Source organism: Panthera onca, chromosome F2, assembly GCF_046562875.1.
Source record: "Panthera onca isolate mPanOnc1 chromosome F2, mPanOnc1 haplotype 2, whole genome shotgun sequence".
NCBI lineage: Eukaryota > Metazoa > Chordata > Mammalia > Carnivora > Felidae > Panthera > Panthera onca.
Genome location: NC_138356.1, coordinates 73,518,608 through 73,762,400, shown reverse-complemented (window position 1 = coordinate 73,762,400; position 243,793 = coordinate 73,518,608). Strand labels below are relative to the sequence as shown.

The 243,793-nt window shown below is 44.7% G+C and overlaps 2 protein-coding genes and 2 long non-coding RNA genes across 8 annotated transcripts; 3 read left to right on the top strand and 1 right to left on the bottom strand.

Annotated features, from left to right (window-relative positions):
- Window positions 1-4,679: 4,679 nt before the first annotated feature.
- On the top strand, window positions 4,680-34,484 carry OC90 (otoconin 90). Its single transcript, XM_060611347.3, has 14 exons — window positions 4,680-4,752; window positions 10,862-10,927; window positions 12,229-12,285; window positions 14,320-14,494; window positions 17,013-17,125; window positions 19,011-19,139; window positions 19,304-19,345; window positions 20,838-20,888; window positions 22,854-22,901; window positions 24,763-24,816; window positions 28,669-28,785; window positions 29,811-29,982; window positions 32,440-32,546; window positions 33,980-34,484. Exons 1-14 carry the CDS (start codon window positions 4,680-4,682, stop codon window positions 34,312-34,314), a joined length of 1,539 nt encoding a protein of 512 aa, XP_060467330.3. The 3' UTR covers window positions 34,315-34,484.
- A 3,903-nt stretch (window positions 34,485-38,387) lies between these two features.
- EFR3A (EFR3 homolog A) lies at window positions 38,388-143,709 on the bottom strand. Of its 4 annotated transcripts, none has more exons than XM_078441979.2 (23): window positions 143,502-143,707; window positions 105,335-105,411; window positions 100,562-100,689; window positions 98,937-99,087; window positions 96,185-96,306; window positions 91,563-91,712; window positions 90,858-90,995; window positions 87,992-88,070; window positions 83,508-83,643; window positions 81,655-81,822; window positions 76,668-76,782; window positions 75,669-75,720; window positions 72,910-73,082; window positions 72,391-72,466; window positions 67,441-67,602; window positions 66,426-66,557; window positions 64,998-65,065; window positions 63,900-64,027; window positions 55,538-55,629; window positions 50,684-50,732; window positions 46,515-46,618; window positions 45,712-45,761; window positions 38,388-40,793 (listed from the first exon to the last, which is right to left on the bottom strand). In XM_078441979.2, the coding sequence occupies exons 1-23, from the start codon at window positions 143,509-143,511 to the stop codon at window positions 40,688-40,690; spliced, it is 2,466 nt and encodes an 821-aa protein (XP_078298105.2). In that variant the 5' UTR covers window positions 143,512-143,707; the 3' UTR covers window positions 38,388-40,687. The 4 variants fall into 4 exon arrangements, with proteins under 4 accessions (XP_078298105.2, XP_060467327.3, XP_060467329.3 ...); XM_060611344.3 differs by lacking the exon at window positions 143,502-143,707 and adding an exon at window positions 139,637-139,907; XM_060611346.3 differs by lacking the exon at window positions 143,502-143,707 and having other exon boundaries at window positions 105,265-105,379.
- Window positions 143,710-143,762: 53 nt separating this feature from the next.
- LOC132664537 (uncharacterized) lies at window positions 143,763-228,620 on the top strand. Of its 2 annotated transcripts, none has more exons than XR_013553631.2 (6): window positions 143,763-143,912; window positions 147,780-147,875; window positions 169,964-170,079; window positions 185,955-186,062; window positions 223,151-224,557; window positions 225,245-228,620. It is a non-coding gene; the product is annotated as an uncharacterized LOC132664537 (long non-coding RNA). The 2 variants fall into 2 exon arrangements; XR_013553630.2 differs by lacking the exon at window positions 185,955-186,062 and adding an exon at window positions 177,360-177,449 and having other exon boundaries at window positions 223,008-224,557.
- A 5-nt stretch (window positions 228,621-228,625) lies between these two features.
- On the top strand, window positions 228,626-232,351 carry LOC145713475 (uncharacterized). The gene is made up of 2 exons (XR_014136608.1): window positions 228,626-228,878; window positions 229,829-232,351. It is a non-coding gene; the product is annotated as an uncharacterized LOC145713475 (long non-coding RNA).
- The last annotated feature ends 11,442 nt before the right edge of the window (window positions 232,352-243,793 follow it).

Below are 243,793 nucleotides of genomic sequence, written 5' to 3'. Positions count from 1 at the left end.
CCTCCCCCTCAGAGGCCTCCCACCTGCCAACCTGCTGGAAAAGCGGTCCCCTCCCCGTGAGGAGTGGGGGGAGGAGGGATCACGTGACTAAGGGTCTTCCCTTGGGGTATAAAGGACTCGGTCTCCATCTCGTTCAAAGTCAAGCATCCGTTCATCCAGCTGCTTCTAAGTGGGACCTTCGAGGTATGCATCCCCTTTCCCCCGAGGGGTAGGGAGTCGAAGAGGGCGGGAGGGCGGGAAGGTGGAGGGAGGGAGAGAGAAGGATGACAGGTTGGAGGGGGGGAGAAATGGATGGCAGAAGAGAGGGAGGGTGGGGGGTGCTCTCAAGGGGTGCCTGAGACCTGGATGCTACGCCAGGACGTCGCTGGGAATCGGTCACCCTGAGCCCTTGTGCGTGCGAAAAGATGCAACGTCAGAGGCACGGCACCTGCTGCGTGTCCCTGGGGACACTGCATCCCATCAGCGAGGGGCGTGCAAACCCGTGTGCGCCCATGTCTCTCCCCAGGGCACCTGGTGTGGAAAGGGGCCAGACTTACTGAGCACTTGGCCTACACCAGGCACGGTGCCCCGTCTAACCCTCAAGATACCCGGATGAAGAACCCCCTTATGGGCATTTTAGTGCCCAGGGAAACGAGTTCCAAGCAGCGTCAGTGCCTGGCTCAGGACGCTCAGTATATAAAAGGCCGAGCCCACCCCAGGCCTGGCCAGCTAGACAGGTCTTGCTCTTAGACACTTCCCACAGTGCCTTGGAGTCAGTCATCGGGAGCCAGGGCCCGAGGCAAGGCCAGGGGAGCCTCCATTTCCCCAAGGACAGTGAGTGTTTACCGTCGGCCCCGGAGGCCTCCTTGGGTAAATGAGGAAAAGGCAGCTCTTCCTGAAGGTGGACACAGCCCCACACCCGAGGCACCTGGCTCGACCCACAGAAGGCTGCTGACTTCCGCAGTGGCCCTGTGCTCGCCCACCTGCAGACCCCGAGGTGCACGCCCCGCATTCGGGTCTCGCTCCCCATGGCTCAGGGCTGAGCGCGTGCTGTCCCCTCCGGCTGGCACCCAGGTTCCCTTTGCTTGGCTCTCGGCTCGGGATTGCCAACTACAGTGTCACACCGCACCCCAGCCGGTGGCTGGCCACTCCGAGGGGCCTCCCAAGCAGGTGCTCCCAAAAGTCACGACAGTCTTCCCGCGAAAGATCGCGAGGCCGCTTGTTTGTTGGGGGTTCCACCATCAGGATGGCACTGTCGGGCGGGTACCATACGTGGAGCAGAGACCTCGGACTGGCTGGCCTCAGACCGAATATCGTGTCTGGTGGTGGCACCCCCTGCAGTGGTGCCTCCTGGCAAAGGGGACTGTGGCCTCACCGGACGTCTCTGAGCCTCAGGTCCCTGCACGGCAAGTGAGGCGTGGGGCGCCTGGCTGGCTCCGTCGGTTGAGGTTCTGAGGTTGGCTCAAGTCATGATCTAGTGCTTCGTGAGTTCGAGCCCCATCGGCACGGAACCCATCTGCTATCGGATGCTCTGCATCCTCTGTCCCTCCCTCTCTCTCTCTCTGCCCCTCCCCTACTCACGCTCTCTCTCTCAAAAAGAAGTAAAACATTTAAAAGAAAAAAAAGAAAGGAAGTGAGGCGTGTGCTAGTCAAATCTCTATATGCCAGTCTAAGGCGCACGCGTGGTGGGGCCCATGACACAAAGAATGACCCAGTAATGGAAGGTAGTGTTTAAAGGAATAAGGTCCACAGGGCGCCTGGCTGGCTCAGTCCGAGCATGTGACTCTGGATCTCAGGGTCATGAGTTCAAGTTCCCCCATTAGGCGTGGAGCCTTCTTAAAACAATAGATAAATAAATAAAGGGATTAAGGTCCTAAAGTTTATAACTTACTTTGCTTCTAATTGCGGCAAAATACACACAACCTAAAATTTACCATTGTAACTATTTTTAAGTGTGGAGTTCAGTAGCATTACATACATTCACGCTGCTGTGCGACCCTCACCACCATCCCTCTCCAGAACTTCCTCATCTTCCCCAACTGAAACTCTGTGCCCGTTAAACAACTACTCCCTTCCCCCCCCCCGCCGCCCCGCCTCCCGACTTTAAAAAAGACACATTAGAGCTGAGTCAAGATTTTGTCTGTAATAAGGTCACTTTGGCTCCTTCCCCTTCTAATAGATACATGCTTGAAAATCCAGTAGAGGTCTCTGTAATTCCAATGAGCATCACCCTCAGCCTGTCTCCTCTGAGCGGCAGGACAACCCAGGGGAATCGCCTCCCGGAAGTGAGTGTCCTAGGAGAAAAAGGACAGCAGGCGCGACACGAAACTGACCACCTGCTTCATTTCACCAGACGGGGGGCGGGGCTTCCACTCAAACAGGGCAGAGGGGCCTTTATCGTAACAGCTGCTGTTTACTGAGTCTTTCCTGTGTGCCAGACACAGTGGCTGTAATTACTAATGTTTTCCAGCCACTTCTCTCCGTCAGGCACTGTTGTCACTGCCCTGCGTGGATCAGCTCATTCAGCCCTCACAATAGCCTCATAAGTGACACTGTTATTATCATGAGCACTTCCCAGCTCATGGGAAGTGGGACATTGTGACCATAAGTTGCCGGGCTCGGGGGCTCAATGATCTCATCTGTAAAGAGAGTTTGAATGAGATGAATCCAGAGCCTTCTCCAAGCTCCGACTGTCGCAGGATTCTCGCACAGAGGGTCGTGACACCGAGGCTTTTTTTTCCCCCAGGAAACGGTTCAGTTGGGTCTGTACCCGAAGAACTGAGCCCAGAACGCCACCTGGAGTCATTTTTTTAATGTGTTTTCTACTTCTTTGTCCCCCATATATGGTAACACGCAAACACGCAGTCTGATTAAATGGTCTCATGTTACAAGGTCATGAAGGATGTTGTCACACATAGCCAGGTTGCCTTGAGGCTTTTTTTCCCTTTCTTGAGGGAGGGGACCCCACCGCAAGACCTCCTAGCATGCCCTCCTTGTGGTGGCAATGATACCAAATGTACCAGGTGATGACATCAGCCTCAGTCTTGTGGGTATGACTTCAGTGGGTATAACCTTCTAGAATGCCTTCAGCTGTTCACCCACAGAGTTTCCAGGGTGGCCACTTTCCATCTGGAGACATCCCAGGCCTCGCCCTGAAGTTTCAGTCTGGTTTCTTGGCCTTGACAAGGAGCCATTCAGACCCAAATCTCCGCAGAAGGATCAGAGAGCTGGTCTAACCTGTAACGTTAACCTGCTGTAGGAATTTATGTGGCTACAAAAGGTTAAAGCAGAGCATTCTGTCCATCAGATAATAACCAGAGTCTTAGAAGATGCTTGAGCTCAGTGGGAATCTCCAAGAACTCACATTCTGCCCTCCGCAGTCGTTCAACATTTATTCTATAGCTTCTAGAGGCTATGCTAGGCCCTGGGGAAGGTAACGATCTCAGGAACTACAAATGTTTTCTCCTTTGGGACACCTTCCACAGTACAAATCCCTGCCCACAAGGTAGAGTGACCCACTGTGGCCCTGGGTCCATTTGCCGGGCCACCAGGACATGGGACAGCTTTGTCTCTGGGAGGACAAACCGTAGAAAGTGCTCTTTCCTCCAGGTTGATGCAGCCCGGCAAAGGGCAAACTTGGGAGTTGAACACTGGATGCATTTCAGCCCCTATGTGCCCCTCAGTGCAACACCCTTGCCCAGTGCACAACATGTGCAACCCCATCCAGCAGCCATGTGGGTGCCCCTGGGGTAGCACGATCACACTGTGCTATCATTCATACTCTGTTCTACGCACAAGTCAACCATCCATCTGACATTCTTGAAGAGTTATATTCCCAGGGAGCTAAAATTATTCTAAAATCCCTCTGGTCTTTAATGTTTCTCCTTCCCCGTTAAATACATGGCTGGCCTGTTTGCACTAAGTGGCTACTGAAGGTAAATGTTTGATGACTTGCTCAGATCACGGGGTGCTATGATTGAAATGCAGTCAGTTCTTGGACTCTGCCCCCTTACCACCACCCCCATGGCAGTCCCTGAGGCATGGTCTCTTGAACGCTAGGACAGCAACCAGGCGTTCAAATCGCTCAGAAGCCAGGGGGAAGGAAGAAATAGTCCCTCAGGAAAGCACTGTTTGTTGGCAGGCAGCGCCACCTTGTGGTTGCCAAATTTATTGCTATGTCAAGCGTTGGTAAGGTTCAAAGTCAGACTACTGAAGGTACATCCTCAGAATGCCCCGGTAGCCCAATATATGGGTTATTTACAGCTCCGTCTACAAAAGTCAAACTATAGCCCTTGTTCAGCTGCCTCCCTTCCCTATTATTCTGTGAACAACTCACAGATAAGGAGCGGTTTTCGCTCACTTTGCATTCTGGGATCCTTGCGATGTGCCTGTCGCAGCACAATAAGGGACCATGGGGAAAATGAATAAATGACACCAGATCTGTGGCCTCAAGGAGCCCGGGTTCAGATTCCATTTTACAGATGGATGAACTGAATCTCAGGGAGAGAAGGTGATCTGCTGAATGTCATTAGTTGATGCTGGTTAGTGGCGAAGCTGGGACAGAAACCCTCCTAGGGCTTTCTCCTGCTACCTCAATGCGCTATGGGACAAAGAGCTCGTGGGCGTTCTTACTTCCTGGGATTTCCGAAAGCGTACTCATCATCTTCCAACTACTTCTCTCCCAGGAGGCTGTTCCCTGGATGCCTCAGCCCCTCCTTTGCCCTCACGCTATGATCGTGCTTCTCCTGAGTATGCTGATGGCCCCTCACGGCGGTGAGTAACGGTATTTTCCACCGAATTTCTGGCTTGTTATGTAATTAACATGAACACTGGGGAGTGTTGTCAAATGTCATCTTATTTGCTTGTTACTACTTTTATCCTCTTGCCTGGGAGGGATGGAAGTCAAACAGTAATGACGGGCCACAGATTTAATTCAGCTGATATTTGAGGACTTTGCCCGGGGCACGAGGTGCAGGATGGGCGATGAGGAGGAGATCCAGGGAGAGCAGAAGGCAGGGTGGCCACTCAACCATTCCTCCCCCACCCCGGATGGTACATCTCATCTTGCCTTTGCTCAACGGCCGCTGGCCCGTGTTTCGCTCGTTTCTTCGGAGTGTGTCAGTCCTCTCCACATGTGACAGGAAACACCCCTGTGTAGGTGTGTCTGCTGCAAAGGCACCTCCACCCCGCACCGGGGTCCCGCACCACCAGAGCCTGAAGACATCCGAGCAAGCTCCCTGGCAGCCCGGGCACTCATTTCCAGTTCACGTGCAGTCGTGATGATTCCGAGACTTCTGGCTCCCTCCTTTCTTGTTTGCACATTGGTGCAGCTCTCGAAGCCCCCCACCTCCTTCTTTCCTTCCTACGACTGCTCTGGCTCCCGAGTGACTGACGTCACCCGTTTACCCAGCCATTTCTTCCTTCCCTCCTCATGTTCGGGTAAACTGGGGACCAACACGCTGAGCCTCCCTCTGCAAGGTTCCCTTCCAAACACAGTAGTGAGGGTGTCAACATTATTGAGAATTGGTCTCGACCGTGACCCGAGTTAGAGGATGCGCAGAGATCTGCGTGTTCCCCGGAAATCGGTGAGCACCCGTTACCGGGTAGGCACTTCACGGAGGACCCCGAAGCTCTCCTGCAGCTCTGGGTGCTCCCGAGGTCTGCCCCAGACCTTCCCTGCACGACAAAGGAGCACTCCCATTTCCAGAAGTTGACGGGCTGCTATTGATTATTTAGCTCCTTCGCGGATGATTTTTTTTTCCTCATTAAAGCCATCTTGTCGTGATTTGGGTCCCCAGGGCCAGCGGCTCCACCTTTACCCAGACCCTGACTGTCTTGTTCAAATTCCAACTATGGCCTTGGTGTCCGTCATTTTTTATGATAAAACTATGAACTATTCTATAGCTTTTCAATCTCTTCCCTATCCTTTAAAATGAGATCACATCAGGGCACCTGGGTGGCTCCGTCAGTTAAGCGGCCGACTTCGGCTCAGGTCATGATCTCTTGGTCTGTGAGTTCGAGCCCCGCATCGGGCTCTGTGCTGACAGCTCGGAGCCTGGAGCCTGCTTCCGATTCTGTGTCTCCCTCTCTCTCTCTCTGCCTCTCTCCTGTCCATACTCTGTCTTTCTCTCCCTCTCTCAAAAATAAATAAACATTAAAAAAAATAATAAAGCCATAGCTGGGGCACCTGGGAGGCTCAGTCGGTTAGGTCACAATCTCCCTGTTCATGAGTTCGAGCCCCACATCAGGCTCTTTGCTGTCAGCATGGAGCCCACTTTGGTGCCTCTGTCTCCCTCTCTCTGCCACTTCTCCGTGCACACCTTTGCACACACACACTCTCTCTGTCTCTCTCTCAAAAATAAATAAACGTTAAAAAATTTTTAAAAATCAGAGCCATAGAAAGTTGCACACACACTCTCCCTCTCTCAAAAATAAATAAATGTTAAAAATTTTTTTAAAAAAATTAGAGCCATAGAAAGTTGAAGTGCAAACATATACGTGCACGTGTGGATTTAAATGTCCCATACCTGCAGCCCCGACTTTGCAGGGGTGAGTGTGTGACCACCACGGATTCTACGCTCCCCAGCCAACAAATTCACCAGGTTTTGGTCCAGGCGCTGCGGTGGGTGGGAAGGTCTGTTTTTTGTTGTTTTGTTTTGTTTTTTAATTTTTTTAAGTTTGTTTATTTTGAGAGAGGGAGAGAGGGAGAGAGCACGAGCAGGGGAGGGGCAAAGAGGGAGGGAGGGAGAGAATCCCAAGCGGGCTCTGCCCTGACAGCATAGAGCCTGACTTGGGGCTCGAACTCACGAACCATGGGATCACGACCTGAGCCAAAACCAAGAGTCGGGCGCTTAATCGACTGAGCCACCCAGGCGCCCCTGTCTGTGCTTGAGGCCTCCACCCGCACGCCTAGTCTCAAAGAGGCAGCAGTGGTGCCTTGGTCTGGGTCGTCTGGGAAACGGATGCCCGGACTGCAGACGTCCTTGGAGGAAACACCTGGGGGATGGCAGGACTGCAACCAGGACAGGAGAAGTGGGTGCGTCCTTGACCACAGCTGGGTCTGAGGAAAGTCTGGCAAGGCCGCTAGGGAGGAGTCCATAAGCAACGTCCCGTGTGCCCCAGGAAGCTGGGCCACTGGGGTACACCTGCTGGGTCACGGCCGGGAACAGCCATGGGGGACGTGAACTCTGTGCAGACACCCCTCGGGCTTTCGAGCACCGCAGGCACAGAGCCGGAACTCTGCCGGGCGCCTTCTCGAAGCCGCACCCCCAGGGCCGTCTGACTCAGACGTCGAGGCAAGGCTTTGGGGCGTGCGGACGGGGTGGAGTGTCTCTGTGCACTTCCACGGCTCTCTCCGGGGTGTTTCTTCACCCCTGTGGCAGGGGTGGGAGCGGCCCCCTCAGCACACCCGGGGCCAGGTTGCCCTCTCTCTTCTCTTCGCTGAGAGCTGGCTCGTGACTCCAAAGTGTTGGCCGGTGGGATGGTGGTCAGGCCTGTTAGGAGAGGGAGATACCCTTGAACCTTCCCTACCAGGGAGCTCGACCCAGGCCCCCATCACACAGCAGAAGTGGTGCCCATTCCCCACCGTCCTCTGTGCGTCCACCTGCCAGAACCTGCGGGAGAGGCGGCTGGACATGGGGGGGGTTGTGCATTCCCGGCTGATCTTCTGGGCAGAACACTTCATAGTAGGAGACACCGCTCATAACCGCCGACAGACCTCGCCCTTCCACTCTCTAGAGATGGCTAATTTTGCTTAAAGGTTACAAGGCGATTCCACTGGGCCGTCACTCACTGGCTGATAAGTTGGCCATTTGATGGCATAGTTCAACCACGGGCTGCTCATTCGTTCACTGCAGAGATATCTGCTGAACCGCGCTTACGTTTGTCAGCGTTCTTACCCTCAGGAAGCCCCTGGTTTAGTGGACGCAACGGTCACCGACACAGGTCATTGCAACCCGGGGTCACAAGGGCAGCGAGAGAAGGGCGTCCCGGCGTTACGGGAGCCAGGGAAGGTGTCCCTAACCCAGCCCGGTTTGGGGGTCGGGTAGGCCCTCTGGAACTCTGGGCAGGACGTGAAAATGTAAGGGCCAGTGACACAAAGGGGAGCAGGCGTCCGAGGCTCGGGGCACCGCACAAGCAAAGCCAGGACAGCAAGAATTCGTTTGGGGTCTGGAAAACGATAAGCATCCTGGAAGCATCAGCTTCAAAGTCGGAGACGTTTTGGCAGAGTGAGGAAGGGGCAGATCCAGGGAAGCCATACGTGTCCGGGTGGAAGCAGCTAGACCTTCCCTCCATGGGTCTCGGCTTCGGTGTCTGTGGCACGGCCACAGCGAAGGGGGCCCCAAGGCCCCGGGCGCAGCGCCGGACTGGAGGGGATGCCTGCAAAACAGATTCCGGAACAGAACGGATGCCAGCTGCCTTCCCTTCGAACAGCGCGCTCACCAAGCCAGAATCCATTTTATTCTGCCGAGTGTTGTCCCCCTCGTCCCCTCGGACCCCCCACCCCCCATCTCCCCCACTGCCATCCCTCTGGAGTGGGCGAGTGAACGAATCCGGTCCTCTGGGATCCACAATTGAAGAGCCACGGCGACTTCTGCAGCTGCTAATGAAATGTGTGGGTGTCGACACCCTGAGAGGACTGGGAGTGGGGGCGGGGGGCACGCATGCTTGGGAGCACTTCTCCGCGAGCGGAGCACCTCTACCCGCCAGAACACCGTGAGCCAGCGAGCGAGGACCCAGCGGCACTTTACTGTTGCCGCAGAAGTGGGCCGCAGATGTTCTTAGCCGTCGGCTGGCACACCGGTGAAATCGTGTCCGAGGCAATTAGACCAAACGTGGAATGTGCCAGAGCAATCACGTGGGCTCCTCGGTAGGACCCACCTGGAGCTGAAGGAAGTGCTGGGTCTCCCCGGGTCGGAACGTCTGTCCGCGGGTCAAGTCCTCGTACAGCCCATGGCTCTCGGGCTGGAGGGAATGCCCCTCGGTGGGAACAGGAATCCGGAGGGCTGGAGAGGACACGCCTGGCCACAGCCACAGAGCACGTCCCGCTGGGAGTTGGGATGAGCTCATCGTGCTGAAGTTCGTCGTGCGAGGAGCCAGGGAGCCAGGCTGCGTCCCCTCCAACCCATCCCTGGAGGGCCTGGCCGCAGAGGGACCCAGCGCGAGCCCACGGGGTTGGTAGTGGGGGGGGGCTGCTCCCCCGCAGACAGGCACCTGCTAACGATGTCCCTGGGATAAGTCCACGGGGGCGATGATGAGGTCGATGATGAAGGTGAGGGCCAAGCAAGGCAAACCACTTGTTAGTGTGGAGGGGAAAGGGGGCAGCGAGGGGAAGGAGTTGCTCATAACAGCACTAATGGTAATAATTAATAATGACGAATGGCTGCCGTGACATTTGAGCGTCCACGGTGCACCGGCCAGTAAGCCACGTTTTCCAGGCTTCACAGCGCCTCTCTGATCCACGGGGTCAGATCTTGCAGATCCAAGTTCATCTGCTATCACGGCCTTTGCTCCCACCCTTCCGGAATCTCGTAGACCCCCTGCTTCATAATGAGGATTCCAGGCCCCTGGGGAGACAGCCAAGGCTGGGAAAAGGCCAAGTCCAGCTGGCTCCCTGCTGAGTAGCTCATGCAATTCAACATTTGCATCCCTTCACCGTGACTCCCCTGTGGATAAATGCAGGGTCGGGAGCTGAGTCTCGGGGCGCACAGACCCCTGGCAGTCATTGGTCATTTTGGTTGCCGACAGAGAGGGAAAGCCCTGTCCTTGATTAGAGGCTTCCTGGGGTGGGGTCCTTTCGCCTCCTCTCTTTTTATCTTATTTTTCCTTCCCTTCCCCAATGTTCACCTGTTTTGTTTCTTAAATTCCACATATAAGTGAAATCCTATGATATTTAACTTTCTCTGATTGACTTATTTTGCTTAGCATAATACACGCTGGTTCCATCCACATTGTTGCAAATGGCAAGATTTTGTTCTGTTTCATCACCAAGTAGTATTCCATTATATATATATATTACTATATCTTCTTTTTTTTTAAATGTTTATTTACTTTTGAGAAAGAGAGACAGAGTGCAGATGGAGGAGGGGCAGAGAGAGAAGGAGACACGGAATCTGAAGCAGGTTCCAGGCTCTGGACTCTCAGCACAGAGCCCGACACGGGGCGCTCACCCACGGACCGCGAGATCATGACCCGAGCCGAAGTCGGACGCTACATCTTCTTTATCTGTCCATCAGTTGATAGACAATTGGGCTCTTTCCATACTTTGGCTATCGTTGATAGCGCTATAAACATTGGGGTGCATGTGCCCCTTTGAATCAGCATTTTTGTATCTTCTGGGTAAATACCTACTACTGCAATTGCTGGGCCATAGGGTGGTTCTATTTTTAATTTTTGAGGAACCTCCGTAGGGTTTTCCAGAGGGGCTGCACCAACTTGCATTGCCACCAACGATGCAAAAGGGATCCTCTTTCTCCGCATCCTCGCCAACACCTGTTGTTGCCCGAGTTGTTCGTTTTAGCCACCCTGACAGGCGTGAGGAGTACCTCCTCGTGGTTTTGATTTGTATTTCCCTGATGATGAGCGATGTGGAGCATCTTTCCATGGGTCTGCTAGCCATCTGGATGTCTTCTTTGGAAAAGTGTCTACTCACGTCTTTTGCCCATCAGAAGGCCATTCTTAAGGCCAACCAATGTGAGACAGTAGGGCCACCTTATTTTCAGCAACAGCTACCCCAGAGACCCGGCATAGAGTAGGTCCTAGAAAAATATACGTCGAACTGAATTTACCTGCATCCCCTCATCCCCTTGCCTGCTGGCTGCCCCTCCCAGCAAGTGGGTTATGACACTGCTCCTGCTAACACTGCTGTCCTCCTCGATTATAGGGGGCCATCCTCTGGACACCCCACACCTTCCACGGGAGCTGCCTCCAGGACTCGCAAAAACTATCAGTAAGGATTTTTTGAACTTTTCTTGGGAGACCTAGCTGGGAAGGAAGTTGTCTGGGATACTGGCAGAGAAAATGACCCTTTCTAAATACACCACTTACTGCTGTGGCTCTTGTAGGCACAGTGATTCAAATGGGGCTCAAAAGCCTCTCCCTCAACTGTCTCCCCTCATGTCTGACCCACCATGGCTCTCTCTTTGGAGACAGAGCGCTAAAGCTCCCATCAAAAGATAAAGGTCAGCTGAAAGGGGGACAGGAGATGGAAGTAAATGGGTTGATCATGGGGGTAATATGGTCACGGTATTTTAGCTTCAGGTTGAGCTCTGAGACTCCTAGAAGGCAAGGTAAAGAGAGAAAGAAAGACAATGCATTCCAGGGCTCAACCTATAAGAAAGGAAGATCCGTAACTGGTTTTTTGGGAGGGGGAAGTCTTCCTGGTGAGACAGGGTAAAGATTTCTCAGGTGGGCTCTTAAACCGGGTACCGCTGAAGGACACAATGCATAGCGAACCAGCCGGCCACACTCGCCCCCACCTCAGGGTTCACTTCCAGCCTTTCAGAGAGGCGAGCTGAGTCAACCAAATTATTTGTGCATGAGCCCATGCGAGCAAAGCGATCGGTGCCACCCAGACCCAAATGACAATCTGGCCCCTCTCCAAATGCCATAACCCCCCGGCCAAGGGCGATGCCCAGTCCGGGGAGAACTTGTCACAGATGCATAGACTCACAGCGCATGCTTGGCACTCGATGGGAACAAGGCCAGGAAACCCCGTGTGGCAGCAGGCCATGACAGCCCTTTCTCTCCAGCGAGAGCATCCCGGGCGATCTGCGCATCAGGATCCCAGGAGCCCCCCCAGGTAGCAGCTCAGATGCAAGGGAATGGGGCTCACGGAGAGCGCCCACAGGACCTGCCCCGGCCTAGAAGCTTTATTCTCTAGTAGAATTAGTATCTCCAGTAACGATTTCATAGGTACCATTTCCAGGATGCCCAGAAGAGACATGCTCGGTGGCAAGGGTCATCACACCGAGGGGGTCCCCACACGATGACTCCCCAGTAGGTATTTATAGTTCACCCGGGGTCCCCGCCCGTCCAGATACACCTCGTCCTCCAGGGGCCGTGTTGCTTTACTAACACACTTCCATTGCATCTCCATGGTAACCCGCATTACTAGAAAGGTAGTCCGAGGTCAAATCCATCCTTAGAGAAAGAGAAAGGGTTTTACTTACTCTTCACAGGGGCGGGGCAGGGCGAGGAGGCAGGGCAGGGGAAGGGCCCACCGACTTGTTTCCTCTGCTTTCCACTTAGATCTCACAGCCTTCCAAGGGGCGTTTAGAAACGCGGAAAGTGTGGCCGACATCTTTGGTAAGTGAAATGCCAAACTGCTTCTGTCTGCCGGGTGTCAGGGCATGGGGTGCGTGAGTGTGGGAAATCTAAGGAAGTTACCAGGGCCTTGGTCGCTGCTCTCTGGGCTCCCTTGCACCCGCTGCCCCAGCCAAGCTCTGAGCCGTGTGATCCGGGTTCTGACAAGAGTAGTGGTGTCTCACATTGCATTGCGTGTCACTGGGTTGCGAGGTGCCTGCATCGTCCTGACTTTGTTAGTCCTGGTCAGTCCACAACCCGGGTGGCGGGGCGGGGGGGGGGGGGAGCAGAGAGAATGGCTCCCCTGTTGCCCAGGCTAGGAATCGAGCCTAAGAGAGGTATGTGACGTGCCCAGGTCACAAGGGGGACGCTCCCCTCTGAGTCCAGAGATTAGTGGTTGGCTCTTCTCTCCCCAGCTAATAAATACACGTAAAGCCTAAGAATTTCAAAGAGGGTCAAGGGCTCCATTTATCAATTACGTATCTACCCCGTGACTATCGATTGCTGGGACCGTGATGGTTCCCACCATTGCTTTCTGAAAGTACCCCCCCAAATAAGGCTATCCTGTGATTGACAGGGAGCAAGGAGCTCTGAACTGCTGTGGGATTAGACAACACGGGCAGAGGACTGCACTGGAGGTGTGCATGTGACTCGGTGCAGGTGCCCGCTAGGTTTTTGAGTGAAAATGCCTATTTATATAAACACACACACACACACACACACACACACACACACACACACACGTGAACTTTAGAGTAGCTTTTTCCCTCCGTATAGAATCATTTCTTCGTTTTCCGACGAGGCCATGTGAAAACAAACCATGGGAATGGAAGTTTGAATGGGGTACGAAAAACTCGAAGAGCCTGGGAGGGAACAGTCCTCACAGACCCCTCGTGGACCTCCCCAAGCTCCCACGGGTGACCCTGTGCATTAGAATCATGGCTGTGGGGTCACACCCCCTTTGGTGCTTAACCGTCTTGCAGCCAGAAAGGCAGAGAATGGGGAGGGGGGGTGTGCCGCTCGAGGTCAAAAACCTGGAAATTGCTCTCTTGCCAGTTTTGCTCGCAGGAATGTTCATGTTTAGGGCAAATCGTTGGTTGCTGGTTGGTACCTCGGGCATATCTCTGACCTTCAGTTTTTTTACCTATGAAACAGAAGTGACAGAGTGGCACTGCCTTGTCGGATTAACGGGAAGGTTATGGGATCATGGGCCAAGCGAATGCTTTCTAAGGCGTGACTCACTATCTCTCTTAACTATTGTCCTATTTAAAGCACATAGCAGTTTCTGGCACATAATAGGGGCCCCCAAATTATTAGTGTCTGTATCCGTTCTCTAGGGCCACAACTGTATCACATTTGGGGTCCACTCGTCAGACTCATAGTGACTTAAATAACAAAGGCATTTAATCATCTCACAGAAGCCGTCTGAAAGCCCCAGATGTCGGAGGTATCAGCAGGTGTCAGAGGCCCATTCTTCCTCCACCGCTCCAACTAAGCACGCTGGCTTTTCGATATTAGGCTTGGGGCCTCATGGTGACAAGGTGGTTGCCACAGCCCCAGCCAACATATCCTTACCCATATTCAAGGAAGGAGAAAGGTGTAGATCCAAAGGATGTCTTCCATGCCTTTGTCCCTTATTATGAAAGAAACAATTCCCAAAAGTCTCTAACCGACTTCCCCTTGTTTCGGCCAGATCTGGGTCATGTGCTCAGCCCTAGGCCGCTCACTGTAATGGAAGCCGGGATTATTAGCATGACGAACCCAGAATGAGCATGACACATCCCCCAGGGATTGGCGGAAGGGGCTCACCTTCGCTGAGCGCCTTTCAGCTTTGTGGGTAAGGAGGAAAGTACGTGACTATTGGAGGTGACCGGCAGGGACCACGGCTCACAAGCCTGCCTCCCTCCCATTGTCCAGAACGACCCTGAGTACACAGTAGGTGCTTAGTAGGTTGCCGCGGTGCAGGAAGTCCCGGGCACAGGGGCTCCTTCCCGGACCCCGGTCCCCAGCGCCCGGCCTGCTGTCCCCTCCCCGCAGACTGCCTGGGCTCCCACTTCACCTGGCTGCAGGCCGTCCTCACCAACTTCCCCGCGCTCCTCCAGTTCGTGAATGGCATGAAGTGTGTGGCCGGTCTCTGCCCCCGGGATTTGGAGGACTACGGCTGTGCCTGCAGGTTTGAGATGGAGGGACTGCCCGTGGACGCGTCTGACAGGTGAGCTCTGGGAGGCCTGGCTGATACTTGGGAAAGCTGTCAGGAGCTTAGTTCTCCCCTGCGAAGCGACTGGTTTCCTCATCTTTTCATGGCAACGTATCACGTCCTGGGAAGTTGTCAGGATCCTGGCTCTGTCTCACATGCAAAGCGTCAGAGTAGTGACTCTCCGAGTGGGGTCCCCCTGTATGAGAACCACCGGGATGCAGATTCCAGGGGCCCATCCCAGACCAACCGACTCAAGACTACCTTTACCTACAACCTGAAGTCTGAATTTTAAACAAGCTCCCCAGGAAAATTATTCTTTGTTCAGAACAGTCCTGGCCAGCAGGGGTCAAGTAACTACGAAGGTTTCCGTTTAATTTTCGCACAAACGTGCGCCAATCCCATAGGGACACTCTGCTTAATGTAACAGAATCCTAGCGGCGCCTGGGTGGCTCAGTCCGTTCAGCATCTGACTCTCGCTTTCGGCTCAGGGCTTCTTGATCTCACAGTGGGTGAGATCGAGCCCTCCGTCAGGCTTCCCACTTACAGCAGGGAGCCTGCCTGGGATTCTCTCAGTGTCTCTGCCCTTCTCCCGCTCTCGCTCTCTCTCTTAAAATATATAAATAAACATTTGACATATACACACAGACAGAATCCTATCCCTGCTTCAAAGACGTAGGTGGCTAGTGGGGGTTATAGAGGAGACACAAGGGGCCCCATGACAGTGCGTGCCCTCCCTGCACACAAGGGAGGGGAAATTACAACAAATCCTCTATTTTTACACATCAGGTTAGGAAGAAAAGTTAAAATGTTAGATGCATCAGGTGTTGGCAGGGATTTGGCAAAAGGTTTGCTGGCAGCGGGAGGGCACCTCTACCCCGGGATCCATGTCCCCACCCACTCGTGTGCACCTGTGCCCAAAGCCAGCGTGACAGAGTGTGTGCTCTCATAGAAGTAGGAAGGACTCCCCTTAGTAGCAGATGGGACAGCCCGTTGTCTGCCCCGGAGTCTCTCCATTAGGACACCCTCTTTGAATGCAACCTCCATGCTCCCCAAACCTGCCCTTCCCTGCCCTGCACCCGCCACGTGGGACAGCGCGTGCGCACGGTCTGTCTCACGCTCCACTCAACAAACTCTAAGCGGGAGGGTGGGGGGGGGGGGGGGTGGGAGCTGCACCATGTCATGTCTGTGCGCCCCCTCTGCGGACCACAGCACCGGGCACATAGCAGGAGCTCAGCAAATTAACTCCAATTGCTTTTCGGAGATTAAAAGTAAGTAATTACATAAAAAGTGAAATATCCTTGTTGGAGCAGGAAAAACAGCTTCGGAATCAAGCAAGAGATCTCTCTCATTTCCACGTCTCCAACAGAGGATGTCAGTGGCCTCTGCACCAGAAGGGCACTTTCCCAACTTTGGGACCAGGAGCAAACGGACTCCCAGAACCGGCTCGCTGACATTCCGACAGAAAGAGGCTGATCCGTGCGGCATGGTGCTCGGGCCACTTCTGGGAACGTATTTTCCTTTCAGGTTCTCCCTTACCACTTCTACTTATTAGAATTATTAGAATGCCTAGAACACCTAGCCAGAAGTCAAAGAAATGAAGCAGCAATCCACCACAGTCTCAATGATGGAAGAAGTGATGGCCCCCGAACCGGTGGAATGACGGGCCACACCCAATTTCAGTTACTTTACACAGTTCAGTTGACGGGGGTGGGGATCTCCAAACTCCTGGAGGACTGGATGTTTCTACTTTGAACCTTCATAGCAGATTCCAAGAATAATTGCTATCATTTATTGAGTGCCTACCTCACGGTAAGATCTATATAGATGTTTTCTTCTTTTTTCAACTTTTAATATTTTTTCAGGTTATTTACTTATTTTGAGAGAGAGAGGCAGACAGAGAGAGAGACAGGGTGCAGGAGGTGCAGACAGAGGAGAGAGAGAGAGAGAGAGAGAGAGAGAGAGAGAGAATCCCAAGCAGGACCTGCCCTGTCAGTGCAGAGCACAATGTAGGGCTTGAACTCACGAACCATGAGCTCACGAGCTGAGCCAAAAACAAATGTCGGTTGCTTAACCAGCTGAGCCACCAAGGCGCCCCTGATAGATGTTTCCCTGAATCCCCCAAATTTTTGAGTTAGGCAGTTGGAGAAATTTCATAGCTGGCCCAAAGCTATGAGCTGCCTGTGTACTTTTTCTTCTTTACATTGGTCTCCACTGACCTCCTGTGTGCATTGCAAGAGCCTCCTGACCCCCGTTTTAGTGTCAGCCTCACTCTGAGATTGACTTCGACCTTGGCAAGTTACTGAGCCTTGTACGTCTCAGTCCCCATGTATATAAATGATCATAATGATAATAGCACCTGCTGCACGGGTAACATAGCCCGGATGTATGTGCACGCATGCGTATGCACGTGTGTGTGCAAAGAGCTCTATCGGAAACATCACCGCCAGGAATCCTCCAGAGACACCACAGTGGCAGACTCCCCTCTCTTAACCTTCCCCCACGCTCTCACCTTGACCTCCCCCGCCTGCCGCAGCTGCTGCTTCCAGCATCGCAGGTGCTACGAGGAAGCCGCCGAGATGGACTGTCTCCAGGATCCTGCCAAGCTCAGCACAGATGTCAACTGCGTCAGCAAGACGATCACGTGTGGTGAGCATCTCCCGGTGTCTCGGGGAGCCGGGCTGAGAAACGACAGCTCGGGAGTCCCAGGCCCAGGGCTCCCAGGGTCCCCCCTGATCATCACTGCCACGGACAACATCATCGCCTCTGCTCCGAGCCCCTCGAGGGCTGGATCTATGGCATCCGTACCTCGCATGGAGTCGAGGCACCATAAATGCTTCTTGACATGAAAGAATAGCCCATCGGCAGGTTGTGTGATTTATGATTTTATACTGTGGCCACCCTGGGAGCTTGGGAAAGCAGATGGCTTGCAGCTCCCACACTGTGTGATGTTGGAACAGTCACTCAACAAGTCAGAACCTCTGCCCGGGGAGGAGAAAACCCTGTGCAGAGATCTGTTTTGAGAATTAAGTTAAACAATGCTTCAAGGTAAAACAGGGGTACCTTTGTTAAACGTAAACAGTGCTCCCGTGTGAAACAGATACCACGGTGACTGGCCTATGTTAAGAAGTCAGCAGTGGAAGCGTAAGAGAGGCAGTGATGGACGGATGAGGTTTGTGGTTGCTGCTGAGTCGGTTCAAATCTCAGCTCGCCACCCTGCTCACCATGTCACTCCAGGGATTGTATTTCACGTCCCTAGATGACCCCGGCAGAAGAATTGGAAGAGGCAGAGGCGTGGGGGGGAGCACGGCACCTTGGGGGCGCGGTACATTGGAGCCGTTCTTTACGGGCACCTATCATGTGCCAAAGGCTTTATACCCAGGAGATGCGATTGTCCTAACAATCGTATGAGATGCACTCATTATTCCCTGTTTTCAAATAAGGGCAGGAAAGCTCAGAGAAATTAAACAACTTGCCCAAAGTCACATAAGCGGCTAAGTAGCAGCGTCAGGGTTTGAACCCGGGTTCCACTGACCCCAAAGTCCAGCTAGCGAGGACTGCCTGAAGTGTGGCGCGTCGGGAAAGGAGTGAGGAGGGGCACGAGCCTAAATCCCTGCACAGTGAGCACGGAAAACACCGTCCGTCCATCCATCCATCCATCCATCCATTCGTTCGTTCGGCAGGTGCATACTGAGCACCTACCTACACCGGGTGCAGGACAGCCGTCTAGGTCCTGGGGGTATCCTGACCTTCTCAAATCTCCTCATGGCTGCCAGGCACTGTAAAAATACCAGAACCAAGTGCTAGAGCGTGTTAGCGACAGGAGCCGTGGAGGGAGATAAAGCAGGGGAAGGCACAGGGAGGGCTGGGGGGGGGGGGGGGGGAAGGCCCCCTGAGAAGATGCCCGCGGAGCCAAGACTGAGGCACAGCGGGAAGCAAGCTGGCGGCCGTCCCGGAGGTGGGCGCCGCCATGCCAGCGGCTTGTGGGTGTGCCTCGATGCACGCGGTGCCCCCCGTGCTTGGGAGACAGGCCAGACAGTCAGAAAGGGGGTGAGGAAGCAGGAAGGAGATGAGCTCCGAGCACAGCTTTTACATCCATTGGGAAGTTGCTGGAAGGTTCTAAACCCCCGGAAAGACATGGTTTGCCCTGAGTCTCGAAAGGCTTGTCCTCCATGAGCGTGGACAGGGCAGTAGGTTTGGGGTCGGGGGCGGGGGGAGGTCACTGACAGAGCCCAGGCACGAGCAGATGGGGGCTTGGCCCAGGGAGGGGTGTGGAGGTGGGGATATGTGGTCACACTGTAAACAGGTCGAAAGTAGAGGCCCGACGGTCGGGGGTGAGCGTGAGAGGAGGGGGCACAGAACCCAGGTTGGGCCTGCGCAGCCGAAGCTCACGGAGCCAACAGGGTGAGAGCAGGACGCCCACAGGGGGAGCGGGACCCTGGCAGGCAGATCGGGGTCAGGGTGGAAGGTCGCATTAGCTCTTGGGATTCCCAGTGACATCCTCCCACCTGCTCTGCCCTTGCTCCGTGCACAGAGTCCGGGGACCCTTGCGAGCACCTGCTGTGCACCTGCGACAAGGTTGCCATAGAGTGCTTGGCTCAGTCCAGCATCAACTCTTCCCTGAACCTTCTGGACACTTCCTTCTGTCTGGCTCAGCCTCCAGGTGGGAAGAACCGGGCCCCGCGTCGGTGGTGGGGCCTGACAAGCTGGGGCGGGAGCCGGCACGGGAGCCTTAGTTGCCGCGTGTCTTCAGATGCGAGTCCGGCCCCTTCCGACAGTCCCCTAATCCGCTGCCCTGAACAGGCTTCCCAATGTGTTTCTTTGCAGAGACGCCCAGCACGGGAGAGCGGACCACGCTTCCGCCCAGAGGTAAGGCCTCCTAGGGAGGCTGCTCCTCGGCCCACAGGGGCCAGGCTACAGCTGGAACTAGGAGATACCCCCCCACCCCCCCGCCGGGCCTGCCTGAGTGACCCGTGGCACTGGAGATGTCCCTCCCCTACCTCCCCCTGCCCAGGAGACAGCATGACTGCTGAGAAACCCAGTTCAAACATCCAACAGCAAACGGCCCTCATGCAAACATCGTTCTTTGCCATGTGGACAGGGGTGCGTTTAATCCAGTTAAGGTGTAGACCCCGGGTGCTTTCTCTCTTGCTCTAGAGTCAGGGCCCTGGTGTACAATGAGGGCAGGACAGGGTCCAGTGCTCTGTCGGGGAAAAGGCTCCTCGTGGCTGGGTGAGCTCCTGGCCGCGGAGGCCTCCAAAGAGCAGACAGGCTTCCTCCCTCCTCTGCCTTCCAGAACTTACCGCAGAAAGGGCAGTCTGGGCCCAGACAGGGGCTCCTTGCAGGGGAGGCTATTTTTTGTCCCTCCTCTTAAGACAGGCCGCCTACTGAAGCCAGCAAGTATTCATTCCTACTCTAAAACATGCGTCTTACGGGAAAAGCGAGGGTTCAGCTCATGCCGGGCGTTCCTCGTTCACCAAAGATCGCACGGCCTCTCCGTCCCGAAGCCACGGGTGCCCGGGGATGGGAATCTCGAGGTGCGCTTTGGCAGAGCGCCCCTCCTTTCCTGGGGCTGGGGTCTCCCTCCCAGCCCCGCGGCGTTTGTCAAAGAAGCTGAGGTCAGCGCGCCCGCGCATGTGAGCGTGCACGTGCACAGGAGTGTGCTGGTATAGGCGTGAGCACATTCGTGGCTATGGGTGTGTGTGTGCGTGTCCTATTTCGATGTATCTTCTGGGTCTCGTTCTCTTTCTTCCATGCCGTCTGCCTCCCTTTTTTTTTTTTTTTTAATTTTTTTTTTTTGTAACGTTTATTTATTTTTGAGACAGAGAGAGACAGAGCATGAACGGGGGAGGGTCCGAGAGAGGGAGACACAGAATCCGAAACAGGCTCCAGACTCTGAGCCGTCAGCACAGAGCCCGACGCGGGGCTCGAACCTCACGGACTGTGAGATCATGACCTCAGCCGAAGTCGGCCGCTTAACCGACCGAGCCACCCAGGCGCCCCCATCTGCCTCCCTTTTGAACGGAGGTCTTTCTAAGTCGGGATATCACAGTTCACAAACCTTCGAGGTCTGTAGGCCTTTCACTGCCACAGCCTGGGTCTGCTAGGGTCATCTTCCCCGGCCAGAACCCAGCAGGGGCTGCAGTCCCTCCTGTGCTGGGGCCCCGTAAGCATCCCATGTCCCGGGAGGTGTAGGGGAGACAGGGAAACCCTGAGACAGGACGAAAGCCCTTGTCTGGCAACAGCTCTCGCGGCCCCCTCCCGTCTCGGGCCAGCAGTCCCAGCCTGTCCTCTGAGGCCCGAGGCACTTGGTCTGGGCACAGTGTTCCATCAGTCGTTGCTTCGGGGCTTTCTGTTTCAGTGGTTCCTGTGGACCCCGCAGACACCAGTGCGATGGCCGTTTCGGGAGAAGGTGAGCACGAGGGGGCCGGCATGTAGCCCAAATACCCACGCTGTGGTTGTGCCATCTGCCTGCCTGCTGGGACTACTTCCCCTAAAATGCCCCCTGCCCGGGATTGCGTTGAGACTGCTCAAGAACATTCCAGAGCCACTCAGTTCCTCCCGACCCCCGCATCTCTTCTCTCTTCGCTCGGCTCTCTCCCACACCCCTCTTCCCACCTCGGTAGAATTGTCAGATGCAGGATAGTCACCCTCGGTCCCCTGACGCTGAATTTCAGATGCGCCACAAATACTGTTTTAGTAGAAGTATGTCGCAGAATTTGCACGGGATATACTCATACCGAAGAGTGATCTGTCGCTCGCGTGAAATCTGAATTTAACTGGGCATCCTGTATTTTTTATTTGCCACACTTGGCAATTCTATGCCTCAGGGGGATCGCCCTGCACCGCCACCTTCCCAGAAGTTTGAGCCTTTCTCTCCTCCGCGGCTGCTGCCGTGAGAGAAGACGCACGAGCTCACTGTGCAGCTGATCGCCGGCTGCCCTCCACGTCCAAGGGCGTCTCATCCCCAACAGCTCTCGGGCAGCCCGTGCCTTGGACTCCAGGTCTAGGAGAAGAGGCAATGGCACCCGAACCCAGCCAAAGCTTCACCATGTGCCCCGCCCGCATGGCAACCATTCCCCGCATGACCCACAGTGGCCACTTCCATCAGGAACCGAGGCTATGCCTCGGGCTTCGCTGCCCACGAGACAATCTCCAAATCACCCTCAGTTGGCACATTTTCCACTTTCTGCAGCCTCAGCCATCATCACCCTGGGCACGGTGCAGAGAAAACACGCTTCGTAAGGAACCTAGAGTCTAACTGGCGAAAGGGAGTCCGTGCCCTCACACGTCGGTCCCCCAGCACTTATGCACACACACCCATGACCTAGCAGTGCCCACAAATGCCCTCCAGGAAAGGAGGGAGCCTGAATGCAGGAAGAAGCTTCAGTCACAAGGGGAAAAGACAAAGGGCCCGTGACTGTTCTCACCATCGTGTCATGCGACAACCATGCTTTGGAGTCCAGCAGCTTTGGGATGGACTCCTGGCTCTCCCATTTTTCAGCTGTAGGACTCTGAAAGCATGGTTCGCCCTCTCTAATCTTCCATTTCACTTCAGAGAGCAGCGACTGGCCTTTTTTTTTTTTTTTTTTTCTGTCAAGGGCCAGATAGTAAATATTTTAGGCTTTGTGGGCCATATGGTCTCTGTCACAGTGACCCAACTCGGTCATTTGGACTGGAACCATAACATCGGTACCTGGATGGGTGTGAACGTGTTCCGCTAAAACGTTATTTGCAAAAACAGGCCGAGGGCTGAGCCAGGGTTTACCAGCCCCTGGAAAGGGATGGTTACACCTGTCCTCCGGGGTGACAGGGGATTAAATGAGAGAGAGCGCGGGAGGATTCTGGGCCAGCGTCTTCTTCGGAAGTCTGGTGCGGCTGTGAAAAAAGCAATGCGGGACACTGGACAATTTGCTTCAAATATTAAATCTCATTTAACGCTCACACAACCCGATGAAATCATCAACCCCACACAGAGATGGTAAAGTGAGCTGGAGAGAGAAATTGTCCGAGACATGGAGCTGGGTGGCGGACTGGGGTTCGAGGCCTGTATGGTGTTGTCCTTACCGCTAGACTGCACCCCCCCTTCGGGTGCCTTCCCCCGTGGACCTGCTCCAGCAAGGGGACATAGTGTCTCGTTCTCCCAAAGGGGCCATTGGCTGGTCTCTTTGCCTACAAACAGGCCTGGTGCTAATGTGGCCCCTCGTCCACTTAATGGAGACCAGCGTGTCCATATTCCTCATCAGACCGCCATGGGCTTCCTCTTCTCAGCCCCCCAGTCCCTCGGCCCCCAAAGCTGTTTTGTTTGCAGGCGACCCCTGCCTGGCTTACGTGCTGAGCTGGGCGGGTAATTGAAGTGAGTGGTTTCTTTCCACAGTGGCTCCTGAGACCAGAGCCGACCCGCTGACCACGCCCTCCAGGACAAGTAAGCAGAGAAGACTCCGCAGGAGGACAGCACGGGATCCGGTGGCGACATGCCATCTAAATATACATGCTCAGTTCTGATGACCGCTCTTTGACGGGCCCCAGAAGACACATTAGTATACCCACTTTTCAGATGATGTAGGAAACGGGGGCTCCGGGAGGTTAAAAGTTACAGGTGGTTCAGCACCAGACTCGCTGGACTGGTCTCTAACCCAGTCTCAGGTTGTAAGACTGGTCCCGTCTCGTGTCGTTCCGTCTTGTTCTGTCTTGTTCCGTGTCGTGGTGACTCACGGAGAACAGCCTCGTCCCTAAAACCATCTAGGCCAATGTGTCCTCGGAAGAAGTAATCCAATCATTTACTTTGCTTGTGGTGATGAATAACCATGGACTCTTTACTAATAAGCATATATCTCTCATAATAACCATTGACTAATTACTAAGAATGAATAAACAGATTCCTTGGTTAACAGGCAGTGACATCACAGAGGACTTCAATGTGTCGGCCCGTTCCTAAGCCCCTACGCCCATCCTCTGGGTTCATCCCCCTGGTCCTAGGAGGCCCCATTTGACAGGTAAAGGAGGCGCTCTGAGGGGCAGTCGTTTGCCTGGGGTAGGACAGCGTAGTAGTCCGTTCGTTCTGAACCTGCAAATTTTACTTTGAAGGGAACCATCTTTCCGGCTTAGAACCTCGGAGGTTCTGTGTCCACTTTTCTGTGTCCACAGCAGTAGACTCGTGAGCCCGATCTCGACGTATCACCATGGCAATCTTGACCTTTGACACACTGAATTTAAGGCAGTTTCCTTCCTTCCCCCATGGTGCTGGGAGTTACCACCACTGGCTCTCTGTAGTACGGCCAGAAGTGCAACAGCCCCCTAGCTCAGTGGTTAGGACAGCCACCTCTGGCCAAGTGGCCCGGGGAACTGCATTCTGTGACTTCCTGGCTCCATGACCTACAGTAAGTGACCTGTCTTCTCTGTGTGCCCCCGTTCTCATCTCTGAGTGAGGGTGAGCACAGTACTAATTTGTGGGGTTGTTGTTTAGGACGAGCAAAGCACTGAATACTGTGTCTGGGTTGTAGTAGGTCTTAGTCTGTTCCTGCTGCTACAACAAAATGTCAGTAGCCTGTGAACAACGCAATTTATGTCTCATGGTTCTAGAGGCTGGAAGTCCAAGCTCAAGACACCAGCATGGTCAAGTTCAGGGACGCCTGCTTCCTAGACAGCCACCTTCTTGCTGTGTTCCCACATGGTGGAAGGAGCCAGGGAACTCTGTGGGGTCTCTTTCGTAAGGGCACGAATCCCATTCATGAAGGCTCCATCCTCCTGACCTAATCGCCTCTCAAAGTCCCCAAGCTCATCCCGCTGGGAATCAGGTTTCAACACATGAGTTTGGGGGAAGCACAAACACCCAGTCTATAGCGTAGTAGGAGCCTAATCGCAGTTAAACGACAACAATCTCATTTCGCAGGGAACCGGGGCTCAGCCGTCTCCCGGAAGCCACATAGCAGGCAACTAGAGCCCTTCTGCTGTCTTGTTCTTCTTCGTTCAAAAATACGTGGTTAAAAAAAGGTTTTTGTTAGTTGAAACTCTGGAGAAGTCTGCTTTCCTCAAGTAGCTCAAAGATGCACCTGCTTCGAGACCTGCAGGTCGCGGCTGCTTTTGCCAGCAAGCCCGTGTCTGGGGAGGGCAGTCTCTTTGGCTTAGCAGCGACCCAGCCATCACCACCAGCTCCTGGGAGGTAACCAGGGGCAGAGCAACGAGCACATTGCCTCCTGTGCCCCTGGGATGGCAACCGCTTCTGGAAGCCAGGGTGGGACAGACAGGAGTCAACACTGATCCTATCTCTCTTTTTTTGTGGGCAGGCGCGGGCCAAGGCCAGCAAGGCGCAGAAGCCGCTCGGACCATACCCGCTCCGGGTAAGCACACCGGGTCCTCCCGCCTGCATATAACCGTCATCCCTATACGTTTATGAGATCTGGTGTCTTCTAAAACATGGAAGAACCATGGAAACCAATTCCCTTTTACACCCTCTCCCAAGAGCAGACAAAGGAAGTTAAAAGGTAGGTCCATTTCGAAAGAAAGGGAAGAAAAGGTAGAAAGGGAAGCCTACTTGATAAAGAGATGCTTTTAGAAAAATATAGAAAACTGTGTATTGTTTTCTGTTTAAATCACCTGTAATTTCACATTATACAGACAGCCACTTTCAACAGCTGGAGGCATTTCCCTCTACTGTCTCCCCAGCGGCAGGGCAGCTCTATGACCTTAATTAACATGAATTAACATGAACCAAGATCGCTTGGTGCCACGGCTTTGCAAGTCTGAGCTGTTATCACTTAAAACATGAGGTGATGGGGCGCCTGGGTGGCTCAGTCGGTTAAGCATCCGACTTTGGCTCAGGTCATGATCTCACGGAGGTTCGTGGGTTCGAGCCTCGCGTCGGGCTCTGTGCTGACAGCTCAGAGCCTGGAGCCTGCTTCGGATTCTGTGTCTCCCTCTCTCTCTGCCCCTCTCCTGCTCATGCTCTGTCTCTCTCTGTCTCAAAAATAAATAAACATTAAAAAAAATCTTTTTAATGAGGTGATACTCCCCTGATATTAAATATGTTCCTATAACATGATTTTGAGTGGCTGTACCACAGTTTCTGGTACGGAAGACCATAAGTGTATTTAGCCAATTATCTCTAACATCTGTTATTGTGAATAATAGATTTAGGCTTTAAACCCACTACTTTGGATTCATTTGTCACCACAAATGCCGAGAAGCTGAATTACTGAGGGCGTGATCCTTGTAGGGCTCACCCCATGTTGCCAAATTGCCCTGGAGAAAAACTGGCCCTCACCTGTGGATCCCATGACTAATACCATGTACTATTATTTAAAAGCAAGCAAACAAAAACCTCTATTGTTTTAATAGAAAAAAAGACCCACGGTAGCTCATTTTTCCTCCTTCTCCCCTCCGAGGAAAATTGAAAGGAGTGGTTTTTGTACCCAAGAGTGGCTGGCCTCTCACTCCGGGAGCTTTGGACCAGGCCTGGACAGAATTCTCAAATCTTTTTTTTTTTTTTTGTTTTAAGTTTATTTATTTTGAAAGAGAGAGAGTGCAAGAGGGGAAGGGGCAGAGACAATCCCAAGCAGAGCCCTACGTGGGGCTTGAACCCATGAATTATGAGATCATGACCTGAGCCAGGATCGAGTCAGACACTTGACCAACTGAGCCACCCAGGTGCCTCCAGAATTCCCAAATCTTAACCGAATTTATGGAGGTGGGTCCCCAGTGTCAGAGCTGAGGGCATTGAGACTTGGACCGACTTTGCCCTCAGGTGCACAGTGACCTTCTCAGCCTGGGAGTTGGGGAGCGAGAGGCATTTGGGGTGGCCGTTCAGGCAGGGTGAGGGATGCCACAGGCCCTCCTCTAAGGGGATGAGGTGGGGGTCTCATGTTTGATTAGCACCAATGATCCAGAAAGTTCTTCCTCAGAGGGGGAGGGCTTCTAGCAGGACGCTCAGACTCAGCAGAGAGACAAACGGGCTTCTGGGGCTCCATCTGCCGATAGAGTTTTCCGCCTGGAGAGCCTCCAACCCCAGACCAGATGTGTCATCACCCTCCCCGAGCGATTCTAACGGCTGCTGTAGACCGTTGCCTCCTTGCTAGGCATTCGGCTAGACGGATTATTCACACACAAAACAGGTATCATTGGGGCGCCTGGGTGGCCCTGGGTCCGACTCTCAGTTTCAGCTCAGGTTATGCTCCCGCAGTTTGTGAGATCGAGCCCCGCATCAGGCTCTACATTGACAGCTTAGAGCCTGCTTGGGATTCTCTCTCTCTCTCTCTCTCTCTCTCTGCCCTTCCCTTACTCGCATGCACTCTCTCTCTCTTTCAAAATAAATAAACATTTAACACAGGTATTATTAACATAGTTTTAGAAATGGGGAAATTAAGATTGAGAGAGGCTAGGGACGCCTGGGTGGCTCAGTCAGGTTAGCATCCAACTTCGGCTCAGGTCATGATCTCATGGTTTGTGGGATCGAGCCCTGTGTTGAGCTCTGCACTGAGTGGGATTCTCTCTCTCTCTCTCTCTCTGTCTCTCTCCCTCTGCCCCTCCCCACCCCCCACCAAATGGATAAATAAACTTAAAAAAGTGGCAAGACAAATTTTATTCAGGTTTCCGCAGCGGGGAGGGGAGACTCCAGGGTCCCTGAGCTTGGCTGGGATCTGGGTGGAGGTGAGAGGGCCTTTGAGAGGGCGAATGGGAGGGCGGACAGCTATTGGGAGCTCCAGCAGAATCAGGGAAGCAAAAAAATTCCAAAATGGGGGGAGGGGGCTGTTTTCTGAAAACGTAGGCAAAGGCAAGTGTTGGGTCAGCGAGCGTCTCAAGCTGTTAAGTTCTCTTGGCTGCCCTGTGCTTTCTCAGGCAGGAAGTCAAGGGGAAGTGGGAGGCTGGGTCATCCTGGGGACACCAGGCTGGGGTTGGTGAGCGTCTCCTTAGTGTGGGGGCAGGGCATGGATGGAAGAGTTTGTGCCGTGAATTTGAAGTTCTCATAGGTCAAGGTCGAGGCCTGGCCGAGAAGAAGGCCCAGAGGAGGTCGGCTAGAGGCTGGTCAAGGAGAGAATCTGTCAGCTCCCAGCAGTTTGGAACACGACGGAAAGAAACCCGCTCGTGGGTTTCTGTTTATGGGATTGGAGAGGGGGGCACGATGTTAGACAGAGGTTACAACAGGGCTGCTAAGGCTGTGTGCCCAACCCCCAGGGAACGGAGTGCTGAGCAAGGACACAGAAGCCCAGGGATATGAAGCAAACCAGCATGGAGGGTCTGGGGAAAGACTGCAAGTCAGGGGGCCCTTGAGATGCCCCAGCCTCACCCAGCGCTCTGGGTCCACAGATGGTGGGGGCGGAGCCCACGAGGCTCCCTCTGTCTGGACCAGACTGGGTTGGAGACATCCCCACCTCTGGCCAAAAGAATAGAGGGGGCAGACACAGAGCAAAGGGGGATCTGGACGGTGCCAGGGAGCCTGGGGGTGGGGGGATGGGCAGGGCCAGACCCCTGGCCGCCTCACGGCCACGGCAAGGACCTGGCACCTAACTCTGAGTGTGGCGAGAAGCTGCTCCCGTATTCCGAGGAGTCCGAGGCGGGGTCCTGCTCGCCAACACTGCTGAGGACCAGGAGCTGGCTTCAGGATCCACTGTGCTTGTTACCCCTTCATTTGTTGTTGTTTTTTAATTTTTTTTAAACGTTTATTTTTGGGAGACAGAGAGTCAGCAGGGGAGGGGCAGAGAGGGAGGGAGACACAGAATCCGAAGCAGGCTCCAGGCTCGGGGCTGTCAGCACAGAGCCCGACGCGGGGCTCGAACTCACGGACCGTGAGATCGTGACCTGAGCTAAAGACAGACGCTTACCCGACTGAGCCCCCCGGGCGCCCCACTCCTTCACTTGTGAACACCATGCCAGGCCCCCCCAGCTTGGCAGGTGCATGGCGGTTAACACAACACACACAGGCCTGGCAGGCTGTGACAGTCCTCGTTGTGGGAGGTCATCCACGTGGCATGGGCTCCCGTCCGCTTCGAGGTTATCGCGGGGCATTCGGAAATTCCCACGCAACATCCGCGGATCCCCAAGACTCAGCCCTGTCTGCAGACCCAGATCGAGGACACTACCCGAACACTTTGTTCTCCTGAAACGCCTGTCTGCATTTGGCCTTGATCGTGTGTCCACCTGCAAATGTCTTCTTGGGGCACCTTTTGAACATGAGCCGTCACGCTGTGCGTTTGCAGGATCCGCAGAGACGGCTGCCTCGGCACCCGGTGTAACCATCGTCCCCGCTGGCTTGAAGTCTCTGGGCTTTGCTGCGCCATCCATCAAAAGTGGCCCAGGGGAGACAACTGGAAAAGGTAGGCAGGATCAGAGAAGCACGTGGCCTCTCTCGGCCTTGAGATCCTCCGCATGGGTCGGGAGCAAAGCCCTTCGGGCCACGGTATCACGCTGTGACCTCCTGTCGGTGCTACCTCAAGGGGCCGCTCCTTGCCAGGTGAGCTCGGGAGACACAGACGGGCCCTGACCTGCCTGTGGCCACTCAGCTGCTGAGCCGGGGAAAGGGGCCCGCTGGTCTCGTGCTCCCACCCCTCACGCTGGCCCCCGGGGGAAGAACGTGGGTGGCACTACCCACACCGCGGTTGTTGTAAAGAAAGAAACACCAGGGTGTTCCTAACCGTCCCTTTCTCTCCCCTCCTCCCAGCAGGGCAGTGGAGAGAGCTGCATTTGAGAGGGAGGCCAGGCCGGGAGCCCTTCGCAAGGCCCCTGGTTCCTCGGTTCCCGCCCCCCCCCCCCGCCCCCGACCATGTGGTCGCGGGGTTTGCACGGTGGACCGTAGCCTAAGTTGGCCAAAGCTACAGGCAGGGGAGGCAGGGAATGGGGTGGGGAGGAGGGTGCAGGAGGAGGGCAGAGGCGGAGGCAGAGAAAGAAATTCCAGGCCTCTGAAGGGAGAGCCCTGGCGGAAGGCGGGGGTTCCTGGTGGGGTCAGGAAGCCTGGGAGGCCGGCCAGGACGCCCCCAGGATGCTGGGCCCCTGCCAGGGCCTCAGGTGGACACAGTCCCTCCACTCCGTAATCAGATGTGGCCGAAAAGCACCTGGAGTCCTGACCAGCCCCCTTACCCCTCAGGGGGATTTGACCAGGAGCCTGGGCGAGGGCCGCAGAAGCCTGGAGGGAAAGGCTTGTTCTCTGAAACACAACTCGTGCCACACAGCAGACAGGGCGGTGGGGGGGGCATGGGGGGGGGGTGTACTGGCGGTGGCGGTTTTCCCAGGAAACGGGGGAGGCGAGGACACAGAGTTTCCCCGGACCCTCAGTACCCACGTGAATCACCGTGAATGCCGTCCCAGTGTTCCCTGCTCTCCTGACAGTCCTGCGTCTCGCCAGCCTGTGACAGGGTCACCTTCCTGCACCTGGGAAGCAGGAACATCACGCGGGCGATGCCTCAGCTGGGAGAGATGCTCTTTTGTCTGACGTCCCGATGCCCGGAGGAATTTGAAGCTTACGGCTGCTACTGTGGGCAAGAAGGACAAGGCGAGCCGAGGGATGCCCTGGACAGGTAGGGACGAGCGAGGGTGGCGGGACAGCGGTCACTGAGAGGGCCCGCTGGCCGCGGCTTCACAGAGAAGCACTAGCCCACTCAGGACGGCTTGCTGCCATCATGGGCCCAGTTTCCTGATGAGCAGTTGAGGCTCAGCCTTGACTGAGGCCGTCCAGCTACGAAGGGGCAGACCTCCACGGGTCCGGACCTTTCCGGGTGGGGAGTCTAGAGCTCTTTTAGCTCTGCCCCAGGTACTGCCCTGCTGCCCTAAGAGAGTCCATCTGCCTATTTTGCAACGACCCCAAATCTGCCTATTGTGCAACGACCAACACGTCACATTGGCAGCCCCCCTCCCCCCCCGGCTGAGGGTGCCCTGCAGGTGGCCACAGTGAAATTCAGCTTCTCAATAACTTTGAAGTCTAACCGCTACGTTTTATAGCTGCCACTCCTGGAAGAATTTTCAGCGACCTCGTGCATTGATGAGTATGTCCATTCCCTCGCGTATGCACCCAGCCTGCATTTCTTGAGCTTTTGCTCGGTGCCAGGCACCGTGCTAGGTGTGGGAGACACACAAATAGTTACACCCGAACCAAGCAGATCGAAACACGCGGCCAGTGCCGTTACAGCAAATGGTGCTGCACCGGGCACGAGACGGGCAATGCAACAAAAAGACCAGCAACGCGATAAATGCCACGGAGGAGACGGAGGAAACGGGGCAGGAGCCGACCTAGACAGGAGTTGCAGGAATATTCTGAGGGCAGAGTTGATACGGTGTTAACGACTGCACATGAGGACCGCCCAGGCCCACGGCCGGCCAGTGGAGAGCTCGGCGCTCAAGAGGCGTGGGGCCCCTTGGGATGGGGGGCCACCGAAGGGAAATCGACAGCCACAGACCATCCTGGAAGCAGGGATGGCAGGCGCATGGGGCATGTCACCTGTAGGTGCGATGGTGTCTGGGAGCCCGTGTCACTCACCTCCACGGGCCCTTCTGCCCTCACCCCGTCATCGAGCTCCGCTGCAGGGAATCTCGTGGGGAGGAAGCGAGGGGCTCGGCTGCAGAGGCCACCTTCCGAACTTCCTTCCCACCGGGTGACACGGAAGACGTGTTTATTCCAGCAGAGTGTATAACAATCATAGATTGTCTACACTCGGAAGTTCAACAGCTCGCCCTCCGCTCTCCAAGACAGAGAACAATGTAAATACTACTGTCCCTGAGGCCACAGCACTCAGGCAGATGGGGCAAGGGGTAGAAACCTAGGGTCCCATGGAAGGATAGGGGGATGCTTTTGGAGGCCTCCTGACCACCGGCCATATTGCACAAAAACATGAGGTACGACCAGGCATATTGGCCAAGGAAGTCAATATGGCTTCCTTGACATTCACAGGGAAGGAATCAACACTGCCAGCCATAGTCTTGACCGAGGAAGAGGTTCTCAAATTGATACCATTTTCCGCAAGGGGGTCTTTTCAAAACCACGTATGCTTTACATTCTGGGCAACTGGGGTGACTTTTAAGGGCATTTTGATCATACGTGATTTCTGATTCATTCACTCACTACCTTCAGATTTTAACAATTATTTTAGCTACCCACCACCCCCGACCCCGGGCAGGTGCACGCACCAGACAGTGGGGCTCAGCTGTAACAACAGCTGAGTGGGGCTGCCTACGTGGACCTCCAGCCACCAGCTAATGTGACGGGCACACTGGGGTTGCTGGCAACAGGCACAGCTGATACCTTGGCTGAGCACAAGCGTTACCAAAGGCTGTGACTGGGCCCTGCTCTGGCTGTGGTCTCCAACAGCACGTGAGCACCATTTAAGGATGGGACGAGTTGCAAAGGGAGGATTTCGGGGGAGTGGCATCTCCTATGGGCTGGAGGTGTCACAAGATGCTTTCGGATGCCCGTGTGGCTAGAGGGCACTGGAAACTGTGAGGCTTTATCAGGCTAAAAAGCAAGACACTGTTTCATTCATTCCCATACGGTTACCGAGGTCTTGCTCCGTGTGGGACACTTTTCTAGATGCTGTTTTTCATTTATGCTCTGCTCTCTTTCAAGGCTGGGGGCCAAGGGGGTGCCCTATGGGTGTGGGATTAATTATTCTATTATGTAAAAGGTTGGAGGCAGTGGGGTCACTAATCCATGTGGTTCCTTTGTGTAAACGAAAGAGAGCACCCCTTCCTCAAGACTATTTCATCTGTGGGCAAATTATTGTAATAAAAAGGAAAATCTTTGCAGTCAACAGAGTTGTGATAAAAATACAAAAAAAGAACATTTTTAAGAGTAAGATGCATACAGCGTGACTGACACGGTCTTAGATGTGGCATCTTTGTGCAGTGCACAACTTAAACAGCCACACATGGTGGTCCTATGTGCGTTGGAAAGGCGGCCTTGGCTTCTCTCACTGCTGTAGGGATTGTGGGAGAAGCAGGCCTTGAAGGAGCGCCTTGGGCAGCTGGGTTGTCTTTGGTCTTAGGTGCTGTTTTTCCCACCACTGCTGCCTGGAGCAGGTGAGAAGGCTGGGCTGCCTGCTCGAGAGGCTTCCTCGGTCACCGGTGGAGTGCGTGGACGGTACAGCCAAGTGTAAGTGCCGCGGGCCCGTGCAGCGAGCCGTTCCCTTCGTTCATGTCAGCGTCACGTACGGCTCATGCCTACTGATGCTCCCCCCATCACGTTTTCGTCTAGAATGTGATTTAACACTCTTAACCGTGAGGCATAGTTAGGGCCCTATACTGACGAGGGCCCTGAAGTTCAAGAGGCTAAGTCACCAGCTGCCCGCAGAGCTGGCGAGGAGGGGACCGGGGATAACATCAACAGCCCGTGCACACGCAGTGCCTACCACGTACTGGCCTGAGCTCGCAGGGTGTGTTAACGGTTAATACGCCCAACTATCCTCTGAAGGGGCGCCGAGTCTCCCCTTTATGAGGCGGTGGCCAAGGCCAGGGTCACACAGGCAGAAACAAGTCAGTGGCAGGAGTGAGGCCCGGAAAACCATGTTGCCGAGGACCGAGGACAGAGTCCTCGTGCTCGAGTGCTCAAGGGTCTCGTGGCATTTTTCTTCTCTTCCTAAGAAGCAGAAATCTTTCCCCAAGTGAGACCCCCGGGGAACCCCATAAAAAGGGAGAGCCCTGGCCGATGGGAGAGATGTGCCTACGGCCCCCTCCCCCCTCCCCCGGGAGCCTCGGCGGGGACGTCTGAGAACTGGCGTCCCTGTGAGCGAGCGTCACTCTCACGCGCCTCGAGCCCGCTTTTAGAACTGGCTTCATTTCCTCATCACACACATGATATCCACCCCCAACCCCACGCCATGCAACATTCGAGAAATCGGGTGGGGTTGCCAGACCTAGCAAATAAAAATCCATGAACTTGCATTTCAGATAAACAAATAATTGTTTAGTGTAAGCATGCCCCGAATGGACATAACTTATATGAACACATTTGTCTGAAATGCACATTTAACTGGGCATCCCGTATTTTGTCTGGCAACGTTAAAACAGATTGGACAACAACTACTTCCATTTGACGAAGGCAGAAAGTCTGGCCCAGAGAAGTAACGGTTCCTTCCAACAAATATTTCCCGAGTGCTAACTCGGCAAATGGGTGTCAGGGATCGACTTACTTAGGTGCTTGAGCACATGGGCTCTGCCAGCAAGGTCCTCTGTCCAGCAAGAGGGGAAGGTGGAAACAGATGATTAATGCACAAGGTCATTAAAACACAACGTGCTGGAAGGTAGAACCATAGTTAGGATTTGATGAGTGTCCACAGGAAAGACCACCCCCCCCCCCTTTACTGAGGGGCGTCAGGGAAGCTTTCTAGAGGAGCAGATGCCAAGGGGAGTCTTGACAAACGGGTAGGAGTTAACCAGGAGGAGAAAGCGAGAACATTCCCAGCAGGGAGATCACGTATGCTGGATGCCAGGAGGTAACAAGATGGCGGGTGGGGGGACAGGGCCGAGGGCCAGACAGGCCGGCCACGTCCTTCCCTCACGTCTGCTACTCTGTTCTTGCCCTCAAAGGTGTGGGGCAGAGCCTGTGCGCGAAGCTGTTTTGTGCCTGTGACCGGACGGCGGCCGAGTGCATGGCCTCTGCCTTCTTTAACCGAAGCCTCAAGTCCTCGGGCAAACAAGAGTGCCAGGGCCACAGGCCGTCCTGTGAGGACAGCTCGCACGGAGGGCCTGCGGCCTCCTCCCTCAGCTCCAGCTCTGAGGAGAACAGCGAGGAGGCCACGCCCCACGTGGAGGGCCTGAGAAGAAGCAGAAGGTCTCTGGGGAAGCCGCCGGGTGGTGTGGGGACCAGGCACCAACATGGCCCCAGACAGATCCCCAGAGGAAGTGACGAGCACACCCTGTAGTTTCCTCCCGTTAGGGCATCCTCCTCTCTGTCCTCAGCACAGGCTCAAGGGGAAGAGGGCCGGGGCGACCCTGGCACGGCAGTGTCAGCCCGCATGGGAATGCGCATTTAGAGGGGGCGGACGAGGGCTCTGTACTTCCTTCAGCCCACCTTGGCATCTCAATAAATACTCCCATCAGTGTTGGTTTTGGTTTGGTTTTCATGACATGTTGTAGATACCGGTGCATGGGTAGATGTCAAAGGTAAGAAGACAGAGCCACGGAGCAGACAATTATTATTATCTCCACTCTATGATAACTGAAGATGACTTTTTCTTCTATTAAAAACAAAGGAGCGTATTTAATCGATCTTATGACCTACGGGACACCAATGACCCGCCGGGGATGTCTACGAAGAACTGAGATAACACACCTTCCGGTAGGAGCCCTGAAAACATACTTGCCGTTCTAGTTGTTACGAGTGGCCATGTGTCATGGGCTGTGGCCACCACCAGGAAGGATCACTGCTCACGCTTGTCTCAGGTCCTGGACTTTTTGTCTGTTTGTTTTTAAAGGGTTTATCCCAGTGGCTGGAAGTTTTGGGGGTTTAACTGCCCATGCTGACAGAGGCAAATCAGTATCACGGTAGCTGTAAAATTTCTGAAACGCTAGCCATCCTTCCATCCACCCGCTCACCTGACCGGGTACCTGGCAGAAGGCAGTGTATTACCAGAATCCCCCCCAATATTTGGTAGGAACACAAACTCCTTGCTTCACATCACATCCTAGGTTCCCAATCCCCCACCAACCACGTGTCTGGTAGGGAGAGAAGAGTCCCTGTCTGCTCCTCAGGACCCGCTGGAGTTCAGTGCTGCTGACCTTCTCACGGCAGACAAATATTCTGAAGTTGGGAGGCCAGGGTAAGAAATTGAAAGGTTGTGGCGTGAAGCCAACAGCGGACATCCTTCCCTGCCTTCCAAGGCAATCATGTGAGGACACCTTTTGATGAATCCAACACACCGGCACCTTTTCAACCAGGTGACTTTAGCTAGCAGCCAAAGTTTGGGTTCTCCCAAACTAAACTTTGGGTTCTCAAAGCGAACCCTCTGACAAGAACTTGAGAGCAAGTTCCGTTGGAAAGTGAGGGAAAGCCTGACTGGAGACCAAAGAAACAGGACAGGAAAGATAATGAAAGGTGCCTTAGCAAACCAGGTACAGCTGGAAGTAGAATACATGCACGGAGAGAGGAGCGAGATCAGGACGTCAGCTTCTAGCAGATCAGCCAATACTCCTGGGGAGGGGGAGACTGCCCTCTGGCCTGCGGCACGTGGGAGCGAAGTGGGCTCCGGGGCCCAGAGAAAGCCTTCAGGCAAAGACGTGCAGGTGCTAGCGGCTGGCATCGGCCAGCACGCATTCGATGGCAGAGGCAGGCCGGTCGCTGATGGCAGTTTCTCCAACTACTACGTTGCTGGCTTGTTCCTCCTTCCTTTAGCCCAAAGCGATTTACCAACTGTCTGCTCCCACTGGCAGTCGTGGTGCCAGCCTACCACTTGTATGGCGACCATCTGCCTTCACATCTTCACCGGAGGCGGCTGGTCGTTGCTCAGGGAAAAGAAAAACTGACGTGACCCACCTCACTCTCGTAGTTCACAACCTTTAAACCTCATGCGGGTGCTCAACCTCTTCTTAAAAAGTTGATGTTCCTGCTCTCCAGGACAACTGTCTGGTTTTAGCTCCTCTCTTCAGAACTCCCCACACCTTCCCCTCGCGCTCAGCTCATGACTCTGGAGGACCGTGAAGGGCCTGAGATCTCACCCTCCTTGCAGCTTAGTTGATGTGCACTGCAAGGGTGCTGGCAGAGGACACGAGACACCTGGGTCAGAGACAAAGGACTTCATTACCTACAGTAAAGGCAGTAGCCCCAGCAGCATTTATGCTGCTCCCTCGAGCCCTGATGCAGACCATAAACACACACACACACACACACACACACACACACACACACACCCCACACGGCTTCATTACATGGGAGAACCCTGAGTTTAGGTAACCTAAAACTATCCTGGTTGTAAGCCCACCTGACCTTTATCCCAGAACACATTCTCTTTGTACATGAGAGTGAGCAGGCCTGCCCTTGGCTTCAAAGGGAGACACCATCCCTACCTTCCCATGGTCTGTTTGCTATACTACATTCTGGGGGAGGTGGTCCAGGCTAAATAAAGGCTGTTGGTGTCTGCATGCTCACAGGACAAGCACGGACACAAGAGGCAGAGAGAATCGTCCAGCAACAATGGTCTCAGCTGACACTCCACTTGGAAAAAGTGAAGGTTTCTAATGGGAACGCCCTCACTTTCCTGCTGCCAAAGCTACAAAATTACCTGCAGTCTTTCTCTTCCGTCTCCTTACAATGAAGTGTTCCTTAATCTGGATCAAAGGTCAATCCCTCCCATAAGGCCCTGTGTACAACACTCTACAGCCTTCTCCAGGGTGTGATCCCTGTACATGCTTCCTTTTAAAATCAATTTATCCCTTTTCTTCTATGACAATCTAATCAACATGCAAACGTGCCCTAAAATCTCCCATCTTTAAAAGACCCTCCCTTGACTGATTTAAAGGAAGTATAAAATTATAAATCTGATGCTCCCAGCTTAAATACCAAACTAGACAGTACTCTGTTGAACACCTTTTACCTGACTCTACATCAATCATCCAACCCTACCTCTTAACCCACACACCGCGGTGACAACCGGTTCCACACAGGCTTCCACCTGCCTCATTCAGAGAGGTGGGGGTCCGACATCTGCCTTCCGAACTTCCATTCTCCTCGCGATCTGACACAGTACTCCTCTGAGAAGGAAGCATGGGGCACCGTGGGAAACCACTCGGCGCTCAGGTACACATTCCAGAAATGGGGGCGGGGCAGGGGGTAGTTACTGCCCACAGGCCACCCTGGAAAATGAAAGGCACGCTTCCCCGGCTTTCATCACCTGGGTGGGCAGTGCTGAGATGGACCTCCGGTCACCTACAGTGACACACAATTCATAAATGAATCCCCTTAACGAGCTCTTCTCCTTGCATGGCACTGTTCCGGGCCCTGGCCGGGTTTGCTGGGACCGCGGCCCAGAACAATCCCCGCGTGTAAGCCTGTGTCTTAGCCCGGGTTCTCCTACAGCAGCCTACGACCGTGCCCTCCTCAGAGCCTGCCTGTGACTCAAAGCGCAAGTACAAGGCAAAGACAGCGGAACAGAAGGCAGGGCTTGATGCTCTGTCTTGGCTCTGCTTTTTCATTTATTTGAACTTGGTGCTTGAGATCAGTATTCATCAGAACGGCTGACAGGATCCAACAAGTTAGGGCTAGAAAGAAAAGCAAGTGACACAGCACATAACACAGGCTGCTCCTTCTATGCAGCAGCTTCCCGGAAGTAGCATCAGCGAACCAGGGGGCGGAGGGGCCTGGAGCCGCTCTTTTTTTCAGAGAGAATTTACACGACAAGGAGAGATGCAAACCAGAAGCCTGGTGCAGAGAGGGCAGCGAAGCTTTCCCGGCTCACACCGAGAGCTCCACCTTCGCCGCATCTCGTCACGACTGGCAGTTGCCGTTCTGGTTCTTCGACGTATGTGAGGATGCGGCCCCCTGGCAACCTGATTCCTCCTAAGAGCTCTTCATTTTTAACGAAAGCAAAATATTAAACAAACTTGACTTGGTAAATGCAGTCACTATTATACATATGTACTTATACGGAAGTAATCTGATTTTGTTTTATTGCTTCCATAGGAATTGCAAAGGGAATTTTTACATTACAAGAAGCTCACTTTGTTACATTTGCTACATATACTGGCATGAATAAGACAAATCGGTTCCATTTTTGGACAGAAAGAAGAGAGATGCTAATTGCTGGTGAAGTGTAGTATTATTCTAAAAGATAACGAGTACAGAAGCATTATGGGGTGTACCGTGTGTGTGCGCACGCGTGCGTGTATATTCAGGTCAACTCCAATGACAATCAAACTCTAAGCAGTCAGAGGCAACACAAATCTAAGGAACATTTATATGTTAGCTATTCAATGTCAAGGAAAAAAAAATGAGGCAAGTGTATACAGCAAAAACAGAATGATTAACAGTTTATTAAGAGTTTTAAATATCTACAAAAATATAGCCATACAAGTGAACTTCAACAAACCGTAAACTTTCAGTCTCCAAACTGGCTTGGACGTGACCCCCTACCCGCAGGATCTCCCACGGTCTCCTAGAAGGGACAAATAAAGCAAAGATCCACTTCTTGGGAACCATTATTTATCTAGGATATATAGAAGTCTACCGTGATTTAAAAACAACAGGAAAAAAAACCCCCGCAAAACCCACATCAACAGTTTACAAACAGACCAAGAGAAAGGGGTGAGAAACATTAATTCAAATGGTTTTCCTTTACATGCAATACATGCATTTTTAAATCACAGAGAAACATGAAATTTTGTAGAGCAAAGTTTGTTTTGCACTGAGTGCAAATGAATATATAACTCCTTTACTTATACCACTAAATTATATATATTTTCATACAAAAGCACACAGTGTTCATCTATAAAATGACATCCAAGTGGATGATGGTTGTTTCTGTGTGTCCCCCTGCTCAGATGTTTTTAAATGCACAAAGATTAACACCCTTCTTTAAAAATAGAGAAGAAAAAAAGGGGAATAGAAAACATAAAACTTGGCCTATTATGTGGTGACACATTTTACCTGATCAAGAGGCAAAGTCCCAGTGACAGCTGAAGTAAGGTCATCCAACCCCCGTGCCGACTGCACTGCTATCCTGCAGATAAACATTCACGACACCGTCCGGGGAGGCCCGAGTATCATTTTATGGGTCTAGACAGCTAGGAACTTTTGCAAGAGGCTTCGAGACCCCGTACGTCAGTTTATTAAAAAACTGGAGGCATGCTTGTTCTTCTGCCACTTCCGTACATTTTTCTGTTCCTTGCAAAGGTGCCCAACAACCATATACGCAAACCTCTAACATGCCATTCTCAACTGTAGTTTTTCAAACAAAAAAGGTAAGAACTGAATTGTTTTTTGAGCTACAATGTTTGATATGTATATTGTTCTTTGTAAAAAGAAACTGAATCTGAAAAGGCAATATAATTATAAACAGGTTATTCTATAAAAATGACCTAAGAGAATTTTATATGAGTTGCAAAGAAAGTTGCTCATTTTCTCTGTGTGATGGAATTCACTAAAATGCACATAATTTTAAGGAAACACTGTGGGGCTGGGAGCACATGTTACACGTGTAGTCTCGGTGGCCTCAATCAACAGAAGCTTCCGCTGACAATCCTTAGCACGCTTGATCACTAAAGCCATAGGCACTCTTTTGAAGTGTAATATAACAAATCCTAAACAGATGCATACAAGTTACAGTTCAAATCTTACAAATTAAAAGCCCATTTGGAGAATCTTTTGACTACGAAGATTTAAAACAATGCACAATATAAAAATGTAAATAATGCGCTTTGGAAGAAATCAAAATGTACACACTCTTCACAGGTGAACTAGTAGCTGTTTTAAATGTCTTTTTTTTCTTACACTAAATACAGATCTCATTTAATTAATGGAGCCACAGCAAAATACTACTATAGTTTCAAAGTATATTCTGTAAACTAATACATCTTATGATGTAAAAAAATATTGCACGGTTTGGTGTGCCAAGAGTAAGCTCTAAGCTTCTCTCAAGTAGAATGGTCAACTCTCGGCACACAACACAGTATTACGAAAACTAGACGCTTTTTAAGTATGGCGATTTTAGGGTTGGTCATATTCTAGGAATATTATTCAAGAGATGTCTTCTTACCATAAACACGTTGAGGTATGCCTAGCACATGTTACTACAGGTCACAACATCTAAAACATGGGGACAACAAGCCACAGAACAGTTTTGCAGCCCCAAGATCAGCAATATATTTGTATGTATTTGCTTTTGCAGATAACCAGACACAAAAGCAATTCTATTTCTAAGCAGTTGTGTAGATGTTTAAGAAATACAGTAGACACCTGATGCATCTTCAACCCTCTGAAAGCACAATCTTTTAAAATTACCTGTTTGTGAAAAGTTTAAAATACACTGTTGAACTATGGAATGATGGGAGGCCAATACATGTCCAACTCTGGAAGCCAACAGGAAGCTCAAAAGAAACTATGGTGACAGAAGCCGACCCTCAAAAGGACTCTCAACCATATACAGCTCCACCGTTTCTAATGCGGTATGTGCCAAGATTTGGCTGAAGAGAAGTCTCACCGTTATTCCCAGGAAGCATGTTAACACACATTAAGTAAACCCTGAAAACTCAGCAGGGCCTTCATTTATAGGCTTTAGATCCTATGCTGAGGTCTTCATGAGCCACTCAGTACACACACAGATCTGGAAACTTCATCTCATAGACTGGGACAGACTGGTACTGGGCATGCCCAGAAGTAATGGTCAGTGTTCCCGACGGACTAGGAGGAGGGCTGTAAACAGAAGAACAAGCCACTGTCAGCAGGTGCATTTAAAGGCTGTTCGTTTCACCGAGCATCCCAACAACTACCCGCGAACAGCAGAGTAAGACTCCTCCTGTCACACTGCCGGCCAGCTACAAGGCTAGCTGGGAAAAGAGGTGGGGATACCAAGCTGGTTTTAAGTCTAAGCCAGACGTTGCCTCTTGAATATATGCAGATGTGATTTTTAATAACAGCATGACACATGCCCATTCTGGTTCAAACTTGCTCTGTTTCCCCAGCAGAAAAATCTTTCTTATGTACACATGTTGTCCTCTTTTGCTGACAGCACGGTATCTCATCATGTGGATATGCTGCAACTGATCGAATCCGGTGGATAAATGCAAGTTCATTTCCACTTTCCATTACTATAAATAATGTTCACAGGTCTTATACATACACAATTTTATCCTGTCTCCAGGTTTACAAGGAGAATTTCTTCATCAAAGCGTACTCACAATTCTGACTTTGATACATATTGCCAGAATACCAGCAATTCGTACTTCCACCCGGAGTGTACCTGTTCTCTTTTGCTTCTGTTGTTCTTGGTTTTAAATCTTTGCCAATCTGGATTTTTAATTTTTGGGTTACTACCAGTGCTAAGTATCTTCGTAGATTTTCTGTTTCCTTTAAAATAAACTGTCTCTGTGCGTGCACAGCCTGTTGTACTCAGATGTTTTTGTCTCTTTAACATGGGAAACTAATTTTTTGCGTGTGTGGGAAACAAATACTTTTCCACAGTTTATTTTTTGAGTCTCAACCTTATGTTTTGGGTTTTGTTTTGCTAAATGCTTAAAAATCTTACCAAAGAAATCAATATGATTTTATGACTTCCAGGTTTTGTGTATGCTAAGGAAAACTTTCCCTACACTAAGATCATAAAAAAAAATTAGAGAAAGACAAATATCATATGACTTCACTCATATGAGGACTTTAGGAGACAAAACAGATAACGGAAGGGAAGCAAAACTAATGTAAAAGCAGAGAGGGGACAAAACATAAGAGACTGCTAAAGCTAAAGAACAGGGTTACTGGAGGGGTTTTGGGAGGGGGGATGGGCTAAACGGGGAAGGGGCACTAAGGAATCTACTCCTGAAATCAGTGTTGCACTAGATGCTAACTAACTTGGATGTAAATTCAAAAAATAAATTAAAAAAAAAAAAAGTTAAAAAAATTTCCTGTATAAATTCTAGTATTTCTATGTGTATTTCTAAACAATGGGTTAAAATTTTCTGTTTTGGTAAAACTCGTGAAGAATGCCCCCATGCTCCCTCCTTTGCTGGTCAACAGTCTTTAGCAGTTGCCCACACAGGATTTATTAAGCATTTTGTTCTTTTCCCTGAAAATCTAAACTCTTGTCTTTGCCACAGATATTTGTATTTCCAAACCCTTCTCTGGAATTCCCCCTACCTGCACACAAGTCCAATCCTCTGTCAGTACCAAAGATCTAGATCATGTCTTCCTACCCAGCAAGCTCCCTGTCTGTTTTCTTCCACAGCATGCTCCCCACTGCTTTATACTGGAGTCTTTCCACACTGTCTTTGGCATCATTTGTTCAACAATAAAAAAATGACGGTGGGAACATTTCTGACTGAAACTACAGGTTCATCTGAAGAGAACAATGTCTTTAAGATACTAACTTTCTATTCAAAACAAGGTATGAGTTTCCATGTGTAAAGTGCTCTTATGTGTTTTTCAGAGATTTATAATTATGTCATATAAGTCATATACAGTTCTGTTGAGTTTGTTAGTGATTTAGAGTCATGAACATACAGAAATAAATTTTAATTACCATCCATATGGTAATGAATTTAGTTAACGTACGCACAAATATTATCTAACTGTAAACAGTTCTCAAGTTATTCAGTTGATTCTATTTTCCTGTATATTATTCTATTTCTGGGAACTAACAATTACTTTGTAATCACCATTCCAGAGTTTGTGACATCCCTTTATTTTTTACTGAGAGTTAATTTTCAGAGTGAAATGCAGGTTTTAAGTGTACTGTTTAACAAGAATTGACAAATGTATACCCTGGTGTAAGCACACCCCAGTAAAGATACTGAACACTTTTGTCATTCAACAAAAAGGTCCCCCGTGTCCCTAACCAGTCAGTTTCTCCCTACTCCCACGTGCCCACATCCAACAACTATGTTCTGATCTCTGCTACTGAAGATTAGTGTTGCTGGTTCCTGAATTTCATACAGCCTGTAAAAATGGTCCACACAAGCTATACTCTTTTGTCTGGTTTCTTTTGCTCATTTTTGTTTGTTTAAAACCAAAGAAAACGCGTTCCTTTTTACTGCTGAATAGTACCGCACTCTATTAAAGATAGCCCTATTTGTCTCTTGTCTATCCGCTCTCCTGTTGAGGAACATTTGGTAATTATGAAAAAAGCTGCTAACACATTCACGTACATGTCTTTCTGTGGAAATGAGTTTTCATTTCTCCAGGTAAGTACTGAGAAATGGGATTACAGGGTCAAGAGCAGGTATATGTGTAACTCCGTGAGTAACCACTAAAGTCTTACCCAGTGAATGCACATTTTCTCTCCCGTGAGCAACGTAGGAGTGTTCTTCTATAATGTCCAATATACTGTTAGCTCATCCTATGAAATTTTGTCTTTCACATACTGTGTCACTCCGTTCTTGCATTACAATCTGGTTCTTTTTCAGTTTCCTTTTCTCTGCTCAAACATGTATATCTTTTCCTTTAAATTCTTTGGCGTGTGTGTGCGTGTGGCACATGTGCATGTGTGTGTATTTTTAGGTTCTTGTCTACTAATTCCAATAACTGGATCACCTGCGGGGCTGTTTATTCTTATTGTATTTTCACACTTCTTTGCATTTCTTGTAATTTCCTTTCATTGCACTAAGGTCAAAGGGAACGAAAGAACGATGGAGTTTGAAGTGTAAGACTGTCCTGTTTCTTTTCTTGAGAATACAAATCCTTTCCCCTGTCCGGTGATTAGAGTAGGCAAATGAACAAGGAGAAATATATCAAACAAGACCAAAAACTCTGGGGGGTGCCTGGCTGGCTCAGTCGGCGAAGTGTGCAACTCTTGATCTCGGGGTTGTGGGTCTGAGCCCCACAGTGGGTGCAGAGATTACTTTAAAAAAATAAAATCTTTAAAGAAAAATAAAACCAAAAACTCTATTGTGTAAGTTATCCAGAAGTACGCCTTCCTAATTAGGTAATCTTGGATGAATTACCTAACTTCTATGTGTCTGTTTCTATACTTGTCAAGTAAAATTAATCACTAACCTTTTAAAGGTCTGTTATAAATATTAAATGAAATAATGTACTTAGCACAGTGCCTAGAACAGCATAAGCGTTCAATAAATTTAACTATTAGTAAGGGTTCAATAAATGCTATTAGATTTGCAATGCCAATAAAAGAGAATTAGCCATAATCATTATTCTAAAATATTAAAGCCACATAGCTAGGACAGTGTGATTAAATGTAATATGGTGGGTCCTAGCAACATTCCTTTTAAGAACATGAGTTATGGATATGAATTCTGATTTTTCCACTCAGTAGCTGGAAGACCTTCAGCAAGTTACTGGATTTCTCTAAAGCCTCAGTGTTTTTACCCAGAAAATGAAAAAATAGCCATTTACCTAAGCTTTTCAGGGCTGTCGTGACAATTAGCAAAAGGAACAGATACAAAACATGTAGTGCAAGATCAATTACAGTCTAGACAGTTACTGTTATAATTAACAGGCAGCAGGTAAGTAAGTGCCCACATACATCGATTTTCTCTGAATCTAAGGTATGTCACATACTGCATATTACTGTCTGAGTCTCTGCTCTGAAATTCTGTGAATGAGGAATTCGTCGCTTAGTGAGGGTGGCAGGAATGGTGGGGGGAATGCCTAGAATGAGATGTGATACTGATGACAACATACTTTGCATACAATGGCAGAAAAAAGGCTGAACTAAAAGAACACGTGGACCACACAGCCCGTACCTGCCTCTCCTGTTTACAGAACACTGGAGTTGAAGCAAAGCAGGCTTAGCTAATCAAGTTAAAATATAAATTATACCGCTGATGTACAAAAAAAATTCCGAAAGCACAGCTCTGAACTCTGGCTCCAACACGGTGCCACGTCAGACAAAGGTCCCCTTCCACACTGAGGTCAGCAGAAGAATGTGCGTAAGTGCTTTTGTCTGCTTAGACCGAACCTGCCACTGCCCCTCTGAACCTGCCACTGCTTCTCCGTCTTGGGCTTCGTGACTTAATAACCAACACAAGCAAGTAGCCGAGTGACCAAATGTGTTAGGTACCAAATGTTTAGGACATAAAATAACTTACAACAGGACTAAAAGGGATACGACTTAGGACCACCCAAGGAAACTTTAGCAATTGTAGTGAGCCATCCACACAGGTACAATCGGTCTTGCCCTGGAAAGAACTGCGAGGTTGAACCGTATGAAACTGCAGTTTTTTTGCAGATCAAAATGGTTAAATATGAGAAATTATCTGGTTAAGTTTATCATTAGAACGTGAGTCTCCCAAATTACCCAGATCTTTTGGGACCACGGGGAAGGAAGGAAGTAAGTAAGGGGGGAAGGAAGGAAGTAAGGGGGGAAGGAAGGAAGGAAGGAAGGAAGGAAGGAAGGAAGGAAGGAAGAAAGGAAGGAAGAAAGAAGGAGGGAAGGAGGGACCTAAAAAGGGAAGCTAGGAGAGGTAGAAGGCACTGGAAGCAATGCTCCCAAGGTCTGTCCAGGGAGCAGAATGGCTACCAAGATGGAGGCACCTCTATGATCTCATGTTTGCCCTGAGTGAAAGGCACAATTACTTAAACATAATCAGCCACAACTCTACAAGGGTTTAACAGTTTCTATTTTGTTGTTACTTTATTGCTCTTGTAGTAATAAAATCCTTACCGTATGGTGAGTTCCAGTATTTGAGCAAGTCTGTCATGAAGCAAATTTGCCTATAAGGGAGAAAAAAAAAAAAAAAATGTTAAGAAAGGATTATTTTATTTCCCCAATACCCACCTGTAATAACACAAATGCAATTTAAAGGACAAAACATATGGGGCGCCTGGATGGCTCACGTGGTTAAGCATCTGACTCCTGATCTCAGCTCAGGTCATCATCTCATGATCTCATGATTCATGGGATCGAGCCCCGCATCGGGCTCTGCGCGGTCAGTGCAGAGCCTGCTTGGGATTCTCTCTCTCCCTCTCTCTCTGCTCCTCCCCCACGTGCACACACTCCCTCTCAAAATAAACAAACAAACATTAAAAAAAAAAAAAAAAAAGACAAAGCATAAGTACAACCATGAGGCTCAGGGCACAGAAGGCTTTCATGTTTTGGTTTTATCTCACATGCTGGAACTGAATGTAAAGTTTCTTTCATCCGTTTCCTAGTCTCATTGGTAAAAACAAACCAACAGACGCACAAGACAAAATACCCACAGCAAAATCCCGGAGAGCCACTGCACAACAAGTACCACGGCCATAGGAACCGCCCACGTGTGGTTTGCGATCTGCCATTTCCATCAGTTTGTGTTACATGAAGACAACACTTAGGCTTTGTGGCCAGGCTGCCAGCCCTCAGTCCCTATCTGACACATTACCCCGTGCCCCGCTGATCTGCGTAAAGTTCAGAACCTACCAACTAATTACCAAAATGTCACAAAAATCAAACCCCACCCCCACCCCCTTTACCAACTGTTCACTTACTTTGGATTCACACTGTGCTGCTATTTCTTCAAAAGGTGCTTTCTGGAATTTCTCTATCACAAGACGCCTCTTTTCCTTTTCCTGTTCTTCCATTCCACTGGTATCTATAGAAACGTTTACAAAGACCCATTAAAGGGAATACAGACTTTTATTGAAACTTGTCAATAACCAGAAAAGCAAATAATCTATAAATCAAAAATAAAGGTAATTTACAGGACTAATTTTAAAAGAAAAAAAGCAAAAGACCCAACCTCCATGAAATGTCTAGAAGGCTAGAAAGCGCATATATATAATTGTTTTTTCTTAATCTAAGGGTTAAAGCCACATAGTAAAAGACCCTTTGTCAAAGACTCCCTTTGTCTCTCTTACCAAAATAGGAGGGTGACAACTCCCTCCATGTGAAACAACTTCAAGGTCCTTCCTGAAAGATGATCCCCTCATGAATATTCATGCCCTCATACATATGAGATACGAAATTAAAAGTCTGCCATACTTGATACTGAATGGCACAACTGAAATACAGAGTCGTTTGGAACCACACTGTTGTAGCCTTTTCCATTTATTTACAATTTGGAAAGACATTTTATCTTAACATGCTGGGTGGTCCGACCAAAGTTTGTGAGACAGTCAAGCAAATAAATGCCTGCCTTGATACTACTGATTAGTGTGTATATTTGCTGAAGAATATGAAAATAGGGACACTTTATGGCTTCTTATTAATGGTCTGTTTAACGCCCCATCAATTCTTCAGGTTGTTGTTTGGCTCCCCTGGTGGAGAATTTCATAGAACGAAATGCATTGTCTTCAACATTCTTTAAACCAGCCTGCTTTTCAGGTAGATAACTGCGGATAATAATTAGCTAGTTTTAAAAAGTGGAAACAGCATAAAGAGCAGGTCAAAAGGAAACAGGCATTACATACTTTCCTTTGAGATTGTGGTAGATTAACCAAGGTGAAGAATGTATATACTTCTGAATGACTATCAGCAGAGAACTATGACCACCTCTCTGCTGTTCGCTAGACTGGGGCAAGCAATTCAAATGTGCCAGAGGCCAGGCAGGAGACATACATGTTTAAATCAGGTCAGGTAAAAGCAGCAGAAAATAAGGGGGACTTGGGCAAGATGAGGCATATACAACCTGGTCTTAAATATTCAATTTCTGCGAATATTTCCACCTAAACTTGGCCTGGAGACAGCAAGTTTGTTTTCCATGCTCATTAGGCAATTCTCAAGCTTTCTGGCTTCAAGAGTCCTTTTTACATCCTTGAAAGTTACAAGGAAATCAAGTAGTATTCTAAAAATGTATTCTATCCATTGATATTTTCCATGTTATAAAACTGAGAAACTTTAAAAATATTTAATTCATTTAAAAATAGGGGCGCCTGGGTGGCGCAGTCGGTTAAGCGTCCGACTTCAGCTCAGGTCACGATCTCGCGGTCCGTGAGTTCGAGCCCCGCGTCAGGCTCTGGGCTGATGGCTCGGAGCCTGGAGCCTGTTTCCGATTCTGTGTCTCCCTCTCTCTCTGCCCCTCCCCCGTTCATGCTCTGTCTCTCTCTGTCCCAAAAATAAATTAAAAAAAACGTTGAAAAAAAAATTTTTTTTAAATAAACCATTTAAAAATAATGAAACCATTATATGTTAACATAAACAAGATTTGCTTAATGAAAAAAATGACCATCCTTTTCAAAATGAAAAACGGAGTGAAGAAAGTGGCATTGTTTTATATTTTTGCAAATCTCTTTAATGTCTTGGCTTAACAGAAGGCAGCTGGATTCTATCTGCAAATGCAGCCAATCCACTGCAATGTGTTATTTTCGTTGAAGTATGTAAAGAAAATCCAGCCTCACACAGATATGTATTGGGAAAGAGTATTTTAACAGCCTTTCACAGAACTGTAAGAATTTCTTCTTGCACACTCCAACAGTCCTCGAGAAGTGGTAGTTTTCTTAAAAGTGAGTTGCGATATGGGGTTTCTAGGTGGCTCAGTTGGTTAAGTGTCTGACTTGATTTTGGCTCAGGTTGTGATCTCCCAGTTCATGGGTTTGAGCCCTGCATCAGGCTCTACGCTGACAGCACACAGCCTGCTTGGGATTCTCTCTCTTGCCCTCTCTCTCTGCCCCTCCCTGTTTGCCCTTCTCTCTCTCTCTCTCTCTCAAAATACATGAGTATGAAAAAAAAAGTGCAATATGAAATGTGAAATCTTACTAATACATTTCTTGTAACTGGTCATGGTAAAATCTATTCATCTATTTTGCACTCCGAATAATCCTCATTTATGCACGACTTTGTAACATCATGCAACGCTCATTTGGAATAATGACCCAGTGATTTATGCAGGTTCTCTAAATACAGACGTGTTTCATTATACAATTTTTAAAATCATATTTGTTAGTTATTACAGCTGATCTCATTGGAAATGTCTTTAAATAACGGGGACCTGTCAAACTCTCCAGCGTAGACAAAAGTTTCAAAATTTTAATTTTGTTCAAAGCGCTGATTTTATCATTAGAAGCAAATACAGTGAGGATGGTTTTGTGTTTTCTCCTGACGTCACAGCTTCATTTATTTTCCAGAAAATGTCTGCCAAATACCACAGGTTTTCCATCAGTCTTTTTTTAAGTAAAAATGGTGTTCCTTATAAAAATCGACTAGCGTAAGCTTGCGTATCAAGGCAATCCAAGTGCTCTATGTGTACTTCCCAAAGATACGTACCCATGCGCTGAGATTTAATAAAATAATTTATAATTAAGAGCATTCCTAAATAAAATCTCGTTTTAAAATAACCGTGTGTGCTGAAGAATACGACCACTGCCGGTCCAGCGTAATGCCACTGCCTGTATTCATGTTGACCGATGCAGTATGAGGCTAACGGTGCCTTAATGTTAGGATGAAAATACTTTTTCACTTGAACGGTCCCCTGAAAGAGCCACCACTGGCTATCCAGGAGCCACAGTCATACTATGAGAACCACTGCCCTAGACTGTACATTTCCAATGGGGGTTCAAAGTCGCTTACGGAGTTCAATTTTATTTTGGCAAATCTGCCATGGTCTTACAGTCACAAAAAAATCCTCTCACGGATTAAGCCAGGAAAGGTCAGATTTCATGTCATGTATGATGGGTGCTAGAGCACTCCACGTTTCCTGGACACCGATTTTCTTAAACTAACATCTCTGAGAGCCAATTCCCACTCTATACTGCTTTGCCAATTAGAAATGAATTGTGAACAAGGCACCATTCGCCTAGTGGTAATTTATATTAATACCTAATTTAGGGGCGCCTGGGTGGCTCAGTCTGTTAAGCGTCTGACTTCGGCTCAGGTCGTGATCTCACAGTTCGTGGGTTTCAAGCCCCACATCAGGCTCTGTGCCGATACCTCGGAGCCTAGAGCCTGCTTCAGATTCTCTGTCTCCCTCTCTCTGTCCATCCCTCCCAAGCTTGTGCTCTTTCTCTCAAAAGTCAGTAAAACATTAAAAAAAACAAAACTTAATTGAAGGAACCACTTCAAACTTTTAAAAAAGAGGCAAAATACCAGATATAATTTATTTCCATAAAGGCCAAAGAGGAAAAAAACCCACAGTACTATGTTATGTGAAGTAAAAAGATTAATCAGTGAGATGTGGGTATGAAAGCTGGCGTCAGCATTTACTAGCCATGTGACCTCAGGAGAGTTTAATTTCTCCGCCCCAATGTTCTCGCCTAGAACACCGCACGAGTTAACATGGTGCTATCGTGCCTGCTGACGACCTCAGGTCACTTCTTTCTCTCACCCTGTTGGAAACACGCTTGTCATTACATGACAGGCCTGTTACAAGTTACTGTTTAATTTTCTCAGGTCTTTTCAGAATTTTCATCCCTCTCTCTCCTACAAAAGGAAACATGCTGTTTTCGTGAAGTTCGTGAAGCCCGCAAGTTGGTCACCAGGCAAGGGTGGCATCGAAAGAGTGATGTGCTTTCAGAATTCTAAGAAAGTCACTCTTTGCAAAGGAAAAGAATAACCTGCGACAAGACAGGACAAGTGTTAAAGTCTAAAAAACGTGGCTGAATAAATCCATTACACAACCACACAGAAACGCCATGCCGTGTGTGTTCACACTGGCACCTAACCCAGTAAGGGGACAGCGGTAAGCCAGCCGGCAAAGCATCAGGACAGTGAACGAAAATCTCACCAATTGCTTTCTTCAGCGCTTCAAAGGTGATTTCTTCAGTGTTACTAACCTAGGGAAAAGTGATTTGACGTAAAACAAAGAGTTACGAAAGGTCAATACAAGTAATACCTTCACCCAGTTACAAGTATCTAAGAACAGATTTCAACAGATTTTTTCCTTCTTTGTGTTCGCCGGGTTTGTGATTACATCCACTCTGTCCCTGGTGGTGACAAGGGTCTACTGCAGTGACTACTGTGAGGCTGGCAGCATCAGCCCCCTCCCGGCAGCCGAAGCACCCCTGAGTCACAGAACTCAATCCCCAATCGCCGCGTGGGCAAGGCCCGAGTCCCGCTGGCTGAGCCAGGCTTCGTAGGCAAACAGTGCTTGGAGGTATTCAAGGCGGAGACCATGTGTACATACGGTCCAGCTATGTAACACATGAAAACCAAGGCCTCTCCATTGTCTAGATTATCGGTGCCACGTACAGTTTACTATTCAAAAATAAACTGAAAACTTGAACACGGTTTAAGAAAAAGCAAGAATCGCTACTCGGGCAAGTGTTCAAGGAGTATAGCTAATCAACATCTTAAAATAATTACATTCTGGATGTTCCCCGCCTTATGATAAGAAGGCAGTCATAGTTTTTATGGCACGAGTGCATTTTCGGGAGTAACACACCCAGCTACTACGGTACCTCCGAATGAAAGTGAAGAAATGATACCTGCGTACTTGCCTGGGCCTCTGGTCGTCCCTAATTTTAGCTCACGAGCGTCTTTCGCTAAGGCTAAGGCGGCAAGACTAACGAAAGCAAGACTTCGTGCCGGGCACCTGAGCTTCTCTGTAACTCAAAGGCTTTAGCGGGAAATCAAGCAGCAAGGGCTCCACTACCTCCGTTTTCCCACTGAGGGCTCATATTTCTAGGTGAAGTCAGATTAAACTTGGGAATCTTCAGTTGCTTTGTTCTAGATATTTGGAGCAGAGACACAGGATTAGGCTCTGGCTCGTTCATTACTGGTACTTAGAAGCAATCTAATATCTCAATGAAAAAAAAAACAACACTGTTATTCTTACAACTGGTCAGGAGTTTTAGGCTTTTGAGGAACTGCTACAGTACAGGGGAAAGAACACCGAAGAAGCTACAAGGCCAGCATTCTTGTGACACATAATTGGTCACGATTACCTGTCTGGTCCCAGGTACGTGAAAAGCTGAAGTACTTTATTCCAAAAACCCTTCTTCTCTGTGGGTTCTTGTCTTCCCGAATTCACGTGATCATGATGTCCCTCTCCTTTCTTTTTTTTAACCTCCTTTCTCCGACTCCTTTTAAGTCACCTCTTGGCCCTGCCCATTCTGCTCTAGAACAGGCGACTGCCCTCCTGCCTCCGTATCTCCAGCCTGGCTACCCCAGGCCCTCCTTACCCAAGGTGGAGACTATTAAAAGGATGTACTAATTGGCCTCTCTACTTCCAGTCTCTTCTTTCCAGTTCAGCCTGGTCACGCTTCTGAGATTCCTCTCATGAAAGCATAGCTCCGATAACGACACTGCCCACATTCCAGGGTCTCCCTACTTCCTGCCAGATTACATACAAAGCCCTCAGGTGGGTGTCAAAGCCTTCTGTAATTTGGCTTCCATCTTGTTTCCCAGCTTCCCTTCTGTGAATCTGAATCCTATTTAAAAAGGAAAAAGGACCAACCGCTTTATACCAGTGTTTAATGATTCGTATTTTTCACACAGTTAGTTCTAGCCTAGAAGGGAATGTTATTTTGCCTTCTCGTACTTGAACGGTCATTCCTAATATGCAAAATCAGATTCCATAATGGTAAACGAGCCTGAGACTCCAATGCGCTCAAGTAGCTGCTGAAGACGAGCCACCCCTTCACCGGCGCCCAGCCAAACTCCAGTGTGTTTGCCTTCGCACACACGGCTTGCACTGGGGCTCTGCAGAAACGGTGCAAAGGCACCAGCCTCGGGGAGTTTCAACACCCCTTTTACTCTTGGTAACCTGAACCTTATTCACGATCTGTAACTCTACCCTAGACTGCACAACGCCCTCGGGGCTGCGTGAAATCTGCTGTTTGTCTGGTCTTCTTCCAATCGGTCCAGGTGCTCTGTTACTTTCACGGACACCTTAGTAATTTTATGGCACCTAGGAGAGCAGCCTCTGACTGATATTACACCAGACTCGTTTTGTTAGCACACATGCAAGCTTCTTTACTTGCATTTGGGAAAAGGCAGGGTATGAATATGTAAAATAAGGGTCTGTTGTTGGTCCTGGACTAAACAAGAATTCTTTGCAGCCAGCCAGCGACTTAATTTTGTATGAAGAAAACTTCGATATGCACTCAAAATGCAATGTTACACATACAGCCTCCCATCCATTCCCCCAAATAATCAAGCACCGACTATTATCTTTTAGAGAGAAGAACCAAGTGGTGATTTCAGGTTCTACTCATATCCATTATGCATATCAGTCATGCCCATAATGCTCAGAGATCAAAGAATCACGTCAATGCTGCTTTATGCTATTAGTCAAGCTGATAATTTTATCTCAGGAGGCAGAGGCATTTCTATTCCATGTTAGCCATTTATCTTCTTGAATATTTTTAGATATCTCTCCATCTATAGATCTCCATCCATATATCTATATAGATATATAGATTTCTATATAAATATATAGGTAAAGATATATAGATATCTCTAATCTATCTATCTATCTATCTATCTATCTATCTATCTAGGGCAATTTTTAGATAAAGTTCACTATCTATCTATCTAGGGCAATTTTTAGATAAAGTTCACTAAGTGATTTATGGTGGGCAAAGGTTTGAATTGCAAACATTACTAGTGACAAACCTCAAGTAGCCCAGGTATTTCAATAGACTACTGCTAACAATCTGGGTCCTTATTTAGGGAAACAGAAGTTTGCTAGGATCTCAGCTATATAATCTGACTTTCTGAAAAAAGCTACAAGCTCTAAAAGCAGACATGGGATATATCTGAGGATGAACCGAGATTATGTACATAAAATTTCAAATAATTATGATCAAATACAAGAATGTTTTTTAATGAGCGATTTTCTTATTTGATTGTTAGCAAATATATTTAACCATAGGTTGATATTTTGTTACACCATCAACTGTTAGGTGAACACGTAACTGATGCGAATTTCTCCTGTCCATACTATGAAATTAATTAGTTCTGGCCTAGAAGGGAATGTTATTTTGTCTTCTGGTATTTGAACAGTCATTCCTAATAATGCAAAATCATATTCCATAATGGTAAACGAGTTTGAAACTCCAAAGTGCTCAGGTAAATCTTCTAATAACCTGTACTTAACTTTTGAGCTCAGTGTGTAGCATATTTGACTTAGGACTTAGAGCAAAGAGAAAACAGGATCTTTAACAAGTTAACACATGTATTAATGGACTTTTAATTGCAAAATTTATGTGTAAGAATCTTACTATAGTTAACTCTTTGTACAAATGCTTCTTCAGTTCATTTTATCAAAACAGATGGACTCTTTAGAATAATCTGAAGTGCTATATATATACGTTTTTAAATAAAAATGGTTAACAAAAGGAGGATGGAATACTAGTGAATAAAATGTATTGCACACTCTTGATAAAATATATAAACTAAGGCTTTGGATTGATTTCTTCCCTCAAAAGGTAACAGCAGGAAATTCATGATCATTAAAACACAGAGCTAGCACAATACCTTCCTGACTAGTAAAAAGTACATAAATTAAAATGGCTTTGAAGAGGTGAATTTAGAAAAGATGATTTTTCTTGAGCCTTAAACTGGCAAGAAATTACACGTGCCACATTTCAAAATGAATACTAACTGCCTCTTCAATTGCTATTGACATTCTGCTTATAATTTCTTAATGAAGCTGATTAATTCTACTTACTGTGGGGCACTGAACAGCATAAAAAGATGTAAGCCAGTCAGCTGTGGCCTGGCCACTAATAAGTTTTAATTCCCGAAGGTGAGCTGACAAGGATTGGGAGGGGGAGTGGGGAAGAAGGAGGTGAAAGCATGAATTCAGGCAAATTCCTTCCCCCTTTCTGAGACGGATGATCTCTTCTTTATACTGTATCATGAGAAATAATGAAATACCTAGGAAGGCAAGCAAGCCCCAAGGAGGAGGCTGGCTTGACATGCTGATATTCCGGCATTTCTATTGGACTATCAAAAAATTCTCTGGCGATTTGTGTGGAGTAAGTCGTAGCCAATACTAGCTGCTTTTTCTTCCTAAAGCACGGGAGGGTACACTTTTGTGCTCCATTGAAACAGGAGGAGAGCATCAAATCTGACATTTCAAATAAGCCACAGTCCTTACATCTGGCATTGACACAGCGTAGCCTAATGAAACTCATTACAGTTACTCTCAAATGATAAAAAAACTTTCCCTTATAGATGAGGCTTTGAAACCTTTCAGGTATATTTGCCTTCGCATGAGATTGTACAATTTCGTTTATTCTCAAAATCTGTGTTTCATAAATCTTTAAAAATAAACAGGATCTGGAGAGCTTCCTAATTTATAATAACAGGCCTTATGTGGTATTTTTTACTGATAAAAAAACTTAGTTCTGTTTCACGGATCCTTTTAGCACACTAAATTACAATGTAAGATCTAATGACAACATAATACATACTGTTAAGTTTATGCATCTTTACCGATAGCTGAGTTTCATAAAATAAATAAAAAATAAGCTCAAGGCTAAATCAGATTAGTGTACTAATAGTTTTGTTGAGTTGGGGGGAAATTTAGAGTCCTGTTTGCTCCTGTTCAAAAGTCTGGAGGGGCACAAAACTCTTTTACACTGACGTCTCTCTCAAGAAAGCACTCTGCCGGACACCTTCAGCAACTTACCACATCATCAGAAGGGATGCTGTTGGGCAAAATATCCACCTGAATGGATACGGTGTCCACAATACTTTTTCTTCTAGAAAGTCGATCTTCATCTAAAATAAAAATTGTATATTCCCCATTATTTGCTAGTGAGAAATAGTATGTCCTTTATAAATTCTACTTCAGATTTCAAAAAAATTTTAGAAAGTTAAAGACAGTCTGTTTCACTCTTTCTAAATAAAAGCACTGTGTTCTCAGACTCCTAAATTTCAACAAGCAGATTAAAAAAATAAAATTGGTGGGGTGAACTGAAATAAGGTTAATAGTTTTATTTTTCAATAAGGGGCCTTCAGAACAGCAACAGTACCATTATCTGATAATGTAATCAAAACTAAAAGTCAACACTGAAGGGAGGGATTACAGAATCTAAACGGGGTATGTTCATTTTTACTGAAAACTCCCAATACTGCCCCTGTAGCTCTCATGTTTCCTCAAAAGCGCGAAAGCTGTGCACTAACTGGTTCCAGGGGGCAACTCGGGAGCCCACGTCTGCGAGGATGCCACGGACCACACTTGTGGACCAAAAGGGCCTGCTGCCCCGGGTAGGAGCTCCTTGCCACCCTTCCCGGCCACTCCACTCCACTGGCTCCTGACCTGTTGCTTAAGGCAACCACCTGGTCCGAAAACCCTCCCTTGGCTTCAACGCTCCAGCGCAGCCCCCTGCCCCTCCCTTCCGCACACTGGCTCACTTGCTTGGTCTCCACCAACTGCTCTAATCTTCCTTCCGCCGCCTCCTCTTCTTAGACCGAGTTACAATCCTGCCCTCAACTGCTCTTCTCGGGAGGCCTTTTTTCATAAAAATCCTGTGTCTTCCTAACCAGTCAGTTCACCGGCTACTCCTTGGCCCCCTGCCTGCCTAATTACTTCATGGAAATTTCCATTTTTTTTATTGTAATCTCCTTCCACACATGCTTTCCTACTTCAATTTTCTCTTTCCGCATTCAGCACATCTATTAAGTGATTAGGCACCACGTTCGCCGTGAGGGGCAGACCGCCGAATGAAGTCCACTCCAGACTAAAGGCGAAGACCGAAAGCAAACAATTACACAAATGATGAGGTGTGATGGACAAGCACAGGGTGCTAGGAGAACATCCGACAGTCATGGCTTCATCAGAAAAACGGAAGCCGCTTTGAGGATCCCGATACACAGAACCAGAGGTTTATTCGACCATGGCTGGAATTGGACAAGTACCTTCTCTCTTCTGAGCTCCAGCTCGCTGTTTCCAGTTTTCTATGCATCAGTTCTAGTCCACATGTTCTAAACCCAATTTCAACATCTCTAATAAACTGTCTTTATCTCACACTGGCCTGTGTATTTTCAAGCCGTCATTAATATCCTTCATCTTTTTCGCCTCAATTCGTAGATGGCTTCCTAGATGACCTAACTGCTCTCCCTTCTATATGAACAGCTATGAGTGCTGTTTCCAGAGTAAATCACTTTCCGTCTCAATTATAATTTTAAAACAAATACGGCTCACTGACTAACGTAAAGCTTCCCAAACTTTTGAAATTGGGCTTAAAACATGTCAGCGATAGGCGGAAGAGGCTGCCTCCACCGCAGGCTCTGGTGGCCCCAGGACCCACTCAGCTACTGGAAGTGCCGAGGAGGTCAAGATCCACACACCGGGAATGTTGCCAACAACAGCTGGGAAGCTCGGGTCTAGAGCCCATGTCCAGCAGCACAGTCACTTCATATGCTGGCAATACCCCATCTTTCCAACCCTATTTTGTACAGACTGTGGTTTTCTTCTACTGAAAGGGTCAAGAATGAAGAACTAAATGAAGGCCGGCAGGGAGGAAGAAACTCTTGGTTTCTCTCTTAGCGACTACTCTTCTACTCCAAGGGAGCTTTCCACGGTAGTAATGAACAGTTAATCCCATGTGGTAGTTCACCCTCTTTGTAGGCAGATAGGAGGACTGTAATTCCAGCTTCCCTGTGGTTTGGAGGGACCACGAAACTAGTTCTGGCCGATACAGTACAAGCAGTGCTCCAGAGAGCAGCTGCCCCATTCGGCTCGGATTCCGAATGGGATCATGAAGTCGCACACAGTCAGTCTGAGCAACACATCTTTACTTTAAACCACCAAGACCCTACAAGTTTGTTACCACAACATAACTTAGCCAGGGTTCAGCGCCGGCGCCGACACTCTGGGCCAGATAATTCTCGGGCTGGGGTTTCTGTGTATTGCACGATGTCAGCTTCTCCCACTAGAAGCCAGGAGGGCTACCCCACCCCTCCTTGCCCCAGTGGTGAGAACTAAAAATGTCCCCGGGACTCACAAATATTCACTGGCATGGGCAACATCACCCTCAGTTGAGAATCACTGACCCAGTCCATCCTGACCGGTCGCAGCCCTTTCTGCAATGTTCCCTGTATGTCACCATCACATCATAAGCTCCTTAAAACACTAACCACATCACTCCGCCAAGCTACCCACCTCTTGAGGAATTAAAAAGCCGTTCTGGGCTTACCAGCAGTAACTTCAACTGCCCCCTAATTTATCTAGCGTTCAAGTTAAATGTGCTATTCTCCCATCTCCGAGCATACTTTGGCCTATCTACCTTCCATACTTTCCTACAAACAGAAACCCCTACTGGAAATACTTTATTACCTGCCCTTCTTTATATCCTCACCACTATACAAATTCTCGTCTTTCAAGGCCTACTTGAATATCACTTCCTTAAAATATTAAATATTACTCCAATTATTTCTACTTACCCCTCTTTCCTCTACCTATAAAATTTACTATCCATTACGACTGCTCTTTCCCCATCACCCTTCAGTCATTATTGCCCTTCTAACATTTCCCGGGCCTTGTACTAAGACATGTAAACAGACACCTTCTCTCATCAACCACAGCAGGGCTCAGTGACAGACTCTGTGCTTTGCATCTGCCACGCAGATATAAATTAGCAAACACGACGGCATCAGTGGCACTGTCACGGCTGACTTGCTTTTGCCCTCGAAGCTGGCCAACTGTCAAGGTCTCCTCAGAACTCACAACGAGGAACAACCTGCTTCTCACAAAGAACCCCATAAAAGGATTTCTAGGTTAAAATATACAGGCTGATACATGGTATGGAAGAGTCAGCTTTAAGCCCAAGATAAAAATAAAAGGGAGAGAGAGGCATGGGCGCAGGAAAGGAATCACTGAGTGGCAAAATCAATGAGAACATAGTCCAGAGGGAGTGGATTTAAGAAGATTAAACATTTTTAAAGGGAAGAAAAAAAAAAAGTAACGGGAAACTCTAATGCTGTATATTCACAACTTTTTTCTTTGGACCTACACAGTCACCTGCTTACAGGTGCCAACTGTAATCAGATCTCATATACAAAGTTCCCAGGATGGAAGCTGACAGGGATGATACCTTCGTTCGTCCCCATGGGCCACCTGCATCTGCTCCTGACCCTTTCCCAGCCTCCTGAAATGCCACCTCACCGCAGCCTCTCGGACGGACTGTTCTGCTGACTCCAGAGAACCGCCTTGTCACCACCTCAGTGTCTTGATATATACACCCTTTGGAGAGGCCCAGGCTTCCCCTCAAGGGGGGCTGGGGCGCTCCCAGACAGCGTACCCTCTCCACTCTCCCATCCCGCCTGCTACTCTGCACCCTGGATCTGCTACTCACGGTGGTAATCATCATCTCTTCTTTTTGTTTTTAACTAGAACTTGGATGTTAGAAGCAATTCTCAGAGCTATGCCCAATTTCCTTCAGTGATGTTTTGCCGCCACTTGGTTTATCTGTGTATAACGTACGTAACTGCACTGAAATGGCTAAGAAACAGAGGAGACAGTGTGAATGCAAGAATGGCACAGAACTACATGAAACTGTTCTCAATGTAATTTCCCATGGCTCTATAAAAAAGTAAGACACAGGACCTGACTTCGCTGTATGTATTAAGTCACAAATGTAATTAGAGCTGCTATACCACTCAGATTCCATTACAAATCTACCTGTGGCAAAATGAAATTTCACACGTAATTTACACAAAATTCAAAGTGTCACAGTTTAATGCTAATACGACTCATACAGATACAACTTTCCGGGCCCTAAAGAAAAAACACAAAATTCCATCTAGAGCTGATGCATATTTACAGAATAAAAACAACTAAAAAGTTACTGTCACCATGGAATAAAAAGTCAGTGTGATATAGAAGACAATCCCTTTTTAAAAAAAAGATTTTAAACCAGAACCTCTACTATTTCTCCAAAGGAGAATATACTTTTATAAGCATATACTGATTGATATATAACAGGTTTTGATAACGCAAATAAAGGTATTCTTGTGTTATAAATGCTTTTGATCAATAGGACAAATTAACAAAATTCAAAATCCCGACTAAAAAAATGAAGAAATTGAAAAACGACTAATACTATTCTTATGTTTATGTGGCATTTTGTTGTTTTTAAAAGTGCTTTCACGTATCTAACCAATTTAAGCCAAAAGGCTCAGCTACAGTTCCTGCTTCACAGATGAGAGACGAGTGGACAAGCCCAAGGCCGTGTGGCGAAGGCAGAGCCAAGCCCGCGTCCTCTTTTTCTCTTCACTCCTTCACCCCGAGAGGGCCTCCACCCTGGGCCTCCTGCAAGCGTCCCCTATTCTGCTAATTTCAAAATTCTCATTACAACCTCCGAACTCCCACACAAACCCCAGCCCTGACTCCGACTACAGGGCCCCCGACTGGGATGGCGTCGAAGATACTCGACAAGAGGCCAATCCCCTAAACTAGCCACTCTTTCCTATTCGTTTGTTAATAAAAACTCCTTCCTCCTATCATCCGAGACCCAAAACTACACATAGACAGTTACATCTGAAATGCATGGTTTCTTCTTTCTTTGCTTAAACTCAGTCATATCACCCAACCCTCCAAAACAAAATCAGATGACAAAAATAAATGAAGCAGCAAATTCGCTCCACTCTTGCCCTCAGGGGGGGGTGCCACCTACCCAAGCGTCCAAGGCAGAAACCCCGACAAAATCTTTGGCTTTCTCTTTGCCCCTCCATATTAATCGACTGCTTCCAAATTCTTTCTTGTACGTTTTTCTAGAATCCACCCACTTGGCTGTACTCTGTCATCTCTCCTGGAGATTAATACAGAGCATTCTAAAGACGGTGCTCCGTCTCCACTGTGCTAAGCTACAACAGAGGAATACTTCTACAGTGCCTACCCCTGTTGACAATCACTCAGTGACTCCCCACTGCTCACAGAAGAGTGCAAACTAGTCGACCTGGTTCTACAATTTCCAACTCTATGCCGCCAATTCAGTCCAAGTAGACTTATTTCATACTAATTCCCTGAAAAAGCCATGTTCTTGCCTCCCTCCACTCTTTGATACGTGCTGTCACTTCTGCGGGAAACACGTGTCTAACACTCACTTCAGGCTCAGCCTAGGAATTTCTCCCTGTGGAAGACATCGCTGGCCCATCGAACCTGGACCAAATGCTCTCCTCACTGCTGCCTGGGACCCCTGAACTTCTCTGATCGGAGCCGTTAAGGTCTGTTGTGACTGCCCAGTGATTTATCCTGTTGGGAGACAAACTGTATCATGAATTAGCTTCTTTCCTACGCACGTGGCACAAAACTGGTAAAACACCATCTTGGGAAAACTGAGAAAAGAATCACTCAAATCCTCTTCCGTGTTCTGTGGTCCAAGACGAAGAACCCCGATGAGGAAGACTATCAGTTTTGTGTAAGTAGAGGCTTCTACCTATCTCGTTCATTCCTGCTTCTGTTTGCACAGAAGCTAGAACTGTAAATACTCATAGGTACTTAATTAGACAAGTTTACTACAGCCACTGGCACCTCTGATTGATCTAGCTGAGGGGTTATTACTGTACCCCTCATGGAGGAGCATTTCACACATGCCTAGACATGCACTATTCACTCAAATTCTGGGTTGAGATAGAAGAAAAATGCTGTAACTACCTAACGTTCATTGACCGCTTACTAGATGTCAGTCACCAATGGTTCGACAAACTTTAGGCAGGCCATTCTTCTTTCTTTCAAACCAGCTGCCATTCCATTTCAATCATGTGTCTGCCTTCTCTACTAGATTTTAATCCTTATAATATCACTCTATCTTCAAAAATCCCCATGTTTGATATATAGTAGGCAATCAGTCAGGGTTTGTGGAATGCATGAAAAAATCCATCTGGATCAACAGGGATGACTGAACAATCTTGATGTACGTGGAAAAGAGTTAGCAAAATCAAGAGATTAAGCACCTAACTGAATAGGCAAGGCAGTGCATTCTAGTGGTGTTACCTCATCAAATTATTTCATTTCAACCTCATTATTCTCATTTGTAAACAAAGATAATGCTACCCTCTTCATCATTTTTAAGATTAAATGAGAAAATGAATACAAGCACTTATCTTAGTGACTGGCATGGAGTTAATGCGCACTAAACAGCTGCTAATATTTCAATGATGACAGGTATACACGCATGGTACACAAGAAACTAAACACGTTTTGCGTTCTATTGAAGGTATTATTCTTGAATCCCCTACTTTTAAAAATAAATATCAGATGGTTACACAACACAAAGAAATTTTAATAACCAACTGATTATACCAAAAAGTATCCCTGCATCTTCGGACTCTTTCTGCACTAAGGCAGGACGTATGTGCCACAGACTGTTTCTAAACTATCAAAGTCTTGGGACACCTGGGTGGCTCAGTCGGTTGTGTCTGACTTTGGCTCAGGTCATGACCTTGTGGTTCGTGAGTTCGAGCTCCGCATCGGGCTCTGTGCTGACAGCTCAGAGCCTGGAGCCTGCTCCGGATCCTGTGTCTCCCTCTCTGCCTCTCCCTCTCTGCCTCTCCCCTGCTCACACTCTGTCTCCCTCTCTCTTAAAAACTATCAAAATCTTTATAAATTAAAAAATCTTATTCATACTGAGGGATTTCTATGCAGTTACATAATTAAGTATACACTGAAATATATTCAGAATTTTTCCAGTGAATGGTAGCAAGGCATTAAGAAAGAGAATATGTCTCTTGGAGGGTTAGGGGGGAGAGCAAACCATCTGTTAAAAAACCAAAAAGCACCATAATTTTCATTAAAAATTGTTACTCATTACAGAGTTAAAGGAACATGGTAAAAGGAAATAGCAGGGGGTGAAAATACACTATGGCTACTGGGAAGGTGAAGGGAAACTTAATAACTGAACTTATAACCATATAAAATGTACAGGCCACTGGCTCCATTTCTACAAGGGAAATTTTACGAAGCTATTTTCCTAGAGGACGGGGAGGGAAGGGCAAAAGCCAGACTGACACTTGGATTTACCTTTGCGCTTGTGCCTGGGTTTGTGAGGTTTTTTGCCTGAAGGAAAGAGAGCTAAATCCAAGTTATAAGAATGAAATATTTTAAAAATCTTTTTAAAAAAAAATCTTTTGAATTACAAAACGGTACTGATGTTTTATTCTTAGCACTTTTATATCCGCAAGGACTACAGAATGAGGTATAGAATCTTTTACAGTACAGAACGTAAAAGAAAATGCAAAAGCATTCATTAACATCTCAGGGGATCATGAAATATCCTTGTAATAAATGTATCTATTTTGGATCCACATTATAAAAAAGACAGCTGGTTACCAAGATTGTACTACTTTTAGTGACTAATCCAGAGAGCTACCTAACACAAACCAAACAGTTCTCATATACAAGAGAGGCATCTCCAAAGCAAGAACTAGTTGTGCTAGAAAACTGAATGTTCATCCAATTATCAAATGAAAATGGAGGCATAGGACAGAAATGCTTGGATTTCGTTTTTAAGGTAAAAATTAAATGCAAGATACCATGCAGTTTTGCCTTCAAAACAAGAATTATTTCAGGCAATGAGAGGAACAGAAAGAAATATACGGCACACACAGGAAAACCTATTAAAGCGTCTGAAGGTTTCTTCCACAGCAAACAGTCTGCACTCTTTCCAATAACCACAGTTGGCTAATTCATTCAGCTCAACAGGCACAGATCGCAAATTAAACAAGTTACATAAATTTCCATAAGCCAAACACAATATGGGCTAATGAGGAAAGATTTCCATTTGCTTCTTCGTCTGAAGTACGACACTGATGTATTAAGTATAGTCACAATCACACGAGGCCTCAAACCGCTCATGATAAAATCACAGGGCTTTAAGAGATTGGCTAAAGGTTTTCAAGCGCAAAATTCTAAAGCGAAAATAAAACCTCTTAAGCATTTGAGAAACCTCTTAAGCGTCTGTAACGTGAGCACCTTGCTAACTGAGTTCATGGAAACGTTACTGAAACGTCATCACCGGAGTCGGGTTCGAATTGCCCTCCCCTTTTACCTGTTACTTGCGGCACATACGGTACCGACAACCTCTCGACACTGTAACCGCTTCCGCCTAGTGACTCTGCGATCTTGTTGGTCAAAAAGCATAAACTTTTGTCATGCTTCTCTAAAGATTTCGGAAGCCTGTCAGGGTGATCAAAACAAAAGTCGTGCAGAATTATTTAAATTACTGACCACAAATAAGTTAACACGCAAGCACTCCAGATCAATGCCTAAAGACAACGATAAACACAACTTAAACTGTAATTAGTAACAGAAAAATCGGTGTCGTTTTGGTGACTAATTGGACCATAAGAACACACGGCCTGTGGTCCCATATGTTAAGCATTCGGCTGGGATTCCTTCTCCAGTAACATCCCAATGGGGCAAGTCAGCCTTAATTATTCTGTGGGTCTTCACACATCAGATGATGAAAAGGAATCAATTCATCTTTAACTTCCATGCTAATTAAAACTGAGAGAAGAAAATCAGAAGTGCAGCTCACTGATGATGAGTGAAGCACGCATTACGATGCTAAATGCTAGGAAGCACTTGCCCAAGAGGAGCATCCAGGTTCACTTTCTGTTCAAACTGCCAGATACTATCTTATGCTAACGCTTTCAGCATCGCACTGCTTTGGCAGCCTCAAGTTTGAATAAAGTATTGTTCGCATATATCTTTCATTTGAAGAGCAAGGGAGAATGCAGGGCATAACACTGATTCTCCTTAAAACATTCTCTCTCCCACCATGCGACGAGTACTGTTATCTTTTACTGAAAGTCTCGAACAGGGTATTGTATTCACTTAAAGGCTGGCTTATTTATCTATGAGAACATGTTATATTTTAGAGATATATCTCCATATTAAAAAAAAAAGGCAAGGTAAGGTTTTTCACCAAGGATAGACTCCATGTGTGCATGAGTCTACATTTATAATGTACAAGAACTTTGTTATAGCAAAGGAAGAAGTCAGATGCGTTAAATGACAGAAATCCAAAACGACTGTTAGAAACCACCAGAAACCATCCTAGCAGGAGTGTAATCCTTGACAATCGCCATTGGTTGGTTTCTAAGTCAGTAGTACCCCTTCCTTAAAATGTAAAGAATCAACATACATGCACTTCTCTCTGAAAATATGCTCTGGTAGAAAATAAGGAGCTTCCATAGTTCGAATTTCAATCACCTGAAAAATATCCAAAAACAAACCAAAACAAAATGAAAACCTTGCCCCTCACAACCTGGCTCTGAAAATTCGGGAAACTAAAAACAGAGAAATTAAACATTTATTAAAAATACTGGCACTTTATTTTGGAATTTAAGCTACATTTTAGAGCCCAAATGCTCATTTTATTTTCACATTTATTATTTCAAATTATTTCACATTTATTATTTCAAAACTTCAGCTGGTCTCAAAACCATGAGAATAAAATAATACACATAGTAAAAAACAACAAGAACATATTACATTTGATTAAGCCTACCACAACAGGATAAGAACACCTATTTTCTCAAATGCCACTGCCCTGGACCAAGCGCTGGGCCCTCAGCACCCTCACTCTCCTGTGCCATCTTCTGGGGCCCGTGCATGAGGTCTCAATGAGCTTCTGGGATCTGTCCCCTCCACCCCACTGGGGGCAACTTGGAGGGGGCAATCTGCTTTTGTAACATTTGTATCTCTCATGACAGGCATCAAATATTAGCTCAAACAATTGCTTAACAAATCAATGTTTTCTTTCTTAGAATGCACTGAACACCTACAATTTAGCGTGGACTGGGAGATGTGCTTCCAATATTATAAAAATAAGGCTCTCCTTGACCGATATCTTTAAAGAATAAAAATTAGAGTGGACTCTCTCTGCCAGGTAAGTGAAACATGTATTAAATTGTGCAAGTAGCTATTAAATGAGGTACTGCTGAAAAAAGCTGAATATAGTTGAACGTTTTCTCCAATAATTCAACCTGTGGAGGCACACCTGGGTGGCTTAGCTGGTTAAGCGACCGACTTCTCACGGTTCGTGAGTTCGAGCCCCACACTGGGCTCTCTGCTGACAGTGTAGAGCCTGCTTAGGATCCGCTGTCTCTGTCCCTTCCCTGTGCATGTGCACATGCTCTCTTTCCCAAAAATAGACATTAAAAAAAACATTCAACCTCTGAGATCTGGCTCAAACAGACTGGCTTAAAACAATAACTAAAATAGTATAAACCAGTATAATAAAAAATGATTTCGATGCTAAGATTCATAACGGTTTAAAGGGAAAACAATTATGTAAGAATTCACATGACTTATTCTAGAAGAAAACCACGTATTCTACTTGACCACCACACAAAAAAGTTCTAATAAAACGACAGGCACCAAAGAAAATATAAACACTAGTTGTAGTTTGAGTTTCAATTAGTCACTACTAAAAAAGTGATGCATATTTTTACAGCATTATCTTTATAATTTGACACACGATCATCAAAATCGAAAATCATCATCTCTGGAAGAAAATCAGTCATTTTTATATAGAAATCAAGTTGAAGAACTTTCCTAAATACGTTACCTTGCTGACGTGCTGGCAAAACGCTGGGACAGCTATCATCTGACTTACAAAGTTGAGATAGGCCGCAACCAGAGCCATGATTCCACAGCGATGGAACATGGACAAATTATCCTCATTGATAATCGCACTGTCCTTTAATAAAAAAACAAACACGGCTGACAGATCAAGGTCTTACGCTCCACCAGCATTTTCTCTATGACTATGCTGCAAAACGGCAGGTCGTCTGGAGTGCTGATAAAAATGTCACCTTATAAGAAGTTATTTTTTAAAGAATTCTAAAAGGAAAATAAATGTCCATATACAGAGGCGTTAAATCTCTCAAATAGCTCTGTCTTAGGAGAGTCTTTTGGGGTCGGGGGCAGGAAATACACAAAAAGACACACGTGTATATATATGCACACATACACATACAAGTATCTTATATTAAAATACACATCTGATATGTATTCCCATTACATGCCGTCCTTTCAATACATAACGCTTACACTCCGATTAAACAGCTACACTCGTAACGGCTATGGACTGACCCTCTCCCCCGCCAGACCGAGAGCATGAGCAGAGGGACCGTGCTGTTCTTTCATCACCGTATTCCCATGGCTTTGAACAAATTTAGCACACAACTGATGCTCATTCGGTATTTGTTAAAAGAATGAATGTGATCATAACCTTGAGTATTTCAGATTTAAAAGCAGACGCCTCCCTTTTAAACTTCATGTCCTTGCGGCACCTGGGTGGCTCAGTCGGCTAAGTGTCCGGCTCTTGATTTTAGTTCAGGCCCTGACCTCACGGTTCATGAGTTCGAGCCCTGAGTTGCGCTCTGCGCTGTTAGCACAAAGCCTACCTGGGATTCTCTCTCTGCCCCTTCTCCTCTCCCTCCAGCTCTCAGAATAAATACACAAACTTAAAAAAATAAACATGAAATTAATGACGTTGGATAAAGGCAACACCACTATAAAGATGGTATCTGGTTCATAAAGCAAACTGTTTTCTTCAGTGAAAGATGACGAAAGCATACCTGTAAAGCAATGGCTAATCGAATGAGATCAATAACCACTTCCTCATTGGCCAATTCAATAGTGATGAGAGCAAGAGAAGTATAAAGTAGCTCATAGTTTTTCTGAACATTGTCTTCCTCTTTACAGCCCAAATATATGTGCCGATATAGTTGTTGCCCGTTCTGAAAAGGGAAATGACAGAGGAAGAAGGTGACTTTGCTTAAAGTGTAGTACAGACAGATGTCCCATGCCCAGAACCGCGTACACAGTAGCCCTTATTACATAACTAAACATGGAAGAGAAACTGAAGCTGATAACCAGATGATCATATTGTATCACGACTATCAATACCAACAAACGAACTACAAGCTAACATCAGAGTTGAAGAATGAATCATAAATAAAAACAGCAAGTAGGAAACAGTTCTAGTGTAAACAATGAAAATGCTTTTAGTGATCATTTGAAAAGACAAAAGCAACTTATGGATTGATTCGGGAAAAAGGTGAAACGGCTGACAGAATCATGGGAGAGACTTCTGCAACGCAGCCTTGGCAAGGATAAAAGAAAACAAAACATCTGGCTCCGGGGAAATGCGCTCGGGCTCCTGGCCTTCACAGGCAGTCTCCTGTGAGGCGGCTTAGGGGCTGTCAGGGAGGAGCGCCCGCAGGTTCTGCTGTACCCTGGCATGGAGGGACCGTGGAGGGACGACGGAGGGACCAAAGGCCAGCCCAGAGCCCTATACGAGGGAGAGGTTATCCCACTCCAGGGACTGCAAAAGGGTCCCCCCAAACCAAACTAATCTAAGTAAGTTGATACAGGATACGGAAGCTTTCCCTATCCAAAGCATTCCTGGGTACGGGGCCAACTGCTAAGTGAGAGTAACAAAAACAGGAGCGTGTTTCCCATTTAAAGTCACCGTGTGGTAACGAACTCAACTCGCTGCACTGATTCTCCACACGAACTGCAGCTACAACCCCCGGGAGACTGGAATGACCACTGTGTTTCTACCCTCCCCGCTGCCCATCCCAACATGGTTTATGGTTACGAAGCCCAAGCCTCGGTATTTTTAAAGCACAGGGCTCCCCGGGTGATTCTGACGTGCAGCCGGGATTAAGAACACTAGGGGCTTAGTCCTTCAGACGTGGAGGGACTTGACCTGAACACTCCGGACTTGTTTCTCAGCAGATTCATCTGGTTGTTCACGTCGGGGAAAGAGCCGATGGGCAAGACCAGCACAGTCTCCTGAGTCCAGAGTCTGTCTCTCTCAAATGGTTCTATACTTGGGCGTGTGACAATGGTGTATGCACTGGGCCCTCCCCGACCCTTTCCGGAATCCTGTGGCTCCGGAACACGATCAACGTCAAAGCTCGCACACGTGGGAGTTTAGATACCGGGCTCCTTAAGTGATTCAAGGTGGTTTTCGACCTACTGCATACGCATCATGTTAGATAACTTGAAAGTCGAAGAGCACGTACTAGGATAACAGAGTGCAGATCAGCGCGAGGACTTCACGAAGCGGTTTGGCATGGTCTAGCAAGTCTGAAGAACCCATGACCCCTTACTTGGCAAGGCCTCTCCTACGGGCCTCAGAGAAACGGGCTGCCCACAGCACACCACGCGTACAGTAACGCTCACGGCAGCCCGGTCCACGACAGCCCCAAACTAAGGACCATTCAAACGTCCCCGACAGGAGAACGCGTAACTTAGTGCGTTCGTGGTCCGCAACACTACGCGGCTACGCATGTGAACAAAATTTACCAAAGCGGAGCTAAACGAAAGGAGACCTAAGAGTACACGTGACACGGTCTGGTTCCTTTCCTACAAAATACAAAAACTGACAAAACCCTACTACGGTATTGTTCAGGGAGCTACAGATGAACACGTAGGTGGCAAACCGTGAAGGCGGGGGGGAAAGGCAACGAGTCTGTTTTCATGAAAGAACAGGGATTTCCCGCCGAGGAAGACACGGGGCTGTGGCGGGCCGGGCGCGACGGCGCCTCCGCCGTTGGGCCAACCGGACGGTGCCCGCACCTGCTACATTGCAAAACAACTCGTACTTTCTTCCTCCGCGGGATTCCCTGAGCTGCCGACACCGTTCCCGAGAGCTCCCCCGTGTGGCGACATTCGGTCAGGAGTAGAGCTTTGGGCACCAGATACCGAGCGGCGACGGCTCGTCCTTGTGCCCGGAAGCGTCAGGAAATGAGAGGCGAAGGAGCGCCTCCCAACGTCAACTGTGAAGCTTCCTGCCTGGGACGCGGTTCTCCAAACACAGACCCAAAGCCTAAGATGTCCCTAAGGCGCGGGGATGGAGCAGTCTTGGGCTGGGTAGTGCTATCCAGAGGGCGATCCATCATCCCCTGACTAGACAGCCCCAACTTTATTCCCTTTAGGCCTCTGCTGATATCGCCACAAGGTGCCAGTTAAAGCTGCATAAGAAACCAAGCAACATTTTGACTCACAGAATAAACTGGAAGGTAAATGAAAAAGGCTGTCCAGTTATAAAAATAAAATTGAATTTGACAAAAATGAACAGATCACACCGCGATACACCAGAAAGAAAAGGTTCATACTAACAGTACCAAATGCTTTGCCAGTTATTTAACATTATAAAATGGAAGGATAACTAATCCAGAGAACTTTAAAAATTCAAAACTTTTAATAATTTAGACATGGAATAATAGTCTAATCTCTCAGCCCAACTGGACCCTTCCAAACTGGTTGGCTCGCAAAATTAAGCAACGAAAAGGAGTATTTCTGTTACTGTCATACCAGATAAAATAAAATGAATCCAGTCCTCAAATTCAGGATTGCTTAATGTCATTACATAAAGTCAAAACCTAAAAGTTAACTATCAATGAGTTTTCAAAATTCATTCTATTTATCATGATTAAAATTTCTTCAGTGAGGAGAAACAACTTCTTTCGTTAACTGGATAATATAAAGAAATACTGAAAAAGTAAAAGCTGGAAAGAGTTAATGCCTTTGCCCTATTTATTAACCACTTTTTTCATATATAACATAGCCAAATAATCATTTTACTCACATTAATTCAGTGACGGTATTTCATTAATCATTTTTTAAATTATTTTAGAAAGAGCATACACATCTGTGAGTGGGGGAAACGGGCAGAGGGAGAAAACGAGAGAGAGAGAGAGAGAGAGAGAGAGCGCGCACGCGCGCGTGCAAGTGGGGGAAACAGGGAGAGAAAGAATCTGAAGCAGGCTCCATGCTGAGCAGGAGGGCTTGACACAGGGATTGACACAGGTCAATCCCATGACCCTGGGATCGTGACCTGAGGGATAAAGAGTCGGACGCTCAACCGACTGAGCCACCCAGGCACCCCTATAAATCATTTTTCAAATGAAGGGTTATTTTTCAAGTTTTTAAATGTTTATTTATTTTTGAGAGAGAGACAGAGCGAGCGAGCCCTCAATGAAGTTTTAAACTGTAGGGGCATTAACTTGAAACACAGCAATCAACAGTAATAGCAAAACAAAAGATGGTGACAGGGACAAAGCATGGCCTAGTAATGAGCCAAAAAAAGAACGGGTGTTACAGACGTCTGCATCTATCTTCCTATGGGGCTGTCTGCTGTTCCCTGCACCTCTAAAGACCAAAGCACTTATCCACCATGACTGGGATTATCTTGAAGCCAGCTGGCATGTTTGTGTCATGGAGACTGTTGTATCTCTCAATGTGGAGCTCAGAATCTAGCAAATACTCAAGCTTTGGATGAAGAATACACAGAAAAATTATTCACTATGCTAAATAACTTTTAAGTGCCATGATTTTCTAAATTCAGCTACCAGCCAAGAAACCTACAAAATTTAAGTGATCGGGGGGCGCCTGGATGGCTCAGTTGGTTAAGTGTCCAACTTTGGCCTCAGGTCACGATCTCAAGCTTTGTGAGTTCAAGTCCCGCATCAGGCTCCGTGCTGGCAGTGCAGAGCCTCCTTCGGATTCTCTCTCTCTCTCTCTCTCTCTCTCTCTCTCTCTCTCTCTCGTTCTTGCTCTCTGCCCCTCCCCCACTTGCACGTGCGCTTGCTCTCTAAATAAATAAATAAATAAATTTAAGTAATCGTAATGAAAATCTAGTTATGATTTAGAAGGGCAGAAATCAGGGGCGCCTGGGTGGCGCAGTCGGTTAAGCGTCCGACTTCAGCCAGGTCACGATCTCGCGGTCTGTGAGTTCGAGCCCCGCGTCAGGCTCTGGGCTGATGGCTCGGAGCCTGGAGCCTGTTTCAGATTCTGTGTCTCCCTCTCTCTCTGCCCCTCCCCCGTTCATGCTCTGTCTCTCTCTGTCCCAAAAATAAAAAAAAAAAACAAAAAAAAAAAAAACGTTGAAGAAGGGCAGAAATCCTGCCTACCTCATCTTCATATCCCAAATAATGCACAGAGTAATGCCTAATACGGTAAACACTCATTATATTTATTTCTTCAATAGTGATAAGTATTTTCAAAAACAAGCCATTAAAAGTGGAATCAGTGTGTGTGTTTGGGGTGGAGAGGAGTGTGGGACAGAAATTACGGAGAGACATTTTACTCAAAGGAAGAATTTAGAACTACCGTAGCATCCAACAATGCTTAAACACAGGCTAGAAGAGATACCGTCAAGATAGGTGTGGTAAGGTGGGAGGGCTAAAGATGGCTCAGCCGGTTAGGCATCCAGCTTCGGCTCAGGCTCAGGCTCAGGTCACGATCTCGCAGTTTGTGGGTTTGAGCCCCGCACTGGGCTCTGTGCTGGCAGCTCAGAGCCTGGAACCTGCTTCAGATTCTGTGTCTCCTTCTCTCTCTGCCCCTCCCCCCATCTCAAAAATGAACTTAAAAAAAAAAAAAAAGATGGCAGCTTGAGACTTCCAACTCCAAACCTGAACGGCTTCCTTTTAAGGTCACAGATCAATGTATAACTACCTAACAAGTCAAACAGCTATAACTTTTATCATGCATTATTTTTATGAAAATAATCTTACCTTTTTCATGAAACTTGTGTCTTGTCTACAAATTTTTTCTCTTTTTATCTTTAGGTCAGCTACATCTGGTATTATTCTAGAGACAACAGATCATTTTTCATGAATAGCATATTTAGTTATAAAATCGTACCTTCTAGGGCATATCATAGTTATACTTAGGAATTCGAACTTTTCAACACATTTCAATGAGCATTTGAAATAAGCCTATATGTAATGATACTACTGAATTACCAACCTCAATTAAGGGGAATTTCATAAAATCATCTTGACTCCTGTCATTCCTAAGTTTAAAGCAAAGCCAAAATAAAAGTCACATAACTAGCGATTACTAATAGACGAGATCTCTGCAAATGCATTAAAAGACCTTTAAACATTTGCTCTCTTAATTAATAATTAAATTGCCTCAATACCAATTAAACTTCGAATAAATCTTAAAAATCTTAGATTAAAAAAACACAATACTAAATACATTAAATTTAAAAACATTATCATTAAGCCTATTTCAAAATGGCCCAATACCTGATCCCTCGAAGTTTTGCCCTGTTGTCATGGCGATCCATGAGGTTATGCATTACTTCCAAGACTAACTGTCTCAGTTCATAGTCTTCCATGAGGGATGGTGATAACAAAGGATCCAGAAAAGACCCAGGCAGTGCAGTAACAATTGTCTTTGCTTTATATCCAGAGGTCACCTGATTACAGGGAGGAAAAACAAAGCAACAAAAAACCTTTGTCATGAATCCTTCTTTGATAAAATGCTCAAACTGTTTTATAAGAACCATAAACTTAGGGAAACAGCAATTATGAACATAAGCCTGAATGAAAAACAAAGAGGAAACTTCTAAGGTAGTGAGGATTTTACTGAATTTACAAAAATACCATAATGAAGAGAATAAAATTAATACAAGCACGTGCTTACCACGTGCCAGGCACGAATCTAAAGATGCACTGTATGAGTATTAACCTCATCTTCTCCTCATCCCTATGAGGCAGGCATCAGTGTGTACCCCCATTTGGTGAAGAAAAGAGGCTCAGAGAGGGTTAAGAATCTATGGGACAGGTAGTCAGTACTAAATGGACACAAGGTATTAGGTAGCAAATAGTACAGGTAAGACCTCAAAATTTTGAATTTAAATTGGCAAATTTTTCTCCTAAAGTAAACAGTTTAGGTTAACAGGAATACATTTTTATTTTGGAAAGCTGTACTTTATTCATTACTTGCTCTGACATTTCCGGATGTTATCTCCATGTTCCAAATTTAAAGCTTTTAAAGAGAAAATACTTAAATGCTATTAAACATTTTAACCATACCACATAGGCATTCATTCGGGTGACTAAGTGGTACAATTAGGGTTAGAGACAAGATGATTTATTCAGGGTACTTGTTTTTAATGAAAAGGCTTAAAAACAAAAGAAATTCCAGGTGGGGAATCTCGACATTCAGGATTACAAATATGAACATCTGACATTTACATTTGGGCACTTAACTACAATTTGAGGTGATTTTATTTATTTTTAAATGTTTGTTTATTTATTGAGAGAGACAGAGAGACAGTGAGAGGGAGAGAGGGAGGGAGGGAGGGAGAGAGGGAGGGAGGGAGAGAGTGATGGAGGGAAGGAGGGAGGGAAAGAGGGAGGGAGAGAAAGAGGGAGGGAGAGAAAGAGGGAGGGAGAGAAAGAGGGAGGGAGAGAGGGGAACATGGGAAAGAGAAGGAAAGAGAGAATCCCAAGCAGGTTCCACACTCAGCTCAGAGGCCAACACTGGGCTCGATCTCACCAACCGTGAGATTATGACTTGAGCCGAAATCAGGAGTCAGAGGCTTAACTGACTGAGCCACCCAGGTGTCCCTCGGACGGAGGTGATTTTATAAGTAAGCAAGGAAATTGGTAGGACAACTGCTACCCACCTAGAAAAGTTAAAAATATATCCAAGTCTCACATCACAGACATAAATCAACTTCAAAGATGCAGCTATGGAAAACTAAATTTTAGGGGCACCTGGGTGGCTCAGGTGGTTAAGTGTCTGATTCTGATTTCGGTTTAGCTCATCATCTCATAGTTTGTGCGACTGAGCCCCACATTGGGCTTTGCTCTGACAGCATGGATCCTGCCTGAGATTCTCTCTCTTTCTCTGCCCCTCCTCTGTTTGCTCTTAAGCATGCACTTTCCCTCTCTCTCTCTCTCTCTCTCTCTCTCTCTCTCTCAAAATAAATTTTTAAAAAAAGAGCCAAATTTGAGAAACTTTTATAAGAAAATATAAACAAAATGCATTAGTATCATAAGAGGGGGTAAGGGTTCTTTTTTTTTAAATTTTTTTTAATGTTTTTATTTATTTTTGAGACACAGAGAGACAGAGCATGAGCAGGGGAGGGGCAGAGAGAGAGGGAGACACAGAATCCAAAGCAGGCTCCAGGCTCTGAGCTGTCAGCACAGAGCCCAATGCAGGGCTCAAACCCAAGGACTGTGAGATCATGACCTGAGCTGAAGTCGAACGCCCAACTGACTGAGCCACCCAGGCGCCCCGAGGAGGTAAGGGTTCTTAAACAGCATACAAATAAGAAGGCACAAAACATATGAAAGGACTGATAAATGCTGGCATATTTTGAAAACTTCTGTAAGGCAAGCACAATAACCAGAATTAAAAATGAAACACAAAAGATATTCCTAATCTCTAGGTATGAAATATTTCTTTTAAAAAATGGGATCATGTGTATAATGAAGATTTCCTAAAACAGATTTTAAAGATCTTTAAAGATAAAGATTTGGAAAGGACACACATTCCAAATAATCAGCTCCTAGTTTGTTCTAGATAGTCAAATCAAAGATGAAAATAATTACTATAAAATATTCAGAGGACTTCACATATTAGGTATGCTTTTCCTTTTTAGCTATTTATAGCTGAATTGCTATCCAAACAAGAAGTCATTATTTGGTCAGTGTACGAAAGAAATGGCCTGATTTGTAACAAGAACATGGTTTCACATTCGAGTTCTAGTCTTCAGCTCCAAGCCTCTGGGCCCAAGCATCTTCGTGTATGAAACACAATACTTTCTACCCTTTATATGTTTTGTCATTGTGGAGGTCAAAATAAGATGACAGAAGTGAGGAATAAACAGTAAAAGAATAAAATAAAATATTTAAGAATATAAGCCATAGGGAAAAGACTAACCATAAATAGATAGTATCTTACAGTACAAGAAAATGTTGATAACGTCAAGCTGTTCTTTTAACCTCTTCAATAATGGAAGTGTATTCTTCACTTATCTTAAATGCCTTACCATAAGTAAAGATCTCAGCAACATTATCTGAATCCGCCTGGTTCCCAAATCCCTAAGATATACAAAATACTGGTATTATCTTATTAATAGTTATCGACATTAACATTATTTCCTTTATTGGTTAATTTTAAAACTCTATTTTGGTTACAGACTGTTTTCATACAAGCTAAAGTCATGGCTCACTTTATATTCAAGTCAATTTCATATAAATTAAAGAGTTCTATGTAAAACACAAACACAAAAATTCAAACAGAAATTAAAAAGCTATTAGCTAGCTCTCAAAGAAAACAGACCAATAATGTAATGATATTCAACCATATGAGCCCACAATGAAACAACCCCAGTTAAAAGATGCTACAAATTAGAGAATGTATTTATCTTGAATATAACTGACATAGTAACCATTTAACATGTATCCATAAGCAGGAATGGACAGATGATTCAAAAAAAGAGCTAACAACTGGAAAAGGTTATCTAATTAATGTCAAAGAAATATAAATCAAATTGAGACTATCGTTTCTTTATTAAATTAAAAACACACAAATATTTACAAACTAAAGCTGTAGCATGTTGTAAAATCAAATCAAACTATAAAATGAGGAAGCCAAAACATATGATCTTTAAAATCACTAAAATTCTAGGAATAAGTCAACATTCTGGCAAAAGCGACATTCATCTTTAAAATTATGACAGGAAATCTGAAGTGTTACCCTACATCACGTAGGTACATAGATAATGTCCAAGCTAAATAAACCTTCAACCTAGTCAATATAAGACATAGAAAACTTGAGAATGTATGATATTTTGAAAACGGATTCTAAAATCACACAATGTTGATGCAACTGGTTAGCAATCTAGTGCCATAAAAACAATGTTTTCCACAGGATTTTTATTACTAATGATTAAAAAAAAACCATTTTATAACATCACAATGAAATTAAACCCAAGATTAAATTAAAATTTATAGATTGAGAACATAGGAAAACTACATAGTCATACCCTAGTTGACTGATATCCAAAGTGTGAGTGGATGTTCCAAAAACGGGTACTTTTCCCATAATGAACATCATGATTTCTGACCTCTGATAATCTGGTAGGTTACTTCCAAAAAATCCTATGAAAATATTAGGATCAAGTTAGGATAAATCTTACACATTGAAAAGGTTATTTTTCCATAATACAAAATCATAACACATTTTTAATCAAAGCTTTCAATATGTGGTAAAACAATGTCTTTCGGTTACATATAACACTAAAAATATTATTTTTTTTTTAATTTTTTAATTTTATTTTTGAGAGAGAGAGAGAGAGAGAGAGACAGAGACAGAGTGCGAGAGGGGGAGGGGCGAGGGTGGGTGGGACACGGAACCTGAAGCAGGCTCCAGGCTCTGAGCTATAGGCACAGAGCCTGACACGGGGCTCGAAGTCAGGGAACATGTGATCATGACCTGAGCTGAAGTCGGAGGTTTAACCAACTGAGCCACCCAGGTGCCCCTAACTCCAAAGGTATTCTAATTTCTTTTGTCCAAAATCACTTAATCATGTATAGAAGATGTGCAGTACAGACTAATACTTAGATAAAACAGTAAACGTCTGACAGTCTTTTGCATATAGTTTACAGTGGCAAACCATCATCGATTTGAGTTGGACCTTTAGAAAAAGGACGGAAAAAAAAAACCCTTTGGTAGTATTTCTGATGAAATTCTTGTTTGCATATTGTGAACCTAACTTCTTTTTCTGGTAAGGAAGTCAGTAATTAGGCCAATTTTGGTAATTTTGGTGAAGAAGTAAAAAATTTGGTCACTACTTTGGCTTCCTAAAATTGCTGAGATGTTGTAGAATGTCATTACAAAGAACCAGATTTACATTTTAACCCAGTGGGTTAATTCAATACGTGTAACTCAACTAATGCAAAAAAATAGTAATAACTTATTTACTTGTCATTTTTCTCATGCACTCTTAGGTCTTGTGGATATTTTAAATTTATCTGCTGTGGCTTTTAATGGTTTACTTCCTAGTTTAAAAGACTTAAGACATTTAGTTATCACTTACTCAAACTTCAAACTTTGTTGTTTCTTTGAAAGACCAGAACAGGAATCAAATCATGCTAGTTTTGTTCAGTTCTTAAAATGCAACATAATCATTATAAAAACCTTCTCATTTTTAATATTTCTTGAAGAATAGTTTCTCAATTTAACTCTTCAGTTTCTATAACTGGAATTTACAAACTATGCAAACTCAAACTGTTCTATTTATCATCTGATTGGATCTGGGGATAAAGTCCTTCCCCATTATCATACACTTCAGCAATCAAAAATCTCATGATCTTAACACGGCTCAATCTATATAAAGTATATCATTCTAATACTTCAAGAGCACATATTTAAGAGGTATTTGGATCCTCACACAACCTGATGAGTCTAGGTACTGTTATGAACCTTCATTGCCTCTCGTGGAAATGAGGAAATGAGAGGTTAAGCCCTCAAACAAAAAAAAATTACACACCTAACATTAAGGCCTGGGTGAGGGCTATTCATTTCCAAAGCCCATGTTATTATTACACTCTCCTCCCTCCCTGTAAGGTCCTTTAACTTTCCAAGAACCCAATTAGATATGTTCCTAATCACCGTATAAAAACAGACACTGATTTTCTGTTCCAAGCAAGCCAGTCATTACCACAAGGGCAGGAAGTCTCCAACATACTCAACTGGGAGGACAGTCCCGAAAGGAACTCATTCTCTGTAGCCACTGTTTGTATCTGAACCGAGCAGAAGTGCTAAGGGGCCCCCAGGAGGAACACGGCAGGGAGCTGCACTCTTGATTACCATAAAAAAGGAGCTGACAACAGCCTCGCATTTTCAAGTGCCAAAGGCACAGCAGCCCTGCTCCCTAGTCCAACAGCATGATCCACGTGACCTGATAAGTACCGGAGTACTGAGAACTTCTCAAAGAAAATATTGAGGAAATCAGAAGTGTGACTGAATACAAATCTTACTCACCGTGCCACACTGCATTTCTTTTCTCTCATGTTTTAATTTTCATGTTATTCTGAATGTGTCATATCACAGAAATATTGCTTGTGTCTGTTGTATATTTACTTTGTAACAAAATACTTGAAAAACAATAAATTAAATATTCTAGAGTGAAACAGTAACACTGAATTAATCAGAAGTCACAATTTAATTAATTCTGTGAAAACAAGAATTGATTTGATATACTATCTTAAAATATCACAAAAAATCCGGGGCGCCTGGGTGACTCAGTCGGGTAACTGTCCCACTCTGGCTCAGGTCACGATCTCTTGGTTCCAGAGTACAAGCCCCACGTCGCGCTCTGTGCTGACAGCCCGGAGCCTGGAGCCTGCTTCAGATTCTGTGTCTCCCTCTGTCCCTCTGGCCTTCCCCTGCTCGCACTCTGCAACCCCCTCTCTCTCAAAAACAAATAAATGTTAAAAAAAAATAGATCCTAAAAATCCATAAACAAGCCAAATAAATTTAAGAGTCATCATAAAAGCTAGGTTTACCATACACTGATCAAATTGCTTTAAGCAACATCTAGAATGTCTCTGCTGTATTGAGATGCCATGGTAATTAATACTGGCCTCCATTCTATTTGGTCTTTTCACTCCCCAAAATCTTAAGCACCTACTATGTGTCAGCGTGTTGAATAAGACACACATGGGCCCTTGCCCTCATGAAGACGATTCCCGCGCACATGATAAAATCACAGCTAGGTGGAACAGGTACTACACCAAACAGATAAACCATATTCATCCACAAGGGGAGAGTCACACGCATCACAAAGCCCTAGTACAGGGCCTGGTGTATATACACACTCAACAGTTAAGTGCAGAATGCAGACCCATAATGCACATATACACGTCCATAAAACTTTAGAAATAAAATAAAAAAAATAAACTTTGTATTAAACATTCCAAAGGACTATTATAAATATAAGTAGCTTACTCTAAGGAAAATTACCAACAAGGCACAACCGGGGCTCCAGAATAAATTTATATATGACTCTATTTTTAGCAGAAATCATTAGTAACCATCAGAAATTAGGTGCTAAGCCCCAGAAACAAAACTCAATTTTGAAATTATTCTAGCAATCACACAGTTACATTAAAACATGATCTGGAAATTCTAAAGATATTAGGAGGAGGTTAAAGTAGAATAGGAATTTGCTTACTTTACTTTGTATTTAAATACAGTCAGATCATTTTATTTCCCCCCAAAAATTCTCATGGCTGTTTAAAAGATTTATTTATTTATTTATTTATTTATTTATTTATTTATTTATGAGAGCACAAGTGGGGGAGGGGCAGAGAAAGGGGGACAGAGGATCTCAAGCAGGCTCTGTGCTGACAGCAGTGAGCCCGAAGTGGGGCTTGAACTCACGAACTGTGAGATCACGAGGAGCCGAAGTCGGACGCTCAACCAACTGAGCCACCCAGGTGTAGGATGTTTTTGGGTTTTTTTTTTGAAGTAAGTTCTTTATCCTTTTACCCTTTGTACATTAACTATGTTTAACAACAACAACAACAACAACAACAACAGACATATGAAATTAAAGCCCAGGGTGTCAGTGAGTACCAGATCTTGGTTTCTAATACCACTCCTCACTAAAAGAAACCACAGCTCTTTGAGAAATGATGGATTCCATGGCTGGGGCAAGAAATATGAAATGAGTCGTTAACAGCTTAAACCAGTAAGGCGGTGCTCAAAAGAAATGGGATGTTACGAAGACCTGGAAAGGGGAGTTCCCGTTGGCCAAATCTGGGACAACTTCAGCACCAAGATGTAATAATACAGAATGAATTATGCAGCATGAAAACACAAGTCCGTAAGCTCATACCAACAAAGATATAAATACCTGCACTCCTACCTACATACACAGGGGAGAAAAAAGGCCCGCTCACACAGAACACAGAGTGCCACCTGACAGACCATCCACTTGCAACATTACGGTAAAGACTGGTTCAGTAGGAATGACGAACGGTTACTAAATTCAGGGGGAGCTCTGGGTGAAAAGCAGAACATCTGCATGGTCTAAAAGTATATGCTCAGAGACCGTTTATTATTTGCAAGGATAAAAACTGAAACCGTACAGCAGAGAGACAGAACACTTTGAGTGATCAAAACGAACATCACCAATGACTAGCAAAAGCACACTGTGCACCTCTGTGTGTAACATTCTGAGAAGAACTTTCTCTCTTATGGAGCATCCAACCAGGAATGCACAGACAAACTTAACCATGGGCAAACACTGGACAAACCCGAATGGGAAATTTTTTTTTTTTCTTTTTACAAAGGGGGTGGTGTACAGTTAAAAACTCACATTTCATAAATGAATAGTTCCAGGCTAAAGGAACTAAAGAAATATTACAAATAAATGCAATTTATGATCCTAGGCTGAATCTTAGACCTAAGGAAAAACATGCTCTGAAGGACATTAGGTCAAATGACAAAACTGAAATACAGCAGTTTGATTATAGTACTGTGCCAATGTTAAATTTATTGACGTTAATAACTGTACTCTGGTTATGTAAGAAAAATATCTTATTTTTTGGAAAAATACTCTGTGGTAAAAGGCCATAGTGTATATGCACTTAATATCTAATGGGTTAGGGAAAAAAAAACAAGGATGTACGTACCTACCTCTCTCTACATGTCTATATTTGTATATGGACATATACGTATATATGCACATGTACACGCATGTGTGCACACACGGAGAAATGCAGGGAGGGAGAGTAAATGGTAAAATAAATAGCATAAAATATTAACAGATGAATCTGAGCAAAGGGTATACAGTGTTCTCTGTCCTATTCTTATGTTTGCTTATTTTCTGAATATAATGTTTTTTAAAAGTCTAAGGTCCCATTCATCCACCTTTGACTAATGTACCGTAAGAGACCACTCTCAGCAAGAGCTTTCTTAATCACGATTTTACACAATAGTTTTGAGAAGTGAAACATACTCACCTATTGTTTGGATGATAGCATTCTGCACAATCTTCTCATCATTGTCTTTGGTACTGGTGTTTAAGTTGGCACTGCCTACAGATCCCCCCTGTAAATCATTTGCTTCAAATTCAACACTGAGACGCAGGTGCTTCAGTAGGGTGTTAAAGACTTCCAGCACCGTGGGTCCTGGAAATGAACACTACTGTGAGCTTTTCCAGTATTATGTACTCGAAACCAATTCTCCTATTTCTCAAATTTTTGGGTATTTCCAGAGTAGTGAAAAGGTAAATGAGAAACACCTAAATAAGAAAGTTTCCCAGTTATTCCAGCAAACATTTACTGGGCATCTCTGAGCAACTCACCGCTTGAACCTCTGGTACAAACCACACAAAATGTGTATGTGCATATAAATATTACCAAAAAGTTTCCATCCATATAATCGTGTGTACTAGACAAATAATGTGTATTAGGACAATATTTACCTTAACTGTTGTGTCAGAATCCACGGAATTACGGTACTATAGCCCACTGTAATGTTGGAAATTTATTTTGCAACTTTTGAGGCTGAAGAAGGAATTTGCCTCCATTATTAGAAACTTGCCAACTCATCAGATTCAAGTCAATGAAATTTGCTCTCTGCTTTCAGTTCTATAAATACTCTGCACATATGTGTCACTGCATCCATCACACTATAGTTTAATCAGTGTTTTTATGTGCACCTTCAACTCTTAATTACAATGTTCTTTATCTAGGACATGGAGCCACGTTCAAATACCTCTTTAAATGTACAGAGCTTAGCACATGGTACCTCGTACATAATAGACAGTAATGTGTTAAGTCAACATATTATGTTTCATTTAATGTTTCAAATTAAGTAACTTTCCAGTTAAACGACTGCTTCCATCTTTTTGAGATAAATTACAAGATGAGCAATAAAAAGTCCATATCCAAAAGGCCCACTCCCTAGCTGACACTGAACGAGCATTAGAGTTTTTGAGTAGCAAATGTATTTCTACTTTGACTTTGAAGCAACGAAACCATAACCAGATTCTCCTTCTAACTTCAGTAATTCTACTATGGACTCTTCCATTCTTCAAATGACATGACCTGTCCCTTCTCCTTATTACCCCTGTAGTCAGTCGGTTATTGAATCCTGTTTACATTCCCGCTCCTGTGCTGCCCTCCAAGGTCAAGTTCTTTCCCTAGTGCCTACAATGATGACAACCACCTGTTATTTCCAAAGTGCCCTACGTTTTGCAGCCAGATGATCTATCCTATTACATATCTTTGATGATTACAGTAATTCTCTTAAGAGTATCAATCAACGGTATAATTATGTCCACGACCTGGCCACAACGTTAAAGCAACTTCTCTGACTTCCTCCATGCTACCACACATTCTAGCCAAACGGGCTACATAAGATTTTGCTCTTACCAACCTGTTTTCCATTCCTGGTTTGCATTCTGGTTTTCTTACTGTATGTGAACAAATTCTGCCTTGAATTATAGCCTTAGAGAGAGTTGTCTAACTCCAAGTAAACCATAAGTGTCTTAAACCTAGATCCTCCCAAACGTGTAACATATAATTGGTTTTCAAAAATCTTTATTAGAAAAAAGGAAGAAGGGAAGGAGAAGCTGATATGGAGGAAAATGCTCGCATGTACACTAAAGAAGTCTGAGAATCATGCGACCCCAAAATTTCAAGAGAAATTACAGCACATTTAAAAACATTAAAAAAAACACATTAAGGTATTTTTAAAGAGTCTTCCATACACTGCTATACCTACTAAAAAAACCTCTGGAACAGATTAATGCATTAATTTTTTTATTTGAGCTTTTTGTTTTTTTTGGGTTTTTTTGGTGGACACTCACCTATGGAACCTTTGGCAGCAATGGCAACAGCCTCTAATAGAACCTGAATGATACCTGCTCGGACCCGTGGAGAATCTTTTTTACGAGCATCAAGGTGTCCTAGAATTTCCTGAATTACGTGGTGAGAATACTGAGCCTAAAAGAAGCAAAATAGTATAGAAAAACGTATGAGCAGTTATACGCACACTGGCGGAATTCTCAAAGAGTGAAAAACCATGTGACACTTAAATCTCCAATTACAGGAGGCTGGGACTTGTGTTACGAAACAATATGGAGCCATTAAAAACCATGCTTTTTAAGAACAAACAGGGATACCGGAAAATATTTATAATACCCTGGATGAAAAAAACAAGTTGCAAAATACTATGCTTAATCAAATTTAATGTTTCTTTAAAAATACATAGAGAACTAGAATTATAGACACCTAAATATCAACAGTAGCCAGGATTCATGAGAGGTTTTTATTCTCTTCATACTTCTCTGTAATTTCAAAGGCATTTATATACTCTTATAATCTGACAATAGGACAAATACAGTATTTAAAAATAAACAAGATTATGACATTTATAGCACTTTTCTCTTACCCAAACTCGATAAATATTATTTCTCCTTATGGATATCTAATGCTAAACAGTCAAAACTTCCATCTCATCAAAAGCCAGTATCAAAAGGAAAATGTTATCAATGTACACGATTAACTTTAAATCCAGGAGATATCAGAAGCTTTGCGATTTATAATTTACAAAGGAAATTTTATCACAGATAAATCTGATCAATCACAATGAATGCTACTGGGACTTAAATCTAAAATAGAATATATAGAAAGTGTTTAACTACATACTCTTCGATTTCTTTTTTTTTTTGTTTAACAGAGTAGCAAAGCTGTGTTTTTTAAATTAATAACTATACCCAGGAGTCATGAGTGGGTCTACCGCCAAGTTGTAAAAAAACAAAAACAAACAAATAAAAAGGACTATGGCCCTGAATCTCCTGGTCTGTGTTTGCCTTCTGATAGGCGTCACCACTCTCTGAATTTTCAGACTGCTCACCTTTTCCTCCTTTGGAATGGGTGGTTTTATACTAATAAGCAGTATTATGTTAGCCCCACATTATGGCTACTCTGCTCAAAAGCAAAAAACAAAACAAACAAAACAAAACAAAAAAACTTCTTCATCTCTATCAATAAAACCGAATTCGTCTCCGAGTATTTCTGGCATTTCTGTCACAACACATCTACTTGTACAACAACCCAAGGTAAACATTTTCACCTTTACTTTTTGCTATGTTAAAACAGGAACGCCAAAACTTACGCAAAACACAAAAGTGAACTTCTCACACGGGAAGCTGGGTGCTTCTGATGCGTGAAGCTCACTCAAGTAAGAGTTTGTCTTATAAACAGGACGGCAACTTGATCTGTCCAAACCCGGACACTTCAGAGAGTGAGTGAGTATTAATCACCACATACAGCGGGGCTATTCTAAGCAAAGCCAAGCAAAGCACCTGTTCGCAACCGCTTGCGAACACCACCTTGGAAAAGGAGCACAAACAGCAATGCGGTGGACCACACTTCGCGTCCGAAGTTTCTGACGCTGGTTTACTGGGCTATCGCGTACCTGCCGCACAACTCACCTCACGGGGAATTTTAAAACAATATTAACGTATGAGTAGCTTTAAGAAGCAACAGGATAGAGTGGCTAAGTGTGTCAGATTTGCCCAAATTCAAATTCAGGCTCCATCACTTTATACCTTAATAGCTTATAACTTAAGAGAGGACCACTTTGGGGCACCTACGTCCGGGGGCTGGGGTGGCCTAGTGAGCGTCCGACTCCTGATCTCGGCTCCGGTCATGATCTCACGTTCGTGAGATTCGGCCCCGTGACGGGCCGCGGGTTATGCATGGACGGCGCGGAGCCTGCTTGGGATTCTCTGTCTCTGCCCTCCCCCACTGGTGCGCCCACACTTGCTCGCTCCTTCTCTCAAACTTTAAGAAAAAGAGAGGACTACTTCACCTCTCCGTACCTCAGTTTTCCTCACCTACAATATTTAGAAAATAAAAACAGTTATTTCATAGGATTGTTGTGGCACTTAAATGAGTTTGTTTGTGTAAAGAACCTAAAATTGTGTCTATCACAGGAAACGTGCTCAATCTAGCCACTACCACCATTTAATTGGTGACTCGTGGGATCACATATTATTACAACATTAAGCATAACAATAATGACAACAGAAAACACTTGATTCAGAAGCAGGTGCCAGGCACTGTTCTAAACACCGGATGTGTGTTATCACATTTTATCCACACCAGGAAGCAGCCAAACGCAATCACTCGGTGCACTTTACGGCGCGAGTGAAGCAGGTCACACAGAAACGCTAAGGAGGCCGAGCTGTGGATCTTGGTCCAACTTCAGGGCCTGGTTCTTAATCACCACATCTTATTACCTTTAACAAGCCAATTTAGAACAGAAGATGAGCTTTAAATATTCTCCCTTTACTACAAATGTCCTATTATATGTGAAACTATTTGAAACTACGTCTATTGTAACCCCTTAAGAATATGAACTCTGGTCAGACTAGTTTAATATTTTACGGAAAGAGTTTGAAATGTCACCTAAGAATGATTCCTATAAACAATTCTAAGGTAAACAGCAATGAAAACAATTTTACCAGAAGTTTTAATTATATCAGGATAGTTTTATTAAACAAATTCCCATTCTACTAGGTACGACCATTTAATTTTTGATTAACGGACTTCATAAAACATATGCTATACTTACGGCTATTTCCAAAAATATGCTGCGGGTCAGCAGTTTCTTAACATTTAATCAGCAAGTGTTCATTGAATTCCCTAAGTTTTTTTCACTTTATTAATTTACTTCTTGCAAAAAACAATTTAATAACAAAATGTGAACGAGGAGGGCAAATGAAGAAATACAAGACTACAAAAGACAGGAGAATAGTCTTAATTATGTCCACAGATTGTCAGATCAACTTCTAACCTACTAAGTAATTAAATTTAAAAAAATCTCAAAAGTTCTGATAAGGGGCGCCTGGGTGGCTCAGTTGGGTAAGCGTCCAACTCTTGATTTCAGCTCAGGTCATGATTTCACAGTTTGTGAGTTCAAGCCCCACATCGGGCTCTGCGCTGACCGTGCACAGCCTGCTTAGAATCCTCACTCTCCCTCTCTCTCTGCCCCTCCCCTGCTCTCTCTCAAAATAAATAAACTTTAAAAAAAAAATAAATAAAAAAAATAATAAAATGTTACAAGAAAGTTCTCACAAGATGGAAAAAACACTATGTGGGGCAACGGATCTTGAATAAACTACAGTGGTAATCATTTTACAATATATACGTATACCCAATCGTTATGTTGTATACCTTAAACTTACACAATGTTATATATCAATTACAACCCAATAAAAGCAGAAAATAAATTTTTAAAATTATCCTACCACACCCCAACCAGCTTTATTGTAACTACCACTTACCGAAAACTCACATTTGGAATGCTAACTTTAACTTCATGGTTGGTTGATTTAGACCAAAACTTGTGGAACAGAATGGCCACAGTTTCAATCCTGACCTCACTTTCTACCTGCGTGCCCGTGGGTGAGGTATCTGACCTCTCGAAAGATTAGTTTTCTGATCTGCGAAGGCGGGATAGTAACAATACCTACTGCTGTACAAAATGAGGATCAAACGACAGCACATAGGTTACTGGCAGAGTCACAGGACACAGTACAGCCAGCACTTCATAAATGGTACTTCTATTTTAAAATATAAATGAATTATTCGGTGCCTGAATATAAGTTTTGTTTGTTTCAGAAACGAGAAACCTAGAACTCAGAGGGACTGAATAATTTGCCCAAGTTCACACGACCAGTAAAGAGCACATCTAGGATGCAAATATTCGTATGACCTACAGTAAAAGCTATGCTGCTTCTTACTACCGTATCTCCTTTGAATTAAGGGTGACTTTTTAAAACAGAAAAAAATGCGGATTGTGTAAAAAATAAAAAAAAAGACTTAAAATCCCCACTTGAATTAACAGCTACCTGGGTCTGTTCAGGTTTTGGGGAAATCTAAGGTGTAGTCCTCCGCAGTCGAGTCGAGTGTCTCATCGTCAGGTTCTATAAAGGCTGGAGGAGTTGATACATGCACTATCCTAACAGTATAAACTCAATAAATGTTAGTGATTATTACCAGCTATATGCTGCTGTGATGAATTTCAATTCCATTACCAGTTTATCAGTGAAACATAAATACACAATATATTTAAATATACGCACCATAAACATCATCACAAGATATGTTACTTTTTATTAAATATCTTTTCATCTTGACAAATAAGAAAATAAGTGGTAAATTAAAATGAGACAAAAAACGAAACTAAGAACATGTTGTATACCTACCTCTAATGGTATGCTTATCAATACAAAAACAAAATTACTTACATAAATATGATAAATACTTAACCAATTCTTACCTGAATGGAATACATTATAATTTTAAAGCAGTGAACTGCAAATTCATTGGGATCCCATAGTTTGTGATGGTCTAAATGCCTGTAATTAAAGAAAGTCAGTTTAAGAGTTTTTTTGATTCTGCTTTCTTCCTCTAGAAGCTGACAATATGCAAAGCTTATCATAAGAATACTATCTAAAAGAAAGTTCATGTCTCCATTTTCAGAAATATGATACATTTTCCCCAACTGCCAGATCCTTTCATAAAACAACAACAATAAAAGGCTGGAATATAGGACTCTGAAATACCTAGATGAGCTGGCAAGAAAGGAAAGTCCCTCAGTTCAAACCCCGCAGAAGGCAAGAATCTGGAGAGGTTAGGTTACAGTGAAGTCAGCAGCTGTCCTAGGTGTATCCTAGATCTCTGGTGGCTGACAGCCAGTGACGTAAAGGGTTATATACACAGGAGACCGGAGAGCAAGCTTAGGGCCCACTCAGGAAAGGCAAGCCATTAGACCAGAAATCCCTGCATCATTTTAGGACCCCTAAATGATGACAGCCTCAGGGAACTTTCTGCTGTAGAAAACTATCGAGAAACTAGCACGCATTGGCCTTGGCTCTGAGGGGAACCATAGAATTCTCTCCAAAGAATTCAACCATACACCCAGTACTCAGGCTTTCACTGTGGTTTACCAGAATTCACAATATCCATGTGGATCAAAAAACTGAGGGATGTAGTTCAAAGTGATGCCTGCAGAACACCTGTGCCTGCGCCTTCAGCAGAAGCAAAATAAAGCCTCTCATGGAGGAAACACCACAAATCCAGGCTTCAAAGAAGTCCCACAAATAAAAGTTACATTGAATGTGAGCTCAAACTTAGGATTTCAAGAGCCACTTTGAAGGAGAGGCAGAGTCTCATCTTTGAGGACTGGAGGTATCACTGGAATTAATGGATTCGAAATTTAAAATAAGTTCACTTTTAGGATGAAAGAGTGAAAAAAAAAAAAAGGTGACAAAAATTTGACAACTGAATAAAACTCTACCAAAGATGACAGGCAGATTTGAAAAAAAAAAAACCAAATACAACATTCACTTATAAAAGATACAGGGCCAAACTAGAAACTAAATACCAGTTTAAACAGCAAATTAGGCAGGAAGAGAGAATTCGTGAGTAAATCTGGAAAAGTACCTTAGAACACAGCACAGAGAAGCAAAGGAATGAATGATGCGTTAGAGAGCTCAGGAGCCAGGAAGTAAAAAGGGAGAAGACCTAAAACAACTACGGCTCAGGTCATGATCTCGAGGTTTCTGGGTTTGGGCCTCACATAGGGCTCTGTGCTGACAGCTCGGAGCCTGGAGCCTGCTTCGGATTCTGTGTCTCCCTCCCTCTCTCTGCCCCTCTCCCACTCGCGTGCACTCTCTCTCTCTCTCTCTCTCTCTTTCTCAAAAATAAACATTTAAAAAAAATTAAAAAAAAAAAAAAAGATTCTCTGCCTCTCCCCTGTGCACACACGTGTGCATGAGAGCACTCTCTCAAAATAAACTTAAAAAAAAAGTTTGCTGAAGACGAGGACAGTTTTATTTATGTATCTATTCCCCCAAATACATGGTATCTTAGGCATTTACTATTTAATTAGCTAATTAATAGCTAATATATAATTAACATTTAATTAAAAACTTAATTAGCTAACATTTGATCAGGATTTAAGTCCACTAAGTTCTACATACTAAAAATAAACCCCACTTCAGGTTACCCAAGTCAAGTACAGTTAATTTAGTAGCTTCTTCTACAATCACTCTCTAGATTTTTAAGGCCTTATAGATTACCTCTCACTTAATAAGAGTATTAACATAAAAACCAGAATTCCGTTATTAAATCAGCATGTCTGGATACTGAACAATAAATCTGCCTTTAGTTACAGCTGACATCATTTTGATTATTTCCTCAGTAGCATTTCCATATGTCCACAGAGTCATTAAACACAAAATCTCAATTTTTCTTTTTCAGGCAGTGGAAGAATCAGAGATCCCTTTGGAAATCTAATGATTCTATGATTTTTAGTACAATTTCGTGGTTTATAGACTCTTATTAACTAAAGCTCAACTTTAACCTAAATATTTGCCTTTAATAAAGAATTCCATGTGTTCCAGTAGTCTGTATAATGTCTAATACCATAGTCTAATCGGTAGTCAAATAATGTCTCTGAAGACATTATTAGTTGGGAAGGGAAAAGGATGAGGCAAACGATGAACAAAAGACTAGCAAACACGGCCAGAAATTACACAGCCTATTATACAGTCGATCTATCATCTGATGACCGTACGAAGGCTTGACAACAAGGCCTAAGCGATAATGTTTCTGTGGAGAAACTCAAAGTTCACACGTGTATTTTCCCTGGGGGGAGAGTCTAAGTGCCCATGAGATATTTAATAGTCCTGCTCTGACCAGTCACCAGGTGTAAGATGAAATTTAGAGAAGAGCACGTGCACTAAGGCAATCCAGCCCCGGGAAAAAGCAAGCCACGAAACAGAACCAGGGACTAGGAAAAATGACCACAGAAGTTACTAAAAAGAGGTACATCACATTTGGACACTGCTGAATATTTTACTCTGCACATGCATCTCAAGGCCTGGGAGAAAAATTCACAACGAATGATGCATATGACATCACGCACTGACTGGATTTCATTTTTCAGGGGAAAGGCTGGTACAGTGCTGGAACGGCACTCAAAAATACGGCGGCCGACTCACGCCTATACCCCTCCCACAGTGCTACACTTTCCACCAGTAACGCACTCATGCCAGCAAAATGTGTCCTCTGTAAGTGAATTAGCACAGAACTGACACGGCACGTGATCACAAATAACCAGGACAATATCAACTCCTTACGCAAAAACTGGTCTAACAGCGTTATTCATATTCCCAAAAGTCGCTCGACCCAGCAGCTCCCTGAAGCAGTTTTCAGCCAGCACGGCAGGGTTCTCTTCTTTGTCAGCAGCAGAAGGAGAAGGAGGAGGGCCTATGCGACTGGAGGAGAAAAGGAGAAATGAAGAAAACCGTATGCAAGAATTCCGACACTAGTTGTAACAGCTAACAGACTTGAGTCCTCGGCAACGTGCAAATGTCTTCTCTGTATCCCCAAATATCTTAGAAGAATAAAGGAAATAAACCCAGCCTAACCTTTTGTTTAAAATGGTGAATAGCGGTTATTGTTACCATTATTATTTTGGTTAGATCTAACCCCCTTAGAGCATCCTGGGGGTCTACAGAATAACAGATGTTCGGCTAGAACTTCTACTTCTCACACTTGCAGCTGTTAGTACGACTGGATGCTCAATAATAAGCAGCAAGTGTAAATTTATTCTAAAAGAAAGAAAACCTTAAGTGTATGAGTAATAATCTGTGGTCCACTAAGCCTAATGTGATCACTAAAGATGAGTAATTTTTCAAAAGAGCACATATTTAAACTCCCTCACATTTATGAGACCACTCTTTATGTAACACTAAAGACACAACTTTCTTATCGGGCAAGCAAGCACACATGCACATGTACAAAAGTAACACACCCTCAACCTGAAAATCTTTATTAAATACCTGTCAACCTCTTCTATCTTCTGCATGTTAAATAACAGGGACGGAACAATTTTGTCCATGTGCTGGGGTTCCCAAATGGTAGCCCGAAGTTCATCATTAACTGTTTTGCGAACCACTCCCTGAATACCCCTGATTCCAGCAATTCGGATTCTACAAAACAGAAAAAAAAAATGAGTCATGAAAAAAATGATTTCTTTTTAACATTTTAAAGTTTATTTATTTGAGAGAGAGGGGGAGAGAGAGGGGGAGAGAGAGAGAGAGAGAGACAGAGAGCAAACGTGCATGGGGAAGGGGCAGAGAGGGAGAAAGAGAATCCCAAGCAGGCTCCTTGCAGGAGCTCCTTGCAGGCACCTCCCAAAAAAGTTATTTAAATAAGTCTGCTCTGGCTGTCTAGTTAAAAGAATCAAAACCAAGTAAATATTATCTCAAGTCAACAAAATGAAAATAATACAATCAATCTAAAAAATTAAAATCTCAAAAATCTAAGACAGAGGTATGGCAGTTCCAAAAAAGATTTACTTTATTTTTTTGTTTTTTTTAATTTACTAATGTAATGTCTAGCCCCAACGCAGGGCTCGAACTCACAACCCCAAGATCAAAAGTCTCGTGCCCTACCAACTGAGCCAGCCAGGCACCCCAAGATTTACTTTGAATAACATCTTTTTAAAATCTGCACTTAAGTTTAAAGGGACTATAAGATATACTAATATCAAGTCTATGTATTATTTTTCAATAAAAAAGAATGCAATCAAAAAGCATTAGGCCTTCCTAAGGGACAACAATAATCCAAACTAATGTGAACTAGATTCTTTTCCTTTTTTGCCTAGAAATCTCAGAAGCTGAGTGAAAACAGGATTTCTCTCTTCCCGAACACCCTTCAGCGCTTCCTCAGACCCGTTCAGGGTTTCTCCCAAAGGGCCTCTCCCTTCCTGCAGTCCAGGGAGATAGAGAACTAAGCTGGTTCCCATAAAGGTATTGTGACACATGAGAGCTATCATGACACGAGTACAAACAGCTCAGCCATTTTAAACACATCCCGTCCATGGGTGACTGAAGATCTACCCACCCAGTGCGAGATGGCTGCCTTCCCTTCCCCCTCCCCACCCACAACCTTCAACTTCCTCAAGCTCTTCCTCACTCTTAATTATTTATTTTTTTAATCCTTTGGGGGCACCTGGATGGCTCAGTAGACTGAGTTTGGCTCAGGTCATGATCTCACCATTTGTGAAGCTGGAGCCCCACATCGGGCTCTGCGCTGACAAAGTGAAGCCTGCTGGGATCCTCTCTCCCTCTCTCTCCACCCCCTCTCCCGCTTGCACTCTCTCCGTCTCAAATAAACGTTAAAAAAAAAAAAAAAAAAAAAAAAGCCTTTAGATTTAAGAATGAGAAGAAAAATGACTAGAAAATAGGATACAAAAGCTGAGGAGGAAAAATCTCACAAACAGTGCTAACCTGGTCACCCAACTGCTCAAAAACAACTTCCTTTGGGCCCAGTCTGACTGTTATTTACTTCCTTTTTTGCTACTACTGGAAATACTCATCAACAGAGATTTATTCAGCTCAGTCAGCAGTCTTCCAAAAGCTGTAGGTTTTAAAGAATGAAAGATACCGGGAAGGGGGTGACCACGCTTTATAAAGCCATGGGGATAGATATAACACAGGCATTCAGGAATGGCAGATGGAGAACAGGATACTGAACAGATAAGAGAGTGAACAGGAGACATAAAGACAGATTTTGCCAGGGTGCCTGGGTGGCTCAGTCAGTTGAGCGTCCGACTTTGGCTCAGGTCATGATCTCAAGGTCTGTGAGTTCAAGCCCCGCATCGGGCTCTGTGCTGACAGCTTGGAGCCTGGAGCCTGCTTCGGATTTTGGGTACTCCCCTCTCTCTGCACCTCTCCTGCTCACTCTCCGCCCCCAAAATAAATAAAACATTTTTTTTATTAAAAAAAAAAAAAGATTTTGCCTATTTCAAAGCTGTACCTACACATGCCACTCTCTAAAACAAAGTCCCGAGAGACTCTTACAGAGCTACAAGTGGGCAAGCCCAGCATTACTACCACAGTGTCTGCTTTGTGTGCCTGCTGCTACCCCCCCCACCCCCCCGCTGATGAGAAGACCGAGCAAAGGTGGGACAGAGCACAGCAACAAACAGGACGCCAGGAGGAGGGGGGGTCGGTGCCTCGTGACACAGCAAGACCCAGCAGATGGCGATGCCCTTATTCAAAGGAGGCGTCTACAGCTACACAGCTGGCCTCCCATTCGGATCTAGATCTGGCCTAACCAGCCATGACCTTAAAGGAATTTTATAGGTTCCCTATCAGTAAAATAGAACTTGCCTGGGGCACAGGAATGTTATAAGGATCTAAATGAGTTCATTCACATACCGTGTTTAGCCGATAAAATGTTAAGTAAATTGGCACACGGTAGTTACCCGGTAAGTGTTAGCTGCCCCTACTACTGTTCATCATTTTGATGACGATGATGATGATTGCACCCTTAACTGAAGGTTGCTCAGGAAATTAGAGCTTACGATTATGATGTACAACTTTACAGGTGGGAACCATTTCTACAAGGCAAATATCTTAAGAAAATCCTGAGTGTTCAGCCCCATACTCTAGCCCCCCTGAATTCTATTTGATACAGTTTTGCTAAAAATAAAGGAAATTATAAGTAACTACACGAGAAACTGAATAGGAATACTAATATGCCTAAAAAAAACCTAAAAAAGTAAAAAGGACTTTTACTTGCGGCAAAAAAAAAAAAAATAAATAAATCAAACCCTGTTTCAGGATTCAAACGGAATGTCACTGTGGAATTTCAAATATCATATAATTCTGGAAAGACCCAGAATTAGAAAAATGTACCCCAAGGCTTTTCACTTGTATTTACAAAACTTCAAATTTCTTTTTGTAAATATTAAAGAAAAATGTTATGTGAAAATATGTTCACAAGACAAAATCTTTCACTAGGGGGCAGTAAATACTTAAAAATAAGACACCATAAATAATAAATTTTTGAACTTCTTAAATGTACCCTTTCATAAATATTATGGATATCACAAACACATTTCACCTAGTTTATATGTAAAATTCACTTCAACCAAAATTTGGGAAATGTCTGTGTAGAGGTTACTAATATTTATAATACCAAACCAAAAAAATTCTGCATTATGCAAATTTACTTTATTTTAAAAGAAAACAAAATGGGCAAAATCTTGAAAAAAAGTGTCCTTTTCTTTAGCCAATCTATAACTTTTTGTCCCATTAACAAGTTAATGTCAGTCTCTGAGAACAGGGACAAATTTTATAAAACACTTTTTAAATGTCCTTCAGGTAGAAAAAAACAAAGATTTTAATCATGGTTGGAAGAAAGAGGAAATTAACAAGACGATTACAGTTATCTCTACCTTTCTAAGGCTTTACACTCCTAATAAAGGTATAGCAGCAACTTTAAATGGCCAATACTAAACTGAGGAAGAATTACACATACAGTGTGTCAGACAGCATGTTTGTATCTGATAAGAGCTATTAAATCACCTCAGCTTTCTTTCTCCAAGTTAAAATAACTTCTCACATTTGTTTTGGTTTGTGTAAACAATATAGCATGCACACTAAAAGCTAGTTCCTTATATTTTCACACACTCACTTATTTTAAAAGTAAAAATTACAAACGAGCTGAATCTTGACTATAAACTGCCTATAATAACTGTCTGAATTCGGGTTAGTCTGTATCAGTGTAGTATGGTAAAGCTCAAACTACTTTATGTATTTACCAAGGTCATTTTGATTGTAATTATTAACTTTAAAGCTTCTCATTTCCACATAAATATCAATCTATAGACTGTGTTTGTAGAGAAGTATTTGATTCCAGCTTACTAGGAAGTATCTAGAAGAAATGTTTAAAAACACCCAAATCGGTTGTTATGATAACTTCAGACTGACAACATTCAGTAACAGACATTCATTCATTCAGTTCACTTATGTATTCCTTCAAACAGTACTTATCGAGAGCCCCTTGTGTGCTCAGCACTATGCAAAGTGCTAGTGATAGAACAGCCCTCAAAGCAAGGACTCCGTCCTCCTGGAATTCATACTCTATGGAGGAACAGAAACCGAGATGAAAAGAAGAGAAAAGAGGAACCGGGAATGGGATGGGAGGGTTGATATTTAGTAAGTAAAAGGTAAGCAGGGGAGGACTCTCCTGAGGAGGTGACATGTGGGCAGGAAGCTGAGCAAAGTAGGGTGGACAGCCCCATGGGTAGCCGGGGTATCATTCGAGGCAGAGACCACTTAGTCCAAAGGCCCTGAAGGGGAACTGCGCCCGACGTGTTCAAGAACAGCAAAGACACCACTGGTTGGATTAGGGCAAAAGGAACAAGAGATGATGATGGGATGGCAGGGGAGGGGGGAAAGGGCATTCCAGGTGACAGGGAAGACTGCGAAGTTTACTCTAAGTTGAGAAACCACTCTTTCCACCCAATCCTTCAAACAGCCACAGAAAGTCATATTTTAGGAAAAAAGCATGTATAGTATTTTCCCACTTCCTTTGGTAATCATTATGAAATATACACACACAGTACTCATCAATAAACCGCTCCCTATGTCCCAGAGTAAATACATACTCTGTTCGTATTTCTGGATCACTATGACAGGAATGACACATGGCACTGAAGCGAGATACAAAAAAGTCGTAACGTCGGTGATAGGACGGTGTGTCTTCTTCGATATTTGCAAATTTGACAAACTAAAAAACAAAACAATAATATAAACATGTTATCACCTTTTTGAAAGTATGGAACACATTTACTTTCATCCAATATTTGTTACGTTAACAAGAACTATCCAAGTAAGTAGCAAATGAAATATATAAAATCTCACAAGTGCCACATACATACAAAAGGAATTTTTTTTTAACTTTATTATTTATTTTGAAAGAGAGAGAGTGCAGGAAGGCCAGGAGGAGAGGAAGAGAGACAGAATACCAAATAGGCTCTGTATGGACAGCACAGAGCCAGACCCAGGGCTCAATCTCACCAACTGCAACATCATGACCTGAGATCATAACCTGAGCCGAAACAGAGAGTCGAACGCCTAACCACCTGAGCCACCAAGGCGCCTCTATTCTGGCTCAGGTCATGATCTCGCAGTTTGTGAGTTTGAGCCCCGCGTCGGGCTCTGTGCTGACAGCTCAGAGCCTGGAGCCTGCTTCGGATTCGGTGTCTCTCTCTCTGCCCCTCCCCTGCTTGTGCTCTGTCTCTCTCTCCAGAATAAATAAACATTAGAAACAGAAAATTAAAAATTAAATTAAATTAAAAATTAAAAGTTCCTTTTGGAGGCGCTGCGGTGGCTCAGCCAGTTAAGTGTCCAATTCTTGGTTTCGGCTCAGGTCATGATCTTGCAATTCGTGGGTTCGAGTCTCACGTCAGGCTCTACACTCACAGCACAGAGCCTGCTTGGGAATCTTTCTCTGCCTCTCTCTGTCCCTCCCCTGCTCGTGTTCTCTCTCAAAAATAAACTTAAAAAAAAAAAAAAAAAAAAAAAGGAAATTTTTAATAAACTTTAGAAAATCAGGAATATAGCATTATAAGTATTAAATTTAACTTTTTAATCCAGTTTGAGTGAGCCCAGTCTCTGACAGAAGGAAAGGTCTTCCTCTAAAGCTCTTCTACATTTCCTAGATACAGACAGTGCTTCAATGATAACCTCAGTTGGGCCTAACCAAACCTGCAGAAAATTTTACTCCTTAATCATGGACACCAAGTCTTCCTTGACAGTTGTGACATAACACCTGCATGAGTAATACTTATACCAATTAGATGAGTCAAGGAAAGGGAACATAAACTGAAAGAAATGTACACTCAACAAAGAAGAAAAGTACTGAGATGGTAAAATTTATTCTACCTCCTTTCTAGATATGAAAAAAAAAAAAATCTATGTATTTGGGAAGTTTTAAATATCCTACATGTTCACAGACCTGGCCCTAAGGTTCCTTATTGTGTACTTTGTTTTCTCATTAACTTTCCAGTCACTCAGTGATGTGTTACTTCTGGGTACTAGACCGCCTAAAGCAACACTGTGACTTTACTGACAAATTTAAATATATATGAACACCTGCCAGGATACAGACTGATGGCTCGAAAGGCTGTCACCAAAAGAATTATTCAACCAGATTTACCAACACTTTCCTGAAAACTAAACTGAAATAAGAATAGAACAGATGTGAGAAAATGAAATGATACCAAGGCATTTCTAAATTAATTCTGCCGGAGCTAAGTCACCAGTCTTAAATGCTAATTTTATGATTCATATTATCTAGAAAAGGGCCACAAATACTACTCCTCGTTGCGATTAAACAGACATTCATTACCTACTCTGTGCCAGGGACTGTGCTAGGTGGTTCACACAAGTTCCCGTTTAATCATTCAAACAGCCCCATAAGAAGGTATCCTTCTCCCCATCTTACAGACAGCAACACTGAAATTCAAGAGGTGAAATCATTTGTCCACACTGACATTAAGTGGTGACGCAGGCATTGGTGGGTAGGGGTCGGACTCCAATTTTCAAGATTCTCACACTACACACTGGCTGCGTGATGTTCCAGAAAAGATTAAACTGAGTATTTATATTTTTCATAAAAATAAACCTTAAATTATATCAGGAAATGTTAAAAAAAATCTAAGTGGGAAAAAAACCACACAAAGTCTATCTATAACATGTTCCCCACTTTCTAATACATATTTTAAAAAAAGAAAAAGACTGAAGGATTACTTCCGGAAACTGGAATTACAAACGTCTTGTTTACTCTTTCATATTTTCTTAACTTTCCACATTTGCTACGATAAGCGTATCACTTTAAATAAATCAGAAATGTTTTAAATGACCATTCAAAAGTTGAATGTTCTGGAAAATTTTTAGAAGGAGAAACTTTATTCTCTTTCCATTTATTGCAAGTCACAAGTTAAGAGTACAGACCAAGCGGTCATTGACATAAGCAGCTCCTGCTGCCTTTGAGTATAAGGAACTTTTACGACTTTATGGCCAAAAGATTTCCCAATGCTCTTTATGATCAGGTGGTAGTGCAGGTTTCACAAGGAGCAACAAAAAAGATAGAGACGGTGCTATTTCTTTTCTTTTTTCTTTTTTTTAAGATTTTATTTTTTAAAAGTCTCCATACCCTCCCTGGGGCTCCAACACACACGTCGAGATGAAGAGTCACATGCTCCGCCCACTGAGCCAGTGTCCTAATCCTCCACATCTGTGCTGTCTGTCCCACCGCCCTGACCAGAGCAGGTGTCTTTCCCAGGCAAAAACATTCTAAGAGACCAATTCTCAATATGCTTATTAATCTGAAAGATAGAGAATAGTTTTACTCACAGAATTTGTTCCAAGCACTTGAAGCTTTGGTTCCCCGGATTCTAGCAGCTTTGCTACCATATGCAGAAAGCTTTCTACAAATGGCTTGATGCTTTGAGAATGGCAAGCCATCAGAAGTTGGTCCAAGGCTTCCATAGCAATTAAAACATACCTAAATAGAAGAGAAAAATAATGTCAGAGCATTTCTAGCTCTCCAAATTCTCCTAGGTGCTCTTTACTGGAATAATTAAATGTAAATGCGCAGGACAGAGAAAGGCAAATTTAGTAGTTTCTAAGTGAAAACTTACTTCTCACAAGTACTAACGATCTTAGATTATACAATAACCCTCATGCTGAAGTATACAAAATGGTACCATTTTCCCTCCTCTCCAAACTCTTCCAGAGCTTCAACATTAGCTTTGTGTACATTTTTCTTTGTAAACATGGACATCTACCATTTTCCAGACTTCTAACCATATTATCTCTGTATCTAACCCAAAATAGTTACTATAAGCAATGTGCCTAAAATTTCCAATATAATCTACTTGTATTTGTAAATGTAAGTGTACAAAAACATTACCAGCAACAACAGAATATCATCAGTAAACAGCTCATAAATTCGACCCTATAATTCATCAGATTTTAAAGCTCATACCAAAAATGAAAATTGACTTTAGATACCTTTGCTTCAATAATTATAGAACTTTTTGTATCAAGACTCACTATAGTGTTCCAAGCAGTTAATAATTTGGAAGCAGAGAAAACCAGTATCACTTGAAGGACGGAGTTCTCTAGAAAACTAGGATCATGAAATGAATATGGAAAACTATTTATAATCCAAACTATCCAAGTTAGTACTGTTCATCCACAGAGACTAGATTAAGAAGGCAGACCTTTATTTATAGGTAGGGATACAGTCAGCACAGTTTCAAATCAGCATGCTTACATACTCTGGACCTTTAATATCTAAGCCTCATGTAGTTCTCATTCATTATCTCTTTTATTATTCCACTGATAGATAAAAATCGGTTGGTTAACAGAATCTTTCTGTTTGTTTCAAATTTAGAGACTGATTTTTAAATTATAATATCGCATCAATACACTAAGAGAGTCAATTTCTACTATCTCCATTAGAGAAATATTAAAATATCAAAAATTAATGGATGTTTAAGCTAAAGGCCACTCCATTAACTTGCATGAGTCTATTCTTAAAACATGACCATCAGGGGGCGCCTGGGTGGCTCAGTCGGTTAAGCGGCAGACTTCGGCTCAGGTTATGATCTCATGGTCTGTGAGTTCGAGCCCCGCATGGGGCTCTGTGCTGACAGCTTGCAGCCTGGAGCCTGCTTCTGATTCTGTGTCTCCCTCTCTCTCTCTCCCCCCCACTCACACTGTCTCTCTCAAAAATAAATAGACGTAAAAAAAAATAAAAAAAAAAAAAAACAACAAAAAAACCCATGACCATCAGGAAAGTAATGAAAGCTGCAAACATCTATATGGGATGACATATTTCCCTGTAAAATATTACAAAGTTTTATCCTCCACAGAGCATCTCTGTGTGACTAGATGACAAAACAATTCATAGCATGATTTAGCCTAGGAAGCATTTTCAGAGATACAGTATTAGCAGCGATTAGTTTTCTTACCCAGAACGATGTCTGACAACATCCCTGCTCAACCTTTCTGCTAAGTAAGAACCAATTCGATCCAACTTCTCTGGAGCAGATACTGCATAAAATGTCAATTTCTCCATGTCTGCTTTAACGAGGCCATCCTAAAAGTTAAGAAGAAGAACGAGGTAAGTAGGCTGTCTACATCTTCATAGATACTTTTTTTATTTCTAAGCATTGCTTGCTTCACATGCCCCCTTCTGGATTTGTGATTAAATCCATCCTTTAGGCTGAACCTTTCTGGCGATAATCTCCTTTTATGGCATTCTGGATACAGAATTCTCAGAAAGTTAAACAAATGTCCCATTTAAGTAGAACATTTAAATATACCTTCGTAAGTGATGAATTACTGTAACACCTTCCTAAATAGAGACTGCTCAACTAACTGCAATATGCAGGGAATGAGATGTATTTTAAAATGTGGAAAGATTTCAAACAAATTTGTTTCGATTTTAAAATTTTACAGTTACGTTAAGTCGATTTTACTCCTTTACAAAGATGACAGTGAACATGTTGTTAAAATGATTCAAAGTTGCTGATATCATTACAAAGCCTTAATTAATAAATGAGAATGTATTAAGGACTGCGTGTTTCTCTGCTCATCCAACATACTAAAAAAAACAAGAGTCCCCTGGTGTGGGATCAGCAAACTTTCGTTTGTCTCTGCCCTCTACAGGGAGACCCAGGCCACAGGTCTGACGGTTCTCCCCACCCTTAGACAACAAATCAATTCTCAGCCTAAACTTTTTAGTCATATATAGCCCAAGAAACTAAGCGTTCCTTAGGATTGTCAGAGGAGGTGGAAAGGAAGACAGAAAAATTATGCTAGGGGCGCCTGGCTGGCTCAGTCAGAAGAGCACGCGACTCTGGATCCCAGAGTCATGAGTTCATGCCCCACATGGGGTGTAGAGGTCACTTAAAAAAAAAAGAATTATGTTAAATGGTGAATCTACAACTAAAAATTTTATAAGTCTGCACTTTCTACTGGCCCCTCCATATTCTCTGGCTTTTTGCCTTACTACTGCTCCATCACCAATGGAGTCAATCCCTCCTATTTTTACCTACTTGGTTGTCCTCAAACTTGCTCCTACGGCCACCTCTCTTCCCTCTCTGACATCAAATGAGCTCCTCTCCTCCTTCTCAGAAGATGGAAGCCATTGGAGTAGAATTTACTGGCAACCCTCCACCCCCGTTTTCTCAGTGCCCTCCAGACCAGTGGTTCTCAACCAGGGAGACTGCACCCCGTGGGGCAATGTCTGGAGACATTTTGGGTTGTCACAGCTGGGCAGGGGGTGTACCAGCATTTCGGGTAGAGGCCAGGGATGCTAACAAACATCCCACAATGCACAGGATAGCCCAACAGCAAAGAACTAACTAGATCAGAAGGTCAACAGAACCTGAATTAAGAAACCCTACCCCATGCAAAACAAAAGACCCCTATTTTCAAAGGACTCATCTTAGAGAAACGTTTGCTTATGCTCTTTCTGTCTGCCTCATACGGCCCAGGATTTGACTCCATCAGTTAGCCTCTTTCCTGGGTTTTTGTTGTTGTGGTGGTTTAAAAAAAATTTTTTAATGGTTATTTGAGAGAGAGAGAGAGAGAGAGATCGATCACTAGTGGGGGAGGGGCAGAAAGAAAGGGAGACCGAGAACCCCAAACAGGCTCCGTGCTATCAGCACAAGGCCGATGGGCTTGAACTCACCAACCATGAGATCATGACCTGAGCCGAAGTCAGATGCTCAACAGACTAAGCCACCGAGGTGGTCCCTCCTGGTTTTTTGACCTCTCCTTCTGTATTGGTTCCTCCACATCATCAGCTAAATATGACTGCCTCTCATCCATTTTTTTTTTAATCCCTCACTGATTTTATTGAGGAATAATTTATACACAATACTCTACACCCAAGGGGCGCGTGGGTAGCTCAGTCAGTTAAGTGGCCGACTCCTGGTTTTGGCTCAGGTCATGATCTCACTTTCGTGGGATCAAGCCCCCCATCAAGCTCTGCTTGGGATTCTCTCTTCCTCTCTCTGTCCCTCCCTGGCGCACTCTCTCTCTCTCTCTCTCGCTCTTTCATTCTCTCTCTCAAAATAAACATTAACATTTTTTAAAATAAGATAAAAAATAACCTACACCCAAGTATATAATTTGAACTATGAGAGTCGTAGATCTATGAAACCACCAGTAAAAAAAAAAAGACACAAAACATTTCTATCATTTGCAGAAGATTCGTCATGTCCTCCTCTGCAGTCCTCCTCCCTCTCCAGGCTACCACTGCTCCGCCTTTTAGCATTATAGAAAGCAGTCTGACTGGCCTGTGGACTCCTGTCACTCAACTCACCTCTGCCTAAGGATGCCTCTCTGACTCACCGGGATGACTCACTCCTACTCATCCTGCAGGTCTCAAAGTCCTCCCAAAAGCCTTCGGGGTGCCCTCCCACCCCCCTCCCAAGCCTGGCTGAGAGGCCCCTCCTGCACGTTCCTTCGGCTCGGCACACTCATCGCTGTGTTCCGTCACGCTGTTTTTCACTCGTGAAGCAGATACTAATCAAGCACTAACCATGTGCCAGGCACTGTCATGGGCACGAGGGAAGAAAGGGTGAGCCAAGAATTCTATTAACTCATTTAATATCCACGAGATCCTTATAAAATCGGTACTATTTGTAATTTCCATTTCAGGATGAGAAACTGAGGTACTTGCCCAAGATCACATGGCTAATAATGATAAGAAACAGTTTGGTTATTTGTCCCCCTCACTAGATTGCTCTTTGAAGGCAGGGACTGTAACCTGTAGACCCCTGCACTCTGGGCACCTACTGCTTGATCTGTTTTAGACACACAAGATCTTTTTTTGTTGTTGCATAAATTAATAATAACAAATAAGGTCAACTGGGTTATGATTGCCACATGTATGCAAGGTTCATGTAAATTTTTTTAAGTCTCCATTTAAACAAATCTTATTTAATACTTGGCAATCAATCAATCAGTCAATAGCTGGCAAAAATACTCTTTATATAACCATTCTCTACCTGTCATCACTAATCTAATCCATCTATCAGCACTCCCGTGATCAAAAGTCCCTCACTGCCTATGAGGAGTTAAAGCAGACAAAGTAGAAGCCTGGTCTGTCATTCACATTCCTCTATAATCTGGACTCCACCTTATCTTTAGTAACCATATGTCCCAGACTCCTCAAGGAAATGACTTGAATATTCAGTCTATTAAATGACATGTCTGGAATTTCAGATCAGAAATCACGGTCAGCACGATTACCACCCATTACCCTCTGCAATGAGGCTATTTAAACCTTCACTTCAAGGGTCTTCACCTCAAATGTACCCCTTGCTTTCTCCTGCACTCCTCTGTCTTTTCTCTTCAGGCCCCTCACTTGCAACAAAGAGACTAATCTCACTTCTCCAGATGGCATACATCCTTCAAAGCTCAGCAAATCTCATTTCCTCTGAGAATGCTTCCCAGAGACTGCCAACCCACAGCAAAACCTCTCTGCTTGAAAGGCAAAAACTTTAACACCTGTTTTACTTAACATTTTGCTTACTAATTTATGCATTAGGATTTAATATTTAGTATGCTTTTGCTTTATGTCAGTCAATGGATGGAAAGCTATGTAAGGCAGGTACCGTATCATATCTTAGGGCTTTTACCTGCCACAAATTATCCAGGATATCTGGCAGTCAATAGTATGTAACTGATTAACCTCTTCTAAATGGCTGAATGTTTAAATCGATTTCATTAAAATGAGATATCTCATATACCATGAAATATATAAATTAATGTTAAGATCACCACAGGTTTCTGTAATTAGCTACATTTTAATTTTTTTTAAGATTTTTTTTTTTAAATTTTTAAGTGATCTCTGTATGTAACATGGGACTCGACCTAGAACCCCAAGATCAAGAGTCACACGCTCTCCCAACTGAGCCAGCCAGGCACTCTGACTACATTTTAAAGCAAATTTGGGAAATCAAACCCATGTAACATTTTTCTGTTCATATCCATTTAACCCTGGACTAAAGGAAACTTAGAAAATTCAGGACGGTGTCAAACAAAATCATTCAAATATAGTTGCTTTGAAAACTGCAATCTTCCATAATAAAGTTTAACGGTTATAAAAAATTTTAAAGCATTTAAGTAAAAAAAGAGAACAAACTCTGCCTGGAACATGCTTCCTTTACTTCTCAGTTCTCTTCTGAATACTGAATGGCCAACCCATTTATTCTTTGGATCTTAGTGCAGATTTTATTTCCTGAAGTCCTCTGTTCTCCAAGCCCACGTAGGTATCATTCCGACCTGCTCCAGGAGCATGGCGTGCTTCATCATAACATTCTTTCACACAGCACCGTAATTGCCAATTTCCTTGTCTGTGAGCTTGGCGAGAGCAGAAAACCTGGTCTGTGTTCACAGCTGTATTCTTAGCATTTCGTACAAATAATCCGGCACCAGCTCATCAATTTTTGTTAAGTGTTACTTAAATATAGGAACTATCTAGACAAGAGAACGCCATCTGTCCATCATGCCAAATTTAGACTGATCTACGAAAAGGATCAGTGAAAATTAGACAAGCAAGCATGGGTCATTTTGAAGTAGAAAAAGAGAAATATAAAAATAGCAGTGTACATGATGAGATTTAGGAGTAAAAGTAGAGAAATGAAATTAGGGAAACCTTAGGGAGGTCAGCAGGGGGGAAGGATGGGTCAGCAAAGAGAAGGATCAGTAGATGTAGATCAAATTACTTTTGGATCCTCAGGGAATATGTTGTCCACCAGGCGTTTGTAGCGAGGACGCAAAGCAGAACAGCAGCAACACACTCCTGTTCGAAACAGTAAAAACACAAAGTACCGAGATTATTCATATTGTAAACGGACCTAGAAATTCAGGCTTCTGAATATCAATGAGTTATTTAAAATAAAACCTTCAAACTGGCACTAATAAAAAAAAAAAAAGGCACGTGAATTCAATTACTGATTAAGAAATAAAAAGTTAAATCTCCTCTCCCCTCCCCAAAGTCACCACATCAAAATGAATATATTAATGAATCATTCCAAAGTTCCATTTCAAATCATTTGGGGGCAAGTGTGTGCTTGTACACACACATACACAAAACTTACCAAATTCACCCTTTAAGCAAACGTATAATCCATACCCCCATTACCCCTTTCTAATCTCATCTCCCACTACTCTCTGCATTGCACACCCCACTCTCCCACTGCCTGGCCCAATCCACCCACAGCACCTGTCACAGGGGTGTTGAAAGATGGTCTGCTCCTAGGGGCTGGCAAAAACAATCCGTATGTGTTATCTACACAAGGCATCATATGAGGAACTACATTAGTGAGGGAAAAAAACCTCAAAGGGAAGTCCAGGAATTCCAAAAATGCTCCAAGCCTGCTCTATTATAGTTTCAGGTGTTGGTATCTTGGAAAGAGCAATGGATCGGGATCCAGAATATCTGGGTACATTCCAAGTCTTACACTTAAGTGCCTACATGGCCTTGGGTAACGCACATTAGCTATCTGGAAAGAACCATGTAAGTGAGAGGGATCAGTTTTCTTGTCCTGAAAGCTAGTAACAGGAATGTTGGTCTGGAGGCACTATAAAATTGTTCCCATGATTTATGAAACTAGGGTATGTGTGTCTCTGTTTATGTGTACATTTGTATGTATTTACAAACCAAAATATAGTATGAAAGACTGCTTGAGCTAGAAGTTAAAAGAACTAGATCTAAGCAGACTTTTACTACTATCTCATAGAGTAAGATTATGCAAGAGACAACTTCTCCAGATCTCACTTTGCTCATGAAGTATGTACCATTCATGCATGCAGTCATATACTAAATGTCAACGGAGTACCCAGCACTGGCCAAAACAAGTAAGACTGAGTACTGATTTGCAGCACAGCAGAGTCAATAAAGCACTGATGAAAACAAGACTGACTTAAGCTCTGCACAGCATCTTTAGTGATCACAGAGTACTGTGCATACATTATGTAACGCTTCCAGCAAATTAGTGAGGCATTATTACCATTACTTTACAGGAGTGGGATGTACAGCAGAACTGACCAAGTAACTTACTCAACAGCAGTGGCTAAGTGAGCATCCCACGTCTAACTCCGTAACCCCATGTTCTTCCCGCAACACCACAGATACCCGTGGTCAAATCAGTCAACACCCAAATATTTCATTTGTACCTACTATCTGCCTAAGACCATACCAGATGCCACACATACAAGAAAGTATAAAAGAGAAAAGATCCCTGCTCTTGAGTTTATAAACTTACTTAAAAAATAGTTTATTAATTTCACCAATATATACTTGGCACTAGGTGCCGATAATGTAAAAATGCTATTGTTCAGAATGTTTTCTACTTCAACAGAAGAAAAAAAATTCTGAAGAGTCCGAATTTTTCAATTAACTAACACCAAAACACCTGAACTCTTTTTAGAATCCTAAAGCAAAAAACACTGGTCCTATTATTAGAGGAAAAGAAGTGGGGAGGGGAGGGAGGTGAGAGCCAAGTAAGCAAAAGTTCTACTTCTGTCCGCGACAATATAAAAATATTTCAGATAAATATTAACACACTGAAGAATTGAAATCAAATACGTATCGAGTGCTTATTATACAGAGCACCGAGCTAGGGAATGCAATGATGAAAAACGCCCGTGACCCGGTAAGAAGATCAAGATGAGCGCTCTGCTAACACGCGAGGCCAAAAATAGCACACTCCAGCTGCTATGGTGGCAAAGAGACTGGCAGCGGACTGAAAAGCAAGTCTTACTGCTTCAAGGTCCCCATCAAAATGGTACGTTGCTACTTTCGATAAGATTCTCAATACCATTAGGTTTCACTTAGGCTGACACTTTTGGGTAGTACACACTGCTTTTACAGAGGCTTTCGAAAAAATGTGAACTTGGAATACACACAAACTCCAGTTCGTCCTTTCAGGAAGCTCAGGTCCACTGCAAGAAACAGGAGTAAAAAGGAAAATACCCAACGGGCCATGTGGTGTCACAGGGAGTGGGCTTTGCAGTCAGACAGGCCCAAGGTGACCGCAGGGTCTCTTCCTGTCTAGCTGGGTGGCCATGTTACTTTTTCTTACTATGCCTATGTTTCTTCATCAGTTTAATGGTGTAATAAATGCCTTCTTCATACTTACTGGTAAAATTAAAAAATGAAAGATTTAATATATACCAAGCATTCAATAAAAGGTAGATATCATTAGTAATGCAATAAGAGAAGTACTACGATGGGTAAGCAGAAGGTGCCTGAGGGCCCTAGAGATAATCTTAAAGACAGTATGAAAACCTTTGCTTGTAAACCAATCGTTCAAAAATCACACCAAACGGGCGCCCGGGTGGCTCAGTGCATTAAGCGTCCAACTCTAGATTTTGGCTCAGGTCATGATCTCCCAGTTCGTGAGATCAAGCCCTGCTTGGGATTCTCTGCCTCTCTCGCTCTGTCTCTCAAAATAAATAAACTTTAAAAAAATCCTGGGGCGTCTGAGTGGCTCAGTTGGTTAAGCATCTGACTTTGGCTCAACTCACGATCTCTCAGTTTGTGAGTTCAAGCCCTGTGTCGGGCTTTGTGCTGACAGCTTGGAGCCTGGAGCCTGCTTCAGGTTCTCTGTCTCCCTCTCGCTCTGTCCCTCCCCTGCTCACTCTCTCTCTCTCAAAATTAAAATAAACATTAAAAAAAATGGGGTGGGGCGCCTGGGTGGCTCAGTCAGTTAAGCGTCGGACTTTGGCTCGGGTCATAGTCTCATAGTTCATGGGTTCAAGCCCTGCATCGGGCTCTGTGCTGACAACGTGGAGCCTGTTCAGATTCTGTCTGTCTGTCTGTCTCTCTGCCCCTCCTCCACTAGTCTGTCTCTGTCTTTCAAAAATAAATTGTTAAAAAAAATTTTTTTTAATTAAAAAAAATCTCAACAAATTCTGCATATGGTTCACAATAAGCTTTCATAACAGTATCAGTACCAGTTCGGCGGGGGGGGGGAGAAAATGTCATTTTCTGAACATGACGTGTGCAGCATTATACAAAGTATTTTACAACATTCCTCACTTACTCCTACACCCACTTGCTGAAGTGGTTGCCATCTCCCTTGGATAAATGAGGATACAGGCTCAGGGAGGCCATCTGTCCAATAGCACCCTGCTGGTAAGGAATGCAGCGGAGCCGAGATTCCAGCCCAGATCTGATGGCCTCAGAGGGCAACGGCCACACTACAATCAAGTACTAGACAGTTTCTAAACCAAACCACGACCGTGACTGCAGGAATGAGTGTGACGAACAGACCAGGAATGTGCAGCCATGCAGGGAAAGAAAGGATCACAATGAGTTTCTCCAGAAGACCAAAAATGATACAAAAACAGTTTCTTGACTACTTACTTACTATTAATGAAAAGCTACCAACTACAGAGACGACATAGGAAACCAGGCTTCAAACTTTGAATGTACTCATATTTCTACAGAACATGTTGAAGAGAATATAATGTCAAAATGACTGTGGCAACAGTAATCACAAAAGAAGCAACATGAACTACTTTAAGGAAGAGAACACTGTACTTGTAAACATCACAAGAAGCAAAGTAAACTGAAATCATTGACCTACTCAGCCACAGAAACGGGGTTGACTCCCTTGCCGAAGTCAATTCGTAGGGCTTTTCGAATTCAGCTGCAGGTACCTGAACGTAGTCTCTCATGTCGTAAGAGACTACTTCCTAGTCGATCTTTGTGCTTCTGGATCCTTACACCACTGTTCAGGACGTGCCTAGTTCACATCACTTGCAATTAATTAGCAGAGGGCACTAATGCACTGTGACTTATCTTACTGGCTGCTGACATCAAGTGTAAAGCTATCAAGAACTTGATAATATCCATATCAAATTCTGCTGCCAAGACCAAAGAGTTTAAACAAGATACTACAAAAGTACGTGTGGCTAGTTCAATGAAAGCAGGTTTTCAGAGTTTAAGAAGTAAAAACATAAAGCTACTTACACGCTTTTTTCCCTTAAAGCGTTCCTTCAATCTCTCTCCATCCTCGCTTCTAATCCCTTCCAATAAACTCGTCTGAACCCCAGACCACCCTATTTTTAACCCCTTCCCAACGTTCTCTTTCCAAAGGACTAAGCGTATCACAGAATGCCTCAAGCAGTTGGCAAATCTGAGCAGTCAACAGGATTCTCCCTTTATATTTAATTCTAGTACAAAAGGAGAAGGGAGTCCACTATTCTCCTGGAGCAGAAGGAATTCAGAACTTTACTTATGATAATGCTAGTACAAACAGCACGTCTCAAGTGAGAGAATTATGGGAAAATGGAACATGGGTGCAGCTGGAAACAGAAAAACTGACCCCAAAGAAGTGCCAAGCTGCATGAGAATACAGGCAGGCTCATGGGGCTCCGTGATTAATGGGCTGAGTACTAGCTCTCAGGGTTAGGGGTACTATAATAATATACATAAGCAGTGCCTGCAACATAGAAGCCACGTAAAAACATGAAATATATTTTTTAGCAAATTCTGCATACTCCTAAATTAACCATTTCTTCTTTAAAGGCACCCCAAGATCATGTCTCCCCCTTAACTCCCTACTAACATCATTCTCATGGGGATTCACCGATGTCCCCTGGCCCTCATCTCAGGCAGGAGTGAGGTGCATTGACCTCTGGCAGCCTCCTTCTTCTGTGTTAGAATTTGATGGTCAGGTGTTAGAATTAATTTCCAACCCATCCTTACCCACGGAGGCATTCAGGGAAGGACCTGAGTAGCTAGTTGAACAGAAAACCTCACAGCTGAACTAAAAATAGGTCGAATCAGGCACACGAGCACACAAAGGTGCCGGGGGAATTCTGCTTAATGGGACAGTATTCCAAGTGGCTGGCCCACCAGTGAGTACTTTGTGACAACATTTGCTTGCTATGCGGGTGTGAGTTTGGGGGTGGGGTGGGGGTGGGGGTGGGAAGGAGTTCTGAATAATTAATAAAGACTCCTTTTCTTTTTTTAAGAGAGAAAGCAAGTATGATCAGGGGACAGGGGCAGAGGGAGAGACAGAATCTCAAGCAGGCTCCACGCTCAGCACAGAGCCCAATGCAGGGCTCAATTCCACGACCTTGGGATCATGACCTGAGCCGAAATCAAGAGTCTGACGCTTCACTGACTGAGCTACCCAGGTGCCCCAAGACTCCTTTTAAAATAAGCTACTTATTTCAATAAACTATATTATCCAATGATAAGTTAAATCTAACTAGAAATATTAATGTCTCCATTATTAAACCATTAATGTCTCTATTATTAAACACCAACACAGCACTGGGTACCTTGGGATAAAGCCATCCTCTAAAACAAAAGTAAGTCACTACTAACACTGACACTGGAGTTGAAGAACGCTTAGACCCTATTATGAGAACCAACTGTAGGACTTTAAATTAGGTTTCTTTTATGATCTACAGAAGCAGAATATAATAGTATCTGCATCTTCTACACAGCAATTACATTATCTCAATTCTTACAAGTAATACACTGGGAATTCAATGCCATGTTTAAGGCTTACTAAATTTCATACTTTTAAATGGGAACAGCTATGATTACAGGATTTTGATTCTTTATGCCTTCAATGTATATTTCTACAATTGCAGTAATTTACATATTTATCTACATGTCGGCCTTTACCACCAGAACAGGAGTCCCTCCAACAGAAAGTCCATACATCTTACTCATTGTTGTGCATGTCTGGCATATAGCAGATATTTATTAAAAAATTCCTTCACTAAACGAATAAGGACCCAGAGTTCACGGATAGATAAATAAATTTAGGATCTGCTCACATATGTGCTGAAAGAATCAAAATTATCATCAAGAAAGTATACTGTCCACCACAAAACGCTAAATACATGCCAAAACAACAGGATTTCTCCAACACACAGAGGCCAATGTCAACTGAATCATTTTAAACACTTCATGCGTTATTTTTAGGCCTAGAGGAGGCCATCCATAATCAAGGTGAAAAGGGACAGACTGTTTTTCTATTAGAAGATTCTAAAAATCTCTCACTTCAATAACTGTAGCTCTATGTATCCAGAATCCTTTAAGGGTCAGCAACATCACATAAAATTTTCTCCAAGGTTAAAATTAAAATTCAAGTTATGTATTCAGTTAGTGTCAGAATAAGATGTTTGCTTCATACAATTAAAAGGACTCAATATCACAGTCCCACTCATACATACCCGTCCCAAGTACCAGAAACTTGATATAGAAATATACATATGCACATACATGTACATGCTATATACAAAGCCTACAACATGGATGTTATGCCTGTATTTCAACGTGTACACAGCCACTGTGTGAAGAACTACATGGGATGAAAAATGTAACTATCGGGGCACCTGAACGGCTCAGTCGGTTGAGCTTCCGACTTCGGCTCAGGTCATGATCTCACGGTCCGTGAGTTCGAGCCCCGCGTCGGGCTCTGTGCTGACAGCTCAGAGCCTGGAGCCTGCTTTGGATTCTAAGTCTCCCTCTCTCTCTGTCCCTCCCCATTCATGCTGTCTCTCTCTGCCTCAAAAATAAATAAACATTAAAAAAAAGAAAAGAAAAAAGAAAAATGTAACTATCTACTTAAGAAGACAAAGGCAAGATTTGGACAACATTAAAGGATAAGGACAAGGGATCTCCAGTGTGTAAGGGTCACCCACAGAGGTTCAGAAAGCACTTGTAGCTCACGTGAAGAGAGGCTTTATGCAGGACACGGACTTCAGCCGAGAGCTGCCACGCAGAACCAATGCACTCAATTATAAGGATAAACTGGGGACGGTGAAGGACAATTACAGTCCGACGGAACAATGCAAGAGTTCACTACGGAGCATGACACATGGGAAAACCAAAGTGCATCTTCTAATGGCCCACGGCTTTTAGAAAGGAAGGAATGTGGGAGGCGGCACAAAGGAAGCATCAGAAGGGTTTGGTGACTAATTAGATACGGGGTCAAAGAAACGGGAACAAAATAGTCTTATCTTCAGGAAAGTGTTCCTTTTAAGAGGATTTTAATCCATTAGAGGAATATTTTATTACACGACTCTTTCCACTTGTAATTCTATACCTTCTCTCCTTTCATTCTCCATTTCACTACCCGTCCTTTATCCCCAGGCACAGAACCCTCGTGGAAAAGAGGACAACAAAGGCAATACTGGGACTAATGGCCCAATTAGACACTCTCTCTCTCCGTTACATTGCAATACTTGGTCTACAACAAGCGTCACACAGACACATCTCTGACATACTTTCAAAACTGCATGGAGACACCCACTGTCCACAGGAAAAAACAGCTTTTCTCTGAGTCAAATGACCAGTCTACACTTAACAGGTTTCCCCCCGCTGTCACAATTTCTAAAGAAAAAATGTGTATTAAACATTCTCCTACTTAGTCAATTTATGGACTGATACTTACATTTAACTTTACAGTATAGTACACTATCATACTTAATTCGAAACGTATTCCTCAGCAGTTACCCAAAACAGAAGCAATAAAATATAGAATAATCCTGGCTCTTAGTAAATGCAATCCTCCAAGATTCCATTTGAAAACCTCCTGGAATTATCATATGGAAAAAAATTACCACAAATATTAAAATCAGAAAATGCAAGTGTCTCTTCATTTCACCGGACGTTGGCTTCCACAACAAGAAGGATCCAACGGATGACACGGAAACCGGAGCTGCCTCCAGGTAAGAAAAGCACTCACACCTGTCTCCACCACAGTCAGGACGTAGCATGTGGTCCATCCCTACTTCTAAGACCACATCCTGGGCCCTGCACACCACAGGCCTTCCTCAAACGTGCGCAGGTGGCAGTCTTGGAAGGGGAGCACAGCACTCCTGCGTCCCAACATCCAGAGGTAAGTAATGAGATGAGGCAGAATTGAAAACTGAAATGGTATGGGATTCCCTTATTTGATGTGTAAAATATTAGGGCACCTGGGGTGGCTCAGTAGATTGAGTGAGTGACACTTGATTTCGGCTCAGGTCATGATCTCATGGTTGGTGAGATTGAGCCCTGCATTGGCCTCTGTGCTGACAATGCAGAGCCTGCTTGGGATATATATTCTCTCTCTCTCTCTCTCTCTCTCTCTCTCTCTCCCCCTCCCTCCCTCCCTTCCTGCCTCCCTCCCTCTCCCCCACTCCTGCTCAAGAGCACTCACTCTCTCTCAAAATTAATTTAAAAAAATTAATTAAAAAAAGATTCTCTCTCTCCCCCTCTGCCCTTCTCCCCCACTCATGCTCTCTCCCTCTCTCAAATAAAAACCAAATAAATACATATATAAAATACTAAATATCCTCTATGATCATGTCAGTAGTACTGCTAAGAATTACAAAAGAGTGGGCTGGGCGCCTAGGTGGCTCAGTCGGTTAAGCGTCTGACTTCAGCTCAGGTCATGATCTCACAGTTCGTGAGTTCGAGCCCTGCATCAGGCTCTGTGCTGACAGCTTAGAGCCTGAAGCCTCCTTCGGATTCTGTATCTCCCTCTCTCTCTGTCTCTTCCCGCTTGCGCTCTCTCTCTCAAAAAATAAACATTAAAAAAAAATTTAGATAAAAAAATTAACAAAAAAAAGGAATGTTTTCTCCATGTATAAATGTTTTAAATAGAACAAAAAATATGTGAGCAACAATCTTCCTCGTCTAAACTATGGTCCTATTATATTGATATTTACTGTGCACAATTAGTAAGTTTCAGGGGAGGAGAGAATTTTATAGTGATTGAAGGTATATTTAAAAATCATGGTTAAGAAGGAGAAAAACTGAGGAACGGCAAATGACAAATCAGACTATGTATAACTTATAATGGAACTGAGAATGTAAAATACTAATAAGCACTGATGTTTTAAGAGTGCCACTTAAAACAGTCGAACAAAGACTCTAGCTGACACCCCCCCCCCCCCCAAAAAAAAAAAAATCCCCTAATCTTCAAAAGGAGATTGTGCAGCTAGGGAAACATGTGGCCAAGTTACTATGGGTTGTGACAGTTTTTACTGAGTATAGTTCAACAAGTCAATTGCTGGAGTCTTCCTACAAAAACTTATTTTCTACTCCTCAGGGTAAATCTTGGTAAATATATAACAAAGCTAGGCAAAAAGTACAGAAGCATCTTACTTTAAGGAGAAAAGGTATTCTTCAAAGATAAACAAAAATGGAGATCAATGTATATCTAAAGGACTAGTGACAATTTCCTTTAATTTGGAAGAAGACAAAAGGAACTGAACTTACAACTTCCCCTTTAGTTAGAATTCCTTATAAAGAACCCTTAGCATGAACGGGTGTTTACAAACACCATGGAATATTGTTCTTCATGCCTTTTTGAAAACTGTTGTCTTACCAATGCCTACACAATAAGCAAATGACCCAGGAATTCTTACCAATTTAGAAACCGTTCTGAAAGGGCAAATTTTTTTTGAGACAGCCAAAACTTTCTACACTTCAGAAATGAGATTAAAACAAATTAAAATTCCACATAAAAAACGCAAAAATTCTCATTAAAAATAAAGATGCTAGGGGCACCTGGGTGGCTCTGTCAGTGAAGCATCCAAACTCTTGGTTGCAGCTCAGGTCATGATCTCAAGGTTTGTGGGTTCGAGCCCTGCACCAGGCTCTGCGCCGATGGCACAGGCCTGCTTGGGATTCTGTCTCTGTCTCTCTCTCTGCCCCTCCCCTGCTGGTGCTCTCTCGCTCAAAATAAACTTAAAAAAATAAAAAAATAAAGCTGCTACAAGTGTTAGTTGTAAGAGAATGCTGGAACATGGGGTCTAGGATCCTCACCTTAGAAATCAAAATACAGAAAGAGGTGTGACATTAACATGGCAAAGATAAGCTCACGGAGCTGCTGAAGGACCTCTACCTACAAGTGAAGGCAAGAACTCAATTTGCCAACCACTGAATCAGGGGCTTCTAAGGTCCAGGGGTGCTTAGTAGTTGAGAATCTTTAGATTGACCCAAGATGCTATTAACAATTCTGCCCAGACCAGTGGTATAGATCTTGGCCATCCCAGGCAACCTAACACCTATGATTTTCCTACTTCATCTCTTAGAGTGAGTACTGGGACATGTCTAAGGGCATCAAACAAAGTAGTCAGGTTTTCAGGTATAGCTACAAAATAAGGGAAAGGTAGCAACAATCCAGCCAAGGAAGATAAAGATAAAAGAAAAAAAGAAACAGAAAACTAGTAAAAAAAAAAAAAAAAAAAAAAAAAAAAAAAAAAAAATTGAGTATACCTAGCTTTAATTTTTCTAGTATATGATAATTAATTACAACCTTAATATCTCAATTGTCAGTTGCAATAATTTTTGTATAAAGCTCATTAACTGATAAATTTCCTGGACATTTATAATTAAATGTTTTATAAAATGCCTACCACAGTCAACGTTCTAATAAGCTAGGCATTGTGAGATGTGTTAATTCACAAAATTGGCTAACATCAAGAATTTTAAATAAATGCAAGATTATAAGGAATTAATGTTACAGAAACAAGAATTCTTTTACTAAAAACGAAAGACAGATGCACACAAAATCCTAAGGACGGCAACAGACTGATTTCACCTTCAGTCTCTGGGGAGGATTACGTATACCGTTATGCTGCCTTTTCCACCATACACATAACACTATCACACCAGAAAATTACTACCACTGTCCTCAACTCCCCTAACAAAGTCAACACTCACAAGTCATCTACTGTGTCAGTGTGTTTATTCTCTTCATAAGCTCACCTCACAAGAAATCCTAGGAGAGCAAACTAGGTTCCCACAGTACAATCAATGCTTTTCTTAGGGTGCTTTACAAGCCAGCTGAAGAAAAATCTCCTGGAGTACTGTTTTTAACTGAATACTCTCTGACCCCACCCAGGACTTCTGAGTCAATCTCTAAGGATGAGATACCAGAGTTCCTATTTTTTTTTAATGTTTATTTATTAAGAGAGAGAGAGAGAGCATGCGCACAGGGGGAGGGGCAGAGAGGGAGATTCTCAAAAGGCACCAAGTGCACACACATGCGCGCTCTCTCTCAAAAATAAACACTAAATAAAAGAAAAGAAAGAAAAAGAATGACTTATTTTACTGGGGAGTCTGGATGAAGGAACGAGGGATGCCCTAAACATAACCCCAAACCCGCATTCTTAGCACCACTGACACAGTGAGCGCTCCACATCTTATTTGTTGAATGAACAAATGTACTCTTGAGGGTCTCTCTCCAGACTGCATTCTGCAAGCCACTCTTCCTGCTTCTGTGTGATATTTGGTATCACACAGAAGTGTATTTGGGTCGGAAACCTGTTTCCACATGGCCACACGGGGTCACCAAGAAGCTGGAGTCAGGATGCCCTTCCTGAAGAAGGCTCAGTATGCCTGCTCTGCCCACCTGGGATTGCCCCTTGGACACACCGTGAAAAAGTCCAGATTTGGAGGGCAAGTGACAAGCCTGACGACAGACAAAAGTCAAGTCACATCCTCTGACCCAGCTTTACTAGTAACAGAGCTAATATATTGACTTGCATTAGAGTGAGTTTTAGATTTCTCTCAGTTGGTTCCCAACTCAGAGGGGGACAAAGGTGCCATTGCAACCCTCTTAAAATCACAACAAATACATATGCCTCAGAAATGTATCTGATTGGGAAAAACCTGTATACTCGATCCCATGTATTCTTTTAGCAAGCTTATAATGAGGCCCACCACGCCCCAGGTACCAGGCTGAATGCGGGGCACACAAACCCAGGCCACAGTCTCTGGCCTTCAGCAGCTCATGCTCTAGTCATCAAAGACCATCACAGAGAGAACTGTTACCTTGTGTAATGACTGCTATGGCACACCAGGGTGCTATGGGAGGACAGCAGTGCAACATCTAATCTTCCCGCAAGAAGTTAACGACTCAGTTTTGAAGAAAAACTAGGAATTAGTCAAAGAGGGGAGGATTATCATCCCAGGTGGACGGAGCCACACATGTGAAAGCTCTGAGGTTTAAACAAGAGTGTGGTTTTAATTTGCAAACACACAAAGTTCCGCAACCTCAGAGAGAAGGCTAGACAAACCTATGAAGCCAACTTGGAAACCAACTGAACATAGAAGGTAAGAAGGAGGAGTCAAAATAACAAGGAGATAGGACAGTTTGGACACACGACTGGATGGTGGTGTCACTGACCAACAAGGGAGGAAGATACATCCTGGGATGGGAGGAGGGTATCAAAAAGGAGAGAAAAGAATTTTATTTTGCACAGGAGTCCAACTCTTGATTTCAGCTCAGGTCATGATCTCACAGTATGTGGGTTCAAGCCCCATGTCGGGCTCTGTGGGATTCTCTCTCTCTCCCTCTCTCTGCCTCTCCCCAGCTCACAGTGCTGTCTCTTTGAAAATAAATAAATAACCTGGGGTGCCTGGGTGGCTCAGTTGGTTAACCGGCCGACTTTGGCTCAGGTCATGATCTCACAGTTCGTGGGTCTGAGTCCCACATCGGGCTCTGTGCTGACAGAGGCAACTTCAATAATGAGTGACAATTAAAATACAGAGTGAGGGGGCGCCTGGGTGGCTCAGTCAGTTGAGCGTCCGACTTCCGCTCAGGTCATGATCTCTCAGTCTGTGAGTTTGAGCCCCACATTGGGCTCTGTGCTGACAGCTCAGAGCCTGGAGCCTGCTTCGGATTCTGTGTCTTCCTCTCGCTCGCACTCTCTCTCTGCCCCTCCCCCACTCACACTCTCTCTTTCAAAATTAAATAGACATAAAAAAAATTTTTTTAGGGGCGCCTGGGTGGCGCAGTCGGTTAAGCGTCCGACTTCAGCCAGGTCACGATCTCGCGGTCTGTGAGTTCGAGCCCCGCGTCAGGCTCTGGGCTGATGGCTCGGAGCCTGGAGCCTGTTTCCGATTCTGTGTCTCCCTCTCTCTCTGCCCCTCCCCCGTTCATGCTCTGTCTCTCTCTGTCCCAAAAATAAATAAAAAACGTTGAAAAAAAAAAAAAATTAAAAAAAAAAAAAATTTTTTTTAAATAACAAATAAACTTAAAAACATGCAATAGCAAAACAGCTAGCTGGGAGTCACCAAAGGAAAACAGGAGGGAGTTTGGGAGAACGCTGGTAAGGCAAATGTGTAAGGGATGATCAGCAGAGGAGGAAGTGACAGAGACAACGAAGTAACGAAAAGAAAACTATGAAAGAACAGTGTTAGAAAAACAAAGAAGTTTTCCAAATCTTGTACCTTCTACAAAAGTACCAATGACATAAATAAAGGACACAAGAACTTCAAACAACACTCTACAAGATCATTTCTAAAAACAAAAAAATCTCAGATTTAATGGTAATGCGAATTAAAGTTTCACGATAGATTAAACATTTTGACCAAACACAAATGACACCAGTGGCGAGTACGAATATCCAGACTACAAATCACTGTCCAGGAGACTGGACATTTGAGGTAGGAGAGAGACTGATCCCATGGTTCACGGTTGTAAACTTACTAAAATAGGAAGATTGTACTGTTCAGTAAGATTGTAATCTTACTAAAAATAACAGATAATATAAAATATCTCTCATAAAGATCTAGTTAATACTTCAACAGTTTCAATTCATTTTTAGTAACATACAAATCTTTTACCTAAAATGTAGAAATGGATTAGGTTCTGAAATTTTGAGTAAATAACGAAGAATAAAATAATTGACTAGAGGGGCGCCTGGGTGGCTCAGTCGGTTAAGCGTCCCACTTTGGCTCCGGTCATCTCACGGCTCCCGAGTTCGAGGCCCGCGTCAGGCTCTGTGCTGACAGCTCGGAGCCTGGAGCCTGCTTCAGAGTCTGTGTCTCCCTCTCTCTGCCTCTCCCCCACTGGTGCACTTGCTCTCTGTCTCTGTCTCTCTCTCAAAAATAAACATTAAAACAATTTAAAAAACAAAAATTGACTAGAATGAGACAACTGCAAAACAGAAGTTCTACTAAAATAAAGATCAGAAGGAAATGTTACCATGTCTGCAGAATCCCTACCCTTCATTTAGCACTTAGTGTTGAACATACGATAAAAGCAGGCCGTTCTTCTAATAAGGTCAAGAATTAGGCACTCATCCTACTCTAACAAGAGGTACAGTTTAACAGAAGGGCCACATTTGAGGAGTTCTTCCAGGACAGACATTCAAAGAATATTTTAACTATTTCAAATGACTAGCCAACCAACCAAATTAGGTTTATGAAGTATCTTCTGCTTGTAAGGTGCCAGAAATGCAAGAAGCGTGTATTCAAGTTCTTAATCTAGAAAGGTAAAATTCAAAAGACTCTAGTTGTCACACTATTTTTCATCATCAAAGACAATTTTAAGACTGTGGTTACGAACTACTGTCAGTAATGTTCAGGAAATGATGATGAACAGGAAGTTCTAAAAGGCTGGGAACTGACAAGGCTTTCACAGCTTTGTAATTTCACACCCGTATCTGTTCCCGCACCTACTTCCACGTATTGGCAGTAGTTTGGTTTCTGAAGACTGGGGGTTATCTCTTACTCATCTACCGAACGGTGCTTTTTTTTTTTATTGAAATAACGAACACATGAAAATTAAATTTCCAATAGAGATCTAAAAGTACAAATCAATAAATAACAACCACTAACAAATACAGAATAATTTAACTGAAGATTTGTGAGTTCTTTTCGTTTTTAAGTTTTTATTTATTTTGAGAGAGCATGCTTGCAGGAGCAGGGAGAGACAGAGAGAGACAGGGAGAGAGAGACTCTCAAGCAGGCTCCTGCTGTGAGCTCAGAGCCTCAAGTGGGGTTCAATCTCACAAAGCATGAGATCTTGACCTGAGCTGAAACCAGGAGTCAGACACGTAACCAACTGAGCCACCCAGGCACCCCTGTGAGTTCTCAATACACCTATTCTGGCTCCTAAGACTATGTCTCACCAAAAGCCATTTTATTTTGTATGTGAGCATATGTGAGATCACCTTATGACCAAGTAACATCATACGGATTTTGATGCCCATATTTGCTTCTGTGTCTAAAGCCTTACAGGCCCCAAGTAACTGTCTAAGGTAAGAATAGTAAAGTTTAAATGTAATTTTTAGTATGTGGCATCATGTGTATGGCATGATACTTCATTTTGCATAACTCTGGCACAATAAAGCTTTAAGGTTTTGATTCCATGATCATACACAAAAATAAGGTACAAACACATTTTTCTTTCTTAAATTTCATCGCTGTCAATGTGACCGTCTTTAAAATGTGGCACCATAACATTAAAAAAAGCTGTATCGCAGTCTGTGGATCTTAACGATATATACGTGTGTACATATACGTATATACGTATATATGTATATATCAACAGGCTTATAAGGAAGTTAAGTAAACTTGAAATCACAGAAGGGATAAATAATAGCCTTTTAAAATCAATATAATAGGTGTGCCTGGGTGGCTCAGTCGGTTAAGCGTCTAACTCTTGGTTTTAGCTCAGGTCATGATCTCAACGTTTGTTAAGTTTGAGCCCCGCATCGGGCTGTATGCTGACAGCCTGGGGCCTGCTTTAAATTCTGTGACTCCCTCTCTCTCTGCCCTTCCTCCACTCGTGCTCTCTCTCTCTCTCTCAAAATTAAACATTAAAAAAAATTTTTTTAATAAATAAAATCAACATAATACATCCTGAGACTCTGTGACTAAAACACTGTAATCTGTGATCAACAAACTAAGCCTCTGAAACAGCCATCAGAACTGGGGGCGCCTGGCTGGCTCAGTCGGTGGAGCATGTGACTCTTCATCTCCAGGTCATGAATTCAAGCCCCATGTAGGGTGTAGAGATCGGCCCCACGGTGAGTGTACAGTTTACTTAAACATAAAACTTAAAATAAACAAGAGCTAATATTTTTGTTTGAGAAAGCACAGGTGCATGAATAAGCGTGGGGGGGGGGGTACAGGGGGAGGGAGGGAGAGAATCTTAAGCAGCCTCCATGCCCACCACAGGGCACAACACGGGGTTCAATCTCAGGACATCTCAGCATCATGAGATCACGACCTGAGCCGAAATCAGGAGGTGGACGCTTAACCGACTGAGCCGCCCAGGTGCTCCGAAAAAGAATATTGAGCTAATGTTCCATTCTGTACATTCCTTGATTTTCAAAGCATGCATAATTTTGAAGTCATGCTGCCTAGCAACATGACCCTGGTAATGTTCACGGTATACACTGCTGATCTCTGTTCTGTGCCTTATTAGCAAAGTCTGCAGAAGGAGAGAAGATTTGGAGGTTTTGTTTGTTTTAAAATTTCTTCTGCCACACAAAACAAATGACTTGTTCTTGAGAATTCTTCCATTGGGATATTTGTAAAAGTATATTTGTATCATTTTTGTTTCTGTGTTTTCTATTTAATGAACTTTGAAATCAAATCAAAATTTCTTCATAAGCATTTCTATAGAATTCTCTGGATGCTTGTCATCACATTTTAGTCAGAAATGGGCACAATGCATTACCTTCCTGCAAGAGCCATTAGGCATTTTACTGTTAACTGAAGAGAGTTTTGCCCTACTTCACAGATTCTGCAAAAAATAAACTACAAAAATAAACTGGTTTGACCAACTGTGGATGGACTGTGGCACTGCATATTTGAAGCTACTAAATGCAATTCATAAATCTTAACAAAAACCTTCTAGTTAAAAAAAAATGCTTAGCACACAATATCAAGCAGTAAATGTTAAAATATCAGGTATTACTCAAACACTGAAAGGACATCATGTAAAAATGATGCCATCATGGGATGCCCACAAAGAACAGAACTCAGGACAGAAGTAGGCAAAATTAGATAATTCCCTGAGAGCTTCCACGCAGGATAATATACCAGCTGCTGTCGAACTAAAGGTCAGTCTAAATAATCTAACGTTTCTTTACTAAATGCACATGACGTTCTTGCCCAAATGCAAACAAACATTAATGACTACCAAGTATTTGAAAGGTACTATAAAAGGTACTGCAGAAGGTGCAGAGAAGACCAGCAACGGAAAATACTACGTAACAAGAACTCATACATTTGAAAGGGTAGAAGAAAGACCTACACGTAAACAGTATTAGCAAAATATAAGCGAAATAAGAAATTAAATTCCAACTAGAAAAGCCTAAGGTTGCTTCTCAGAGGGTGAGAACAGTGAGCTCAGCCAAGCATGAACGTAAAGTAAGTAGAATAGGCAATTCCGTGGAGATCAGAAGAAGAAAAGAGTTTTGTGAGCTGAAACGATTAGGAAAAAGCTATTCATTGCGGAAGAGCTGAACTATGAGCCAGCCTTTGAACAGGAAGAAAATAAACAGAGGTAACAGGGTATTCCAGAAAGGCTGAGGAAAACAAAGGCTGTCCTAGAGTAGCGAAATCACTAACCTTCCTGATTCAGCTGTGGAGCCTAGGAGAAAAAAAACCAGTAAGATAAACTAGCAGCAGCTGTACAAATGCACATGTTAATACACTCTCTCCTTGAAACTTCAGACCTTGGACACAGGGACAAGAAGTTTCACTTTGTACACAATATGAACAATCCAAAATGTGTCGACAGGGAAATGGCATTATGAAACTAATGTAACTATGAGTGTCGTCTGTTGACTGTGCCAAAGGATTTAAAAAATCACTTGGATAGGGCGCCTGGGTGGCTCAGTCAGTTAAACGCCTGACTTCGGCTCAGGTCATGATCTCACGGCTCATGAGTTCCAGACCCATGTCAGAGCCTGGAGCCTGCTTCGGATCCTCTGTCCCGTCTCTCTCTGCCCCGCCACCTCCCCCCCACCCCGCCCCTGCCCCACTCACTCATGCGCATGCTCTCTCTCTAAAACAAACATTAGAAAAAAACCCATATAATTTAAGACAACTGTACCTAAAAGCATTTAATGTACAAAACTCAGCATCAAGAGTAAAGTTTTAAAAATATAATCAGAAGGTGCCTGGGTGGCTCAGTTGGTTAAGCGTCCAACTCTTGGTTTTGGCTCAGGTTATGATCTCACGGTTCATGAGTTTGAGCCCTACATCAGAGTGCAGAACCTGCTTGCAATTCTCTCTCTCAAAATAAATAAACTTAAAAAAAAAAGTAATAGAATCAGATTTTCAGATTTCTATTAAAATAGCTTTAGTTTAATTAGATGTAAATTAATATCATTTCTGACTATACAAAATTATTGGTGGCAGGATCTGGAAATTATTCCCATGGTATAAAAAGCTAATAATCATACTTCAGTAATACTGGTCCTTAGTTCCCATGAGAAACAATCTACTAAACATTTTTTATATGTTTACTTATTCTTGAAAGAGAGAAAGACAGTGTGAGCACACACACAGAAGGGGCAGAGAGGGGACAGAGGATTCGAGGCGAGCTCTGTGCTGACAGCTTCAGCACCGACAACGGCGGGCCCCACGCGGGGCTCGAACACACCAACGACGAGATCATGACCTGAGCTGAAGTCGGACGCTCAACTGAATGAGCCACCCAGGCACCCTTAAAACATTCTTTTTTATGACCTACGAAGGGCTATGTGAATAAGCAACTCTTAGCACGATACAGCAATTACAGTAAAGCAGTCAACAGGAACTTAGAACACAAGCTAAATGTTCAAAGTGAACACAAAAATGTTCACTGTGCTGCAGATTTTAGATTTTTAGTTACTCAAAGAAAAGAAAAAACTACTAAATCTACAAAGGACAATTTCAGAGTCTATTTCATTCATCTACACTCGCGACTCTTCCCACTTCCTTGTAAGTCAAAGGACACGGATTTCTAAGGAAAGCTGAAGATACGGCTGGTTTAGAGGACGCAGTGCTTCCCACACTGCACTCCGGCGAAGAAGGTCGGTTAGCTGACCTAGTTAGCTGATGTCGGTTGCCATTTTTTCCTCATTTTCATGCTTTAGTATTCTCCTTCTAAATTAACTTGCCATGCAGGTAACAAGAAAGTCTACTGAAGTTTTTGGTTCAAACCCAGATTCACAGAAACAGCCTTTATTCCTCCTCAGAAGTTGTCTGTGACATTTTCAGTTTGTAAAAGTGGGGAAAAAAAAAAAAAAAAGAAAAACTGACATTTTCCATATGCCTTTGAAAAGGCTGTGAAATTATAAGGCAAAATGAACACAAAGAACATATGAAATATTTCACTGTACGTCAGAAATATTGAGAATATACTGGAAAAGATGGTTAATATAGTATCCACAATTAGACAATTTATAAGACAGTTTAATCAGAATACACCAAAAAAATCCAAATCACTCATTTATAAAACAGACATGATTAATTTCATAGCCTATTTTAGCTATACACACATATTTATTTAAAGATTTTAAAAATGAAGTCAGTTGAACTTTGCCAAAATAAGGATCTAATTTGTTTATGCTTCATTGCCAGGTTGGTCTTAGACACAGTCTCCACCTTTTCAGCCTTACTTTCCAAATAAGTAACATCTTTCACAATAAAAACTGTGAATACTCATAGCTCTCAAATCAAGCCCCAAACTTTTTCCTTCCCATTCATTTGTTTATGCCATTCTATCTATACAGAATAATCCATCTTAAAAAATTATAGGCATTCAGTAGTCAATATGCATTCCAATTACCAGACTCCTGGAAGTGAAATCTATACAGCTTATAAATGAGGAGGTTCAATAATTTCAAATATAACTCATCACACTGAGTTGATAAAGAAAGCATGAGACGAAAGAAACTTTAAAAGGAATTTGCAACATGGGCACCTGGGTAGCTCAGTCAGTTCGGCTCAAGTCATGATCCCCAGGATTGGGGTCAAGCCCTGAGTGGAGCTCCAAGCTGAGCTTGAGACTCTCTCTCTCTCTCTCTGCCCCTCTCCCCTGTTTACACTCTATTTCTCTCAAGAAAGAAAGAAAGAAAGAAAGAAAGAAAGAAAGAAAGAAAGAAAGAAAGAAAGAAAGAAAGAAAGAGAAAGAAAGAAATTTAAAAAATAAGAATTTGCAACAAACGGTTAAAACAGTCAAAAAATGAACCCTAACTCTCTACCTGGAGAACCCAGGCAATGGGTTAGCAGTCAGGACAGTGGACAGTTCCGAGTTATCAGGGTGAAGTACATTAATTTGTGGCAACAAAGTTGTCCATTTACTAGTCAGGAATACTTAAAAGATTAGAGAAAGAAATTAAAAGTAAAGCTAACTTTTTAAAGCAATGAACAAATGCTGTCGGAACAACTGTGTTCCCCCCAAAAAAGATACGTTGAAGTCCTCACCCGATGCCTAGGAATGTAATCTTATTTGGAAACAGGTTTTGCACAGCTAATCAAGCTAAAATGAAGTCCTACCGGGTTAAGGCACGCCCTTCATCAATTTCCAGTATCCTTATAAAGAGAGAAAGACGTGGAGACTGACAGGGAAGAAGGCGAGGGGAAGACAGGAAGGGATTAGTTATGCTGCCACAAACCAGGAACTCAGGCCTGCCAACAAGCAGCAGAGCTAGACAAAGCAAGGAAAGATTCTTCTTCGGAGCCTCGGGAAGCAGGGCCTCGCCCACACCCTGATTTCAAACTTCTAACTTCCAGCACAGTGAGCATGTTCTGTTGTCTAAACCATCCCGTTGGTGGTACCTCGTTCCAGCGGCCTTGGGAAACTATCACAAGTAAAATTTCATATGGCACGTACACCCGTGAGTTTCTACTTAGCAGCGATGTGCCCTTTCTGAAATCGATTCCAATGCCAAAATGACCCGAAGTCAGCCCCGAGAGTTTGTAATTCATTCCTTGATATTCCAGTCATTCAAACTCATTCTTTCCCCATCCCAGCAGAAGCATACAAAATAACAGATATGAAAAGAAAGAATTTTTGCTCAATTCCACCAATTTTCTTCTGGAGCCAAATATACTTAAGTTTAAGTAAATGACTGTTTGGTCTGGGTAAAAGAAAAAGTGACTATGCCACCAGCTTACATCAAAGTTTATTAGATAAGCATGGTTTTAAAAATGGAAACTTACAACTAAAAAAAATTTTCACTTTCATGTCTCAAACATACCTATTATAGGTTCAAATGTATCGCCCCTAAATTCTGGTGTTGAAGTCTTAACTCCCAGTGCCTCAGAATGTGACTTTATTAAGAGACAGAGTCCGCAGAGGTAATTAGGTTAGAATAAAGTCATCAGAGCAGCCCTAATCCGACAAGTATCTGTAAAAGACTGGTATCTGTAAAAGAGGTGAAATTTGGAGACAGACACACATACAGAAAGAACTCCACGTGAACACGAAGGGGGGCATCTACCAGTCAGCGAGAGAGGCCTGGAACACACGCTGCCCTCACAGCACTGGGAAAGACCCTGCCAACACCCTGATCCCAGACTTCTGACCTCCGGAACTGTGAACCAATAAAGTGTTTATGCCACTCAGTCTGTGCTCCTCTGTTACAGCAGCCCCAGGCAAACTAACACAACACCCACTGCTAAATGCAAGGTCCATGAGACAAATTCTGGTTTCAAGGATATAGTGCAAAGAGTAGAAAACCTGAAGACCTAACCAAATGACTATGGGGCCTAATCTACCCCAGGATCCCTGCTCTTATTCCTTATCTGCCAGTCTGATTCTTTCAAAATGCATTTAACAAATATGTGAATATCTACTATATTTCTGATTTTATCTTCCTTAATGTTCACAAGAACCCTATTATGAATCATCAACATTTACAGGTTACAAATAGGGGATCACAAAAGTAAGAGTCCAGGGCGCCTAGGTGGCTCAGTCAATTAAGCGTCCGACTTCGGCTCAGGTCACGATCTCACGGTTTGTGGGTTTGAGCCCTGCGCTGGCCTCTGTGATGACAGCTCAGAGCCTGGAGCCTGCTTCAGATTCTGTGTCTCCCCTCTCTCTCTGCCCCTCCCCTGCTTGTGCTCAGTCTCTCTTGGTCTCTCAAAAATAAACAGAAAGAAAGAAAAAAGAGAAAGAAAGCAAGCAAGAAAGAAAGATTAACCCAAGGTCACACAGCTAGAACCACTGGATCCATTTAAGAGCCTGTGCTCTTAACAGTTTATGCACCGCACTGTCTTCCTGAAATGGCTTAAAAAAAAAAAAAAAAAACTGAACAGTTTAGTTTAGAGACTAAAGTAACAGAGTCAAAATATTATGCAGCTGCCAAAAGACTATACTATTGTTACCATGGTACAAAAACCAAGTCAGATGGCAGAGAATGGAGAAGTGACACCCAGCCTGAGAATGTGTCGTATTATAAAACATTCCACTTCTAGAAATTATCTTCTTTTCCTACTTATACGTTATTCTGAGCTCTAAAATGTCCCTAAGAAGCAGCTCTTTCTGCTCATGGGTCCTTTCCCCGTGCTATAATAAAAACAAACAAACAAAAAAAGGAACTAAAATGCCCCTAAGAATATAAGAATATGTAGGGGGAAAGGAGGAGACGCTTTTGTTACACTTTTAGAGCGCCTCCACAAAAAGTCACTGCTAAATTTCCAGCACACCAGAGACTAAGCAAGAGCTGCATGGAGGACTCAACTACTGAGAAAAGGCAGGGAGAACCCCAGGACTTCACAAACAGCTAAACGATGACCACTACCCGGGATCCCTTAAAAGGCTTTCCTATTCACCGTGCACTTGAGTTTCCGCTTGTAACAACACCGCGCTCTGGCACAAGTGTCCCCAAATCAATAAGGAAAATAATGGAAACGATGCTGTGCAACCTTTCCCCAAATCCTAGCAGCAAACCCGTACTTTAAGCAATATCCGGTTTTGAAGCCAGAGCCCCCACTACTTTGTAACGATAACATGGGAATCCTTTGCTTTAGAGACAGAGCAGGCAGAGAAGAAAGTACAGTGATTTCTCCCCTCGGTAACTATGACTATATTGTGATTATGGTAATCTGATACTGGATGATTTCAGAGTTTTAAACTTAACGGTATACTATGCAAGTTTAAAAACGCACAGATAAAAATATCTTCTTTACAATGAGGAGATTAAAAAGAACTGGAATTTCAGATCTTTAATTTTAGCAAGTCTCCTAGTATTTATCAAAATGTGAGTCCTACTGCAACAAAATCTGGAGGGGAAAAAAAGTGGGGCATCTGGAAATTCATGTTCATAATCACTGCTCAGGTAATTCCCAGGGTTTTTGGTTTATATAAAGATCCAGTCTTTCTATACACTTAAAGCAGGTAAACTTTATGGGATGCAAATTGTATCTCAATAAAGGTGTTTTTAAAAATCAATTACTTCCCTCATTAGACCTATTGTGATCTTAACATGTTATCTGTAACGCTAAGGTCATGGTTTAAAACCCTACTGCTACCCTACTATACAAAATGAAAACACAGATAACGAAAAGTGATAGGAGTGATGGTTTTTGAACTTTTTGAAGTAAGCTCTTTTCCAAAAAGCACCAACAAATACCATTTCTACTTTTAAAAACTAAGGCACTATAGTCTAGAAAAATAAACCCTTCAATCAAAACATAATAATTTGTCACTCTTAAGAGCAAAAAGAATCTACCAGAGACAATGACTGAAACTTTTTTCAGTTTAACTAGGTTGATATGCATTATTTTTAATTAAAACCCTCCGAATATTTCACAAGGAGGATATAAGTTATATCAAGCAAAATTCAAATCAGCTTTAAAATCCCACAACTACTTAAATTTTAACAAATTCCTATTTCCCCATTAGTCATAGAGTAACAAAAGTGTTAAATCTGCTGGGGATGTTTGTAACTTCCACAATTACAAATACATTTAATATACCAACAGCCCTGAGTCTTATAAATTTCACAACACCCACAGCATCTATGCCATATGTTAAAGATTTTCATCTGAATTGAGATGATTACATTTTCTGATTAAACAGTAAAGGAAAAGACGGGTAGCGCCGTTAATTATGTACCTAAACAGAAGGCATACTGTAAGTTATTTTTTATCCCAAGTTTAAAGAGAGCAAAATACACCACAGACTTGTTGATAAGCCTTGCTAATAAGTAAAAAGCTGAATAAAAAAATATTAAGCTCCTAATTTAAACCTCCAAGTTTCAGTGTTTGATATAGTCTCCCCAAACTTCTAACTAAAGCAGAGACTCTAAACATTTTGTATTCACTCCAATCATGAGATTTTAGTAACGCAAAGTCAAAAAAGCCTAAGACTTCTTTTAATTTATCACACATACATTATCATCACAGTCAGTATATACAATTGATTTTTATGTTAATCAAAATGCTAAGAGGGCAATCTAATCTTTTCTCACATTTTTTTAGTGAATCATAAAGTAAAATCTGACGCCCCCGTAAGACTTCCAAGGATTACTAAATTTTCGATTTCAAAAGTAAGACATTATGGGCACCTGGGTGGCTCAGTAGGGTTGAGCATCAGACTTGGGCTCCGCATCAGGCTCCCTGCTGTCAGCGCAGTGCCAGCTTTGGCTCCTCTGTCCCCCCGTCTCTCTGCTCCTCCCCGACCTGCACTTGCGCTCTCAAAAAGAAACATCAAAAAAAATTTTTTAACCAATTTTTTAAAACTTTTTTTAATGTTTATTTATTTTTGAGAGAGACAGAGACAGACAGTGTGTGTGCACACAGGGGAGGGGCAGAGAGAGAGGAAGACAGAATCTGAAGCAGGCTGCAGGCTCTGAGCTGTCAGCAGAGCCTGATGCAGGGCTCGAATCCACAAACTGCAAGATCATGACCTGAGCTAAAGCTGGAGGCTTAACCGACGGAGCCACCCAGGCACCCCCCCCAAAAAAAATTTTTTTTAAACATCATTACTAATGCATGGAAGAAAAAATACCAGCGACTTTCTGTGATGTTATACACCAAGAACCTGTAAATCTGTATATATTTGTACTAGTCACTTTATTACTGCAACTGCTGAAATGTATTTATATTTTTTTATATATTTATAAAATACATAAATTATATTTTTATATTTATTTATGTTTAATTATACTTATACTGGAGAATTTTAAAGAATCAATGGAAAATTATCTTTTATGGAAATACTCAAATTGTTTAGCAAGGCTGAAATACAATGCAATTTTAGGTTAAAAAAAATTAAGGATGGTGGAATCAACTGCCATTCCAACAAAAGCTCAGCAGCCAAACCACACTTAATTATATTCACCCCTTCCTAGTCCTCAGAACCACTGGATACAGAGCTTTTAAAATTGTTCAGCCCTTTAAAACTGTACCCCTATGTTTATAGCACTATGATTTATAAGAGCCAAATTATGGAAGCAGCCCAAGTGTCCAGGGATAGATGACTGGATAAAGAAGATGTAGTATGTACGTATGAGTACACACACACACACCATGGAGTATTATTTATCCATAAAAAAGAATATCTTGCCATTTGCCATGACATGGCTGGAGCCAGAGAGAATTATGCTAAGCGAAATAAGTCAGAGAAACACAAATACCGTATGATTTCATTCATATGTGGAATTTAAGAAACAAAACAAATGAGCAAAGGGAAAAAAGAGAGAGGGACAAACCAAGAAACAGATCCCTAAGCAAAGAGAACAAGATGCTGGTCAGAGGGGAGGTGGGTAGGGGGCGGAAGAAATAGGTGATGGGGACTAGGTAGTGCACTTGTCCTGATGAGCACGGGGTGACGTACGGATTTGCTGAATCACTCTACTGTACACCTGAAACGAGTACCACACTGTATGCTAACTATACAAGAATTAAAATTCTTAAAAGCTGTTCAGCCCTTAACCAGCATGCTGCTGTACCCTATCAAGGCAACAAAAAGAGCAGCGATATTTCTATGCTGCTGAAATAAAGAACAGAGGCTGCAAGGGGTGCTGGGTGGCTCTGTCGGGGTGAGCATCCATCCAACTCCTGATTTCTGCTCATGATCTCAAGGTTGTGGAGTGGAGCCCCGCGTCGGGTTCCACGCAGAGCACGGAGATGCTCGGGATTCTCTTTCTTTTCTCCCTCTGCCCTCTCCCTCACTCACACTCTCTCTCTAAAAGAAGAATGGAGGCTGCTTACTGAGTTGCAGTCGGTAAATACACAGAAAACAATGGACGGAGGGAAAAAAGAGCAGCATTAGCTGTGTAAGGGGAGAAAATCGTGTGGAGAACTCAAAGAGCTAGTGGAGGCTCTCGGGGGACAGTTCAAGTGCAGACACCTCTCACGTCTGAGAGAGAAAGCAGTTCATCGGCAAGTCTACGTGAGCACCGGACCTGCCGCCAGCAAAGCATTCAGTTCTTTCACGCACACACATAATAATGAGACTCCAAAAAAGACAACAAGAGACACGTTACTGACAATTCAGTTCTACATGAAAAATTTTCTATTACATATGTGGAGGTGCCTTCATTTCTCCTTGCAAAGTGCACAATTAAGCATGTTTGTGCAGGAATCATAGAACAGTTCACGTCCTCTCAACCTAGAATGATGATCCCTTCCCCCAGCCAGAAAGCAGTGACAAGACAGTGAAGGCCTTAAGGACAGGACGGTACATACCATGGTTTCGATACACAATCGTCTTTCGGTCCCTAAGCTTTAAATTAAGATTTCTTTCCTAGCACTTCACAAACTGTCGTAGCATCAGATCAAACAGTAAGACACTTTTCCCCCTTTTCGTGCTATATTGGAATGTTTCAGATGCTACTATAAATAAATGGGCCTTCATCTGAGTCTGACACAGCTCTTGCCATGCACTGGTTGCAGCGGTATTTGATTTATGCGCCACCTGCTCCCTCTTTGGTCCCTCTGCCTATTTAAGCCTTAAGTGGACACATTCCTCAAGGATCTGCCCTGAGCCTCTTTACAGCCTAGCCTTCGGTAATCTCACCCACTACAAACGCGCTCTGAATGTCCTTTCAGGCATCACACACTTATCACAGCCCAAAACGGACTCAGGTTCCATCCTCATTTCCCCAATTGCTCTTTCTCCAGAAAGTCCCTATACGACTTTCCGTTCACCCCAGGGATCAAGCATGAACCAGAGCAGTTCACCCCAGGGATCAAGCATGAAACTCTGGAGGAATTCTGACTCCTCCTTCTCCCTCAACCTCTCATCCAATTAATTCTATCAACTGTACTTCCCCAGCAGTATACAGACTGGTCCACTGCAATCTACCTCACTACCATCATCCAAGTCCAAAGCCCATCGCTCAGGCTACTGTACTTTAAAAACCTCTAACTGTTCTCCCTCCAACCTTGCTTATGTGCTTCCATAGCAACCTGTGTTTCTCTTAGTAATTTGAGTTACTCTACAAACATACACGGAATGTGTATCACGGGCCAAGCGCTACATCAAAAGCTACATACAGTGGTAAAGGAAACAGGTACAGGTGCTCGTAAAGCTCCCTGCCCGGTCAGCGTAATTACGTGCTCTGGACTTGTCTTCCCCTCAAGACTAAGCTTCGTGAGAGCAGGCATGACATCCATGATGACGCCCATTGTGCCCAGTATGAGCATACTGCTGTACCCTCAGTGTCTATGAAAACTGACTCGTAGTAGGGACTGAATAAATGTGTTGATTAAAAGACAAAATTACCAAATACGCGCACACACACACGCACACACCTTCAAGTCTTCACTTTCCCCAGTATCAATGACTTACTTCAACTGGCTGCTAGTTATTTCCCCCCATATGACTCACCTCAAACACTTTCCCCAAATCCATGCTTCTCCTATCACTTCTCGGGCTTCTGATGGCACCTTGCACTCACCTTGCCCTTGCAGTCTCTCCTCTAGACTCCACAGCACCATTTTAGGCTGCTTACCACGTCCTTTGTGTTACAGCCATCTACACAAGGTTCTATTAACTTCTTACAGCTAGAGACTGCTTTATTCATCTCTGTATTCCCCACCCAGTAGTGCCCTGCCAACATAGGCACTAAAATAATTTGCTGAATGAATGAATCCCTAAGAGGAATCCAAAGGAAAACGAGAAAACCGAAAGAGAACATTTGTGACTCCAATAACACACTGACAGCACCTATGACTGTATGACTGAAACGACTACAAGGAGAAAGCAGACAGTTCCACTCCTGGAGGTCATCAGAGCAAAAGAGGTGAGACGCCATCAGGTCGATGGCTTTGGTTTTTGCCTCTCAGTTCCTAAGCTTTTTTTTTTTTTTTTTTTTTTTTAATATTTATTCATTTTTGAGAGAGAGGAACACAGAACACGAGCAGGAGCGGGGCAGAGAGAGGATGATGCAGAATCCAAAGCAGGCTCCAGGCTCAGAGTTGTCAGCACAGAGCCCAACGCAGGCTCCAGCGCACGGATCACGAGATCATGATCTGAGCCAAAGTCGGAGGCTTAACCGACTGAGCCACAGGCGCCCCTCAGTTCCTAAGCTTTTAATTCTAAAACATCTTATGTTTTTGTCTGAGGGCATATTCTACTAAGATTATAAATTTTAAATTTCTAAAAAGCAGCCAACATGATTTCCCTACAGAAATCGAATGCAGAATCCCACAATAAAAAGCTACTCCAGCTGTGGCTGGGTCAGGTAGAGAAGTCCACCTGCTCGCTCAACAGTCCCTATTACACATTCATGGAAGACACTTTGAAAATTTTGGCTCTAAAGGGAGCTCGAGCTTCCCTTGTGCAAGCCTACGATGTGGATCAGTAACATGGATTCTTAGGAACCAACAAGGAGAATCTGTGCCAGGGAACGGAGCTTTTGTAAAGGTAACAGAAACAGAACTGAACTGAAGCAAACGTACATCACTCTCTTCCTGCCCCTGAATTGTTCCATGTCACGCACCTGGTGCAGTAAGACAAACCTGGAGAGCCTCCCAAAGGTGCTCCCATCCTCAGAAGACCAAGCAAAGAACCAGGATGGAACCAAGAGAAAAGGTGAACCAGGGAGTGGACAAGTCATGTAAGCTGTTTCTACTCAGGGCTGTGAACTGCAGAAGAAAGCGGACCTCTGACGTTCGCACGGTACAGCCCAGCTGTGAGAACAAGAGAAGGCCCCAGGGGCTCAGACCCCAAATCGCAGCCGCTACCCATCTGCCTGGAGTGCTCTCTTGTCTGCAGAAGCCCTCCTGGAACCTCAGACAGCAAACGGTAATAATCCAAGAAGCACCTACCTTGCCCTTACACATACTGATTCTAATAACACGTTCACGAGGTACTTCTACCTCTAAAGCACAATTACGTAAGTTCTACTGCATCTAAATATCCCTGAGAGGTATTATCATTTTCCACTTATCAGGTCAAACAGCTAGTAAAAATACTTATAACTAAGTTCATAAGTCCATTTGGGTCATATTCATAAATGGGCCGCTCCTTTCAACTTCCAGGCCGGTCCTTCAGCCTGACACAGTACCTTCCACAAAGTTTATGAAGTCCCAGCAATTGACAATGGCAGACTTGAACACCTTGTACTTCATTTTCTCTGCCCAGCAGGAGTGAGATCCATTTAAAGTTAAGTGCATCCACAGCACAGAGAACTCTGTAGCAAATTGCCAAGACAGCTGTTCAGAAAGTCAATTAAATAGCAGGGGTGTGAAGAACACTTAGCATTACCCAGAAAACTCCGGCAGCAGGAATACCCTGGAGTTCAGCTAGTGAAAAGAAAAAGGTACAGCTGAATAACCCACTAGGTAGGAATAAAAACAAGCTAAATAAATAAATTAATAAAAAGCATTTAGGAGGACAGAGGTCTTTTTGAAGACTGCAGAGCAAAAATTTAATGCCTAATTTTAGAACACAGCAAACTCTTAATTTGGAGGTACAATGAAAAAAATCTGAGTAGTGACTCCTTCTTTAATAAAAAGAGAATCATGCTATCTAATAATCCCTGAAGTTAAAGAGCAGTAAATAAATATACAGAAGGAAGAATATGACAGCCTACGTGGAAAGAGTAAAAGTAACAGTAGCTCCTGTTTGCTTTAGAGCATATGCAAGAACAAGCTCATTTCAAGAACTGCACGAAGCCGGCAAATACAAATGAGAGAATTTTGACAGGTTTGACATCTTAATCATAGGAGGAATTGCCAGCGTTCATTTTACGATCATACTTCCCTAGAACTGTATTCATTCTAGAACACACAATCATTCCCCGCCCCCACTCAAAAAGACCCTGCAAACTCCTAATAAATTGAACCCACACATAATGACTCATCTTAACCTTTCAGGTTTTCATGATTGAAACCACCACTTAATAAATCAGATTATTTCTTCCTCCTTTCAGACTAAAATACCAATGATTAAAAAAAAAAAAAAAAGCCCCATTATTTTACTTCCTATTTAAGAACATTATTCACCAACCACTGTTCAAAGTAATTCCCAGCATTTTACATCTCCCAGCATAGGACAGCAATGGTAGTCAGACAACAAACGCAATGTTCTCCTAAGCCAGATATATATACAACCAACACTATTTGATCAATCAACATTCTTTTCCGTGGACTAAGGCAAAAGCCAGTTCAGGGCAGTATTTTAATGTTTCATTTCAGTTTTGTGAAAAAAATTTAAATTTTTTTTAAAAATTACGTTAAAGCTGTGAAGAGCCTTAAGCACCTTCTTCTGATTGTAGACTATATGCTAACTATATAGAAAATCGGAAAAACACAAATTACAAAGAAAATAAAAATAATTCATAACCTCAGCACATTCAAAAGTATCATTTTTAATGGTTGCATTAATGTTCCTCATTCAATTTCACTTCCTCATTATTGGCTACAGAAGTTTCTGTGTTTTCACCATCTTATAAATATTACTGCGATAAACATCTCAGTGCAGAAACCTTGGTACAGTCTGTTTTCAGTAATTTCTTAGGGATAGATTCCCAAAAGTGAAATTACTGGGTCAATGAACAGAAGTATTAGAGCACTTGATAAAATATTGCAGATTACTTTCCAAAAAAATCTGTACCAATTTAAACTTCTACCTTTCGTACTGTACCTCACCACCTTTGCCTGTTATTATTAAAAAGTCTTTGGGAATCTGACAATCCGAAAATGATTTCAGCTTTTAATTTGCATTTCCTTATTAATGAAATGTAATCATTTCCCCCAAAATCTTTATCAATGTACGTAGACTTTTATAAGCATAGGTGTATGCTTTAACCACACAGAATTGGTGTTCTCCTTGGTTTATAAAAAAAACTGCAAATATCGAATTTTTTATGTTTAACATTAACTTTAAATCCTTTACCTCTTGAGCCACAGATTTTTGTAATACTTCCATCATATATCCTTCTATCCCATATGAAGGCAGTATGAAGGGTATGTAGCTGTGAACACCCCTCCAGGACTCAGATGACCCAGGTTCTGGCAGCACTCCATTACCCAGCTGACTGGCACACTTAACCTACTTGGTTTAACCTTCCTCTTAATGATTGCACTAAATGTTCTTTTTAGCTGTAAAATTCAATTCAATTTCATTTTTCCCTCTCCGGTGATCCTACAGTTCCTAAATGAACTCTCTTTATACATGCTGAATTTAGAAAAGCCTTTGTGAATATTCATCTACATTATAAGAAGAGGTTTCAGTCGGCTAGCTGAGAGGTAAGATAAAATTATAAAAAGCATGTAAAATAGGGGGCAATAAAGTAGAAGAAGAAAGTACTTAGAATATACACAAACATATACAAATATAAAACATATACAAGTGCATATAGTACATATAAAATATATAAACATTTTTTTAATTTAAAAAATAAAAATTAGAACCAACAATTCTAAGTCTTTACAAAATAATGACATGGGGGCACCTGAGTGGCTCAGTCAGTTAAGCATCAGACTCTTGGATTTCAGCTCAGGTCATGATCTGAGATCACCCCCAGTCGGACTCTGTGCTGGGCGCGAAGCCTGCTTAAGATTCTCTCTGTCTCTCTCTCCCTCTCCCTCTCTCTCTCCCTCCGCCTCTCTCCCCCACTTGTGTCCTTACACACACGAGCGCACACACTCTCTCTCAAAAACAAACAAATAAAATTAAAAATGGCATGATATATTTGGCAAACGATGATATTCTTCTACAACCTGAATTACAAAGCTTTGGTCGAAGAACAACTGCCATTCTGGTGATCTCCATTTTTGCAGGGGACACATCTCAGTATGCTTTTGAATCTCTTGAAACTATGCAAAAGTTTATATGAAAATCTGCTTTCATCAGATTCTCCACAGGGTTTGTTTTGCAAAAATATTGAAGAAGCCCTAACCTAGACAAACAGCAGCTCACATCTTATCTACTGGTCGACACTTTCCTCCTTAAAGTGGGGGGAGCCATACCGGGATTTTCTGTGCCCTCCTCTCCATTTCTGAGAATGCCAGGAACCTGTTTCCTTCAACATCAATAAAACCTTCTACTAACACTATCGGATAAGGAGGTACTCATTGTCTACACAGGGACTCCTCCAAAGGAGTTTAAAGTGGAGTTTGTAACAGAACTAGCTGTTCATACAGAAAGACTGTCTGATTCATAAGTACAATAAAAATACCTACACAGTGATTCCTTCTTTAGTAAAAATTGGAATCTTGTTATCTAACAATACCTAAAGGAAGGTGGACAGCAGTAAATAAATATGCAAAGGGAGGATATGACAGACTACATGAAATCAGATCTGTCCACTGCAATCCATCCCATGCCTACAGAAGGCTGTTAACGACAACTGGGTCATTCCATACCAAAGCAGAGCTATGTAATGGGTAATTTGTAGCTTTCTCCTAACATAGTACCTTCATTGGACTCAGGAAAAAAAGGGCCTCTGCCTCCCAAAACAAAGGACTTTTTTTCATTTAGAGGGATTTGTGGGCTAGCGAGCGGAGAGGCAATATTAGAAATCACTGCCAGAGAAACCAGAGAAAGATGCACTTGCTGGTTCAAGTTGCTCACTCCAGATCACCCACCGTGGCAGATAAGTTCTCCAGAAAGCTGGGCTTACTCCTCCCACCTACCCCTGTATCCACATGGTATAGCTCTGGAAGGTACTTAGAACCGTGTGGAAATCTTGAGATGGAAAAGCAAGGTATGGGCAAAGGGGAACCTGCCTAGGTTCCCCAAAGTTGCCCGACAAGGTCAAGGGTCTTTCCTGACCCTGACCTGACCTTACAGATCACTACTGACTAGATCAGACTGCAGGTTCCTTTGGGCCTTCAGGTTGAGAAGGCAATGTCTACAGGGACCTTGGATAGGAAAGCAGCGTGGGCTGCAGGAAGAGCCTGATCTATAATATTTAAATATTTAAATCAGTGGTTCTCAACCCAGGGACAATGATGACTCCCCCAGGGGACATTTGGCAATGTCTGGGTACAGATTTGACTGCCACAACTTTGGGGAACAGGGAGATTTACTACTAGCCTCCAGTGGGTAAAGGCCAAGTTGCTGCTAAACCCCACAAAGCACACAGCAGCCCTCACCTCCCAAACAAAACATTCATTATCCAATCCAAGACATCAACAGAGCAAAGTTTGAGAAATCCTGATTAAGACTACAATTTTCAAGCTTCCATCTGTATTCTTAGCCTGACAAATGTTAGAGGCAGGCCTGCTAAGAACCTAATCATGAATTATAGAACTCTCATAACACTGTTTTAATGGGAAAAGGTTTAGTTCAGGTTTTGGTATCCAAAGAATAAGTTCTGTGACTCCAGTTAAGATTCACTGATTCAACGTTTACCAAGCACCTGTTATGTAACTAAGCACAGTGCTGAGCAAAAGTAATGGTGAAACTGATAGTATCTGGTAGACCCAACTCCTGCCTGGCTCAGAACAATGTAGGGTGAAAAAAAGCTAGGACTCTGAAGCCAGACCCACCTAGTTCCAATCCCACCTCTACCATTTACTGTAATCAGGCAAACTGCTTAACTCTTCCTGGACTTCAATCTCTCCATTTCCATAACATGTCAATCAGGGCTTCCCACAAAGTAGAAAATAATGAAATAAGGTATTTCTCATAAAGCACAAAGTATACTGCCTGGCACACCACAGCATTCAATAATTAATTCTCTATTACTAACAGCAGGTTTTAAGTTTCTATAAAGTGATCAGTCTATTGGAAATGGCCAGTACGCCTATAAAGAGGACAGTCAGTGACTGTGACCGCATGAACACAGTTTTGGTCAAGTTCATTCATGGCATACAAGATCCTTCAAGTTCTGGCTCCTATCTCTTCCAGCCTTACCTCCCACCATCTACACCCTCTTCGATGTCCCATGCCCCATGAGTGGGGACAGACTGAAAGTTGAGATCTAGTAGTCACCAGTCTCAGGCCAAAGGTCACTGTGAGAAAGAAAATTCTTCAGTTGGGACTCTGGCAGTACACATAGGTGCTGGGTGGAAGGGGGAGGAGAGGTGCACAGAACCAATGAACACAAAGAGCTCACAAGCCAGGAATACGTCATTTGCTGGTAATGCATTTCTAAATGGAACCTCTCCACCCAGCATGCATCGTTCGCTTCACAATTCGTCAGTACTTTGCACCTCTTTCATAAGAACAGACTGAAAAATAAGTCAAATATCATCAGCCTCATCGGTGGGGAAAAAAACAAACATGAAGTGACCACATTACCACAGCTTAACAAATCTGACCAGATATCAATGCCAACATCTAAATGAGAAAAGAAAGCATTAACCACAAATTACTGAAAGTATAGTTTGTAGCAAACAATGCTTACGAGTTTCAGTTCCCCTTAGCCAATATACAATAATGTTACATAGATAATAAAAGAGCAGGGTTTACTGAACCAGTTTCGAGGCAATTGTCAGCTCTGGAACCCCTTTCACATAAGCAGTTTACCAAAACGGGAAGGCTGTGCCTACAGAACCAAGTATCCGCTGAATACACCAGTGAAACCCTCAGCCTTCTTTGCCCAGAGTCCTGCGGCAAGACAGAAGCAAAGGCAAAAATGTCAAATTTTCTTAGAAGTTTACATGCCTGACTTAAGTTTTGGCTAAACTCACTTTTATCTTCATGTAATCGCAGGGAATAAAGGGGGGGGGAGGGTAAACTACTATCATCGTGGTGCTGGAACACCAAAACTAAACCTCATCTACACTCCTCGCGGTGAAGGATTCTAGGGACTGGATGTGTGCTGGAGCCCTGGCTCTGTTCCAGGTGTGACCTCAGCCACGTCACTGAGGCTCGTGGGGGTCTCAGTCTCCTGAAACGAAAAAGAAAATAAAATGGCTGGATTAAGCTGTAACATCGCTTCCACTCCAATTCCGACTCAGGGTTTGAAAATCTTTAAGATCAAAATGTTTCTTCACGGTCCTTCAAAGGAGAAGCTGAAATAAAGGCCTTTAGAGACATGATGTATCAAATTGTAGGCTTGTAGGTTTGAAAAGACCATTTAGTGAAACATTCTTAAAATCTGTGCTTAGTGATTACTGCAAACGACTGGCTGAATATAGTGACATAACCACAGAATTATTCCTGTCGCGGCAGCTTCCTGTCAGGCATCCTTCCAGGTAGCTGCTTTCTGCAAAAGAGTTCCCGGCTCTTCAAAATAATTCCAACGAAGCTACTAGTTAACATTCATGTGATAATGCAATTGCTTAGCCTTCAGGGGTATACCACGCTCCATCAGATTCTGCTTATTAACACCGGTTTCAATGACTGAGAGTATCAATATTCCAAATTAGCAACCAAACAGCAATAGGAGAATAATTCGATGGCTGAGAGCAAGGGTCACTTTCAGAGTTCTAGTCTGAGAGACCCTAGTGTTCATCCCCAAGAGAAAAGCAATACGTTCATTCACTAAAGCTTTAAAGGATTAACGGGTCCAGCTTGCAACTGAGCCTCTGAACTCATTTGACATTTAAAAAAGATAAATTAAAAAGTTCAGTTGATTTGGAGAGAGATTCCTTCCTAAAAACATCCCCAAAGAAAGCGCCTATGTTGACATTTATTCTCCACGCAGGATTTCTAAGAAGTACCACGGTCCACTGAACTATCCCAGCAATGCTGGTGGTTCTGGCCAAGAAGAGGGACAAAAGGCAACGTGAACTCAACCACTTCACCTGAGTCCTGCCAGCTGGTACTAGGTGTTTACGCAATCACAGAAACTGTACCACAATAAATACGACCAATGATAATGAGAGATAACTCAAACATTTCACTAGCCTTCCAATCGGGCCATAAAATCCGCATCGTTAACTATGCAAATACGCCATGGTTCATCCTTGCCTCATTTTGCATTGTAAATCATATATTTTAAAAGACACAAGTTTCCTGGGGCACCTGAATGGCTCAATCAGTTGAGCATCCAACTCTGGGTTTTGGCTCAGGTCATGATCTCCTGGTCCGGAGATTGAGTCCTGCAGGGAGCTCTGCTTGGGATCCTCTCTCTCCCTCTCTGCCCTTCCCCCCCACTCGTGTGTGCAAACACAGGCACCCTCTCTCTCAAAATAAATTAACATTTGGGGGAAAAAAAAAAAGAGAGACAAGTTTTCTGAATCCACCCCATGAGGCCAGATAATCTTAGCACTAAAAATTTAATTTCACAGCATAACTTATATTGCCATTTTACCAATAAATTCCACTTGAAGCCTTAACTTTCAAGAGTAGGTGTTTACACCGCCTCTCCCTTTTCCTTTCTCAAAGTAAGATTAGCACAATGCTCATCTCAAATATTCCTGGATAACAAGAACATACATTCAGAAATCATAAACAATATAAAAGAAATAACAATAATGATGATGATGATATTCCTCCAATCTAGAGGAATACAATTAAAACATAAATTGACATATTTAAGGAACACAAACTTCAAGACCATGAGTTAAGGACACACATTACTGTGTTCAGAACACAAAATCCACCTTACCCACATAAATAGGGCGAGTTAAAAGTAATCGTTCCATCAAGATCATTTAAAGATTTGCCACAGCATTACATAAACCTTTTTCAATATCCGGAAAAAAATTCCTCTTTACCCACCAGAAAACAAAACATGCATTTGAGGCTGACCTGGAAATCCAGTGTCCCTTATGTCTACCAAAATAGGGACAGTTAGGAGTTATGAATTCTAAAAAATGTGAGCTAACTGGAAGCGTATTTTCAAGTGTTTACAGATTTTACAATATGAAACGCTTACTCAAAAGAGCCCTAATTGAAAACAGTTTCAAATCAATCATCTTCATGCTTCCTCTCCGTGCAAAATTAGGGAATTTCCTTAGTTTGCACAGACACATATGGGCCACTAGGTTTCAAGTCACAATGCAATTCTCCGGGTCGTTTTAAAATGGGTCATTAGTAATCTTGTCCTACCCCGTCTGTCCAAAATGTCCCCAACATGCAATGTTTTTCAAACTTCAGAGTCCCTCAGTAACACCTAGGCCACTTATTAAACACGCAGATTCCGGGGCCCGAGCTGCGGGGTCAAGGTGCCTTGGGAAGAACCCCAAACAGCACTTGCAATCAGCAGCCAAGTGAATCTGAAGCAGGTGGTCCAACAGCCACACTTTGGGGCACAGAAGCCTAACAAGTTCCCAAAAGAGCACCTACTTCAGCCACCTCGGCGAGTTACCAACGGGGAGAAATTCAAGCTGCTGGGACTTCGCGAGCCTGGAGGAGGGGCTCTGGGCCGGGCCGGACCCGCCAGGAACCCCGCGTCCCACCAGGCGACGCCTGCCCCCCCCCCCCCCCCCCCCCCGCGAGGAAGTCAGCTGGCGACGGCGCTGCGACCGCGGTGACTTCCAGCATTTCCATAAAGTCTCCCCAGCTCCGTCGGGAGCTGGGGACAGAGCCTAGACTTCGAAGTCCCACAGGTCTAGGTTACTCCGGCTCTCCCACTTACTCCCCGGGCATGCTTAACGCTCGGGCCTCAGTTTCCCCGTCCGTGCAACGGACTCACGCCTCCCCGCGGGCAGGCTGAGCCGAAACGAAAGTAACTCGCCGGGCGGCTGGCACTTCCTGGCTCTCCCCGGCTCTCCCCAGTCCGGCCCGGCTTCCCCGCCGCCGCAGCGGACCACCCGGGAGCGCGCGCTGCGCGGGCCGCCGCCTCCCAACGCCCCCCGCCCGGCCCGACCCTCGGCCGGCCACTCACGGGTGGGCATGGTGACCCCGAGCCGCGCTCGCCGCCGCACCCAGGCTCAGCGGGGCCGCGCAGGGCGCGCCGACGGCACCATGGCGGGCCGGCGCCGGGCCGCGGAGGCCCCGACCGGGCGCAAGGCGAAGGGCGGACGGAGCGGACGCGGACCCCGCGGCTCACGCAACGAGGCCAGCGACAGCCGCCACCGCCCGCCCAGCCGCGCGCCGGACGCCGCGTTGGGCGTCTCCACGCTCTGACGTCAGCACGCCGCCGACGCCCCGGCCCCGCCCCCGCCCTACGGCCGAGCCCCGCCCAGGAACGGACCCGAGCGGCCGGGCGCGGGCGGAGGTGGGGGACTTGGAGAGAAAGTGTCGCCTAGAGTAACTTCGAGCTTCGTTTTGTCGTTTGCATGAGTCCTTACTCGCGGTACGTCAGCGATATTTGTTGCACCGCCTTATAATGTTTGTGAGGGTGTGCGTGATTGCATCGAGGGCATGAGTAGACTTTTTTTTTTTTTTAAGCAAACTGTTGAACTTGCAGTGCGTTCTGATTCTCTGAAAGCATGCTTGGAGAAGCACTGAGGTCGTTCGGGGTGATGGCTGAGCACTTTTTTTGAGAGGACAGAAAATGTAATTTGCTCCTACTGGTGACTTTCAGAGACATTATAAGCTTCAGGAGGCGTTATACGCCACTTGGCTGAGCCACTTTTCTTGACTCTTGAGTGCCATCAGTAATCGTTGTGTCTAATAGTCACCAAACTGAGCGGACAGCTGGAGCCTAGAACATTCGGCACAGCACGTAGACTTTGCTAGGCCCCGTGGGCAGTGGATCGTATGCATGGAGAAATAGAAGCAAGCCACAGAGGTCTAAAACACATTCTCAAAGAGGTTCAGGATTTTTTGATGCCTGATTCACTTGGGAACCTGTCAAAAAGCAGATTCGTAGGTCTTGAACTAAATCCACTGAATGACACGTTTCAAATAAGTATTTAAATTTGAGAAACTTCTTCTTTGAAAGTAGTGCCAGCGTTCTAAGGTTCAGTGGGTCGTGCATGGGACTTCAGGTCATGATCTCAGGGTTTGTGAGTTCGAGCCCTGCGTCCAGCTCTGGGCTGACAGTGCAGAGCCTGCTTCGAATCCTCTGTCTCCCTGTGTGTGTGTGTGTGTGTCTCTCTCCCCCCACTGCTTGTGCTCTCTTTCTCGCTCCTTTTCAAAAATAAATAAATAAACATAAAAAAGAGCCAGTCACAGAAGCAGATGAGAGGAGATTGTATACAGTGGATATACACCAGACTGTCTCTTGCTAAAGGGTAAATGCCAAACTACCAAGTACTTGGAGGACACTTCAATACACTGGTGCATATTTTTATCATCTCTAACATCTTTCCTGCTCTCAGTTTTTGCCCTGAGCCTTTCACAGTATCTTAACTTGCCTCTCCACTTTCCCCATTGACTCCTAATTAAACTGCCATCAACTGGACTAGGCACGTTTCAGAAACTGGCAAAAACCATAGTCCGTATTTATGTATCCCCTGCCTGGCACACCATTTGGGGGCTAGGACATTTTAATTTAATAACTACTTAACAACGTCCATATGTATTCGGTGAATATGGGGGGAGAAAGCAGGTAAAATAGAACTAGATAATGAACAACTTTGCAAGCTTGAAATTTGTCCTTTAGGAAACCATTCTAGGTTCTCTGTGAGAACAGTGACATGAAATAATCAGAAGCCGGGTTCTGTGGAGTATACACCATGACATTAACCATGGAGGGGAGTCCTTAGGACTGACACTGAAGGGAGCATTCGGTGCCTCGTCTTAGTGGTGGCTGTGAAAAAGGAATGAGCTGAATCTTACTGCAGCAGAAAAATCCCTGGGATTTGTCGGCTACTGGCTTGGGACCAAAAGAGAGGCATCTGTTAGTTATGTAACTTCAAGGCTGGAATAAGGAAACGAATGATACTGGGAGAGCAGTAGACAAGTTGGGAAGGAACATTGCTTTGGGGAGGGGTGTGAACAGAGGATGTGAGTTTCTCTTTGACACATTAAGCTCGATGTGGCATCTTTGCTTAGTTCTGAAGGCAGTGAATAGTTCTGAAGGCAGCTGGGCATACCAGGCTGAAGCAGGTGGAGGGATCTCAAGGTTGGAGATTTGGGAAGCTTTGGCCCACAGACAGGAGCTAAAGCCAGGAGTCAGAGAAAGCCTGCCGAGGGAGGGTGTGGAGCCAAAGAAAGATAGAAGAGATCCAAAGGGCACAGTGCCCTGTAAGCCGAAGGAGGATATGATTCCAAAGGACAGACATCTCTGCTTACATTACTCAAAAATGATGCAAATCCCAAAGGCCCTGAGAGAGTCTGGCCCGTAATGAGTTTGGTTTTTTTTTTCTTTCTTTTTCTTTCTTTTTTTTTTTTTTAAATCCCCTTGGTCTTTTGGTTTGTATTGTTGCCAGGAATAAAATCAGCAGCCAAAGGATTCAGAGGAAGGACAGCTGAAAGTCAGGAATAATTGCGTCATAATTATAGGATCACATGCAACGTACATAAGTGTTTTTCTGGTTTACACGTGGGCTTTTGGTAACACGGTTACCATACAGACCCCCATTCCCTCTCAAATCCTCTGTTTCACCTTCTGCCTGTGCTCCTTTCTGCCCCTTTTTTCTGAGAGGGCTGATTCTGCCACCCCCTTCTTTAGACTTGATCTAAGTGTGGTACCCTCTCCTGGACCACTCCTTCTGTTCCGCCTTTGCAAACACCCTTCCATCCCCTCTGCTAGTGCTCCCCTTTTGAAGCCCAATTTGGGCTGGTAGGAACTGGGCTTTATCCACCTCTATCTGTCCCCACACTGCCTAGTGCTTGTACGTGCACATCACGTCTTGCTGACACAGAGATGGGCTGCTAGATTCCTCTTCCAGAAAGAACGCCTGCCTGGTACTGTCAGTTAAAGTGATATTGGGAAGATCATCATTGACATCCCATTGGAACATTAGCTTTTAGCCAAATTGCCCAAAATAGCTGCTTCCAGTTTAGTCCGCTATTTGTTCCAATTTCTAAATCAGGCACAGAGACCATGCACTTTTAATTAGCACATGTTTTAGTGGTCAAAGGTAATTGCCAGCAGATTGGCAGCTTATAGGAATTAACTACAAGGAGGCTTCTCCCAAAAGTTTATTCCCAAAAGGTCATCGTGATGCAGTGTGATGCTCTCATTGCTTCGTTTCCTTTATTGTTTAGCATTTATATCAATGACGTGCCCTTTTTGTGTCATTTTGTTCCATTTTATTTCTGCCATTGCTTAATAGTGACTTGGGCCTTTCCAGTTCTTCTGAGGCATAAAAAAGCACAGACGTTAGACTTAGAAAACCTGAGTTTGAATCCTGCCTTCCCCCTTCCCTGACCTTTTGACAATCCATGACCTCCCTGGACTTAATTTTCTTCAATTTCAAAATCAAGAGATATTCCCTTGTGTTGTAACGTTCTGTGGATCTCCTCAAGGCAATAGTTCTCAGGCTCGACTGAACTTTGGGAATCACTGGGGGGCGGGAGAGGGGGGGGCTTTAAATAAGCCCCATCCCTGGGTCCTACTACTGAGAGTCTAAAGTAGTTAGTCTGCTGCATGGCCTAGGCCTGGACCGAGATTAAAAGCTCCCGGGTGTTTGTAAGCAGCCAGGTTGAGTTCCGTTGCCTTAGGGAAGAATTAAGCAAGATGAGGCTCTAATTCAGAGTCATATACCTCATTGAGCCCTTTCTGATGCCAGTTAAGCTCATGCATTTTGAGATCACTGCCCTCTGAATGCTAGAGTAAATTTCGCACTCATATGCTACCCAAACTAGTTGCAAACATGCATGAAAACAAATCAAAAGGACAAACCTCTAATCCAGAAGGTTATTACCAACCCTTTCTGTGCCAACTAGAACACCGTGCGAGCCACAACCTCCCTATCATCCCATTAGCCGACTATCCTAGTCCTCTGTGCATTGTAAAGACATTGCCAATGGATAGGGAGCAAAATCTGGTGATAATTAAGAGCTCTTGATTAAATCAGCCAAAACAGCTGGAAACCGTTCCTTAGAAACACTATCATTTTAAACAATTAGAGGAAAGCATTCTCTTTTATTGTCACTTACCGAAATGCTAGCTAGCTTTAGCATTTAACACAGAGTGTAGTGGTGCTGTTAAAAGAGAGAAAAAAATTACTCCTTTCAATATGGTAGCACCGTAGGCAGTGAGGTCCTTTCCAAGACTTTGTGACAACTGGAATCAAATCTTATTCATTGCTGTATCTCCTTTGAACAGATTAGGTGCTCAGTAAACATTTGAAGGAGAAAAAGAAGAAAACACGGAAGGAGTGAAGAGAGAAACCTCAAGGGCATAGAGACAAGAAGCAAACAGGTAAATCAGAGTTTTGGAAGAGGCTTTTTGTGGTAGATTGGAAAAAACAGCCTCAATTTCTTCCCCTGGCTGTACGCATTCTCGCAATTGACTTCTCCCAGAAGTACATTCTTTCTCCAGTCAATCCGGGCGGGCCTTGCAACTTTGGCCAATGAGACAATGACAAACGTTGGGCAGGCAGAGACATAGAAAATGTGAAGACTGGGCTTCCTTTTGGAGGAGAGGCCCCAGTCATTCCATCCATTCCAGATGAGGCCACCATAAGTCAGCCAAACCCACCAGCTCAGCAAAGATTCAAGAATGAGTCTAACCCAGACCAACATCAGACCACCCCACTGAGACGAGCCGTAACTGTCAACACAGAGGAGCGTGAGCTAAATAAAATAGGTATGTTAAGGGCACTTATTTTAAGTTTGGGGTGGTTAGTTACGCACCCCATAATCACAATTGCTAATCATCGCTACATAATTATTAGTTATTAGTTATAACTATTAGTTGTAACTATTATTAGTTATCGCGACAACTGTAGCTAATTAATCCCGTTGTAGAAAAATCATCGTGGGAGGTACGATTTATCAAGATCTTCATTTGTGCCAAGTAGCGTGCTGAGAACTTTACACGCATTTTCTGACATGATCCTCACAAAAATTGAGTAGATGAGTATCTCCATTGCTTTAATATGTGAAGCTTGGAGAGGTTGAGTAGGTATAATGGCCCTGGAATTTGAACTTATGTTCATGGGCCCCCAGGCCCAAACTCCTAACTGCAGACAGTCCAAAGAGTCAACCACGGAGCCAATCAGAGGGCCTGGCAGGAGATGGTAGAGGTGAACAGAAGGTGACGACAATTCTGGCCTCTCTTCCAGTCTGCTCTGCTGAAGGAACTGTGACGCCCTTCAGAAGGGGAATTATGTTTTCCAACCGTTTCAGAGACTCTTAGGAAAGTCAGTAGGTTTTGTATCAGTTCTCATTTGGGGGAGAAATTGCGATTGTAATTGTAGACGGGTGCCAGGTTGCAAGGGCACCTGGTTCCAGGGGTCCCAAACAGACCAAATTCAGCCGCTCGCCATGGGACGAATGGAGGTGAAACCAGAAAGGAATTTGTGTCAATGAGGCCCACACCAGAAAGACCGCGGACTAACATCTGTCTCCAAAGACAGTCTCCAAAGTGCCAGAAGTACTTCCAGGTTTACAGGAAGAAAGTGTGGGACACGGGTCAGTGAGTACGTGCAGGTAGGCAGTGAAGGTCAAGTCGATCCGTGTCTTGGGGTCACATGCAGTCTGGCTGGCTCAGGGCAGTCCTTTTTGTTTGGCTGGGTGGTTTCTGTTCCCATCACAGGATACTTGGCCCGGAGGGTCTTTTGCCTGAGTTAAGAGATAAGCTGCAAAGAATCAGGAAGGTTCCAGGTCCAAACAGAAGTAGGTGAAGTCCTCTTTCATGGATCACCGCAGAGTTGTCGGATTTCCTCTTGTGTTTGAGAAGATGGAAATAAACTGTGACGGTTGAATATTGTTTTCAAGTAAGTTAAAATAATTCTTAGGGACACCTGAGTGGCTCAGTCTGCTAAGCGTCTGACTCTTGGTTTTAGCTCAGGTCGGGATCTCGCGGTTTGTGGTTGGAGCCCTGCGTCAGGCTCTGTGCCGACAGCTCAGGGCCTGCTTGGGACTCTCTCTCTCCCTCTCTCTCTTTGCCCTTTCCCCTCTGGCGTACGCTCTCTTTCTTTCTCTCTCTGTCTCTCTCAAAATAAATAAACTTAAAAACTTAGTTTTAAAAGATTACATCCCATGGGACGTGCGATGCTGGTGAAGTTCGTAAAGGAAATCTTTGTCCGTAAACTGTGCTCTCCCAGTCTTTGTGTAGCAGTTGAGAGTGAGAGACAGAGACATCTGCCTCTTGAATTTGTCTCAAATAAGGTAACAGAGTTGCAGTTAGACAATATCGCCGCTAATCAGACTTACCCTGAGCCTTGAGTGGGGGGAGGGGTAGCTGGAAACAAAGCCAGAACTTTAGGCCTTTGAAGCAGGAACCTGGTGGCAGCCAAACACAGCTTTTTGTCCAATGAAATGAAGGTGGGGAGGGGCAGATCTGTTTGAAAATGGTGAGAAGAATAAAAGAAAAAAGTCCCGCAAGCAGGTGGCTGAAGCTAGTTGTGGAGGAACACCAGAATGCTGTGCGATGCTGTTCTTCCTGGTGACTGAAGGAGTCTGAGTGGCCTGTAGGTGTCTCTGTGTCTTGGATTTTCAACTGCAGAATGTATTTGTTTTGAAAGAGCAAGAACTAGGACAAACCCGGCATTTTAGGAACCACTGGTGGAGGGGAGGGAGCATGGGAGGGTTTCCCCACATCGACGAGTGGTTTTCTGGACACCAGCTGGGGGTCCCACAATTCGGCTCAATTCTGATGCTACCCCGAGATAGCGACAGTCTCCTTGGGCGAAGAGCTCGGTCCTACAAAGTGCCGCTGCCATGGCACGCCATCCCTGGCCACGGACACGCGTCCCGAGCCTAGACTTGCATCCTCTGCTTCTGCCTGACACAGGGAGACTAGAGGGACTCCATGAAAAACCGCTTTTTTTTTTTTTTTTGCTCCTTTTCCCTGCTCCTACTCTTTTTTTTTAAGTTTATTTATTTTTGAGAGAGAGAGAGAGAGAGCAGGGAAGGGGCAGAGAGAAGAAGAGCGAGCATCCCAGGCAGGCTCCACACCATCAGCACAGAGCCCAATGCAGGGCTCAAACCCACGAGCTATGAGATCGGCCCCTGAGCCAAAACCAAGAGTTAGACACTTAACTGACCGAGCCACCCAGGTGCCCCTTCCTGCTTCTATTCCTGCTAGGACCTACACCCCCACCTTATGCACACCTTACAGGGCACATAATGTCCTCCTTGTCCAGGTCAAGGAGTTAATGATGTCTTCCAGCATAATAGGTAACATCTTGACCAGGCAGGGTCCCCATGAACTTCCCAAGACAACCGACTCACCAAGAGCTCTGGATCCAGGGTACAGGTGACTTATGGCGGACACCTGAGCACTCATCTTTGTTCCCGAATGCCTGAGAAGACGTGTGCACCAGACAGATCACAGGCAAAAGGGAGACCCGCTCTCCTTTCCTTTCTGACCCTCCCAGACACTCTGTGTCTCCACTCTCTCTACCTCCAGTAAACTCCGCTCTTACTTCCTATCGGCTCACGTTTGATTTCTATCCCGCCCAAAGCCAACGTCCTACGGGACCTCCTCTGGGTCCTTGGACCCAGACAACCTGCCTCACGACCACGCGGCTACAGATTTGGAGGTTCCAGCGACCCCTCCTTGGCAATTCAATTCAGATGCCAGTTGCAAGCCTACCCTGTCATCTGTACTTCCGACCAACTGGCCATAAGTCAGAAGTTTCCACAAACCCCTCCTTTAGTTTCATTTGCTAGAGACGCTCACGGAACTCAGAGGAGCGTTTTCCGTACGGCTCACTGGTTTACTATAAACGGGTGTAACTCAGGAACAGCCAGATGGACGGGATGCATAAGGCGAAGTGTGGAGAAAGGGCTCAGAGTTTCCATGCCCTCGCCAGGCACACTACTTTCTTCACACCTGCTCGTCTTCCCCAACCCAGAAGCTCTCCAGACCGTGCCCTTTGGGGTTCGTATGGAAGCTTCATTACACAGGTATGGTGGATTAACTTATTGGCCACCTGCAATTGAACTCAGTCTCCAGCCTCTCTGCCTTCCCTGGTGGGGGGGGGGGGGGCAAGGTCTGAAAGTCCCAATCCTGTATTTACGTGGCTGGTCCTCCTGGCCACCAGTCCCCACCCTTGGGTTTCCCTGGGGCTTTCCAAAAGTCACCTTCCTGGGGCGCCTGGGTGGCTCAGTAGGTTGAGCATCCAGCTCTTAGTTTTGGCTCGGGTCTGATTTCATGATTCCTGGGATCGAGCCCCGCGTTGTGTTCCACGCTGCCTGTCAGGAGCCTGCTTGGAATTCTCTCTCCCTCTCTCTCTGCTTCGTCCCCACTTGTGTGCTTGCTCACACATGCACGTTCTCTCTCCCTCTCTCTCTCAAGAAATAAACTTAAAAAAACCCACAAAAGTCACCTTGTGAACAGAACAAAATACATCTTTATCACACTCATCACAGGAAATTCCAAAGATTCTAGTAGCCGTGAACTAGGAACCACAGACACCCACCAAATACAATATATTGGTCATGTGAATGGCCAGATACGTATTTCCTGTGAATCACAGTCTCACACCTGGAGACACGAATTCCCTGTATTTTTGGCTAGTGCACGATTCGAACTACCGTGCTGCATCCAAAATGTGCACAGAAGCTAGTACAGTGGTGCTGGGAGCATCAGAGAGAACATACATATCCTACCTTGGAGGTACCTAATGTGAGATCAGGAAATGCTCAGGGCTCAAAGAGTTAAGCTATAAAATCAGAGCACCAGATTTGCTCAATGCTAAGATGTATGCTTTTTGCTTTTGAGTGTTTCTGGAATAAGGATCCTTTGATGTCAGCTGAAACTGGCCAGCCTTGGGAGGAGCGGTGTAAGTTTCTTCCTGAAACAAGCCGATCCCAATGGACTGTTCTGGCATTGCTCTCGTTAATAGGACCACATGTGGTGGAATTTTAATGTGAATGTGCATTCCTGGTTGTTGCTTAAATGAGCTCAAAAGGACCAGGCTAGAATGCAGCATTAAAACAGAAGTTATCAGGGTTGCTCAGTTGGCTAAGCGTCCGACTCTTGGTTTCAGCTCAGGTCGTGATCTTACGGTTCATGAGTTGGAGCCCCTCATGAGGCTCTGTGATGACAGTGTGAAGCCTGCTTGAGATTCTTTCTGTCTCCCTTTCTCTCTGCCCCTCCCGTGCATTCTCTCTCTCTCAAAATAAATAAATAAACTTTAAATAAATGAAACAGAAGTTACCACGTGTGCAGGTAATAAAACTAAAAACAGTAGAAATGGCCAATCTCCGCATGTAGATCACACATCTGTCTAGAATATTGATAACAACAAAAACGAGAATTTGCAAAGCTAGGAGAATTGCTGTGACTAAATCATGCAGCAAGCCATCATTCATCATCCACAGTTCCATCTGTAAATGCTTCTGACTGGTTCTAAGAGAAACTGTTTTACTTTCAGCAAGAGTACATTTAAGTGAAAAAATATGTGACACACACACACACACAAACATGACGCTATGAACTTAATCAAATAACGAATGTAGCTAAAACTCTTGTATACTTGGATTAGCCTCCAAATAATGCTATCAAAGCAACAGTTGCAATAGAGGCCAAGATGAAGTTCATGAAAAAGCAGCATGTCTGCATGATTATATGCAGAGCTGTTGAGAGACACATGTGATTCAGAAGAACCTTTGGGTGCTGAATGTGAAGCAGGCTTAAAGTCAAACTTAGATTGTGAAATTAATGTGAAATACGCTATAATTATATAGGTCGATATATGTTCTGTTGATTGATTTTTTTTTTTATTTTTTTTTAACGTTTTTTATTTATTTTTGGGACAGAGAGAGACAGAGCATGAACGGGGGAGGGGCAGAGAGAGAGGGAGACACAGAATCGGAAACAGGCTCCAGGCTCCGAGCCATCAGCCCAGAGCCTGACGCGGGGCTCGAACTCACAGACCGCGAGATCGTGAGATCGTGACCTGGCTGAAGTCGGTCGCTTAACCGACTGCGCCACCCAGGCGCCCCATGATTGATTTTTAAAGTACAGTTACATTCATTGAGTTTCTTGTTTTTCCCCAAAACACTATGATTAAATCCATAGCTTATCTTGCAATTGATGGCATTTTACAATGGAAGAAATGCAATGCATGAACTTACATTGGTAAAGTATATTAAAGACAAAAGTTTGGGGCGCCTGGGTAGCTCAGTCAGTTAAGCATCTGACTTCGGCTCAGGTCATGATCTCACAGTTCGTGGGTTTGACCCCCACGTTGGGCTCTCTGCTGTCAGCATGGAGGCCGCTTCAGATCCTCTGTCCCCCTGTCTCTGCCCCTTCCCCTGCTCATGCTATTTCTCTCAAAAATAAATAAACATTAAAAAAAAAAAAAAAAAAAAACCAGTTTTATTGGGCCAGGATGCCTGGCTGGCTCAGCGGATAGAGCATGTGACTCTTGATCCCAGGGTCATGAGTTCAAGCCCCATATTGAGTGTAGAGTCTACTTTAAAAAAAAAAAAAAAGTTTTATTGGGCCAAATATAGGAAAAGCAAATTTACCTATGACCTAATTGATGCAATTGTTGATCTTAGAACTGTTGTTTAAGTACCTGCTCTATACAAGGTAATTTTCTAGATTAAAAAAAAATGTATCTAAACAAATCTGATTTGCAAGTATCAAAATCACTTTAATCTAGTTTAAACACACACACACGAAGAGGGAATTTATTATGACAATACAAAGGCAGGATGCAGCAAGCTCAAAATGACTTGGAATTAAAAGGAAAGTCATCAGGGGGCACCTGGGTGGCTCAGTCGGTTAAACGTCTGACTTTGGCTCAGGTCATGATCTCAGGGTTAGTGGGTTCGAGCCCCGCATCGGGCTGTGTGCTGGCAGCATGGAGCCTGCGTGGCATTCTCTCTGTCTCTCTCTGTCTCTCTCTTTCTCTCTCTGCCCCTCAAAATAAAGAAATAAATTTTAAAAGGAAGGTCATGAGGAACATTGGAAGTCATGTACCTTCCTCACGGCTCTTGCCTCTCCCTCTGCAGAAGGATTATTTTGCTATGCGGTTCACGTGACTACAGATGGTCATTCCACAGCTCTCAGATTTTATTACCTGCCGTTCTCAAAATACCAGCAACCCGCGTTGAACTCTTCTCTGTTCATTCTAGCCCCACATTCCCAGGAAAATACACGGTGTGGTTTGAGTCAGATACACGTCTTGTTTCAATCAGCTGAGGTATCCGGATGGCCCAGCAGTTATTCTTGCTATAATAGTTCTACAAACACACCGCCCCAAACCTCAGGGCCTTAAAACAACCACCATGCTTAGTTCTCATGAGTTTACGTGTCCCCTGGATGGCGGCACTGATCTGGACCGAGCTTGACTGAATTTGGCTGGGTAACAGCCCTGTGGACAGTATACATCTCACGTCTGAGGACCACGCCTGTGGGTGAAAGGCACAGTGAAGGTGATTGTTGTGAGCTGGGCCTCTCAGTCTTAAAACAGGCTAATCTAACACCATCTGTCACTGAATTCCCGCAGTCCCCCTGTGAGATGGGTGTCATTTGTCTACTTGTTACAGATGAGGAAACTGAGGCAGGGAGCTTCAGGGCCAGGATGCTGTATCAGTTCTACCTGACCACACGACCGGTAGTCATTCCGTCAGATTCAGTTACAAGAGAATTTTTAGCCAACAGAGGAAACTATCAGCAATATCATGTAGAAAGAGGAGAACCAAAGAGGCATTTTTGGTGGATTCATATAAAATGGTCTTGGGGCGCCTGGGTGGCTCAGTCGGTTAAGCGGCCGACTTCGACTCAGGTCATGATCTCGCGGTCCGTGAGTTTGAGCCCCGCGTCGGGCTCTGTGCTGACAGCTCAGAGCCCGGAGCCTGTTTCAGATTCTGTGTCTCCATCTCTCTGGAGCCTGTTTCAGATTCTGTGTCTCCATCTCTCTGACCCTCCCCTGTTCATGCTCTGTCTCTCTCTGTCTCAAAAATAAATAAACGTTAAAAAAAAATGGTCTTAAGGAAGGGGAACCAGACTCAAAGATTCAAACACTCTTTGTGTATCCTTTTGCAGAGATGAGGCATTGCTCCCACCTGTCCATTCCCTCCCTTCCCCCAACCGTTAGGGACTTTTTCCAAATAACTCACCATGCTGTATGACTTATTTCACATGTTTAATGAGTTAAACATTTGAAGCATGTATCAATTCTCTTGGCCCCAGTCCTGAGGTTTACTAAGCTACCTTGGTTTGGTTTCTCATCTATATTTGATACAAGAAACATTGCAAACTCCTGCCCTTCCTGATAGTTGTATTTCTCACCTGTGGACATTTGATTTATATACTTCCATCTCTCATGATTTTAATTAGAGTAGATATATTGGTCAGGGCACACCAAGTCATGCCACATCACTGCTTTATTTTTGGATAAATTAGAATCTTACATTACATTATCTCATCTGCACTCCCCTCTCCCCCCACCCCCCACCCCCGGCCACTGCTAACTGAACAAGACTTTAGCTTGTTCATTCTTGCATGTGTTCATTCATTTTAAAAAAATGTATTGAGTATTTGCTATATGCCAGGTATCCAACAGGTGCTGGGATAGACACAGCCAACTATCACCAGTTCACGGTGATTGCAGCATAGTAAGGTAGACAGTAAGAAAGTACGTAAACAAATATCTAATTATGAATTGTGTTAAGTGCTGTAAAGCAAAGGAATAGTGTCCTGTGATAAAAAGAAATGGGAATAGGAAGAAGGAGATCTGCTTATGAGTTAGAAGGGCTGGAGAAGGCCTCTCCGTTGGCTTACCAAAGGCCAGGTCGTGGGTGGCTGTGGTTCATTGCAGACGCAGGCTATAAAAAGAGGCATTCTTTGTAGAGGACTTGACCACAATGAAAAAAAAATATTAAAAGTGCGTTTGCTTTTATTATCACCATGTGCCAGCTATTATAAAAAAAGTCAGTGATAAAATGCCCTCTGAAAAAGTTTTTTGTCTAAGGTCTAATCAATTTCTGTGGTTACTGTGAGTTCTAGTAATTTACATGTAATTGGCACATTTTTGTTGCTTACAATAAAACATAGTATTCAATTTGGAATTCTTTAAAGAGCTCCCAATTATAAAAATCAGCCTCCACGCATACGGACACAGCTACACACACACATTCAGAGAGTGGGTTCAGAGCGATTCCAAATTACTCGAGCTAGCTTCTGGTTCAGTTCCCATCGCCAAATCCTGTGTTACGACACATCTCCGCAATTAAATAGTAAAATTGAAATAAATGATAGCACGTTGACTGTGAACATTAAGAGGCGAACTTGAGGGTCTTCAATTCTAAGTGACAACTTGTAGCTTTTATTTGTGTCTAAATTTTAAAACAGCAAATTGTGAACTCTGATACATAATATTGTTTGGAAAGGCACATCTCAGTTTATACGTGAACAATTTTACATTTCAGTTTATACATGAACTATTTTACTGATTTTGAATGATATTTTAATTTTAAAGATCTTTTTTAAATTAATTGCTTTATTTTTTTAAAAGGCCTTATCTTAATTTCTTCCTTAGCCCCCAGAGCAGTCATACTGATGTGTTTTGTTTTGTTTTTTTTGATGTTTATTTATTTTTGAAAGAGAGAGAGAGAGAGTATCAGTGGGGGAAGGCAGAAGGAGAGAGAGACACAGAATCCGAAACAGGCTCCAGGCTCTGAGCGGTCAGCACAAGAGCCCGATGTGGGGCTCGAACCCATTAGCCATGACATTATGACCTGAGCCGAAGTCAGACGCCTAACCGATTGAGCCGTCCAGGCGCCCCTTGCTTTATGTTTTTTTAAAGATTTTATTTTTAGGTAATCTCTACACCCAGCATGGAACTCGAACTCACGACCCCGAGATCAAGAGTTGTACCCTCTACCGACTGAGCCAGGCAGGCACCCCTTAAATTAAAAGTTAAGAAAAAAAATCAATCAAGATTATATTTGATTTTATTGATTATTAGATTATTACTAAAAGGGGCACCTGGGTGGCTCAGCGAGTTAAGTGGCCAACTTCAGCTCAGGTCATGAGGAGCCTACTTCTGTTTCTGTGTCTCCCTCTCTCTCTGCCCCTCACCCATTCGTGCTTTGTCTCTCTCTGCCTTTCAAAAATGAATAAATGGTAAAAAAAAAAATTTTTTTTAGATGATTACTAAATGTATTTTTGTCATATAGAGAAAGAGACTGTTAAAAAATGATTGGCTCCCGGTGAAAACACAGACACCACTGGGTCTCTCTGAGATAAGCATCTCTCAAAGAGGAAGGTGAAATTTAGGAGAAGGTAGGGCTTACAGGTCCAGCTTGCCCAACCGTGTGAAGTTTTCCCCTCAAATTGTCAACCTCAGGAATCTGAGGTTGGGGTGCCTGGGTGGCTCAGTTGGTTAAGCATCTGAATTTGGCTCAGGTCATGATCTCACAATTTGTGAGCTTGAGCCCCGAGTCGGGCTCTGTGCTGACAGCTCGGAGCCTGGATCCCGTTTTGGATTTTCTGTCTCCTTCTCTCTCTGCCCCTCCCCTGCTCGCTCTCTCTCTCTCTCTCTCTCTCTCTCAAAAATAAATAAAATAAACATTAAAAAATATTTGAGATTTGCTTTTTAAAGGAAGATGATGTCTCATTTACAGAAGTCTGTAATGGGGAAAGGAATAGGTCCTTGATTTTGGTGATTAATGATCATCATTAATGGTGAAGAGAGAATTTTTACCTGAGCAGTTTAGAAATGAAGAAAAGGTGAGGTGGAGAGGAAAGAAGCCTGCAGGAATAGATATTTAGCAGCAAAATGAATAGGAATCTTCTTTCCCCAAGAGGGGATTAGCTGGCCCCAAACCCCCATGATTCACGAGGAATGGCAAATGGAATCCCTCATTTTGCTATTAAGCTTAGTTTGCGACTAACTGTCCAAAACCACAGTAAAGTTTGTACACTTTTAAATGATACCAGAAAAGGCAAGCCTGGGGGGATGCATAAGTATGAGCATAAGGGACCGGGAGATGACTCAGATAAACAAACACAGCATGAAGAATGAGCCATGGAGGAAAAGGAAAGAGAAATGTCATTGATTTTGTTGATATGGTTGTTCATTCACCATGGAGGTAAAGTAATACAATTTTCTATAACTAGACAGGTGCCAGGGTTTACACATTTATTAAGTCAGTTTTAAAATTGCCCAATTTAATTGCAAATCTTTTAAGGATAGTTTCCCCTGTAGTTATTTATTCTAATATTCAGTAAAATTGTTCTTCACATAATCTGACCTTCTTTATTTGTTTTGTAATTGTGCTAACAATGAAATAAAACACATCTTCCCCGTCATATTAAGACATTCTGTTAATAACTTTAGTATAAGCCCACATAAACCAACTACAATTTCCAAATGCTGTTATAATGATGCAGACTAGGAGAAAATAGTTTTTGATCGCATGAACCAAAAATCTTTGTAGGTGCCAATGACTCCAGCTGGAGAGGAAAATACAATCTGTCTAATGGAAAAGATATGTTTTTAAAAGACATACACACCAATCATAGAGAATCTGAAAAACGCAGAAGCTAAATGTATAAAGAAGAAAATACCAGTGATGTCTAATTTATCTCCCTCTGACTCAGAAATAACCTTTTGCTTTAGTATCAGGAGAAGGTCATGCCACGGACTTCAAGGGACTCTAAATGTGCAAAAGACAACAGAACATCAAACGTGTGTTTTCATTAGTATTTGGTTGATATTACGCTTTCTCGACTGTAAGTTCCATGCAGGAAGTAACCATATCTACATTTAATATTGTGAGCATGCCAGGGCTCCTGGGTGGCTCAGTCAGTTAAGCGTCCGACTTCAGCTCAGGTCACGATCTCTCGGTTTGTGCGTTTGAGCCCCGCGTGGGGCTCTGTGCTGACAGCTCAGAGCCTGGAGCCTGCTTCGGATTCTGTGTCTCCCTCTCTCTCTGCTCCTCCTCCGCTTGCACTCCATCTTCCTCTCTCTCTCTCTCTCTCTCTCTCTCTCGTCTCTCTCTCAAAAATAAATAACATTAACAAATTTGTTAAAAATATTGCGAACATGCTGGGCACAAGATCAGCATTCAGTATGTAAATGCTGAATGATGAGGTCTGTTTCCTTAGCAATGAGGCATTTAGGTTCTCGTGACCTTCGTGCTTTATACCCTCCGGATGTGATGTCTCTTCTCTTGCCCAGTTCTCATTATGTCAAGGCCCATCATCATTTTGGCCATCTTCCTCTCCTTCCTCTGTCTTTTCCTTTTCCTCCTCTTCTTGCCCCTCTTCCTTGTCTTCCTTCTCTTCTTGTTGTTCTACATCTTGTGATATCTCTCTTAGGAGTACAGTGCCCCCAACTTGCTCCCAGTATTGCCCTGGATGTGACAGTCATCAAAGGTGACACTGATTTACTCCTGTGCAAGGAACCAGACACAATACTCAGGATATTGCCTACATTCTTGTTTTTAGGCTGCCCTGCAACCCTGGGATGTGCATACTAACATTTTGTCTTTTTTTTTTTTTTTACGTTTATTTATTTATTTTGAAAGAGAGAGAGAGAGAGAGTGAGAGCATGAGTGGGGAGGGGGAGGGGCAGAGAGAGAGAGGAAGACAGAGCATCCCAAGCAGGCTCCGTGCTGTCAGCAAGGAAGCTGAGGCAGTACTGGATCCCATGAACCGTGAGATCCTGACCTGAGCCGAAATCAAGAGTCGGACACTTAACCAACTGAGCCCCCCAGGTGCGCCCATAACATTTTGTGTTTTTATTTTTATTTACTCACTTGCTTATTTACTTATTTTACAGTTTATTATTTATTTTGAGAGAGAGCGAGCGTGTGTGTGAACGGGGGAGGGGCAGAGAGAGAGGGAGAGAGAATCCCAAGCAGGCTCCACGCCATCAGCGCAGAGCACGAGGTGGTCGCCTGCAACAAACTTTGTGGTCTGGCTGTCACTCACTACATCTTTCCACAGTCCTTTCACCAAAAATGGATGGTCTGCTGATTCTTGCCATGAGGCTTTTAAAAATGGATGGGGAGGGATGCCTGGGTGGCTCTGTCGGTTAAGCGTCCGACTTCGGCTCAGGTCATGATCTCACGGTCCGTGAGTTCGAGCCCCGCGTCGGGCTCTGTGCTGATGGCTCAGAGCCTGGAGCCTGTTTCAGATTCTGTGTCTCCCTCTCTCTCTGCTCCTCCCCCATTCATGCTCTGTCTCTCTCTGTCTCAAAAATAAATAAACGTTAAAAAAATTTAAAAATGGATGGGGAAAAGAATGGGAAAGTGATGCCGTGAACCTGTGCTTCCTGAGCCTCTATGTCGGGGACTAATCACGCTGGGAAGGTCCAGATTAACTAAGGAAACCAGTTCTAAGTTTCCAAAATTCAATTTAAATTGCAACTAAAAGGCATTTACACATCCTGGAGAAAGCAGAAAGGCAGCGTCTGGACTGCTTTTGCTGTGGAGGCTGCGAGTCAGTATTATGTCAGGGGTGTGGGAAAGTCAGGGCTCAGGAGACACCCCGCATCTGTGGAAACATAATCCAACAATTGTTACATGCACAAGCTGACGCGCCACAGAAATGAAACAATGGGTCCCTGCAGATAGCATTTTTTGCGCCTAATCATTTGGTTTCAATCTTGACAATTCTCTGTGGATGCTTGTGGAAGAGGTCCCTCTGGTCAACAAATAGAAGGCTTTTAATTATACCATTAAAATGGGGGGAAAGTAGGCACAGAACCCGACATGGTGTTACCTGACGTGAACAGAAGCATGAAATGGTTTTGAATAAATGAAGAAGTCTGGGTACTTCCTGCATGTACTTTCCCATGTATTGGCTTTCAACTGTAGGGAAATAATCTGTGGAGTGTGTAAACAGGAGAAAATGATTTTTAGAAGCAGTTGTTAGATAAAAACATTCAGTTCATTTCAACTGACATGCATTGCATCCAATTTGTTGTTTTTACTTGATTGAAACTGCAATCTGTCCAAAAAGCGATTTAAGGGAAATATGTATCAGTAACTCCCTCTGTGCAAAAAGTTAATACCCGTTTCAAGACGGGGGTTCAGAGATGGAACAGACCCCTATCTCTGAAGATACTCATCACACAGAAGAAGAGGTTGTATGTATCAGTCAGTCAGCTCTTAGTTGCGAGAACAAGTCGTTTGTTTGGTGATCTCTTGTTGTAGAATAACTCCCTTGGGGCGCCGACTTCGGCTCAGGTCATGATCTCGCGGTCTGTGAGTTCGGGCCCCGCGTCGGGCTCTGTGCTGACAGCTCAGAGCCTGGAGCCTGTTTCAGATTCTGTGTCTCCCTCTCTCTGACCCTCCCCCGTTCATGCTCTGTCTCTCTCTGTCTCAAAAATAAGTAAACGTTAAAAAAAAATTTAAAAAAAAAATCTATTAAAGAATAACTCCCTTAAAATTTAGCGGCTTAAAACGATAATTTGTCGTTACTGCTCATGGTTCTACGATTGACTGGTCCAGCCAGGGGGCCTGGCCTGGTCTCTCGTGTAATTACGGTCAGATATTGGCCGGGGCTACAGTCGTCTGAGGGCTTACTGGGCCTGACATCCAGGCTGGCTCATTCCCACGGTGGGCAGCTGGCTGTCATCTGGGACCTCAGCCGGGCTGACAGAGCGCCTACTCCTGGGAAATACAATTAAAAACAAAATCTTCGAACCCAGAAAACCTCTCTGCAGAGGTAGCAGGATAAGAAAACAGTCTTGTTATCGAATAAGCGCCAAGGCAGAACGTGCTGCACGTCGACGCATTCTGCTAAGTGATCGCGAGCAGGGGTCTCACCCTCTTACACGGCCAAGCAGATGCCACCTGTTACTTGCCTGTTCTCCAGATAAACGACAACGACTAGTCCCCAGGTCAGGGGACTTGATGGCACCATTTGGCACACATACTTCATGCTGACTTTACGAGGTAATTGGGGCGACCCTCTGCGTTAGCTAATTGGTTTTTTCCAGAGGAATAACAAACTTCTGATATCTTTATGACAGGAGATTATTTTACAACTTGGAAAAAGGCACCCACTCAAGTTAGGTTCCCACCCTCTGAGAGAAATAGAGAGAGGGAGGCAGAAGGGGCTGGGGTGGGACCCGGAACAGGGGTATCCCTCTTCCTGTTTACAAAGAAAGGGCTCCCAGGTCTTTGAGAAAGACTGTTCTAGGTCATAAAGCTGACAAAAGACCTCTCTAGTTTTCGAAAGGGTTTATGTACACTTCAAAGAGTGGAGCATGTACTTACCTTTCCAAGTTTTTTTTTTTTTTTTCTTTAAAAAAAACCTTTTTTTTAAAATGTTTATTTATTTTTGAGAGACAGAGAGAGACCAAGAATCCAAAACAGGCTTCAGGCTCGGAGCTGTCAGCACAGAGCCCCATGCGGGGCTTGAACCCAGAAGCCATGAGATCATGACCTGACCCCAAGTCAGATTCTTAAGGGACTGAGCCACCCAGGCCTCCTGCCAGCCTCTGTATTGTTGAACTTCTGCTACTTTACTCTCAAGTTTTCTCTGGAAAAATAAATTCCATGTGCCAGTAGCCTCCGTCTATTACTCACTTTTTCTTATTTGTTTGTTTGTTTGTTTGTTTTATTAGGCTCCATGCCCAGAGTGAAGCCCAATGTGGGGCTTGAACCCATGACCCTGAGGCCAAGACCTGAGCTGAGATCAAGAATCAGACATTTAGCCAACTGACCCATCCAGATTTTTTTTGAACTTTTTAAATTTATTTTTGAGAGAGAGAGAGAGAGAGAGAGAGAGAATGAATACGAGCGGGGGAGGGGCAAAGAGAGAGGGAGACAGAATCCACAAAGCAGGCTCCAGGCTCTGAGCTGTCAGGACAGAGCCAGATGTGGGACTCGAACCCGTGAACCACGAGATAAATGACCTGAGCTGAAGTCAGACGCTTAACCAACTCAGCCACCCAGGCCCCCTCCCCCGCCCCCCCCCCCACCGCCACTTCTCACTTTTGAATAGACATCTTGTTCTGGAGCATCTGATTGGTGGTGCATAAGTCACGTGGCTGAGTCTAGCTGAAAAGGAGGCTGTGAAAATGAGGTCCTGCCTTCTTTCTCGGGATGTTTCTCGGGATGCTGGAACACATAAGGGGTTTACCTCTGTTGGATTACCCCAATCAGATTTCTAGAGGTCTGCACCTTCTATCGTCCTCTGCCTCCACATCCAGTCTCACGATCAAGCCATATCGATTTTATTGAAAATAACCATCTTTGTTATGCCAATGGCGAAACTCTTTATGCACGCATGGATGAAACTTGTCTACTGAGTAGAATGGTAGGATTTGCTGCTTTTAAATTTGCTAATTTATCCTATCATTTTAAAAACAAAGAGTAGAAATAACTCCTTGCCGTTTGGTGGGTCCATCCTATTTGTTGAACTTGAGAGAACTTTCCTTTGCCTCGGTATCCCCACTGGTTGAAAAAAGGATGTGGACTGTGTGTCCTCTCAGCTTCTTCCCCACTGCATCAATGAATAGATTTTTTTTTTTTAAACACTAGAAAAGATGGGGAAAAAACAGGAAATCTGTGCCTGAGTCCTTATAGATTAGACAGTCATGAGCTCTGGAATGCAGGGATCTGGTGTATTAGTCAAGCACCAATCCCCTTTTCACAGAGATTGGAACTGGACGCACTTCAACCCTGCCAGCTGAGGCCATGGCTTTTTTGTGCCTTGCAGTAAATCAGTATTGTCAGGATTTCTGATTATCATAACCTCCCAAAATAGAAGCTCATTATTCTCTTCCCATTCCAGGCTCAACAGAATTGTGCCTGATTAAAACTTTACAGGGAATACAGGGAGCCTTTGGCAATTTTTCTCTCCCCCTGCCGTTTACTATGTTTGTCTTTTAAAAAATTTTTGTATGCGTTAGAACTATTTTGTTTCTGCATTCCTTAAGAGGCGGCTTGCATATGTTATGAGAGATGGTTGCAGTATTAAGGTGTTGAAAATCCTTGATGGCCCTGGTGTGCTATAGGAAGTTAACACAGTGTCTTACAATGATTCACTGAGAGCTGTTGAACTCCATGGAAACTTCTTTGTAGAAGAACAAAAGCCTAAGGGCATCTTTGTCGTCAATATGTTCTCACCTTCAAGTGAATGAGAAGAAGGAATGAACCCACAATAATGAGAGTACAGCCTCACGGCATTTTTACTCTGAATGATATTTCAGAGGATACTCTGGAAGATCTCTCTCCACATCATGCACAAAGATATTTTTAGACTGTCTATGTGTCTGTAATCTTGCTACAATATTGCTGCACCATGAACAACAACCATGAAATCTGACCGTGTTTTCACAATGGAAATCTCGAAGAACTTCGTAAAAGCATAAGGAGCGTTTGCTAAGGATGTTGGGATTCAGGGATACTTTAAAAATATTTTCTTCTGTTCTCTAGAGGGAGACTTGGTGGTAGGTGATGTGAAATGTTGGGGTCTGGGAGCGAACAGTCAGGAAGGAATTCTTGAGGGGTGCCCGGGTGGCTCAGTCAGTTAAGTATCTGACCCCTGATTTTGGTTCAGGTCAAGATACCAGGGTTTGTGCCTTTGAGCCCCACCTCAAGGGAGGATTCTGCCCCTTCCCTGCTCTTTCTTCCTCTGGCTCAAAATAAATAAAACTTAAAAAAAAAGAAAGAATTCTTGAGATGTCTTCGGTGCAAACAAGGTGGTTTTATTAAAGCACGGGGACAGGACCCGTGGGCAGAAAGAGCTACACTGGGATTGTGAGAAGTGACTGATTATATACTTTCAAGCTGGGAGGGGGTTAGAGATAGAATAAGTCTCTAAGGAATTTGTAAGCAAGGTTTCCAGGCCCTTGAGTGGCTTGCTGCTATTGGGACAAGGTCATTTACTACTGTCTCAGTCATGAGACCCTTCATATATGTATCAGTGGGGCCATATGTTTGCAGGATAATTGTTAACGTACATCTCGGGGCATAGGCAGAGATAAAGGCAAGTCCGAAGGGATTTTTATATGCTGAAGAAGACTTACTGGATCCTGGAGGTCAGGTTTATGTCAAGCTAAGGTTGCCTTTGCTGCTAGCAAAGTCTTCACATTGAGGCAGCTGAGTTCTTGGAGGAAGGTCACTTGGTCTGTCTCAAGTATTTGTCAACGGGATGTAAGTTACAAAGAAGTTTAATATTTGTATTTTTTTTAAGTTTATTTATTTATTAGAGAGAGAGAGAGAGAGAATGAGCTGGGGAGGGGCAGAAAGAGTGGGAGAAGAGAATCCCAAGCAGGTTCCACACTTTTCAGTGCAGAGCCTGTCTTAGGGCCCCATCTCACGAACCGTGAGATGTGACCTGAGCCGAAATCAAGAGTCGATGCCTAACCGACTGAGCCACCCAGGCGCTCCAGAAAGTTTAATATTTTTCTGTATTTCTGTTGCCTTTGTTCTCCACATCAGTGGGGATGAAACTGGGGAGAAGAGTCCACATCACCCAGAAGCAGTGTCAGTTGCTTACAGTAAAAGTTGGGTTTGTACTGTGCTCCCAGAAGTCACGTAATTTTCCAGAAAAGCAAAAGTTCCGGATTTCTTTTAGCGTTTATTTATTTTTGAGAGAGAGAGAGAGAGAGAGAGAGAGAGAGCGCCTGAGCAGGGAAAGGGCAGAGAGAAAGGGGGCTAGAGGATCCGACGTGGGCCCCAAGCTGGGACAGCAGCGAGCCCGACGTGGGGATCAGACTCATGAACCGTGAGATCATGACCTGAGCTGAAGTTGGATTCTCAACTGACTGAACCACCCACGTGCCCCTGTTCAGGATTTTAATAGATGTCCAGTAACCTAGTAATTTTTCAAAAAAGCGTATTAGCTGAGCCTCACGGGTGGCTCCCTCTGGTTCAGGCTGGTCAAATCTTTTCACAAAAGCATATTCTCCTTTTACATTTCTCTTTTGACAAGTATTTACTGAACACCAATTATGTTCCAGATACTGATCTAGGTACTAGAGGAACAGGAGTGAAAAAACAACCAGATGTGCTCTCTGCCCTCAAGGAGCTCATAGTCTAGCAGATGAGAAAGATAGTGAATAATTAAGCATTTAATAAATACGACCATTTCAGATATTGAGGAGTGCTATGGCAAAATAATAATAATAATAATTATTATTATTATATATAATTATTATATATTTATATATTTTTATAATATATATAATATATATTATATAATAATTTATATAACATATATTATAAAAATATAATAATATTATATAACATATATTATAAAAATATAATAATATTATATAACATATATTATATATATAATATATAATATATATTACATATATATTATATATTCTGGTATATTCTGGTATTATTCTGTATTCTCACAGTCCGTGAGTTTGAGCCCCGCGTCGGGCTCTGCGCTGACAGCTCAGAGCCTGGGGCCTGCTTCAGATTCTGTGTCTCCCTCTCTCTCCGCCCCACCCTTGCTCGCACTCAGTCTCTTTCTGTCTCAAAAATAAGTAAACATTAAAACAATATTCTTAATTAAAAAAAAAGAAAAGAAAAAAGAAAGAAGTACTTCCCTAACATTGTGTCCTTATTTCCAAAGGAAGGATTTTACTGTCTACTAAGTAAGAAATGGATGAAAAGACCCTGACCGTAGTAAAAGAATAAACACACACACACACACACACACACACACACACACACTTTGTAATAATCCTATTACCTCAGCATGAGATTGAAGCAAAGCATGGACACAGATATCCAATTTGTGCAATCCAGTTTTGTGCAAATAGCTGTAATTTATCAAGGTTCTGCTACAAAGGCAGTAAAAATAAAAGCACCAGAAGTGGCTGTTGACCCATGAGAACACCCTACTCATCGCATGCTTCACTCACAAGGGGACACTGGAGACACTAGCCAGCCCCTCCATCACAGGCCCAAGAAATTCACTGCTGCCCTGGACGGTCCCCAACTACACACATACGGGGATATTTATTGCCCATTTACTCCTAAGCGCCAGGCACCATGGTCGGCATTTAATGTGCACTCTTTCAGTTAATCCTTGCAGAACCCCCCGAGGCAGGGAACATAACCCCCCTTTTGCAGGTAAGGACCTTGAAGCCCAAAGCCTGACAACTGACCTCACACATGGATAATGAGTGACAAGTGTGAGACCAGTCTGTCTAACTCCAAAGCCAACTGCTTTGTCCAGGCTGAGGGCACGAGAAGGCTAAAAACATCCAGAGCAGGGGGTCTGGGACTCTCACAAGGTGAATTAGCGGTCTACCAATGCAATAAGTCTTTAGCCTACTGTAGCTTCGATGGTGACCAGTGGGTCTAGCAGCATTTTAAAAGGTGCAGTAAGTAGGCACTTAGAATGATCTGAATCCCTCTAGCCTTTTGGGATTAAAACTACATCTAGGAAGGTGATGAAGTTTCGGAGGGAGGGTGGGGGTCAGGAACCGATGGCCAAAAAGGAGTTCCTAAGAGGTCTTTAGTGCAAAAGATGATTTATTAGAGCCCGGGGACAGGACCTGTGGGCAGAAAGAGCTGCACTGGGGTGGTGAGGGGTGACTGGTTAAATACTGTGGAGTTGGGGGAGGGAAAGGCAAAAGGGAGATTTCCAAAGAGAAACTTCCTGTGCTAAAGAGAACTCCTGAGATACTGGAGGCCCAGCTATTGTCAAGCTAAGGTGGTTTTTTTCCCCCTAGCAGAGCATTAACATGAAGACAGTAGGGAGTTGCTGGAGAAATGTTCTACTCCACCAGCCTTCAAGCATCTGTCCGGTGGGCTCCAGTTTACAAAGGAATTTAATTTCGTTTACATTTTCTTCTTGTCTTCTTTCCCCGCATCACTGGACGGGAGGGTGATGTTAGGGCTCCAGGAAACTGTGACTATAGGTTTCTGGAGATTGCCTGTTTTGTTTTTGTTTTTGTTTTTGTTTTTGTTTTTTGTAAATCATTAAGTTGCAGACTGATTGAGACTCATCCCGCAGGACTGTGATCTCTATCAGTTAACCACTTGTTTTTCCCTTTCCTTTGTTCTTGGGTAGCCAGGAGAGCCTGAAGAATGTCACAGGTGTCCCACCTGGTGTGGGGGGGGGGGGGTGCGGCGTGTCAGCTTGTGCTTTGTCCTCAGCTTTCATTCATATTTTTAAAAACCTCATATATTGGGGCATCTGGGTGGCCCAGTTGGTTAAGCTTCTGACCCGTGGTCTCAGCTCAGTTCTCGTCGCAGGGTCTTGATCGCAGGATTGTGAGTTCAAGCCCAGTGCTGGGCTCCATGCTGGGTCTGAAGCCTAATTAAAAAATAAAGAAAAACTGAAAAACTAACAGCCTCGTGTATTATGAACAGCTTACTAAGACAATAAATATTTGTATACCAGAATTAACATCCATAAACAGAGTTGCAGTTCAAAAGTAGTCACGTGTTTATTTGCTTATGAATTATCAAATTGCTTTTTGGAAAGCTGGTACTAATTTATTCTCCCATGGACTGTGTGACAATCCAGTTTCCCTGTATTTTCACCAACACTACATTATCTTTTATTTTGCTGTTTTGTTGACCCCAAATATTTTATTATGGTTCTGATTTGCACTTGTTGCTTGAGAGGATTATCATTGTTTTTTTCCCATCTTCACATGTGTTAACCTGTGCATATCTTTTATTCAGAATCTTTTTTGAAGAGTTTATCTATTTGTAAAACCCTCCATTTTGTCTTCTTTTATTTATCTTTTGTAAAACTTCCTTTAAAAAATATTTTTTTGATGTTTATTTTTGAGAGGGAGAGACAAAACATGAGCTAGGAGGGGCAAAGAGAGAGAGGGAGACACAGAATCTGACGTGGGCTCCAGGCTCTGAGCTGTCAGCACAGAGCCCAATGCAGGGCTTGAACTCATGAAATGCGAGTTCATGACCTGAGCTGAAGTTGGACGCGCTTAACCGACTGAGCCACCCAGACGCCCCTGTTTCTTTCTCTTTCTTTCTTTTTTAAAGTTTATTTATGTATCTTAGAGCAAGCAGCGGAGGGGCAGAGAGAGAGAGACGGAGAAAGAGAATCCCAAGCAGGCTCCACACTGTCAGCACAGAGCCGGATGTGTGGCTCGAACCCACAAATCATGAGATCAGGACCTGAGCCGAAATCAAGAACCAGACGCTTAACTGACTGAGCCACCCAGGCACCCCAACACTCTGTTTCTGAAATACAGGATATTTCTAGTGTGCGAGCCCAAAGGAGCATTTATCTCACGCTGGAGAAAGAGGTGGAATCAGTTGCTGCATAAAATAAAGCTCATGGTAGAGCACAGACAGGCTGCTGGTGTGTGGATGTGTGGCCTAAAACTGTGAGCTCAGCGGCCGCAGAGCTGGTTTCTGAATGGCACGTACCTGGAGGCCATCCTGTGTGAAATTCCACTGTTTTCTTCACAGCGCTTCCTTGGGTCTGGAGTCTCTCTGATCTATTCTGCCTTTACCCTGCTGAGGACAGATCACCTTGAGCAAAGTGCAGCAGGACTGGTTCGATAACTCGAGTCTTTAAAAGGAAGGTAAATGGGAACTTCTTGTCTCATTCTCATACTTTACGGATCTATAAAGGCACAAAACCATGGTTGTGTAATTTTGCCGTTAACACAGATAAGTCATGTTTACACTAGACAGTAACAACCGATTGCCATCAGTGCGTCTGAGCTGTTTTCGGAGACCAGTCTGTTCCCATGTTATCATCTAAACGCGACGTCGGGGCAGGGAGAGTTAAATTGGGGAGAACAAAACAGTTTTTGTAGGGTTTTCCGACTACTACAGGGTATCCAGCAGCCACGGCACAATTTCGCTTTTCCCACCAATCTTGACCGTCTCCAGCAGGTGTCTCTTGTGTGCTAACAAAGGCAATCATAAGGTCACATGTGGTCAGCCATGTTTCTTCTGCTTCTGGCTTTGGGCAAAGTCCCCATCTGGGGCTCTCATTTTAACCCCTGAGCCCTAAGGCATAATGAGGTCCACCGTGAACTATCATGAGATCCACCCTGGGACTGGACTGGATGGGGTGAAGGCACATCTTTGTGTTATAGCCATCAGCTCCCAGAGATTGTGCAGTTGGGTTGGAATGCTATAACTTGGCAATAAAAAGGTTACATGGAGCAGAGAAAAGTGTGGGTGCTGGGACACACATGAGGTTGTTAATTTGGTTTATCTTGGGTATGAAGGAAAAGAAGAGAGACAAACCTTGGGGAAGAAATGAAAGTAAAAGAAAACAGTACCCCCCCCAAAACAAAAACAAAAACACACAACAAATGAGAAAACCAAATAGAAAAACAAAAAACTCTTCCTCCAGACCCCGAGTTGTATATAATGGCATTTATATGAAATTATATTTATTTACATGCACATGCATGTAAAATTAGGAAATAGGTGAGATGGACTGGTCTCAGCTGATTTTTAGCAGTACCCGTGCTTTTTGTGACAAAAGCGCGTGTATTGTAGGAATCTTTTGATAAAAACAAAGACAGAATCCATGGTTGTGTGTAGATACGTTGTAGGTGTAGATGAAAGCAAGGAGGTAGGTGTGGAAAGATACAAATGTGTATTAGTCTGCAACAGCTGCTATAACAAAGTACCATATACTAAATGGCTTAAGCAACAGAAATTCACTTTCTCACAATTCTGGAAGCTAGAAGTCCAAGACCAAGGTGTTGGCAGGATTCGTTTCTGCTGAGGTCTCTTTCTTTGCCTTGCAGATGGCTGTCTTCTCATATCTTCACATGGTCTTCCCTTTGTGTGTTTGTCCTAATCTCTTCTTATAAAGACACCAATATTATTGGTTTAGGGCCCACCTGTAGTCCTCATTTTGACTTAATTACCTTTTTAAAGATCCTATCTCCAAATAGAGTCACATTCTGAGATATTGGAACTTAAGACTTCAACATAGGAAATTTTGGGGAGACACATTCCAACCCATACCAACATCCAACTGTTAATATTGGATATTTCAGAAGATAGGATGAGAAGGAACATAGAAGCAGCTGATTAGCTCTGTCTTATGTATTCTTTTACTATTTCTCATGTTTCAACAAACATGTATTCCTTTCCTAGTTTGACAAATATTAAACTGGTTTAATCCATAAAGGGCGTGTATTCGCTTGTAGGACAGCAAAGTTCAGAAGTTGTGCTTCAGGCAGTTTGTTCCAGGGGGTTGTGACATCATCAGGGCAATTCTCTGAACTCTGTCGTTTTCTATATGTTGCTTTGCCCTCCACATGCCACCCTGTACTGTTCATTCTTTAGCTTCTGGAAGCCATGTTTGCTGCAAGGGTTCTGGAACACACAGCTTCAACCTGGCTATCCACAGGAAAGCGGTTCCTTTCCTTTAGTTCCTATGGAAAAGAGAGGCACTTCCTGCCCAGAAGCTTCAACAAATATGTCTTCCTGCCTTGCTAGTTTGAACTGAGTCACATGTTCTACTGCAAACCAACGTTGGTGGCCAAAGGGTCACATGCTGATCGCTTCCGTCTATTGAAGCGCGGCTCCTAGAGCTGAAGGTAGTATCGATCTAGTGTTGCCGAAATTGGAGGGAGGGTAGTTCTCCAGTAGAAAATCTGTGTTCTGTTGGTGTGTGTGGGGGGGGGAGGTGGATGTGGGCAAGCAACCAACCAAAACCTTCTACGACTCACCAGGGTCTCCATGGTGGTCTCTCAAGTTCAGTTCTTGTCTCAACTCTCAGGTCCAGCAACACTTCAGCACAGCCTCTGCATTTCTCACCTCTGAGTGTATTCACTTCACAGTTAACAAAAATGTCCTCTTAGAACGTAGGTTCCTGCAGGGCAGGTGTTTCCACAGCACTGGGAACGGTGACTGGCATTTTAAACGTATTTGTGGGATAGATGAACACACAGGTACTGAGTGTGAGCTGGGTGCTAGACTATTCTAAACACAGAGGATCCAGTGATAAAAACCCTATGTCTCTGTTTTCCTGGAGTTTACACTCCAGTGGAGGGAGCAGTACGCAAATAAATATATCATCAGACTAGCCCTATGTGCTACGAAGAGACGTGAAGTTTGGGTCGGAATAGACTGTGATGGGGAGACAGAAGGGCGCCATTTTATTTTCTTTCCCAGTTGTATATCACTATGATTGACAAATAAAAACTGTATATATTTAGGTTCTACAATATGATGTTTTGATGTACATATACCTTGATTACCACAATCAAGCTAGTTAACAAATCCATCATTTCACATAGGTACTTTTTTTTGTGTGTGTGTGGTGAGAACACTTGAGATCCATTCTAGAAGGTTGCTATTTCAGAGAAGGTGGTCAGAGAAGACCTCTATGATAACAGAGACACCTGAGCGGAAACCTAAGTGACGGAAGGGAGCAAGGCTTCAGGATATTTAGAGGACAAGTTATTTCAGATAGAGCATCTTCAAAGACTGTTCTCTCATTTTATCCAGTAGGACTTTTTAGTTTGCCCATACAACAAAAATTAACTGAGATTATTTTAAGCAACCAAAGAAGAATTTCTCATAAAGTGCAGAGGGGTTACTTAGGACCCAATGGCAGGTATGTGGCAGGGTCAGGAGCAGGTGAATTAAGAGTTAGAACAGCAATTAGGACCCAGAAGGAGCTTTCTCCAAGCACCCATCTACTCCACTAATGCATTAATTAGCTAACCAATTGGTTAAAATCTCTTCCCCATATTCTAGTAACAGTTGGAGGTGGTGGTGGGGTCAAAGCCAGACGGTATACAATCTAAATAAAGAAAATCTGTAGTGTGTCAGATGGTGATAAGTTCTAGGAACAACACAGCAAGGACAGGGGGTAGGAGATATTATACAGCGTTTTAATTTTTAATTGGGGAATAAAGAGATCTCACTGAAAAGTTGATATTTGAGCAAATCTTTTCTTTTAAGTTTATTTATTTTGAAAGAGAGAGAGCACATGTGCGGGGGGGGGGGGCAGAGAGAGGCGGGGGCGGGGGGGGGGGGGGAGAGAGAGAATCCCAAGCAGGATCCTCACTGTCAGCACAGAGCCCAACTTGGGGCTCGATCCCACAAGCCGTGAGATCATGATCCAAGTTGGAATCAAGAGTCTGACATTCAATGGACTGAGCCACCCTGGTGCCCTGATCCTCGAACAAACCTTAAAGGGGTGAATGCCTGGGTTACCAGCCCTCTGGCCCTCTGGAGGAAGAGATTCCAGGCTGAGAGCAGAGGGAACACAAAGGCCCTGAGGCAGCATTTCCAGCAACAGCAGAGAGGCGTGGGGGGAAGGGCAGAGTGAGCCAGAGGGAAGTTAGCTGGAGATTAGATCGGTGATTCTGGGGGAGGCCATGTGGGTTTTTTGAACTGTTTTAGGTCTCGACTCTGAGGTCTGACGCTAGGACACAATTAAGGAGGGACTGAAGGAGTCTGGTTAGAGTCGGGACAGAGTCACCTCCTGCTGTAAAGGAGACTGAGAGGGGCGAGGGCAGAGGCAGGGACGCGTGTTAGGAGGCTCCTAAAATAACCCAGGAGAGACACAACAGTAGCAGAGAGGTGCTGAACCGGAATGGAACTTTTTTTTTTTTCCTCCTGAAGACTTTATTTCTCTTCTGCTTCACCTGCACAGCCAGTCCTGGCTTCTTGACACCTCAAGTTAGACACCTTTCTTCCCAATCAGAGACCCTGAAGTCTCTGTTCTAACGCCCCAGCTCAGGCTGGGTAATGTGCCCCCTCCTAGTCCACTCAGCCCTGGCTGGGGCATGAGGGGATACGGTACAAGCTGTGCGGCTGGGGCCTCCCCATCAGTGATTTGGGGCACCCCCTGGATGACCCCTGCTCTGATCTACACCCCTAAATATATCTATTAATCCCCACAAACTGAACGCCTCTTTCATTCCCTCTTTTTGCCTTTACCTGTCTAGCTTTTTAAGAACTGTACTCGGAGACCCCTCAACCTTCTGTCTTCTTTAGGCTCCCTTCATACTCTTTATAATTGGGTCACATGATCACTCTATTTTTTTTTTTTATTAAACGGTTTTAAAATATTTATTTATTTGTGAGAGAGAGAGAGAGAGAGAGAGAGCTAGTGGTAGAGGCGCAGAGAGACAGGGAGACACAGAATCCGAAGCAGGCTCCAGGCTCGGAGCTGTCAGCACAGAGCCCGATGCAGGACTTGAACCCACGAGCTGCAAGATCATGACCTGAGCTGAAGTCGGACGCTTAACCAACTGAGCCACCCAGGCGCCCCCTCACTCTGTATTTTATTTTATTTTATTTAAAAAAATGTTTTTAATGTTTATTTATTTTTGAGAGAGAGAGAGAGAGAGACAGAGGCAGAGCATGAGAGTGAGCAGGAGAGGTGCAGAGAGAGAGAGAGACACAGAATCTGAAGCAGGCTCCAGGCTCCAAGCTGTCAGCACAGAGCCCAACGTGGGGCTTGAACTCACAGACCGCGAGATCATGACCTGAGCCAAAGTCGGACCCTCAACCGACTGAGCCACCCAGGCGCCCCTCTCACTCTGTATTTTAATTGTCACTCATTATTGAAGTTGGCTCTGTGATGGTAAAACACTGTATCCCCTTCAGTATGATCAGCACCTAACAACGCTAGGCACATATTGCTGGGCTCGATTATTGCTTTCACATTGAGTTAAGTTTAACTTTGATATATTCACAAATTGATTTCTTTGCTCTGATGTCTCTTCCTGCCCTCCTAGCTGGAAATAAGATGTCTCTTAGGTTGCATGTGTCACTTGCACTTTGGCATGTACTGATGCCTAGTACAGTGCTGATCTCTATTTTTCTTGGTTGCGAAGGAGCATGAATTTTGTAGGATTCCTACAGGGAAAAGATCTCCTGGGTAGGAAGGCACCTCTCTGGACCGGCAGGTGGCGCTCTAAGCAAGACAGAGATGTGCAGAACGAGTTTCCTGCTCTTGGCCGTGTGTAGGGAAAGAAGCCTGTTCGTTTTCACAACAGATACCTATTTCCTCCTTCCTGAAGTGTTCCTGTGATGATCGATTAGGATGTGGAAGAATCTGCAAGTTCCATCGTTAAAAGCCGAGGAATTTTTAAATGTGTCTTGTGCACCAGCCGGGAAAGCACAGGTGCTGTTGAGAAGTCTCTTTGGGGTGGAATCAGCCTGGTCTTCTGCAGTGACAATGCCTTCTGAATCCATTAGAGGCAGAAAAACAGCAGACTGCTCTCAGAAAGTGCAAGAATAACCTTTCTTGCTGTCTGCAGTAAATACCTCCCTGACCTACCGTTTTCAGCCACAGCCTGTGAACACCCTCAGGGACACAGCCTGCAATCTCAACCCATGGCTCTGCAGAGAAGGGTGATTGGCAACAGAAAGTATGCTATCTCCACCTGGGCGTAACCTGCTCGTTCTTTGGGAGGTCTGGGTGATCTGCCTGTGACAGCTGTCACCCACTGACATCTCGTAGTAAGTCATTTATCTGTCTAGAAGGAGGGGTACATACATCGATCAGTCCTCACTGCTCCAAGCACATCCATCTCGAGTTACTTCTTCAATTAAGGGGGGATAGAGTTCTTCAGCCGAGAAAATGAAACTCTTACCTCTTTTAGATCTAGCTCAAAAGTCACTTGCCCAATGACACCTTCCCTGAAGCCTCCTCTATAATAGGAATTCACATTTAGTGAACATTTTTAGGTGTTAGGCATTGTGTTAGGTTCTTTCACATACAGTTTTTAATCCTCGCAATACGGTGTGGTCATTATTACCATCATCATTTTCATGGAGGAAACTGAGGCTCGGAGAGACTTAAGGTAACTCGTCTGGGGACCCACAGTGAGGGAATGGTAGAGCTGGGAAGAGGACCCTGTTTGCCCGGTCCCTTATACATGTCAAGTTAATTGCTCCCTTCTTTGTTTCCACAGACCTTGATGTTTACTTCCAGCTTGGGTTTTTTGGCATAGCTCCCTCTTGTGTCCCCTAGGCCTTAGCACAATGGACAGCTCACTACACACGTCCCCTTTAACCTTGCCCAGTTGAATGACAGCCCTCTGCAAAATTAGAAGCCTTTGAGATCTCCTGTGTGGGTTGATTGCCTCCCTTGACAGTCTCTGCAGGGCTGTATCCTGACCCATAATTGGAACCCTCAACACCCTCTTACCCTCTTTTTCTTTTCCAATCCATCCTTCCTCTCTCCAAGCATAAAAGGAATGACTGCATCATTTATTCTTGGCAATGAATCAACTGTTTATACGTCAGCCCAAAATCTGTTTTAGCTGAACGAGATTCTCAAATTCTTTCAGTCGTGAAATGTTAAAAGCTAGATAGGTGCAAGCTGCTGAACGCTAGGTGGTACTGTTCCTCTTCCCTGGGATCCCAGTGACCACACACAGGGTCCCTCTGCTTCCATACTGTGCTGAGTCCTGAGACCCGCCTCTGGTGCCCTGCATAATTTGTTCATTTTGTAAATAAATGCTGCTGTTTCTACTGGGACACAGGAAAATCACTGACACATAAGCATCCCCTCCTGTGCCCTTGCCTGTAATGAATGACCCTATGGCCTTCCCATCCTTTTCATGGGGATCTAGTGTCCATGGGGTTTCTAGTTTCCCTCAGCCTATGCCTTCCTTGCTCTAAAAAATCCTACCACTTTCATGCAGGTAATTTTCCGATTTCAAGAAGGTCGAGGCTGCATTTACTGCTTTTTCTCCCCTTATTGCCTTCTCTATTTTCCTTTCTTCCTGTGAATTTTCTTCATTTTGTCAAAAAGTCCTTCTAATGCCACCTAGTGCATTTCTAGCCTTCTCCCAAGGCCCCCTTTAGTCTTCCAGGGATCTCTTCTCAGTCAGTCTTTAAGTTCTGTTCTTCTCCACAGCACATTCTTGGCCCTCAGTGATCATGCATAAGAAGGACACATAGAAGGTGTAGAGGAGTCTAGAGGAGTCAGATGCTGTTGGAGGAACAGGTAAAGTCTACATGGTGATGATGGTGTTAGAGCTGCACATGGAGGTATGGGTAGACTTAGTTCTTCTGTAACTTTTGTGTTTCTTTTAAAATGCTGCTCTGCCCTTTTCACAGATGAGAATACTGAGGCCCACACAGATTTAAGTTCTGAGTTAAGACTGTGAAGCTAGGAAGTAGCAGAACTACTGATTAAGTGACTTAAGTGGGTTCTTCCATCATCCATCCACCCATCATCCATCTATTCATCCACCCATTCATCCTCCCTCCATCCATCCATCTGTCCACCCACCCATTATCCATCCATCTATCCAACCATCCATCCATCCACCTACCCATCATCCATTCATCCATCTATCCATCTATCCATCCATCCACCCATCCATCTATCCACCCACCCATCATTCATTCGTTAGAGGATTTAAGTCCTGCTTAAGATTGCATAATTAATAAGTAGCAACCCTTCCACTCTTATAACTTTAGTGAGTTGTTTTCACCATTCAGTCATCCATCCATCATTCATTACATTCATTCATTCATTTCTGCATTCAACACTATTATGTGTTGAATAATAATACGCACTAGACATATGACAGTGAGCAAAAAACTAAGTCCCAGGGGGCTTACAATTCGGTGACAGGAGGGGGGGGAAGCAGACAACAAACAACAACAACCAATACATAGTATGTCAGAGATGATGATGTCACACTCTGATGTGTGTGTGCGCACATGTGTGTGCTCCGTTCATGTGTGTGTCATCTTGGCAGGTGTCAAGGAGGTTAGGGTGGGAAGGACAAACATGTGCCCCAACAATTGTGATATCGACCTTTTCCTTATTAGTCGCTGTATGCTGGGAGGAAGGAGTGAGAGAGGAGTCGGCCAATGTAGGCCTCCGGAGGCAGGAAGTTGTTCACCATAAACTGCTCTTAGAGAAGAACCTGGGAATCATTTATTTTTATTAATTTTTTTTAAAAGCAGGCTCCATGCCCATTATGGAGCTTGAACACATGACCCCGAGATCAAGAGTCACATGCTCTATCGGTGGAGCCCGTCAGGGACCCCTGGGAATCACTTCTTGACAACAGTCTCTAGGGGTGCCTTGGTGTCAGTTAAGCATCTGACTCCTGATTTCGGCTCAGGTCAGGATCTCACGGTTCATGGGATTAAGTCCCACATCTTTGGGATTCTCTCTCTCCCTTCTCTCTTCTCTCTCTGCCCCTCCTCTGCTCTCTCAAAATAAATAAGTAAAAAATGTTTTCCTGATGTGGGTGTGCTTTCATCCTCCCCCCGCCCCCTTTTACTTCAAAATAAAGCGGGAAAAAAGTCTGAGAGTTAAGGTTTCTGTCAGTGGTTCGCACTAAGATTTCAGCATGCCTTGCGGAGGACATTCCTTCACAGATGGCCACATTACAGAGTGAGGGAAGGGGGGCATTGCCGGCAAAGGAAGCAAATACTTGGGGGGAAAGTTGGTGCAGATAGAAGAAGAAAGGCAAAGGCATCAGAGTGGTAAGAAGAAAAAGCAGTCATGTTGGGGCCATGAAAGTGGGCAGACCTTGATGGCATTCTAAGGCAATGAGGGATCATTGGTTGTTTGAAAATTGGGTGCCTCCCTGCTTTACAGATGGACAATCTGACCCAGAAAGCTGGCTTCCAAGCCACTCACTTGACTACTTCTGCTCTTTGGTCCCCAGGATTAGACAAAGGAGAGAGAAGGGTGGGGGAAAGAGGCCCAGATTTCCAGGGAGAGACATAAGGTCACCTGGTAGATGCAGTGCATTACTGGGGCAATCTCTGACACCCCACACTTGGATCCTGAATACCTAACGTAGAATCAGCCCAAACATGCAAAACCCTCTGTTTTCCTCTCAGAACACAGGGTGTGGTCACCTGCCATCACTGACGTCAAGCCCCTACCTTGCCATCCATGCGGTCCAGATTCCTCAAAATTTCTGCTAGTTTCTAGAGACTTGTACTCTGTCTGGTCACGGCTGCCCCTGAGGTTTGGCTTCTGGAAGACTCTTGTCTCTAAATTAGTCTCACCTTCTGGGTTGGTTCTTTACTCTCTGCCCTCACTGACTCTTCTCCACAAACATGTGTTCCAGTCACACTGGTCCCGCGTGTGACTCTGGAGGAGGGGTTGTCCCCGTTACTACTGCCATGTCACAAACCGCCTGGAACTTAATGATGTGAAACAGCAGTAATTTTATTATGGTCATTGTTTTTTAAAAAAATCAGGAATGCGGGCAGTGCCCTGTGGAGAGGGTGTCTCTACTCCCCAATACGTGAGGCCTCAACTGGGGGTGACAATTTCAGTGGAGTGGAGTAGGGTCGGGGGGTTCCCTGAATCATCTGCGTGTGACTCAAAGGCTGTGCCCAGCTAGGACTGTCCACTGGGGCGCTTACCCACGGCCTCTTCACGTGGCTAATGCTTCTCACAACAAGGCTGGATTCCAAGAGGGGGGATCTCTAGAGCAACCATTTGAGACAAGAAACGTCAGAAAATGTAAGATCGATCTTGTGTGATCCAGCCTCTGCTTGGAGCGCCCATAAGCCTGCACTTACTCAAGGATGGGGAACATAGACCCCTACCTCTCAATGGGAGATATGTTAAAGAACTCATGGCCATTTTTGTAACCACCAAAAGAAGGCTATAGTGCAGTGAGGCAATGATAGAAAATTTAATTTTATTCACCCTTAGAAGTCTTTAGCCTTCTCTGTTCCTAGGGGTTTCTCCCTGGGCACGTTTCGCCATAGGCTCCTTCCTGCCTCATTGCTGTTCCCGTTACCCACAAATTCCTATTTATTTTTATTCATGCGTCTGTGAGTTCATTCCTGCATTCAACAAATGTTGACTGAGTGCCTCATATGTGCCAGGCTCCATTTCAAATGCTTAGAATTCATCAGTGAACAAAAGGTGCCATAGGTATTTTTCTTTGAGAGGTTGCATTCCAGGCAGAGGGAAACAAAATATAAACATAATAAGTAAATTTCACAAAACGTTAGGTGGTAGTGCTACAGAAAAAGAAAGTGTGGAACATGGTGAGGGAATATGGCACTTGAGGGGGGCGAGTGCCGTTTCAGATAGGCGGCCATGGTAGGCCTCGCCAAGAAGGTGGCATTGTAGTGCAGACATGTGGGGGTGAGGAAGTGAGCCAGTGACCTATGTGGGTGGAAATAATCCAGATAGGGGCAATAGATAGTACAGAGGTCCTGAGGCGGGAATAGGTCTGGAATATCTAGAGAAGGGCAAGGATGCTATAGTAGCGGGAATAGAGAGAGCGAACAAGGTCAAGGGAGTGACAGAGCCCAGATCAGGAAAGGTCTTGCAGGAGGCTAGAGTAAGGACTTTGTAAGAATTCTAAAATTGGGATCCATAGGAGGACTTTGAGCAGAGCAGAGATTTAATCTGACTTAATGTGTAAAAAGGGCCCCTCTGCTTCCTGTGTCCAGAATAGACCATCGGAAAACAAATGCAGCAGAAGGAAGATGAGTTAGGAGATTATTAAAGCCATTCAGGTGTGAGGAGATGGCGGTGCATGTATTTTGGAGGTAGAGCTGGTAGGATTTCCTGACATCGGAGAGTAAAAGAAAGGAGTCACGGGGAGCTTTAGTGGTTTTGGTCTGAGAAATCACAGTGACGGGGTTCCCATGGATTGAGATAAAGAGGGCTGTGTACGAAAGCACATTTTTTTGTTGGGGGGGATTGAAAAGATGAGGAATTAAGTTTTAGACATGTTAGTTTGGGAAGTCTTGTACAAATCGGTGGAGTTGTGAAGTTGAAAATATGAGTCTAGCGTTCAGAAGACAGGCTTGGGCTGGACAGAAGAACTTGTGAGCTGTTGGTGTATAGTTGGTATTTGAAGCCACAAGATGGGATCGGGATCACATGGGAGTGAGTGGAGACAGAAAAGAGAAGGAAATCAAGGGCCAAGCGCAAGGACACTTCAGGAAGAACATGTAGGAAGCAAGGAGCAGAGACAACTGAGCAAAAATGATCACCCCTTTAGATAGAAACACAAAAGGGTGTGTGGCGTCCTGGAAGCCAAATGAAGAAAGAGGTGTCAAAGTCAAGGAGGAGGAGGTAACCAATGGTGTCAGCCGATGCTGACGGGTCCAGTAAAAAGGCCGAGAACTGACCAGTGGATTAACAACGTGAGTATCTTTGTGCAGCCATGAAAAGAACACTTTCGTTGAGGGTACCAGGAGCTGAAATCTTGATTGGAATGGATTTAAGGAGAGGAAATGGAGGCAGCAAATAGAGTGAACACTTTAAAGGAGGTTTGCTGTAAAAGGAAGCAAGGACATAGAGCACTAGCTGTTGGAGATAAATGGTCTAGAGAAGAGAGAAGTTTCATTAAATAAAGGTGGGAGAGATGTTGTCGAGAGGGATGCGGTCCAGAGCACAAGAGGAAGACTTTGCCTTGGATAGGATTGTGGGAAGCCCATCCATAGTCACCGCCTAGAGGGAAATGCAGATGTGTAAGAGGGTGTGGGGTTTCTCATCTGATTACTTCCATTTTCAACACAGAAAACAAGCTTATCCACTGAAAATGAGCTTAGGAGAGGCAATGACAAAGATTTGGTGAGAGAGGAGTTTTACAATAGTGATCTAGGAGTGTGGAGGAGTGAGTAGAGCAGGGAAGGTTGAGATGATTGCTGAGCAGTGTTAAGGCCCCTTTTGAGTTCCTGGTGTTAGACTGATTGATTGATTGATTGATTGATTGACTGATTTTTCCTGGTCATAGATTTAAATCGACATCAGTCGATTTAACAATTTAACAGTGGTTGGGTGTTTTCTCCCCAGGCATGTTCAGTTGCACAAGGGCAAGCATGAATGGATTGGTTGATTTTTGTGGTTTTTCTAGCAAGTGAAGTGAGGGGTGGTTCAGAGAGGTGAAGGAACCACAGGTCTATGCTAACTGACTGTAGCATTGAAACTGGTTGGGAGGACAGAATTTTTTTTTAATGTATTTTTTTTTAATTTTATTTGAGAGGGGGAGTAGGGAAAGAGGCAAAGGGAGAGAGAATCTTTTTTCTTTTTTAAAGTGCATATTTGTTTTTGAGGGAGACAGAGAGAGAGAGAGAGTGCTACTGGGGGAGGGGCAGAGAGTGAGGGAGACAGAGGATCTGAAGCAGGCTCTGTGCTGACAGCAGAGAGCCCCATATGGGGGCTTGAACTCACAAGCCATGAGATCATGACCTGAGCCAAAGTCGGATGCTTAACCGACTGAGCCACCCCGGAGCCTGAGAGAGAGAAAATCTTAAGCAGGCTTTGCACTCGGCAGGGAGCCAGACTTGGGGCTCGATCCCACAACCCTGGGACCATGACCTGAGCCAAAATCAAGAGTCAGATGGGTGCCCCTGGAGGAGGACAGAATGTTAAGGGCTGAAAGTCAATGGGAGGGTCAGTGGAGTGGACACTGTGGAGGGGGAGGGGGAGGGATTGGATGAGTGAGTGGAACTTACAAGGTGGCAGTCGGAGGGTGGGGGCATGAACTAATCGGAGTTGTTCATTATGGGTGATGACGAGGTTGAGGATGAGCTCCTAGGCTTGAGTAATGAAGATGGGATGGGATCATTGGAGGAGAGACTTTCACGAAACTAAGAAACCAGTATGTTGGGGGGGGGGGGGGATCATCTAGATACACCCTGAAGGCGCCAAGGGTTGAGTTCTCCTGTCCTGTAGGCACATCTCTTAGCACCATTTATCCTATAACAAATGTTCTAGGCATATACTTCTTATCTTATTTGCCTGCTTATCTAGGGATGGGATATGCGTTTGTGGAGTTGAAGGACTACGTGGTGGTTGGTTTCACCAGTGCCTGCCTTTCCTGACTCTGCTCACATGTGATCACCGAGGCTCTCCAGCACAGGGTCCACTCTGCTTGCTGCAGCCAACTCCTCACCACGCCTCTGCTCTGGGTTCCAACCCATTGAGAAGAGATGAGGAGTCAAACGGTGGTCTCACCACTAGCTTTAATCACGCAGGACAAATAATTCCCTAGCAAAGGATGAGACGTTGTGTCTTTGTGTGCCAACTATTCTGGGTTGTGTCTCAGGGTATTTCTGGATGAGAACAACGTTGAAGTGTGTAGACTGAGAACAACCAAAAGCCTGAATTGATCAGAAGGAGTAAGAAAGAATTCTTTCTGCCAGACAGTCTTTGAGCTGGGATATTGGTCATTTCTTGCCTTCAGATTCAGACTCGGATTGGAACTTATACCATTGGGTTTCCTGATCCTCGTGCCTTCGGACTCAGACTGAAACTGTACAACTGGTATCCTGTATTTCCCCTTGCTGACTGCAGCCTCTATAATCTCAGCCTCTATAACATGTGAATCAATTCTTTCAAATAAACCTCTCTCTTCCTCTGCCTCCCACCTTCCTCCAAATCGAAAAGTAAGGACCTGCCCATGGATTGGATCTGTACCCTTATCCATCCAGGTGTGTGGAGACTTGTTAATCTTGTCTCACAACCCATTCTCAGACAGAAAAAACAACAAAGAGGATGGAAGAAAAAGTTAGAAAATAGATCTTTCTGGTCTAAAACATATCATACTCTTTCTAATCTCCCAACCTCCTGTGGAGGGAGAGATTGACCAGATCAGATGAATTTTCTCCAACATTTCTGGAGTTGGGGGCAAAAGCGAAATTCTCCTTGTCAGCGAATGGACCTAAGTAGGAAAGTAGGCTGAGAGGTAGTTAATGTCTTCCTGCCTGAGGATAGAGGACATTGACAACTCTATGTTCAGATGGGGTATGGATTGATTCTGGGGCCCTACTTGGTGCCTACCGCATTTCACATGCATGTCAATTGTGTTGTCACAGCACCCCTTTCCCCAGCCAATCACAAACACGTTTCTGTCCCAGAGTTCTGACTCCATGATAGATACTCACGGTCCAAGGGGACAAGGCTGTCATGGGCCAATGCACACGGGGCTGTGGAGAGAGGCCCACTCTGCCTGCATAGGGCCAAGTGATCGAGTCACTGCAACATTTTCGTACTTCAAAGATGATTACGTGTATGTTGTCTCACTTGATCCCTATGCCAGCATGGTGAGAAACTGACATGCATTATCCTGTCTGTCAAAATAATAATATTCATGATGACAATTATCAAGAGGTAGAGGAAGGAAGGCAGAAAGGGAAAGAATGTTGAGATATAAAATTCCTGCACAATAACTGTATCACACCGGCATCGTAAATGTATTTCTTGAGATACAATGCCTCTCCACAAACTATTCTGTTGCTTTGTATTTCATATAATATCTCATGCTTATAAGAAGAGGTTTTGTGACTTTTTTAGGAGTATTGAAGAAAAGCTAATCTTCACAAAATAGTGAGTCAGTGAAATGGTAAACATAAAAAATATGGAATTAGCTCCAAGGTCTGTGAAGCTTTTTGCAAGAAGCTGATCTAATGAGCCAAAATGACCTTCTTAGTTTTCTGTCATTTTCCCCAAGATGCTAATGTTTTAGATCTATGTGTAAATGTTACATGGGCTCTATCATTAGGTAGATATTTGCTCCTGGATGATAAAAAGGTACATTTTTCTCCCGAATTTAATTTGATTCTATTGCAACCATGGGCAGTGAGGAACAGCCCTTGGAGATGGGTGTTGCCAAGTGTTCTTATGAATGTGACATCTTGTTATATGGGGGAAAATTGCCAACAGTCTTAAAAGTAATAGACACAGAATGGAAAATATTAAAGGCCATTTCTCAGACTATAGTATTTGCTAGTAAAACTCACAAACTCTTAGAGCTTAGAAAGTTCCATACTCCGTTCTCTGGTTTGCTCCAGCAGCTTTCCAGACCTCTTTCAAATGTTGAACTCACTCTGGGGCGCCTGGGTGGCTCAGTCGGTTAGGCATCCGACTTCAGCTCAGGTCATGATCTCGCTCGCGGTCCATGAGTTTGAGCCCCGCGTCTGGCTCTGTGCTGACAGCTCAGAACCTGGAGCCTGTTTCAGATTCTGGGTCTCCCTCTCTCTCTGACCCTCCCCCATTCACGCTGTCTCTCCCTGTCTCAAAAATAAATAAACGTTAAAAAAAAAAACAACGTTGAACTCACAAACATAAATATCCCAGCACAAAAGTATAGAAGTTTTTCGTCTGCCATTCTGCATGCCTAGGATGATGTGTCCATCCTGAATTATCACCTGCAAATGGTCCAGCGTTCAATACAAAGGTATAATGGGGCAGTAACTCCATGTTTTCTCTTTGCTTCTCTGTGTCAGCCATCAACTTTGCAAAAGTCCGTCGTCAGCCCTCGTTCTCTCTTCTCCCTTAATGTGTTTGAAGCAGCGCCATGTGTTTGGCCTGAACGGTTTCATTTTCTTCTTGGGCACGCAGGAAGACCATATCTCCAAGTTTCCCTTGCAATTACATTAAGACTCTGTGCCCAAGTTCCGCAAGTCAGAATGTATGCAGAAGCGTTGTATGCTATGTCTGGCTGTATACGCTTCCTGCTCATGGGATCCTTTACACACTCCTTCTCTTTTGTGGCAGTTCTGAAGACCAGTTGTTGAAGATGGTCATGCCACAAGGTGCGTGAAGCCTGGATACATAAATGACTGTGTGGATCAGGACTCCCTGTCTACCATATTGGACTACAAGGTGAGCCAGGGAAAGTGGTTATTGTGTTAATCTGCTGGCTTGTTTCTTGTTGCAGTGGTTAGCCAATCCTAATTAATTTAATATTGCACCCCTCTCGTTGGTATTGTACTACATATTTGGACTAACAAATTCATAGGGACCCATTTACTCTGGGTAACAGCCTTCTGATTTTAAATGTTTATGTATTTATTTTTGAGAGAGAGAGAGAGAGAGACACAGAATTCGAAGCAGGCTCCAGGCTCCGAGCTGTCAGCACAGAGCCTGACATGGGGCTCAAACCCACAAACCGTGAGACGGTGACCTGAGCCAAAGTCAGACCCTTAACCGACTGAGCCACCCAGGGGTCCCAAGCCTTCTAATTTTAAACATATGAAAAATCTGACCAAACCTAATAGCTATTCGAGTCATCTGGGTCAAAGATGGGAGCTTGGCATGTCGCCTCACCAATAGAGTACCAGCATCTGAGTTCTCTTTCTTGGAAATAATCTGGGGCATAGGTGCTCAACCATTAAAGACCTTCAGAAACAGTAAGTGGAAAACTGTGGAAGGTAGGTCACCAGTGATAAAAGAACCTACAGCAGAAACTATTTTTATCTTTGCTGTTTGCTTTTCCCTTGTGACAAGTATTTTCCTAATTGAAAGACTGCCTCTTCTTTTATCGAAGTGACAGGTGGTTAGGATTGTTACATTTTCTTTTGGCAAACCTCATAGAGAAGATGCAAATCCTCATGATTTGGAGCCGGGGATTGCACTAAATATAAAGATACGGTCGTAAGCCTTAGCAGCCACAAATAGATACAACCTCCTACCACCGCCCTTCCCTAATCCTTCACCTGTGATTCAGTAATACCCAATTACTTGGAGTTTCCCCAAGAACTCCGTAGGCTCATGCCTCAGCATCTTGGTTCATTATGTTCTTTCCACCTTCCTGATTCAGGGGGTGCCTACTTGTCCTTCAGCCCTCGGATTGGGCAGTATCCCCTTCAGGGAGCCTCCTCTGACCTCCAAGCCAACAAAACCTTTGTACGTTTTTCCTTTTGTGCTCTCATGGCATCTGTAGTTAACTACTATTGTAAAAGTTATCAGTCCTCATGATAAATAATCGTCTTTCCAGGAGGCTAGAAACTAGCCCTGGGGTACAGGGTTCCTGTTTTATTTATCGCTGCATTCCTAGGACTGGCAAATGTCTGGCTTATTGAAAGTGCTCAGTAAATTCTTACTGAATCGAGTTGAGCTGACCAGGTAACAGAAGTCCCAGAAACAGAACAATTTTAAACGTGGTGTGTGATCTGTGGACAGGGGAACCTACGGCATGGGGCAATCGGAAGAACACGACACAGAGGTGTAGCTGCGAGGTCTCTATTATGTAAAGAGGGGCTCATCTTGATCCCAAACTACAGCCATGCTGTGATGAGATGTAACTGCCATGTCTAAAGATCTCTGGAACATGCCCACGAGCATTGTAAAGTCAGCATGGACTAGGAGCCTCTTGGGGAAGATACTCTGAGCAAAGACAGGGTTTGGACAAAGGATTTTGTCTGGAATACAGTGGTTTATACAGGAGTGCAAGGTCATTTTGAAAAGTGCCCATGTCTGCCACTGAGCTTGTTCATGACCTACCTACCACGCTCTTGCCTGATCCTAAGAAGAGGGGACTGAGGATAAAACCTGAAAGAACTGTTCCAGCAAAGCACCATACAATGTGGAGTCCCTAAGGTAGTGCTGTTTGTAGGCTGCTGTGGTGGAGAGTTGCGTGGGGACTGGGAATTTTCCCGGTCCCGAGTTACTCCCGAGCACAGCACAGACCCAGCCACCTGGGAGCTAGTCGAACTAGCTTTTATCTCAAATGGAGGAGTGGGTGTTAGTGGGTATTTAGCGGGTATTAACAGAACCACAGAAGACATCAGGCAGCTCCATGATGGCTCCAGGGCCAGAATCAACAGGAGATATCAGAGCAAGGGGAACAAAGGAGGAAGAACGTGGTGGGTCCACACGGTAGGGCTGGAGGACTTGTTTGCAAAGATCTGAGGCAACCTCAGTGACCCCCAGGAATCTGGTGTGGGGGGCAATTTGAATTAGATAGAGTCTTACCATAATTTGTGAAATAGAAGTACACGACTTTATTAGCGTTAGGACAATCGTGTTTTAACCGCAATGCTGGCATGGCCTGGGGAAACCTAGGTTACATTTTAAGTAAGTGGGATCATCTCAATCAGCAATATTGTATTTACCCAAGGACCGGGTGGGACATTACAACCACGAGCAGCGATTGTAAATGATCCATGAAGACTGGGCAACATGGACAAAGTGAGGGAAAGGGGCAATTTAAAGTCCATTTCCATGAAAGGAGAAAAAGGTTAGTGTGGCGTGATATAGGTCCATCAACCTGTCATACCGTGAAACAAAGAAACAAACAAACTGAATCTATCACCAGAAATCAATTCCTAGGCAGCCATAAGAACACAGGGTTTGGGGTGAAAAAGCCCTGTGGCTTTGTGAGAATCGATACATCAAACTAGTCTGTTTTCTTTCTGTGACAGAGTGATAGAAAAATTGAAACAGAGCATATATTTGGACTTTGCTGAGACTTTTTATTTTTTTTTTTAATTTTTTTATTTTTTAACGTTTATTTATTTTTGAGACAGAGAGAGACAGAGCATGAAGGGGGGAGGAGCAGAGAGAGAGGGAGACACAGAATCGGAAGCAGGCTCCAGGCTCTGAGCCATCAGCCCAGAGCCCGACGCAGGGCTCGAACTCGCGGACCGCGAGATCGTGACCTGAGCCGAAGTCAGACGCTTAACCGACTGAGCCACCCAGGCGCCCCAAAGAGACTTTTTATTTCTTTTGAGGAGAACTTCTCTGCAGTAAGGAGGATAATTCAGCAGACATTTTTGGAATGCTTAGTGCATATGGTAGGTAACAGGTATATTGTGATAACCCTCCTTCATCTGTGAGACACGGAGACTCTTGTAGGGGCAGAAAGACATGGGCAGGATTAAAAACTCAAGGTTAACGGGCTTTAATCCAGTCATGTGCAAAGGACTATCGTGGCACAAATCTAGAGCCCCTAGAACTTTCTGAGGAGGTCTCAGAAACCTCTTTTACTAAGGAAAACCTTGAGTAATCGCTAGGAATCTGATCAGAGAACAAGGGGAAAGGATTGGAGAGTTAGGGAAAAAAGCATGTGTCTCTAATACTTAGAACACTCACAAGAGCACGCAAGAGCTGCCAAAGGCCCCCTGGAGAACATCGCCATTTTCCTCCAAGTCCTAAGAGTTCCATCTTTGCAACTAGAGGAACGGCCATGGTTTTCAGTTCAAGAAAGTAAAGTGGGTGTGGCTAGTAAAATACAAAACAAAGAAACCACCCTCATATGAAGTATTACCCTGGACTTCTTTGAGCATTTGATTTCCACTGCAGTCCTACAACTCCAAGCAAGCAATCAGTCAGCTTTGCAGAGGATAGCTTCTCATACAAGTCTTTCTTGGCTGTCTAATTGACGAGCTCTTCCTTCCTTGCAAGCAAATGAAAGAATATGATAGCATACATTTCAGCCAACCAAGGAATAACTGCCAGGGGTCACTTCTTATGACGGCCATCTGAGTTTGCAGACATGACATAAATGATGTAAAGACATTAGTTGAAGACGTTGGTGTCAAGGGATATAAATACATATATCATCCTGCCACTGGAGCCCTGGCCTCTGCATTTCCTCTTACGCTGTATTTTGAGGGACAGATGGCAGACGTACTGAGTCCTGTACGGTAACAGCTGGAACAGGGTCACGTGGGCAAGGCACCAGCAATCCATGACAAGTGGGGACATAGCTTTGCTGTGTGTTTAATTTTTTTTAATTGCATTGATTTATTTTTGAGAGACAGAGGGAGACAGAGTGCGAGCAGGGGAGGGGCAGAGAGAGAAGGAGACACAGAATGCGAAGCAGGCTCCAGGCTCTGAGCTGTCAGCACAGAGCCCGACGCGGGGCTCAGATTCACGAACGGTGAAGTCATGACCTGAGCCGAAGTCGGACACTTAACCGACTGAGCCCCCCAGGCGCCCCATTTGTTGTGTGTTTAACATTTTTGTTGTAACAACGGTCTTTAGCTAAAAATAATATAATTCCTTTAGCTTAAGTGATTGAGGTGGTTAGGGTTACTTGAGTTACTTGAGTTACTCCTAAGAGGAAAAGTAAATCCACATAGTTTAAAAGGAAGTGAATAGGTTCAAACTAACATTGGGACCTTGAGTTACTCCTAGGAGGAAAAGTAAATCCACATAGTTTAAAAGGAAGTAAATAGGTTCAAACTAACATTGGGACCTAATCCTTTGGCCGGCATATCCTGAATGAATTCAACATCATACCCTAAGGGGTCAGGAAATGCAAAGTAACTGAAGAATCTGCAGTGAATTTGCAGAGAATGCAATAAAATCATCTGTGTACGTCACGCTGAATCGTTATGTGTGGCAGGACACGGCGTGTGGGAGATTGAAGAAACGAGGTGAGAAAAAGTCTGAAACAGCTAGATTATGGAGGTCCTATGGAGCTACACCATTCTGGGTCTCTTCCAAATCCTGGTCTTTATTAAATCTTCCTTTTACTGTGTTCCATTGCTTTTGTTTGTTTGCTTTGTTTATTTATCTTGAGAAAGAGAGAGCGAACATGCAGGGAAGGGGCAGAGAGAGAGAGGGGGTGAGAGAGAATCCCAAGCAAGTTCCACGCCATCGGTGCAGGGCCCGACGCGGGGCTCCATCTCATGAACCGTGAGATCATGACCTGAGACGAAATCAAGAGTCTGACGCTCAACCCGCTGAGTCACCCAGGTGCCCCTGTGTTCCATTGTTTTTGATGCCTTCATTTGTTCGTTATGTATTCATTTCTTTTTTTTTTTTTTTAATTTTTTTTAAGTTTAGTTATTTATTTTGAGAGACAGGGAGCGAGCGGGAAAGGAGAGAAGGAGAGAGGGGATTCCAAGCAGGCTCCCCGCTGGCAGCATAGAGCCCGACGCAGGGCTCGAACTCACAAACCGTGAGTTCATGACCCGAGCTGAAGCCAAGAGTCGGACGCTTAACTGACTGAGCCACCCAGGTGCCCCATTATGTATCCATTTCTTAACCCTTTTTTGTTGATATAAAACATGTATATAGAAAAGTGCAAAACTTGAGGAATTTTGAGAAGTTGGGTGGGGCCCATGTAAACATCATCAAGATGAAGAAACAGAACCGGAAAAGCACCCCAAAGCTCTCTAGAACTCTCTTAGTTATTACCCCTCACGAAGAACAATCGCAGTCCTGGCCTCTAATGCCATCCATTAAATTATCTTTCTGTGAAAGGAATTGCACAGTATGTGCTACCGTATCTCTGGTTTCTCTTGTTTCGGGTTATGTTTGCGAGGCTCATCCATGTCGTTACGCAGAATCACAGCTCACTTGGTCTCACTGCTGTACGATATTCCATTACATAAACACGGCAGTTCGTCCACTCCACTATGGCTGGGCATGCGATCCGTGTCGAGCTTTTGGCTATCATGAAGCGTCCTGCCGGCGCGTATTTGTTTTCCTGTGTACACGGAGGCATTTCTGCCACGGACATGCCTAGGAACGGAACTGCGAGATTACTGGCTCTGTGCGTGTTCCGCGTCAACAGATACTGCTAAAGTAGTTTCCAAAACGGGTGTGCCACTTACGGCCCTGAGAGCAGTATATGAGAGCCATTTATTCTTTAATGAATTTGTCACATCTTTATGCAAGTCTGTGCTGTACGTGATGTTCATCTGGGCACTGTGGGGCAGGAGGAAAAGAAAATGAGGTAGGTACCTGTCCTCAAGGAGCTTAAAATTTAGTCGGAGACCCAGACACCCAAGCAGTTAATAACCAGGTCATGTGGAGGGAACTAACTGCCTTTTTTTTTTTAAGTTTATTTATTTATTTTTGAGAGAGAGAGAGAGAGAGAGGGCGCACGAACAGGGGAGGGGCAGAGATAGCGGCAGAGATGAGAGAGAGAAGCTTAAACAGGCTCCGCACTCAGCACAGAGCCTGATGCAGGGCTCAATCCCACCGCCGCGAGTTCATGACCTGAGCTGAAACCAAGAGCCAGACGCTCAGCCAACTGAGCCAGCCAGGTGCCCCAGGAACTAACTGCTTTGAAAGAGGTACAGCAACGTGGAGGGGAGAGGCCCCTCAGAGAAGATGAAAACAGTAGCTCACCTTTTCATGGAGCGCTTGGCTGTTTGCCTAGCACTTTTCATATGTGGTATTTTATTCACTATTTACAGCTCAGTACGGGCATGACTCTGATTCTTTTTTTTTTTCAACGTTTTTTTATTTATTTTTGGGACAGAGAGAGACAGAGCATGAACGGGGGAGGGGCAGAGAGAGAGGGAGACACAGAATCGGAAACAGGCTCCAGGCTCCGAGCCATCAGCCCAGAGCCTGACGCGGGGCTCGAACTCACGGACCGCGAGATCGTGACCTGGCTGAAGTCGGACGCTTAACCGACTGCGCCACCCAGGTGCCCCGACTCTGATTCTTTTTAAATGAAGAAACAGATTCAGCGGTCAGACGATTTCTCATGGCGGAGCCGGTGGCTGGTGGAGTCCGTATTATCTACAAGGGCCTATGAAGGCAGTTCTCATATACTTGCTCTATGCATATACTCTGTTGTCTCAACAAGACACCTTGTGCAGCACCTGGCTGGCTCAGTTGGAGGAGTCCCCCCAAGGGACTCTCGATCTTGGGGTTGTGAGTTCGAGCTCCCTATTGGACGTAGAGCCTACGTAAAAAAAAGAAGGCACCTGCTGAGAATCATCTGGAAGCAGAAGGTAAGCGTGTCATGAGGTGGAAAAAGCATAAAAGATCGAACCATACAAGTTAGATTTCATGCACTAGGTTGAGATATCTTAGCTTTCTACGAGATCTCTTTTCTTCTCCATAAGAGGAGAACGACAGGAATGACTGCTTCAAAGAACAGTTGTGAAAAGTAGACGCGTTAATACTTGATATGTAGTCGATGGGTGATAGCATTGCCAACAAATGGCATTCCAACCTGAATTTGTTGAACCTGACCAAAGACAGATTCTTTCCAATTAATATCAAACTGGGTGCAAAATAAATGCTCGGTGGTTATTAATTCAGTGACTCACTCACTGGCTGCACTGTCAAGGGAGAGTGAATTTTTTTTTTTTTTGTTCTTTTCTGGAGGCTTATGAAAAAGAACAGACAAGGATTTTTCTGGTTTAGCGTTTGAGTTGGAAGATGACAAAATGATCTCTTGTGTCCCTTCTCCAGCCCCCAGACTTGATGATTCAGAACCATTTCAGGGAAATATGATTCCATTGTAGCCGATTTCTTTAATTAGTGATTCTGCAAGCTTTCTGTGTACCCCTCCCCCCCCCCCATTATGGTTCTATACTGGGGAACTTCAGATTACATAGTTCTTTCAGAAGCTTTATTGATTTTTTTAATTGAATCTTTACAGAATTTTTTGGTTCGCACACATAAAAACAAGCAGTGAAGTGCAATTTGTCTTCCGTTTTTAATCTTTACCAAGCATGGGAAAGGAAAGAAAAAAAAATATTTTATGAAAGTAATAAGCTTTCCTGAGGCTCTTGCTAAGGGATTTATTTTTCTGTTGTTCTGGAGAAAAAGCACATTCCTCCTAATATAACTGGCCATTTGACTGCTCATTCCAGAGCCAGATCTGTGGACCTTTATTATACCTTCTCCAAGAACTTTAGAGAAATCGACATTATATCAATCTCTGTGTCTCCTGCCTGCTAAGGATCCCTGGTCCCCAGGCACAGAGGTAGCAGACGTTTCCCTTTGACCAGTTTCCAGACTTCATGCTAATGGAAACCACGGTTTGGTGCTTTGACTCCATGCACTGTGTCCATTTGCAGAGTCATGGGACCGATGCTCCCTGCTGAATCCTGGATGCCAGATGCAGAGCCAAGAGCCTCTGAAACACGCTTTAGGAGTTTGCAGGGAGGAGCTGCCAAAGTCTGTTTATCCAGCTCAGGGACAAGATTTTACTACCCAACGTGGTTTCTGCCAGATTTGGGGTCTCATCTTATATTTGTTCCCTGTGGATGCCAGTTACCACAGACTGAGTGGCTTAAAACAACCGACATACATTCCGTCATAGCTGGGGAGACCAGAAGTCCAAAAATGAAGGTGTCGGCAGGCTACCCGCCTTCCAGAGGCTCTAAGGAAAAAAATCCCTTTCTGCTTCTTCTGGCCTCTGGGGGCTCCAGGTACTGCCTGGCTTTGGAAAACAGTGTCATCTCTGCTTCTGTCTTCACGTGGCCTTTTCTCTGTGTTTCCTCTTCTGTCTCTTACGAGGACTCTTGTCATTGGATGTAGGGCCTGCCTGCATACTCCAGGACGATCTCATCACGAGACCCTTAATTACATCTGCAAAGACCCTTTTTACGAATAACGTCACATTCCTAGATGCTGGACGTGGACGTATCTTCTGTGGGGGGCACCACTCAAACCACTTTAGATCAGAGAAAAGGTAAATATGGTAAGGTGCAGGTTGTGTGTTGTGTATGGTCTGCAGGGAAACGAGTCCAGAATTGTATACTGGCCAGGGAGGAAACTCTGATTCTTCTCATGCCTCCCATTTATGCACTGTTTTCAGTATTTCTCACAAGCACGTCATTTCCTAACGTGTGACACCTATGATGAGAGGGGAGATGTTTTTAAGCTATAGATAGCCATTTTTAAAAATTCAGTAGTTGTGTACTAACTTTCTATTGATGATTGTGATATAAAGTTTCCTTTTAAAATGATATTATTTAGCTAAAAAAAATCACAAGTCAGGCTATAGAAAAATCTAAAGAAAATATTAGGAAAAAATAAAAATAAGGAAAAACCATGAGGTGGTACCTTAGTCACTGAAGTTGGACAAACACTGAATTATCTCATTCACCTTAATCTTTGTTAGTTTGTTTTTCTTTTTCTTTTCTTTTCTTTTTTAACTTTTTAAAGTTTACTTGAGTGATCTCTATACCGAATCTGGGGCTCAAACTCAACCTTGAGATCAGGAGTCACACATTCTTCCAACTGAGCCAGCCAGGCACCCCAAACTTCATTAGTTTCATTAAAAAAATGAATGGTATAGGGTGTCTGGGTGGCTCAGTTGGTTAAGCATCTGACTCTTGATTTCTGCTCAGGTCATGGTCTCATGGCTTGTGAGGCAGAGCCCCGTGTTGGGCTGTGCACTGAGTGTGGAGCCTGCTTGAGGTTCTCTCTCCCCCCTTTCTCTCTGTCCCACCCTCACTCACACTCTCTCTCTCTCAAAATAAGTAAATAAGCTTTAAAAGTAAATAAATAAAAAATGAATGATATCAGTACTATTATGTTCATTTTACAAATACATCGAGGGCATACGCTGTTTAAACATGGTAGATGAAATACTGTTTGCCTTCTGGCCACTAAAATTAGAGTAAAAAAAGATCTGACCCACGAAGGACCAAGAGCACATAAACAGAGATGACGTAGGGATGCCAACGAAGATTCAGAAGGTGGATAGCAGATGGCGAGTGTATCTGGGGGGCCATATCAGAGAGAGCTGAATGCTAAGTATCCATAAAGGAGGAAGCCAAGGCACAGGTTAATTTGTGCAGTTGAATCCTGGCTGGAACAGCTTGGGAAGTATAAGCCACAGATAGACTCTCTCTCTGCTCCTCCCCTGTTCACACGCTGTCTCTCTCTCAAAAATAAGTAAAGATTAAAAACAATTTTTTTTTTTTTAAAAAGGGGTGCCTGGGTGGCTCAGTCAGCTGAGTGTCCAACTTTGGCTCAGGTCATGATCTCAGGGTTCGTGAGTTCGAGCACCATGTCGGGCTCTGTGCTGACAGCTCAGAACCTGAAGCCTCCTTCGGATTCTGTGTCTCCCTCTCTCTCTGCTCCTCCCCTGCTCACATGCTGTCTCTCTCTCAAAAATAAATAAAGATTAAAAAAAAATAAGAAAATAAGCCACAGATAGATAAACTGGTAGCAAAACAGTAAGATTGGTTAAAAGTGTTTTCTTACTTTTCTTTTCTCCTTCCTTTCTTTCTTTCTTTCTTTCTTTCTTTCTTTCTTTCTTTCTTTCTTCATTCTAAAATTATTTGGATTGTTACATTTCCCCCCTTCCTAGCCAAAGACAGTTAGTGATATACTCTCTGGGGGTATTTAACCAGAGGACTTAACCCTGGAATATCAGGCCTGATTGAATTCAAGGATGCTGGTCTGAGACAAGAGGAATTACATGAAAGTTTTCATCCTAAACAGTAAGACCTCAGTCTACTCCCCACTTAGCTGTGAGAACACTGACAGCTGGGCTTATTTCTCTCAGGCAGGAGATTGGGGAATTTATCTCTGGGAAGACTGTCTGCCACAATAACCTAGAGACAGTGACAGTTGGCGGTCCCACGTGGAAAGTCCAGGCCCTTTTCCATTACCCTGTTGAAGGCTACCACCCAATAAGCTTTGCCCAGTTACCTTTAGTGCCTCATTCTTCAAGTGAATGAACAGCCAAAGATCACCAGGTTTTAAGAAAAGCTCAGACTAAAAGAGGCACAAGAAGAAAAGTGAAACTTGGAGAAAATAGTCAATTCAAGGAGGAGAGGAAGTTTAAAAGAAGCAAAAGTCATAAGTTAATATTCTCAGAGAAATAAGTAAATCAACACATCCATGAAATAAGAACAGCGTGCTTTGAAAAGCTAGAAGTTAAAATGAGAAATCCGAAATAAAAACTCCGAGAATAAGATTGCAAAATAAAGTTGAAGGAGTTTTCCAGAAACTAGAGTAAAAAGAAAATAAGAGGGAATTAGAAAAGATAAGAAAATAAGTGGAGTTAGACCAGCAAGTCCCAAATATGAATGATAGAAAGTTCAGAAAAGGAAGTGAGAAATAGAGATGAGGAATTTACTCAAGGAAATTTTAATACATTTCCTAGAAAGGATGAGTTAATATTCCAGATTGAAAGTGATCTGGGTTCTTAATTTTTTTAACGTTTATTCATTTTTGAAAGACACAGAGCACGAGTGGGGGAGGGGCAGAGAGAGAGAGGGAGACACAGAATCTGAGCCATTAGCACAGAGCCCAACATGGGGCTCAAACTCATGGACTGTAAGATCATGACCTGAGCTGAAGTCAGATGCTTAACAGACTAAGCCACCCAGGGGCCCTGAAAGAGATCTGGATTACTAAAAGAACCTAATAGCATCTAAAAATTATACAGAAAACAAATAGACAAAAGCCCTCAAAGCAGTTTGCATAAAGAAAGAGGTGAAGAATCAGAAGGGTGTCAGAGTTTTCAACCTCAGAGCCAGTAGTTAATAGCTAATTGGATAATATATTTTTTCTTTTTTTTTCACCATACAATATGATTACAGTACCATGGACTGAACTCCCTATGCTGTAATATTTTCACAAAATCTCTAAAAAAGAATGATTTTCCATTTAGAACTTTCTTTTCTTTTCTTCTTTCCTTCCTTCCTTCCTTCCTTCCTTCCTTTCTTCCTTCCTTCCTTCCTTTCACCCAGCAAAACTACCAGTTAAGTAGAAGAATAGAAAAAAGGCATTTTTGGACATTCAAGTTCTGAAAAAGTTGCTTTGTATGACTCTTTCAGGATACAATTTGAGGATATTCTCCCCCTAAATGAGAGTGTAACCCAAGCTTTAAAAAGATATGCAGTTGAGCAAACAGGATTCAACAATGAACAGAAACAAAGACAATCTCCATGTTGATGATGAGAGCCCGTCCCAGGATGATATCTCATTAGCAGGCCTGGAAAAGCGATTTCTCTAGGTTGGACCAGGGAGTAGAGAGGGCTTTCAGAGATGGCTCCAAGGGAAAAAGAAGCTTCTAGATCACCTGATGTGTGACCCATTGAAAGATGAATATACTTGTGTCAGTGTTTAAACCTGAAAAATTAGGCATTAGTGCATAAAACCAAGCACATAAAAATGAGAAAAAATAAAAAGTCGAACAACCATGAAAATATAACTGTCCCATATACAATGAATTTCATATATATGTATGTATATATATATATATATACATACATATATATATACTTTTTGTGGTAGCTTCCTGGCTCAGTCAGAGTAGAATGAAAGTCTTGGTCGTGGGGGGTGTGAGTTCGCATTGGTGTAGAGATTACTTAAAAATAAAATTGTTTTTTAGAAGAATAATATATATACATGAGTGTGTGTGTGTGTGTGTGTGTGAGAGAGAGAGAGAGAGAGAGAGAGAGAGAGAGGCAGGGGCAGAGAAAGAGGGAAAAAGAGAATCTGAAGCAGGCTCTGCACCGTCAATGCAAAGTTTGATGCAGGGCTCGAACCCACGAACTGTGAGACCAGGACCTGAGCCAAAGTCAGGTGCTCAACTGACCTGAGTCACGCAGGTGTCCCAAGAATAACATATACATATTTTAAAGTAAGCTCTAGGCCCAATGTGGAGCTCAGATTCACTCATGAACCTGAGATCAAGAGTCACATGTTCTACTGAGCCAGCCAGGTGCCCCCATTATTTACAATGGTATTTTGATATCAAACAGAGCGCTAATTTAACCAAAAGTTGAGACATGGGTGGTACAGAGGGAGTGAGTGTCTCTGTATCTGGGAGTGGCAGGGGGATGGGGCAGGGAAACAGAGACTGGCCATATGGGGGGAGGGAAATTGACATCTTCCTGAGTAGGAAGTCAAGTTGGTCATGTGTCAAATGGGAGGAATTAAGAACTTTCAGGGGCGCCTGGCTGACTCAGGCAGCGGAGTATGAGACTCTTGATTTCAGGGTTGTGGGTGTGGAGAATACTTAAAAATAACATCTTTTTTAAAAAGTTAAAAAAAAGAAGAAGAAAAAAAAAAAGAACTTTCGATGTGGCCTATCCTTTGGAAATCGAGAGGTAAATGCCCAGAAAGGTGAAAGTGGTTTCCTTCGGGAATGGGATTAGGGAGAGAGCAGCTACATAGTTGTTAGCGGCATGAAACCATCAGGCTTCTTAAGCGCGTTCATTATGTGGATTAAAAACAAGCAAATAAGTGAGAAACGAGAAGTCGAGAGACCAAGTGTTAAAAGGGTCACAGGTCGCAAGCGGCAGGACGAGATCTGGAGTGAGGTGCAGCGGACTTCACAAACCCAGACTGTTAATCTCTGCCTCCCCCACTTTGTCCCCTTCTCTCCTCTCTCCACTCCCCTTTCACCCCTTTCCCACATTCCGTCGCTCATTCTGTCTTCCCATTCTTCCCCAGACCCCCTCCTTCTCCCCTTTTCCGACTTCTCTTTCACCTTCTCCCGTATTCTTGTCCCTTTTCTCAAGTGCGTCTGAGCTACTGACCTTTTGCAAGGCTCTCTGTGTGTCCCGCCCGATGGGTCTGATGACCTCTCCGGCCATCGTAGGGCCTCTGCTCGGTTATCTGCCACCCTCATCCGTCCCTGCACCCGGCACGGTCCATGCTTGTAAATTTTCACAGCCTGGTGATTTTTCTTCTTAAATTTGGGGTTGGCTTTTCTCACCGGTGAAGTCTGAACTCTGCAGGGTATTATTTTTAGACGTTTCATTTTAGAAGGCAAAAGCCCTGCTCCTTTTGGGCGGATTTCACGAATCCCCTGGAGTACCCAGACAAAAAGCACTAAAAGATAATTCCACTCTTGAGTGATTTAATAGTTTCTTGGCTCAGCAGGTGCATTACTTTGGTAAATTAGAAGGAAAAACTCCTTTTCTTCCTGATAACAAAAGTAATAATTTTTTCTTGTAAAAAAAAAAAAAAAAAGGAAATACAAAAAAGCACAAGGAAGAAAATGGAAACATATGGAATGGCACCTTCTGGAGATAACCCGACTTAACTCATTGCTGTACATCCTTTGAGCCTTCTTATGTATATGTGCACAAAAAAATCACTCTTTCACAAAATGGGAAACGTGCTCTCTATATTATTTTACAACACTTCCATATTAATATTTTATAAACCTTTTCTCTAATATAACTTTTAATTCCTACCTGATATTTAGGGACATGGATATTTTGCAATTTGCAGTAATTCGGTACATACTTTAAATGGCTTGAAGACATTATTTTTGAAGGGTGGTAAACATTGATAGCACTCTAAAAAATATACTTTCTCTCAATGACCGTGTGGCAGAGATGATACTTAATGAATTCAACAAGTCCTGCTTCTTAGTCTTCCCTTCTAGGGCTATGGAAATTTGTATTTCCCGGTTCCCCTTGAGGTTAGGCGAGGTCACGGAGTGGTTCTGGCCAGGAGTGCGAGTGGAAGTGAAGTGTGTTACTTCTTACTGATACAGGAAAAAGCACCTTTGAGATTCTCCGATCTTTCTTTACATTTTTTTTTAAGTTTATTTATTCACTTTGAGAGAGAGAGCACACAAGTCGGGGAGGGGCAGAGAGAGAGAGAGGGAGAGAGAATCCCAAGCAGGCTCTGCACTGTGAGTGCAAAGCCCGATGTGGGGCTTGAACCCGCAAACTGTGAGATCGTGACCTGAGCCGAAGTCAGATGCTGGACCAGCTGAGCCACCCAGGCGCCCGTCCAATCCTTATTTTAGTGCCATGGTGATCACAGAGGCCTTGATTTGAGACAGTGTAGTCACAACAAGAAGCATCCTCAATCACTGGGTCACCGCATGGAGTACAGGTGCGCTGGAGAGTTGCCCAGCCTACGATCTATGGATAACTCTGGATGAGTGAGGAATTAATAGGGGTTAATACCTGAGATTTGGGATTGTGTGTTTCTTAGTACAGGGCTAGTCTCTCCCGACTGACACAGACCATATATAGAAGTGATCTAAAATGATTTAAAGCATTTCTTCTGTGATATTCTCAAGATACAGAAATGTACTGATTATCATTGAGCATTTACTGATTGAGGATCCCATGTGCAGACAGAGTGTCAGCCCCTAAAAGGACACAAAATGGTGAGAGACATAGTCCTGGCCCCCAAAGCAGCCAAATTGAAGATGGCATAGATTGTAGAAATTACACAGTGGAAATGCTTTTGTAGAGGACACACAGCTTATAGCATCACAGCAGGTAGGATAACTTTGGGGAGGGATCCTGAGAACTTCACGTATTGACTAGGAGATGTATACATGGTGAGAGAAGGTCTTTCTAGGGAAAGGGAGCAGCATGTGCGAGTCACAGAGATACCTGTGACATAGCATGGCATATTTGGAAACCCAATCTGTCCATCGGCAGGGGATGGAAGTCCATGAAACCATGTTAGTTCCGATAATGGGAAGCTCACTGCTTTTCAAGATTAACAGTCCCGTCATTAAATGGATCTATTCAGTAGGAAAAGTCTTTCTTATGCAAAACAAAAATACGTCCTCTCCTAATTTTTCATGGCTTGTCCTTCATTCACTTCTCTGGAGATGTCGAGATGAAAACTACACTCTTTTGGGGGCACCTGGCTAGCTCAGTCGGAGGAACATGGAACATGTGACTCTTGATCTTGGGGTTGTGAGTTCGACCCCCACATTGGGTGTAGAGATTAGTTAAATAAAACTAAAAAAAAAAAAAAGCTAAACTCTTTTTATGTGATCGTTCTTCAAATATTTAGGATACTGTTTACATCCCCCTGAGTTCTGTGTTGCTTTCTTTCTCAGGCATTAGCTCCAATCTTTTAAAGGTGGTGTGTAAAGTCTTGCGTGAAATCTGGCATATGGTACTTCCTCAGCATATGCTGGATGACTGAATGCGCAGGTCAGTTCAAAAGTAGTCAGCAGCAGGGGCGCCTGGGTGGCTCAGTCGGTTAAGCGTCCTACTTCGGCTCAGGTCACGATCTCATGGTTTGTGGGTTCGAGCCCTGTGTCGGGCTCTGTGCGGACAGCTCAGAGCCTGGAGCCTGCTTGCGGATTCTGAGTGTCTCCCTCTCTCTCTGCCCCTCCCCCGCTTGTGCTCTGTCTCTCTCTGTCTCTCAAAACTAAATAAATGTTAAACAATTAAAAAGAAGTAGTCATCAGCCATGTGCGCTCAGTAGAAAATTGTGAAGGACGATCGTTTATTATACCTAGTGGTTAGCATTTATTGAACCCCTACATTTTTGCCAGGCAATTTACCGAGTTCTCTACTTGCACAGCAGCTCGCTTGATGTGATCACCACCCTGTGATGTGGGGACTCATACTGTTCTATCTTGGGAGGAGGAAGAGGTTTGCAGAGGTGTGGTATCTTGTTCCATCACATAGCTCAGAAATGGTGGAGTCAGGATTCGAACTGAGGCCTGTTGGACGTCAGAGCCTGTCTTCAGTTGTTTTCCAAGTGTCCTGTGCGATCTCATCTGACTCCCCTGCCGACACTGTCGTGGCCATTTCACCTCATTTTTCTTTTTCTGAAGACATACATTTGATAACACTTTAATTCCGGTGTAGTGAACATACAACATTTCACCTCATATTTTTCACAGCATTTTTTAAAGTGTTTATTTATTCTGGAAGAAGAGAGAGAGAGAGAGACAGAGCATGAGCGGGAGAGGGGCAGAGAGCAGGAGACCCGGAATCTGAAGCAGGCTCCAGGCTCCGAGCTGCCAGCGCACAGCCTGACGTGGGGCGCGAACTCACGAACCTCGAGATCATGACCTGAGCTGAAGTCGGACGCTTGACCGACCAAGCCCCCCAGACGCACCACATTTCACCTCATTTTACACTTGCATGTTGTGATGGTCAGCAAAGCTGAAACACAAGGTCACACAGCTTGCTTGGTTCAGGGCTAGGATTTGCCAAACTTCAAAGCCCATGCCTGCTTGATCCTTTCCTGCGACTCCACGGAGAGAGTGATTTCGGTAGTGATCTCGCCAGGATTTTTCTGACCAAGAGACAGAACTTCACCTTTCCTTCCCTTTTCTTATTTCATTTGGATCAACCACTCGGGAGCAAATGAAAAAAACCAGAAGTGCAGCAGCAGCTAAATGTCGTTTTTAAGGCTCACAAATATCTGTGGTGAAGTTTGGATTGATCATCGCCTTGTCCTGGTGTCCTTGGGTTTGCCTGCTTCCAGATGGCCCCTGTCAGGTTGGGGCAGGGCGGCTTCTCCAATGCTGGAGGAGTTGAGGCACAGCCGAAGTCACCCCTTATTCGCAGGAGGACACTTGAGGTCTCCTCCTTGAATGCGGATTATCTGCCAAGGTGCTTCCTGATTTCATTCTGCAGTAGGAAATTAAATAGTTGGAATGTATAATCGTAGTTACCAGCTATTACCTTAGTATTTTTTTTTTAAGTTTATTTATTTATTTTTGAGAGGGGGTGGGGAGGGGCAGCAGAGAGAGAGAATCCCAAGCAGGCTCCGCACTGTCAGCGCCGTGAGATCATGACCTGAGCCAAAACCAAGAATCAGACCCTTACCCGACCGAGCCAGGCGCCTTGACCTGTTTTCTGTGTAACACACACTTTGCAAAACTCTTGATATGAAGTCTTCATGATAACCCGACGGAACGATCGGAGGAGCTAAATCACCTTCCCGAAGCCATGTAGACAGTTAGCAAATGAGATCCAGCCGTGGCCGCAGTGGCACCAGTGGGCTGTGGGTGGGGCCGCATTGGACTTAGGTTGGAGCACTGTGGTTGGAGCCTGGCCTCCACACTCGCTCTGGTCCAAGCAGCTCCTCAAGGCTCCGCCCCTCACCTGCAACATCGGGACGGTAGAAGAGCCTACGTTAGAGTTGTTTTTCCAATGAAAAGAGAAAATATGTGTACAATTCATAACTGTAATGCTTAGCTCATATCAAGTTGTCAAAAACATTAATCGCTATAATGAGCGGTTCTAGAGCAGTGGTTGAGTGGTTGCTAACTTTTCTTTTGGTCATGAATCTAATGAGAGACGTCCAGTGAAAAACAGAGATCTGAAAAACAACCTTACATCATGAACTTTCAAGGACGTATGGTGGGGAGAATAGGCCATCTCTGAATACTTCACCTCAGCATACTGATTATTTTGAATTAAAGTTACCTACGAAACAGCAGATACAAGGACACTGTGACCTCCTTTGTCCCTTAAAAGCTGGAAATAAATCTGCCTTGTGGAGGTATGCTCCCTGTACCAAGAGGGGAGAGAGCATCCGTTGCCTGAGACAGAGAATTTGAGGGAATAAGGAACATTGCTACTTCTTCATTCATTTGCCACCCCAAGCCCAAACCCCTCTGTTTTGTCCAGTCTTCACGAATAATTGTTTCTTGGTCTCAGAGGCACAAAAGCGGCCTGTTTTGGTCACTTCTTTGAGTGTCGTGTTTCCGTGAGCTCCCATACGTACAAAATTAAATTTGTTTTCCTCCTGTTAATGTGTCTTATGTCAATTTAGCGAGTAGGCCGATCGAAGATCCTAGGAGGGGAAAGGGGAAAAGTTTTCCTCCCTTATGGTGGATTCCAGTACATCTGTAGGCATCCAAGGGTTAATAAATCCAAGGTTAATATTTCGTGGGAAGACAGAATCTCCCAGATGGGGGATTTTTAAAATTGATGTTTCTGTAAGTGTTTCTCTTTCTTCCTTTAAGGCAGTGGCTTAAAACAAAAACAAAAAAGCAAACAGAAAACAAAAACCTCCTGTAGTAACTGCCTTTTCTATCAACAAACAACACTCATATCATCCCCTGGGGGCCTGGAGTCTCTGGCCACCTGGAGCTCCGTGAAATTCCCCAGTTATTATGTGCTTACATGTTCAGCCACCATTCCTGTATTTTCTGCCTCAGCTCTCTCTGCATAATTATCTCCACATATTATTCCTACCCCATAAAAATGCATACAACCTGTCAGTGTGGAGCGAGCAGGGCTGTTCTGTGCTGCTGGGGTTTGCTGCGCAGATATTTTTTTCCTGTTGGTGGAAACGCTGAGAGCGACAGGGAATTTTTGGTTCAGGTGCCACCCTTCTCTTTGGTGGGGGTGGAATGGGGATGGGACGGAGAGTGAGCCGGAAATTCTTTTTTTTTTTTTTTTTAACATTTTATTTATTTTTGAGACAGGGAGAGACAGAGCATTAACAGGGGAGGGTCAGAGAGGGAGACACAGAATCCGAAACAGGCTCCAGGCTCTGAGCTGTCAGCACAGAGCCCGACGCGGGGCTCAAACTCACGGACCGTGAGATCATGACCTGAGCCGAAGTCGGCCGCTTAACCGACTGAGCCCCCCAGGTGCCCCAAGGAAATTCTTATCATTACAGCCCCAAGGACAGAGGCGAGACAAAGCAGAGTTCAAATAATGGTTGAATGAATGATTTTAGTACATAGGCAAAGGAGGCCCAGTTACTCTCTGACTCCCATTTATTCCCCCAGTGTCAATAGAGAGGTTGTGTGTCATTACTCTGCCTTCCATTGGAGGTTTAGCTTTGAACAAATACATACAAGGTCACAGCCGACGGGGAGCGTTTAATCTAGTGTGTGTATCCATCAGATATTATGGAATCAACAGACCCGGTTTTCCTTAGCAAAGTATAAGGCAGAGGCAAAATGTGACCGTGATGGTGACTGTCTTTACCCTTCCACTCATTTATTTATTTATTCCTTCAAATGCAAACATTTGTTGACAACCACTCTGTGGTATGTTTGGGACTGTGCCAGGCTCTCTTTGCCGCTGTGATTGTGGTGATTCTTTGCTGTGGGCAGCTCTTCTGTGCCATGGGGGACGTTCACAGCATCTCTGGTGTCTACTCACTGGATGCCAGAAGCGCCCCGACTTGTGATAACCAAAGATGCCTGAAGTATAGCTCAATAGCCCTCGGGAGGCAAAATTGCCTCCAGGTCAGGACCGCCGTTCTCACGAATAAGGCATCCCCTCTGACATCAGTGTTAAAATAACCAAGAATATTAATAACCACACCGATAATCACAGTGTACGAAACGCCTCCTTTCCGTCCGGTTTTGTGCCGGGCACATCACCTTCTTTCATACTCACGACAATCTTATGAGTAAATATTTCTTTATGGGTTTCTGAAGATTTATAATGAATATGTCTAATGCCGGCTGGCCGGGTCTGAGGAACCAGAGGGGGACCGGCCGTAGGACTGGTAGGACCAGCCAAGAGGGTCCTTGGCATGGCCTCACGCGGGATGGAAATCAAATGCGAGCCAACAGGAGGTGAAAGCGGACTTTATTGAAGAGATGGAGAGAGCAGATACAGATTGACCAACCGGGAGACTTGGAAAGGAAAAGAGCATGAGTCCTGTCTTTGTTCCGGGTCTGGGGTTTTTATTGAGGTTGGCGGTCTGGTGTACATTACGTGTCCTCCGGGGCATCCAGGAAATGGTTAGAACCCTGACAGGGGCCCAGGTGGTTTCTTCTTGGAGCCAGAGGGTCTTGGTGTAGAGATGTCTAGCTCCCGTGGTCTGGAATACGCATATGATGGCTTCGTCAGGTCAGGTCTTCTCACCTGGTCCTTCCTTAGATGTTATCTATTTTAGAGAAATCACCAGCTTCCTGACCCTTACAAGGGGGCATACGCTATTTGCGATAAAAGGCATGTATGGAGTGGGCTGGGGGTGCAGGTCCTAGCAAGAAAAGCAGGAAAAGAAACAAAGGAGAAAAACAGCTACTTCTCTCCTGGGGTCCCTTCAGCTTGCCTGTGTCAACCCTATTCACAGTTATTTCTGGATGTGGGAATTACAAACTTCTCAAAGCAAGAATCAATGTTTAAGACTAGAGAAAATATGGAATTTGTGTTCTTAGGGATGGTAGAGGCTAAAAATGGAAAGACTATGCTTTCTTTTTTAAAAAAATATTTATTTATTTATTTATTTATTTTGAGGCAGAGAGAGCGTGCATGCGCGAGCAGGGGTGGGCAGAAAGCGCAGGAGAGAGAGAATCCCAGGCGGGCGCCGCACTGTCACTGCAGAGCCCATCGTGGGGCTCGAACTCACAAACTGTGAGCTCATGACTTGAGCTGAAAACCAACAGTCGGACGTTCAACTTGAGCCACCCAGGCGCCCTGAAAGATCATGTTTTCAAAAGGTGTTAGGTTATTCGATCTAGCAGAAAATGCTGAAGCCAGCATTTGCTTCAATATAAAGCAAACATAAAGGAGAACATACAGGTAGCTAACCCTTCCTTTCTTTGCGCTGTTAGTTTATGTTGGCTAAACTCTTCATTTGATTCTCTGTGTATTTCTTTTTAATTTTTTTGGAAGCATACGTATTAATTTTTTTTTTTTTTTTGTATTTTAACTGAGTAAACCTTTACATTTATGCTTCCTATCACTAATAACAGGATGTTTTCTGGGCTTCAGAACAATAATTCATCATTGGGTTTCCGAATAGAAAGTCATCTTAGTTGCATAGAATCCAAACATCCACTTTACTGTTGAAGAACCCAAAACTAGGTAAAAGGAGCTGAATTGCTTTAGGTCTGGGGTCTCCAAACTACAGCCTGTAAGTCAAATTTAGCCGTTACTTGTTTTTGTAAATATATTTTTAGTGGGACACAACCACGCTCATTTGTGTTTATATATTCTCCATGTTTGCTTTCAAGCCACAATAGGGTTGATTAGACTCTCTGTCCCTCAAAGCCTAAGATGTTTACTGTCTGGTCATTCATAGAAAATATTTGTCAGCCCCTATTCTAGGTCATACCACAAACTAGGGCTGGAAGAGATCCGGGCAGCAGTGTGGTGGAGGGGAAAATCCCTGGGCTCTAGAATCAGGACAGGCTTTGAATCCTGTCTCCGTCATTTGCAAGCTGTGTGGCCTTGAACATGCAACTTGATCCCTTTGATTGAATACAATTAGGATGAATATATTTTGCAATTTTGTTATGTGATGTATGATTGTCTGATAAAGTCTCTGGCACATATTCAAAATAGATGATATTAAAATACAGCACCCTTTCTACTTAATAATGGTGACTATTTTACTCACTCATTCAGTCAACATTTATTGGAATGCCTGGATGGCTCAGTCGGTTAAGACTTGGACTTCGGCTCAGCTCATGATCTCAGGGTTCGTGGGTTCAAGCCCCGTGTCGGGCTCCGTGCTGACAGCTCAGAGCCTGGAGCCTGCTTTGGATTCTGTGTCTCCCTCTCTCTCTGCTCCTCCCCTGGTCATTCTCTCTCTCTCTCGCTCTCAAAAATAAATAAATAAACATTAAAAAAATAAAAAGAAAAAATAGACATTAATTACAAACCAGTTACCTTGGGAGGGATTGAGGGCACAAGACTTGGCGTCTGAACTCAGTCAATTTCAGCCCAGCAGAGAGAGTGGGTCGGAGAGGCACCTCTTCCCGCAGGAGAGGACATTTTATCCGAGACCTTAAAGAAAGGTAGGGGGTAGGTAGGCACAAGAGATGGGGGTGAGCTAACGAATGTTTCAAGAGAAAGGAAAGAAGAATAATGAAGGACCTAAGGTTAGAAAGACACGGTTGATGGGGGGTGGGAGGGAGGGCAGGGTGGGTGATGGGTATTGAGGAGGGCACCTTTTGGGATGAGCACTGGGTGTTGTATGGAAACCAGTTTGACAATAAACTTCATATATTGAAAAAAAAAGGCACGGCACACTAAAAGTGCTTAAAAAAAAGAAGGTTCAGCACAATTTGGGTAATTCAGCCTTGGGAGGAAGTGGGGAGAGATGTGACTGAAAAAGTGAGTAAGATCCACATGCTAAAAAGCCAAGGTAAGCAGACACTCTGAGTTGCTCTCCCCACGGCCATGGCCTTGTCTTTACCGAGAGAATCATGATTTCGTACGAGCAGCAACGTGCCCACCTTAGAGGACACAGCGGTTATGGCCGCGGTTGGTCCCAGGCGAGCTCGTGCCTGGCATCTGGCCAAGGAGATGTAAACAGAAGAATCCTGAGGTCTCTCAGAAAAGGGTTTTCCAGCTTAAAAACATTGACGGAAAAGTTCTCCTCCTCTCTTCCTTTCTGGCTTTATTTTTTTTATATGAAATTTATTGTCAAATTGGTTTCCCTACAACACCCAGTACTCATCCCAAAAGGTGCCCTCCCCGATGCTCATCACCTATTTTCCCCTTCCTCCTACCCCCCATCAACCCTCAGTTTATTCTCAGTTTTTAAGAGTCTCTTATGTTTTGGCTCCCTCCCTCTCTAACCTCTTTTTTTTTTCTTCCCCTCCCCATGGTCTTCTGTTAAGTTTCTCAGGATTCACCTAAGAGTGAAAACATATGGTATCTGTCTCTCTCTGTATGACTCATTTCACTTAGCATAACACTCTCCAGTTCTATCCACGTTGCTACAAAAGGCCACATTTCCTTCTTTCTCATTGCCACGTAGTATTCCATTGTGTATATAAACCACAGTTTCTTTATCCATTCATCAGTTGGTGGACATTTAGGCTCTTTCCATCATTTGGCTATTGTTGAGAGTGCTGCTATAAACATTGGGGTACCAGTGCCCCTATGTATCAGCACTCCTATATCCCTTGGGTAAATTCCTAGCAGTGCTATTGCTGGGCCATAGGGTAGATCTATTTTTAGTTTTTTGAGGAACCTCCACACCGTTTTCCAGAGCGGCTATACCAGTTTGCATTCCCAGCAACAGTGCAAGAGGGTCCCCGTTTCACCACATCCTCTCCAGCATCCATAGACTCCTGATTTGTTCATTTTGGCCACTCTGACCGGCGTGAGGTGGTATCTCAGTGTGCTTTAGATGCCAGTCAGGTGGGATTATGCCTGGACCCGCTGTAGCGCTTCTGACCCCGGCAGTAAAGGTCAACAGGGCTGAGGGCGGAGGAAAGAGGAGTGGGGAGAGGCAGGGATGCTTCGTTGGATCAGCACTGGCATTTGGGGCTGGTCGTGGGTCGCCATGCTTCCTGTACAGAAAGCAGGGTGAAATCACAGAAGCCCTTGGTGCCCGGGTCCCCCTCACCTGCAAACGGCTGAGCTCTAAATGGATTAGATGACCATATGTGACAAGTAGTTAGCCTCTGGGGGAGGCCTCAGTTTCCTCATCTGTAAGATGGAAGTGATGACAGAACCATGCGAAGCATTGCTGTGAGGACGAAATGGTACAGACATTGAGAGAAGCGTAGGGCCTGGTACCTAGGATGTGCTCTAAACGGTGGGCGGTATTTCCGTTGTCGTCGTGTCGTTATCCGTAAACTCAAGTTTCTTGATGACTTTGGCATTCCTTTTTTTTTTTTTAAGTTTGTTTATTTATTTATTTAGAGCGCAAGCAGGGAAGGGGCAGAGAGAGAGGGAGGGAGAGAGGACCCAAAGCAGGCTCTGTACGGTCAGTGCAGAGCCCAACATGGGGCTCAATCTCATGAACCTTGAGATCATGACCAGAGCCGAAGTTGGACGCTTAACTGACTGAGCCACCCGGATGCCCCGACTTCGACCTTCCTAAAGATTACCTCGTGCTGGCATGAATCAGGATCTGTCATGGGTATTGCACAGGGAATCGAATGAGATATTCTCCATAGCAGTTCTCTCCCCCACCCCGACTCCTACCCCCCCCCCGTCACAAACTGTAGGTTGTGATCCGTTAGCATCTTAAGAAATTAATTTATTGGAAAGTGAAAAAGAATAGAATAGGTTAAAATAGGCAATATTAGAATGTGTCGCATGTAGTAAGGATAGACATTATTTCTTAAGAGTTTTATGTATTTCCTTTATTTGTATGTGTATATGGAGTTGCACTTGGGAGGTTTATTTCCTATTGTCGATTGAATTGTAAAAATTTTTTTCTGGTTTTTTTCTTTATATATATTTTTTAACGTTTATTCACTTTTTTGAGAGACAGAGACAGAGTGCAAGCAGGGCAGGGGCAGAGAGAGAGGGAGACACAGAATCAGAAGCAGGCTCCAGGCTCTGAGCTGTCAGCACAGAGCCCAATGCAGGGCTTGAACTCATGAACTGTGAGATCGTGACCTGAGCCGAAGTTGGACGCCGAACCGACTGAGCCACCCAGGCACCCCTGTAAAAATTGTTTCTAAAAGACTGCTGTAAGGGGCCTTCCAATTCCAGATTCTGTGGTTATTCTCAGATGCTGTGGCTCATTCCGGCACTGTGCCTTCACGTTACACAACACTGTGATACCCTGCTGACTCACAGTCAGGAAACAGTTCCCTGGTCGACACGGGGGTTTTTCTCCATCACTGTTCATTCTTTTCTCTATCGGTCCTGCTTCGTTTTAAACAGGTGCTCAGGAAGATGAACATCTTCTGTAGAAGGAACTCGTTGCCCGCCAAACTGAAACGGATGCTTAGCTGGTATCTTCAGAGGTCCCCAGTGGGCTCTTCTTTCCGGTCCCTGGGAGGGTGGAGTCACAGCCAAGAAGGCAAATGGGCCATGTCCTAGGAACGACTTTGTAGATTTTGTAGTTTTCGGATGGATTTCTCTACAGGTTTAATTCCCTCTTCTAATTGTAGTTTCTAGTGTTGACATCATGGACTGGGGATTTGGGCAGCAGATTTTTACTGGGAAACATATCAGACAACTTTGATGTAACCTTTTTTTTTTTTTCCTGAACGCTTAAGAGAAAAAAAGAAACTAATGTTAAATGCATCCATAGATACAGATACAGATCACACGCGGTACCTGTTCTATTCCTGGCACTGCCCACTGCCAACTATAGATGATTACCTAAGCATTATAATTGGGGCCGTCTAGAAGGAGACAGGATTAGCATCAGAGACTTTGGCGTGCCTGCTCTGTCCGCTGCTTGCATGACCTTGAGCAAGTCACTGACTCATTCTGAGCTTTGGTCGGTAATAAAAGCTGCCTTTGAGGGAGTACTTAACCATGCATCGGGCACATTATAGATACTACTTATCAATCTGAGACCAATCCTGGGAAGTAGTTGCATACATTCAGTAACTGAGTTAGGACCAGGTTGCTGGTCAGAGCCTGGATCTAGAGTTGGACGCAAGTCTGGTTGGCCTCAAAGCCCACGGTCTTTCGTTACATTTCTGTGTTTCCTCCTAAAAGTGGAGATAAAACCAAAAATGCTTGCCAACCCTGAAGGTTGTCTTAAAGTTGAAATCAGCTAAAATAAATGTGAAGATTTTGAGTGCTGTTAGTTCCTGTGATTATGACCATAATTTGTGTGATGATGGCAATTATTCCTTTTAGGAGCCCTAATAAACCCATACATGCTTCTTGTTACCACAGCCCTTCTTACAGGCATACTTGACTAGGTTCTATTTACTTTTCGGTCTCCTGCACTAGACTGTGAGCGTATTGACAGAAGGGATCTTGACTTATTTGGTTGTATGTTGCTAATAACTGATACAATGCTTGCCACAGAGTTAAGTGCTCAGTGGTTGGTATACTGCAATTAAAATATGTCTAATTTCCAGTCTGTCACTACACAGAACATGCTTATATTTAAAGCCATTTCTGCATTTTAAGAACTCATCTTTTACATTGGAAAAGTTAAAAAAGAGGACTGGAAAACTATACAACCACACATTAGTAGGAATTACGGGAGAATTACCTTTTTCTTTATATTTTCTAATTGTCTTTAGTAAACATGTTTCATTCATTCAATTAAGAGTTTGGGTTGTGTTTATTTTCTTTTTCTCTGTGTGTGTGTGTGTGTGTGTGTGTGTGTGTGTGTGTGTGTTTTCACTACAAGGGGTGACGTATTGATTCACCCAAACCCAGAAACATCAGCACCATTAACTGATCAAGTAAGTTCTGAGCTCCTGAGTCTTAGAAGAGGTGGAGTGGAAGATGAACAAAAGAAAAGGCCGTGGCTTGCTGTCTGGATTGGGACAAGGAATGGGAGTTTCCTGGGCTGCACCGTGACCTTTATAAATTGTTGAATTTCAAATCTGTAAGCAGGAGTTGAAGCCAACCCTTCCATGGCGTTACCTTACAGAAAGTCTTCCCAGAGTCTCTGATAATGGTTACATGTCTTCTGCTTTAAGATTCCATGGGATGCAAACAAAGGAAATCCCATTTCAATATTGATCAGAGTGGATCATGACAATGCGCCCTAAGTGGAGTTAAGCATTTGCCCCTCCCAAGTTTCAACTATTGGCTCCAGTGCAAAAGAGAATATACAGAATATTATTTCGACTTCCCTGAGTCTTATCTAGACCCCACTGAAGACACTCTATTAACCAGTCTTCACATGTACTGGCTGTCAGGTCTGTCACAGTTTTTGTTGCCGATTTCTGGATATAGTCATGGCATAAGTTTTGGAAGCACATGGCTGTGAGTCCTAATATGAACTATATCCCCAGTGAGCTATGTAGAGACCATTTAAAGTGACATTAAAAAAATAAAATCATGATAAATGAGGAGGGTGGTAGGAATAATAATTGCCAACATTTGGGGGTGCCTGTTATGCACCAGGCACTGAGCAGTGGGCTTTACATGCAAGATAACATTTCAGCCTTGAATTCCAAGTGTTGGCTTCTCAAAGTGTGTAATATGTAATATGTGGATAGTAGGAGTAACCCACACGGAGTGATGGCATGGTTTCGATCCCATAATGTATGTTAAGTACATAATGTATGTTAGAAGAAAGCTGGCACATGATGAACACAACCTAAAGATATAATAATCATGGCACCCACAAAGGGCCATGATACCCTAAGTGAGGCCAGTCCTCTGCAGAATACTGTGGGATATGAGCTCTTCTACTAGGACAGCAGGGAGTTCATTGGTGTGAGTTCATTGGAGTACAAGTTTATTGAGAGGAGGCGGGGCAGAGGGGAAGAAGTGTTTCTCATTGATCTGTGTAGACATTTTGTCTGGAGCCAGGAGCTGAAATTGAGTGTTTTAGAAGCTTTTTTTTTTTTTTTTTGAAAGAGAAAGTGCAAGTGAGCGAGGGGCAGAAAGAGAGAGAGAATACCAGGAGAGGCAGAGAGAGAGAGAGACAGAGAGAGAGAAGTGGGGTTCACCTCAATAAGGATTGTGTTTACCTGAAGGGGCTCATGTTCACCCAAGGCAGGGCTCGGGCTCATCCACCGATGTGGGCCTTGATCTCATGAACTGTGAGACCATGACCTGAGCCAAAGTCAAATGCCTAAGGACTGAGCCCCCCAGGTGCCCTGAAATTGAGTGTTTTAATTCATGACTGTCTTTTAAATTAGCTTTTTCAGAATAATCTCCTGGGTTCTGATGTGTGTGTCGGTGGCACCCCAGAATGTCTTCTGCCAGTGTAGTGAACAGACTCAGTAATATGAGCTCTGGAGCCAAATCGCCCAAGTTCAAATCCTGTCTTCAGAACACGCCAGCTGTTAAGTCTGAGCAATTTCCTTAACCTCTCTGGGTCTTAGTTTTCTCATCTATAAAACAGTGATAATAATCGTATGTACTTTCTTGAATGTTTTTGAGGATTAAATGGGTTAATAGGTGCAAAATACCTGGGAGAAAGCATGAAAAATGTTGGCTATATATGTATGTGTTTTTTTGTAGAATAAAGGAAAGACAAGGTTGGAATGATTCTCCCTGGACCAGCTAGCTCTTTGATTAAAGAGCTTTAAATAAGCCTCAGCATAACACACACGTTTGCATGTGCGTGCGTGCACACACACACACACACACACACACACACACACCCCTCCAGCCTCTCAGCTGTACAACAGCCACCTCTTTCGAAGATATCACATCCAAACTACCCTAAGGTCTCATTGCATTGTAGAGCCATTCATTATTGAAATCGCCTCTCGCTGCAGGAAATCAGGATGCGGCAATATTGAAATGCCTGTGTGAGATAGAATATGAAGTGTAGGTGAGAAGGCAAGAGTCCTAGCAAAAAGCCGGCGCATATTCAGAGCACAGCCCTCTCATCCTATTAGGAGATGGTTCTATTTCCATGTTGCAAAGAGGCAAAGAGCCTGAATTAGATTAGTGGGAATGTTAATTTATCTCCTAATACTATAGCCTCAGTGTGGAGTGTGTGTGTGCGTGTGTGTGTGGTGCATTTTTCTTAAATTTATATTCAAAAGTCCTCATGATATTGTTCGAGATAATGGATGATAGAGGTGTAGGACATTTCTCAGTAATACACAAACAAAGCCAAACTCAAATCATGTGAATTGCTTCATTTGTGGGGATAAAACTAAATTGCTCGGCAAGGCAGGGAGTCAGAAGAGAACAGAAAAGGTCCAGAGAGAGCAGTGGAGGAATGTTCAGTACATTCTCCTTGTTATTTCCGCATTTGTCAAAATGGAAGGCACCCCCCCCCTCCTATTTTATATTCTTAGTTCTATACACAAGGCAATCGATGGCATTATAAATAAGTCTATTTTTGTTATGGGTATGAGACTGCTAAGGAAATGGAACAGAAAATCACTTTCCAGTCTAGCCTCAAAATCGATGTTTTCCAAATTATTTTCTTACAACACTTCTATTTGTCTCCTAGAATTCCCTTTCATTTACCACCACCCCGGTCTTTTTTTTTTTTTTTAAAAAGGTGTTTCACTATCACTTTTGACACTTGTGATCTCTATCATAAACTCAAACCCTTAATTCTGTATTGATGCTTTTCTCATGAAGGCTCTAAGATCCCTGGAGGCAGGGGCCATTCCTATACTTTTCTCTCCCCTGGGGAATGTGGCATAAGTTCAGCAAAGTTCTCGCAGACGAGGAAGCAAGTTCCTCACACTTTGCAAAGCACGATCATGCAAAAATCTTAGGTTGAAGGCCTGTTATGTGTCAGGGAGGGAAGTAAATGCTTGATGTCCTTTGATCTGGACCCAGCACGGTTGCCCCAGGGCTTGAGCTGCCCCTAACCCTCTTCTCCCCAACCCGCTGTCCCTGGGCCATGACTGATTGGTTTCGGGAAGAGACAAACCAAAGCTGAGCCAATCAGACGCTTCCTCATGGGAATCAGCTGGCACTGCTCTGGGAAAAAAAAAGAAGCCGCACAGGACCTCCAGCTGGGCGGCCCTCTTCAGCCCACCCAAGAGCTTGCTTCAGATTTGCTTGTTTTGGTTTCCGATAGCCCCATCTCCAGTTTTGGGGAGGTATTTGATGTAAGCTGTCGAGTGATTTGCCCCCAACCCTGTGGACTGGGAGAGCAGGTCTGATGGCCCTCCAAATCCACTGGCTTCACCACCGTGTGCCCAGCAGCTCTTACCTCAGCCTCACAAGAGCCCCATAAAACCCGGAATCCTCCGCTTCCTCTCTGCAGCGTGAGATCCGGAAGCCCACAGCCTCCGTGAGGCTCGATGTCACAGGTTGGTAGCTGGCTCCACTGGTCCAGTTTCTAGCTTCTCGCAGCGTCCGATTCAGAAAGGAGTTATTGGCTCTTGACTATGTTTCGGACCTTACGCGAACTCCCACGAGTTAGTTCAGAATTAATGCCTACGAAAACCATCCGTTCCGTGCAGATCCGTACCGTCCCCATACCTTCCAAGGAGCCTGGACCTTTCGCCCCCTCTCCCCCTGCCGCCGTGGCAGCCCGGTCCAGGTGGCTAAGTCAGTGAAATGACATTGACCGGAAAAGTACGCGTGGTGCCTGCCACCGGGAATTTGAAGCTGGCGGTTAGAAGTGGGAGCTGAAATGTGTGGGTCAGGATGTGGAGAGGGCACTGGGAGGCCACGATGGCCCTGAACGACCTGGAGTAAGCACCTGAAGCCTTATTTGGAGGAGAACGGGACCCTCGAACTAGCACAGGGAACGAGGAAGAGTCACACAGACACCATCATACGCACCCACACACAGCTGCATCTGTTTGGAAGAACCAACAGCCTATTTTTCATATCATTTGTAATTTTCTCACAGTCCACGTAATGAACTCTGGTTACGTTTCAGTGACAGTTCTCTTCCAGAGTAGTTTGGTTTCGTTTTCGTTTTTTTAAAGTAGGCTCCCCACCCATCATGAGGCTTGAACTCACGACCCTGAGATTAAGAGGCGTGTGCTCTAGGGGCACCTGGCTGGCTCAGTCAGTTGAGCGTCCAACTCTTGATTTCAGCTTTGGTCATGATCCCAGAGTCGCGGGATCAAGCCCCATGTCAGGCTCCCCATGGAGCCTGCTTAAGATATTCTCTCTCTCTCTCTCTCTCTCTCTCTCTCTCTCTCTGTCTCTCGTGCGTGCTTGAGCTTTCTCTCTCTCTAAAAAAAAAAAAAAAAAAAAAAAGTCACACACTGAGCCAGCCAGGCACCCCCGGAGGTTTTTCCCCTGGGAACAGGGAGGGGTAACTTTACTACATGAGTACATGTGGCCCAGAACTTTGTGCAAATGAAGTATACAGCAGTGTGATCACTTAATTGTATTTACACAAAAACAAACTGAAAAAAAATGAGCGCGGGTTCTAGGACTGGGTTTCTTTTACCGATTTAGAAACAAAACATAAAAAAGCTGTGCCTAAAATGAATCTTGTTTTTTGGGTTTTTTTGTTGGTTTGTTTTTTTTTTTTTTAATAAGTGGCCACCTGGTTCCAGCATCCCGTAAAATCCAGGCACTTGACCCTTGGTATAGCTTCTATTCACCTTTCTATCATGGGAATGAATCGGTCTGCTTTCTCCGCCCTTACCTTGAGCCGGTCACGTACAGGGTCCCTGGCCAGTGGACTGAGGCCTTGTCTAAAGCAACAAGGGCAGCTCAGGGCGTGTGGGGGAGGGTGATTCTTTCTTCCCCGTGGTCCTTTGAGGCTTTCACCTTCTCTGGGTGAAGAGGCTGTTTATCCTTGTAAACACAAAACGTTTTAGCTTTTTGCCAGTTTTCTGTTAATGGCGAGACAATGGAAGCAAATAAAGTTTTATTGAAACTGGGCGAAAAATAAGGACAAAAGAACCAGGGTATGATCAACAAGAACGGAGGCAGGAAGATTGCTACCTGAGCACGTCCTGGGGCATCCATGCTCCCAGGAACACTCTTCAGCCATTGAATTGCAGGGAGGTCCAGAAACTTACAAAAGAGTCCAGCAGAAAGAGAGGGGGGCTTGGGCTAGGAGGGTGGGATTTGAGGGAGGCTATTTATTAACCCGTCTGGGTGCTTTTCAATGTTTTCAACCCCGATGGTCACAGCAGTGTGTATCCCATGTGCACCACACCCACCCCTCGCTCCCACACACGCTCGCGGAAGTACACTTGTCCATAATGTGGCCTCGACAATTGAGAAGCGTAGCTAACACCTTCATCTAGGAATCCCTGATAACTTTTTACTTTCAAGTTGCAGCTCCGTTACATGCAAATTCTTATAATACTATTCCTCCTCCCACCTTTGTGAAAAGATCCGGCCACCAAAAAAGGCTGAGAAATCAACTGGGAACATGTATAATAAGAATAACAGTCATGGCTCTGTGCCAAAGCCCTGTCTTTACTTCTAATGTCTGCTCTCAGAGCCCAGACTGGTTCTTCTTTTTCTTTTTTTTTTTTAAGTCTATTTATTTATTCTTAGAGAGACAGAGAGAGAGAGAGAGAGTGCAAGCTGGGGGTGGGGGGGCAGGAGGGGAAGAAAAAGAAGGAGGGAGAGAGTTTCCCAAGCAGGTTCTGTGCTGCAAGCCCAGAGCCCAATGCGGGGCTCAAACTCAGGAACTGTGAGATCATGACCCGAGCCGAAGATCCAGAGTCAGACTCTTAACCGACTGAGCCACCCAGGCACCCCAGCGTGGTTCTTAACATTCAGTTTGCAGTGGGTTCAGGGAAGGCATTCTCAGATTGCACTGGCAGGTGTAATGAAATCATTTGAGTTGTGCTGTGAACCTTTCGCCTGTGCACAGCCATACTTTGTTTCATTGTACCTACCTTTATTGTGCTCCATGGATACTGCTTTTTTTTTTTTTTTTTTTTTTTTTTAAACATACTGAAGGTTCGTGGCAGTCTTGCATCAAGCAAATCTATTGGCATCATTTTTCCCAACAGCATTTGCTGGTTTCCTGTCTCAGTGTCACATTTTGGTAATTCTCACAATATTTCAAACTTCTCACTATTACTATATCCGTTACGGTGATCTGTCGTCAGTGATTACGACTCACTGAAAGCTCAGAAGGTGGTTGCTATTTTTTAATTGAGGTATGGACGTTGCTTTTTCAGACATAATGCTATTGCACACTTAGTTGTCTACAGTAAGCTAAGTCACATAAACATAGCTTTAATATGCCCTGGGAAACCAGAGAATTCATTTGACACACTTTACTGTGGGGGTTTAGAACCACGCCTGCAACAACTGCAAGATATGCCTTATAGGCTTTAAGGCTCTGGAACATTGTAGAACTTGAATCTATCTATCTATCTATCTATCTATCTATCTATCTATCTATCTCTCTGTCTATTTTGGAGAATTACTATGTGGAAAACTGTCCTAAGCCACGGAGAAACGAAGATGAATGAGGCATGAGCCCATCACTGAGATGCTCACAGGCTGGTGATGGTAGTCAAGGGGGAAGCAGAATTGAAAACGACCAAATGCATTATCTCGTGATCTGTTAATGAAACAGAAATGCAACAGAATGTGTTTGAAAATTTTAGAATAGTTCTCCGTTGGGAGGGAGATCAGGTGAATATGAGGATAAAAAGGAATAAAGGCATTCATAAAGAGGAAAAAGGAAAGAATATATTAATGAAAGGGAAGCCATTTCACTTAACTGTTCCAGTGTAAGCAAGAGCAGTGGAATAGCATTTATTTCTATGTTTGCAGAAAGCTTGTAAGTTTCAGCAATGACTCTGACACCGTTGAAGTCAGTGCTGACAGCTGGGCTTGGAGGCGCAGAGGGAGGACTGGGCAGCGGCCGCAGAAATGGATGTGGACCTGGGACAGATCGCGCCCTGCTACACTGGCTAAGGGTATAGGTCTCTGCACTTGTGAGGAGGAACGAGCAGGTGATCCATACCGTGCTCCCCTGCCTGTGACCCCTGTATGTTATTTGCAGTTTTTGCAGCATATTTCAGTATGTTCCTGCTCAAGGTAACAATTTGATCTCTATCTACAGACTGATTCGTAGGGGTTTCTTTTGATAACCCTGAGCTTGAAGAGCTCCTTTTGTGTCAACTGACATTGGTATCAGTTCCACATTGTGTGGTGTTCAGGGACCTTGTTGAGATATTTTATTGGGTAAGTGGATGGGCACAGACTCAAAAAGAGTACCAGGAAGAAAGGAACATGTGTTGAGTGTTTGCTCTGTGGCATCTCGTTTATTTCTCAGACAATTGCAAGTTTTGCTTGTCTCATTTTCACACGGGGAATTTGAGACTCATAGAGGCTAGTTCATTTGCCCAGCACCATAAAACTCATTAATAGTGGTCCCAGGATGTGAGCACAAGCTTATCGGTCTCCAAATTGCACGCTCTTTGTACTAAACCCAGAAGGAAGATAATGATGCCCATTGTCTTCCCGGAATTTATGCCGACACAATATTGCGATTTCTTCACCAATTTCGGGGCACCCCTGACCACAGCTGTGGACAATTCTTAATACTTTGAGTCAATGCTTCTCTTTTTTTTAATAATTATCATTTTATTTATTTATTTTTTAATATGAAATTTATTGTCACATCGGTTTCCATACAACACCCAGGGCTCATCCCAACAGGTGCCCTCCTCAATGCCCATCACCCACCCTCCCCTCCCTCCCACCCCCCATCAACCCCCAGTTTATTCTCAGTTTTTAAGAGTCTCTTATGGTTTGGCTCCCTCCCTAGTTTTCTTTTTTTCCTTCCCTTCGCCCATGGTTGAGTCAATCTTCTCAAACACAGCCTCCTCATCCCCATAGCTGTGGCTTTGATTAGATAGTGAGCCTGGTCATAATTTCCTCCTTCGTTGTCTGCCTCCACCCGCCGAAATTTCTGAAACTCTGTCACAGTCCCATCTTTTCCCCTTACTGCTCCTGCCCCTATGGCCTCAATCTGTTCTGCACCTTCAATCCCAAATATACGTCTTTGCAACTAACAATGTCCTGCTTTAAAACATCCTCGAATTTATTTACACGTGTAAGTGGTCTCTTTTCAGCTGTACACAAAAATGTACCTTGATCATCTGTTAAGTTTCTCAAGTTCCACCTATGAGTGAAAACATATCATATCTGTCTTTCGCTGACTGACTTATTTCACTTTGCATAATGCCCTCCATTTCCATCCATGTTGTTGCAGATGGCAAGATTTCATTCCTTTTCATCTCCGAGTAGTATTCCGTTGTATATATAAACCACATCTTCTTTATCTATTCATCAGTTGTTGGGCATTTGGGCTCTTTCCATGAATTGGCTATTGTTGAAAATGCTGCTAAAAACATTGGGGTACCAGTGCCCCTGTGAGTCACCACTGTTTTAATTTTTTTTAAGTTTATTCATTTTTGAGAGACAGAGCACGAGTGGGGGAGGGACAGACAGAGAGGGAGACACTGAATCCGAAGCAGGCTCCAGGCCCCGAGCTATCAGCACAGAGCCCAACGTGGGGCTCGAACTCACGAACTGTGAGATTATGACCTGAGCTGAAGTCAGATGCTTAACCGACTGAACCACCCAGGTGCCCCTGAAGCATTGTGTTAAAAGCAAAGGGAAGTCAGTGAGAACTGGAGAGATGAGTAGAATTTGAATAATTAAAGGCAGGGGAAGGGCATGAGAGGGTGCTTTCCTAGAGAAGGGTTTCTGGCAACCCCTAAAAGCCAGAGCTGGCTGTTTGTGCTGGGCAAGCTTGGGAGTTGGTAAACTGGGAACCAGCACTGGAGACCTAGCTCAGGCATCCCATAGGATGTGGCTTCTGTCCTTCCCCTAGCTCTCGCCTTGTGGACATTGATCTGGGATTCTGTTGAGATAAGGGAATTTGCAAAACATCTGTCTGTCTCAGTCACGTTTTAGGGAGAGAGAAGTGGTAGGACGGAGAGACAGCAGAGCCTGGTGCAGGTGACGTTTTGTGTGGCATCTTCTTGTCCACAGCCGCACGTCCACGTTTCGGCCTGTTGTCAGCCGTGGCCGCACAGAGTAGGAGGGGGTACAGCAGGCGGGAGGCTACAGGAGGCAAGCCTTGTCTGGTGGTGGCTCAGTCGGTTCAGAGTCGACTTCAGCTCAGTGATCTCACAGTTCTTGAGTTCGAGCCCCCTGTCGGGCTCTCTGCTGTCAGCGCCGAGCCTGCTTGGGATTCTCTGTCCCTCCCCGCCCCCCCCCCGCCCCTCCCCATGCTCTCTCTCTCTCTCAAAAATAAACAAACATTAAAAAAAAAAAAAAAGGCTTGTTCCAAAGAGCCCTTTGAGGAGTACAGGCAGTACCTCCGTTGTGCAGTAGGTGGTGCCATTGCCTCTGTGTCCTGAGGTTGAAGAACCATTTGACAGACTTGTTTCTTCTTTGCTCCAGGGGGGTCTCAGTCTCAGGACTGATGATGTTGTGTAGGCTGCACGGGAGAGGGAGAAGGGAGTCTAACAGGTACTGAGAGATACGCTTATGTGCCAGGAGGGCACCAGGCGGTCTGCGTGATGACTCTGGGGCGCCCCCTCCTCCTCCACTCCTGCTCCCCTCTGTTCTTTCTGCCCCCGACCCCTCCATCTTACTTTTCATTGTCACCATTGCAGCCCCCAGCCACTGAGGGCTGCGAGCCAGACGCCTGGCCGAGCCCCTTCATGCATGATTTTATTTAGTCTTTACCCCAAACTTTGCTGGGCCCCATGGTTGTCCTTCCTTTGCAGAGAAGACAGTTGAGCCTCAGAGAGAGAAAGTAGTTTTCCAAGATCATACAGGTAAGAAACGGGAGAACACAACTCTGAGCCTAGTTCAGCCTTTCTCGATAGTACATATCTACCTTTTGTTACATCATGTTTGTTTTTTAAATTTCTTTTGAGAGAGAGAGCAAGGGAGGAGCAGAGAGAGAGAGGGAGAGAGAATTTTCTGGCAGTGCAGAGCCCGATGTGGGGCTCGATCCCACCGACCACGAGATCACTACCTGAGCCAAAATCAAGAGTCAGACGCTTAACCGACTGAGCCACCCACTCGCCCCCATCGCGTTTATTTTTTAAGGTTCAGGTTTGCAAATTACCGCATACTGCGACAGTCAGGGACTGTTGTCCTGTGCTGTACACCTCCGACCTCCCCACGGTTACACAGTGAGTCAAGAACCAGAGCTGAGCTTAGAAGCCAGGGTCCCGATGGGGTCCAGTTCTCAGCACCTTCTTGTTGCCTCCAGACGTTGGCGACTGGCCTTGTTACCACCCACTCGGCTTCCTTCTCCCTGGAGTGTGTCCTCGCCTCTTTCCTTCCCATCCCTTCCCAAGCGTGTCCCTCTTCTCAGCTGCGTCTGGGAACACTGGCCTTTCTCTCCTATTACAGAACTGAACAGCTCAGGCTCGTCTGCTCTCAGGCCCGAAGGTGAGTTCCTCTGCATCCCTGTTGGTCCCTGGTGGTATATGTGCACACAGGCATCGTTCCCTCTGCCAGGGGTTTTGGGGATTGTAGCTGATGTTCCAGCACACGGATACACAGACACAGACACACAGCCACGCTCTAATGGCTGAAAACCCATCCTTTTCTCCTTTCTGGTATTTACGTCTCGGTAAGTTGAGAGTGAGTTAGGGAATCCCTAGATCGAACTCTACTTGCTGCAAACAGGATTGTGGATAGGAACCGAAAGAAGCCTGTGTGGGCTAAGTGAGGGTAGGCATGGGACCCAAGTCAGGCAGACCTGGGTCCGTGAAATCTATGGACGCTTGGACAAGTCAGTGAGTTCTCTGAATGTTTGTTTCCTCATCTGTAAATCAGAGTGAAAGAGAATGACAAAACTCCATCTCAGCGAGCTGCTGTGATTGGACTCCCCGACCCCCACCTCCCTCACCTCTGATCCATCTTTCAAATCAGCACCGTGGTCCCCCCTCTGCTCCCCACATCACCTTTCGTGACTTCTCATTAGCTTCACAGCAAGGTCCAAAATCTCAGCACGGCGCATCTGACATTCAGCCTCGTTCATTCTGTAAGCATTTATTGAGACGGTGCACAGGGACTGTGTGTGGTAAGCACTGGGAAGCCTATAAGAAAGAATGCCCGTCCTTTTTCTGAAGGGACTCCCCATTTCTGACCCTTTTCTACAATCCAGCCATGCAGAACTGTTGAGGGGCTCAGATTTACCATTATGTCGCCACCCCGGACCTTTGAACATGCTATTCTCTCTGCCTGGCATTTCCCCACCCCTTCCCCTGTCTTCCCGGAACACTAAGCTTTCCCTTCCTTATTTAGGTGCAAACCTTGTCTGTAAAGCCCACCCTGAACACTTAGGCCCTCCCTCCATCATGCACCCCTTTACTGCTCCCTCAGCTCTACCCCCACTAATAGCGGTGATTTACTTACATTGTCTTCCTGCAGAGGATAGGGGTGCAGTTTATTCAATCACCTAACTAGCATCTGGGGGGTGGGTGCTTCACTCTTCCTTTTACCATCAACCACTGACGGAGTGCTTGCCATGCGTTAAGTCAAGTTTATGTACTTTATCTCATCCAATCGTCCTTAGAACTATATGAGTCTGGTACGCAAGCCCGTTTTACGGATACGAACATTGGGCCCACAAATAGTTAAGGAACTTGTGAAGGTTACCTCGTTGCTAAGTGTCCGAGCCAGGATTTGAACCCACGCATTCTGACTCTGAATCCTGTGCTCCTGCTACCAGACACGCCGCCCCTGGTGAAGGCTGATAAACGTGTTGAGTGAGCGAACGTTGAATCACAGCGACTGTTCCTGTACCGTTACGTAAGCGAAGCCCCTATTCAGTGCGTTTCAGAATACGCGTAGTGAGGATTAGGTTTGTTTAAGTTCCCATCTTCTGCAGAGCAGTACTTTCGTACGTTACAATAAAAAATGAATTACTAGGGGCGCCTGGGTGGCTCGGTCGGTTAAGCGTCTGACTTCGGCTCAGGTCATGATCTCACGGTCCGTGAGTTCGAGCCCCGCATCGGGCTCTGTGCTGACAGCTCAGAGCCTGGAGCCTGTTTCAGATTCTGTGTCTCCCTCTCTCTCTGCTCCTCCCCTGTTCATGCTCTGTCTCTCTCTGTCTCAAAAATAAATAAACGTTAAAAAAAAAAAAATTAAAAAAAAAAAAAAATGAATTACTAGAGGGGCGCCTGGGTGGTTCAGTCGGTTGAGCATCCGACTTCAGCTCAGGTCGCAATCTCACGGTTCGGGAGTTCGAGCCCCGCGTCGGGCTCTGGGCTGATGGCTCAGAGCCTGGAGCCTGCTTCCGATTCTGTGTCTCCCTCTCTCTCTGCCCCTCCCCCATTCATGCTCTGTCTCTCTCTGTCTCAAAAATAAATAAAACGTTAAAAAAATTTTTTTAAATAAAAAAAATTTAAAAAAATGAATTTCTAGAGAAAAGATCACATGCTAGGATATTGTAATGATATCAAATTGCCTTAAATATTTCGAAATATTTCCTCTCAGTTCCCATCCTTAACATGTGGACCGTCTTTGAACAGCACTGCTCTATCCGACTGCCGGCTCGGACTGGCCACGTGTTGATGCATTGCAGAATGAATCTGGATCGTATAGCCGACGGTTTTGACGAAGAAAAATGGAAAGCTGAACATCTTGTGGGTTTTTACCATGAGTCACATCCTTTCCTGGGCTCTGTGCGAAGAGAACCGTCTCGTTCTCCAGAGGCGATGCTGCGGCAAGGGGTCTAGGCGAGACCTGTACCCTAGCTACCACTTGGCCGTATCTTCTTATATTTGGAGAGGCAAATAGGCCAGAACGTTAAAACAGCCCAAACTACTATTTCAAAAGACTGTATTGCCCTTTCGTGCTCACATTTGTTTTTGGAAGGGGATTGATGAACTGTTCTATTGATTCAGTAAGGCAGTGACATTATTCACGAGTTCTCCGGTAGAACATTATATTCTAAAAAAAACCCCTCTCTATTGGAAGTTTTTTTCATTGTATTTTAACACACTGGTTACTTTTCTAATGTTTACTGTTTTGAGAGAGAAAGAAGGGGGGAGGGGAGAGAGAGAGGGAGACACAGAATCCAAAGCAGGTTCCGGGCTCTGACCTGTCAGCACAGAGCCCAGCACAGGGTTTGAACCCACAAACCACGAGATCATGACCTGAGCCGAAGTCAGACGTTTAACCAACTGAGCCACCCAGGCACCCCCATACAGGTTATTTTTGATGGCCAGTATGGATGCTGAAGCAGTGGGGTTGGGGAAATATATCAGATGCAAAAGAATAAATAACATCAGATATTGCACCTTGAAAGAACCCATAGAGTTCTGGCTCAAGGGTCCCATTGTATAGGCGGTGAAACCAAGCTCTTGGGGATGGGACTTCATGCCCGGAGCTACAGATATACAGTGTTTGTTAGTAAATGAGCTGGGATAAAAAGCCTAATTCCTGGCTATGTCAACCAAACCTTTGGAACCCCAAAAGCCCCAAGGGTGACAAGGGGGAAACAGAAGCTTCCAGTTCTCTGTACATTGCTGAGCTGGTAAAGCATCTACCCCACTGCCATTCCCTGAGGGATCAACACCATTTACTTTTACATTCTTCACGGGAAAGTCCCAAGGAACTAGTGAAACAACATCCAGAAGTGGTAATTGGCCAACCACTGAGCTATTGGCCAATTCCTCCAGGCATGAAGCCGCGACTGTGGCCTGAATAAGTAAGGTTTACTAAATAAAATATGTGATTAACTATTCTTCGAATATAGATAGATGCTACTGCGATCATTCACATGGTTAGGTTGTGTGCTATTAGAGTAGCTCTTTTTCATGTGTTTACTTATTTATTTATTTATTTATTTGGTCAATGATACTAAAAAGACAAGTACACCCATATCGGGATCAACAAAATACGTAGACATTAAAATGGAGTTGTCTTATTTGAAAGATTAGAAGGCACAGGTGTAGAGAACTGTGTGTTGAAAACTGCCCTGAACTTAGGGAAACGCAAAGTACTGCATCGCTGTTATGCTCAGGCCCGATGAGAAGCATAGGGGACAGTGGAGAGGACCAAAGGCTTCCAAGAACTGTGTGTAAGTTGAGTTAAGCCTAGTGGTTAGAAGCACTGGTTTTGCAGTCAGTCAGGTGCTCTGGGGCTTTACATTCTTCCTCTTTCCACTCACTACTATCTATGCTCTTGGGCAAGCTGTGTAACCTGACTCTGTTACCTTATCGGTAAAATGGGGCTTATGATACACGTTTCATTGAGTTGTTGTAAGAATTAAATGAAATAATGGGGCTAATGCAATGCTGGGATCATAATAAACATTTTACATATGGTGACTATCCTTCCACCTCAGCCGCTACCGAAAGCACTACGACAGCCACCATCACCACCCCCACCCCCATCACCATCACCGTTACCATGACTACCACCCCCATCACCATCACCATTACCTCCACCCTAGAGGCTACAAAATGTAACCTGGTTAATTTCCCTGCAAGTACTCTCAGCGCTTCCTTATAACAACCTCTTGACTTCTTTTCTAAGATCAATATGTCCTGTGGGAACTGGCCGAGGCGTTTGGGTGTATGTTGCCCCTGAAGTCCCTTGCTTTGCCCCTTTCCATACTTGTTACTTTTCAGCTTCAACCTTTTTCTGCCCATCTTCCCGCCATGGGGTTTGGGGTTGGGCACCAGCTGCAATCCTAGGTTGCTTGAGTTCATGAGTTGAACCCAACAGGGGCAGGCAGTATATCAGAAGCCTCAGTCCAACCATCTGTTGAAGTCAGTCTCTGCTCGCGAACACGGTGTGCGTATGGTGGGGTGAACTTTGGCTTGCCGTCTTCACCGCCTCCAGGCTATAGCATCTGTAGGCCCCAACATCTGCTCTCTTCTCAAGGTCTGGCACTCCAGTGCCTGGTGAGGACTGAATGTCTTCTGGAAACCAAGTCTGTTTGGCTAGGCCCTGATGTCCTTGCACAGTCAGGACCAGACTCCCATTCCAGAGGCCTGGACTTTTCCTTCCTTGAGGAATAAGCTTACCACTTGGAAACTAGGTAAATGCACAAAATAACCCAAATCATGTTGCCCATGCTGCTCTTCAGGCCTTTTCGTTGTAGGTGGCAAAATCTAAATTCAAATACACTGGAACAAAATGAGTTATGGTATAGTCTCTTGCAACTGAACAAAGACTAGGAAATACTGACTTTGGGCTTGGCCGGATCTAGGTGCTCACACGTCGTCTTTGGGAGTTTCTCCGTCTCTCCTATCTTGACTTCTTTCTCAGGCAGCCTCACCCTAGTGCTGGTCCCAGTTGTGTCAAGTTTCTCCCCTGTCTTCTCAGTGACTTGAGGTGAGATGAGATGAGAGGGAGAGAGAGAGAGAAAGAGAGAGAGATCCTCTAACAATTCCCACAAATATTCTGTGATTGACATCTATTATACATGTCCCTCCCAGCATCAGTCGTGTGACCAGCCTGAGGCAGATGACCATCTCTAGAGCTGGGGGCAGGGGTCAGCCCCGGTCAAGCCACATGTCTAGAGATGGGGAGGGGCGTTCCCCACAGGAAAATCTAGGGGCTCATATCTGAAGAACGGAAAACTGACGCTGAGGAGACAAAAGGAGTAGTTATCTGTTGAACAGTCTGCTTTGACTGGCCCCAGCCAGCTAAACTTAACTGTAACCAGAACTCGCTGGGAATCTTGGGAAGAGTATGGCTTTGAAGCTAAAAGTCCTGTTTGAATGTTTGTTCTCTCAATTCCCAGCTGAGTGATCATGAGCAAGTTGTTGTACATCCTCAAGCCTTGTACTTTTTCCCTTAAAATTAGATGATAATGCCTTCCACTCAGCATTTGTTTGTTTGTTTTTAATTTTTTTTAACGTTTATTTATTTTTGAGACAGAGAGAGACAGAGCATGAACGGGGGAGGGGCAGAGAGAGAGGGAGACATAGAATCTGAAGCAGGCTCCAGGCTCCGAGCTGTCAGCACAGAGCCCGATGCGGGGCTCGAACTCACGGACCGCGAGATCATGACCTGAGCCGAAGTCAGACACCCAACCGACTGAGCCACCCAGGCGCCCCTCAGCATTTGTTTTGAGACTTTACCTGTGTGACACACAGTGCCCGGCCTGGGGTAAGTATTCAGGTGACAGCAATCCTTCCCTCCTTTTTATGTTGATACAGCCTGACCCCCACTTGGGTTTGCTGCACCAGGTAAATACTTTTCATCAGAACCTTGGGCTACCACAGAGAATCTGCCTTCCACGTATTTTGCCTTGGCTTCCTCTTTATTATGATCCACGGGTATCAGAGGATCCATCCGTCCGTCCGTCCATCATCGTAACTAGTCGTACTAACGATAAACAGAGCAATAATTCTGCCTTTGTCTTTTGCCGGACCTGTTTCTGCCCAAGCCTCTTACATTTTCTCTTCACCAGAGGAAAAGCAGTTGATTTGGTTAGGCAGAGGCGAAGTCACAATGGCCCACGGTTGTATTGGAAAGACCTCTCAGCTCCGCCTCTTGCCCAGGGTCTGCGCATAGCAGCGGGTCCCTAATGCTCCCTTCCACTCACGGGGGGCTCTGTGCGTCAGTCAACCCAGAGCTTAGCTGTACAGGCCAGGTTATATTTCCACCCACTTTATCGTCTCAGAGTGTGTGGTTCTAAGGTTTACTTTCTGGGGTAGGAAAGTTGGGGTGGTCATAAAGGGAGGAGAGGTAGAGGATCTGTCCTACACGAGCCTAAGTCGTGTGTCTTTACCAGAGCCCTGAGCTGGGATTCCAGGAGGCAGTACAGTTCTCAGTGGAATAGCACTGTACTTAATTTCCCGTTTGCCACGTGTGTCTCTGTGTCCCTGGGAACTCTTTGGAGAGGTAGGAACGATAGGAAGGGTGGTATATGATCACCTTTGCTGTCGTGACCTTGATACCCTCAGCCCTCGCCTAGAACACGTAGCAGTAGCTATTTATTGAGCACTTTCTGCGTGCGAGGTATGCATGCCATTTGCCCATCTACCAGTGTGTCCACCCATCTGTGTATTCAACTGCTCAACATTTATTGAATGTCTCTTCTGTCCCCGGTGTGGGTAGACACTGCCCCAAAGAAGCCCACACGGTCCAGTAGGGTAAGGCTTTCTCGTCCTTCACCCCAACGAATCCTCATTTGCCTCCCTCCTAAATAAGTACGATTGATGCACCAGACCTTCCCTCTAACGCGGAGCCCTTGGGGGTGCAAAGAGGTAAAGAATGCGGTGAGCCTCCACCACCGCAGGATTTCGACGGACGTGGAAGGCTGTTCTTTGCTCAATTTTTGGACCCGAGAGGAGAGAGCTGGGCCAGCGCGTGGTCTCTTATTGCTTCTGTAACAAATTGCAACAAATGTGGTGGCTTAAAGTAATATAACTCTATTACGTGCAGTTTTGGGGGTCAGCACAGGAAATGAAGCTCATGGAACTGACCTCAATGCCATGTGGGCAGAGTTGTGTCCTGGGGAGGATTCAGGGGATGGTCCATTTCCTTTTCTAGCTGCTTCGGCCCGCGTTCCTTGGCTCATGACCCCCTCTGTCAGCTTTGAAGTCAGCAACCACATTTTCCTGCCCTCTGCTTCTGTTGTCACATCTCCTCTGACTCTTCTCCCTCCTTTTCCCCTATTTTAAGGGCCCTTGTGATTACTGTTGGGCCCACCCAGATAATCCAGGATAATCTTCCCATTTTGAGATTTCTTTTTTTTTTGTTTTGTGAGAGAGAGAGAGAGCATAATCGGGGAGGGGCAGAGAGAGAGGGAGAGAGAGAGAGAGTCCCAAGCAGACTCTGAACTGTCAGCGTGGAGCCGGGCGCGGGGCTCGATTTCACCTTGAGCCTTGAGATCACGAGCTGAGTCGAAATCAAGACTCAGACACTCAACCGACTGAACCACCCAGGTGCTGGACGTCTTTGGGAGCTATTACTCTGCCAACACAGCCACTATCACTGTCTCTGCTTCTTTGGGGGAAGTCGCTCAGTCTCAGGTTTCCCACCTGAAAAATGAGCCTCATAATGGCATCACCAACACAGAATTGTTGTAAAGATTGAATGGGAAAGTACTTGTGAAGAATACAGTGCAGCGGGTGGTGCATAGTCAGTGCTCCTTCAATTATAGATGTGGTTATTATTCATTGTGAAGTCATTGTCTTTCAGCTTTCATGGGGGGTGGCCAGAGGGACGAGGGGCAGACAGAGAGATGAATAGTTCTCCAGTCTTCTCCTATCTCTCCTTCTAGTATAATTCCAGACGCTGTCTTTGGGATGGACTGGTCTACAGTGGCCCTTTTCTCAACCTAAGGACTTAGACCGATTTTCCAAGAAAGAAAAATAATTGCTTGCCACTATCAGAAATAGAAATTGAGGTTCACGAAAGCATGCACGTGTCAGTGTGTATGTTGGGGAAGCAGAGGGTTGGGAAGGTGTGGGAAGCACTATAAAATGTCTTTGCCTGGAGGCATAACGGTTATGACATCCAGAGCTTGAGTGCTGGGTTTTTTTCCCCTTTTTTGTCCACATAGGAAATATCTAAATCTGCCAGAGCAATTTGGTTTTTCATTTACAGGAACCACAGGTATCACTTCCAAATATTGTTCAGAATAAAACTTAATTGAAAACGTAATCAAACTGGAAAATTGCTTGACAAGCTGGGGTCACATTCATAAAGGGATGTTTGTTTATCCCTCAGCCATGATGGGGTCTGTGCTGGCACACGAGGGGACGGCTGGCACGTTGCTCGCATCGCTCACAGTCCCTGCTGGGAAGGAGCCCCCTCAATCTGGCTGCACTGCGTTTGCTTAAAGGTCACCTGTCAGAGAAGCATAGAGCAATCCCTTACTGAGGAGGCACCAGAATAGATCCCTTTTGATTTTACTGCAGGATCCCGCTTTCTGTGAGTTCAAATTGCTTGTCAGACAGCGGAGGCTTCACCGCTTCAGAAAAGGGCTCTTCCTGTATCCGTTATGTAAGAATTACTTGAGTGCAGTCACTAGTCTGGGACTCTGATAGCCTAGACTCTTCCCCCGTGTCTCCTCCTTGAAGCTAGGCTGTGCCAAGTAGAAATCCAGAACTCTGGGATGCTAACCCTGAGAAGGCTGTGCTAGTTGGTGTTATTTGTGGACAGGTAACTGTGTCATTCTTGGAGATGCTTGATAGAGACAGAAAGTAACATAGGTCCAGAACCTTAAAGACTGTTATGGGCTGAAATACATCCCCCTAAAATTCACGTGTTGAAGTCCAAACTCCTGGTATCTCAGGATGTGACTGTATTTGAGATAAGGTCTCTAAAGAGGTGATTAAATTAAAATGAGGTTTTTGGGGCGGGGGGTGGGGTGCTCCTGAATGGCTCAGTCAGTTAAGTGTCCGATTCTTCGATTCTTTGGCTCAGGTCATGATCTCATGGTTCGTGGGTTTGAGCCCCGCATCGGGCTCTGTGCTGACAGCTCAGAGCCTGGAGCCTGCTTCGGATTCTGTGTCTCCCTCTTCTGCCCCTACCCTGCTTGCACTTTGTCTCTCCCTCTCTCTCTCTCTCAAAAATAAACATTAAAACTTTTTTGATAAAAAAATAAAAATAAAATGAGGTCGTTAAGCATGAAATCTCCAGAGTAATGAGTGTCTTCTTGAATGCTAATGAATAATGAAGCGACTCCTGGTGGGCCCTTCCATAGCTTCAGGTGGGGGCTGTTTATGACAGAAACCAGACCAAGGCAGGATTAGAGGGTTGAAATTTTCAATGCCATCCCTCAGCCCTTCAGAGAGGGGTGAGGGGCTGGAGATCATGATAATCACCAACGGCCAACAACTTCCTCCATCATGAGTATATAATGGAGCCTCCACACAGAAGCTCTAAACAGAAGGGTCTGGAGAACTTCCAGGTTGGTAAACGCATTCATGTGCTGGGAGGGTGGCATCACCCAAACTCCGCGGGACAGAAGTGTCTGTGTTCTGCGCTATGTACCTCTTTTTCTGAATGTTCATTTATACCTTTTAAAATAAACCATAATAATGGGCTAAAAAATGAGGTCATTAGGGTGACCTAATCCAGTTTGACTGGTGTCCTGAGAAGAGGAAATTAGGACACGGGTACAGAGGGAAGACCATGTGAAGACACAGAGGAAAGATGGTCTTCCACAAGCCAACGGGCGAGGCCATGGTAGAAACCAAACCACCCCGGCCCACACCTTGATCGCAAATTTCCAGCTTCAGAAATGTGAGAAAATCACTTTCTGCTGTTCAAGCCACCCAGTCTGTGATACTGTCTTATTGCACCCTGAGCAGGCTAATACATAGACCCAGAGCTCTTCTGTGTAGCATTAATTTTGGCTCCATTGTGTAATGCTAAGCAGAGCACTAGATTTCTCTGGGTCCCAGTTTCCCTATAGAAAAAAAACGTGGTTAAAAATAACCCCTGTTCTGCCAGATTGACAAGGTTAATGGCGAGGGCTGAATAGGATGGAGATTCTGGGAGGGCTTCCTTAACACGCCTCTCATCTGGGCCGAGTGGACCAGCAGTGAACAGCTTTGGGATTTCTTGGCTGGCCACCACCCAAACCTGAATGTCGAGTGGATGTCATTTCATGTGCCGTACTTGAATAAGTGGCTGTGACGTCTTCGGGTGGTGAGATAGGTTATAAGAATATGTGAGGGGCGCCTGGGTGGCTCAGTCGGTTGAGCGTCCGACTTTGGCTCAGGTCATGATCTCGCGGTTTGTGGGTTCGAGCCCCGCATCAGGCTCTGTGCTGACAGCTCAGGGCCTGGAGCCTGCTTCCGATTCTGTGTCTCCCTCTCTCTCTGCCCCTAACCCACTCGCATTCCGTCTCTCTCTCTCTCAAAAATAAATAAACATTAAAAAAAAAGAATATGTGAAAATTCAGGGGGAAAAATGCCTCCGTTGAGTTGAAATGGGCATATTGTGAATTTAGGAGGAGTGGGAGGTCATCAGTACACTTTTATTTTTCAGCTGAAGTTGGAGGCCATATTCTCGATGACATCTTCCATTATGAAATCAGTTGACATCTTTCTTTTTTTCCTAAAGTTTATTTATTTTGAGAGAGAGAGAGAGAGAGAGAGAGAGAGAATCCCAAGCAAGTTCTGTGCTGTCAACGTGGAGCCCAATGCAGGACTTGATCCCACAAAATGTGAGATTATGACCTGAACTAAAATCAAGAGTCAGATGTTCAGCTCACTGAGCTACCCAGGTGTTCCAGCACCTTTTTTTTTCAAAAATTTCTGTAGGGGCGCCTGGGTGGCTCAGTTGGTTAAGTGTCTGACTCTTGATTTGGGCTCAGGTCAGGATCTCATAGTCATGAGGTCCAGTTCCTTGAATCGTCTCAAGAGAGAGGATTCTCTCCCTTCCTTTCTCTCTCTGCCTTTCCTCCACAGTCTCTCTCAAAATCAATAAACTTAAAAAATAATAAAAAATTTCTCTGGAAACTTTTAGCATCCATCTTTCAATTTCTTAATCTTATTATTTGTATTATTTTCCCATGGCTGCTGTGGCTTAAAGCAACATAAATGCAGTATTTACAGTTCTGGAGGTCAGTTTCACTGGGCGGAAGCTGAGTGAACCAGCTTGATAGAGCCAGGCATGCCTGGTTCCCTCTGGAGGCTCTAGGAGAGAATCCATTTCCTGGCCTCTGCTGGCCGCCAGAGGCTGTCTGCACTCCTTGAATCTTTCTAGAATCACTCCAGCCTCTTGCTTTTGTTGTCGTATTTCTTACTTCCTCCTTTGACCTTCTTGTCCCCCCCCCCCCCCGCACACTCATGATTATGTGATTACATTGAGTGCTCACCCAGATGTTCAGAATAATCTCATCTCAAGATCTTTAGCTTAATCATACCTACAAATCCCTTTGGCCAGATAAGGTCACATTCACAGGTCCTGGGGATTAGAACGTGGGTATATTTGGGGGACCATTATTATCCAGCCTCCCACAATACTGAAGAAGCAACACAGAACAATGTAGAGAATGGGCTTTCCCCCTAATTTCTCTAGTCGTGAGCTTTGTGATCTTGGCAAAGTCACTTAACCTCTCTGAGTTTATTTCCTCACGTGTAAAGTGAGTGCAACATTGCCCACCTCACAGGGTTGCTGTGAACAGTTACATGAGAGGCTATGCAGGAACAGGGAACATCTTTCCAAGGACTCAGCTGGCTCTTAGTGAATGGTAGCTATTTTGTTTCATCCACTCTTTTGTTCTTCCGAATTTAGATTGTTCCAACTTAAGTTTTCTGTTTTCCACAGGAAGAGAGAACCATCTCAAACCAAACTACCCCTTGTCTGCTGAGCTTATCCCGCACAGGGGGTCTGAGCCGCCCCACTCGGGCACGGAGGGTGTGTAGGCAGGGGAACGTCTTTAGCCTCAAGGAGATCGAAGCTTGTTTAGCCTTTTCCTCACTTATCAGAGGCCAGCACAGCCCTTGGCCAACACGAAGGACTTTGTCTTATCCAGCGTACCATGTAGATCATGTCTCATGACTCTAATAGCTGAGAGCTTGAGACCTGTGGCTCAAACTCTAGTTACCAGGACCAGTCTTGCCTTAAATCGCGGAGTGTTTAACTAGCCCTGCATCTGTGGTACCCACTGTTCATGCTCAAGATTCTCTACTGCTTGGCTGATGGTGCACGGCCTGTACTACAGCTGAGACTTCTGCCTTGAACTTCTTCCTGAAGTTGCCTTCTGGTTTTGCTTCTTTCCTTCTCTGGTGAACTGCCTTCTACCTCAGTCTTTTCCTGGCACTAGTCCCTGCCAAACTCTTGCTAGCTCTACTCCCAGACATTGGGACTTTGCCCGAAAACCCAATTCAGGAAGTAAGAGAGATTCCTTCCTCCTTGATAGAACTCTCTGATACCAGCTACCTGCTTGAGATTCTTGAGCCTCAGAATCTCCTTTGGCCTTTCTGTTGAGAAAACATTTATCCGTCCATCTATGTTTCCATGGATCCATGTATACATCCATCCATCCATCCATCCATCTATCCATCCATCCATCCATCCATCCATCCATCTATCCACTATTTCTTGAACTGTTGTCATAACCCTGGCTGACACAGAGGTGAACAAAATAAAGTCCTGGCCCTGGAGGAGTTTATACTACAGTGGAGGAGACAAAGGAGTGAATAGTTACACAATACAGAGTGAGACGTTCATCAGTTAATACATGAAAGAAGTCGTGTATTACATGAGAGGCTATGCAGGAACAGGGAACATCTTTCCTGGACGAAGTACTTGGTTTTGAGGAGAGAGGTTAGAGGAGTCTTCACAGAGGAGAGAAAAGCTAGAGCTGTTGAGCCTGATTAAAAGGTGTTTTTTTTTTTTTAAGTTTATTTGTTTATTTTGAGAGAGAGAGTGTGTGGGAGGGGCAGAGAGAGGGAGAGAGAGAGAGAGAGAGAGAGAATCCCCAGCAGGCTCCACACTATCTGCACAGAGCCTGAGGCAGGGCTCGAACCCACGAACAGTGAGATCATGACCTGAGCTGAAGTCAAGAGTCGGACGCTTAACCGACTGTGCCACCCAGGTGCCCCCTGAGGAGGAGTTTTCTAAGTGGACAAACCAGGGCATTGCTCTGCCAACTGCCTGCCTAGCCTGCAGCCCGGGTCCTTCCAATTCCAGACTGGTTCCCTCTAATGCTCAACTTTCTCAAAGAGTAGCTTCTATGGACTGAATTGTGTCCCCCCCCAGATCCATAGGTTGTGAAGGGTGTGGAGAGGTGTGAATCTCTTACACCCAATGTGACTATATTTGGAGATAGGGTCTTTGGGGGGCACTTAAGGTTAAATGAGGCCATAAGGGTGGGGTCTTAACCCAACAGGACTGGTGTCTTTATAAGAAGAGGAAGGGGCTCGAGAGCTGTCCCCACTTTGTGAGGACACACCCACACCGAGAAGGTGGCCATCTGCAGAACCAAATCAGCTGGCACCTTGAACTTGGGATTCTAGCCTCCAGAGCTGTGAGGAATAGAGTAGTTTTGTGTAAGCCACCCAATTTACGGTATTTTGCGATGATGGCTCGAGCCGACAAATATTGCAGTTGAGGGAAATTTGTCCTTTTGGCTATCCGCCTACATTGTAGGTGATGAATAAATATTTAGCGGAGGAGCACAGGCTAAGTGCTTTCAGTAGGTCATCTCATTTAATCTTCATTGGGACACAAGGAAAAAGGGATTATCACCCCCCCCCCCATTTCACAGATGACCAAACTGAGGCTCAGAGCGGGTCAGTGACCTACCTGAGGGTCATTTAGTGAAGCTGGAGTTTGAACTCAGGTCTGTCTGGTGCAAAGCTGGAGTATCTGCCCTGCTCTCTAGATAAGGATTATTTTGAAAAGTACTGGGGCGCCTGGGTGGCTCAGTCGGTGAAGCGTCCAACTTCGACCCAGGTCACGATCTCGCGGTCCGTGAGTTCGAGCCCCGCGTCGGGCTCTGGGCTGACAACTCGGAGCCTGGAGCCTGCTTCCGATTCTGTGTCTCCCTCTCTCTCTGCCCCTCCCCTGTTCATGCTCTGTCTCTCTCTGCCTCAAAAATAAATAAACGTTAAAAAAAAATTTTTTTTTTAAAGTACTAAAACCCCATGTCCTGTCCCTTGATTCCATTCAGCAAGGGTGGGTCCATCCTAGGGGCCAGAAGGATACGGAGGCAGGAGCAAGCTCTATCAACTTCAAGTTCTCTTCCTCCGTGCCCCGCCCCCTGCCACAATCAACCCCAGGGCTCCTCCTTCCACTGTGTGCATTCAGGAGCACACCCCATAAATCTCAGGAATTGAAACACACACTGAAGCAAATAACTCACCCTACCTGAGTCTGCTGTTTAATAACTGAACTGGCACACGTGATGAATGGCTACAATGTTATGCCACAGGAAGAATAAATAACAGACACAGTCATCTTTAGAGACGTTATAAATGAGACCCATTCCTTCCTGTCTCTGCCTTAAGGCCATTGTTGAAGGAGTCTGTAGAGGAGAGATGTGCCCGATTTCGTCATGGCACACGTGCATTGAGCACCTGCTGTATCCTGGGATGGGCTCTGGGAAGTCAGGGAAGAAGACGATACATTCTGCCCCCACAAGCGAGCCTCTGCCTGAATAAATACGTGCGCCCCTGTACGTGGCTCTGTAAGAGCCGCGTGCCATAGTGTTGAAGCCTCAGGGTGCCGATGGGGAAAACGAATCCGAAGATCCATTCTCCACTGTTACAAAACAGCCTACGGGGACATGCCCAGTGTGTGCTTGGCACATGGGAGGTGCCGGTGCATCTGTGTGTCCCATAAAGGGGTCAGAGTTAGAGACGGGGCTGCTGAGCGTGAGGGGGGAGTTGGTCCTGGAGCGCCCCGGGTGAGAGCTCAGCTCTGCAGCCTCGCACAGTGGACGTTCACGGTCCCTTGCAACTTGACCGTCGTGTGCCAAGCTCGATATCTGGTCCTGTGCTGAGACCAATCTGGGTGTAGAAAGGTAATTCAACACTTCAGTCAGGAGGTTTTGTAATCTGTAGGTGAAATGCTGCCTTGATTGATTTTCATAGCCCAAAAGTCACTTCCGACCATGTGCGCTTTGGGAAATGACCTCAAGCATTCTGTTTAAGATCGTTGTCTTGTAGTTTTGAAATAGTGGGATAAGAAACAGAATAAAGGTCTAATTAACCACTTGACTTAGGAGTCCGTGTTTAAACTCCAGGTCCTCTCTCCATTAGCTGTGTGACCTTGGGGTTCCCTCGCCACCACTCTGAGCCTTCCTTTCAAGGTCTGTCAACAGCAAACAAGCCAAAAGGGATTATAGTATCCACTAAACCAGTTGTCGTAAGGCAAACGTTGACATTATCTGTGTAGAGTGCTTAGCACATGTGTCCAGCCCTTAACGATAGCAGTTCTTACTAAGAAAAGAAGGGAGTGAGCCAGGAAGGATGGGAGGGAAAAGAGAAGGACGGGGAGAGAAAGAAGATGGAAAGGAAGGACAGAGGTGGAGGGGCCGACCACAGCACTGTCTTCCCGTATTTGAAGAGCTGTGCTAGAAAGAAAGTGAGAGACTTTGCTGAGGACCCGTCTGTACAAGGGGAGGGAAGCAGGTGCTGTCTAATAGGCCCAGTTACTGTAGCAGGTGCCGTCGAGGGAAAGGCTGGACGGAGATGAGCTACAGACAGGGACGCCTGGGTGGCCCAGTCCTTTGAGCACCCGATTCTTGGTTTCGGCTCAGGTCATGATCTCACGGTTCCTGAGATCGGGCCCCTCATCGGGCTCTGAACTGACAGCGTGGAGCCTGCTTGGGATTCTCTCTCTTGCTCCCTCTCTGTCCCTCCCCTGCTTGCGCTGTCTCGATCTCGCTCAAAAATAAATAAATAAACGTTAAAAAAAAATTAAGATGAGCTACAGACATTGAGAAAAGGGTCTCTCTAGAATCCTATAAGGGGAATCCTACTAAATTGGCAGTTTTAATTTTTTTTTTTCAACGTTTTTTTATTTATTTTTGAGACAGAGAGAGACAGAGCATGAACAGGGGAGGGGCAGAGAGAGAGGGAGACACAGAATCGGAAACAGGCTCCAGGCTCCGAGCCATCAGCCCAGAGCCCGACGCGGGGCTCGAACTCACGGACCGCGAGATCGTGACCTGGCTGAAGTCGGACGCTTAACCGACTGCGCCACCCAGGCGCCCCTAAATTGGCAGTTTTGTACACCTAATGCACTTTATAAATATATATAGAAACCTTGGTTCTGTGAATTATATCAGCAACCACTTCCAAAAACCTGAACTATGCACCATGCCGGGTGCTGAGCGCTTTACTTCTTTTTGTTTAAATTTTGTGTGTGTGTGTGTGTTGCTTTTTTTAACGTTTATTTTTTGAGAGACCGAGAGAGACAGAGCGTGAGTGGGGGAGGGGCAGAGAAAGAGGGAGACGCAGAATCGGAAGGAGGCTCCAGGCTCCGAGCTGTCCGCACAGAGCCCGACGCGGGGCTCGAACTCACAGACCACGAGATCATGACCTGAGCCGAAGTCGGACGCTCAACCGACTGAGCCACCCAGGTGCCCCTGAGCGCTTTACTTCTAATACACATATTACCCCCATGGCAGCTCTATGAAAGAGATGCCGTCAGCCTCTCTGCAGAGGGAGAGGAGACTCCGTCCGGAGAGCATTTATTTTTGGTGTTAGGAACACTTAACGGAGCAGCTGTTTGGGATGCCTTGGTGGATTGGTTGGTTCACACACACACACACACACACACACACACACGTTAAAAAAAACCCAAAACATAGCAGCAATCCTCTTAGCAAGTTTCAAGTATACAATACCAACTATCTCGTCCCCATTTCCCCCACTCCTCCAGCCCTGCCAGCCACCTTTCTGTTCTCTGTTCCTGCAGGTTGACTATTTTAGGTGCCACATCCACACCACAAGTTGGGTATTATTGGGTAAGTTATTATTATTATTATTATTATTATTGGGTAAATTATGAAGGGATACTTCCCAAACCCCACGACCTCCATTACGCTATTACCTGCGTGCTCTGTGATTTATTCGTTGACATTACATATCAGTTTATCCCTCTGGACTGTGGCCTCCTCAGAAGCACTCACACGGATCTATTTATCTTCGTATCTTCTGTGCATAGCAGCTCCAGGCAGAAAAGATGCTCAATCAGTATATTGTGAAAGAATGAATTTGTGAATTGGGATTCGAGGGAAACAGGAACACAAAAAGATGATGAGAAGGAGAAGGGAAACATTTTGTTAGTGCCTACGGGGTACGGGACTCGGAAGCACTGTACTTACACAGCCTCCTGCAGAGGCTAAAAAGCTAAAAGCTTTAATTTCAGATATACCTGCAGCTAACATAGGTCCATCCAACCTGATGCACTTGAATGAGATGTGGGAGGTGGGGCAGAGCTTACTAGAACCTTTTTTTTAAAAAATATTTATTTATTTATGTTTGAGAGACAGAACGAGAGAGAAATTGGGAGTGGAGGAGGGGCAGAGAGGGAGTCAGAGAATCTGAAGCAGGCTCTGCACTGACAGCAGAGAGCCCAGATGTGGGGCTCGAACCTACAAGCTGTGAGATCATGACCTGAGCTGAAGTCAGACACTTTACTGACTAAGCCACTCGGGCGCCCCGCTTGCTAGAAACTTCATGATGGTGTCCTTACTCTGCCCTCTGATCTCATCTTTCCTTGCTCTTTCCTCTAAGCTTCACTCCAGCCATCCGGAATTTCCCCCACCTATTCTCCTATGTGCCTAGATCTCCCTTGATTCTTCACTGGGAACTTTGCTCTGCCTATTAGTGGCTTTCTAGCTAACTTCTGAGCTCAGCTCACATACCACTTCCTCCAGGCAGCCTTGCGTGACTCTCTCAGCCTGGATTAGGTGCTTTGCTGTGGTAAGAACTGTAAAGAAGCTCTCAAGATTTTCATTCCCCGGTGAGTTAGTCAAACGATAATCTAGGTGTTGCAGATCCGATGAAAATCCTATGTTAGTCGATTTTAAAGGGGGGGAATTTTCTGGGTTGACCTAATCTAATCACCTGTGTCCTTAAAAGCAGAGAACTTTCTTTGGCCGGTGGTTGAAGAGGAAGGCAAAAGGGGATGTTAGAGAGATTCAAAGACTCAAAGTGTCATTTCCGGTTTGAAGATGTAAAGAGCCATGTGAGAAAGGATGGCTCCAAGTGGCTTCCAAGGACAGAGAGCATCCCACCCCCGCCCCCACCCCCACCCCCACCCTCCTAGGAAAGCCAGCAAGGACACGGGAACCTCAGTGCCAGCACCACACCGAGCAGAATTTTGCTGCCAAACTGAATGAGCTCCGGATAAGAGCCTTGCCTGGTTGACACCTTCATTCTGTCCTCCTAGACCCTGAGCAAAGAACCTCCCAATCCACTGGGCTTTCCGACCTACAGAACCCGGAGATTATCCCTGCGTGCTGTTTTCAAACACTCAGTTGATGGTAATTTCAAACACAGCGATAGAAAACAGATACCTTCGTTATGTGTTCCCTTGGAACTCTGTTATTCTCTTATTAGCACAGTGACATTGTGATGGCTTATTAAATGATGTCTCCAACTCCATTGTGAGTGCCCTTAGGGCAGCGGTTCTGCTGTCCTTGCGCATAGCTGTTTCCCGATGCCAAGTGCAGTGCCTGAAACACAGAAGGCGCTAAGATAATGTCGGTTAAGCGAGTAAGTCGATTTCCACAAAGAGGGTCCGAAATGAGGTCCTAGAAGGGTCTGCCCATGGGCCTCACTAGAAGGCTGTTCAGATGCTATTTTGTGGGAGACTGCCTCAGCCTACCAACCCAAGATATACGGCTGTTATGCTGACATGGTACCTGAATAATTGAGGGAACACAGTGCTCACCTTTCTGTGAGTATCTGAAGCTTTGCTGCTTTTCTTTCCTTTGGGCTAAAATGTTTCCCTTTCCTGAGAGACGATTTGGCAATTCTCAGCGGATAATTGGATAATTGGAAAGCTCGAACTTTCCAACCCTGGAGTGGTACATTCAAGGATCTGCCATAGCCTTGGCAGTGGGCACCAAATTGTGTGCCAAATTCATGCCTCAGATTCTTTGAGGACTTCTTTCTACACCTGTCAGTATGGTCTGATTTTTATCTCAACCCATGTGTTCGCCAGGACTCTTGGTTGAAGGTAGGCTTGGGTAAAATGAGGATTATAACTGCCTATACCTGGAATGTCTAAGGTTCAGAAATGTGGGTTCAGGAGTGATGAGATCCAGGGGCTGAAATGGGATCATCATGGATTTGTCTATCCCAACATATCCTTATTCAACTTTCCTCCATGTGTTGATTTCATTCTCCAGATGGCTGTCTTTACATGGCAGGAAAGATGAGCCACAGACCATTGGTTCTAGGACTATATGATCATCACAGCTCATTATTTCCAAGGAAAAGTGGAATGCTTCTCTTCTTTTTTAAAAAAAAAATGTTTATTTATTTACTTTTGAGAGAGAGAGAACGAGCTCAAGCAGAGAAGGGGCAGAGAGAGCGAATCCCAAGTAGGTTCTGGGCTGTCAGCACAGAGCCTGATGTGGGGCTCGAACTCACAAACCATGAGATCATGACCTGAGCCAAAACCAAGAGTTGGATGCTTAACGTACTGAGCCACCCAGACACTCCTGGAATGTTTATTTTCATTGAAAAAAAAATTTTAATGTTTATTTATTTTTGAGCAAGAAAGAGACAGAGTGTAAGCAGGGGAGGGGCAGAGAGAGAGGGAGACCCAGAATCCGAAGCAGGCTCCAGGCTCCGAGCTGTCAGCACAGAGCCCGACGTGGGGCTCGAACTCATGGACCACGAGATCAAAACCTGAGCTGAAGTCCGCTGCTCACCAGACTGAACCGCCCAGGCACCCGCACTTTTTTTTGCAGTGTTTTCTAAATCAGGTCTATGTCAGTCTCCATCCTAGTTGGTCTCAACCTGTTTCTGTCCCGGTGTCTGGCCAGCCGGGGTCACCTGGCCACTTGGGTGGGGTGATCACAGAAGAAGTTAGCAGAGGAAGACGGAAGTGGTGCCAGACGGGCCACAAACAATGGTGAGCACCCCTGCCCGCAGTCCGCTTTCTTGAGACCCCTGGTCACTGTTCATTCCCTTGTGTCCACCAAGACATTCTCCCCCTGCTTCCTGGAGCCACCCTCACTGCTGCTCTCCTTGCTGGTGACTTCAGTCACTCTGCCCGTCGCCTTCTCTCTGTTCTACATGGTGTCCTCGTGGAAATCCCTGAGTAAACGTAGGTTTCCTTAACCAGGATTGCAGGTGCGACCCCTTAATTAAGAAGATCCAGGTAAAGGATGTAACGTCGAGAAGGGTAAATGGTACTAATTTACTTTGAGAAAACAAAATGATAACCTGCTCTTTCTGCACTCCTAGGGATGCTAATTGGCAATCCAGAGCTAATTTTCTGATGCCTGTTTTTCTTTCCTGGAGAAAAATGCAGGAGTGGAAACAGAGGTTAGAAAGAGCAAGTGGGTGCTCACAGAGGAGCTGGTCAAGGAGTGGGGTGTGGATGGAGGGGATGGAATGGAAAAGACTGGAATTGCCAGAAGGTCTT

Bases quoted from the DNA above. Each gene is read 5' to 3' on its own strand.
- OC90 (XM_060611347.3), top strand. From the start codon at position 4,680: ATGCCTCAGCCCCTCCTTTGCCCTCACGCTATGATCGTGCTTCTCCTG. The intron at 20,889-22,853 runs GTGAGCACGAGG...TTCTTTCCACAG, and splicing joins GATGGCCGTTTCGGGAGAAG to TGGCTCCTGAGACCAGAGCC. The intron at 29,983-32,439 runs GTAGGGACGAGC...CTTTGGTCTTAG, and splicing joins CCGAGGGATGCCCTGGACAG to GTGCTGTTTTTCCCACCACT.
- EFR3A (XM_078441979.2), bottom strand. The intron at 66,558-67,440 runs GTATGCTTTCGT...TTTTTATTAAAG, and splicing joins GATTAGCCATTGCTTTACAG to GACAGTGCGATTATCAATGA. The intron at 50,733-55,537 runs GTAAGTTGCTGA...ACTTTTCCCTAG, and splicing joins GCATCCCTTCTGATGATGTG to GTTAGTAACACTGAAGAAAT.